Here is a 288,358-nt window from a genome sequence, read left to right as displayed (position 1 = left end):
GATTACAGGTGGCCACCACACCCACAGACGTGGGTGCTGGGGATCCAAACCCATCCTTACTTGAGCAGCAAGCACTTTATCCGCTGAGCCAGCTTACCACTGAAAAGAATCCCTATCTGTTGTTAGGTTTGTTTAACAAGAACATTTGAATCTTTGGGAAAGTTTTACCTCCCAGAAATCCATATTTCTCTACTCACACCCCTCTCAACCTCCCAAAAGGGAAGTTGGTTGACTGTGCCGAACAAGGGGGCTGGTCCTAGCTGGACCAACCTTTCACGTGAAACTTCCCACTTAAATCATAGTCACCCTGTGAAAAAACTTAGTGTTTATTGAAAGTTCATGTGACACCTTAGTTTTTGCTGACATCTGCTGGTGTCTCCTTGAAAATAAATATCAAAGACCCAACAGTTTATGAACCTAGGAGCCAAATAACCCTTTAGCTTTGTAAGTTGGTTCTATTAGGTGACATCAAAGTTGTAGAAAGCAAACTATTTTGGAAACTAAAAGTGTACTATTACTTTGTGAGCACCATGGTTATGTTGGGAGGTCAGAGGACACCTAGATTTATTTCTCTCCTTCCACCTTTACATGGGCATCCAACTCATTTCACCAGACTTTTGCCAGATGAGCCATCTTCTGCCCCTTTGTTTTCTGCTCGGTAATGTCCCCAGAATCCTCAAAAAACCATGCTGGAACTGGTAAGAGTGGAAGAGAGGCTAAATATGAAATCTGTTCATATTTAGCCATGATAAGCTAAATATGAACAGATCACCCGAAGGAAGTTCTTTACTTCCAACCCTTATCAACTGCCAGAGTAGGAGGACTCAGTCATCGATAAATTTAATAGGCCAGAGTCTCAGTAGTTTACCCTGAAGCAGTACCTGGTTGCAGGAAGAACCACAAACAGATTACCCCCAAGCACCACCCAAAACCAGGCCAAAGGAAATGCCTAACATTCCAACCACTGTAGATAGGATCACCTGCCAGCACACACGCACCAGGACACCCCTAGATAAATGTCAGCCAATCAGGGGTCCTGAACCTCAGAAACCCCTCACCCCCACCTTTACTACTATAAAAACTCTTAACTGAGCTCGGGGCTCTCCATTTATTCCAATATGTTGGACATGCAAAGAGAACAAGTTTGCAAACTTGCACAAAATAAAGGCTCTTTTACATACGGGACTCGGTCTCCTTGTTGGCCTTTGGGAGACTTTGCAGATTTGGGCATAACAGTAGCCAGTGGTGGGAAGCCAGGATTGCTCCCAAAAGGCCTCAGGATTGGGTCTGGTTCAAATTACTCTAAAACCACAGATAGGGCAGCAGGCAAGAAAAATTAGGTGTAAGCAGCAGTCAGCTGGTTGTTAAGGACAACGACCATTGTTTCCTCTGTTCCTCCAGGTCATTCTGCTTTAGGTAACAAGTCATGCCTGGCAAATAGACAGTAGGAACAATGCTTAAAGTTACTAAGTAGATCAGTAAATCAGCTAATGGTTGGGCTGTGCTGCCAGAGTCTACTTCAGCAGTTACTGATGTCTACACTGCAACATCTAGTTGAGTGGATTATACAATCCACTCCCGACTGAATCAGTTTCTCTGGAGAACAGTAACTGGTATCGCAATGCAGTTAACTTCTGTCCTGAAATAGTTCCCAGAAAGACCCTGACTTTAGGGAGAAAAAAAAAAAGCCCTTGTCTAGGTTGCTTTTATGCAACTGTGTAGGGAGCACAGCCTAGAGAAGCAGTGGAGGAACTGTTCTGCAGCAGGCCTGCCCTCTGCTGGAGGAAGAGAGTGCCTGGTTACCTGGACTGTGACCTGGGTTCCTTTGTTATTCTAGGAGCTAAGCACCAACTGAACTCCTCTCTTTGTGAAAGAGTACTCTTGCCTCCCCCTAGGAATAGAATCCATCCTTATGCTTATTAGAGATCCTTTGGACCCTAGCCCCGAGCACTGTTTCTCAATAGAGCTCATTCTTATGATAAAGATTTCAGAGACTGCTGGAGCAGGGTGTTTTGCAAGGGAAATTTGATGAAGCCATTCTTGTTTTCATTCTCACCTCTTCCGGGGCTGTGCTAGCTGTAGGGACACCCTTCCCCCCAACGCAACTATGTCTTGCTTTATGAAGTGGAGATATTTTGTCTCTATTCTCTTACATTGAAAAAGGGTTTCTGGGAAGGAAGTCCGGAGGGAGTCAGGGATTTCAAGCCAGTCCCTTCCATCACACTCTGTATTTTGCATATGGAGAAAATGCCTTTAACTCCCTACCTGTTCAGAAGGAGGCTTGACCCACCCACAAGCCCTGTTTAAAATTACATCGGCAGCTGCCTGGTGGTGGTGGTGCATGACTTCAGGAGGCAGAGGCAGGCGGATCTCTGTGAGTTCAAGACCAGCATGGTCTACATGTTCTAGGACAGACTCCAAAGCTACACAGAGAAACCCTGTCTCAAGAAAACAAACAAACACAAAAATTGTTGCCAGCTATGAGAATGTGCAGCCTCCTAAAATTCCCACCAGGTGGAGCTGGAGTCATGGCTCAATCCTTAAGAATACCGTAGTCTTCCAGAGGACCTGGGTTGTGTTTCTAGCACCCACATGGCAGCTCACAACTGTCTGTAACTCAAGTTTCAGGGGTCCAGAAGAGGGCATCAGATTCCCCAGGAACTGAAACCACAGATTGCGAGCCGCCATGTGGGTGCTAGAAACAACGCTGGTCCTCTGGAAGAGCAGCAAATGATCTTAACCACTGAATCATCTCTCCAGCCCTATCTGGAATATGCAGAGGTTCAATGGTCTTTTCCAGACCCAGTGTCAATTCCCCCTTTTCCTGTTAGCACTCCTCCCTCTGTCCTTGAGAAGCTGTGGTTCCAGTCAGCCCACAAGGTTCAAATAGGTTCACTTTGGTGATTCTGGAATTCTTTGTGAGGCCTGGCCTCGGAGGGTGTACCACCGCCACCACCGCCGCCACCACCACCACCACCACCACCACCACCACCACTTGAAGCCATTGTGAACTTTCTAAATGTAAATACACAACTAGCCGGGCCACCCAGCCAATGAATTACCTATCTTTTGGCTGAGGTCAGAGTGGGACAGGCGAGAATTGATCAGCTTACAAGAGACTGGCTAAAACTCAGTTCTACGTCTGCTGAGCAGAAATGTTTTACTAGCTCAGGCTGAATAATTAGCTTCTCGGACAATTACAACTGTATCATTTACTCTAGTTCATGATTTGTATCACAGCACTAGAAAATTACATTCAAGCATCAACTGCTGGCGTTCTTCCCTCTGTCCTTGCCATATCTCTTTGAAATAATACAGACGAAAGCAGTGGACTCAGCCCATGAGAGGCAGGCGTTGATCTCCTGGATCCAGTCATCTGAAGTAAAACCTGGCGTGTGGCCCATTCATCATCTCCTTTTGCACTCTGGCATGTGACATGTGAATATAAGCTCCTGACAGGTGGAAAGTCAATTCAAAGAATTCCAACTGAGCTCCAGTGTGGAGTGGCCTGTTTAGAACCCACACCCAAGCTGTCAATCCTACCCTGAATCTTGGCCAGGTCACTAGTTCCTGTGAATCTTAGTTTGGTGGAGCATGGCCTGGGGTCATTTGCCCGGAATGGCTAAAGCGCTACAACAGTATTCAGACACCTGCAATATAGCTATCCGTTGTCACGATTTTTGTTGGCCTTGCTTCTAAAGCTCTGGACATAGTTGAAATTGTTTAAATACTCACAGCATTCTCTACATAACCCTATGCTTCCCCTGTTTACTGAGGCAAGCAGATCTTCCTTCGGATTCCAGCCTGAGTTCCTTCCTTTTCATTCATCTCTCTCCCGAAGAGGCAGCTTACTTCTCCCCTTTCTCTCTCTCTCTCTCTCTCTCTCTCTCTCTCTCTATATATATATATATATATATATATATATATATATATCTTCTCCATATATATATATATATATATATATATATATATATATATCTGCCTCTCTCTCTACTCTTCTCCCTTCTCCCCTTCCCCACTTGCCCTCCATAGCCCACTAATACCCACTTTCTCTGCATGGTGTGCCTGTTCATGTCTCTGTCTCTTACCCATGTGGCTCCCTGCCTGGGACCAACTACTTTCATGGCCCGCCATGGTCTTGGGACCCACTGCCCACTGCATCCACTCAGGGGAATGACACCATTTTATTTTTACCATTAACAGTCTCTACAAGTGCTTAGGTCTGTGACACTGGTAAAGGGGATGTGAAGATGTGGGTCCCACCAAACAGAAGGAACCCTGAAAGGGACAGCCCTTTATATGTCATTTTCAGTAATAACAGCTCCAAAAAGTCAAATGTAGAGTTGATGATATCTTAGGATATGCTTAACATGGTAGAAATGTTTATATGTTTTAATCCCCTTCTTTAGTTTTGAAAATTAAAGCAACGGCATAAAAAGTTCTTAATCTCAATTCACAATTCTCATCTCCAAGGGAGGAAGAGGTGATTTATTCTAGAGCTAAGAATGAGTGACCCAGGAACTCAGAGTTAGATGACCTCGAATACCAGGTTCAAATGTAACAGTTCTCATGAAGTTTCTATAGGTTCAAAGAAAGTCATACATCAAGCTGCTTTTCAAATACATTGATAGAAACGTCAGGAAAATCAGTTACAGCAAGGTGGGGAACCTTCGCGGGCTTTGGATGTTCTCCGATGACTTTGCTAGCCTCTAGGCTAGGTTGATAGTGAGGGACTGTTTGTAGCTAGATTTGCCAAGGATTTACAAGAATGTCAGGTCATACACACACAGGTAGGCAAGCAATCACTAAGGGGCTATGATAGGCCAAGATGGCTAGGCTCCAGTCCAGCAACCCCACCTTTCCTGCCTCTGGGCAGTCCCTGAAGCTCTAGTCAGTCAGCCTTGGAGAATATTTAAGGTGAGCAAAACTCTCCAGGAACTTCAGTTAACCGAGTAGACTACCTTCAGCACACGTTCCACAGTTTGATGTATTTCTGCAGTTTCTGTTCCAAAATATCTTTGCCAAGTCACATTGATTTCCTTAAAAAACTGTTGATTTAAAATTTTGATGAACTTAAATCTTCTGTTTGTCATAACTCTGCAAGCATGGAAAACTTCAGGAAAAAGGGGAGTTGAGAAAAAGTGCCTTAGCCTATCTAGGCGGCTATAACAAAGTGTCTTGGACCAGGAAGCATATAGACAAGGTAAGTTTATTTCCCACAGTTCTCGGGAACCCAAGACTAAAGTGCTGGTAGGATCCGTGAAGATGCTCCTCTGGGGTCTAAGTAGCTACCTCTACTGTGGCTGTAGTACTGCAGAGGAAAAGGGGCACAGAGTCTCTAGGAAGACTTTAAAAGGTCTCTAATCCCACTGGAGAGGCCCCACCTCTTGAGACTGTCATAGGAGATCAGGCATCAGCACATGAATTTAGGGGGGCTTCCAGTCCACGGATGTTTATGCTTCGAGATTTAACTAGCTTTGGCAGACCTAGCAGTGAAGTTCCATTGCATATATACTGAGTCTGACTTAGCCAAACACTACCTTTCTCAATAGTGTCTTCATTTACTTGGCTTGCTATAGCAAAATAGCATAAGCTGAGCTGCTTATAAAAACCTGAAATTATTTCTCACTGTTGTAGAGACTGGAGTGTCCAAGATCAAGATGGCAACAGAGTCTGTGTCTGATGGAGGACCACGTGACCACGTCGGTTATTTGCTTCTTCCTGCATATGTGAGTGGAGGTGAGGGGTCCTCTGTGGCCTCGGTTATAAAGACACAGTTCCGTTCACGACTCTCTGACATCATGGCCTTGCCACTTCCTAACTGTGAAGCTGAGGATTTCCTCATGTAAGTCTGAGGAAGGCACAGACATCAACCACAGCAGATGCTACCCCTCATCCTCCCACCACCTACTCAGTGCCTACTTCCATAGTAACCAGTGATCAGATGAGGGAACAGAGGCTTGTAGAGTTTAGGTGAAAGAGCTTGCTGTGTAAACATGAGGACCTAAATTTAATACCCAGAACCCACAAAATAAAATAAAATAAAAGCTCACGTAGTAGTATTGCCACCCAGCCTGTTTGATGAGTTCCAAGCCAAGTGAGAGACCATGTGCCAAAAACCAAAGTGGATGGCAACTGAGGAACAAGAGCTGAGGTTGGTCTCTGACCTCCATACTCCTTTGTGCATGCGTGTGCATGTTGATTGCCTTGGTGGGCTACTTAGTCTAGGGTTAGTAACCCACCTGGCAGTCAGTTATTCCAGGGTCACGGAGAGGCACCACCTGGAAGATAATGGGCTAGGAAAGCGGAAGGAGGCTAAGCGAGAATTCTTGTCAAAGCCTCCGTTTATTAGAGATGGGGTACAACTTTTATAGGGTAAAGAGTTGGGGGGTGGGCGCAGGGGCCTGGGCTCTTGCCGCGTGGTTCACGTTGGTCACATGGTCCGAGTTGGTCACGTAGGCAGGAGGTTGTCTTTGGTCAGGTCACTATAGGCCAAGAAGTCGCGAGTTGACACACCTAGATCCCTAGATAGTTTGGAATGTGGGGTGGGTTCCGCTAACAGATAGCTCTCATTAACAGCCAATTTGGGTGTGGGGTAGGCTCTGTCAATAGAACTATTCCTAACACAATTAAGGGTGTGGGGTTCTCTGCAGACTCCCAGGGTGATGGTTCCTGCAATGATTTTAGGAGGAAATTGGCTCCTGACACGTGCACACACACACACACACACAGACACACACTCACACAATGTTTGGGCTCAGATCACTCTCCAAGGGCCACCTGGCTTACAGTAGAAAGGGAAGGCAATCAGAGAAGGTTTATTTTACTTGCAGGCACCTTGCTCAGCAGCACAGGCTGTCTTCTCCCTTCATTGGTCCTCTGCGCGTGACGCTCTTTGTATTTGCTGGGGCTGGTTCATTCTGATGATTTAGATAGTCCCCAAACAGGGTTACTCCAGTGTGCCCTGTAGTTGGCGCTGTGCTCATTCCATGCTCTTCATTCAGCCACCACCAGAAGTAAATGGAAAGTCATCAGTTCTCTGCTTCTAGTGTCAAGAGCCACACCGAAGGACGCATGATAGCAGTTATTCATAATGGGATTTGACACCTAATAGAATTAACTTTTGTTCTGTTTTGAATCTACCACCATTGCAGAATGTCAGTCTGTCCAGTAGAGGGCGATGTTTCGCTGCAAACCTACACTGCTTTGGCAAAGTCAATTTAGAAAATTTGTTTCTTACTACGAATTGGAGTGTCATTTCCTTTAAATGCTTTAGAGGGGACACCGCTCCTTCTAAATAATATGTGGAAACGGAGAAGATGTCCCTTTCTCACCTACATCATTTCTATATGCCTTGTTCTTTCAAGTGGAAAAGCCAAATAAATATTCAACCGATGCCAGATCCAATCCATTGTTTAAATACCGATCATCCGTCACTTCTCATGAGGCCTGGGGGGCTCCACCCCTCTGGCAAACCTCTGTCTCCAAAATTTACAATTTTTAAGAGTAGCAAAATCACAGTTATGAAGAAGCAACGACAAATAATTTTATGCTTGGGGTGGGAGTCACTAAGGCATGAGGAACAGTGTTATAGGGTCACAGCATTGGGAAGGTTGAGAACCACCGCTCTGGAGGACAGAGTCTGGGCCGTGGCATCAGAGAAGCCTGAATTTGAAAACTGTATCTGCAACTCCAGCTTCAGCCGAGTTACTTGGTTTCCAGAGGTCTCAGATTACTTCCTGGCAAACATAAGCAGCAGCAGCTTCACTATGGACAGTGTGTGTGTGTGGGGGGGGGGGGGGGGGGAGTGCGTCCCATTTGGGAACAAAAGCCGAAGCTCAGTAAACTGCAAATTCTTGCTAGGGAAAAGTGGAGCTGCCAGTCAAAATACAGGACACTCAGCTAAACGTGGATTTCAGCTAAATAACAAAGACTTTCTTAGTATGTCTTGGGAATATTTAGATTCGCATATAATGACAAAAAATGTTTATCTGAAATTCAAGGCTTATTGGATACCATGCCTCCTAAATTGGCAACCTTACGCAGAGAACTTAGGCACAAAGGGAGGAAAATCTTATAACTTCTTTAAAATCCTAAGACTTCACTCCAAGCTTTTAGAATGCCTTTGGTTAAGGATTTGGTGTTTCTATTATCTAGGAAAATTAATATCAGTGATATCCTAACGTTTTGCATATGCAACTGTCCTAGGCAAAGTTAAATCATCCTTTAAAGTGAGTCATTGTCACTTCACTGCCAGTACAGTAAACACATGCTGGCCATTTAAATATGTATTTATTATGTTCTGTTGGGCGAAAGTCTTTAAACGTGCTACACTAAGTCAGATTTAGGAGAGAAAAGAATGACCGCAGAGGTGAAACTAGACGTTGGGATCTAAAGTCTACACTCCTGCACTTCCACGCTCCGCCCCTCCTCCCTAGCCAGCAGAAAAGAAGTCGGGCCCCCTCCTTTGAGTAGGAAAAGTGTGTTTGACCAAATGTGACCAAGGTTTAGGGAAACAAAGAAAATAAAAGGAAGTGTCTATGGCGCTCTCTTTTGCTTGCCCAGCGGGTGGGAAGTCTGCCTCGGCGAACTGCAGCCTTAGGAAGGGTTGCATCCCCTGAACCGGGCTCCGCTGGGGTGCTGGGCAGAAGGAGGAGCCGTAAAAGGCGGGCCTCTTAGTAGTGGGGTGCAGCACTTGCCTTCTTCTTCCTGCTTTGTGTTGCCCTGCCATCTGAAAGGCAGAAGAGAAGGAAGGAGCTGTGTAGGGAGCCAGCCCTCCAGTAAGAGAGAAAGCCACCGTGCCCCACAGCCTCACCTGGCTGGCTTTTACCTGTGTTCTGACACCCACAGTCCAGGCGCAGCTAACACGGACCAAAGAACCAGACACACTATTCATCAGATTTGTTGGGTACCATCAAGAACTGTATAAAAAACATTTTTTGGAAAGGCTCAAAATATGAACAAATGAAAAAGTCTAGGGTTTACCTTCCATCTAAAATTGAGAATAAAGACCGCACATTTACAATGGTAACTGTAAAACAGTCAGCTCTGGCATTGCCGAGGTGTCCGCAGTGTCTCTGCAAACAGAATCTCCAGGAGCTAGCCCTGCTTGTTTGTTTCTCTCCTTTGTTTGCTGTTTGCAGCACTCTTGATGACAGTTAGTAGGTGCTGGGTAAAGATCTGTCGAGTTGAGTGGATGAAGTTGGGCAGTATTCATAGACCACACCCAGGTTTTTGCACACACATGTGCCCAGATTTAGATAAAAATGTGCAGGTGCCGCCCAGGCCAGTCTACTCCCTCTGCCGGAAATCTCTGCCTCCAGTTGCCCATTTGCCACAAACTGGCAAAGGAAAACTGATCCTGCTGGCAGAGGTGCTACCCTGTATGATGCCCGGATGGCATGTCCTTGGAATTAATAAGCTGGATGATGTCCCAGGACCACTGTTAACACAACATCAACATTCCAGAGGTCCACTGTTTTAGGAAGCAGGTTACTTAGCTGTCAAAAGCTGAAGAAGTCTCTATAATTCCCTGGGCTTCTGTCCTATAGAAGAATCCATTGGCATGGACTTACCCCAGATTCCTAGACACAGGCAAAGGTATTTCTACTTCACCAGTTGTTCAAGGGCATTGACAGTCTCTTAAAGAAAGGAGCCTGAAGAATTATCAAGGAATTATCAAGATTAGGTCTTGAGAAGTTAAATGCAATGTCTGCCTGTCTTCTCCGCTCTCTCTCGAAGGAAAACAGGTGCTGATGGTTCACTGAGTGACTAACAGCAAACACACCACTGTGTTGAGCCGAAAGGCTAGCTAGCTGGAAGATTTGCAAGGCAGGATGGACACCTTCAACGTGAGCGGCTGGAGGCTGTGACAAGATTCTGATGTCACTAGCAGCCCGCATAGGGTGGGACAGGAGTGCGAGGCTCTCAGAGCACAGGCAGTAAACCCTGAATGAGGTCCTGTTTCTGTTACTTAATGGGCAGGCAACCCACAGCAAAGAAGAGAGCAGTGAGTTTGTCATCTGCAAGATGGTGAGAGTCTTGCCTGACTTCAGAGGTTGTTGGCAGAATCCGGGAGGTAATGAAGATTGTGTGGTAAGGCCTCCATGTAAGGGTTGGAATAAGTAATGGCTCCGTGACCATCCATGCTGAACATGCACGAAGACTTATAGGTGAGCAAAGACCACCTGAAGTCACGGTGAGTGTTCGAAGCCTCTCAAAGAATAAGTGGACAAGTCAATAAATCGTTTCAGAAAGAGCTTCATGATAGCTGTTCCTCTGCCTCCACAGCAAGTAGTCTAAATAAAGTTGAGAGCATGGACCACCGGCAGAGAGATCCTAACTCAGTGGTGTAACTTTGGGTAGGGATTGCATCTACACTCTGGCTTTTCACTGGTGACAAGTGTTGCTATGCACACCCTATGTCAGTTCAGGCAGAGCCAGGCACATGTGTTTGCCATCACCATCTTTCCCTAATTCTCAAGGACCTTTTCGTCTGGAAGAATGGAATACAACGGTTATGAACAGCTCTCAAGAGAAGATGTAGTGAGTGCTATAGGAAGTGAAAAGAGTGATTTCTGGGCATCAAAGGGTAGGCAAGAGGGACCAGGAAAGGCTTCATCATGGACAGGCAGCCCAGTTTTCAAAAGATAACATATTCTAGATAGAAAAAAAAAAGATCTCAAGAATAAGTTTGGAAGTGAGACTTGGCTGGAAGCATGCAACCAAAGTCTGCTCTTCTAGACTGAAGGGAGAGTGGGAGACGAATCCAGAAAGGCACGTTGGGCTCATGATGCGATGGCCGTGGGATGCCCAGGTGAGGACTTGGCAGGCCATGGGCACAGGACACAAGAGGGTTTTAGCAAGGTTCGAGGCAAGAGGAGAGCATGAGGCTGGAGGAAACATAATCAGACACACTAAGGAAGTGGTGACTTTGGTCCCACTTAGTCCTCCTGGTTTCCTCTCTGGACCAGACTTTTTGGGTGATGCCTTCAGCAACATTCAGATGGGTATAACTTTTCTGAGTCTGAAGAGTTTGTAGCGTCCTCTTTTAAAAAAATTATTATTTTCTCACTCAGATTCCATTTTACCTGTAGCGTAAAACAAAGTTCAGGTTCCCAGACCAAGCGAAGCTGGGAACCTTCCAGTAGCTGACCCACCTCATCCCTAAACCATACATACTGTTGTTATGTGATTTTAGTTCTCTAGAGACATTATGACTGTTCCAACAACAGAAAGAACAAACTAATCTGATTGGTTGGACTGAAAAGCTTTCATTGTATGTCAGTTTACAATGATGGAACATTCAAGGAAGCCCCTGATCTCTAAATTCTGACTGCTGAGAATTGTAACTGTAACTTGGCAACAAATGTTCATGTTTTATGCTTAAATACTTGCTTCAACTGGCATTTAGGGATGCAGTTCAGCTCTCAAGTCTGTTCTGTGACCCTGATCTATCAGCCCCCTCCCTCCTTTTTTTCTAAAGATTTATTTATTATTATACGGTGTTCTGTCTCCAGGCCTGAGGAGGGTGCCATATCTCGTTACAGATGGTTGTGAGCCACCATGTGGTTGCTGGAATTGAACTCAGGACCTCTGGAAGAGCAGCCAGTACTCTAACTTCGGAGCCATCTCCCCAGTCCCCCTCCCCACTTCTTTTTTGCAGCCCTATATTACAACTTGTTTTGTGGTAACCTTGTGTCTGCTTGGGTTGATTCAGAGCCTGGGACCACAACAAGAGAACAATTTGAGGGCTCCCTGGGAAAGGCAGTTGCCATGTCCCCAGAGGGATACTGGCTTCAGTAGTTCTATGAACTAGCATCTCACCTAAGCTAAACCACTTATCATTATTCTTTGGAACATTCAGATTTGAAACCAGCTGAGGACTAAGCACTACTGGTTGGCAGAAGTGATAAATCCCTACACCAGGATCACACAGAAGCCAGGTCCTAGCATGAAGAGTGGTCTCCAGGTAAACAAGGTTTTTTTTTATCACACTTTCCTCATCGTGTGATAAAATAATGGGCACAGACAATTCAATGGACGAGGGGCTTCTTGGGCTCACAGTGTCAAAGGGAAGAGTCAGATAGCAGGGTTTCTATTCATGTGAGGAGACACCATAACCACAGCAACTCTTATAAAGAAAAACATTAAATTGTGGTGGTTTGCTTACAGTTAAGAGGTTCAGTCCATTATTGTCATGGCAGGAAGCATAACAGCATGCAGGCAGCCATGGTGCTGGAGAAGAGCTGAGGGTTCTTACATCTTGAGTCACAGGCAGCAAGAAGTGGTCTGACTCACTCACTGGGTGGAGCTTAAGCATAGGAGACCTCAAAGCCCAACCCTACAGTGACACACTTCCTCTGACAAGGCCACACCTCCCATTTGTGCCATTCCCTTTGGGGATCATTTTCTTTCAAGCCACCATATAAAAGTTGTAGAAATGGGGTGGAGGGGTGGGCGTGAGGCAAGAGCATGGCAGAAGATGGCAGTGCTCTTCCCCCCAAGGGGTATCACAAGCAGACCACCGGAGCCAAAGATAGAAGACAATAGTTTTAAATGCTGCCTCCACGTTCTTCTACTGCCTGTACTACAGTTCCAAGGTTTACGCCAATCACCCCAAATGCGCCCAATTCAAACACATGAACCTTGGTGAGACATTTTGTACACCACGAATAACAGAAGTTATGGGGACTCTGACTCCCTGCTCTTTCCTCTGAAAACTGGAAACACCGGAGCTCAAGTTGAGGTCATGTGACATGTCTTATATTCCCTTTGCTTTCTCTCTACGTCATTTCACACTGATTTCCAGTTCATAGTCTCCCTTGGACTCACCAGTTAAACTTCTTCCACCTGCCCCCTTCTCCGCAGTATCTTGGGTCACTGCTGAAGTAGCAGCCCATCATCTGCTGGTCCAGCTTTTGTTGATCACCATTTTGACTGCTCCATGTCAAAAAGCAGATAGCCAAACTCTATAACCTTTCTGTTTAAAGAATAGGAAACTTGGGTCCAGATATCTTGACTAACTTGACCAAAACTTTTAGCTATTTTATGCCAAAGCCTGGACTTCAACTGACACCATTTATTTTTAAATTGTGTTCTTTTTCTGATACCTTCTTGCATTGGGAAGAAACCCAAAGCCTACACTTTGGGATACTGAAGAAGACAGTAACAAAGATGATGTGGTCAAGGGTCCTTCACAGGGTTCTCAGAACTCTGGCTAAGCAGCTGCCTTTTTCCTATGGTGAAAGGCTCCATTCTTGTCTTTGCTGAGATCTGTGAATATAACATGAGCCAAGCTAGAGTGAGCAGGGAAGTTGCTAAGTGTTGAACAAATCAAGGACACACTTCCACTCAAGACAGTATAAGGCTCCATCATCTGGGCATTGCGGAAAGATCCACCCTCCAGAAGTGTGAGCTACTTCTTCATCTAGGCAATGCTGGAGGAGAGATCTGAGGTGCACAGGTCACACATAGTCCGGTTCTGTCAGACCAGGCATCTAGACTGCAGGGCTTCACCTTTGCTGAGAGCCTTCACGTATAATTGATTTCATTGACTCACCATGCTTTCGAGAAATGCTTTCTTTCATTCAGACAAGAAAAGCTCCTTAAAAGTAGACTCAGGTGAAAGAAAATTTCTGTTGGAAACCTAGTAAAAGCTAATCGCATACAAAAGCGACAGATAAATAATAAACAAACAAATAAATAAAAACAATGCTTTGAAACTAAGAGCAGACCCTGGAGACGGTCCACTTCACGCTGTTATTCTGTCCCTTTTGACCAAAGGTCCCAATTACTGTAACTTGGTTCCGAGACTGCTCTTATCAATCAAGACATATTTACCCTGTTTCCGTCCCCTTTGGTGTCTAAAGGTTTATTAGATCAGAGAGTAGAAACTGATGGAAGGCAAGGCACTTTCTCAAGGTCATGCAGCTCATGGAGAAAGAAGCCTGTGTTAGAATGCAGAGGTTTTTACAGAGGTTTTACATACGTTCACAGCTCAGTCTACCTTGCATAGTGACCTACACCAAAACAAAATGTGTCTGTTCAAGCTAAGAAGAATTTCTTATACTAATTATTTCATAGATGTATGGAACTCTGACCATTTATGAGTACTTCTACATCTATTATTTTAATATCCACTCAAAGTATCATAAGTAGATAACATATATCATCAAGATAAAAAATTAGGTATAGCAAATTGAGTAAATTGTCCCTATAGTTAAGATAAGAAACGTAAGGCCTAGAAAGGTTATATCTCACATGAGGAAACACACTATGGGTGATGACATTATCTTCTACCCACTCTCATGAGAGTGCCCTTTAGATTTGTGGTTCTCAATCTGTGGGTTATGACCCCTTTGGGGCCGACCTGCTTTTTCATAGGGTTTGCCTAACACCATTGGAAAACACAAATATTTATATTATAATTCATAAGAGTTGCAAACTTACAGTTCTGAAGTAGCAGTGAGGGTCATCACAACATGCAGAACTGTATTAAAGGGCTGCGGCTTTAGGAAGGTGGAGAGCCATTGCTTTAGATCACAATCCTCAGATTTGAAGGAGTACCCACAATGATGGCAGCAGTCACTAAAGGGGCACCCACAAAGATGACAGCAGTCACCTAAGCTTGCTGCTGAACATACCACATATGGCAATTTTGACAAAATACGGGAAATTTTGACAAAATCATACTATTAAGGATTGGTAAACTTGATGTCAACCACTGGGGTCAAATGATATCTACAAATTTATAAAGATCTGGAATTAGGTATATTTAAGAATAAATAAAAATAAGAGTTTGCTTCTCCTGTTCCTGTTTTCCCTTACCAAACATCACAAGACAAATATCTGGACTTAGCTCTCTGTCCCTGTATTGTTTATCTATTGGTTTTAACAAATTACCTTGTCAAAACTTAGTAGCTCTAAGCAGCGTTTGTTTGTTTCTTTGGTTTCTGAGTTTCACAAATCCAGGTGTTGCTTGACTGGGTGCCACTGGCTTACTGGGCCTCGGTGGAGTTTCAGTCAGAGATCCACCTTGCCTGTGGGCTCATCTGCAGGCCCAGCTAAGGGATGGTTACTTCCACAAGGTTGACAAGATTGTGAGTTACAGTAGCAAGAGTAACCTTCCTTGGTTGATGGAGAGAAACCTTCCTTGGTTGATGGAGAGAAATGTCCTTCAGTTACCACGTGGTCTCACCATAGACCATCTCCCCATCTGGCAGCTAACTTCCGGAAGAGCAAGCCTGCAAGAGAGATAGGCAGGGAAGTGGGCCGCAGAAGCCACAGTACTTTGTGTAACCTAATCTTCGAAGTGACACGCCATTACTTTTGCCATGTTCTATTCATTAGAAACGAGTCAAAAGGTCCAGTTCACAATCAAAGGGAAGGGATTGCAGAAGTGCGGAGCAGAAGCCGGGAGTCAGAGGCGCCACTTCCAGGACTGCCTCATACATGCTCCAGATTAAAATCACACATTCCCGATGCTGGGGTGAAACAGAGTCAAGTTTGTGGTTCTTCCCTTTCGAAGGAAAAACATTTTTATTGCAAGCACAAAGAGACGTTCATCCAAAAATTAGAACTGGCAGCTGACTCGATACTTTGAAGCCATTGTGCAAAGTGGACACGTTTCCCAAAGGGACAGATCCGTGGTTCTGCCATCCGTCTCTCCCTGCACTCAGAGCATGCTAATTTCATAGCTTGAGTTTTTTTCTTTCTCTCTGAACTGAAGGTCTTGGCTCCCAGACAACGCTCTTGAATGACGCTGCCTGCATGTCAGAAATTGCTACTGACATTTCAATTTTGCTTAATTTTTTTCTTTCTTTGATAGTATTATGGAGAAAATTTACATTTGAATAAAAAGCAAATAGTGCATGTCAGAGTAAGCATCAGGGAATGTCAAATTGTTTTTTTCCAATTACAACTCTATTTCAAATAGGGTAATGCAATTAAAGGATAATTACCAGAAGCCCAAAGCCAAGGTTACCATCAGAAATGGTTACCCTTTCGCTTTAAGTCCTGTCTTGCTAAATAAAATATTCCTGAGGGGCAAGTTAGTGTTTGAAAATAGAATACATTCATCCAGGAACAAGCAAACACTTGGCAGTGTTGACCATAACAACCATTGTGCGTAAATACAGGCGCTTCAATGAGATACAGAGACACTAAAGGTGAGCTGCGTTTCCCGTAGCTTTATCACTCTGATTAATTATGTGATAAATTAGCTGTAGGATGCAATATTAATTAACAGTATATTAGTTGCATTTTATTGCCAATAACATAACAAGCCCTGAAATAGTAGTTGCACGAACCTGCTGACGCGTGCTTTTCTGCAAACTGAGCTGTAGTTTGATTTCTCATTTGTCCAAGTGAAGCATCAGCAACTGAGTAAAACCAATTACCTCCGAACCCACCAAGCCCTCGGCAGCAACTAAGTACAGCCGAGCTTTGCCCAAATGTTATTACTTTCAAATTAGAGCTTGGTCTGAGATGTGGCATTAAAGAATTTCTACTGTTGAAAATAATTCAACATGGCAGTCCAGAGGTGTAACGTTTTTTGCAGGGCCAAAGACACAGCAAAGGCGCTGTGGGACTCTGAGGTGCCTCTCATGCCTACCCAGGACAGTAAGCTAGGAGGACAGAGGAGAGGCCCGAGAAGGGGGCTTTTGACTTCTTTGAGTCAAAGGGTTATATAATTGCCAGAAAGCTTCGCTGACTTCTGAAAATAAGTCTTGGTTTTATGAGGGAAGGCATACTTCAGAAAAGGAACCCCCAGTCCAGCAGGGCAGGGAGTGAAGACTCACCGGCTGGAAACTGTGTTACTCTGACGGGCAGTGAGAAACTCCTTGGCACGAGCATTTGGTATTCTTCATGCACCTTATATTTTTGTATGAAATAAGCCTTCCTGTTATTTCCAGTACTGCACGCATCAGTTTGGGGAGAATGGAAAATCATCTGAAAAAAGAATAAATCATATGTGCTTTCTAAAAAAAATAAATCCATACAGGAAAACTTGCAGTAAGTGGAGTGATGTTGACCACACGGCCGGAGGAATTAGAAGAAGCTAAACAAGTGTGATGGGTATTTGCATAGGTATTGGGTTAATCCCTGGATGAATTTATCCAGCATTAACACATTGCTGGTATGAACACCTGGCAAAGCCACACAAGGACCCACAGTTTGAGGGTACGGTGCTCCGTCGCAGCCAGGAAGTCATGGCGGGAACGGTATGACGCAGCTGGTCACAGGGCATCAACATGAAAAGATAGAAAAGCCTCCTTTCTTTGTTTCACGCACTCCGAGATCTGAGTCTGCAGTTTGCTGCCGTCCACATTTAGAGTGGGTCTTTTCACCTCAATGAACCTAACCAAGATAATCCCTCACAGATACGCCCACGATCTGTCTCCATGGTGGTTCTAAACACCGTCATGGCGACAATTAAACATCACCATCTCCATTCATATTTATTTATTTATTTGTCTCTTTCTCCTTCTTTCCCATACCCCTCTGCCCTGTCCACCAGCCTTTCTTGCTATACAGAAGTCATATTTTAAAAATCTTTTTAATTTAAATCTCTCAACTCACAGCCCTGAGAACATTTTTCTTCCTTTCTTTCTTTCTTCCTTCTTTCCCTCCTTTCCTTCATATCTTCCTTTCTTCCTTCTTTTCTTTTCTCTCTCTTTCTTCCTTCCTTTGTTGTGGCACTTAAGGTTAAATAATCAGAGACTAAAATGGTGTGTGACTGATTATAACTTTAGGCAAAATCACGGTCACAGATGAATGAGACCCCCTGTGGCACGTGCATTCACACACACACACACACACACACACACACACACACACATACACACACACCCTCAAGGGCCACGGTTTAGATACAAAGCTGCTTTGCCCCAAAGAGACCGCTTCATCTTTCAAGCCCAGTAGAAAAATCTGGCCTTCAACCCTGGACAGATGGAAATGGGACATTTGCCCTCATGGGACGTGCAGGAACGTGAAGGTGAGGACTAGGTGACCCCGCTGTGGGCCTTCCACTGAGGTCAGGTTCTTCTGCAGAGTTTTGTTAGCACAGCGCAGGGGCTCACATCCCCAGGTCCCAGTCCACCGTGAGCCTAGCAGCTGTCAGGGATCCTATTTACTGTTCATAAATCTAACAAATGAACACTAAATAAGGGATGAGTCTCCTGCCCCAGAGACAGCAGCGAGGGCAGGACCAAGCCAGGTACATGGGAAACTGAACTCTCGGCATTCATAAATGAATTCTAAACAGTTGGCATCCACTTTCCAAGTTCTCTGAGACCACAAAGCTTCAATAGATTTTACGCATTATAAAATGATTCCTCTCTCTAGTCTTCTAGAGTAAAAGAAAACCCCTCTGCCTACTCATTTCATGGATAATAATAATAATAATAATAATAATAATAAAAATGTTTCTAAAGGTCTTGTCATTTACAATGCTATTCGCGTCCTTTGACCAGGAAGACTTAGAGAAAACCAGAGGATTGATCTGAGGGCCACAGAGCCCAGGTTCCATTAAAATGTATTAATGCCAAGGTCTGTGCAATTAGTGAAAAGTCAATTCCCATTACTAGTTAACACTATTGAATATCTGCTTTCTTTAATAAAAAGCCATGTCCACTACAAAGAGAATAAATCGATAGGTTGGCTGCATTTAGATCTATTCTGTCTACCTTCTGCTAAAATGTGTAGAGCGCTCCCTGACAGGGGTGCCCCGTCTGTCTGCCAAGCTGAGACTGTGTACTGGCAGCCAGCCCTGACTTCTTTGCCTGAAATCTTTCATTAGCGTTCAGGCTAGCTCTCAGTCCTCGCATCCAGAACGTTAACTTCAACCTTGTGCCTAAAATTCTTCTCTCTAGGCTTAACTCTGATTTGCCTATGCCTTGCTCGGAAAATAAGCATCAAAACGACGACGACAGCTGCTGCGCATGCCAGGGTGCATCCCTCTGCGACATCAGAGACGAAGTCGCAGCCTACACAGGGCGAAAGGCTGAGGCCTGCACGAGTCTGCCTTCCTGAAATACTCTTTTCACTTTTGTAGCTGGTTACTCTGTTTGGTACTGGTTTTGGAAGCAGCTGGGATATTCCAGACTCTCGAAAATCCATAGTACACCTGAGCAGTGAAGTCTCCAGACTTCCAGTTACCAGCATGAGAACTCGGTCCCCTCCTTGCGGTGAAGTCGGTGTCTTTGCTCTAAGCTTAGCTATTGTCTTCCACAAGAGGGGAAGCACTCTTAGGCAGTATCCTAATTTTACTGCTCGGCTGACTAAAGAGAAAAGGGCTGTGTGGAATCCACTGTCTCATACAGACACTTGCTACTCTGGAATTGGAAAATGATATTTTTATTAAAGTAAATTACTTTTCCCAAATCATTGTATTCACAAGAATGCTCCATCTTTTATAGAAGGAAAAAAAGGAGCATTAATATAATTTTACTTTACGTTTACTCTTCAGAATGGACAGTTCTTACGTCCTCCGCTGGCCTAGCTGTTGGCTGTTCTCTGGACTATGCCCCTTCCTTGAGAACAGAACTGGTAGGCTGGGTCACTGTGTCTATGGTGGGAAAAGGGGTGGGAGGTTGAATTGTATTCCTCTTTGAATTTAGTACATTGGTATCACTTTTTCTAGTTTTTCAATCTTTTTAAGTCTAATTTGCCTTTCCCCAAGCAAGTACACATATCTAAGCAAACAATGCTAAACCCGTTTCTACGTATGGCTGTTTCTAGATCCTTCCATGCCGCTTTCCATGACTGTGTGCCTAGTTTATAATCAGATATGATCACAGAGCAAATCCTACACTGTGAAGCCAACACACAGTCCCATTCTGGTGTGATTGCTTCCCAAGAGCGTCAAGATCATCTACTGTGTCCAGAGAACAGGGAAAAGGGGAGGGGAGTCCGTTAGCCCCAATACATGAAGCTCCTCACGACTTGTTCAACAGCAGCGACTAAATCCCTGTTTAGAAATAGGCTTCACATGCCTGGTGGTGATGGCGCATATCTTTAATCCCAAAGAGGCAGAAGGATCTCTGGGAGTTCGAAGTCAGCCTGGTCTATAAGAGCTAGTTCCAGGACAGCTAGGGCTATTATTACACAGAAAAACCTTGTCTCGAAAAACCAAAAAGAAAAAAAAAAAAAGGAAAGGAAAAAGAAAAAAAATAAGGTTCACAAAGCAAAGGGTTCCCACATTCAAGACCTGAGCCCAAGTGCAGTGAAGGCTCCGAGGAAATAAAACAGCCTCCAGCGCTCTGCCTGTGGGATGTTTACACAGAGACACTGCCTTTGAGGAGGTTGATGGTCGCCTGCAGTCTTTTTAACAAATCCTGCTGTGTAATTCTGAAATGAATAGCAGGAGGCAGAAATGGATGAATCATATTTTCAAAACATAAAGAGGTGTTTTGAAACCTTGAAATTTGAAAAAAGCGTTCCAAAAGCTGCAAATCTTTAAACACCAGGCAGCCACTCCCTCTTGCCTTTCCTGGTTGCTCTGGGGGGCTTTCCTGGGCAGGAGCTCCAGGGAGACAGAACTCTGCAGAAGAGTCGAGATGCCCAATAGGAGCTGGCACAACAGAATGCCCCGCACCCTCATCTTTGAGTTCAAGTGCATGTCAAGATTTTTCTATGAAATTGAATTTGATCATCAAGTTGGACTGAGGGAGGGAAACACTCCAGAGTGTGTTTATACTTGTTGACATGCCTACCAGGTACACCTGAAAGCCTCCTTGTCAGCTGTGATAAAGGACTATTTAGAAACAGCTGCCATTGGTGGAGCCTCATCAAAGACAGCCAACATTGTGATTTCCCAGAAGAAAGAGGACCTTGGTTTAGTGAACTCTCTAATCTCTCTCTATCCATTGAAACGAGCTGTAGGAGAAAGCATTCAAGCTGCTGGTACTTCTGTTCTTTAAATTTATCTCCCTCCAATACTTCATTTTCCGAGTCATTCAAAAGAGTAAAGGTTACAGCTTGTGCAGGTGTTTTACAAGCTCACTGCTGGCCCAGAGAAAGGAGAGGAGCTTGATTTCTATGTCTATAAAGGGTGGTGACATTACATGACTCAGCAGGAGTGGTAGTTTGAATAGGAATGGCCCTTATAGGCTCCTATATTTGAATGTTTGGTCTTTATGGAATAGAGCTACTTGATAGGGATTGGCCTTGCTAGAGGAAGCGTGTCACTGGGCATGAGCTTTGGGGTTTCCAGTGCTCAAGCCAGGTCCCGTGTCTCTTTCTTCCTGGTGTCTGTGGATCCAGATGTATATAACTCTCAGCTCCTGCTCCAGCACCATGTCTGCCTGTGTGTCACCATGCTTCCTCCCACGCGGATAATGGGCTAAACCTCTGAAACTGTAAGAATGTTCCAATTAAATATATTCCTTTATAGAAGTTGCTATGGTCATAGTATCTCTTCACAGCAATAGAACATTGACTAAGACAGAAGTTGGTACTAGAAGTCAGGTATTACTGTCCAGGCCTCTTGTTGGCAGAAAGTGAATTAGGAAAGCAGTTGAGCAATTTAATGAGCATACTGATAGGAGCATGTGTAATGGTTTAAGCAAAATGCTGCAGGTCCCTGAACAGAGGCTGGCACCCGGCAGCAGGTCCTGAGATCACAGCAGGCCACGAAGGCAGCCGGTTCCCAGGCAGAAAGCCATGTGGTCACTCGAGATGGATAGGCATGCCATGCAGAGTAAAGTTGGGTATTTATTTAGTGGGTTATGGAAGGGAAGGAGAGAAGGGGGAAGAGCAGAGAGAGAAGCAGAGGGAGGGAGAGAGAGACAGAGAGACAGAGACAAAGAGGGGGAAGGGAGAAGTGGGGAGAAGGGAGAGACAGAAGTTGCCTCTTCGAGAGAGAGATGGAAAGGGAAGCCCAGACTGGAAGCAGAAGGAAGATCCACCTGCCTCCCTGGTGGACTGGGGAGGGAGTGGGTGGGGCTTGTCTCCTAAAGGGAAAGGACAGACCATTACAGCAGGGAAGACAGTGGTGATGAGAGCAATGTAGGTTATGACAGCCCTGCTTAATAGGTTTCAGAGGAAAAAGGCGTATTAGTAAGTGGCCTAGAGATTATTCTAGTGATATTTTGAATAAGAACGTGCCTGCTTTTTGCTCCTGTCCAACAAGTCTTCTTAAGGCTAAATTAAAGAGTTTGGGATTAACAGCTTTGGCAAAAGAGATGTCAAAACAGTATAGACTGTGTCTCACAGTTATTAGTGGTCAGTCTTATGCAGATCTGTAATAAAAAGTTACAAGTTAAGCAAGGAAGAATACAAAATGTACAGTTTAAGAAGAAAAGGGGCATCAAGGAAGTGTAATGGAGCTCAGTTCTATGCTAAAGTAGATAGCCAGACTAAAGAAAAGCCTGACATTAAATGAAATAAAGGGAGTGGTAACCTCAGGGGAAGACCCAAACAACTAAACTTCCAACTTATAGAAAGGAATTAAAGAAAAGTTTAGGCTGTGAAGGAAGCCACTGAAAGCAGAAAGCTGATGCAGATGTAACTGAATGAGGAAGTTGTGTTCCAGCCCCAGCAAGCAGCAGAACTTGACAGCTCAGTCACATGGAAGAAGAAGAAGAAGAAGAAGAAGAAGAAGAAGAAGAAGAAGAAGAAAAGAAACAGGTTATCGAGAGGTTATAGAATCCCTCTCCCTGTCCAAGGAAAGTCTCTGAGGCCAAGCATGTGTCAGAGGTATTCCTGCATGAAGGCCAAAAGAGGCCATCCTGTGAAGCTGTGAAGGTGAAGCCTGCATTGCCTTAGAGACCCCAGGATGCTAGGGATGCTGGAATCATGGGATGCCTGCTGAGGAAAGCGACAGACTGGGTGTGAAACCAGTGAGAGAGAGAACTGTTGCAGTAGACAAAGCTGAAAGGAATTGGGGAAGAGCACTTTGGAATCAAACACAGAAATGCAGAATTTGGAGTTTGTCCTGCCGATTTTCAATGTTTGCTCCCCATGCTTCCTTCTCTTCCTCTTGGAACGATGATTTATATTCTCAGTCATTGTATGCTGGAAGTCTGATCTACTCTTTGATTTTGATTTTATGGAGAATTATAGTTAAGAGATTGCCACGCGTCTCTGTAGAGACTTTGAACTTGGACTTTTAAGTGGTGTTGAGATTGTGGTAGAGTGTGGGGACTTTTAAAATTGGCCTCTATGTATGCATTTTTGCATTGTGCTATGGCTACAGGCCTAAGGGAGCCAGGGAATGGTGGTTGAATATGGTCCTCATAGAGTCATATATTTGATGGTGTGGTCATTAGGGGGTGGTGCTACTTGATAGGGATTAGGAGGTGTGACCTCGTTGGAGTAGGTGTGACCTTGGAAGAAGTTTGGGGGTAGTTTTGCATAGTGATGTTTTATTTACATTTTAACAAATAAAGCTTGCCTGAAGATCAGAGTGCAAAGCTAACCCACTAGAGGCCAGGGAGTGGTGGCACACACCTTTAATCCCAAGACAGGGAGACAGAGGTAGAGGGATCTCTATTAGTTCAAGGCCACCCTGAGCTATACAAGACTGAATATATCTAAAAGAGAAATAGAGCTCGTACAAAGGTGATCCCAGCACTTGGGATCACACGCCTTTAATCTCAGCACTAGGGAGGTGGAGACAGGAGTAATATGGCTGGGTGGAGAGAGAAGGTAGAAAAAGACAGGGGCTCAGTGCAGCCTGAGGTTTGGTGGAGACATATGGAGTCTGGAGATACAGTCAGAGGACAGGATCTTCCCTCAGTCTGAGCATTGGTAGAGGTAAAAGAACTCTCTACTAGCTGGTCTTTCTGCTTCTCTGATCTTCAGCATTAACACCTGTATCTAACTCCAGGCTTTTATTACTAAGAACAATTAAAATTCATACTACAGGTTTGGGAATTTCAAATGCTCAAGCTAGATTCAGTGTCGTTCTCTTTCTGCTGTCTGTAGATCCAGATGTAGAAATCCCAGCTTCTTCTTCAGCACCATGTTGGCCTGTGTGCCAGCAAGTTTCCATCATGCTTCCTACCATGATGATAATGTATTAAACCTCTGAAACTGCAAGCAATCCCCAGTTTAGTACTTTCCTTTATAAGAGTGGCTTTGGTCACGGTGTCTCGTCACAGCAACAGAACACTGACTAAAACAGCAGATTATATTTAGGAATATGTTTGCATATACGAATACATATTTGCGTGCAGTAGCAATTGCTAAGAAAAGAGGTTGTGAATTTGAAGGAGAGTTGGGTGGGGCATATGGGAGGGTTTGGGAGGAGGAAAGGAAAGAGAGAAATATAATTAAAATACAGTCTCAAAGAGAAATAAGAAACACCACAAACAGAAAAACAAAATGGTGAAAATGGATGGCACCCCTGCAAGGAAGAGAATAAAGCCGCCCTTCTTCTTAGGCTGTGCTGATCCACACCCCTGTCATCAGCATTCCCTCTCTGTCTCTCTCTTTCTCCCTCTCTCTCTTTATTAAGCATGCACCTTTAGCCCTCTCGGCTGCATAAGATTCTCATTGGAAGCATGATAGGATTCTCAAACGAGAATGATTCGGAGCTAGACCAGACAAGCTCATAGGGCGACATGAAGGTGTAGTCCCAGGCAGTGACTACAAACTCTAAGGTAGACTCTGTCTTAGTTACTTTTTATTGCTGTGCTGAGACTCCATGACCAAGGCAACTCATAAAAGAAAGCGTTTAAATTGGTGCTCATAGTTTCTGAGGGTTAGGGTCAATGACCATCATAGCAGGGAGGATGGCAGCAATCGGGCAAAGCAGGCACAGTGCTGGAACAGTAGCTGAGAGCTTACCTGTTAATCCACGAACATGAGGCAGAAGCAGGGAGAGAGAATGCTAACTGCGATGGCATGAACTTTTCAAACTTCAAAGATGGCCCTCATGACACTTCTTCTAACAAGGTCACACCTCCTAATTCTTCTCAAACTGTTCTACCAACTGGGGACCAAGTATTCAAACATAGGAGCCTAAGGGGCAGGTCTTCTCATTCAAACCACGACACACCCACACCTTCATGTGTCCTATCACCAAAATCCCTTCAAAATGAGAAGAACAATTATGTCTGATTCTTTCCTTTTTTTATTCTTTGTGTCTTTCACATCATGCCTCCCAATCTCATTTCTCCAATAAAAATAAAATAAAATTTAAGAGAAAAAGGGTGTTGTGGGGAGCTGCGGGCCACTTCCTGCCACCCCAGGTCCCGGCCACCCGGCTAGCTCATGCCCCGAAATAAATACACGGAAACTGTATTCTTTTAAACACTGCCTGGCCCATTAGTTATAAGCTCTTATTGGCTAGCTCTTACATATTGATCTAACCCATTTCTAATATCCCTGTAACACCACGAGGTGTGTTACCAGGGAAGATCTTATCCTGCGTCTGTGTCTGTGGGAGAATCATGGCAACTGCCTGACTTGGCTTCTTTCTCCCAGCATTCTGTTCTGTTTACTCCGCCTACCTAATTTTCTGTTCTATCAAAGGGCCAAGGCAGTCTCTTTATTTAACCAATGAAATTAACACAAAACAGAAGACTCTCCCCTATCAAAAGGGGGGAAGGAAGAAGGGGAGATTTCATTGTGGAAGTTGCAGTGTGACACACTGAGTCACGCAGTAACCCCCTTTAGTCATACATCTGTATATGCAGGCATTTATCACCCTCACTGGGATTTTCCCGGATATTCTATCACTGCCCTGTTGTGAAGATCCGCATCCTTGCGTCCACAGGACTGACCTTTCTCCATGCTCCCTCAGATCACCGATGGGGTGAATGATGGGGTAGGCCAACACTTAACCCTGGTTCTGGTTGGTCAGCCCACCAGCTTTCCTGTCTTCGCCACTGGGGTGAGCTCTCCAAAATTACCCACCCTAGTTTACCCCTTGCATGAGAGAGTGGTGGGGCCAGTCTTCAGGGTCCATTCTCCCACATTTATTCCTTCAGGGCCAGCTCCATTGTGGCTTAGGTGAGTATAGGGGCCACTCTCCTAAGTGCTGCAGCTGTTGAGGGGCAGAAACAGCTCTCCTGCTCTTATAACCTCAGGGCCAGCTCTCCCATCTGCCCCAGGCATTGATGGGGGGGCATATCTCCTCTGCACCCCCCCCACCTATGCTGCCACATGACAGATGAATAATGGGGACAGCTCTCTCATGCTCACAACATGGGGGAGCTGGCTCACCCACAAATCTGCCAACAGGGTTGGACCTATAGTGTTGCCCAGGCGAGGTATAGGGTCTGTTCTCCCAAGTGCTGCCGCTGGTAAGGGGTTGGGTCAGGCCCTCCACCTTCTGCAAGCAGCAAGGAGGAGGGACTCTTTCCCTCACCCATGCCTCCATGTGATACCTTCTCATCTTATTCAAAGTAGAAGTAGTAGCTAGAGGGCGTGTCTCACTGGGAAAAGCACCAAGTCCTCATCCACTGCTTATTCTTCTCCAGCATCTTCCCTGACACTGGCCTACTGCTCATTCCTCAAACATTCAGTTCTTTCTTTCAGTTCCTGGATTGTTATTACTGTAGTACCCACATGACAATATTGCATATTTCACTAGAGACTTCATAAGATAGCTTCCTCAGAGTTAGCCTTCACTGTTAGCGGAGACTGCTCATTAGTTTCCCAGCCACCCAGACCCAAAATAATCACACAGAAACTATATTAATTGCAACACTGCTTGCTAATAGCTTAGGCATATTTTTAGCTAACTCTTACATCTTAAATTAACCCATAATTCTTGTCTATGTTAGCCACGTGGCTTAGTACCTTTTATCAATGAGGCATTTTCATCTAGCTTCCTGGGTCTGGGTGATGACTACAGACTGAGCCTTTCCTCTTCCCAGAATTCTCCTATTCTGGTTTCCCTGTCTATAATTTCTGCTTGGCTACTGACCAATCAGCATTTTATTAAACCAATACAAGTGATAAAACTTTACAGGGTATAAGACTATTGTCCCACAGTACTTCCCTTTTTTTTCTTTTCAAAACAAGAACTCTGAATCTAACCTCTTTTGTTCATCCTTTTTCCTCACCATTATCCATAACAACTTGTAACCAATGCTCTAAACAAAGACAAATATCCATAATCCATTTTGCGGGAATATGGGTGTAGTTTTCTAGGCTACTTCCTGCTGACTGGGGACACTGATAATCTTATGGGGACCTAAAGAAAATTTAGGATTATGGTCAAGTCCTGACTGGAGTGTTCTGTGAGGCTTAATCTTCTCAGCCAGCAGTCTTGAAGCTATTCTAGATGTAGAACTCAGAGGAAACTTTACCAGAAGTTCTCTGAAGTGTTGGATTATCTGGGCTATCTTCTTGGAGATTTTCCAGGGGGTTCTCTTTGATCAAACCTGATTTTTTTCTTAACCTACAATGAATCCATAGCTTCTCATTTCCTGTGGAAACAAAAGCAAAACCTCTTCTCCAAAGTAACAGCTGACTGGATCCATCCCATTCCTTAGCTTTCTGAGAATCTACCTTCATGGTAGAGGTACTGGTGGGAGCCATGTTTATTGCTATAACTCTATAGAGTTTCAAGGTCCCTGCCACCACCAAGAAGCATGCTGTTGACTATTGATAAACACCATTTAAGTGTTTGGTAGTGGGGCCTCTTAAAAGAGCTGCAAGGTCTTTGCAGCTAAAGCTGAGTCAGGAAGCCTCTCTTAAATGAGATGCACTTGCCTCTAGTAAACAGAACCCACCTGAGAAAATGCTGCTACCAAGAAGCCATGCTTTACTCGTCTAAAATTATGTCCCAAGCTCTCTCAGGTTTTATGTGGATGTAGTTGGCTTGTGTTGTGTTGAAAAAAAAAAAAAAGCAAAACAACAACGACAAAAACCAGGCAACAAAACCTAGCCAGCACAAACAGGGAGATTAAGGAAGCTGCCCATCACGGTGTACCACAGTGTACAGATATGTGGCAGAACTCTGAAACATGCTGAAGTTCCTCTGACATAGTAAATCTCTGCTAACTATAATTTTGCCCTCACGGTATCTAGAAACAATGCCATCGACCCAGGTGTGACTGCCAGGGGATTCTAGAGGGCAAACGAGGGATGCCACTAAACATCCCAGTAAAGAATCAAGCAGCCCACTGGGCAGATGACGCTGAGACTGGGAAGTCTGGTGTGCAGTCCACAGATGTTCTCAGTCACTGCAGCTCTGCTCCGTAGTCACCAATGGCAATGCAGACATCATCCACCCTCTCGGAGAGCAGCATGGCCATATTTCCTAAGAGTGTTCAGTGTTTTCATACCTTTTGACCCTGGCAGCCTACTTTTAAGGAAGTAAACAAAAATTCCAACTAACACTGGTCATTCATCATATGTAATAATAAAAGTCCAGTTAACGTCTTAAAACAAAGGAATTGTTAGATAAACACTGGAGTGCCTACTTGTTGGTACATTAAACAGCCATTAGAATTAAATTTATTGATTCTATTATTCCTATTTATAACAAAATAGGAAAATGCTAGCATAAAATGTTAAGTTTTAAAAATAATAATTTTAAAAATTATGTACATCAGGCCACTTTTAAGCAACTGACAAAAATTCTACACTCAGAAGATGGGAAGCAGAAATCCAGGCAGTACGAGGGGACCATAGTTCTCCATTCCTTTCTTTGATTTCTCATTACTTCCAAATTGCTCTGTAACAATGATGTGCTCATTTTACAGTGAAGAAACTAATTAATCAGGTTCTTTCTCTGATGAAAAGAAAGAAGACAAACATGAGCAAGGCCCTGATTTGCATCCCTAGCACGGCAGAAAGAAAAAAAAACAAGGAAGGAAGAAGAAAAGGAAAAGAGGGATGAAAGAAGGAAAGGAGGGAAGGAAGGAAAGGAGGGAGGATTCAAAGAAGTAAGAGCCCTTAAAGTGAGCCTCAGAAACAAGGTGGAATATTTGTGGTGACGCATATGTGAGCTCATTAGCTGGGTTTAGTTAGGATTTATTATGATCCCTTGGAAGTCACAATCTTGGTTACAGGAAACACAAACCTGTTAGTTACACAAGTAGATAGAACTAACCCTGTCATTGTCAGTTTATAATAATTACAAACAACATTTTACAAACTCAACCATTTTTTCTAAAGCTTTGCAAGCCTTTGATTTCATTAGCAGTGGGTCTCAACCTTCTAATGTTGCAACCCTTTAATACAGTTCCTCATGTTGTGGTGACCCCCAACCATAACATTATTTTCATCGCTACTTCATAATTGTAATTTTGCTACTGTTATGAATCTTAATGTAAACACTGTGTTTTCTGATGGTCTTAGGTGACCCCTGAAAGGGCTGTTTGGCCCCGAAAAGGGTCAGGATCTACAGATGAAGAACCGCCACTGCATTACAGCGAAGTATTCCCCTATGGAGAACAGGACTTGCCACCGTGGTCGGAGGGCACACTGAGACTAACCTTGCTGTGGCAATCCTATGCTGAGTCCCTTGTGTCTAGTGACAGACTGTGGGCTATGAACTGTGGGCTTGGTTCACACCACAGCTCCACACCTATAGGCGTCCTTGAGGGGCTTTTCAGCCCCTAAGTGCTTTCTCTGAATCACAAGGCCAAGCTTCAAATTGCCATAAAATTTTGTCAATGCCTAAGGGCCACCAAGAACTATGGTTTCCTGTCACAAGGACAGGCTAACCCAGGAAACCAAACTGCACCCAAGCCACACTTCACCCCACTTTCCAGGCTTCTCTGTTTACAACAAACAATGTTTGGCCATGAAAGTTCTGATGCTGTCTCTGGAAGCATCAGATGGCATGTCCTATCTTTTGATTTTGTCTTAAATTCAACTCATCACTCATTTTGGTCAGATCGGGTGAACAGGGAGACTCGGCTTTCTGGTCAACCTTGAATGTAGCCTGGCAGAAGGAGGGAGCACAGAAAGCAGCTCCTGCAGCATCTTCACTCAGGCAGATACTGCCTGGGAAAATGGAAGAACAGCAAACTGGTGATTTAATTAACCCGCAGAGTCTCTGAAACCTAAACATTTTCTCTGTAAAGCTCTGAGAGCTCTCTTGTGTTCCGCCAGCAGGCCTCTATTTCTGTCTCTTTTTCTGTTTCTCTGCTCTTAAAGCCCCTGTAATACATTGTTAGATGACTTGTTTGTACAGAGGGACATCCCCTCCCCAATTCTGGAGGTGTTAGAAATTCCACCCCTATCAATTTTCCATGGGCTGACTCTCTATTCCCTAATGGTTCTGCCTTGGTACACATTGCAGACATTGGCTGGGAAACAAAGGGAGAAGTAAAGAGCTAGAGATACTCACAGCCAATCTCCTTGTCTATTCCCAGTGTGTTCCACTGACAATGCTGTGTGGAAGGGAAATTGTTCTATCAGTGACTGTGTTAGATTCATGACCCCACCACAACCTTGAATTGGCCTTTAGTTGTCGCTGATGGGAACTGAAGAACAGCGCCTGTCGACGTGATTGCCACTCTCCAATGAATCAGAACATACAGGGCGAGGAACAGCACATTAAAACAGCGACAGAAATATATCACTGTGCTTTTATATAGATGGATTACTTTTGCCTGGGCATATAAATGATTGGGCCAGCCACTTATTTTTTTCCAATAGCTATAAATTAAAAATAGGCTAAGGGTTTTTAAATTATGTTCTGTTTAAGGGGAAAAAATCAAGGCAGCTCTTTGAAGGCAACAGTTAAATATTTAAAGATCATCTTATATGGATATTTCAGCTGTTGCAATTAAAGGAGCATGGCTCTTGCCATCTGAGGGTCATGTGACTTAACACGCGGACTCGTGATTTATCCTAGGTTGTCATTTGTTAATTAATCTTCCCTCCCCCCAAAAAGAGACTGTTTTCCACTCTTGTGTGCTTAATAAAGAGGACATAATTTACAAAATTAAGTTCGGATTTAAACGACCAGGGTATGAAAAAGCCCAGAACAAGATATTGGGAAAGGTAGGTTGTTCTGGGAAAGATAAAAGCAAGGATCAATGATTCTTAGATCTGGGAGTTCTAGGGCCCCTGGAGAACATGTTGAAGTAGATGGGGCTCCTGCTTCAGGTGCACACATGTATGCCAGCCTTTATCAGAGCTTTTCCCTTTCACTTCAAGGGCCCACAGATTCTCTGAAGCCCCACCGTGGAGCCCCCAGGATGGTCCCTTGTTTTTAAGGTTCTTTTTATACCACTATAAAGTTGTATCACACTGGGATGTGGTAATCAGCCCTAATGGATATGTCCAATGAATGATTACTAATAATAGGTCATTTGTGGATGTTTGTGAGTGTTTTATTATTTAGATGGATGGAAATCTGAAACGCTTCAAAGGTTTCCAATTACAGCCTCATTCCCAGACTATCTGTGGCCTGGTCCCTGCCCATTTCCTTGACATCTGTCGCTTTTTATTCTTTTTCTCTCCACTTGAAAGCTATAGCCACATGGCCCCCTCTCTGCTTTCCAACCCACTGGCACTTCCTGCCTTGAGCTATTTATAGTACAAGGTGATGATGTAGGCATAGTTCAAGCTGAACCTCAGACCTGTGCTTTCTAGAGCTTATATTTTATAAGGAGAAGCAATCAACAAATATATATATATATGTATGTATACATATAATATATATATTTAATCATTTCAAACTTTATGAAGAAATTATGATGGAACAATGCTGGGCTTGAGAGCGAATGACAGCTAGCCTGTTCCAAGAGTTCAGCTGAAATGGGGGAAATATGAAATAGCTGTATGTGCATATAGTAAAAAGCCACACAAACATGCACAACTATTATTCAAAAGTTTAAGTGTCTAGGATGAAAATGTTAACTACCTTGGTTTGATCATTACACATTACATGACTATATCAAATTATCACAATTCATACATATGTATAAGGAAAATAGTATTTGACAAAGAACAGAAATAGCTACATGTCAAAAGACAGCATCTTCTGGCAAACACAGTGAGTGTAAATGCCCCGAGGCCAACTGGAAGTTGGAGGGTTGAAAGGTCAGAATGTAAGCTACCTAGCATCTGATGCACTCTCAGAGAGAAACTTAAATTATCCACATGGCTTTCAAACTTACTGATATGTTCTGAGCAGTGGCGGAAATTACAAATATTTTATTTTTCTGCTATAATTTTGACTGTTTGTCAAAACCTAGGTGTGCACATGAAATAATTCAAGACCTGGGATTTGCAGAAGACCCAGGGAGGTAGAGTGATTTGTCCAAGGACCCACTGCTAGTTAGTAAGTTAGCATAGTGGAAGCATCAAAAGAAAGCCTGCCTTTGTGGGGTGACATGTGTGCAGTATGCTACTTCCCCATTCTCTTCCTATAGCTAAAAAAAAAATGTCACTTTGATTTGAAAATCAGTCTGGTGTCAGGTTTCATATAAAATTATGGCCCAGAGACTCAGCATCATTATGTTTTCCAACTTTTAGGAATTTTTGATGAAATACTAGCAAAGGTCCCTTGGTTTCTTCTGAGATTGACATAGCCACAGGTCAACTGAGAGGGCCTTTGTTCCCCATGGAAATCCAGAGAGAGACTTCGAATCAAGCATGAAGGTCTGAGAGATTTTTATAGGTCATACTTCATCATCTTTGATGATGACAATCCTTGTCGAGAAAGAGGACTTATGTGGGATGTTCTTCTGCATATGTGCTGCTTGTTGTAATATGAGCGGTGGGGCTGCATCCCCAGCACACTGGCTGCCTGGCTAGCTTATGCCCTGAAATAACAACACACAAATTGTATTCATTTAAACACTGCTTGGCCCATTATATCTATCCTCTTCTCTGCTAACTCTTGCACCTGGACTAGCCCATTTCTAATAATCTGTGTAGCATCAGTCTTACCAGGAAAGATTCTAGCCTACGTCCATCCTGGGTCGGAGCTTCATCGCGTGTGCCTCAGAGAGCAGAGCTCTCACATCCACCCGGGAGAGGGGAGCATGGCGTCTCTCTGAGCTCACTTCCTCTTCCTTTCAGCATTCTGTTTGGTTTACTCCTTCCACCTATGTTTTAACCTATCAGGGCCAAGCAGTTTCTTTATTGCTTAACCAATGAAATCAACAGATTGCTATATGACACTCCCACATCAGCTGCTTTTATTGGTTAATGAATATTGGTTAGCCAATGACTTAGCTGATTAAAGCCAAGCAGGAAATCTGAGCAGAGATATACAGAGAGAGTAGGTGGAGTCAAGGAGAGACGCCATGTAGCTGCCAAAGGAGAAAGATGCCAGAACCTTACTGGTAAGCCACAGACTTGTAGCAATAATTCACCCATCCAGCAGGTCCAGTTATTCAGGGTCTGAAGAGGCTCTTCCTGTATGAATCATGGGCAAGAGAAAAGCAAGAGACCAAGCAAAATTCACTTGTCAAGGTCTCCTCCTATTAGCATAATGGTTGCGGCTTATATAGCCCTTTAATGAGGAATTTGGCTTGGGGTGGGGGTTAGGGGTAAGAAGGAACTTTGCTGGGGTAGCAAAGGTCATCAGTCAGCACACCTAGTATAAGCAGAAACATTCTTTTTTGTGATTCCGTTAACAAACTGTTCTCAAGATAGTTGGGATGTAGGGCAGGTTCCATTAACAAACAATTCTCAAGATAGTTGGGGTGTGGGGCTCTCTGCAAACAACCTTAGGACAATGGTCCCTGCTTTCATCTTTAGGACAATGGTTTCTGACAAATAATTAATAGAAATAGGTTAATTTAAGATATAAGAGCTAGCTAGGAGTATGCATGAGCTGTTGGCCAAACAGTGTTGTAATTAATATAGTTTCTGTATGGTTATTTGGGTATGGGTAGCTGGAAATCAAAGCACAGTCTCAGTTTACAGAGGACGTTGGCACTGCATGCTGATCTAGTTCTTACAGCCCAAACAGAATGGATAGCAGACATTTGATGGAGGAGGGTCTTTATCTATCTGTTGCTTTCATTGGTTAATTAATAAAGAAAGCTGCTTGGCCTGATAGGCAGAATTTAGATAGGTGAAGTAGACCAAACAGAATGCTGAGAGAAAGAAAGCCGAGTCAGGCAGTCGCCATAGCTCTCCTCTCCAAGATGGATGCAGGTTAAGATCTTACCGGTAAGCCACCACCTCGTGGTGCTACACAGATTATTAGATATGGGTTAATCAATATGAGAGAGTTAGCCAGTAAGAGGCTAGAGCTAATGGGCCAAGCAGTGTAATAAAAGAATACAGTTTCCGTGTAATTATTTCAGGGCATAAGCTAGCCAGGCAGCCGGGAGCCTGGGTGGCAGGAACGCAGCCCGCCGCTCCCTCTACAGACATTCATTTTGAGTATTCATGGGAATTCTTTGATCTAAAGGAACCTAATGTTTCTAAACTTTCGGAAAAACTTAGAGGTGGGTGAGTGCAATACTTTTAATAAGACTGAGTGAGTTCTAGCCATTACTATACAGCTAATGATCATTGAATTCTCGCATCCCTGGACCAATATTGAACTCTCTAATTGAAAATTCTAAGGAAAGAGGACTGGAGAGATGACTCTGTCATTAAAAGCACTGGCTGCTCTTCCAGTTCAATTTCTTAGGTTCAGTTCCCAGCACCCACAGGGCAACTCATGACTGTCTATAACTTCAGTTCCAGGGGATCTGATACCTTCACACCAATGCACATACAAATAAGTTATTTTAACAAAAGAAAATTCTAAGAAAAGATTCTGGCCTAGCCTCATGTTGAGATGTTCTTTTAATAAACATGTTCAGAAAGATGATCGGAGCCAGCTCTGCATCACCTCAGACACTGTGTAGACCGTGTGGTCCTCTCTCAGATCTGAAAGCAATCTCTCCCTCCATTGACCATGCATCATTAGTGACAATGTTAACAAGTGGTTCCTTCACAGCCACACATTGATTTTTGGATATCTGGGAACTCTAAAAACTCTCTGATCTTTGAACAACAATTGTACTCCTAAGATTTGGTCATAAGGAAATCAAATGTTTATAGCAAAGAAGCCAGACAGTCACATGACTTTAAATATTGGAAATGATCTAAAACAGATGGAATCACTCAAAATGAATTCGATAAAATCAGGTCTCATAATATTTTCCAACCACACACACGCACATGCATACCAGTTTGATGACAAGTTTGTATCATCAAATAAGTTTAGGATACACAAACTCAGACTGAAACGACATAACTGGTTTTCCATGTATGTGGAAGAATAGGTGGTGGAGCATAGATGAATAGATAGATGCATATGTATATCAGTGTGTGGATGTGTGTTTGTTGTATGTGTGTGTGTGTTGTATGTGTGTGTGTGTGTGTGTGTGTGTGTGTGTGTGTATGCTTACTTGTTGGCCCAGGAATTCCACCTTTCATCTAAAAAATCCATACTGAAGGTATTTGTCTAATCATATACAAATACATACACAAAGGGTTTTTCCTTAGCACCTGCTACAATTACCAAATATTAGAAAAACCTTAAAAGTGTATACACAATATGGGTATATGTGTACCTAATACCAAACCCTAACCTAATATAGCAGTGTGCTATGTCACTGTTAAAAGAGCAGCAGAGATGTCTAGGACATGCTATCCCATGAAAAACTAAGTTCACGGTTGCCAATAGTATGATATGATGTGTGAAAAAAGAAGATAAAATATACCAGTTACCCCTCATTTACACAGAAGAAATATATAAAAGGATGAACTAGAAACTATGGGGAAAAGTTAATGGGGAGGAAGGGAGTTATAGAGAATGAGGAAAAGGAAGGCTTTTCTGAGTTATCGGTCTGAGTCTAGAGCCCCAATTCTTACTGTATTTAGTGTACCCTCAAGCTTAACTTTAAAAGTTAATATTGAAGAGACCCTTCACTGAATATAAACAGTAATAGTTGAGCCTTACTCTCCAACAAAGTCACGATTTAAATACCTCATGAGCAGAGAAGCCCAAGCAATATGAAAAAATGATATTTTCTGTTGTGTGTGACTAGGTCAAAGGGAAACCCTTCTACACAGACACTGTATTTAAGTCAGCAAATTGCATGTGATTTTCCCAAGGTGTGAACCAATGAATCAAAAACTCTGTGTGCATTCTGCAACTGAATATATAAAGAATTATATTGTTAATAATGAAATCCAGGTCTTCCCACTGTGGAAGAAAAAAATGTCAGTGTTAAGAAAAGGAGTGAGGCTGGGGTGAACAGCGCAGAGCTGGTCTGTAACGGAGGCATAGGCACATTTGTGGCTGGCTGTATGAATGGACAGACAGACACACAGATAGACAGAATGATGGATAGAATGATGGAGGGACAAGTAGAGTAATGACTGGTGTTTTATGTCCACTTGACTAAGCCACAACTTCCTAAATATTTGGTTAGGCAATCTTAGAGTGGGTATATGAAGGTGTCTTTGTAGAACCCAGCCATGATAAGCTAAATATGAACAGATCATCCAAAGGACATTCTTAACTTCCAACCATTATCACCAGCCAGAGTAGGACTTGGCCATTGATAAGTTTAGTGGGGGGTCTGTGTCTCAGTAGTTTACCCTGAAGCAATACCTGGTGGCAGGAAGGATCATAAAGATTACCTGAGCACCACCCAAGAACAGACCATCCCAAAAAAATGCCTAGTGTTCCAACCACTATAGATAGGATCACCTACCAGCACACACTCACCAAGACACCCCTAGACAAATGTCAGCCAATCAGAGGTCCTGAACCTCAGAAACCCCTCACCCCCACCTTTACTACTATAACAACCCAACTCTGAGTTTGGGACTCTCCGTTTATTCCAATACACTGGACATGCGGAGAGACCGAGTTTGCAAACTTGCATAAAATAATGGCTCTTTGCTTTTACATATGGAACTCGGTCTCCTTGTTGGCTTTTGGGAGACTTCGCAGACTTGGGCATAACAGTTTCCTGATGAGCAATGCAGCTAAACTCATGGTTTACCTCACATGTACCTAATAATGACTGACAGGTTAAATTTTATTTTCTACTTTTATTACTTCTTTGAGGATTTCTCATTGTGCATCACGATCTGACTCATCTCCCCATCCCCCACCCCGAATCTGCCCTCCACCCTTACAACCTCCCCCTCCCCAAATTTAAAAGAAAAAAAATAAAAATACAACCCAAACAAAACAAAGCAAAGCAAGCAAAAACAAAAAACAAACAAAACAAAACCAGGAGACTCTCATCATGAAAGCTGTGTGTGGCCCCCGACTTATACCATTAACCCTTTTGTCCTTTCTCGTTCATTCTCGTTCATTTCCAAGTGTTCATTGCCTTGGCCATTGGTCTGGTTCAAGGCCTCTGGCGTCTGCTACACTATTGATGATGAGCTCTCACTGGGGTTCCTTTTGGATAGCCTGTTTCCTTGTGTCATGGAGATTCTCAAGTTTTGGATCTGTAAGTTCGTCCTTTTCACCCATTCCAATAGATGGGTGGATATAGGATGGATGGGCCAACTCAGTTCTGCTTCTGGGCCTGGGTGGTAGCTGGGCTTGTCAGCAGGGCCAGTTTTCCCGCTATTGTCACCACCCAGGTGAGGTTTCCAGCACTGCCTTTACCAGCTGCGGTTTGCAGCTTTCTCTGCTGCTGGTCACCCATGCTCACACCATCAGGGCCAGCGCCACTGGTTTGCCCAGGCAAGATACAGGGGTCTCTCCTCTCCTCTCCTCTCCTCTCCTCTCCTCTCCTCTCCTCTCCTCTCCTCTCTTCTCCTCTCCTCTCCCCACCTCTCCCCTTCTCTCCTTCCCTTTCTTATCCTTCCCCCTCCCTTCTTCGCTCCCTCTCCTACTCCATCTCTTAGGAGAGTACATGGGGGAGGGATGAGTCAGCTCTCAGGCCCTCAGGATTGGCTCACCTGCATCCCAACAACCGGTTTAGCTGTAGTGTGCTGCAGCTGAGGGGCAGGACTAGTTCTCTTGTGACCCCAGGGCCAGTGCATGCTCTCTTGCTCTCTCTCTCTCTCTCTCTCTCTCTCTCTCTCTCTCTCTCTGTCACTCTGTCTCTGTCTCTCCTCTTTCTGTGTCTCTGTCTGTCTCTCTCTCTCTCTCTCTCTCTCTCTCTCTCTCTCTCTCTCACCTGCCTGCAGTAGGTAGCAAGGGGTAGGAGAAGGAGTTCTTTCCCTCACCCATGCCACCACATGGCAGACAAGGAGCAGGGACTGCCCTGTTGCTCTCACAGGCTTACCTGCATTCTGACAACAGGGTTAGCTCTAGTGTACTGCCATGGTGGGGTGGAGAGCCCGCTCTCCCTTGTGCTGCTGCTGGTGAGGGACTAGGCTAGTTCTCCAACTCTCAGGATCCCAGGGCCAGCCCTCTAGCCCTGGGTTAAACATTTTGCATATTGAGGTTGGTTTTTGTTGTTTTGCTATTGTTGCTTTGTGTGTGTGTGTATTGTTCATTTCTTAATTTTTTTTATTAAAATTTCAATCAAATTTACCGAGTTTTGCCTCTGACCTCTGCCTGTGAGGTATACTGCAAATATACATCCTTAGTTGTGATTACCTTTTAATATTTTTAAATGTTCTTTCTTATCCCCAAAATTTGCATTCATTTTGTATAGTCAAATTCATCAAACTTTCTTTTGCTTCTGAATTTGATTTATATTTTTGAACATGTGTTTATCACTATCCCCCAAAGACTGAAATACTACTTCAGCAAAAAAGGAGAACTAACTTACTTAATGATAATTTTAACCAGAGAAATGGAGGGAGAGTAGGGAATCGACCTTAGAAAGGGCTCTCCTGTCAGACACGCGGTCTAGTCCTTCCAGGATTCAGCTGCTTCTTTTAACAGTGAGCACTTTTGCCAAAGCATTTAGTGACTAGTGACCAGTGAGGAGCTCCTCTCGTCTGTAAAGCTGGCAGGTAAGGCCCGGCCTGTACTCCTATGAGGATCCGGATCCAACACGCTTCTTTCGATCTTGGCACTAAGGAGACATTTGCTGCTGTAGTCATGATGAGCCAAATGCTGAGCGTAACTCAGGGGAAACCTTGAGGTAGACCATGCCTTCTTCTTTATCACTATCTCAAGATACCACTTCTCTAGTTGCAAACAATCTGAGAGATTTTCACATGCTCATCTGGGTGTTCCTCAAAACTGTTCCCTTTGTCCTTTGAAATATTCTCAGGTCTCTGTTCTAAATGAATTCAGAGGCAAGTGATGAGGATGAAGTTAACAGGCATCAATACACTGAGTTGGCAGCTAAGAGCATCAGCGTGCATTCCAGAATAACCTAGGAGAACCAGCATGCATTCCAGAATGGCCCAGGAGTGTTGGGAGCAGTGAGCCCCCAGATCCTGAATTTTTTGTAAACAACTTGTTTTCCTCGCTCTGAAACAGCCTGCAGCTGCTCTAAGCACAAGACCCTCAGGAGGTCCTGATTGGCAGGAGAGTGGTTTCTGGTGGGTTTGGCTGGGGCATGGCTATCAATTAAGGATCTCTATATAAGCTGCTCTGGTACACAATAAAGGGGCATTCTGGCATCAAGGATGACCCGTGTTTCTGTCTGTATGTCTTTGTGTGTTTCAATCTCCAGCCCCTTGCCCAGTTCATGAACTGTATGGTAGTGCATAGAGCACAGACGGGCATGGTGTGCTGCAAAGGAGCACTAGCATGCATTCCATCCAGAATAGCCCAGGAGCATCAGCATGCATTGTAAAATGGCCCAGGAGCACTAGTGTGCATTCCAAAATGGTCTAGGAGCTTCAGTGTGCATACCAGAATGGCCTAGTCTATTACTTTCTTTTTCTCAGCACCCCACCCCCCGTGCTCATCTAAGCTCAAAGTGATTCCCAAAGGATGTGTTTGCTTAGAATCTGGAATCTTCCACTGGTACTAGCTCTCCTTGGGGGTACATGGGTACCCAAAGGAATTCCTGTGGCCAAACATGAGATTCTGGTTTCTGAATAAAACAAAGCAAATGCCCATAGGAAGCCTGATGTTACTTTTATTTTCAGTGTTATCTTAAAAACCACAGGCTAGGTGGTGGTGGCACACACTTTTAATCCCAGCACTCGGGAGGCAGGTGGATCTCTGTGAGTTCGAGGCCAGCCTGGTCTACAAGAGCTAGTTCCAGAACTGACTCCAAAGCAACACAGCGAACCCTGTCTCAAAAAAACAAAACAAAACAAACAACAACAACAGAACCACAACCAAGACTAGTCTCTTAATGTTTTTATAGCTGCTTTGAAATTCCTATCGAAGTTGATCGAATCTCTTTCAGATACTTGTTTTCTCCTTGACTAACCCCTCCGTGATTTGGAAACAGATGCCCTTTGTTTTGTGACAGGTTATTCCTCAATAAAACCACTGGCATTATAAATTAAAAGTGCATCTCGTACACCTAACCTCATGATCATTCTACCTGAAAATGGTCGAAGCTATTTTTGTTGTTTATCATAAAAACCAAGGGTTCTCATTTGCTTCCTGTAACTGTAGAAAAGCACCATGACCAAAAGAAACGTGGGGTGGGGAGGATTTATTTGCCCTTTGCGTCCATGTCACTATCTGTTATGTAGCAAAGTCAAGGCTGGGGTAAAGAAAGAACCCAGAGGCAGAAACTGCAGCAGAGGTCATGGAGGAGTGCTGCTCATTGACTTACTCTTTGTGACTTGCTCAGACTGCTTTTTTCTACCATCTTGGATCACCTGCCCAGGGGAATGGCTCCTCTCACAGTGGGCTAGCCTCTTCCACACTAATCATTAATCAATAAAATGCCCCATAAACTTGCCACCAGGTCAATCAGACATGAACACTTTCTCTCAGTTGAGGTAACCTTTTTATAGGTGACTCTAACTTGTATCAAGCTGACAAACAAACAAAAAAACCCACACAGAAATAAACCAAAAACCAAATAGCTAATGGGCACTTTGTGGGACGCAGTTAAGAGCACTTGCTATTCTTATAGAGGACCTGAGTTTGGTTCAAGATGAGCCGTTCACAATCAATCACTGGTTATGCCAGCTCCAGGAGACCTGACACCCTGTCTGGCCTCCACTGGGCGCCCGTGATGGAGGAAGGTCATTGGCCAATAAAGAAACTGCTTGGCCCTGTGGGTGGAGTAAACAGAACAAAGTGCTGGGAGGAAGAGGAAGTGAGTTCAGAGACGCGACAGCTCTCCTCTCAGGAGCAGACGCCTGAGAGAGACGCCATGCCCCGCTTTCGGCATGAAGCTCCGACCCAGGATGGACTAGGCTAGAATCTCCCCGGTAAGACCGGTTCTCACAGATTATTAGAGATGGGTTGATCGGGATGTGAGAATTAGTCTGTAAGTGCTAGAGCTAAAGGGCCAAGCAGTGCTTAAAAGAATACAGTGTCTGTGTAATTATTTTGGGGCATAAGCTAGCCGGGCAGGCAGCTGGGGTGTTGGGGACGCAGCCCCGCCGCCGCCCTTATTACTTCACGCCCGCACCTGTGTGCTCCTGCCTGCAGGTCGACACATACACATACATAAAAAAAAATAGAATAAATCTTAAAGTATGAAGAAAAATAAGCTGGACCATTACTAGCATTCATGGGGTGGTATTACATAATCAAATACACAGTATTTATCCCCAATTTCCTGGCAGAATTTGTGACTCTCTTGGAACCTCATGTGTGCAGACCATGTTCTGTAAGCTAATGGGATGATTCAGCGTGGTAAGGGGGTTAGAGAGACACAGACCAGGCGCTCAGGAAGATCAGAATTGTTTCATTGATTGTGCCTTGAGGTTCTATGGAAACCCCTTAGCTGCAAGGTAGGGACAGTTTTCTGAATGGTGATCACATTTGTGAGCTAGGGGTTGGCACGCCTACTCCAGCGAGGGCGTGGGAGCTCTGCATTCCTTAAGCTTCCCTTAGTTGGGTTTCTAAACCCTTACTGGGGATCCTAGCGCTTTAAGGGGCCGAGGGCTAAGACAATGGTGCTTTGGTCTGTACTTGACCTCATTTTGTATATGGAGACTAATGTGGGTAGAAGCACCAGACCACTTCCTCACAGCGTTTTGCGTAGTTGCCCCTGAACACTTACAAACTATTGTATTATAATACTCTTTCTTCTGCATCTTCTTTAAATCATGCAGAGACATTTTGATGATTTTTTATTATATGTACTTATAGGTTATATTATTTGCAAATTTTATCTCTGGACAATACAAAGCTATTTGTAAGTATTTGCAAAATAATATTAATAATAATTTGTTTCATGGTTTGTACTCAGCTGTATTATTTCATCAGCTCCTCATGATGACTTTAAGGGGAACCCTTATAATATATGTATATTAAACCTGATTATATAAAATCAGGACCTGCAGCCCATCATGAGTATATCTGTTGTCTAAACTCATACAGCTTGTAAGTGAGAAAAGTCAAGACTCAAAGTTATGTTTCCAAAGACCTGAACTTGATAGAAATAAGCCAACAAAAGATTGAGGGTTGAATTAAGCAAGAAGGATAAAGAGAGGAAATAGAAGAGAGGCGTGTAAGAGGAAAGAGCCATCAGCCCACTTTTCAGTAAATTCCTACTGTACCACGTTCAGAAATCAGGGCTACCACAGGGCAAGTGGATAGCATCTGAGCTCAGCAATGCTGCCTCTCTCTCACTCCTCTCTGGCCCCAGGTCATATACTCAGAGAGACCAGAACCAGCAGAGTCAGTCAAGGTGTTTGCCTCTGAGGACTTACAGGTAGAGGCTAGTGACGGTCAAGTTTCTGGGAGTCTCCTCACACAGCTGCTGCCATCTTCACCAAGGAACGAGGTTGACAATATACTCACGTGGTCACTGGTTTGGAGATTTGCAAAGGAACATGTTGTGATGGAGACTGGTCAAGACCACTGTGTCTTTCCCCACCAGAATTTCCCTCGTGGGTCAGGAGACATCATTGTGGTCCTAGATACGTTCAGTTCCAGTTAACTGAAAACATGAATTACGGGCACTTTTAGTTTGAATGTAGTGGGACGTATTTGTGTGGTTTGCATCCATTTTTGCACACCTAAAGATGTCTAGTTGTCCTGGGGTAAAAAGAAAATGGCTTCCAGGCACATCTCTCTCATGGATCTCCTCGTGGATCGTATCCTGAAGACAAAAGGCCAGGGCTGCGTGCGCAGAAGTACTATACAATGCTCTGCTTCAGAGGGTGAGGGGTAGCATAGTCATCAACAAGGGAAATGTTTAGGGCAGATAGTTTTCTACAGAAATTCTTCCACGTCTTAGAGTTCATTAAAAACAAAACAAAACTTCCAAATACAGCTGAAAAATAACTTTTCTAAATTTTAAAGAGAAAAAGGTGAATTCGGGTGATAAAAGAAGATGGAGGGTTAGCAAGATAGTTCAGAGGATAAAAAACACTCGTCACCAAGCTCGAGGGACCCCATGTTGAAAGGAGAGTACCAACTCCCCAAAGCTGTCCTCTGAACTCCACATGTGCCCTGTGGCACACATATGTACTGCCTCTCCCGCCCCAACACACAAGGAAATAAATAAATTTAATTTTTAAAAAGACTGAATTATTTTTCTATTAACAAACCAAATAAAAGTTTTGATCCAATGGATGTAGGAAATGAAAAGTAATGAAGGAATGTTCTGGACTATTCATTGATAAAATGATTATAACTGTTGTGGATTTTTATGATGCTTGCTTGACACCTTTTTAAAGATGTTGGCTTTATTGTGATTTATTTTTTACTTAGATCTTACTTTTGAGGTTGTTTTAGAATTCTGTATCCTTTTCTTACGGATGGCTTCTCCCATTCTACAGACTTAGTCTCGGTAGAACGTGAACACAATTCATCCGGGGAGGCATGGGTAGACCATTTCCAGAGCGCTTTTGTGCAGAGTGGTTAGGTTTCTTTCCCGGGATAGCAGAAGACTGCGTCTATAACTAACAGCAGAAATTATATGACAAACTCAAGGCAACTGAAGAAGCCAGCTTTACATTCTGAGCATTCCAAACAAGAAAAGTGAAGTCAGTGTGTACACTGAGCCCCGGGAAAGGAAACCTGCTGCGGCAGGTGCACCACAATCACGTGATCAGTCACAGGCACGGGACCCTAGCTTGCGAGGCCAATAGGTGTACTGAGCTACAAATGTCTTATGATGTAGTCTCTGCTTCTTCCCGTGTGTAAGACTCTCCCACCCCTCAGCGGTCTAACCCGCTGCTGCAGTAGAATCTAAGAGAGCGGCTTGAAAGGAATCAGAATAAGGACAGAAAACGAGGACAGCCAACTTTTTATGAGGAGGAACTGAGGTCTCAGCAGGGAGATTCACATCATGGCAGGCTCTGCAGTGAAGCGGGAATCGGAGGCAGACACTGACTAGAAACACCTCCACAGACTTCCCGAAGACCTAACCACGTCCCGAGGCTCAGCCTCCGCCAATACTTCGATATTAACCTTTCCAGGGGTCACTTCCACACTGTAAGCCTAACACGCCACCCGGAAAATACCAGCAAGCATCGGTTTTCCTTGATGCCTAACTGTTTTAAATGTCCTTGAACTGCATTTTCTCCGCGAGGCGTAATTTTATGGATTGTGGACTACATTTACTGCTCAGCACTTCTTGCTCGACCCCAGACGATTGCAGACCTACTGAGTTGTTAACTCACGTGGTCAGCACTAATGTCGGAGGCTACTTAGACCAAATGACTGTAGCGTGGTGTGATTAACACCTGGCCTCCGAGCGGCCCAGCGAAATCAGCACTCTGCGCTTGCTTTTCAACCGGCAAAACCCCAGGAAGAACGGGAGATAATGACTTGAGTTAACTGCTCTTCTCCTTGGAAGAGTTCACATTTCTAGCCCAATCTGATTACCTCCCTTGTGCCGGCTGGTTTTGTGTCAACTTGACACAAACTGGAGTCGTCGGAGAGGAGGGAGTCTCGGTTGAGAAAATGTCTCCATAGGATTCATCTGCAGGCAAGGCTTTGAGAATTTTGTCAATTAGCGACTGGTGTGGGAGGGACGGGTTTGTGGGTGAGGCTACTCCTGGGCTGGTGCTCCTGGGTTCTATAAGCAAACAGAGCTATGCGGAGCAAGCCAGTAAGTAGCACTTCTTCATGGCCTCTGCCTTAGCCTCTGCCTCCAGGTCCCTGCTGGGTCTGAGTTCCTCACTTCCTTCAGTGATGAACAGTGATGTGGAAGCTTAGGCCAAATAAGCCCTTCCTTCCCCCAAGACATCCTTAGCTTGAGAAATTGTATTTGGAAGCTGTGGGTGGCTAAATTCTCCACTGCACAGGCTGGTTACGGAGACCCAGAACAAATCTGTGGCTTCTTCAAAGTCAAATGCAGTGTCAGTTGGTTAACCCCCTCTGCTACATTGCTTTGTTTACTTTTTACTAGGAATGGTTCTTTTTAAAAAATTGTGTTGGAAGTATAAAAAACCTTTAGTAAGCATCGTAAAGCTGCAATGAACATTAAAAAGCTGCGAATTTGCATATCTATGCCTTGAACAGCTTCTCAAAGTAAAGTTGGTCACATTCTGCCACGTGCGTGCGTGCGTGCGCGCGCGCACACACACACACACACACACACACACCAACTGTTGTGTTGGTGTCACAGGAACAAACTCAGGAAAGTGAACACAGCAAAGATAGCCAGTTCTGAAGGGCGCACATGTACCAACATTCCCCAGTCTGTGTTCTCAGTGCATTAGCGAGTGTATCAGTGAGTATCAGCAGGTTGTGAGAGTTGAGTATGCATTGGGCGGCTCTGGTTTAGCATGTCAGTGACTCTTCCTGGGAGGAGGCTGTCAGGGAGAAAGTCTGCAATGGTCTGCAAACGATTCACTCAATGCTCTCCCACTGCTCCGGTGAACCGAAGGGGAGGTTGACAAATTCCCGATATCAAAACCAGCTGTCAGAACAACATAGGGTAATAGCTGTTCTTGTCAGATGTACCAATTAATTCACTAGACTGTCAATGCCGGGATAATTGATAGACTCCGCAATCTGGCTGAGTAATAAAAGTTGAAGGCATTACAAAGTCTGCTTCACCTCTGAGCACATGTCCTATTGTGGAAGTGAGGCCGTCAGAGCTGGACAATATCAATAAACCTCTGCCAAAATGAACACTTGATTTTTCCAAGTGTGTGTGTGCAGCCAGGAGGAGCAAGTGTTCCCTCATCATTGGTGTCGCTCCTCATATGACTACTTCCCCAGAGTGCTGTGAGCGAATGGCTCAGAGGAAAAGAAGCATTCAGGGGTTTATAGGAGCCATGTCTGCATGCAGACACACACCAACACCACCATGAGGATGCTGTTTAAGCTGGCAATAGCCCAGATCTTTCTGTTGTATATATTCACTATCTGAGAGCGGGAAAGAGAAGGCTAGGTTAACCAATGCACCCTAAAGATTTGCTAGGGAATGTTCTTCCTTTCTATGACTGGATGTTTCAAAGAGGGTCAGGTGATGGAAATTTACCCAAGGGAAGAGCTGTTTGCTAACGCTAATGAGGGTTATATGTAAATGAGATAGTATTGGCTGTGAATACCACGTCAGTAAAGAGCCTATGAGGTTCACTAGGAAATCGAGGGTCGTTCCCATGGAGGTCAGCTAAAAGCATAAACCCAAGTAGGTTCAGTGGGCTCAGGTGGATAAGCTGAGAAATACAAGGCTCATAAGATCTATGCTGATAAACAAGTATAACCCATCATCTGCTTGAGTTTCCTGCTGATTTATAAGACTCACTGAGTATGCATTTTTATTAGTAAGTTTTAGGTGTTATGGCGTTTATTTCTCACAATAGCCTTATGGAGCAGATGCAAGAAAAATCATTTTGAATGCTCGCAGAATTGTTTAGCCCAACAGAGTAACACCTGTAATAACTCAGTTTTCCTCATCTTCCTTTCCCTCAAGTGGAAGGATTTTTTCTTGCTGGGAGAGGAGCTCCACACACTGATCTGATTAATGAGCTACTGATGGAGAGGGCAGGGAGCCCGATGATGGAGCGGTAGGAGCAGTGTTGCTTTCCAGGAGTATTTAGAGGGAGTCTGAGAGCAGTGTGGAGGAAATCAGCTGGCAGAGAATGGGCAAAGACTGATTAAATATTGGTATGAACTAATACTTCGATCTGTAGGGTGTCTTTAAGGAACGCGAGCAGAAACTGGAATGCACTTTCAACTACATTTGGGCTGTTGGAATCCAGGGTTTTTTTTTATGTGTGACATTGCCCTGAAATGGAGTCATGTGAGCTCTGAGATCATTAATATCCACCAAAAGATAGAGCTATTAGAACTCAGAAATTATACGATTCATCCCGAGCTTTCAGTACATTTGCAAAACTGGGATTTAGCTTCAGGGAGGAAGCTCTTTATTTTTACAAGACATTCTGGAACATTCCCAAGGCTGTTCCATGGCTCTTACCTTAGTCAGTGACACCAGTTTCCCTCCAAATCTCAGGTCAGAGATTCTGTTTTCTCTTGGTAGTAAAAGTTTCACACACTGAGCACTTATTCTAGCCAAATACTTGCCTTGCAACGCCTCCCTTCATCTTCCTGTACTCTCCAGGTTGGTGCTATAATCTCTGGTTCCAGAAGCAGAAGCAGGGAGGCTTACACAGCTAAAGGTCTCCATCACTACTGTACATGGGTGGCCAGGTCAGAATCTACCTCTGCTTAACACCTCGGAGTCTCTGCCTATATCCATTTTTTTTTCCTTTATGGCCCTTACCAAGACCATACTCCAGGTAAAGAGAAAGCACTGCTTAGCAATGCCACAGGCATCCTTCTGGCCTCGGTTTCCCTTCTGGTCGCCTGGTTTGCCTGTCTTGTGAAGGGGCAGCATCACTGAATCACCCCATGCTCAGAGAAATACTGAGCAGAAGCATGAACAGTGAAACCAGGGAGGACTGGCCGGGGCATCTGGTTGCTGCTCTCAGCAGTGGGATTGGCCAACCGGGAGTTATCTAGGCAGGCAGTCTTCCATTTGGATGTCGGGATCAGGAAGAATTGGTCCCTTCTGTGGGCATCTGAAGCTTGGGGTAAGCATGGTCTCAGGTCCCTTCACCTGGGTTGTGATCTTTACAGTCAGGACCTCATTCTTAAACCATCAGAGGTTTGTGTCGTGCCTCCCAAGAGAATTTTCTTTCCTAAAAGCAGAACAGTTTTCTCCTGTCTATATTTCATTGTGAGTGATTCCATAATGATAACTATTTAAAGAGAAAGAAATGAAAGTTGAAGCCCTGTTCCGATTCTTGCCTTCAGGGTGCCTTAACTGGACAAAGGTCTTCGCGTTACTAGAGGTAGATACTCGCTATCCAGTTAACCTACCCGTTTCCCCTCCTACAATTATTCAGTCCAAAAGGCTTTGTTTTACTTCACTTTATTTTAGTTTTCCATTGGCCAATGGGAGCTGTCATGCTCAGAAGCTAACTGTGTTGTCCTGCGTGGGTATCACATCCATCAATTAGCACTTCTGCCTTCTGTGCTAAAGGAATTATCTCCAAGTGCATCTTGATGGATTCTTCTCTCTACTCATTACCCAAGATAGATACAGCAGAGGCTTTTCATGTTTAATGGTAACTGTCTTACACATATTCCAATTCTTTTCAATGCACACATGACTATTTATAGAGTCCATAATGTCCCATTGAGGATTTTTTTTTTTTTTTTTGGTTTTTGGTTTTTCGAGACAGGGTTTCTCTGTGGCTTTGGAGCCTGTCCTGGAACTAGCTCTGTAGACCAGGCTGGTCTCGAACTCACAGAGATTCGCCTGCCTCTGCCTCCCGAGTGCTGGGATTAAAGGCGTGCGCCACCATCGCCCGGCCCCATTGAGGATTTTTACATTTAAATATTCTTAAATTACAAGAGTCTCTTATAAAATAAAATCAGATATTATATATGTGGCTTTTGTGAAATAGAATCTGTTGAATCAATATATGATTCAAGAGTGGAATTTATTTGTATTTCTCTATATATGTATTTGTGCATAAACATATGTGTATATGCCATGATCCATTGTAATGTGGTCATTCTTACTTTTTTCTAATCTATCTCCATTGTAACAAGATGGACAGTATTAATGGACAGTTTTCTTCATAACTTTTATTGCTTAACATAGCCCTTACATTTTAGACTACTTAGAATTTTGCTTCTCTTTTAGGAGACAGTTTCATGTAACCAAGACTAACCTCAAGCTCACTACGTAGCCTAGAATAATCACAGAACTTTTATCCTCCTGTCTCCTCCTTCCAAATGAAGCAGTTACAAGTATGTGTACCATCTATACCTGCTTTCAAAGCACATTTATATTTGTTCATTCTTTCACCAGATGAACTTATATGACTTTACTGAAATTCTTGGTTGATAAGAATCCATCTTCTAGTGTAGCTCGACGATGTGCACATATTTCAGGCTATCCCAATTGAGAGTAAATGGGGTAAAAGAAAACACCCTGCCTGTTTCTACCCGATATATAGTACATGCTTTGTAAATATTTGGGAACAAACACATAATAATCTAGAATAATCTATTCTAAATAGTTTTCTCTCCTGGTCAGTTGACAGAAATTATTGTTTAGCTATATGAAAGGCCTCCTTAAATAGAGCATGTACCCCACCAACTAGCTATCTCTTCAAAGTGCATGTCGCCAGCGTGTCACCGACTATCCGTTAGTGTCTATTCTACCGCTACAGTTTTCAGCTTTCCAGCAGATCAGATTCTCTGCTTCTGCCTTAACTGGCTTAGGTTTCATTGAATTCTGCTTGAATCTTTGGGTTTTCTACCTTTATGGAAAATAGTTAATAGCTTCAATTTGATTTCACCAAACATCAACTTTGAGTGCTTATAATGTGGTAGATGTCACAATGATTCCACAGACTTACAATTCCATTTCTCAAGGAGAACAAAATCTTATTTTTTTGTTGTTAGTGCACAGGAACCCTTCCAACTTCAAATGTTTCTAAAAAGTCTCATAATGAGTTTAGGAATTGACATAATTTTGAAAAAAGATCTCCTTATCTAGCCCTGGTTTGCCTTGAACTTTTGTCCCTCCTTCCTCAGCCTTTCCAATAATGGCACTCGTTTGATGGAATCTAGGATCACAAAGGAGACAAGCCTCAGGGCATGTCTGTTGGGCGGGGTTAAATTGGGTTAGCTGTGGTGTGAAGACTCCCCTAACACCAATCCACAGACTGGGGTTCCTGAATGACTTTTCCATTGCCATTGCAATAAATCCAATTGAGCCAAATTAAAAAATAAAAGGCCTGGATTATCCCACTCACGATGATTTTTTCCTAATTCCATCCATTTGCCTTCAAATTTCCTGATGTCACCATTTTTAATAGTTGAGTAATATGCCATTGTTTAAATGTATTACTTTTTTTTTTAATCCATTCTTCAACTGAGGGACATCTAGGCTTTTTCCAGGTTCTGGCTATTACAATAAAGCTGATGTGAACATAACTGAACAAGTAAGTATCCTTGTGGTATGACTAAGCAATCTTTGGGTATATGTCCAGAAGTGGTATAGTTGGATCTTAAGTTAGATTGATCCCCAACTTTCTGAAAAACCACCATATTGCTTTCCCAGAAAGACAAACATGGTACGTACTCTCTCATAAGTGGAGGGATATTCATTGCAAAATAAAGGATAACCATGCTACAATCCACAAACCCAGAAAGGCTAGGTAATAAGGAGGGCCCAGGGGGTTATCCATGCAAAATAGAGAAGCTCCATTTTTTTAAAAATATTTATTCATTTATTATGTATACAATATTCTGTCTGTGTGTATGTATGCAGGCCAGAAGAGGGCACCAGACCTCATTCCAGATGGTTGTGAGCCACCATGTGGTTGCTGGGAATTGAACTCAGGACCTTTGGAAGAACAGGCAATGCTCTTAACCGCTGGGCCATCTCTCCAGCCCAAGAAGCTCTATTGGATAAACTGGGGGTGGGTGGGCATGGAAACTTGAGGGATTGTATTGGGGGGTGGGAGGAGAAAAATGTTGAGAAAGATGACTGGAAAGGGGGGTTTTTGGAGTTGGGTAGAAGCCTGATGCAAAGGAAACTCCATGAGTCTACAAGGATGGCCCCAGATAAGACTCCTGACAGCAGAGTATGCATAACATAAACTGGCCACTCCCTGTGGATTGGTGGCTATCCCAGTTGTTGGCAGAAAGCCTTCACCCATTGACTAATGGAGTCATATTCAGAGACCCACAGACAAACCTTAGGCAGAGCTTGGAGAGTCCTGCTGAGGAGAGGAAGGAGGGATTGTAGGAGTCGGGGGGGGGGGGGGTCAAGGATATCAGAAGAAAACTCACAGAAATAGCTAGCCTGGCTCCTGTGTTGTAAGATATTTGTACACTGTGTAAAGACGTGTCATGATTGATTTAATAAAAAGCAATGACTAATAACTAGGCAGGAGAGGTTAGGTGGAACTTCTGGGCAGAGAAGAACTCAATAGGTCTGTTGAGAGAAAGAAGGTGACGTCAGGAGACACCATGTAGCCAGAACTTTGCCAGGAAGCCACAGCCACATGGTGATACACAGATTAATAGACATGGGTTAAATTAAGATATAAGAGCTAGCCGATAAGAAGCTAGAGCTAATAGGCCAAGCAGTTATTTAATTAATACAGTTTCTGTGTGATTATTTGTGAGTCTCGGCAGCTGGGAAATGAGCAAGCAGCCTCCTACAACACAGAACAACCTCAAAGCTATCTGAGACTGTCCAGTTTCACAGGCTACCACAGCCAGGACTTCAGATAAGCCCTGTTCTTTCCAATCACACCAAGACTGGAAAACTAAATAATATAAATACTGAATAATACAGATGATCCTCCTAGGCCTGGACCATTATCTCAATTTCTCAGGATCCCATAAAGATGCCATCACCCTCAGACAATAGAAAGTAATTTTAAGAACATGATGCCCATATACCCAAGAGGTGGAGTGGATGGTTTTTGGTTGTTGAATGCACTGTGGATGTTTGTCATGATTTAGGGGGAATAGTTACAAGTTGTTATTGGTTATATTAAAAAAAAAACTAAGCAAAAGAAGTTGGAGTCAAGGATCTCTTTTTGAAAAGAAAAAGGGGTGTATAGCAATGATAGGATCAAAGGGTAGATTTTCTAATCTACTTTTAAACCAAAAATCAACTATTAATCTCAACTATTTTACATTGGTATAGAGTTTTGTATATTGATACAAATTTAAGATTATTTTTATTATAGCATACTCTATGTTTCTATTCTTGTTTAAGGTATTTGTTTATATTGATACAAATTTAAGTTTATTTTTGTTACAATGTACTGTAAGATATTATACCTAAGTAGCACATTTAAAAATGTAATATAAAGTTCTAGTCCTTCAAATTTATTATTATAAAGTATTTAGGATAATTAAAAATGCAGGTTAGTAGTTAGTCATCTATAACAATCAAACTTATAGTTGTAACATGAGGGCCTGTTTGTTGTCTGAGTTTCTGTCCTCCCACCAGGTGCCACAGCCATTTAGCCCCAAATAAATCACACAAAGGTTTATATTAACGATAAACTGATTGGCCCATTAGCTCAGGCTTCTTATTAACTCTTATGACTTACATTAGCCCATTATTCTAGTATATGTTAGCCACATGGCTTGGTACCTTTTTCAGCGGGGTAGGTCACATCTTGCTTCTTCGGTGTCTGGACAGGACTGGGGAGGGAGCTTCCTACTTCCAAGAATTCTCCTGTTCTCATTGCCCTGCCTTTACTTCCTGTCTGGTTGTCCCACCTATACTTCCTACCTGGCTACTGGCCAATCAGTGTTTAGTTAAAACATAATTGACAGAATTCAGAATTGTCCCACACCAATAGTTATGTTAGGTATGTTTTCAAGGTCAAACAGAGATATATTTTAGTTAGATTGTCTTCAAACACTTAAGAGACCTACAGAATATGACGTTTAAGATGTTTTAATAACATAAGGCTTTTCATGGCAGTGAGATATGTCTTCTCCTTGTAGCACCAATCTACTGCAGAGAAGATGATGAGCATTGATGAGCCTCCATATGGAGTTTGCTTTCATTTGTGGCAATGTTAGCCACTGAACAAGAAACTGTCCTTGCCTCGACTGCTTACAGTATGCTGTACAAATTGGACAAGCAGGACACAAAAGAAGGCAACTGCTCAACTTTGCCAGGACAAGGTAGGACAGCCCTTCAAAAATTTTCTGCTTTATAGAAAAGTGTGTCAGATATTCTAGGCATCTGGTCCACAGTTGGATGCCCCAACATTGCTGTGGAAACTTGAGTGACTGTCCAGTCAGCCAGGTATCTTTGTCATTTCTATAGTTTTGAAAGATTTTTGTTCTGCACTTCCTATTTACTCAGGTGATATTATATCCTTCTCCGGTCTCTAATAAGGTTGAAAAATAGATAGTTATAGTTTCAATGGTTTTCCTTGTTACAAAATTCAGAAAAGAAACTTACATAAGAGGTGTAAAGCTTACAAGGCTGACAGACTTAAAAGCTTAAGTTGTTTATCTAAGAAAATGTTTTAAGATCTAAAAAGATATGTTTCATTTGGTAATATAAGTTATCATAGAAAGTGGTTTAGGTATAAAACTTTGAACTCACCAAGATAGGATAGATAATAGAATATTTTCTCTGAATATATCAAATACAAATGGACTGGACATTGTGAATGCAATTTTTACCTGATAATTATATATAGTTTTACTATGTTAGAGTTAAAAACCTTTCATTTTATCTGGACAAAAGGGGGAAATTTTATGGGCTATTTGTACACTATCTGAACATGTGTTATTGTGATTGGTTTAATAAAACGCTGAACGACCCATAGCAAGGCAGGAGAGGTTGTGGGGAACTTCCGAGCATAGAGGAACTCAGGGTTAGAATCTGGCACAGTGAGAGACACCAGCAAGACACAGAGGGAGCAGGACATACAGAATGGAGGAGAGGTAAAAAGCCACATGGCAGAATGTAGATCAATAAAAGCAGGGTCATTTAAGTTATAAGACCTAATTGGTAATAAATCTAAGCTAAAGGCCAAGTTTTCATAATTAATAAGAAGTCTCCATGTCATTATTTGCAGGCTGACCATCTGAAGAAAGTCTGACAAGAAAGTCCTGCTGTATTCATGGGAACTCAGAGTCTGAACCAACAACCAGGGAGCCTGCATGGGCCGACCTAAGCCCTCTACTTATTATGTGACAGTTGTATAGCTTGGTCTATTTGTGGGGCTCCTGGCGAAGGGAGTAAGTCTGCCTCTGGTGCTTTGGTTGGATCTTGGGAACCTATTCATCATACTGGATTGCCTTGCCCAGCCTGAATACAAGGCGAGGTGCTAGGTCTTTAGCCAGCTTGATATGTCATGCTTTGCCGATGCCCATGGGAGGCCTGCCCCATTCTGAGCGAATATAGTGGAGGGGTGGATTGGGGGAGAGTGGAGGGGAAGTGGGTGAAGTGGGTAGGAGGAGAAGAGAAAGGGAATGCTGATGTCTGGAACTAAAATAGATAGTTTTATTTTTTTAAAGTAAAAACCAGTTCTTCCTGTAAGTGGCCTGAGGTGATCTGTGAAAATGGTTCACTACTCTCTCAACCTAGAGAACCCTACAACATCATGCAAATCAAGAGGACCAAACCTTCGGGTTCACTTTAAAAATAACCCAGAAGCCAGTGGTGGTGGAGCATGCCTTTAATCTCAGCAGAGGCAGGTGGGTTGCTGTGAGTTCGAGGCCAGCCTGGTCTACAAGAGCTAGTTCCAGGACAGGCTCCAAAGAAAAAAATCCTGTCTCAAAAAACTAAAAAAAAAAAAAAGAACAGCTGAGAAATGGCCCATGCCGTCAAGGATATGCATATCCAAAAGACATCACTTTAAAGAGGCAATGGGTACCATTCCGATGGTACAACAGTGGAGCAGTGTGTCCCATTCCGACCGTACAACGGTGGTGGAGGTGGTAGGAGCACCCGCAGCAAGCACTGGGGCTGGACACAGGGTCGGTGGCCAAAAGACAGTGTTGAATTTTTGCTGCACATGTTTAAAAAGGCAGAGAGCAGCGCTGAACTAAAGGGTTTGGATGCAGAGTCTCTCATCATTGAACACATCCAGTGAACAAGGCACCTAAGATGTGTCAATGACCTTACAGAACTCATGGCCAGATTAACCCACACATGAGTTCCCCCTGCCACATTGAGATGCTCCTCGCTGAAAAGGAACACATTGTTCCAAAGCCAGAAAAGGGGGGTGCACAGAAGAAAAAAATATCCCAGAAGAAACTGAAGAAACAAAACCTCATGGCACACGAATAAAGTCATCATAAAATAAAAGCTTGAGTTGGGGGGTCTGGTAGGTGTGTCCTGAGTCCAGAGGTCACTTTGGAATCTGGTACTAAGTGTCCGGTTTGCCCAGTGTTTTGTGCAGGCTTTTGTAAGTGCGCGTTTCTACCAGGAACTTCCTTGCTCTGTTTGTGGACTTCTGCAAATGCTGGCTTCTGCCCGGATACGACATGGATCTTTTTTTTTTTTTGTATTTTTTTTTCTTTTTCTTTTCTTTTTTTTTTAATTTATTTATTTATTAAAGATTTCTGTCTCTTCCCCGCCACCGCCTCCCATTTCCCTCCCCCTCCCCCAATTAAGTCCCCCCCCCCCCCTCAGCCCGAAAAGCAATCAGGGTTCCCTGTCCTGTGGGAAGTCCAAGGAACCCCCATCTCCATCCAGGTCTAGTAAGTTGAGCATCCAAACTGCCTAGGCTCCCACAAAGCCAGTGCGTGCAGTAGGATTAGAAACCCATTGCCATTGTTCTTGAGTTCTCAGTAGTCCTCATTGTCCGCTATATTCAGAGAGTCTGGTTTTATCCCAGGCTTTTCACATTAGTGATCCTAGAGAAGTTAAATAAGGAGAACCCAAAGAAAAACATATAGGCATCCTCCTGAATATTAACCTTCAGCAAGCGATGAAAGGAGACAGAGACAGAGACCCACTTTGGAGCACAGGACTGAAATCTCAAGGTCCAAATCAGGAGCAGAAGGAGAGAGAGCACGAGCAAGGAACTCAGGACCGCGAGGGGTGCACCCACACACTGAGACAATGGGGATGTTCTACTGGGAACTCACCAAGACGACATGGATCTTTTAGCCGGAAACTTCCAGCCTAATGGTTCTGAACAGAACAGAAAAAAGAAATGGACATGAGGAGAAGCAATTGCTCTCTGCTTCCTGCTGCAGATAGCTTCCCCCAGTCTCTACTGTTCCTGATGCCTCCCTCCCCACCACGAAGGACTGCATCCCCTGAACAATACACTCTTTCTCCTTTAAGTTGTAAGGTATTTAGTCCCACAGAAATGGATATGATAGGCAAGCATCACTGTACCTGTTTCAAAAAAAAATTTCATTCTGCACTGTGAGCAGCTTTTCAGAGTTTGTGTTACTAGTTAGAATTGGAGCCAGAATAAAACTCCAGATTTCCCGATGACTGACATTTCTCTGTGCTCTCCACCATGCCACAGACTGACAAGAATTTGTCATCAAGATAACAAGACATATATGTGAATCTGGTATATGTGTTTTCATGTGACCCCCTAACAGTTTTGTAAAGCAGAGAAGACAAGTTATTTATCTTCTTCCCTATTAAGCAGGTTCCCTATGTAAACCTATTAAAATTGAATTCTCTAAGACAAGATACTGAGTTAAAGTTTGTGATGTATGTACAGGAGGCAGAGACAGAGAAAGGAGCAGCCGGCATGGCAGCAAATCCAATGATCATCAGATATAACCTCTTGCCGCTCTAAAGATTTTAGGGTTGTCCTTGGCATTATTTCAGGAGCCTGAAGGCCACAAGCTGGTAGAGAATGCAATGTTGGAACAGTCTCAATTCCATGTGAGTCTGTCGTCAATAAACGTCTTCCTTGTCTTCTTGTTTATCAATGTTCGGGGTCTTTGTGGCTTACTCTCCTACTGCCCAGGCTGATTAAACTGTTTTGATGACTAATGACCTTTCTGTTGATTGATTTGGTAATGACCCTTCACGCAAGTGCATTCTGTGGGCCTTCCCAATAAGCAGATCCTACGATGATGCAATGACTCAAGTCTCCTTCTGTCTCTCTGGTACACGGAGGTGTGAGAGAGTCTTCCACGGCTCCCCTCCTCTTGGCGGCTTTGCTCCAACCACACAGGCCTTTTTCGTGTTTCTCTGCTTACAAACTGCCCAGGCCTCACTGTCTGGCTCTTCCTGAGGAGGTCTTCCCTCATCACGTTGGTCTTCTCTCCCACGGTTTCCTGTCAGTCTGTCTTTAATCTCCCTCCTTGCACTTTATTCTCTGTGTCCCTTCATCGTCCCAGTCAATTTATAGTCTGTTCATTGAATTATTTTCTTCATCAGATGCCTTAAAATTTGAAGTTATATTTTTAATAACTTGGTTTCCCTTTCATTTTCTTTCTTTCTCCAATAGAGTTTGAGTTCCAGAGAATCAAGGACTTAACACTTCTTGCGTTCTGTTTTCTCAGCACTTAGAACAGTGCCTATCGGTGCTTAGATTTTTGGGCATAAAATAAATGATGAGAACTGAAACAAAATGGACTTTGATAATTCATGCTGTAGTTCCAGTTCCTAATTTTGCCCTCAAGTTCATTCACAAGATAAAGCATTCTGATGAATGTGATAGGTTTGTAGTCTACGGTTCTGCTAGTTACTCTAGGGCAGTTATGTGGGCCATACTAATAAATGTGCTTACAGATCACAAATGATAAAAACAGCAAAGCCAATGGTAATGATAAAAATAGCAACCTATACTAGCTGAGTACCTGCCAAATGTTGGTCACCCGCTTGCCCCTCATCTAGTTCTAACCCTCAGAACAGTCCTGAAAAGTTACACTAGCTGCTACATAGAATAAGAAAGGCCACACAACTTAGAATGAAGGAAACAGACTTAAACCCTAGCAAGTTTAACTTCATAGCCTGCTCACATATGCGCATGCGTGCATCTACATGCATGTACACACATACACACACACACAGAAATTTCAAACTCATCTTTATCTCAATATAGGTTTAGTATCCTTTATTCAAAATGCTTGAGGCCAGAAAATTTTTAGATTTGGACTTTGGGATGTTTGCATATACACACATATTTAGTGCACATAATAAGAAATGTTGGAGATGGTACTCAGATTGAAACCCATGATTTCTCTATGTGTTATATGTGTCTTATGTACCTAGTCTGAAGATAATTTTTACAATAATTGTGTGCATTTTGGTGGCCACCCATCAGGTGAGGCCAGGCTTCTATATGTGAGGTCAGGTCAACTTGTGGCTTTAGACTTTGTTGTTATTATTTTTGTTTTGTTTTTCAAGAAGGGCTTTCTCTGTATAGCCCTGACTGTCCTGGAACTTGCTCTGTAGACTAGGCTGACATTGAACTCAAGAGATCCACTTGTCTCTGCCTCCCAAATACTAGGATTAAAGGTGTGTGCCACCACTGCCCTTTAGAGCATCTTTAGATTATTGATGCTCAGTCCATGTTGTGGTTTGGGCATCTAAAACACACCATCTGTCTAAAAACACATACTTGTATGTGTTTGTGTGTGTAAGTATGCCATGACAAAGCACACATGTAGCAATCAGAAGACAACATGTGGGAGTCAGTGTTCTCCTTCTATGTTAGTCCCAGGGATCGAAATTGGGTCGTCAGGCTTGGCATCTTTATCCACAGAGACCTCTCACCAACCATACAGTAACTTTTTTTTTGAATAATGCACAGGCACAAAGGCCAATTCCATAGCCCCTATGCACAGCATCATGGTGGCTGAATAACTTTATAATAAAAAATGCTATGTGTATGTCAGAATCCACTGAAGTTCAATGTGCAGAATATAGCATTTGAAACATTCATTAAGCCTGAAGTATATTTGCAAATCCTCCAGGTTCCTGGCATGCTCATCAGTGCTTGCTAATAAACTCTTCTGCAACGATCATCTGATAGAGAATGGGGACCAAGCAGCCTCTTAGAGAGGGATAGGAACTGAGGGTGGCCTCAGTGCCGCCCACTATGGGACACTGTTCAGAAAAGCAACTGAACTGCAGGAGCCAGGAGTCAGTGCTAGTGACCCCACCCGGACCACTCCAGAGTTAATGAGCCTCCAGTCTGGGACACATCTGCCAGAACTTGCTAAGCTTATAGCTTCTTCAAGGTTCTGCTGTGTACACCCCTACAGTCCGTACAATCCTGTACAATCTCTTGTTTACCGAGAACAGTTCCAGCAGCGTGCCATTGGCAACGGGAATTTCCACGGTGCCCCCTTCTCTAAAGCCCTCCAGTCCTCTACACTCTGAACAGTGACAGTGACAACCTTCAAAGCAAGTGAATTCCCAGGCCTGGCTCTTTCAGGGTTCAGAGGTAGGGACCAGCAGGGGAGAGGCAGCCCTTGACAGATGCCCCAGGATGACAATGACCTGGGCCGGCTTTGTGGGAAGAAGGTAGGGTCTGGGGTGTGCCCAGCTGGAAGCCGCCTGTAATTTAACACTCGCAGATGGAGACTGAGGGTGATATGATACCCCCAGCTGTCTCCCACTGCTGCCTTCAAGGCCCCCCTCTGATGCCTGGGACTCTGGATGCCTTGGGAAGGGCCTGCTGTGGGTGGGGGCGGCCTAATAAAGCAGCTGGTCTATTAGAAGATAAGCTTTGTGGAGAATCACACAATCATCCCGAATCCCCCTAATCCCAAACTTTATTGCCCTAGATAATAAGCTTTGGTGGCGATGCTCCGTTGCAATATGGAATTGTCTGCAGGCGGGCGGCACCTGCTGCGCCACTCAGCTCCCAGACTGCAACTGCCACACACAATTCAGGGGCAGGTGCACAAAGCCCGCCTGGACTCTGGAAAGAAGGGGGACAGACAGAGGAGACTGGCCATTCTCCCACAGAAGGATCCAAACAGCCCGTGGGGAGAGGGTGTGGCTTAGGTCTGAGAGAGGTCTGCAGTTATTGCTGGAGGCTATTTTGAGGATTTGGGAGAGAAAGGGTAAAAGGGAACTTTTGTCAGCAAAGAAGGATGAGGCTTAGAGAAGGGCCAACTGGCACAGGCTGGTCCCTTGTTCAGCTTTCTTCGGTTTTCTTACCTGAATGTACGCATGCTCATTTACCCATCCTCGTCAGCGTTCCACCAAGGACAGGCTCTCTCCTTCCTGGACTCTCCTCCTTCCTGTAACATAGCAAGTGGTTTCTACTCCGCAGATGACTGTGAAGCACCCGGGGGCAAGGATCATCTGATTTGTCCTCTTGTCTTCAGTGCCTTGGAAAAAGTTCAAAAGGTTTATCAGAAAAAGACAAAACCAAGCAAAACAAACAAACGGAAAAGTCCTGGAAGCAACATAGATTCACATAGAAGGGTCTTTAGGTGGCACTGAAATCTGGAGGCTTATCTGTAGGGACTGGAGAATGGGATCTAAGGAGCACAGGAAGTGGAAAGAATATGAAGTAGCACTGTCCAGAATGCTAATTTAGAAGGCAGTTTTAATTGCCTTCCAGAAAGGTCTCTGGAAAGGTGTTGCATACACTAGGAGTCAGGGAGATTTATTTTACATTTTAAAAACTAATTTTTTAAACGTTTGTCAATATTACATCTTTAAAGAATTTATTTTTATATTAAAATGATGTGTCTATATGTTTGCAAAAGTGTGGCTTTGTACATGCGGGTACATGACCCTGCACAGTCCAGAAGAGGTCACCTGATCCCCTAGAGCTGAAGTTCCAGGTGAGTGAGCCTCCTAACCTGGATGCTGGAAACTGAATGGGATCTTCTGCAAGAGCAATAAGCACTCTTCACCACTGGACCTTGCTCCACTCCTGAATACTTTATTTCTGAAGTGTAGAAACAAATACATTCAGAATACCCCAATAAACAGTTGATGCCCTCAAGTGCTCTTTTTATCTTTGCCCATACACTGTCTAAAACATCTGGGTGGATCCACTCCAGGGCATTTGTAACAGCGAGAACAAAAGCTTCACAGGAGTTTCCAGAGGTGGATGAGCATTTGAGGCTGCAACAGGAATTTGTGAGTTGCTAGCAATGGGTGAGCCACTTGGAGGGTGTCACATCAGGAACTCACTGCCTGGTTCCATATGAAAGGCTAGAAGTGCCAGAAACTGAAATGACATTTAATAAACCTCTGCGTTATGGTGCAGTAACTCTGACAGGAAGCATCTATTTAGAAAGATCAGTGTTCATTACTGTTAGGATGAAAATGTCCACGTTCTGCTGCTTTCTTTCTTTTCTTGCCTGCCTCTCTTTCCTCCCCGTCTCTATTGTTATACAGGGCTCCTTCTGGAAAACCTGTCCTCCTTAAGATGAACATGACTTAAATTGTCTCCCTGATGGTGTATTGATTACTTCCCCATCCCCATAAACAACCCCTTGGCACCTCTCCAGAGAACCAACTCCGCTAGATTAAATTAAGGGCAATCTCAGCTCTTAACAGAGCCCTTCCACCAAGCAGTTGCTTCAAAGAAGTGATTCACAGGTTTAGTTTATGTTCCTCATGACCTCCCACCAGGAAAACTGACCCCTTTCTTCAACACAACCCTTGAACAACTTACACTGGATTCAGGGGAAAGTAAATTAAAATTAGGTATATGCCCAAATCAACAAACATACTTCACACACACACACACACACACACACACACACACACACACACAGAGAGAGAGAGAGAGAGAGAGAGAGAGAGAGAGAGAGAGAGAGAACCAAACAAAGAGATCTACACAGGCACAATTGACTAACACACGCATTTGAAAATGGTGTTTTCCGGAGGTTAATGTGGAATGAGAATTCGTGAGATCTGCTAAGCTTCTGTAGCCAGCCTTCCTTCTCCAGTTTCATCAAATCGGCTGGCTGTGTTTGCGAGTCCAATAACTCCCTTGCTCCTTTCTTCAGATGAGATTTGAGCTAAAAATAAGTCTCAAAAAATAAATAATAGCAGTTCTCAATTAGTCAGTGAAGATTTCAATAATCCTTAAAGATCTCCTTTACATATCCCATCATGCACTAGTGTCCCCATATTTCTCTGTTTCTCTAGAATGTACTCTATTGTTCACGACTTCTCTCCAGAACTAGTTGTCTTTGCTCTAGTTTATGGAACTTCTGACAGGTTGAGGTAAGTGCTGGGGTATCAAAGTAAAACTCAAGGGCCAAATACAGAGTTCTTTGGTTTCCCGGTATCCACAAAGTCCAGAACCACTTAATGTCTTCATGGACCTTAAATCACCTACCTGTATCACTGACTCAATGTAACAGGTCTTGTCAAATATATTTTGTAGAAAGGTGTTGAAATGCAGGCAAACAGGAACATTACATTTCACCAATGTCCAAACAAATATTATTTAGATTTTCACCTTGCCTTGAAATTTCTGTTCTTTGCTGTGTGTGTGGCCTCATATGTGCATTTATTGTACAGTTCAGAGAATGATCTACAGTGGCCATATTTTGAATTTTGAATGAGTGACTTGATTAAGTACCTAGCAAGTCAAAATAGAAGAATAAGTCAGTAGTAGATAGGTAGGTGGCAAAACTATCAAATCATAAATTCAGCCACCAGCAGAAATCCACCGGAAAAGACCCTTTAAGGCAATTGGCATTCTCAGTAGAAAGAGTTCTGGGTGAGTGTCCTCAGAGTCCCCTCGGGGGAGAACAGGTAGCAGCAGACAGAAATCACATGTCTCAACAGGCATTCACAACAGTGAGACAAGCCAACTGAGCAAGGGGAGTCAGTCGGCTGTAGTTCCCAATAGGGTTTCTTCCCGTGACTGAGCTTCCCATGGCTGAACTTTCGGCTCTCTTCCCCACTCCAGGCACTTTTACATCATGGAACAAACATAAGAACATCTGCCGGGAATAGCTGACTTGCTAGCTGTTCTCAAGGGCTCAGTGGTTTTGCTCTTGGACTTATGTTGTTCTTTCCAGAGAAAGAACCCCCAGACAAGGGGCCTTGGATGACGCTGAGACAAACACGTTTGGGCTTGAAATGGAGCTGGAGACGAAGTCCAGCTTCCAGAGCCCATTTCTCAGTGAGCTCAATAGAACATGACAATTTACCAGTATAATGTACAGTACAGTGCGTGTGTATGCAAGCAAGCCTCACAGATCCTCCCGTCTCTACTTCCCCCATCATGCTTTGCTCTTACACAGTGCTGAGAATCTAGACTCAGGCTCTCAGGTTTGTGCACCAAGCACTTTAGCCACTGAGCCGTCTCTCCAACCCTGCATGGCTCTTCAGAAACACAGAAATATTCAAGTCCTAAGTAGTCTAAGTCTAAACATCAGGGTGAAATTTATGTTAATGGAGACAGGGTTTAAGAGAACATCTCTGAGCAGGGCGATGGTGGCACACGCCTTTAATCCCAGCACTCAGGAGGCAAAGGGAGGCGGATCTCTGTGAGTTCGAGGCCAGCCTGGTCTATAAGAGCTAGTTCCAGGACAGGTTCTAAAGCTACAGAGAATCCCTGTCTCAAAAAATAAATAAATAAACAAATAAAAAATAATAAAAAAAAAATCACTGCTACTGATTGCCTTGTGTTAGCCTGCAAAGTGGGTCAATCAAAGATGCCCTGCCTTCCCCTCAAAGGGACAGTTTCGGTCAGCCTCTGCCAGTTAGCTCACCCCTGCAAAGGATATTAACCTAAAGTAATTCTTTTTCTTGTTTCTGCGGTTTGAACTGAGGTTGCTATGCTGTTCTGGCCTTCGTTCACTCATGTAGAAGCCCTAGGCTGTAGTATCAGCTGGGTTCAAAGATGGAGGTGCCCATCATCACCTGTGGGGTCGTGGGAGCTGGCTACTCAATGGGCGCCTCGCTTCTCTTCTGTAGGATCTCTCGTATTCCTTAGATGTCAGTTTCTTGCTAATGGTGAGCTCAGTGCTAATCACACTGCGCATGCGCATGCAGTGCTCTGACTGTGAAGCGCCCTCCCCTGGCTCTTGTGCTTCAACTTTCGGTACACAGCTATTGATGCTGCTTTGGCATAGCTAGAAGAGGCAAGTCCCAGAAGAGTGTGGGCCTTTGTGGGTTTTATCCTGGCTTTCTCCGCTTTCTCTCCCACCCAAACTTGAGAAGCACTAGCCACAAATTCTTCTTGCCAGGGAGTGAGCAGCTCTGTCTGCCATCTCACTCAGACAGAATGAAACCGATCGGCAAATCAATTTTCCTTCCCAAGGTTGCTTTGGTCGGTTATTTTGTTTCAGGGCTGAGAAAAGTAACCAAGTAACTACTACGTTCCAGCAACCCCAATTCAAGTGAATGTGGAAATAAACTCTAGCCCTGGGCTGGAAAAATGGCAAACTTCAGATACAAAAGGGTCTGGACAACCGGGACATTAAGGAATTAAAGCAAAATACAGCAGTCACACCACAGATAAGCTACAGGCCCCAGAAGCAAAGGAAAGGGAACTGTCTAACCCTTCAAAGAAGCCTGGGAGAGGGGGTCAGAAACTCAGGCCCTGTGACTCTGGTCACCTTCATAAAGGGTCTCCCTGGGAAGGCAGGCTGGAGGCTTTGTCTAAGCACTCTGAGAGACACAGGTTTCAGGGGAACTGGTCTTAGTGAGGGCCGGTCACCCTCCCTTCCACACTGTTCACGTCCACAAAGGAAACATGGGGTGGGTGTTGAGTTTTATTACTCAGGTCAGGGAGGGAGGCCACAGTCCCTGCGGCTGTCCATCAAAATACCTGGAATTGAATCCCAGCCACCAGATACTGCCTGTGAAAGAGGAAAATGAATTCCACCTACCTCGGCTCTGCCTCTGTAAAATGGGACAATTACTGTGTATTTGAAACATTTTAACTGTGTGTGTGCTATGTGGGTTCAATGACATATGCCATTTTTCTTCTTAAGTGTGGGTTTTTATTGTTTTATTATTTCAATTCAGAAGCCAAACTGAAAAGGTTGTCTGGAATGAATTTCACAGTATATATTTCCTAGACTTTTAAGAAAAGTTCAACCCCCTTGAACCATTTGGTTTTTGTAAAAAAAAAAAAAAAAAAAAATTAAAAAAAAAAAAATATATATATTTATGTGTGTGCGTGTGTGTGTGTGTGTGTGTGTGTGTGTCTACAGAGACCTACAAAAGGAGTTAAATGCCCTGGCATCGGATTTGCATAGGTGTGAGGCAACATTTGGATGCTGGGAACCAAACTCTGGTCCTCACCAGTCCCTCTCTTTTGGTTGTACGAATGTAGTGCTGGGTTTGGCAGAAGAAGGTCTTCCTCTCGTAGTCAGGGTGACGTGACTCCTAATCTGCCCTTGGCAGTTAGTAGGAGAGTTAATCTTGAGAGACTACTTCCCCACGGCTCAGTTTCCTCCTCTGTAAAGCACATGTAATTGTAGCGGCGTAAACGAATGCAGACAGATTGTAAAAATATATATAGTTTTAATGTAGAAATAGACTTACAGAACCACCGTTCCCGCGGAGACCAGGAAAGCAGAAGAGACAGCTCGGAGCACGCTTGCCAAATTTATATGCAGACATTAGCCCGAGGCGAACACGCCCCCTAAGGGGCGGGACTTATCCCTACATGTAATCGCAGTGCACACACGACAGCTCCAATGGAGCAGGCGCGAGGACTAAGGCAACCTGCTTAGAGTAGCAGGTCAGCACATAGTAGGTCTGTCCCCTCCACTTTCCAGATGTCTCATTTCCCACTTTAGCCGACAACCTTTTCCGAGCACTAGCCTGTGGAAGGCAAGGATTGGCTGCCTTCTGTTTGTTTGTTTGATTTCAGGGTCTTTGCCAGAGGTCACAGAGAGAATGGGCTTCCCTTCTTGAAGCCACGTTTGGTTCTGTTCATATTGATTGCTCTCATTGGTCTGTCTCTTTAAGGAAAAGACCCTGACCAGGCTGCTCACCCCATCAATACTAAAGACTGTGAATTTTCCAGTTCTACTGAACTCCGTGTGACCCTGGCAGACAATAATTGCTTTAACATTGGGTTAGGCCACAGCGACAAACTTGTGTAAAAATAATCCAGAGCTTAAAATACAACTTAACCTGGGAGATTTAAGTAGGTAAAGAAGATGGCTTTTCTCCGGAATTGCTTCTTGATTAATCACTCCATCTGAGGTCACTTAAAAAAAAAAAAAAAAAAAAAGACAGCTTTCAAACAGGGCTTTAGATGTCTTCCTCTACTTTTCCATATTGGCAGGAATCCAGTCCCTGCTGGCCACTGGTTCTTAAAGGAACACGCTCCTTTGGATTGTCTCAGCTGAAGTCTAGGGAAGAGCGTAGCCCAGGAGAGGCTAAGGGGATGGGCGAGGACTTCATCACTTCATATCAAGTGTGCCTTCTTTCAAGATCAGCTCCAGGAGGATCCGTAGGAGGAGAGAAAAATGGTGTCCTGAGAGAGAAGCAGATGACCAGCTCCGCTCAGGGCTGAAGATACATAAACAGGTTGCAATCCATCACCCGTTTCTTTCCAGTCCTCCTATCCTTCATCTTGCCATCTGCACCTGGGTACCAACATCTTTTTGTTTAGACCTTGTCTTCCCTAAAGTTCTTCCCAGCTACCAATGCTCAGACTATTCACCCCTCCCATCTACAGCTGTTTCTCTTTCACCGGTTCACCTCGAACCATCAGAGGCAGAGTGTTCCTTCCCCCACTACACCTACCCGCTCCCTGAAGAGCCGCTAGTTGCCTCCTTCTTTTGTTTCTTTGCTAAGGAGCAAAGTGATTCTTTTGGCCCACACCACATGCTGGCCACAGCCCCTGCGGCTCTTGGATAGGTAAATTCAGCTTTACCTTCTAGTTAAACATGAGTCTCCAACACACAAGCCTTTTGGACCATATTTCATGTCGGTGCTGAATAAGAGGTCTGGTATAGAGAATTACCTTTTTCTTGACCTCAAACTAAAGCAAATCTTTACAGTTTGGCTTGGTGACTGTTATGATTAATTGGGGCTGTCAACCTGACTGCTCTGAGTGATGTCCTGAAATTCATTAGGCCTTTGGTTGGGTGTGTCTGCGAGTTTCCAGAAAAGATGGCAGGGGGATCAGATGTGGAGGGGCCACCCTGAAATCGGGCAGTACCAGCCACAAAATGAAGGGCCCTGATGGGAAGACTGGTCAAAGAGCACAGAGTGTACCCCCCCCCCACCCTGGCTTCTTCAGTGGTTGTTTTCCTGTTGCTGCCCTTTGTGGAAACCAGATTCTAGGTGTGCTGAGGAATATTATTTTAGGGTGTGTTAATTTTGTTTATGCTGCATTTGTTGAAGCCTGTGAAGCCGTGATTCTTTGCCTGATGATCTAATGAAGAGCTGACTGGCCAATAGCGAGGCAGGAGCAGGACAGGCAGGCCGGCAGGCAGAGAGTATAAATAGAAGGAGGAAATCCAGGAGAGAAATAGGAGGAGCAAGAGAATAAGAAGAGGAGGAGGCTATCAGGGACCCAACTACACACCAAGCCACGGAGAAAGAAGTAAAGTATATATACATAAACAGAGAAAGATGAAAGCTCAGAGGCAAAAGATAGATGGGCTAATTTAAGAAAAGCTGGCTAGAAGCAAGCCAAGCTAAGGCTGGGCATTCATAACTAAGAATAAGACTTGTGTGTGATTTATTTGGGAGCTGGGTGGTAGGTCCCTCAAAAAGCCAAAAAGAGTAAAACATCACACAACACAGGTGTCTCAGCCTTTGAGCAGGGACCCTCACCAAAGGTTCCCAGGGCACTTCAGGGATTTGATCTTGGATTCTGATGCATTCTTGGCCTTTCTTTTATTCCAAGGCCCCCGGGTCTTTGGAATGAACAGCTATTGATCATTCTGACTTTCCAGTCTACACACGGCCATCGTGGGGCTCTCCAGTCTCCATGTGAGTCTAATAAATCCACTTTCGTGTATTTTAAAGATTCTATCTTCCTGAAGAAACCTGAGCATTGTATTTCTTTTTTTTTAAGACTATTTTATTTTATTTTTTAAATGTTTATTTATTTATTTATTTATTTATTTATTTATTTATTATGTATACAATATTCTGTCTGTGTGTATGCCTGCAGGCCAGAAGAGGGCACCAGACCCCATTACAGATGGTTGTGAGCCACCATGTGGTTGCTGGGAATTGAACTCAGGACCTTTGGAAGAGCAGGCAATGCTCTTAACCTCTGAGCCACCTCTCCAGCCCCGAGCATTGTATTTCTTATCAAAACCTTGGGGTTCTCGAAGGGGTCCCTGGGGACCTGCTGTTAGGTTTCAACAAGGCTTATCAGGCTCGTGTGGGGTCTTGTGCTCCCGCTATCATCGCACCTCTTATCTGCATCCTTTTCCTTTGTGTGGATGCAGGTGTGGTATATGCATTTACTTGTGCACACGAGTGTCATGGAGGCCGGAGGTCAACACCAGGTTGTTTCCCTCTCCCTTTCCACTTTGTCTTTTGAGACAGAGTCTCTCACTGAACCTTGAGCTCACCAATTCAGCTCGGCTGGCTCGCCAGCACACTTCTGGTGTAATAGGAGTGGTGGGCTATGTTCCCGGCACCCGGCCGCCCGCATGGCTAGCTTTATACCCGAAATAATTACATGCAAACTGTATTCTTTTAAACACTGTCTGACCTGTTATCTGTAGCCACTTATTGGCTAATTCTCACATCTCGATTTACCCATTTCTAATAATCTGTGTAACACCACAAGCTGATGGCTTACCAGGGATATTCCTAACCTGCGTCTGCCATGGAGAGGAAAATGCGACTGGCGACTGCCTGTCTTGGCTTCTTTCTCCCAGCATTCTATTCTGTTTACTCCGCCTAACTAATTTTCTGTTCTATCAAAGGGCCAAGGCAGTCTCTTTATTTAACCAATGAAATTAACACAAAACAGAAGACTCTCCCCCATCACACTTCAGGGATTCACACGTCTCTGCCTTTCCAGGGCTGGGCTAGATACAGGCTATTACACCTGGCTGTTCTCTGTGGGTACTGTGGAATGGAATCCAGGCTATGTTTACAGAGCAAACACTAGCCTCTGAGCCATCCCCCTGCACTTCTATTCTTTGTGTCAGTGTTGCAGCTGTTCTTCATGACTGCCCTATATACCACGGCACCACAACTTCCCACTTTCCGTCAGTCTCATCACAGCCCTTAGCCTTCTGACACATTCCTAGTATGTTAGATCTTAGCAGTGCTCATTATAATGAGTTAATCTCCTGCCTCTGAAATAACCTGGACACATCGGCAGTGTTCAGTGAATATGTGTCCAATTAAAAAAAAAAATAAATTTAACCAAAAAAAAAAAAAAAAAGAAGCCGGGCGGTGGTGGTGCATGCCTTTAATCCCAGCACTCGGGAGGCAGAGGCAGGAGGATCTCTGTGAGTTTGAGACCAGCCTGGTCTACAAGAGTTAGTTCCAGGACAGGCTCCAAAACCACAGAGAAACCCCGTCTTGAAAAACCAAAATAAATAAATAAATAAATAAATAAATTTAAAGCTAAAGCTAAAGGATCCTAGCCTCCTATTTTTAAAAATGTTGCAAGATCCTCGGAGGGCCTGCAGAGCAGCTAGTCCCAGGCAGAGATGGCTGCTGGACCCCAGAGTGGTTGCAAGTTCCCCAGCGGGCTGGTCCCAGCGAGGCAGGCAGGTGTGAGCAGGCGGCGGGTAGAAGGGACACGGGCAGACACATTGTACAGAATAGAATGGAATATTTACTACTTAAAGGAGAGAGAGTGTGTGGGGGAAAAGAAGGAGAAGAGAAAGGAGAGAGACAGAGAAGGGCCCGAGAGGGAAGAGATGTGCACTCGCCAAGAGGGGACAGACAGAATCTAAGATGGCAGGAGGAGGGCAGGGGTCACCGGGAATGGGCGTGGCTTGTCTCTTAAAGAGAGGAAAACCATAACAATTATGTCTTATTTATCACAACTAGAATGATTATTTTTGAAGGAATCAGTTTTTAAATTCCTTGATCCCTTTTACTTTATTCTATTTTTTTTTAAATTCTGCCTACAGTTTAATTGAACACCTTATTGGGATGCCGCTCTCAGTATTTAATACATGTGTGGACATAAGTATGTAACTGCTATGATAATCAGTCTTTTCACCTCAACACTTGCCTGCCATGCCTTTGCAGCCATCTTTGCTCTGGCCTGAACCCCTGGTGACCACCCATCACTAGAATGCTGTCTTTCTGCAAATGGACGCACAGAAAGGACACTTTAGAGACCTCGTTCTTTACTTGAGATGATGCTTTTGACATGGCTTTATGCTGTTGTATACGTTAATAGTTTTCTCCTTTAAATTTACAATGAATAAGCCATCATATGGATATACTGAAGTCTATTTATCCATTCACCTGATGAAATACACTTGAATTATTTTCTGGTGATATGAATAAACACACTGTGTCTTTATGTTTATTTCTGTGTGGACATAAAGTCCTTATTTCTTTAGGGTAAATACCCAAGAGTGGAATTGTTAAGCTTTGTGGTAAATATATGTTTAAATGGTTAAGAAACTGCCAAAATATTTCAGGGGCTTCATTTTTTCTGTTACAATCAGTAAAAGATGAGAAATCCCATAGTTTTACGCTCTTGATGTTGTCAGATTTTCATTTTCTGCCAGTTGATTTACTTGTTAATTAATGTTTTTAGCTACCTTAATAGGCATATGGTGATTGCTCACTGTTTTTAATTTAAATTTGTATTTCCCTCAAACTAATGATGTTGGACATTATCGTTGTTTATTTAAAATCCATTTATCTTCTTCACTAAAGTGCTTATTAGAATTTTACATATTTTGATGTGATTTAATTTTAAACTTCCTTATAGATTAGTTCCAATATCCTTTTGGACATACCCTTTGACAGTATTTTTTTCTCAGTTCATAGCTTGTCTTTTTATTTCTCAAATAATATCTTTAATACAGCAGGATTTTTATCTTAATCAAATTCAACTTAACATTTTTTTCATGATTATGTGTACGATATCATAGATCAGAACTCTGCCTCATTCTGGGTATGAGAATTTTTTGCTTTGTTCTTTGTGACCGATTTCTAGATTTATGTTTGAGATTTAAGTTGATGCTTCCTTTGGAGTCAAATATTATATAAGCTATATAGTTGGTTCAAAAAATGCAATTATACACTGGTGTACACTTGTAATCCCAGCCCTCAGGAGACTGAAGCAGGAGAATTATTTGAGTTTCTAAACTGTCTGGCTATATTAATGAGATCCTGTCTCTAAAGGACAACAACAAAGAAGGAGGAGGAGGAAGGTGAGGAGGAGGAGGGAGAGGAAGAAGGGGAAAGGGTTAGGGTGGGTAGGGAGGAGTGGGGAGGGGAGGAGAGGAAATTCTCCGAACACAGCTGTTGAAATGACAAACTCCTGTCCTGTGAGTTGTCTTTGCTGTGGTTCCCAACACTGAGGTCATCTTGTGTTGCTCCATTTCTGGCTTTTCTCTTCCACTCATGGTTTGCATGCCATCCTTTGCCAGCACCTCTAAATACTTGTGAATTATTACTGTAAATATTAAAATATGACCAGCCTTCTAACTTTGGTCTGGAATTATTTTCCTATTATCATCCTAGGCCACAAAACAGAAAGTGATGAGAAGAGGATTGATAAAGTTTTAAGGTTTCATTTATTTATTTTGGGCTTGGTGGAACAAGTCGAGAAGCAATTCTCTCTTCCTACCGTGTGGATGCTGGGGTCATCTGTCTTGGCAAAAGGTAGGTTTATTTTTACCCTCTGAGCCGTTTTGTCGGACCAGGCTGAACACTTCTGAGCAGTGTCCGCAACTGGCAACGGAACATGGGCATTGACATCACCAGTTTTTAAAAGAAAGAATTCCAGTTGGTATTGCTTTCTCATTTCTGAAGATGAACAAACAAACAGACAGCAACAAGAACAAAAACTTAACCTCAAACTTTTAACAACGTGGCCACTGGTGCCCAGTTAATAAAAGCCAGAGCTAGGCCTCTTCTCCAGGTCAGGTCAAGCTAGCCCTTCATCTCTCGGGTCAGCTCCTCTGGCTTCTGACGTATGGAAAACATCTAATAGTACCACCATGCTTTGCTGAACTTAATTTAAAAAAAAAATCATTTCTATTACAAAATACCCACTTATTTCCCAAGGGCTGTTTTGTTCCCATGGTTGAGATGCAAACATACTCCTACTTAAACAGTCTGAACAGACGGTTTAGTTTGGCTTCCTAGAAAAAACAGCACCGACCTAATAGTCTAGGAGTGGATTGTCACACTGGCTACAAGAAGATAAATAATCAAGGATTGTACGTCCTTAATTTAATAGAGCTTATTCTCATTAATTAAATGCCAATTACCTGTTTGTCTTTCCTGGGAACTGGCCCTTGCAATCAATCTTTCCAGAAACATTGTATACACACACTTGCAGAGGTATTAATATCACCCTTAAGATTTACAGGCACAGGGCCCCTTTGACTTAAGCCCTCCTCAAACACTCTACAGTGTAACCGCAGATAATCGTCATAAATTTCCTGATCTTTCACCTCACCGGTTCTTAAATTTCCATTCCCTGACCGGCTTGAAGAGTTCTTATTTATCATATTGAGACACTTCTTAGGGATCAGTGTGCTCCTGCAGGGCTCTGGACTTCAGATCTCTGATCCAGCCTCCTATCTTGGGCATTGGCTATTCAAAACAGATCAGAGTCCTTGGGGACGAAGAAGCTAACTTTGTCCTCTGGCTTCACTGTGCAGAAATAAAATGCAAAAATCACTGATTTGCAGACAGTATAACCTTGCAAACTATCTGGAGCAACTTGACCCCCCACCCACCCAAGCCCTTTGAACACCCTGCTGTACTAATTCCTTAGCAGCAAACACTAACTGACAAAAATCTCCCATCCTGGCCCTTAGTAGCTATGAGTGTCTGCAATATCCCTTGAATAATTTCTAATCCTCTAGACGGCACAGTCCTTCTACTCAGACTTAACTACACATTTTATGGTTGCTATAAATGTAAGCCTTGCAAATGGCTTCACAGAGCTTTCCTGGAAGAAGCGCCTTCTAATTTCGCATTTTAGCTGAAAACAAGGAGATGGGAGGAAATCAGGTTTACTGAAGAGAGTGCCAACTTTTTTCTAAGTTCAGAGACACATGATGAAGTTACTCCCATCCCAGCTACTGTGGGAATGCTCTTTTCAAATTGTTGATTTCCAAAACGAAAACAGGTTGACATTTTACCTTGCATGTCCACGCAAAGTGGGACTCAAAGAGGATACCCATGTAGAAGAAAGCATAATTCTCCCAGGCCCTCCCCAGGCTCGAGGTGAGTTTCAGCAGTGCTTACCATTTAGAAGGTAAGATGGTGTAGCAGCACCAGCCCCTCACTCTCCAGAGCAGAACAGAAGACGTTAACATCCCTATCGTACAGAAGGCGTTAACATTGCTAATGTACAGAAGACATTAACATCCCTCATGACACCTCTTTCCTTTCTCCACCCTTACGTTTTCATAACTGCATTGTTTGGTTCACGTTCAGATTTACACCTGTAAACCGTGAGGCCGTGCTTTCTGTGCAAATGCTAATACTGAAAACAGTGTTTTTCTGTGTGGCGATTAAGAAAATGCTACTCACTATAGTATCAACTACTAAAAGTATATTAAAAAGCATAGACATTAAATCCTAAGAAGAGAATCTTTTCTTTTGGCCTCATATAGCTCTGGCTAGTATCAACCTTACTATATAGCTGAGGGTGTCCTTGAACTCTTGATCTGTCCTTACCTCCTAAGTACTGGGACTAGAGGTATGTACCACCATTCTTGGCTTTCAAAATAGAATTAATTTAAGAAATTTAAGTGTGACTATTTTGTCTACATGTTTGCCTGTTTACCATATACATGCCTGGTGTCTGTGGAGGCCAGACGAGGGTATCAGATCCCCTAGAACCAGAGTTATAAATGGTTGTGAGTTGCCATATGGGTGACAGGGATTGAGTTTGGTTCTCTAGAAAAATAGGCAGTGTTCTTAACTGTTGAGCCATCTCTCTAGACTCAAGACATTTTAAAATGTCACAAATGAGACTCCTCTTTCTCCCTCTATCCTCCTTCCTATCTTATGTGCTATTTTTAATTTTCTGTGCACTGACTTGTTTTTCACTTTAGATTCTTTTAGTAGAGTAGGTTTTTGTTGTTGTTGTTTTGTTTTTTCAAGACAGGGCTTCTCTGTACCTTTGGAGCCTGTCCTGAAACTCACAGAGGTCTGCCTGCCTCTGCCTCCCAAGTTTAAAAGCATGAACCACCACTACCTGACTCTTTTTGTAGATTTTTGAAGAATCCCTGCAGAAATGTTTTCATACATAGTACAGAGGTGGTAGACACTTGAAAGCTCTTAATAAAAAAAATCTATTTATATCTGCACATATTTCAGGCAGTGTCTAGAGAGGTAGGCATCCCTGTGCTTTTAAAAGGTCTTTAGCATTAGCTACCTTTCCCACACTCCCTCCTACACCTCACCCATCTTTACCCCATTTAACCCTTCATGTTCTGCTAGCTCTTTTGCTTACACCACCTGCATTCTATCCCAGCTTCCTTGAAGTTCCCCCATGGCCCCTGACAGGTTTCCTGACTTCTATGGCTATGTCAATTTAAACACATGCATCTAAAGATAGACTCAAAGTTAACATCCACATATAAGAAAGAACATGTAGCCTTTGTCTTTCTGTGCCTGGGTTAACTTTCTCAAAATGATCATTTCCCTCTCCATCCATTTATTTACGAATTTCACTTTTCTGTACAGCTGAATACTATTACATAAAATATATGTATTACATTTTCATTATGAATTGACCAACTGATGGTCATCTAGACTATTTGTACTTTCTGGTTATTGTGAATATAGCAGCAAAGAACATGAAAAAGCAAGTATCTCTGTAGTAAAGTACTTTGGGAATATGCCCTGGGGGCGGTATACGAGGCTTCATGATAGAACAGCTTCTAGCTTTTTGGGAAAAAAACCAAACTAATTTCCAGGTTGCAGCCCCACCAGCAGAATGTGTTCCCCTTTCCCACATCCCCGTCAGCATTTGTCACTATTTGCTTTGTTATCGTGGCCACTCTGATTCTGGCAAAATAAAATGTCAAAGTAGTTTTATTTTGCATTTCCCCAACGGCTAAGTACACCGAACACTGTTTTTATACTCTTATTTTTAATTGGGTTTTTTGTTCTTTGTATATTCTAGACACTAGCCCTCTATCATATATCTAGCTAGTGAAGCTCCCCCCGCTTATTTTGTGGGCTGCTTCTTCACCCAAATGATGATATAGTTTTCTAACTAGAAACATTTTAGTTTCATGAAGTCTCATTTATCAGTTACTGGTCTTAATGCCTACACTCTCAAGGTCCTCTTCAGAAAGCCCTCTTGTGTATCAATGAAGTCAGGCATATGCTCTACTCTCTCATCTATCAAATTCAGGGTATCAGAGCTTAAGTTAAAGTCCTTGATAGATCTGGAGTTGAGTTTTGTGTAGGGTGAAAGATAAGGATCCAGTTTCATTCTTCTACAGGTACCTAACTAGCATGATTAGCACTATTAGTTAGTGTGTTTGACTACCTTTTAAAAAAATCAGGCAGCTGAAATGTGGGTTTATATGTGAGTCCTCAGTTCTATTCCATTTATTGTTTGTTTCTCTGCTAGTACTGTAAACGAAGACTGTGCCTTTGTTTCCTGGCTGCCCAGATCCAAATAATCATACAGAAACTGTATTAATTACAACACTGTTTGGCCAATGGCTTAGGCATATTTCTAGCTAGCTCTTACATCTTAAATTAACCCATTTCTATTTATATATGTATTGCCACAAGGCTATGGCTTACTGGTAATGTTCTGGCATCTTTCTCCTTTGGTGACTACATGGTGTCCCTTCGACTTAGCCTACATTCTCTCTCTATCTCTGCTTGTGTTTTCTGCTTGGCTTTACTCTGCTAAGTCATTGGCCACAACAGCTTTATTCACCAACCAATAAAAGCAACACATATACAGAATGACATCCCAAATCATAGTACCATGCTGATTACTACTACTACTACTACTACTACTACTACTACTACTACTACTACTTCTACTACTACTACTACTACTACTACTACTACTACTACTACTACTGCTTTTGATAGACCCTGAAATAGGGATGGTGATACCTTTAGCAATGGTTTTACTGTTTATGTTGTTTTGACTATTCTGGGCCTTTTGTATTTCCATATGAATTTTGAGACTTTTTTTTTCAATTTAGGTGAAGAATTGTGTTGGAATTTTGATGTGGATTGCACATTGAGGCTGTGGGCTGCTTTTGCTAGCATGACCATTTTCACAATATTAATCCTGACAATCCATGAGTACTGGGGGAGGATCTTTCCATCTTTCGGCCTCTTCTTCAATTTCTTCCTTCAGTGTCTTAAAGTTCAATTGTACTTTGAAAGTATTTTATTCTCTTAGATTTCTTTCATTTGTTGAAACAACTGTGAAAGGTATTGTCTTTCTGATTTTGTTCTCAGTGTGTTTATCCTGAGTATATAGAAAACTACTTATTTTGTGTACTAATATAAATGAAATTGATGAAAATATGTATAAGTTATAAGAGTTTTCTGATAGTGTCTTTTATAATGGGGGAGGCAATGCCTTGGCAAGATTACACAGGCTACCAAATAAAAAGCCTAAGAACTGGTGTGAGGTATAGAGTATAACTTTATTACTTTTCAAGTTATTGGTCAGTGTCCCACAAACAACCCCAAACTTCACAGTCTATGGCCATTCATGTTGGTTAGTTCTTGTTGACGTGACACAAAGTTATCTGGAATAAGGGAACCTTAATTGAAGAATCATCTCTATCAGATTGACATGTGAGCTTGTATGTGGGGATTTTCTTGATTAATGATTGATGTGGGAGGGCTGGGGCAGCACAGCCCCTAGGCAAGTGGCCCTAGGTTGAATAGGAATGGTAGATGAGTGAGCCAAAGGACTAAGCCAGTAAGCAGCATTCCTTCATGGACTCTGCTCAGTTCCTGCCTCCACGCTCTTGCTTTGAACTCCTGCCCTGGCTTCCATGGATGGTAAATTGTAACCTGTGGGGTAAAACTCCTTTCCTCTCCAACTTGTTTTTAGTCTTGGTGTTGATCACAACAACAGAGAAGCAAAACAAGATATCATTGCTCTTGGTTCCCCTTCAGAATGCAATGGTAAGGCCCTGTTGCTGAAGACACCACATACCCGACTCACAGGACATGGAGAAGCTATGCTGGTACTGACCCGGAAACTTCTGAACTGGTTGTTTTTGATAGTGGTGGAAGGTTCTATGCATGCTACTGGGAGAGAAAAGTAATCCATGGCGTTATTGAGCTGTGAATCATGTGACTACAATGGTGACTGATATGGTGAGATAGGCTCGCTGTGCAATAGTGGCATAAATGCTATGGAAGTAATTTACCACTTCCTGATTGGTTTTAAAATCTGCTTCACAAGATCATGCCTACTATTGTTAAGTGAGCCAAAATCCCTTAACTAGCTAGACCTTAAGCCCTATGGAAGAGTCTAATAGTATCATTCTGCTAAGTGGATGTAATAATAAATTACCCCATAATTTCTTATCTTCATACCCATAAATTAGTACATTTCTCAAGTGTCATTAGAGAAGATTCTTTGTGTACTATATAGAGGCTCACAACTAGTCAAGGTGCAAAGAATAAAAGACTGTAGTGTGCCCAGTTCTAAATAGGAAAACTATACCACAACCCTCCCCAATTGGCTCAGGAATCACCCCAGACGAGAAGGCTGCAAAATTATAAGATCAGGAGGCAGTGAAAGTCTGCATAAAAACAGTGTTTGGTAGATGCAACAGCACAGTTGTAAACATGAACTCACATCAGACATGAATGAATGTACAAGACCGGCACAAGATCAAGCCAACCAAAATTTCAGTGTGGATAGTGGAGGACCTCATGAAGTCCTACCTCTAGCTGGGGAGCTGCTGAAACTGATGGCTGCTGGTGCAAGGATAGTCAGTTTTCTTCAGGGGTTGTGGCTCCTGAGAAGCTACTCATATTCCAGTAGACTGTCCTAGACCACACACAAACAGGTAGAGCAAAGCCAACCTCATAAGACTGAAAAAAAAAAGTACATGGTTGGAAAAGAAAAGTGGTGGGGACAATAGAGGAGGAATTGTAGAAGGAATGGGGTGGATGTAATCAAAACATTATATGCATGCATGAAATTATCAAACCGTAAACAATAATGTAAAACACCTATTTATTTTTCTCTTATACTTGATTGATAATTATGGATTGAATTATTTTAAAATTTTTTGAGACAGGGTTTCTCTGTAGCTTTGGTGCCTGTCCTGGAACTAGCTCTTGTAGACCAGGCTGGCCACAAACTCACAGAGATACACCTGCCTCTGCCTCTCAAGTGCTGGGATTAAAGGCATGCACCACCACTGCCCGGCCTGAATTTTTAATATTAGTTATTAATTAGCTTATCTTGGGTGAAGAAACCATCATATTCTATCTTAACTATTACACCAATTGCTGTATGTTCATCGAACTGCTGTCTGATTGATTCAAGGGAGATTAATTCATGGAGCAATGACTGTCATTCATAGAAAAATGTGGAGACATGTCTTGATAACGGGTGTTCACATGTACAAGTACTATGTCACCATGCTTATGTATGGATGGCCCCAGGGATTGATCTAACTGGACTGAAGAGGGAAGGAAGAAATGATAGACACAGAGGCTCGGATCCAGTGGTCTGCAATTTCAGATGGAGAAGCTCAGTGTGTTTATTATATACAGATAAACGGGAAGGTGGGCTAATTAAATGTAGTTTAACAAGGAGGCAGGGTTGTTACACACAGCTAAATAAGGAGGCAGGGGGATTATATTCATCTGAATAAGGAGGTAGGTTTAGCAAATCTTGGGAAGAGCAGTCTCTAGATTGTAACCATCTGGGGGAGAATGCTAGGTGGACATTTTCGGCACACACGGTCAAAATTTGCATTCAGACCAAGGGAGGGCTTTGCTGTCCCTCGGGAAAGCTTCAGTACTCTGATGGAGCTGAGGCATTGAGGTCCTAGATGTTGTCACACCCTTGTCAACAACACACTTTCACTTAGGACTTTACCTGCTTTCTACACTGTGCTAAAGTCATCCATTTCCTCAGCTGATGCCTCTGCTTTAACAGTAAAGGAACCGAGGCTCAAAAACTTATGTAATTTGATCAAAACCTCACAGGTAGTGAGCAATGGAATTCTGCCCTGAACCAAACCTGCCAGTTCGGTTTCAAATCCCTTTCAGATATGTTATCTAAAGTATGAACTATATAATACACCACAACCATCATCTCAGAGTCACTTTTCTAACTATGTATGCTGTGACCTGCTCAGCTATGCAATTAAAACCAGTCTACTGTGGTCTTTAATATGGGCTAAGTCAAACTGTGCAAGAGGCACTCACTCCGCAGATTAACGGAACCAATTCTTTCCTTTAGTTTGACCCATTGCAGATCTGCGTGATACTAATGATGGCTGTCAGTAGATCGGGGGTTATGAATTACGGGTTTGTCCTTCTTCTCTAAAAAGAATCCATCCATTCAGTCTTCTTTCAATCCCCCTAGTCATGCTGATGTTAAGTGCTGGGACTGAAATTGTTTGAGGCCACAGACAAGAATAATAATGAATAATCATTGTGAGGGTCATACTCCAAATTTGTCCTCAGCTGTACACTGCCTTGACCTAAATTTAACCTGCTCTATTCCCACTCAGGAAGGGGGGAGTCTAGACCTCCCATGACCTTGGCTATTATAACTGGATCAATAACAGACAGAGACATGGGGGTGCCCATTGACTGAGTAGGAAGAAGGTAATCAGATAAATTACTGATGGATTCAAAAGCTAGGATGTTTTTCAATGAAATCTTAACCACTGAGCCATCTCTCCATGCCCAGCTAGGATGGTTTTCAATGAAATCTGTGAATAATTACTTAAGCCACTGAGGTGCATAAAGATTTATGACTTTCTCCCCTCCTGATCTTGCTCGATTTTTGCTATATATCACGTCTTTTATTAACATAGCTCTCTGTGCTTGATTGGAATTTTGGTCCCTTGAAATAAAACAGCACACAACTTAGGGAGATGTTTTAAAATTTCTTCCAAAATCAGGAAGTCTTTGGAAGTACACAAGTACAATGGTATCTTTGCTGAATATGGCATTAGCCACCTTTAAATAGTTAATTTTCCCACAATGGGGTCTCTTCAGTTTGGTCTAGATTCATTTTGTTCAGTTATGTATGATGTTTTTGTTTGTTTTTTTTTTGTCTTTCCAGGAGTCCTAGGACAAATGTGACACATTGAGTGCTATCATATGTCTTATAAAGCATTAATTAGTTGTTAAAGACATGGTCTGACATACCTTGGTGGCCATCTCTTCTATAATAATTTAATTAAACCATCAAGCCTTATATTACAACATAATGTGACAAGGTAGAGAGTGTTCTTTTTGCCCTTGGTAGGGTTCAGAAACATTAAGAAAATTAAAAATTTTAAATAAACAACTTTATGAGGACCCAATCACCTTGTTTAATAAAGTCAGGTCTAGGACCTATAGGACGGCATTTCTCATTAACTGTTTGAGTTTTCATCCAGTGTCTTCATTTTTTCCATATCTCACACAAACCATCTACTTTATTAGCTAAGAATTGCCTAATTACATAGGTAAAGAAAAAATTTTGATGCTTCTCCTTTCTTCGAGGTTTAGACTTCTGTCAAGAGCATCTTGAATTCCTTATTCAAAGAATCAATAAATTCCCACGACACATCAACTCTTGCCATCTTTTAAACTGGTATCTTATCAAATCTCTACCTTATAAAGTTGGCAGGCATTACCCTGAATAAAATGCAATGAGCAATGAATTTTATTTGTCTTTGTAAGAGTAATTTTGCATTTATCTTCAGGGTTACATTATCGTCTTATGGGCAGTTTAATATATTTACTCATGTGGAAATGGAAAATGGGGGAAGGGTAGGAGGGTTCTATTCCCATTGAAGACCTCATATACAATCTTAAATAAATACACACATTGGTTTGAACCACTAGCTAAATAGCACAATTTCTGGATAAATGAAGCCACAATCTCTAACTTTTAAGATTTTGCTTTTAAACAGACAGGACATTTCTGCAAAATACACATGCAGAGATGACATATTTAAGTGTGTGTACTTTAACAAAACACATCCCTCATGCACACCCATCCCCTTGCCCTTTTATACCATCCTGACAACAAAGGTTGACCTGAAACGTCTAGCTGTATTAGAGAAATGTTTAAAGTTTCAACCTTACAGCTGAACCCTTAAAATTAATCAGATACTTATTTGTGGACAGTGGTTCCGCCTACCTTTTGGGACGAGAGGCGGCATACACTTGCAGAGTTTTCAGGTGGTACAGACCTTTGACATTCATAATCTGGGTGTGTTCCAACATGGCTTCCCTGATGTTAATTTCAGTATCAGTCAGAAATTTAAGATGGTCGAAAAACAGAGCTTGTACTCATTAACTTGCTCTACCGTAGCACCCGGGGAAATTTATAGAGATAAAACTTCCATTTCTGATATTTAATATTAGCCAAAGTTTATCTACACCTATCCTAAACTTGTCCCTGAAATCAATTTCTACATATTCTTTTCCCAGCAAAGAATATTTATCATCAAATCTTCTTTAAGGAATTTATGAATTTTTGCTGTTATATATGTCTTGGTCTGCAAGACTCTGTGGAGAATGTTTGGACTGTGAACTACAGGAGGACGGGTTGGGGAAAGTGCAATAGCACTGTTGATTTTTATACTGGTCTCTTGGTATAAAACTAACTCATTTGTCCTGGTACAGGTTGGACCACCATGGTTCAGGACCACCATGGTTCAGGTAAGCAGATAGGGGTCTGATTGGACCTTTCCTGTGGCCTAACACTGGGCTGAATCTTTCACTAAGTGAGTGCCAGGCATAAAAGGCCCACATGATAAATATTTTCTGTGAAGGGCTGTAGGGGTAGCTTTGCATCACTGACCTCAACAGAGCCCATAGATGTGCATGTTGGAGTCCACCCTCAACTCCAAACCTCATCCCTAGAATGAGGATCAAAACAGCATCTCTTTGATTTAATGTGAATAGTAATAAAAAGCTAATAATAATAAATTCTAATAAGCTATAGGGATGGCACACGAGTTCAACTGAAGAATGATTGTATTTTATAAAACTTGGTTGCAAGGGAATCATATTATATTAACACACATCTCCCTGCAGAATTGTCTCTAGGTCAGCAATAATTATTTAGGGGGATGTGAGAGAATGTTTCTGTAGAATTGCTTTTAGCTTTGGTCCAAAGTGGTGGTGATGGAGGGGTTCTTTAAATAGCCCCAAGAATGCTGAGCTTTAAAAAACAGTAGGTGATGTTCTCAGCAATGCAGCCAAACTATACAACCAACTGGCATGGGTATAAATATTGATATCAATAAACAGGATGCTGCTGAAGCCACAGACAACTGGAATTACCTGCACATTGTCGCTTCGCTGGAGATACAATTTGTTGGGGGAAAGCTTTCCTTTAGAAGCAGCCAGTGCCTGTGCTAGAAAAGCTCATCACAGGTATGTGGGGAGGGGTCCCACCTTCCTAGTCTCTCAGAAAAACAGTAGATCCCATGTTGATGAAATAATCAGACTGCTCACCTGTCTCTTCAAGGATGTCCTGATAGCATAGAAGATAAACTTGTCAATTCATAGTTTAGTGAAAGAAAATGATCAAGAATGAGGCATAACTCATACCAGACTTCTTGTGGAAGGTGTAATTTTGAGTGCCAGACATGATCCCTTTCCTTCTCTTCTTCCTGTGCCACCTTCCAGTCTGATCGCCACCTCACCAGGTCCATGTTTCCATAAAGTCCTTAAACTTAATCCAATTGACACCCTCTCACAAAAGAAAATTTATTTTTCTCCAACAGAGTCTCATTGGTTGTACAAACCACACGTAAGGGCAGGTCCCATGTCCCATAGTAGATGGTCAACACAAAACAAACTCAATAGCACTTTTGGAGATGTTTTATTTTGTAATCGTTTGTTTGGGAACTGGTTTTTGTCTTTTTTTTTTTAAGCCTCACTGGTCTTTTGCTTATATATTATGTTTTCAGCCTGTGTTTTTTATGGGATTCTTGTGTGTGTATCTTTGAGTGTGCATGATGTGTGTCTTTGAGTGTGCACAAACTTCTGCTCTTTCTCTTATTCTTTTTTTTTCTGTTTGTTTTTCTCTATTCTGGTTATTAGTCTTTTTCATTTGCCTGTTTTCTAAAGAGAGAGAAAGAAGGCGTAGAGTTGGAAGGGTTTGGAAGAGGGGCGGCCTGGTGGAGAAGAGGGAGGGGAAGCTGTGATCAAAATATATTGTATGAAAAAATTATTTTCAGTAAAAGAAAGCAGACTACACTTCCTTATTGCTGTTGTCCCTGTATGCTATTCCCACCACCACCCTCCTTTATGAAGATAAAGCACCAAACAACAACACCAAAAACATCAAGACAAGAATGGAATGTCAATCTGCCATAGTTTGTACATTTTAAAAAATATGAAACTAGTATATGCTTCCCATTGGGACTGGTGTCCTGATGTTTTCAATATTGCTCATTCAGCGCCTTAGAAAACAGTGTAAGAAAGTTCTCACTTGCTGAACACTTCATTTTAGTTTTAAGGAGAGAATGTGTTACATATTAGATATCACATTATTGACAAAGGCATGTATACCTACCAAAAATACATTACACCAAGCCATGTGTGATGCATATTCACTTCTCATATTTCTACACGACTGATACCAACAAATATTCTCAGATGAAACTGACCAAGTTTCATTTTGCAAACTTTTGAGACAAGAACTGAGAAGGTAAATATGGCACTTTAAGGATTGCTCCACTAAATTAATACTACAGACTGGAGTTTTGGTTAATGGTGCAGATATGTTCTTTTATGTTTTCCTCTTATGTCCCTATCATCATCTGAAGCGACAAAAATCATATAGGCTGTTTTCTTCTTATATCTGAAAGAGTACCAAGTCCTGCTTAGAGGAACTGTACTCTGCCTCTCACAAAGACCCTTTAGCTGGCAAGAACGGATAGTCCTATTAATCTTTTACTTTTTATCTACTGAACTGTGTAAAATCCCGAGGGACAAGAAACTAGATATCCCCACTACGGGGAGACAGAGGTCACAAGGAAGCAGGTTGTGAAGTGAACAAACGCATTCATATGTATAGATGGGGAGTGTGGCTTCAGGAAGCTTCTTAGGGGTGGGGGGTGGGGAGGCATCTGCCCGCTGAATGCTCATCCACAACAATGGTCAATGCCCTGTTTTCCACCCTCTATAATCCAGTACTCATGGTCACACTTACCGAATGTCAGCTCTCATGTCTGGAGTCACAGTCAAAGTGGATGGACATCTGGACCAGTTCCCCTAGGAACAGTCATCAGGAAGGAACCGGCGCAATCCCTGGCCAAAGGCACCCTGTAGTAGGAGCTCAGAGCAGCACAAAGACAGAGAAGTGCTCAGGGCAGTATTTCTCCAGAGAGCTATTTCAGATTCCATATGAAAGTAACTGGTGGCCTTGGATAAATCATTCCTCTCATTTATGTGCTGAACGGGAGAAAACAAGTCAACAACTGATGCATGCAAAAGCATTTGGAGCTGATGGATGGGGACATTACGGTGCACTTCGTCAATGGCATGCCATTAGGGAAAGCCATTTCATAGAGTAAATTAAGAAAACAAACCAGCTACGTGACACACTTGGAGGTGCCACTGGCCACGCTGCTTTTTCTCCTCCTGGAATGAAGCTGCATAAGACTGACATCGTCACTATCCCAGAATTCCTGAGGTAGCTGTTTGTCTGTCTGAGATTTGGACTTTCACCTGGTACTTCTCTAGAACTGGGGCCACTCCTGCAACTGGGAAGCCTCCGTCCGACCAACCCTGATTTTCCTCCATTGCCTTGAACTATGACTCAACCCTCTTCTCGCTGTCCACCTTCATGTGTTGGTAACTTATTATATGCACATACTTGTAAGATTCTTCTGAAAGAAGTACTGAGTCTCACAAATAAACCTTGCTGGTATACAACCTGGTGTACAGTGTCCAACCCGTTGATTTCACTGGTGATGAATTTTGCTCATCTTTCTCGCATGCTGAGCTATTGTTTGTCAAACTGATGAGTTCATTAAGAAATCATCTCCTTGAATGGAGGAGTTAGAAACACATATAGAAGGAACGGCCTTAGGACTCAGCTCACTAGCACACAAGCAACACTCAATGTGGACACAGATCGATGTGGACAGCTACCGCAACAACAAAGGGACTGAAGAAGGCGAGGGAAGGAACTAGAAAATACGAGTTCCTGGAGGGATGAAGGAGTTGTCAGGTGAGCATGACAAGGGACTGCAGCAGGTGCGTGTTGGTGTCCCAAGCATGGAAGGAGCATTTGTGTTCCAAGTCCCTTGCTATTTCAGAAGCTTCTACCAAAAATCTGAGCTTATCTCTGGGTCACTATTAACATGAAGGCAGCAATGGGCCATGAAATCACAACCCCTTTCTCCTGGGGAGCAGGCTCTCGGAGTGCTCAGATGCACCTCATGGTAACTGTGGCTTCATAAAAATCAAAGCTGATTGATGGGGAGGAGGCAGGCTGCCTTTGTGTGTTCAGTCTATTCCTGCTTTTAGCGCCACTGTGGCAGTGCCTCCTAATGGAAATGCATTCCATTCTCCCATCACCCAAACGCAGATGCTCTTGAAGAGGGAAGAGCCTTTACCTCAGGATTTTTCTCTTGTGAGGCATTCCTTAGCCCAGAAAGAATAAAACAGGAGTCAGGGAGAACACACCACAATGTTTCTGTCAGGTAGTTCAAAAACAGGCAGCTCAATTTGGGCTACCAATGGTGTTTGTTTTTTTTTCCAATAGGGTGGGTTTTTACACCCTAACATGCCATGTAGTCTCAAGGCTTAGCTTTCTCCTCTGAAGGGCTGTAACAGAAAGTAAGAAAAATGGTGGGATTTAAAAAATCTCCCTTTAAAAACAATTTTGTTTTTAAAAATTATGATGAGCTGAATAATTAAATATTCCTCACAGGTCCCTGAAGGTATGACTTTCTCAAGTCTGAGCAGTATGTGGTGAGAGATGGATTATACCCATTCTATAGGGTGGAATCTGGGGTTGGGGGAGAGAAGCATGCCATCAGTGTGTTCCAGGGTGACCATCTTACCAGAACCCAGTAGGCTCTGTAGCTTGTACACACATGCATGTGACGTCACAGCATATGACACAACTGTGTCCTGATGTAGACAGGACAGAAACCATGTCTTCATGTCTCTCCAGACCAGGAGATTTTCAGAGCTGTCACAAGCAGACCGGGTGGACAGAGGGAAAGCTCACTCTCTGGGGAACATTCAAAGGACAAACACCCAGTTTGTCCCTCACTGTTAAATGATCCTCTACTACAAAATCATACTCTATCTGGCCCAAACTGACCTCACCATCCTGATTATTCCCAAATGTCAGTTGGAAATCATTCACGTTCACCATTAAGAGTCCAATATCAATGGAGGTTCTATCTTTGATGAGCTTTGTGAGCATGGTGATGGCCAGTGGCAAACCTCATATGATCTGTAGAGGCGAATTGGATATAGGTACCAAGTAGTGGGGTTTCTCATGGGGCTTGGGTAATGGTATGTTTTCTTCTTCTGGAGAAGTAAGGCAGATGTGTGAAAAGGAAGGAGGGAAATGACTGGGAATTTCCAGAAGAGCCGAGCTCTATAGCTTACATGCATTCCACAATACTGCTGATGGTTACAAAGTAGGGGGAAAAGCATTCTGTCTTGAGGCTGATTTCTAGCAATAACTCTGAAGCTTTCTATGAAAGCACACACAGAGACTTCTGAACCAGGAGCCTCTCTACCCAGACACTGCTATGTTCAAAATGCCTCAGTCCTCTGTAAGACAAAGGATACCTCAGTTCCCTGTGGTTTAGCAATAAATGGGAATAGGAAAACACACAGGGAAGCAAAATAGAGGGGCACCCCGGGTTCACCAGAGTCACACATTTTCAGAGGACACGGGGGAGGGTGGCTTCATTCTTGGACACACCAAGTGCTTTATCTGCGGTTGACAAACCCCAAATATTCCCCGCCGACCTGGGTCACAATCTCAGTTACTTTCGAGCTGGAGATGAAGGCAGAGGCAGTGCTGGCTGGCTGTCAGGGTAATACTGACCTGTCCCTGAAAGGGACTTCAGCAGCCTCCTATCATCCTCGTGAGACAAAACAATGTTGTGACACAGGGGCAAATGATTCAGAACAGAGCCTGAAGGGAGAGGTGAGAGAGTGAAGGGGACAGAGACGCCCCAGGAGACAGCAGAGCCCTGTGAGTCGTGTTAGCAGCTTGTTACTCGAAACCCCTCTCTCATCAGAGATTAGAAAAGATTTTGTAAGTTGTGACATTCATGCTAGAAAGTCGGGCTCTCTGTTCTGCTTCTCAGAAAAGCCTGTATTTCTTTTAAAAAGGGAGCTGGTTATGGTTCACAAAGCATGAACACAAACACAGCTCCTCAGACACAAGGCCATGGGACCTCTCTGTGGTAAAGGGTCACCAGACAGAATCCCACCTGAAGATCCTAGAGACGAGGCAGGGTGACCAAACTAAACTTACCCACACTGTTTACCAGACACCAGAGAGCTCCACGTTGGAGTTCACATTACATGACTTCTTCCTGAAGATGCTGTTGTTAGTCCAAGAGGATTTGGACTGGCTTGGAAGCTCCTGTGACCATTGCGGTGTCCTGGGCCTCAAGCACAGAGGAAATGGTCCATCTTGATGTTTCCGTCAAACCGTGTTGCAAGGTGCTTCAGCAGGCTCTTACCTGGGGAGCAGGTAATGTCCCAGACCCTCCAATATTCTGTTAGCTCTTAGGAATTCGTTTTTCAGGTCCAGAGGCAGAGTAACAGAATGGGCACCACTCTGAACTCAGACAGACCTGTCTTAGACACTTCCACTGTCCTAAGGGAAGCTGTTCAGTTGGCAGCGGTTACTTTCCTAGAAACCGTGGCTTGTGAATGCTTAGGATTCAAGGAAGAAGATAAAATATGAAGCCTATTCAGCAGACTGCCTGGGAATGGAGTAGAAAGTGCTACGTTGGTAACCACCAGTTTTGAATGATTCGTTGCTAGAAAGGCTAAGCAGAGAGGGCGGGACAGTCGTTATGGAAGCCCCGGAAGCAATTCATGCAAAGTGTGGGGTGGTGGCAGAATCTCTGTGGATAGTCAGTCTGGTGCTCTAGATAAGGCAGAATGTGTCATTTCCTGTTAATGCCTGGTGGGATACAATTTTAACAAGTGTTTTGTTTAATTAGTTGGTGTCCAAATGTGCTCTCAAGGACCGTGTGTGCATACGTGTCCTTGCGATCATCCACCTACTCCTGGAGGAGATCTTCCTTTGCTTTTTAGAGATGTCTGAGCCCATGTCCAGGTTAGCTGGCAGGTGGGATATCTGGTCAGTATGCTATCTCTCGGTCCCCTAGAAAGAGGCAGGAAGGCAGCAATCTTCACGTCACGCCAGCAGATTGTGGGAGGATTGCCACCATCTCTTGGTGCAGCATTTCATCCCTTGCAGTTACTGGAGTCTTCTTGGGAAGCCCATGCCCCTGTTGTACAGTCTCAGGCCGGACACTGACAAGCCTAACAGATATAACTAAAATGGACTGAGAAGAGTATGAGAATTGGTGCTGTCATTCTAGAGACAGTGTCCCAGCTGGTACTGAACCCAACACTTCTCCGGAATTGCATCAGAGGAATTGCATTCTGGATAGACAGAATGGAGATGTAATTAAATGGGCGTTGACTGGAAAGCAATGCACAGATGCACCACAGACTGAAGATCTTATTGCTACGCTGGGTGTGGTGGTGTGTGAGACAGGAGGATCAAGTATTCAGGGTCATTCTCTGTTATACTTGAGATTTCTAAGCTAGCCTGGGCTACAAGAGACACTGCTTCAGAAAACTGAAACAATAACAACAAAACAAAAATATTCTACAGACAAACAAAACCCCCACAAATAACAATAATAAACGAGATCCTATTGCTTTTCTTCAATGGTTCTCTAGGCAAAATAAAAGAGGTATACACAATTTCCACATCCCACCACTGGTCCTCTCTTCTCATGGAAAGAACGTGTCGGGGGAACCATTAACAACAACAAAGCAGTGTGTGTGTGGTGGACGTGGTGGTGGTGGGGATGGTGGCTTGGAGGGTGGTGACTACTCACGAGGATGAATGTTCAGTGAGTGGTACCCTGTCTTCTGTGGCTTCCCATACTCAACACCACTGACGCGCCCCAAACAACAGACACAGCCTTGGCAGGCTCTGTTACCCAGACATGACAATGGCAAAAGACAGAAGCTACACCCCTCAAACCTAAGGCAAGACAGATGACAGTGTCCTGAAAAGAGCCAGTACTGTCACTGCCTTATAGATGTACCTGTTGGCCTGTGATTGATTGGCAGGCCACAAACATTCATTAGAAAAAAAAAAAAATCCAAACACAATATTCTAATGGTTCAGAGGGGATTACTTAAATTGCACATAAATAAATCCACCTGTCTCTGGGGCAAATCTACTATCTTTCTCCTGGTAGCCCAACCACACAGCACGGATTTAAAAATCTTGCAATTTTATTTGCATATAAAGGCCGCTAGATATAGAATATCACAATAAATTTAAAGAAAACAACTGCTTTCCTAAATTTTAAGGTAACACAGAATAGAGCTCGATGGCATCAACAATGGGAGAACAGAAAGGATTATTAGCAACAATATTTTGTGCTAGCGAAGATTGCATCAACACACAGTGCAAAATGGGAGGGGGGAGGGAGTGAGAAGACAATGCAGGGCATTTAAATAGAAAGCATGACTAAGCCTTATTTTAGTTCGCTTCCAATGCATCCATTGAAGTCTATACACACTTGTTTCTGTACCTAGGCTGAACGCAAGCTCTTTCAGACCTTGGGTTCAGAGGAGGAAGGGGTCAGTTCCTTCGGACTTCCGATGTGCTGGTGCACAGCAACGCTTTGCAGTTGGACTGTCCTTGGCAACATTAAACTCTTACCTTAGTCATAATGCACAAAAAATATTTATATATATATAAATCCACATTGAAAAGGAGTCTGCACAGTTTTTTTTTCCTTGCATGAGTATCTGCTCTTGACAGATTCTTGTTTCCGTATTTTTAAAGCTCAAATAACTTAAAAGAAACAAATAAACGGCGCGAGTTTGCATAACCCAGATATGGGCCTCTCTGGCTAAGCCTCTGAAGGAGGGCTCTTCTTCCCCAGCTTGGACACAGTCTTTTTGACAGCCAGCGTGAAGCTAAGGTTTTTCCAGACCTACCTCTCCTGAGATTGCTCTAAATTGGGGCCACATCTGTAAAATAAAAGTGAACTAACACCAAGAAAACAACAACAGAACACATCAAACGATACTCAAAGAGCTGTGCAAACCTGGGTGGTTTTCAAAAACACTGCCTATGTGTTTCTCTTCTTAGTAAAAATCTTCTTTCAGCTTAAAGCATATTCAAATAAGACTTTTTAAAATCTTTTTTTGTTTGTTTGTTTGTTTTTAAAGAAAGCTTGGCTGTCCTTTGGCAAACACTAACAATTTACAACGGCGTGGCCTTTGAGCAGACAGAAGTCATCTTACAGATCCATAATGCTCTTTTGATTTCAAATGGGTACCCCACTTAAAACACGGAAAGAGGCGGCACAACTCTAGCGTCGTTTTTCTTTTCCTCCTGTTCCAACAATTTACAAAACGAACTCACAGGATTTGAAAACAAACAAGTCAGAGAATGTAAGTTTATAATTAGAAAAATGGCAGTTTGTAGACCGTCCCTCACATTCCAATAGGGTGTGGAGCACTTTAGGAGCCCTGCGGGTTCGGAAGGTCAAATATAATTGGAGGGTTGGTGGGTTGAAAGCTCACTGTACAGGTGGAGGCATTGACGTACGTGGTGTAACCGTCGGTCATGATGCCGTACCCTGTAGGAAGACAGTGTCACGGTTACTGTAACATAAACAAATGACAACGGCTGAACACAGGGCCACCAGGCAGGTAGCATAACAAAATCGTCATCAGAGGGAGGGGAGATGAAATTCGGTGAGCTTGTCCCATAGATGCAAATTTCAGGAATTTCTGTCCAGTTTTGCTCTGGTTTCTCCAAAAGGGGAGTTTTCTCCCGTTCAACAAACAGTGTTTCTTCCCCGTGCCCCCTTTGCTCAAATACTGTACTGGTCCGGGGAAGGGCGTGATGCCTGTTTGACCGAGGATAGAGAAAAGCACTCCTCTACCTTCAAAGGGTCATTTTTTTCTTTCAAAAAACTGCATTAACTATTGAACTCAAGGGAAGGAAACAGTCTAAAAGCAGAACCAGGCTCCACGTGGGCTTTGTGGCAGGGGAGGAAGGCAGGAGCTTAGCTGTGGATGTTCTCTTTCCTCATTGCTAGAGTGATCTGTCTCCATAGTGATTGATTCTGCCTTGAGTTATATGGGTCTGAATGCGAGGTTCCATTTCACTCAAAAGCATTGCTTCTTCCACCGTGGTAGGGAGGAACATCGCCACAGGATCCCATTTCCTAAATGGACCCAGCTGAGAAAATGCCATGGCACCCTGGCATGTAGACCCCATCTGTGGTTTTTAACATGCTGACATTTTTAGGCGTCTTGGGAGTTTGCACATTTCCCTGGACACCTGAACGCGTCTGCGAGGAGACGGTAATTCTAGGTTCACACTGGTCTCCGTGGCACAGGAAAACACAGCCGTGAAGAAATAAGATGACCAGGACATACAGAAATTACTGGTAAGGTTCTTGTCCCTCTTCCCCCCCCCCCCCCACTCCATTTGCTAAAAATTTTCCAAGTAAGCTCGTTGAGAGCTTAATGAGGGTCATTGGAAAAAAAAAAATCTCTTAAGAAAAGCAAAGCTGCATTTAAAATGTGCACTGTTTGGTTCCGGGGTCATAAAGTCTTGTTATCTCTCTCCATCAAGAGGCTGGTATTTGCCCTCGCGCTGCCCTCTTTAGCTGTCTTAAGTGAATAAAAGCAAGACAAGTTTATTTGAATATGATCGCTTCCCTTGAAAGCAACTTTATTATTGTAGGGCTTCGGTGGAATTCTCTAATTGTCTGGCGGGTTTAAGGTAAATTGATGACTTAAACTTCTTTTTTTAAAGGGTGAAATGCAAACTCAGAGGAATCCCACAGGAATTCAAACTAGTTTTCAAGATAACAGCCAACCCCTCCCCTGGAAATGTAGTTTAGAGAGGCAGCCCTGTCTCTAGGTGATTCTCCTCTTAGGGAGCACAAGAGAATGAAGTCCACCGCCTCCCCGCCCCCCACACCCTGCCTCCTGCCCAGGAACTGGCTGCTACTCTGCTTCCCAGCCACTCAGCCGGTGCCTGTGCTTCAAGCAAGCTGAATTTTCTCCAGCCTTAGGAGGATGCTTTTTCAATATGGTCTTTATTACCCACGTAACTAGGAAGCTGTCGTGCCTGTGGACTCTGAGGGGTAAGCTACATTCCGTTTCACCAAACACACAGCCTCACACACTTCAACTTGACTCTGACATTCATAAATAACTTCAGAGAGCCAGAGTGAATAAGGGCTAGGAAACACGGCAGCTGCCCACATAAATGTTTTTGCTGCACACAAATGCGCATGCCCAGGCCAGTCTTGTGGGTTCCCAGACCCTGAGATCGGCTGACAGAATACTCTGCTTCTCTACAATCTGGTTTGAAAAAGGCAGAGCAGACAAAATTCAGAGCTGCGAAGGTTTCTTGAGGCTTTTGGATTCTGGGACCTTGACTCAGCTTACCTTGAAGGCAGAAAGCAATGAATGGATATTTTCTCATTGAGAGATTTCATTGTTCCAGGTCGCCTCAGCTGCAGCCAACAGTGCTAATCATTTCTACAACTCCAAGCTTAGTAGGGAAATGCTGATCTGCAGAGTGGCTCCTTCCACAACCATTCCTTGCACGTCCACAGTAATTCTGCAGAGAATGTCTTGTGTTCCTGGTTCTTTCTGGGTTTGGCATACAAGACCCGGCAGGGACTACAGATGCTTTAGATTGTGCCTAACCTCGAGAACATCTCGTCCAGTTCCCTTAAACAGGGAAGTTAGCTTTATTGGTCTTTATTTCTCGGTAGAGCCCCTAGGTCCCAGTGCTGCCTGGGAGAGCGTGGGCTTTGTAGTAAAGTAAGCCACACAAGGTTCTCCCTCGCCGTTCTATTTAAAAGACAACAATGCAAACTACTTATCAGCTTTATACACGTAGGTTTTCTCGTGAGGTTTCATCTCCTAACGGGTTCCTTTGTGATAAAGTTTGAGAACCACCGTTTCCACCAATCCATTCTAGCTGATGCTGTTTGCTGGGAAGTGTGAGGTCATGGATACCCCTGTGTTCTTACCTTCATGAATTCCACCGAACACGTGGAGCTTCGGCCGAACCCGCCTCTGGACCGTGTTTAAGAGCTCCACGCAGCCCACCCTTTGAAGCTCCTTTGGAACCCAGTCCCGGAAACCTAAGGACAGAATGCAATCAATACTCTTAATTCTCCTTTCTCAGGTAAGGTTTCATTCCGACTTTCAGGAAGCTATAACTCACAGAGGTTTTATTATGTTATCTGTAATCTTAGCTTCTCCATCAAAGCCCACACCGCGCTTAAGGACCGTCCACTCGTCACTTTGTCTTCTTTGGATTCTTGATTAATTTTTTTTTCTTGGTTTCCATTCCCCTGCCCCTTCCAGTTAATTAACATTCTTTTCCTGCAAGAAGTCTGATTTATTCAGCCACAGGTTTCAGATCTTCTTCGTGAGATCAATGACACCTTTCCCGGCAGCCCCGTAATGGCTCTTTCCTCCTCCATTTGCTCTGTTGCTCTCTCTTTTCAAAATTCTTTCTTATATGTAGATTTACCAATACCAGTCCACTCCCATGATGGTTCACGGAGAGGGGCTGTGAAAGAGCTGCCCGGGAACTGGCCACAGGATGCCCGGTCCGCTTAGAGATGTCCCTCTTAACCCTTGGGGCTTCCTGACAGACAGCTTTTGGCTACCAGTTGCTCCTCCACTCCTCTATGGCCACAGACAACATGACCTCATGGTGGCATGCAGCAAGCTTGGGCTAATTGACTAGTTTTTAAAGTAAAAGCCACTTAGTCCTCTGCTTAATGCAGAAAATCTATATAAAAAAACTGACATCAATTATAGCAAAAGTCAGCTATCCAGATAATTATGGTCTAAAATGAAATCCATACACCTCAGCAGGATGGGTCTAAAGAAGGCAGGTGGGATGAAAGGCTAAATCATAATCTGTGCAAATCCATTAGACAGCTCCATTAGGTGCTTTCTACTGTAGAAATGGCTGGGCAGGAAGGGACAGATTTCTGTTCCGTTTGCCTAGGAAGTAGGAATGAATATTTAGTCTCCGTAGACAGGCTAACTGGGATGTGGGGCGTGACTGGACCAAGAAGGAAGACTACCAGACAAAAGAGTGCCTAGCAAAAATCAAGGCAGGGCATTTAAAACTATTAGTATTTAAAAGTATGAAGAAAAGTGGGGAATTCTGAATCCACGGTGATTATCATTATTACCACATGGATGTGTTCTCTTGAAGAAGGAAAAACACTTCACTGTGTATACGAGCACCTCAGATATCATCCTGCTGAGACTATAAGAGCACACAGTAAACAGCACCTACAGCTTCCTTCACACTGGGAATTCAAATTCTTCAGCCTCCCCCTCAAATACAGCATTCTTCAAGCTCATCTTTACATTGTGAAAGCTTCGCCTATCTTCTTACGAAGCTACTAGGTGTGAACCTCCCTCTGATATAAGTACATCCTGGTTTACCTCACTTATACTACAAAGAGAAGGATGGTAGCCTTTGCTGGAAGAGTAACCAGGATGTTGGGATTCTGTAGAATCTACTGTCGAGCCTTAGCTGTTACTACCACTTGCTTCTTGCCAAAATGACTTCGTTGTTAACTGGCTGTTCTGTGTGAAGTCATAGTCTAAGGAATGCTCCGGTGATGGACTGCTTCTGTGCTGTCTGCTAGCCATGACCCTCACCATGAACTGCACCCAGCTATCCAAGACCAACTCAAGGACCAGTGCCCACCCAGGCTGCTCAGGTAGAGGAGCCAGGCTGGCTGGGATGCTGTCCCCTGCGAGGCGCTCTTGCTGAGTAAGGCATGCTAGTCAAAATATGTCATTAGCAATTTAATGATTACATGAGTCTAAATAAGGAAATAAATCGAAGACGATTTGATTAGGATCATTGGCAAGCACAGTCCTGGAGAATGCAGGATGCGGTGAAGTGCATCAGCGAGCATGCGCATGGTGAACCCATGCTTACTACCTCAGCTGCAATGGAACTAGCCTCTTCCTCACTTCCCCTGGGGCTCCAGGGCTCAGCCTCCATTTTCCTTTTCAATTGTTCAGAAAACATGAGCGCCCCCCCCCCATCATAAGGGAAGGAAAACAGCACCGAGTGGCTCTTAACAGGGGTATCTACAAAGGCTAAATATGCATCAGGAATGAGTAATAAAATGTGTGGTTCTGCAGACTGATACAAGAGGGAAGGGCCTTGCTTAACAAGGTAGCAACAGAAATCCTGAAAGGCACTTAGACCCATATTATTTCCCCTTCAACTCACTATGACCAGGAAAACTGTTAATACAATGTGTTATAATAATATGAAAAGGTGTTTCCCCATAAAAATAAATCAATAACTACCAACATTTGTATTTAAAAGTAAATATCTGAATTTTCTGAGCCTGCTTTAGCTGGACAGGAAGTGTCCTGGCATAATTCACAGGATGGTGAACCCTGGTTGGAAATGTTCTATAGCAAGCTTATGAATAATCAGGATCTAATTACTTAAATCATATAACCATCTCCTGACTGTAATCTGCATCACTAGGGAGGTAGCTTTGACACCAGAGAGAATATAAATAGGGATGTCGTCACAATATATATGCCTGAAAATAGCAGGTCCATAAGTAAATTTCATGGCAAGTTCTTTTGAAAATACTTCATCCTTTAAAAAAACAAAAAACTTTTTTCCTCATATAATCAGCTCAAATGTTCATCTTTAAAGATAACCCAGGCCAATGCTCTGTTTGAAAGGAAAAACAAGTTTTTTTGGACTCAAATTCAGATGCCCATGCCTGATAGGTCTCTGTCTTCTTCCGTGTCCTCTCTTACCCCTTCACTGGAAGGGAACACAGTTCTTAAAATAAATTATCAAGCTTAAAAGACTGTGGTGTTGAGCTGGGTGGTGGTGGCACACGCCTTTAATCCTAGCACTTGGGAGGCAGAGGCAGAGGCAGAGGTGAATCTCTGTGAGTTCGAGGCCAGCCTGATCTACAAGAGCTAGTTCCAGGACAGGCTCCAAAGCTATATAGAAACCCTGTCTCGAAAAACAAAACCAAAAACACAAAACCAAACAAAAAAAAAAAAAAAAATGGGAAAAGACTGTGGTGTTCTATGCTCACTTGGTTCTTTTTCCTGACTCTACTTTAAAAAAAAAAGTCCTGAACCCCTGAATTTACTGACCATGCTGGGTTTCTTTAGAGACACTGACTCTCTTTTTTTTGCATTTACTATTTTTTTTCATAAAGGAAAATTATTAATTCTCCAAAGAATTATTCATTGTGCTGGGGGAGGGGGAGCATCTTATGACAAAGGACAACCTTTGCTCCACTTACCTAGAGGAGGTCCGTGTGTCATGAGTATGTCGATGCCCTCGGGGATGAGGTTCCATTTGTCCAGCAGAGACTGGCCTCTGGGTAGGTTAAAGCCCCATCCATTAAACCACGGGGTCCTTTGGGGAGATAACGCGCACGGGTCAGGCAGCGGCACGGGACTCCACACTCTCACATTTCTCACGCACATCCACCCACGGCTTGCAATGCTCTCTCTTTCCTTTTGATGGCTGGCCCTGGCAGCAGGCTGCTTTTCTGTTGACTGCTTCAAAACCAAGCCATTTGAAAGCAGGCATGGTGCCTACAAATTGTTTAACTGAAAAGAGTACGGGAGCCTCAACAGTGGAGACTTGCCCGGCAGGCTTCTGACAAAACGGTGACAATGCTTTTTCTCCCCCGAAACCTTACTGCTTCCCAAGATAGCTAGTCCTGGGCCACAGCATTGCCAGCCTCCCTTAGTGCTGCAGAGATGAGAAACCCCACCAGTACTTCCTGACTCTCCCCATTACTGCAGGGATCCTTTTTAGTCTTGGAGAAAAGCACATGACTAGAGGGAAAAAAAATCTCTGTTCACTGAAATGTCCTGAACAGACTGGATGGAGGCTGCTGAGGCCCCAACAGACTGGGGGCTCGGAAGAGGGAAAGGGGTTTACCCAAAGCTCTTCCTGTCACCACAGGGAAGATTCCGGGGACATTCCTGGTCCCTCTGGAATCTGCTTCCCCACAGCACCTCTGAGCATCTTCCTGGAGCTTATGCGTCAGGAATGTATCCCTGAGCTGGAGAATATGTAGGCAAAGGAACAAGGATGCCTCAACGGTGCCTTGCTTACAAATGTCCTGTTTGCTAGCGAGAGAGCAAACACCTTCTCTCTATAAATCCTGCAGGCCTAACGTGCTTCTACAAGGTGCTTCTGATTGGACCTATCCAAAACATTCAAGCCGAACATATTCTCTGAAAATGACTGCATTGTTCCGTAGGGAAATCCCAGTTTGCTCGGCCCACTTGCAAATGACAAGATGTGTAAGTTTTCAGCTCCTGCTCAACTTTTTCTTCCAGCTCAGCCTGCCCACTGCTGGTCACAGCTGAGCAAATGTAGACTGTGCTCTTATTTGAAGACAATCCATGGCCAAATGAACAGGATTATCTCAAGAATCCAAACTTAGAAACACTGACAAAACATTCATTTGGTGGTGGGCACACACAGTCAAGATCAGGGGTGGAAAGATGGCCTTTCTCCTCATGTCAAAATCCACATTTCACGCGACAACCTCAACCTCCCATTGTGGTGAATGTGGAAAGTTCAAGAAAGAAAAGACTGGCTCTAGCAAGAGAAACCTAATAAAGCAGCTTATGTACTTCCTACCCTCTTTCCAAGGCCACCATCTTCCTGGAGTTTCTGACTTGCAATACGATAAGAAAATGGGAATACTCCTCACCACAGCTGTTGTTAATTCGGCGTTGACATCGTCAGGGTCTTATTCTAAGCACTTTTTCTCACATACTTCATCCTCACAAGGTTAACACTTTCTGAGACGGATAGTGTTATCATCCCCATGTTACAGATGACGAAACCAAGTAAAGATAACTTGGCCCTAAACCAAGGCAATCTGGTTCCAAAACCAATAAATTTAACCACAGTGCCAAATCTTCTTCCTATGTGCTACTTGATGTAAATTACTTGCTTTAAATGAACCACTTCTAGGCTCTTTCAAGTTTGCCTGTGGCTTGAAGCCAAATGCTATCTCCATTTCATGGCTTGGAAATCAAGCAATAATATGATGGCAGGTCCAGCTCTTTCCTTCTTCTGGTGACAATGCTGTTTTTTCTTTGGTAAGTTACTCCCTCCCTGAAATAATACATGTGTTTCTGGTAAGGTTTCCTGCACTCTGGATTCTGGATGAAGCAACTTGCATTTGCCTATATGGTGATTCACCTCCAAGTGCACACACGGCCCAAGCTGGGCAGCTGAGTGTCATCCTCGGGATTTTGTTAGCACTGCTAAAGAGAATGTCATGTTTCTTCTCTGGAATCTCAAGTCTCAAGAATTGTGCAGTCCTGGAACTTGCTGGGACATATCTCAGCTATCTTCTAAGCAGTCTCTGCTTGGGAATCAACAGACCACCAAAGTAACCCAAGACAAGAAAGAGCTGTCCTCAGTCAACACGACAAAACAACAGCCTACAGAATAGGAAAAGATCTTCACCAACCCCACATCAGACAGAGGGCCGATCTCTAAAATATACAAAGAACTCAAGAAATTGGTCATCAAAAGAACAAATAATCCAATAAGAAAATGGAGTACAGACTTAAACAGAGAACTCTCAACAGATGAATCTAAAATGGCTGAAAGACAGTTAAGGAAATGCTCAACATCCTTAATCATCAAAGAAATGCAAATCAAAACAAGTCTGAGATTCCATTTTACACCTGAAAGAATGGTCAAAATCAAAAACACTGATGACAACTTACTCTGGAGAGGTTGTGGGGTAAAGGGAACATTCCTGCATTGCCGGTGGGAATGCAAGCTGGTACAGCCCCTTTGGATGTCAGTGTGGCGATTTTGCAGAAAATTAAGGAAACAACCTTCCTCAAGATCCAGCAATACCACTTTTGGGAATATATCCAAAGGATGCTCAATCGTGCCACAAGGACATGTGCTCAACTATGTTCATAGCAGCATTGTTTGTCATAGCCAGAACCTGGAAACAACCTAAATGCCCCTCGACTGAGGAATGGATAAGGAAAATGTGGTACATTTACACAATGGAGTACTACACAGCAGAAAAAAAAATCTTGAAATTTGCAGGCAAATGGATGGAGCTAGAAAACATCATTTTGAGTGAGGTAACCCAGACCCAGAAAGACAATTATCACATGTACTCACTACTAAGTGGTTTTTAAACATAAAACAAAGAAAGCCAGCCTACAAATCACAATCCCAGAGAACCTAGACAACAATGAAGACAGTAAGAGAGACATACATGGATCTAATCTACATTGGAAGTAGAAAAAGACAAGATCTTCTGAGTAAATTGAGAGCATGGGGACCTTGGGAGCGGGTTGGAGGGGGTAGGGGAGAGGCAGGGATAGGAGCGGAGAAAATTGTAGAGCTCAATAAAATCAACAACAACAAAAAAGAAATGTTAGAAGAAAAAGCAAAAGAAAGAGATGTCCTTAGACACAGGGATTCAGCTGGGTCTGACACCAAGAGCACCCCTCCTTTCAAGTATTTGGACCAACAAGATCCTTTTCTTTTCATTAGCTTTTGTTAGGTTCCATTTCTAAAAACTGAAAGTTCAGGTACACAACCACTGCATCCGTATAAAAAGGACCCATGTATCTGTTGCAAGCTATAGTGCTCTCTGCTTTAGCCGTGACTTTATCTCCTGAGATGGCAAGGGCCACTGAAGGGATTTGGCTAACCTTAAAATAGGGACATCATCCTGGATTATGCAGGTGGGTCCAGTGTGACCCTCCAAGGCCTCTAACAGAAGAAGAAAGGGCAGTGGAGTTGACATGAGAGGAACAACGAGAAAAGACCGAATCTGATGATGTTGCTACCTTTGATGATGGAGCAAAAGGACTCGGAGGCTAGAAATGGGATGGTTTTGAAAGCTGGATAATGTAAACATGAAGTGCGTTAGTTGCTGGTGGGGTGTGGAGGCTGGCAGATTTCTTAGTTAGAGACCAGTCTGGTCTACATAGCCAGTTCCAGGCTAGGCCCAGGACTATATCACACACACACACACGAATCCTTCTGAGACTCTCAAGAGAAACGCAACCCTGTCACAACTGAATTTTAGATCAGTAGCACTAGAGGCAGACTTCCGACAAACACACCTATATGAAAAATGTGTTGTGTGTTGATACAAGCTCCTGTTGACTGGTTAAAGCAGAAATAGGAACGAATCAGTATCGACCATGCTTTAGACAGCTGGGAACTATGGGGCCCGTGAGTTCCATCGACACAGCCTGGCCTGCTGACTTTCAGAATTCGTTGTAAAGCAATAGTCATTGCCCTGTTCCTGCTTAGCCAGGCAGCCCTGGGCACCAGGCCTGGAAGAAAGCCCGAGACTCTTGCAGAAAGGAATCCACCACCAGTCTTGTTCTCTCTTGTTCTCTAGCCTGTCCATCCTCGGGTTCTTAGATGGCTTCATTCGGGTTTTTAAAAAAAGAGTTCCCCTGCTTGGAAATGCCTGCCCTTCTCTCCCCCTTCCAACCACCCTCGTCCAAGATGTGTCTTAAAAGTAAAAACAAAACAGAAAAACAACTACAGAACCCAATGAAAACTTAGCATTTTGGCAGAAGAGAGAAGAAAGAAAAATAAGCAAAAACATCTGCTTTCCTAAATTCTGAAAACAAGCTTCTGGGGCTCTGGTTTTTATTTGGATGGAAAATAGAGAAGGGTCTGAAAAAGTCCCAAGCACACCCAAGTTGTGGGCTCAGCAAAGCGCTCTGATTCTACTGGAGGCAGGCGGCTTTGAGTCCCCGGGACACCCTAAGGCCTTTCAAAGTCAACGGAACAGGAGTTAATTTTTTCAGACTTCCCAATGTCCCCCTGGTAAGTTCTTCTCTCAGAAGCCCATAGTCACACCTATCCCGTTCCCAGCAAGTACTCAGTTTTATAAGCTTCCAGGGAAAGACAAGGCTGAACTCGTGGCCCATAGGTAATCCCAACTGCGCTTGGTTAATGTTAAGCTTGTGACAAAAAGCAGAAGGGCCCAAGTTAATGAAAAAGACTTAACATGTCTGGCTTTCATTCGAACTTGAGTCCATGTGCGTGTGACAGCGAGTGGTTAAGCTACGGTGACAGGAATATTTACCACCAAGACACTGATACATTTTATACAGGGCCTTTATCTAGATTATTGGCTTTGAATTCTTCACAGCACTCCTTAACCATGTATTATCCTTCTATATTTAGATAGAAGCATGACATTCGTGATAGTTCACCCACATCTCCAGAACTAATATTTGTAGCTACTATGTGACCCCCAAAAGGCCAGCTCCAAAGGTTATGACCTTCCATTGAACAACAGAGACAAAAAAACCTTTTCGTGAGATTTTAATGTGGAGTCTCATACATATAATGTAAAAATAAAAGGTTGCTGCATCTGTCTACCAGTCTGAATCATTCCAGAAGATGGCATGGAACTGTGAGGTGCTTTCTAAGAAAAACAAGTGTTATACGGTCATTTTGGGTCTGACAGTTCCTCTCTCTTCTGAACGTGAGGCTTTGTCATAAGACAGTGGCAGGAAGCCAAGGAGAGAACCGTCTGCTGATACTGTCCAGAACCAGTCGGCATAGGAAAAGAAATGGGGCCTCCGAAAGTCAGGAGACTTGGGTGCTAATTCTCATTCTCTGCTCAAATCTCTTGCTCATGTGGACCTTAGGGAAGGGAAGGGCCTCTCAGTGTAGGGAGACTCAGTCATGTGTTTCAAGATTGCTTTTAGGATGTGGACATTTTCTGCAGGAGCCAGTACACAGAGCAGGCTAATCCGAATGCCCTCTGCCCAGGGAGCGGGAAAGAGACCTGAGGGCAGCTCAGTCTCAGCAGCCTTGCTCCTCCTTCCTAGCCCGTGCCACCCGGGGCAGCTGGCAACACCTGGCACTTGAACTTCTTGTGGTATAAAGCTCACAACAGTCTACCATTCTGTGCAGGTTCTGAGTAATACTGTGACTTATTCTCAGTGAACTGTACAAACTGCCTGTGAGAGGCCCAGAGCATTGTGGGAGAAGCGTCTGCTCAGAACGGAGGTGGGCTCTGCCAGTGCCGGTGAATAATGCTCTACCCAGTTCAGTTTGAAACATGAGACCCCAGCACCGAGCCCGTCAGGGTTCCTCTGGAAAATATGTGCCTAGCTAACCACCAGAGCCCCACAATGGGTTTTGTTCTGCAGCAACAGGGGGCAGGGGGAAAAAGAGGGGGGAGGAATCCAAGGAACAATGTCTAGTGCCTTGGCCAAGGACTTGGTAATTAGCTGTGACTAACAAATATCACATGGGAACCAACTTGTAAGAAAGGCGCTCACAAAGCACCTTAATGCTAGGAAGCCAAGCTGCGCCTGAGACCCCTCCCCTCCTGGGGAGAAGGGGAGCAATTCCATCTGCTTGAAACTACCGGGACCTGAGGCTCCGATGGACGGTAACTGGGGACGCTTTCAAGACGCCAATCAGTGCTTGGTTGTCGGCCTCTGTGGCTGGACTTCCTAGAGCAGCGGGAGTCACGAGAGTTAACAGGCAGAACTAGTTGGAAACAACGTCAATAAAAAAAAAAAAAAACAACCCAGGCCTTCTAGACGGAAACAGGCCTAGATGGAATCGCTGCAAAGGTCATCTGTGTTTGCAGTACACAGTGCATCGGGCGCAGGCTGAAGGAGCTGCTGGCCATAAATCCTGGGAGGCCAGGACAAAGAATGGTTGTTTACTCCTCCACAAACTTCAAGGGGGCGGAGCCTATCCTAGCCAGGCAGGATTTGCAAACAGCAAAATTGGAGGTCAGGTGTGCTGCTCTGATTCCCAGCCCTGGTGAGTCAGTGTCCACGTAGCTTTGATGGACAGACAAGCACTGGGCTGACTGTTCCACAAAGCCGGCTTCTGATGGGTAGGGTCTCCTGAGTACTTCAACAAGGCTCAGAAGCCCTGGGGTGTCTCTCTCATTTCCTCAGTAGCTGTGAAGGGGAGGTCAATGGTTCCTGTAACACCCAGCACAGGGACCCGGCAGGCTGGCCTCAATACAGCCCTGAGAACCCGGAGGTGCTATAAAAGCCAGCCATTCTTGTTAAAGGGGCAGAGGTTAAGAGCATGGATTACAGAGTCAAGCAGACCCATGTTCAAGTCCCACACCTGCCAATCACTTCTCTGCCTTCTTGGAGTTTTCAGCTTCCCTCATCTTTGAAATAAAAATAGTTATCTTCCAATGTAGATAAGACAACAGTATGTAAAACCTTTGGCAGGACGCTGGCTGGGAGCACTAATTTGCAGTTTCTATTTATATATTAGCAATATATCTGTTTATATGTGTATATATGTGTCCACACAGAGAACTGCTCAGGCTCTTCCTTCCAGAATTTTCAGCCAAGTACTGGACAAATCATAGAACCCCCTGCTCCAGATGCTTTAAAGGTCCTCGGTGATCCAGCAAGCAAGCGTTACTAGAAGGCTAGACAGCCTGATTTCTTCCGGCTGATTATTTATAAAAGGCTCTTCCTCGGTCTGCGTTTGAGTGGAAGATTTTCCAGAGGCTCACATTCCTTCGCTCAGTCTTGCACAGACAAACCCCGAAATGCAAGTGCATAAGGCAAATGGTTAGACAAGGCTGCTCAGGTGGCTGGCACAGGTGATTAGGTTGTGGCCAGATCTTCAGTTGAGGAAGCTCAGAGTGGGAGGAGGGTGGCGGTATTTAGGGTTCTTCGAATATTTATAATAGGAAACTGAAAAGCTACTAAATGATGGCGTCAGTGCTGACTGGCACCCCCATTCAATAAGACTCAGAAACTAGGTGCCAGTTTGCACACACACCGGTTTCCTATGCAGCGTTCCTGCAGAACCACAGCCTTCTCCTTTAGTCCTGGCGCTCCCACGACCATCAATCCCGCTCCGACTGCGCATCATACTAGGTCCAAGAGAAGCTAATTTAAGCACCGCTGGTGAAAACCAGCCGAGCACTCCACATGCCATGAAGCTGTCATGATAATTCTGGATCTCCAGCTCACCTGACGGCTGAGCCCTCCTCTGCTTGCAAAGCGTCCCTGCCACTTAGAGAGAGCAGTTTCCTGGCCCCAGACCTGTCATCCTGAATATCCAGATGAAAGGCAGACACCTGTCCCCTTCTCCATTCTTGCTTCCTCCTTTCCTGCCTTGTTTTCCCCTCCTTAGCTCTGGATTTGGAGAAGCCCTCTTTCCCTCTCCTACACAAACCCTTCCTTTGGGCAGCCTGCAAGTTACTCACCCGAGTAATTAAAGAAAAGTCTTGCTGTGGCCCACAGACAGATTTGAAACAAGGACAAAGACACACAGACACAGATACACACAGACACACAAGTACGCACACACATGTACACACACACATACACACACACACACACACACACACCATTGACAGTAGAGAGAGGGAAATGCAACTTGAAGCTTTGTGCCCTGTGCAGCTGCTTAGACAGCCAGCCTTGCCAGACCAGCGGCTCAGCTGCCTCCAAAGGGCACTGCAGGCTTTTCTTTCAACAGCTGTCTTGTCCCAGCTCTTCACTAGGACATTGTAGTGTCTTCTTTTGTTAGAAGGAGCTTGGAATGAAAAGACACCGTTTTGATAAAGGGTAGTCCTGGGTGACAAATGTGGTCTCTGTGCTCTGTGTGCAAAAGAATGAAATTGTACCAGGTAGTCCCCTGAGCCCCACGACCTGCAAATGGGGCTTCTTAAGTCAAAGGATCAGATACTTCAGCCTTTGCCAACATGCCAACTGTGCCCCTGTCTTGTAACTAACAAGGAGCAAGTGTCAGAAGCATGCCTCTGCTACCGTCCCCTTCTCCTCCTAGAAACGAGGCAGTGTGAACTGTGCTTGCTTTAGGAATCAAGAAAACAAGTCATTATGACCCGTTGTCAAACATGGTTAGCAATAAATTATTAAAAATAATGTTCCAGTGTCTGTACAGTCCTCCCAAGCATCCTGGCCTCTAATCTTATAAACAAATCCTGTTGAAGAAGAACAAACTGGGGAGATGTGGGTGAGAGAGCTTGCCTCCCAAGCATGTGGGCCTGAGCTCATTGCCCTCGCTTTCACATTACAGCCAGGTGTGTGTGCATTCCTATAACCCCCAAGCTGAGCGGGCTGGGGACAGGGATAGGAAGATCACTGGGGCTTGCTGGTCAGAGTGACAGAGGGAGACACCTGATTTTCTCTTCCAGCCTCCACACCAGACAAAAGCCACCCACACAAAAGCGTGCACACACCACACACACACACACACACACACACACACACACACACACCAACACACCACCACCACCACCACCACCACCACCACCACCAGCATAGCAGGGAAAAAAGTCTTTTCAGCCCCTTCATTTCTTTCATCCCCACTCCATATGGCAGAGAAGACAATGTCACCCACTACACCATGAGAGCCTTCTGGCAGGGCACAGGAAAGCTCATAGCAAGACAGCTGGTATTCTTGTGGGCAGGAGAGGAGTTGGTCATGATCTGATGCTTATAGGAGTGCTATTTTGCAGCCAAAAAAAAAAAAAAATCAAAGGTGCCTTCAGTTAAAAGTAAAGGTGCCCCATCATCCAATACAAAAAAAAAAAAAAAAAAAAAAAAAAAAAGGAGTACAGACCTAAACAGAGAACTCTCAATAGAGGAATCTAAAATGGCTGAAAGACACTTAAGGAAATGTTCAACATCCTTAGTCATCAGACAAATGCAAATCAAAACAATTCTGAGATTCCATCTTACACCTGAAAGAATGGCCAAGATCAAAAACACTGATAATACCTATACTGGAGAGGTTGTAGGGAAAAGGGAACACTTCTGCATTGCTGGTGGAGTGCAAGCTGGTACAACCACTTTGGATGTCAGTGTGGTGATTTCTCACAAAATTAAGGAAACAACCTTCCTCAAAACCCAGTAATACCACTTTTGGGTATATATCCAAAGGATGCTCAATCATGCCAAAGGACATGTGCTCATCTATGTTCATAGCAGCATTGTTTGTCATAGCCAGAACCTGGAAACAACCTGAATGCCCCTCAACCAAAGAATGGATAAGGAAAATGTGGTACATTTACGCAATGGAGTACTAAACAGCAGAAAAAAAAACCATCTTGAAATTTGCAGGCAAATGGATGGAGCTAGAAAACATCATTTTGAGTGAGGTAACCCATACACAGAAAGACAATTATCACATGTACTCACTCACAGATGGTTTTTAAACATAAAACAAAGCCAGCCTACAAACCACAATCCCAGAGAACTTAGACAACAATATGGACACTAAGAGAGACTTACATAGATCTAATCTACATGGGAACTATAAAGTAGAAAAAGACAAGATCTTCTGAGTAAATTGGGAGCATGGGGACCTTGGGGAAGGCTGAAGAAGGGAAGGGGGTAGGCAGGGAGGGGAGCAGAGTTTAATAAATATCAATTTAAAAAAAAGTAAAGGTGCCCCTGCTCAGACTGACACTGTCTGTCACTAAAAGGGCCTGAACCGAGCAACCCACAAAGAGAACTGCATTTATGATTTCCCCCAGCAGGGAGGATTCTGCCGCAAACGCATCCCAAGAAAGGTACCTTAGCTCCTAGAGAGAGCTAAAACAAAAGTAGCATTTTATCCTTTAAGCAGGGAAACGGACAATATATTATTGCAATAAAATATACACCACACAAAATTTCTCTTTAATTATAATTGGATTCTATGAAGTATATTCCCAATGCTGCATGACTGTCACCACTGCCCACCCTTAAGCTCCGTACACGTCAGTAAGTGATAATCTCCGTTGGGTCACTTCTCTTACACGCTCTGTCTCTGTAAACTGGGATAATCTGGAAACCTCGTATAAGTAAAATCATCCAACAACAATCTGTTTGTGTCTGGCTTATTTCTCTTAGCGTAATGTTTTGATAACTTGCCACGTGTCACAAATCCACTCCTTTTGTGGTTGAATGATATTCTCTGGGAATATAGCATTCACTGTTTACCTAGGAGTTCAGAATGCCCGGTGCCTGCCCAGCACTAAACTGTACAGAGACACAGAAAGTGAATTCCAGCCATTTTCTATGTGTAGCACATACTTAGTAGGTAGGAAGTTTGGGGAGGGGGGGGTGACTCGGTGAGCCCCCAGGGCATCCCCTCATCCATTGGGTACCTTTTGGTTTGGGTGCCTGTCTTGTGTCATCTTCTGGCAAACTGGCAAATACTAAGCAAAGACAATCCTTGGCAGCTTTCCTACCAAAACCATAGCCAGTTATAAAAGTGCTGTGTGCGGAACTCTTTAAATCCGGCTGTCCTTTCTAAGCGGTCTGACTTCAGAGCGTCTCCAGGAATCTCCTAATGAGTCGAAAAATAAGCTAGCAGTTCCCAAAGTGGATCAGTTCCCAAACGAGAAGGGACCTGTGGAATACTTAGACTTTGGGGAAGTCGCCTTTCCTTGTAAACACTCCTAACATGCAGGAAACACAAAAGCTACCTCCCAGAAGAGACCAAGCCAGGGGGCAGTGTGTGTCACATGCTTGACTGGTGCTAAGGTACAGAACGAACAGGACAGAGAAAAGAGGTGGGAAGACTGCCAAGTGCTTGGGCACTGGGCAGAGAACGCCTGTGCTTTCCCCTCCCCCTCCTTTCCTGTGGCCTGTGCTACAAGAACCAAGCGGGGTCTGCTTTATTCAGGGTATAAAGATCAAGAAGAAGTAGAGGTGGGCTCAGGGCTAGCTACACTTTGTCTTGTTACAGAGTGAGCCCTTGAGAATTGATTGCAATGGATACCTGCAGACTGATGAAGTCTCTGCCCCGAATAGAAGAGATGGTACCGTACGACAGAGCAACAGGGGAGTAGAGCCAGGGAAGTCCAGAGAGGATGGTACCATGGGTGGTGCAATAGGTGATAGTCTGTAGACAGAGGGCCATATGATACAGGCTGGTGTGATAACCTGTAGTAGAGTAAAGGCTGGTAAGATAGGGGATTGTGTGATAGCTAAAGAGTAGTAGGGCGGGGCTGGTACGATACAGAATAGTGAGCCAGAGAGTAGACAGTAGAGGGTGGGATCATAGAGGATGTATATACATTAGAGGACAGAATCACACTTCACTGTGTTTGGTTCAGCTCGGAGTGTGTTTGAATGTGTCAGACATTTATGCACTTATGTTGTTAACAAGGCTTTCTTTTACATACTATGTAATGTTCGCGGCCCAACGGGGATGCAGCTGAGGAGGAATTCACTAGGAAGCTAGTCCATCACCTGAAAACAAACTTCAAAAGAATAGCTGATAAGTTGATGGGAAAGCCTCGTGTAGTCCAAGCTGAGAAGGCAGACCAGAAGCTTGGTGGCTTCAGACAACTCCCCGTGGTGATTCCAACCTGGCACAGGATAGTCATCAACTGGATGAAGAGGAAGTCTTCATGACTTCAGGAGAAAATGTGTATTTGTCGGTAGTCAGTGGGAATCCAAAGTATCAGCTTTTAATATAGCAATATAAATTAAACAAATCTTGGAGAAATCCCAGATCATGACCAATATTTTTCTTAGGGTAAATGTATTAGGGGTGATTTTTCTCCTTTTCATTATTTCTTGCTTTTTATAAACAACGATCACATACCACTTAGGGAAAAAAAGTTACTCTAAGTATCTTCACGAATAACAGAGATAACCATATTATCACTTAGAGAGAAAAAAAAACCTGTGTAAATATCTCCACATGGTTAAATGTGGCAGAATGCAGATGGAGAATTTGGAATGTTCAAAGCTATGTAGCTTTACTTTGGACTGAGAGGCAGTTTCTTCCAGGAGGGGTGGAACTGGAGGATATGAGGCAAAGGACCTGCCTCCTACCCTGTGTGCCATGTGGGGGATAGGGAGGAATATTTGGAGCAGAAGCCACTCATTTATTTATTCAATTAATCTAAGACAACAAGCTGCATGGAATGCCACTGACCACTCTGTGGGTATATCTCTATGACCGTGACATTCCGAAAATGTTAATAAAAACCGTCACAGACCCGTGGAATACTTTGCGGGCTACTAAGAATACTTACATTTTCCAGCTTACAAAAGCCCAGAGATGAGAACAAGGTGTTGATTTTAGAGAAATCAAAGTACAGAGATGTAAGCTTAGCCTAGCTTTGTGGCGCTAAGCAGGTTTAACCATGAAAGAAGGGCTGAAAGTCAGGCTTGCATCCCAAATTGCATTGCTTTCTACTTATCAGGATGACTGGGTCCTTTCGTATACCTTATCTGTTTTTCAGTAGGCGAAATGGATATGATGATGTACAGCCCAAAGCTCTGTGGTGAGGATCAACTATGATAATATGTGTGACTCACCTGGAGCAATCTTCCTTCTATTAAAAGCTCAAGGCCAGCCGCTGCTGGAATGTAGGCTGGCACCACGTGTTACCATCTCCACCCGGCTAGCTTTCTTTCTCTACTGCACATTGTCTCTTCTCTACCTCTCAAACTCAGGAAAAGCTGCGTAGACACGTCACAAAGCAAGGGGCTTAGCCTTTAACACAGGTGGGCCAGCCTTGGCTAACAGAAAGACAAGGGTTTGGGTATCAGAAGATGACATTTCTAGATTTGACTCTTCAAAGTCACTTGAACAAGTAACCCCTCTGAGTTCCCCGTCCCTGTATCATGAAGCAGGGATAACGATTCCTCTGAATCGTGAAACATGCCAGGTTGTCAGGCAAGGGCCAGGATAAGTCAGTCGCAAATAAAATGAGAGCTTCTTCCGACGAAGCGCCTTCCAATTCCCAGGTCTCTGGTTGTCCTTGTGCCCCATTTTTGCTGCGTGGAAGCTCAGAGGATTTGGGGAAAGTGACAAATAGGTCAGGTGGAAGTGAAAGCACCGGCCCCCATTTATCTACCATTTTGGCTTTGAAGAACTAGTTTCCGTCTAGAGTGATTTGCCAAAGTGAGGAAGCCATGCCTACATAGTCAGAGGAATGAGTGAGAGCTCACCAGGCCCCTCCCATTCCGAGGTGAAGGCAGGCACGCAGGCTGGTGTCTCCCTTCCCCATTGCCAGCCAATCATGTATTATTAATTGGGCTCAACAAACATTATAAGCACCTTCCGCTGTGAAACTCTGGCAAGGCGCTCTGGGGAGATCTAAGCACAAAGAGAGGCAATGTCCCAGCCTTCACCAACCTGCCATCTGGTTGAGATAACAAGATAGTTACGGGCAAAACTGTCTCCTCTCTCCCTGCCCATTAAAATTTTACTGCACCCTTAAGGCTCAAGTCATAATTATATTTTCCTCAAGAAGCTTTCTCTGATCCCTTCAGCCTGTTGTTTAATCTTCATTTGTGAACTTCATCATAGTTTACGTTATCTCTGAGGTGTGAATGTGTGCTCAGCTTTGCTCCTAAAAGCATTTTAGTCAAAGTTTTGTTGTGTCTCGCTTTTCCCCGCAGACTGTGCGCCATTTCAAATCCATCTTGGAACCCCTAAGACCCACTAAAACGAGTGACTTGAAACAGATATCAAGAAGAGAGACCCAATAATGAAAAAAATTGCAGGATATTTAGCAAAAGTGCTAAGGGGAGTGATCTAGATGATACCCTTAATCGGATGGTAGGACAGGGCAAGCTATAGGAAGGCTGGGTCTTCACAAATGAAAAGGCTATTAAACACACATATGCATGCACATCATAGGCTAACGCTGCTTAAATGACAGCCACCAATGGCCTCTGAGCACTCAGGCATGAGGTTAGTCTCAGCTGAGATGTGCTAACTATGAAACAAAGAGCATATTTTCGATACTTCACACAAAATAGAACGTTAAACTTTTCTAAAAACCTTTATAGTAAACACATATTAAATATATAATATTGTGAATAACCTGGTTAAATGAGACTTATTAAAATAAATTTTACATTTTTTCTTCTTAAAATAGTTTTACATTATGTGGTTGATGTTTTATTTAAACTGTACAGCAGGGACTAGAGAAATGGCTCAGTGGTAAGAAGCCTTGCTGTTCCTCCGAAGGACCCGAGTGTGGTTCCTAGCAACCATGTCATATGGCTCACAACTGCCTGCCTGTAACTGTAGCTCCAAGAGCTCCAAGGCCCTCTTCTGGCTGCCAGAGGCACACATTCAAATGTAGCTCCTGCGTGCCTATCTGTGTGCGTGTACACACACACACACACACACACACACACACACACGCATGCGCACACATACATTAATAAAAATAAAATAAGTCATTGAAAAAAGAAAAATAGGACAGTGCCTTACACATGACTTATACTATGATCCAATAATCTCTACTCTGAAATTATATGCTAATGAAATAATCCAAGATCAAATAAAATGCTGGGCACAAAGCTATAAAGATATTATTTATAGAGAAAAAACTGGAAGCAATTATATCCTTCAGACTGCATTAAAAGGAAGTCAAGAAAAATTACCATTATTGGAATATGCAGTAAACTATTCTATACAAGCAAAAATTCCAGTGAGGTAGCAACACAAGAAATTTTTAGGACATCATATGGCTCAAAATACCAACCCCAGCACATTGCACAGAGGGCCCAAACCTACATACGGTCTGTATGGACACAGGCTTGTGCTTTCCTTAGCTTCTCATACATCTCCTGAAAGACTGCCACAGCCCAGGTCTTGTATGAGGAAAGATCTGAATTAGAGATGAAAAGAAAATGGAGAGCCGTGCAGGAGATGGCTGTGCAAAAATGGAAACCCTGACGAGGCATGGCGGACAGGCCCGCTCTCCTGGGCTAATCGATGGATAGAGATAGTCAAGAAATCAAAAAGAGCCATTCTTTCGGGGTGAGGGAGGACACGGGGTTTGCCGTAGATTCCTGAACTCTCTTGGGTTAGTGTTAGACCAAGGCTCACGGTCACAAGCCCCAGCTTCCTTAAGCCTCTGGCACCGAGTTGTTCACTGATGGCTCAGTTCTGGCTCCAGGAACAATCGGGGAGCCCTTGACTATAGCTCTAGATCAGAGCCTGAACCAGCTCTAACATTCCCAGAAGTATGAGCTTTGGCAAATGGCTATGTTTTCCAAAGCCTCAGTTTCCCCATCCATAAGATGGAAATAATTTCAGTGTCTACCTCATCGATGCAAATAACTCATGTAGAGTTGCTGAGAGAATCTTTGACTCAGAGTGAGGACGTAACTAACGTCTGTTGGTTTTATTGTCGCTGCTGTTACTGTAAGGTTTAGAAAAACAGCATGGTACATCAGTGAACAGGAAGATAAAGCAGGAGGTCGGCCTGCTTGCTCCCACTCTGCCTGCGACTGGCACCAGGTCACTTCCTTTCTGTTCCTAGACTATTTTATAGGCATTGAATTTACTCAACCGGGGTTTAGTTTAAAGAACGATGAAATTATGAATGTTCTATATAATACTATATTGAAATAATTTAAGCAGAAAATTATTTAAGTTCACTATCTTTTCATTCTGAAGCATAATTCATGAAAGCCACTTTCATTACAAATTTCACCTGTTTTCTAAAAGAATTCCATTGTGCCCCTCATTCAGTTTCAAGACGTTCAGAAAATTACGCACAGCTCCTCAGTTTCTGGGTAGCCTTTCACTAGCCAAGAGCAAATCCAGGTCGATTGCTTGGAGGCATTTTAGAGCCGCTGGTGGACTGAAGGAATCTTGCAAACAGAAACGTTTGCTTTTCCTGACACTCAGGCTGACTCAATCCGACTTCTAAGCCAGTTGGCATGAAAACATTCTCTCTGTTTTATAAATAGGATATTTTCAGGGTTTTCTAGAGGTGTCTGCTTAAAATAAACAGGGCTCCAGTTTATTTCTTTACCTCATTCAAAACCAAAACAAACTAAAACACCAGGGCTTAACTGAATGTGTGGCATTTAAATTTTGAAAGGTATTCTTTATATGAGCAAAGTCTGAGTTCTCGGAATGAAATTCTCCAGAAATTAGATTTTCAATGTGTACCTGAGGAGTTCCTGTGTAAAGCAATGACAGCGTGGTATTGGGTTTGTTTCTTTGGGGCCTCAGAATGAATACAATTCAGCTTTGCTGTCCCTTTAGTCTAAGATTACCTGGGTTTTCCAGAAAACTGCTATGAAGAATATATTAATCATTTTGATACATAAACTTTCAGCTATTTTCTTACAAGCTGACAGTATTACATTGAAGATGAACCCACTGCCTCTGCCCCAAGTGGAGAATTATATGAGTTACTGCAAGGTTGCGAGATTGGGAGTTAAATGTCTTAATTCAGCAATAACTCTAGGCTCCCACGTCAGTTCCTAGGAGCAGACTGGCTTAGAGGATACCCCACATGGCAACAATTAGGCTAGAACGAAGCAAAGGTGGGAAGTGGGCTTGGAGTTTTAGGTCTAGAAACCAGGACAGGTACCTCCTTGGACCTGCGACACACATGTCCCTAGTGTCTGTAGCAGTGGTGGACCGAGGACTGGGACAGGAACAGCGTGGTAGGGTGAAGGAAGGGTTCTTGGTACACTGTCCTGTGGTCGTCCTCCTGCACTAACACATTACATCAGATCTGCTGAGACTGTTCTGGATCTTAAAGGATTCCATGGTTAAGTCTGAGGAGCGCACGTCTTCAGCTCCAGGCTGTGTGCCTAAAGTCACCCCAGCAGTGATGATTCTGAGGAACTCTGCAGAAAGAAACCTGCTCAACCTGATCTATCTGAATGTGGCCCAAACAATTAGGACTCCGTAAGTCCTGCCTGGCATTTAAAATAATGTCTGTTCTTACTCCGGTGTTTATGTAAAGCTGGCAGCGTTGTAAGTCCTGTCTGGAGCACACACATTGCACAGGAGCTCATTCAAATAATCGATGGGAGACTCCCAGTCTCACTTTAGAGGAGAAAACCGAGGAACAAGAAATGAAAGGTTCCCAAGGTCAAACTGGGGTCAATGCTTACCCTCCAAGCCAAAAGAAACTGTAGGAAGGAATAAGGTCTTGCAACCATAGCCTAAGAAGTACAGCCCACTGTGAGGGCCCAGCCTGCTCCAGGTGGCCTCGCTCACCCTTTCTTTTCTCACATGGCCCCTCCGTCTCGTGTCCCCAGCTAAATCTGGAAATTTCCCAAGAGCTAAAAGTCATCTCTTTTTTCACTAGGGAATGACACAAAGGGCTTTGGAGTAGATGCAGGCTTACGCTGTCCAGGAGAATTAGTTTGCTGTTTTAACAACTTTGCAGGAGTGGAGGAGCTTGAAATAATCCATGTTTATTACCTGACAGGTCTCGAGGCAGGAGCTCAAGTCAGTCAAGTAGGACCGATATGTAGGTAATCCCAGAGCAGGCTGCTCTGGGGGCTTGAGTGGAGAAGGCACTTTATTTCCCTCCCTTCTAGGAAAAAAACTGGGGGCTCCTGGTCCAGCCTCCCTCTAACCTTGTGTTCTCAGCTCCATTTCTCACTTTAACCTCTTTGCCTCCCCTTTATCAGGACCTTGTGATGGATCACACAGCGCTCACCCAAATAATCCAGGGTGCATCACCTGTATCCAGGCACTTGACTGAACCGTATCTGGAAATCTCCTTTGCCAAGGGAGGGAATGCTTACAGGCTTCAGGGACTGGGACGGGGAAGGGATCATCATTCTGTCTCCCGGGGTAGCAATGTGTTGTGGGAGGTGAAAGAGAGGAGAGCCTGGGATAGGGGAGAGGAGACGGACATGCCTCCAGGGCACCCAGCTTCCACTGCAGGGGTGGAGGGGGTGGAGAAGTGGAGGTAAGGAAGTGGGGAGAGGGTGGGAATAAAGAGTGGGCGTGGGGGTGGGGGATGGGAAGAGGTAAGTCTGCAGGGGTTCCCCTTTTTCACCTGCTCCTATCAGCATCCCAGATCAGTTGCCATGGTGATGAGTGGCTGGCTTGAGGTAGAAAAAGAGGCAGGTTGGACTTCTCCAGCTGTGGTGTGTTTTCCACCCATGCTACGATTCCATGCTGGGAACATCTGAGCTCATTAACACTATGATTTATTGCCCTGAACCAATGATTCTCCCTTGAAGATGGTGGGAGATTTAAAAGTTTCTCATTTCAGCCAGGCGGTGGTGGCGCACGCCTTTAATCTCAGCGCTCAGGAGGCAGAGGCAGGTGGATCTCTGTGAGTTTGAGGCTAGCCGGGTCTACAAGAGCTAGTTCCAGGACAGGCACCAAAGCTACACAGGGAAACCCTGTCTCAAACAAACAAACAAACAAACAAACAAAAAGTTTCTCATTTTAATATTAACATGATAAAGTTTTGTTGGAAAACAGAACTCTTTAAATCTCTTTGGCTCTCAGAGTGTACGGAGATAACACACCTGACTTTAATAATTTGACAAATGCTGTCAATGCTTAGACCAATGTCCAGAACACAGTAAGATCTCTGTGACATCGCACCTCTATTCTGTTGTCCTTCTTGACATTCCAGCTGCCCTTCGGGTGCTTTAAACCCCTGAGCCACTTTTAGTCAGCTTCTCAGTTATTCTGAGGGATAATGGGGGGTGGGTGGGTTATGAGTCTTGGTGGGAATCACCTCTTTACTGGTAAAGCTGGACCCACACTCACGTTTGTCTCTAGAGCACAGACTCAGGGCATTATTTCTGTTAATTGTGCTACTATGAAACCTTGAAGGCCAGTAGAGGAGATGAGGGTCAGGAAAGAAGCAGAGTTAGGATGCTTTGTGAGCAAATCCATCAGGGGAGTTTATCTGTGGGTCACGACATCAGACACGTGGGTTCAGAATAACAGATAGAAGAGAAAACAAAAAAGAAAACTATTAGGGGATGAGAAGGACTGAATGCAGTCAATGGGTGTGAGCTTCAATAGGCGAATTCTTAAAGCCTTTCCACAAACAGTGTCAAAACTGGGGACTTCCAACATCTTTCAACAAGAGGGAAATTCGGAAAGAATTTGCTGGTTCTACCTTAGGCAGAAAATTGAGCCAGTGGCAGTGAAATTTAGTCACAGTGGTTACACATTTGAAAAAATACATAATGTGGAGTCCAAATCTATGCGGCTTCTGGGGTTCTGCTTAAGCAAATGACAGCAACAAGGAGAGAAAAGCATCTTTTCTGAAGGGACAGGAAACTGTGAGCCCATGAAGGCGGCAGACACTGGCTAGGGAATCCCAGCACCCATTTCCCATTCCCAAGAGTGCTTTCTGGAGTGTGCAAAGCAGCAATTGATGCCAATGGAATCTTCGGGTTCTACTTCCGAGAGGACACCAGGAACACACTCCCCACACAGCACAGGAGACCAGCGTTTCCCCCTTCAGCTGTCTCTGATGTGCTCCTAAATAAACTTCCTCCGTGTGGCTGTCCCTTCATCTGTCCGCCAATGTACTGAGTGCTGGGGCTCAGCAAATTGTTTCGATTAAGAACAGCACAACCTGCCAGGCTGAGATAACAAAACTCAGTGTGCAATCATTCCACTTTCCTTGGTGTGTCTCACTCTCTAAGCTTGAAGCTCTAACTCGGTTTGCTCTGTTGCTGACGGTACCTGCTGTGTGCCAAACACTTGGCAATGCTATGTGAGGCCAGAAGAAATTCTGCAGAAAAACTCCACGATGCAGTCATTCTCAAAAGCTAGTGTGGTTAGAAGCATGAGAAAAGTCCATTCTAGGTCTTAAAAGTCTGGGGTTCGGACTGAGAAGCTGCATTTTAACCTAGTCTAAGGTGATAATGGATGCCTCCTTGTAGTGTTCTGAAGTATAGAGTCAAGATGACAGCTAAACCCCAGGATACCCCCACATCACATTAACTGAGTATTACGGGTGTTTAGGGGCTGGGTAAGGAGCTCAGCTGACGGGATGCTGCAGGTCCTGGGACCAGCCCAAGAATCACCGCCCTGATGGATGTGAAGGCATCAGAGCTGCTTTCTTTTATTCAGATCCTGGCTGTTAGCTTCCTCCACACTCCTGAGGATCAGCATCCTCTATACAAATGTGGACTATGGCAGCACCCACCTCACAAAGCTCGTAACGTAAACCATTTTGAATACCTAGACATTTGGTAAACTTGCACTTGCTGCTGGCATTACTGTGGGGCTTCCTCTCTCCCGCTTTGATGTTTTAGCCTGTATGCATCAATTCTCCAAACAACAGAATGAGCACATTTATTTTGGAAAGCCAGACCTCACACTAATAGTTACTATGGATACTGTGTAGGGGATCACTTTTTTTTTTCTTTCCAGGAGGGCTTACGTGTGTTGGGCCTTAGTTGAGAGACAGCGGACCAATCACTTAGTAAATCACTGCACCTCTAGACTTTAAAGATGAGCGCCTGTATATCCAGACACCATCTAGGTACCCCAGATAAACATCAGCATCTGCCCCAGGAGTGTGGCTTGACAGTCATTCTGACTTTGTCAAGGTTCTAATAGATCCACCAACCTTTCTGAAATTGCCTGGGTTGGCTGCGGGAGGCGCAGAGAACATCTTGTATTTAGGCTGAAGGAAACTAGCAGTGAAGCAAATTAAAAAAAAAAAAAAACCAATCAGATTGAAGTGGCCTTTACCAGGAAATTAACTTTAATGGATATTGTCATCCCTAGGCCTATCTCAGAGTGGCTGGGCGCACAGTGTTGGTATGCAATAAAAAACTAGGGTCTAAACACTGAGTTACCCACCCACAGCTCAGAATGAGTTTCCTTTTTACTGCCTTCTGTTTGCTTTAATATGTTCCTCCCCTTGTTTGTTCAAGCTGTTCTATGATTCTATTTAATTCATTGCACTCTTTGCATGTGTCCCAAAATACCTCACTGGGATACAGAGTTCCTTGTTTCGTCCCTGACTTTCAAGTGAGGTGCCAAAGTTTCCCCTTTCCCCATCAGCTTCCAACCCCGGAAAGGCTTGAGAGGCACTCGGAAGGTGACAGCCTGTGTCCATGCCTGCTTCCCTGGCAGGGGAGGAAGACACTGTATTGTCATGACATCATGGCGTCAGCTGGCGTTGCTCTCAGCAATGCTTACACAAAGCTGTTCACGCTGACTGACTGCAGTGCACCCTCATCCTCCATTTAATGCGCTTCTAGTCTCTGTTCTGAAACCTCGGCTAGATGGGCAGTTGTCATCGTGACTTGTTACGTCAGAACAGTTGAGGCCAGTGCAAGGGGATCAGCGAAAACTCTGATCTGCTGAACCGTGATCCCAGAGCCTGGAAGTAGGAGTCCTGGGAGAGATGAGAACTTGGTGTGATAGGAGCTTGCTCCATCCAGCTCTTTCCAGCTGGCAATAGTCCATGGCAGTGGATGAGAATGCAGACTCTGCCACAGTAGCCTAGGCTTTACTTCACGACTGAATGGTGGCCTTCATCTAAACTCTCATCTAAGACTTTGAATCACAGAGGAGACATACCTCGGGCAGTGACTGAGCAGGCGTTTCTAGAGCTACTTCACTGAGGAGAGAAGAGGGGGGCACCATGCCATGGGTGGGGATCCCTAACTATATAAAAATCAGAAAATTAGCCACTGGTGGGAACTCATCTTGACTCTGAAGGTACCATGACCAGCGGCCTCATGCATTTGCTGCCATGGCCTCGACTTCCCTCTTCTGACGGACTAGACTCTGGGCCAAAGTAAACCATTTCCTCCTTTAAATGCTCTACTTAGGTATCTTGATGTAGCAGTGAGTAAAAGTAACTACACAATAGTACGAATCCCCGGGGGCTGCTTCCTACAAGGTGTTGTGGGATGCTTCCTCTACCTTAACCGATGACCATAAAGCTTAGTTAAAATAGACAACACACATTGACAAGTGCCTAATACACATTGAGCGCTATGTACTTGTTAAGTGAATAAATGTATTGAGCCTACTGTGTATTGGAAATGGCCAGGAAAATACTCTTACTCACTGAGTTCATGTTCTAATAAAGGAGACAGACTTAAAATGAATACCAAGTGACACAAAACTGATGTGTTCCAGAGGATATACTGACTTCTGGCTGTTATCAGTCCCCCTGGTGGGCACCTCCACACCTTACTCTATCACCTATCAAAATCCTGCAAGATAGGATGATCGTCTATGGTGTGGGAGGTCCTTCTGTCTATGTGTTGCTTTTATTGGATAATGAATAAAGAAGCTATTTTGGCTAATGGCTTAGCAGAACAGAGGTAGGTGGGGAAAAACTAAACTGAATGCTGGGAGAAAGGAGGCAGAGTCAGGAGAAGCCATGTAGCTCCCACTGGAGACAGAGGCCAAGACAGAGCTTTACCCAGTAAGCCACAGCCACGTGGCGATACACAGATTAATGGAGATGGGCTAGTTTAAGATAGAAGAGCTAGCCAATAAGAAGCTAGTGCTAATAGGCCATACAGTGATTTAAATAATATAGTTTCTGTGTGATTATTTCTGGTCTGGGCAGCTGGGAATGAACAAGCAGCTAAAAAATGTTACTGGCCTAAAACAAATGCAATTGGCCAAGTTTTCATTTCAAACCCAAAGTTCCCTCACCCCCTTTTGAGACATTGTCTCTGTCTTTGTAGTCCTGGCTGGCCTCAAAGTCACAGAGATTTGCCTACCTCTTCCTCCCAAGTACTGGGACTAAAGGTGTGCGCCATCACACTGTGCTTCCTCCTCCCTTTTCTTGAAATAAAATGAGACATTTAGGAAACTTCATGTCATGGTCTCCTATATCCTGAAGGACAAGTGTAGACAGAGAGCAGGAGACCTAATTTGTTCTGTGATCTTAGAGAAGTTAGCAGCTCCCTATGCTTGCCTGCTTGCTTGCTTGCTTGTTTTCTTCTCCTTCTCCTTTTTCTTCCTCTCCTCCTCCTCCTCCTCCTCCTCCTCCTCCTCCTCCTCCTCCTCTTTTTCTCTTTTTTTCTCGTGTCTTGTGTTGTGTGTGTATATGTAATGTTTCTCTGTATGGATGTGCCTGTGTGTGTAGGTCAGAGGTCAAAGATATTCTTCCTCAGAAGACTGACTTCTATCTTGCTCTGGGAGACAGGTTCTCTTACTGGGCGGGACCTGGGGCTCATCAATTGGGCAGGCTGGCTGGCCAGCAAGTGCAGGGATCAGGGATCAGCCTATTTCTACCTCCTAAGACTGGGATTACATGCATGGTGACCATGCCTGGCTTTCTGTACCTACGAGAAACAGTACTCTCTGCTCGGCAAGCAATGGCAGCAGTTTACTGACATCACTAACTCCCAGTTCCCTTCAGTTTTTAGCTGGAAGACAGTACCAGTTGTCGTCCTTGTTATATGGTCTCTTAGAATTATTCTGAGATCAACAAGGATAAGAGCTCCTCTTCCCAAAGTACTTCAAGTCTCCAGGAAAGCAGGATGCCCTCACTCCGACAGAGGGATTTGCCTTCTCTCTCCCATGAGGTACTTCCATGTAGTCCTGTCTACCCACTGAGGCGGGACACACTGACAAGGCTCAGGGGCTGCTGTGTAGTTATGTAGGCCTGGAGACACCAAGTAGAAGCATAAACACTGTTAGAGAACAAGATTCCCATGGGGAGCAAGACAGGAATGAGAAAGTACAAGCCATGGCCAGGATACAAGGGCTCAAGACAGGCAGGACTGAGGCAGAAGAAGTGGGGAAGAGTTAGCTAGTATCTAGATATAAAAGGTCCTGGGTTCGGATAAACCTGGGTTAGGCCTCTGAACTTCCAGACTCCGAAAAGAACAGACCTTCAAACCTCTAAAGGTTGGCCGATCACTAATTATATGGCAATTATTCTATTTTGGGCTTTTGCTAATGAGATCTGGGAAGTGTCTTAATTACCCAAAATTATGAAAATAATTTCAAACTTGACTCTAGGGCTAGTTTTACTCCACTTAGGAAGAAAGCATAGGTAAATGTTCATGGGGTTATTTTTTATTAAGAAGTGTTAGAACTCGGCTGAGGTGTTTCTGAGTAAACCCATCTGTTCTGTACTTCACTGTCTGAAACTTAAGGCATGCTTGCAATGTTTGTAGTGTGCGATAGAGTGTGAGTATATTCGGGGGATTCCGAGGATACTAACTGTGGCTCCTTTGCATCTAGGTGCCCCAGAAACCCCAACCATCTTTGAGAGTGGGGAAGGTGAGCAGGGCACAGAGGAGGGGGGTAGGGACTATGAGGGGAAGCTCAGTATCTGTGATACAGCTTTTCTTCCATTGCCTCTGGGAGCCTGGGGGGCATTTCTTCAGACAGTAGGGCACTGTTCTGATGTATGCTTTGTGATGTCACATGGGCAGGGAGCTCAGCTCAGTAGTGAAAAAGCAGAATTCTTACTCCTGCCTTTTAGTGATATTGCTTAACACAAGTGACAACATCACTGTGCCTCAGCTTTTTTTTTTTTTTTGGCACAAATGGACTTGTGTGTTGTATTAGTCCCACAGAATTAGACACGAAACATGCTAAATCCATTTCCATACCTAGAGCAAAAGTCAGCACACTGTGCGACCCACTGACCAGACCTGTTTGCTGACTGTTTCTGCGAGCAAAGTTTCATCGGGAAACAACTGAACTGTTCCTTCTATGCTGTCTGTGGCTGCTGCTTCCGGGTAGCAGACGGGACACAGAAAGAAGAGCCCATGAGGTCTGCAAAGTCAAAGATATCAATTGCCTGGCTTTCCACACTGTGTGTGTGTATGGGGGGGGGTACTCACAGAGCCCTGTTCTAGACTGTAACCCCAAGTGAATGATAGTTACCAGGGCCATAGTAGGACAGGCAAGGCAATCACCATTTTTCAGATGGAAAAGGTACATCAGAATTGACCCCTTCTTCAAGGTAGCAAGGCTGATGGAATCAACCCTAGAAAGGTCCTGACCATCTATCTGACTGTAAGCCCAGTGTTACTACAGCTGGTATGGGATTTAACTCAGTAAGTTGACCGAGTAAGGACCGCCTGCCAATTACTGACCGAGGTCTTTCTTCCTTGACCTCTGGATGAGGTGCACCTGTAAGACCTTTCAGCTCAGAGTCACCAAAGTGATGCATGCAGCCCATGATCCCAGCACTCAAGAGGTTGAGGCAGGAGAACTGCCTGCCTCAAGCTTGAGGTCAGCCTGGGATACATCGTGTGTCCCATGCCACCATGAGCTGCAGAGTGAGAACATGTCTCAAGAGCAGCAGCAACAACAACAGTTTCACTGCTACCATGTTTTCCAAAATATGCATTCAGTGGAATGGCATTACATCTTGTGTTCATAACAGGATGCTACAGTCAAATCCATCGGTGAACAACTTAATTAAAAAAGTCTCTCTGCTGTAGGACTTCTCGAAGCCTTTGGTGCATTACCACCCTTGAGGATCTCCAAGGAGACACAGTGAGGGGCAGTGCCCCACCACTCTACTTCAGGAGGACTAGCGGGTTTCAGAATGCTCCTTGGGAAATACTGTGTTTGGGTTTCGGGAATCATTATATTCTCATTTCTAGGAAGGGACTATACCTCCCCATACCCAGATGACATGTTTTTTAATTAATTAAAAGAAATTAAAACCAAGAAAATGCCCTTTTAATTATAGCTGAAGCATTTACTGACCAAATAGCTCCCAGGAGTTATTACTGGCAATGCACGCTTTCCAGGGCTGCGGAGCCTGAAGTAGCAGTTTATTCTCCTAATCTCCCCGATTTTCATTATTCCGGGCTAACCATGAGACAATGAACATCATCTGTTCCATGCGGAAACTCAGAAAAAGGGCAAGTGAGAGACCATGTTTTTTAACTGTGCTTGCCACAATCCTCCTCCACAAGCCAGGCACTCTCAGGAGCATCTGTAACAAATAAAACACTAACAATTGGCTACAATCTTGTGGTCATCATGCCTTAATTATGCCTCCAAACGATAGAGTCCGGCAGCAGATCTGTGATTCTGGGTTCAGTCTTGGATTTCTCTTCCACATTGTCCTTGAATGCAATACCAATTGTAAAAGCAAGGTCTGTTTCAAGCTGTGGTCCCCAATACTTTCCAACACAACCTGCATTCTCTCTCTCCCTTTGTCTTTTTTATATATGCTTTTCCATTCCCAAGGCCAAGTCGGGGCCTCTGAGCTCAGCCCCTGCACGTATCCCCTTGCAGCTGTCACTCAACCCTGATTTCCCACATAGCAGAAACCCCATCTTGCCTCTTGCTTATCCTCACAGGCTAACCGTGTCTGGCACCCAGGAGATATGAAACAAACAGTTGTGTTTGACAAGCTCACTGGGAAGCTGGCTCAGAGCATGAAAGGGGTTTTCACATACAGTCAAGGCACATGGTTTAAGGAGAGATGTAAGAGTTACTGGGAAGTCGTGAAAGGAAGTAGAAAGAATCTTGACAAGAGCAGACATGACTCCTCAAACATGGCAATTTAAAGGAAAGTTCTGAAGCCAGGTTGTGATGGTGCAGAGCTGTATCATGTGTTTAAGGTCATCTATGGCTACATCATGGTTTGAAGTCAGTCTGGACCACATGAGGCAGTGCCTTAAAATAAACAAACAAACAACTCACAAATTAAAATAAATAAAAATTCTGAGATCCACAAGAATGAAAAATATGGAAAACAAACTTCAGGACACAAATCCTCAGGGGCTGTTTCTCAGAATGTTTACTGAGGTGCAAGCTATTAAGACCCACCATGTGAGGCACCAGTCAAATGAACCCACAGAAGCTTAAAGACGACTGCCCTTGAGAGTCTGCAAAGACAACAGAGAAGCATGTGCCCAGTGCCCACTCGGTAAGAAGCAATGCACTAGATCAGCCAGAGGAGGAGAGAGCCCCGAAGCGCCCTGGATTCTATAACTCCTGTGCTCCAGTAAGACAACACAGGCTGGAAGCGTGTGACCGTGGCACCTCCAGTGTGACCGCAGAGCCGCGAGTGTGACCACAGAGCCGTGAGTGTGACCACAGAGCCGCGAGTGTGACCTCGGCGCCTCGAGTGTGACCACGGCACCTCGAGTGTGACCACAGAGCCTTGAGTGTGACCGTGGCACCTCCAGTGTGACCACGGAGCCGCGAGTGTGACCACAGCACCTCGAGTGTGACCGCAGAGCCTTGAGTGTGATCTCGGCATCTCGAGTGTGACCTCGGCATCTCGAGTGTGACCTTGGCATCTTGAGTGTGACCTCGGCACCTCGAGTGTGACCGAAGAGCCTTGAGTGTGACCACAGCACCTTGAGTGTGACCACAGCACCTTGAGTGTGACCACAGAACCTCGAGTGTGACCACAGCACCTTGAGTGTGACTGCAGCACCTTGAGTGTGACCACAGAACCTCGAGTGTGATTACACACCTTGAATGTGACCGCAGCACCTTGAGTGTGACCACAGCACCTTGAGTGTGACCACAGAACCTCGAGTGTGACTACACACCTTGAATGTGACCACAGCACCTTGAGTGTGACCACAGCACCTCGAGTGTGACCACAGCACCTCGAGTGTGACCACAGCACCTCGAGTGTGACCACAGCACCTCGAGTGTGACCTCGGCATCTCGAGTGTGACCTCGGCACCTCGAGTGTGACAGCAGAGCCTTGAGTGTGACCACAGCACCTTGAGTGTGACCACAGCACCTTGAGTGTGACCACAGAACCTCGAGTGTGATTACACACCTTGAATGTGACCGCAGCACCTTGAGTGTGACCGCAGCACCTTGAGTGTGACCACAGCACCTTGAGTGTGACCACAGCACCTTGAGTGTGACCGTGGAACCTCGAGAGTGCCATCCATTCTCCACACACCCATTCAGCACACCACACACATCACTGTGCTCACTAGGTCAAGGTTAAATAGCCAGCTCCAGCTGGGAAAATCCCAGCAAACACCACAATGAGAGTGCCATTTGGTGATTATTGTTATTATTTTATATAAGTATTGCCATTAGCTTTGAAGCAGTACAGCTCAATCATCAGAACAATGTTTCAGATGCAGTATTAATACATCCAGCCTCTGTTCACAGACACACCCGTACTGGTCCTTCTCAGTATTAATACGTCCAGTGTCTGTTCACAGACACACCCGTACTGGTCCTTCTCAGTATTAATACGTCCAGCTTCTGTCCACAGACACACCCGTACTGGTCCTTCTCAGTATTAATACGTCCAGTGTCTGTCCACAGACACACCCGTACTGGTCCTTCTCAGTATTAATACGTCCAGCCTCTGTTCACAGACACACCCGTACTGGTCCTTCTCAGTATTAATACGTCCAGTGTCTGTTCACAGACACACCCGTACTGGTCCTTCTCAGTATTAATACGTTCAGTGTCTGTCCACAGACACACCCGTACTGGTCCTTCTCAGTATTAATACGTTCAGTGTCTGTCCACAGACACACCCGTACTGGTCCTTCTCAGTATTAATACGTCCAGTGTCTGTCCACAGACACACCCGTACTGGTCCTTCTCAGTATTAATACGTCCAGTGTCTGTCCACAGACACACCCGTACTGGTCCTTCTCAGTATTAATACGTCCAGTGTCTGTCCACAGACACACCTGTACTGGTCCTTCTCAGTATTAATACGTTCAGTGTCTGTCCACAGACACACCCGTACTGGTCCTTCTCAGTATTAATACGTCCAGTGTCTGTCCACAGACACACCCGTACTGGTCCTTCTTAGCGCTTCTCTTCATCTCCTCTGCTGCAGACTGTAGGAAGTGATGGATAGGAAATCGTAAAATAGTGTGTATGAGAAGACAGTAAACTAAGAGAACAGAACGTCTAGCGACAGTTTACCACTCCCTCCATTTCAGGCACCGAGGCAGGTGACACCACCCACAAGCAGGGCCCTGGGTCGTCTGACTTTAGATCAGGGTCCTGACTCACTCTGTTCCTTACATACCAATTCCGAGGTATAAGAAAGAAAAGAAAGGGCAGATGTGGGGAAAACAATGGAAAGGCATCCAGGAGGCAGGAGAGAGAGGGTGCGGGAGAAATGCAGCCAGACAGACCTTGCTTCAAGGCCCAGTACTAAGAATGAATCTAGGCAACACACAGCTTTCTGAAGACATTTGGGGGCAGTGCCCTCCCCCCCCCCCCAGAGAATAATGAATATCTAGCTTTTTGGAGTCTCTGTCTCCTTGACATCTGAATGGCTGGCATCTCACACTGCAAGGAGACTGCTTAGCTACATCACAAAGCATAGCAGGAATGGATGCATCTTATGCTGCGTCCGGGTTCCGATGCTGCGCCTGAGTACCGATGCTCCCAAGTGCACTGCCCCAGTCCACACTGATAAACAGATGAACACAAAACTCACGAGGGGCACAAGAGTTTCCGGAAAATGCACTACTTTTGGAGCATAATCAATCTCTTGTGGGTATGTGTGTGTTCTTGTTAAAGGAGAAAATTATTTTCAAAGAAATCTGACCAAGACTTTTAAGTTCCAAGCCGGGAAAAGAAAGAAAATGGTTCTCTACAAAAGAGAAACAGCAAGCACACAGGACTGAACTGCTGAGTTGGTAAGCAGTCTGCTCTTTAAGGAGAGAGAAAGAGAGAGAGAGAGAGAGAGAGAGAGAGAGAGAGAACCTCACAGAGCTCACAGAGAGAGACACACACACAAAGACAGACAGAAACAAAGAGAAACAGAACAGAAGTGTACTGTATTCCACCTGTACTGGGAGGTGATGAAAACACAGCCTTCATCCATGCTGGGCAGAGCTGTCACGGTTGATGGCTCCACTCACTATCCTTTTTCAAAGTGCTTCAGACACATCAGACACACTTGCCTTTCTAAAGGGGTCTAAACCAGGACTCCAAATTAGCAGTGCTTCCTGAGTAAGCTTAGAGCATGACATCAACCTTGTTTGTTTTTTGTGTTTTTGATTCCTTCCTTCCTTCCTTCCTTCCTTCCTTCCTTCCTTCCTTTTCTCTCTCTTTCTTTTTGAAAGGATACTTTTTTTTTATTTGTTATTAAAGAAACTTAACGCCATCACAACCAAACTAAATCTTTTTTAAATGCACACTACAAATGTGCTCATCTCAGGGCTGGGAGAGAGGGAGAGGGAGAGGGAGAGGGAGAGAGAGAGGGAGAGAGAGAGAGAGAGAAGAGAGAGAGAGAGAGAGAGAGAGAGAGAGAGAGAGAGAGAATGTACATTCACTGTTATCATAAATAAGAGTATGTGTTGTAAAAGACATTTTTTTTTTGAGATAGGGTTTCTCTGTACTTTTGGAGCCTGTCCTGGAATTAGCTCTGGTAGACCAGGCTGGCCTCGAACTCACAGAGATCTTCCTGCCTCTGCCACCACCTCCTGGCTAGAAAAAGACATTTTTGATGATCTTCTTTACCCTGCTTTATTTCAGCTGTGTGATCTGTATTTGGGGGCTGTGCTGTTTGGAGGTGATGTTTTCCCCCTTGCTTAATTTATTCTGCCTAAAATATATTTGTGTCAAGGGTTAATGGGACGGCTCAGTCAGTAAAGTGTATGCAATGCAAGAGGACATTGTTCACCCATAGAACCAGTGTGAAAAAGTCACCTATGGCGGTGTGTGCTTGTGTAATCCCAGTATGGGCCATGTCCCTCTGACTTGCCAGCCTAGCCTGCTTGAGTTCTAGGCCAATCAGAGATGGTTGTCAAAAGGAAGGAAGGGAGGGAGGGAAGGAGGGAAGGAAGGAGGGAGGAAGAAAAGGTGCTAGTGCCTGGCTCACACAGGACACTGAGGCTGACTCTGGCTTTCCCTCCCAAATGGAGCATCATACTCTTAAATTCCTACAACTGTGTGTGAGATTTGGCTCCAGCAAGGGCTTGTTAATAGGTTCCACCACATCCTCTGGCTTCTGCCAGGGGTCTCTGGGAGCCAGTGATCACCCACTTGGGGATGAGAGAAGACGACTCAGGGCACTTTCTCAACAGTAACTCCATTAATTTATCTTCCCCTTTGAGAATTGTAAAATCAAGTTTCGGGGAGCTAAACAGTCCCTTTCAGCTCCTTCCTTTCCTGTAACTCTTTCCTGCTGACAACACCTGGCTTGGGTATGATTCAGGTCCTGTCTGAATGACCTGTAAAGACAAAACAGAGCAAGAGCCAGGCCGACAAAGTTGCAGTGTCTGCTGGCAAGCTCTCTCGGAGAAAGGTTCCGAGTACACAAGGCTGGATCAGGGAGAGGGTGTTCAGTTCTCTCAGAGGACTGAGAGAAGACAAGGAGCAAGGGGCTGGTGCAGTTCATCAGTGACCTGCGATTAACACCCTGCATTGGATCCCATACGCGCTGACTCACAGACTAAAGAGCTTTCCAATGGACCTCTGAACTCAGGGGACCTGAATTTTAGTCCTGACTGTCATTGATTAGTGGTTTGTTCTTATTACACAAAATACAATCGAAACGAACAACATACCCCCTACTCACTTTCAAGTGGAGATTTCATTGGCATTGAAGTATATCCACAAGGCTTTCAAGAAGGCTCAGTAGGTGAAGGACACTAGCCACTAAGTCTGGTCACCTGAGTTTGATCACAGGGGTCCACACCGTGGAAGGAACAGACAAACTCCCTCCAGGTGCCCTTTCACACCCATAGGCAAACTGTGGCATGCACACCACGGCACACGTGTCCCCACCAATCAGTAAATATAATAAAAAGCAGGTGCATTTCATATCGCTGTACAACCGCTGTCATCACTAAGTCCCACAAGTTTTCCCTCTTCTCCAGCTAAAGTGTTATACCCATCAACCACTCTACCCACCTCCCCGTCAAGAGCAGCCATAATGCTGCTCACTCTCGTTACGAATTCCGTCTCTCCAGCACGTCACAGAGTGGGGTGAGGCTGGCGTTTATTCTGGCTTATTCTGATTCCACTTAATATGTTTTCAAAGTTCACCTTTGCCTGGCCGTGTTCGCACGTCCTTCTGTTTTAAAGCTACTCCGTATTCCATTGCCGGTACAGGCATGTGGCTCGGTCACTCATCTAATGATGGCAGTTAGGCTGTTCCACCTTCTGGCGATTAGATGCTATGGAATGAACAAATGCCGGTCCAAGGCCCTACAGCCTCTATCTGTTCAACTGCTCACCTCTCCCACTCTCTCTAACATTACCTTTAAAACGGCAGCAATGTGGACATGTGTCTTTCTGAGATGCTCTTTTGTCTCTTCTCTGTGGGCCATCCAGTATTCCCTTTAGATGGTGGTAAACAGTTGCCAACCTTGCTTAAGTTCAGACTAAAACAAGATGAGTAGCTTTGAAGGCAAGGTCAAAGTCTGTGAGTTCCATTCTGGCTATGCGAATTTCAATTATATACAATCAAAAAAAGGGCGGGGGGCGGGGGGGAGATGGGCATCAGAGAGATGGGTCAGTCAGTAAACTACTTGCTGTGAGAATTTGAATTTGATCCACAGCATGCAAGTAAAAAACCAGTCATAGTTGCATAAGCCTGTAATCCCAGAACTGGGGTTGGGGAGACAGGATCCTGGTGCTTCCCGGCCAGCTAGTTTTTTTTTCTCATCTTCAACATTCAGTAAGGGACACTGACTTGAGAAAAATAAAATGGAAAGAGGTAGAGGAAGATAGTGACATCAGCCTCTGGCCTCCACATTCATGAGCACATAAGCATGGATCAAGAGCATGCAGAACACACACACACACACGCCTAAAAAAAGAAAACAAAATGGTAAAGCAGATTCGCAAATTCTCTCTCCAGATCTTTCCTCTCAACAGCTGATCCCCTGGGAGTTCATCCTAAGCACTAAGTTCTGTCAGAGGTCCTCACCTCGGCGGCTCATCTCAGATCACAAGAATTCTCCTTCTGGGATGATACGTATGAAATGGCATGTTTTCGAAAGTGCTAGGCACCAAGGGTAATCTTAAGAAGTCAGTGCTCTAGAGAACAAAAAGGGAAGCAAGACAAGCAACCAGGTCAGCCTTCCAGGTCTCTGACACTTTTGCCAGGTGGCTGCTGTCCCCCACTCTGCCTTGCTTTGCTGTCTTTCTCACAGGCAGGGTTTTAAACATCCATGGAGCAATTAGGGAGTCCCTTAGACATTTCAATCTGGCTAATGGCTTTCCAAGCCTTTCCCTCACTTGAGCAAAGCCCGACCAGCAAAATCAGCCAATGAGTGCCCTCCCCCACCCTGCAATTTCCACATGCCTATAATGAAAAGCAAGAAGCCCATTTGCTGCCAAGACCACCAGACCCCCTACTCCAGATGCTGAGCCCCAGTATGAAATGACTGCTCATGTCCAAGGTACTGATTTCCTGCAAACAGGTCTCATAATGAAAACGCGGAGATTTAACCCAGTTCTCCTCTGTAATGGTTTGCATTAGCCTTCGGGGAGGCAGTGCCGTGAAGCTAACACACTGGGTTTTCTAGAGGCAGGGAAGGGAGGAGGGGAAGAAAGCTGTTGAAAACAAAAGGTCATTTGATTTGATAACGTTCAAAGAACATTAAATTTGTGCTTTATGAACTGAGCAGCATAAACCGAGGGGTCATCCTGAGCAAGACAGGGGTTGCCAGCCAGGTGGACACTCCTTGCTGGGTGTGCCTGTGTGGATGGGACTGGGCACTGGACCAGAAGGACCAGACGCTGCCCTCCTAGGAAGCTGCTGCTGTTGTATACACAGTGAACTCCGTGCAACTCTGAAAGTTCTGACAGTTCGATACGATAGAAATCCCAACCCCAGACTAGCCCATTCTGCGGGCAAACCGTTCGTTTTATATTCACCTCCTTGTTGTGTCAGCGCGGAGGTCATCTAAAGAGGAGGCCTAATTAATCAGTCTGTCAGAGGCAATGAAGAGGAGCATGTTAATAGGACTTTTATTTCACCCGGGAAGGCAGTGTCCTGACAGAGACTGGGAAAATATGGCCTTGGTGTTGCTGTTTATTAGCAATGCTGCGATCACTGGTAATGGGAGCCAAGCAGTGTGTGGCTGACAGAGTGCGGAGTGTCAAGACTTGGCAGCAAACAGAAACGAGAGTGACAAGAGGCAGCCCCGAGGATACTGATAGCTGATAAGGAAGGCAGGCATAAAAGAGGGTGCCGCAGCCAAGAGGGTCTGGGCAGTGAGGCAGAAGCAAGGAGGCCAAGGGAGATGTTGGCTTTTTCCAGTGCTGACAGCTGATGGGGCTTGCTCCAAACTACACCTTGACTTGCGAGGTGTTCCCTCACAAGCTGACACTCGTTACTCGCTCCTATCCCGGGTATGGGGGAAGAAGGAATATTGAGACCACCCCTACTTAAAGAGCTTCCCACAAGAACAAGGAGAGCTCCAGACCTCCAAAAGAGAAACACATGTTCACATCAAAGGCACAAACTTTGTATACAATATTAAGGTGTTCCCAGGACAGAAGGCCAGTACAGAGAATTTTAAGGGAGGCCCTGGGCTATGATGAGGGAAGCCTGTCTGTGGTTAGCACTTATTAAACATGAGTGGTTTTCAGACGTGTATGAGCATCATTTGCAGGAGCAGAATGAGCCAAATCACAAGGGTATCCTTTTGTCATGGGGGTGGAGATTTCCACCGAAGGCTCCAGAATGCCTTGACCCTTCTTACCCCTTCTAAAGGAATGACCCTAACGCTAGAAAGCCATGATGCCCAGAAAAGCCATCTAACAGGGAAACAAACATCTTCCAGAATGATCTGGGATTTCAGACTTGAGCCAACAGTGGGAATAGGTAAGAATCCAGCAAACACAGATGCCAGGGTGTCCATGCTCCATCTCTGGACTAAGCCCAAGCTTCTCAACACTGCACGGTATCCACAGAACATCATACAGTGTACCACTTTGACACGGTTCACATTCGTTCTTATAACGCCCTCAAGGAGGGTAAGGCCACAGGTCCACTTTGACTTATAATGAAACAGATGTTTTAGGCATCATTCTTAAGGACAAAATGCAAAGGGCTAACTTCTGTCAATAGACCAGAAGAGCATGTTCTATTGTTCCAGTCTCTGTTCTATGAGGTCTTCCCCCCATAGCACTTCAGGTTTGGTTTTTGTCATGTTTTAGCCTCCTGAACTAGATCTGAAGGTTACCACGAACACTGGTTAATTTTATTTCTCGGCTAATGACCGGAGCATGTGGCACATAGTAGGCACTCAGTGAACATCCGTGGGATGAATCAGTGAGTGAACACACGTATGAGAAGGTGCGAGTCACACGAGTCAGGGCATTACAGTCATACATGCCGTAGTGTGGAGTCAGTCGTACAGTTCTGCGGTACGCGTGAAGTGAAAAGTGCAGAACAGGACATTCTCCCGGACACCGCCACAGCGGGAGACTTGCCCTGCAGGCACCTGACGGTAAAGCACAGCACCTAAAGCAGATGCTGTACATCGGCTCCCCTCACACCAACAAGAAGAGAACAGCTCTCATCCCCAGAGATCCAGAGACAGCTCCGAGATAGCGCATACACTCAGGCCTAGGAAAAGAACTCTCTGCTTGTAGATTCGCCACGGCTTCCCTAGGTGTACCCCCACAGTGTAGTATGGGTCCTAAGCGTGCACATCCTTTCTTGTCCTATAGTAACTCGATTGTTCTGTGTTGAAATGGTAAGTAAGCCCAGAGAGCCTAACTGCTTCTGTGATCTCTCACTTCTTCCTATGAATCCCTTAAAAACACTGGTAAGTTAAAAATACTAAAATAAATAAATAAATAAATAACAAACACCCCTTTTTCTTGCTTTTTTTTCACTTCTTGTCTATTGTCAGTGTTATTCATGAGTTGCAATCAAGAAACATTAGAAGCAAAGGAAGGGTTTATTATTTTTCTCTTATAACATAGTAGTTACCTGGTTTTAAACCACAAAGTGAGCATCTCTTTCTGTGAGGTCACATCAGATGTGAAGTTGTTGCTAAAGTTAAAAGAGCAGCCTTGTCCTTGTCCTCACAGGAGCCCACTAAACTAGAGGAACCAGATGAGTAAGGACTATGGGGAGTGAAACAATATTAGGACAAGAGATGCTAAGAGATATCAGTTCTTATGGTTCAGGTACTGTATGAAGTAATTCACACGTATTTTCTAACTACATATTGGATGCATTATTGGATCAGATAAAAACATGAATTCTGTACAAACAGATGAGCTGGGATTTGGCAATGGATAGCTCTGGGTCCAAACCTACATCCATAGGATGATTGACACAGCGGCTCCCAGCTGTTGAGAGTCCCTAATAAACAAATACACAGAAAACAACAGCTACAGACATGAACTGCTTTGGAGTCTGTTCTTTACCCGGCTTTTATAACCAACTTCAGTGGCATATGTTTTAACCAGCTCTCTAATTTGCCATACACTTTCCCATAAGATCCAGTAATGCCCCTCAGAGGAACTCTGTCAAAAAGAAAACGTAGAGCCCTTGACACTTCGTTTCTGAGAGACAGTCTGAAAGAGGCTGGTGCTCAGGACCATGCAGTCGGTAGAGGTAACAGGTAAGAACAGGTAAATAGAGGTAACAGGTAAGAACAGGTAGACTCTTTGGCTTCCCAGAGTCATTTTTGGTTTTGCATTTGGAATCCCCATGGATTTATTTCCATGAACGAACAGCACAGTTCTACAAAACGGGAGAGCAGCAGCAGTCTGGTGTGCTGGGAAGAGTCATCCGGGTAGGTTATTCCTCCTGGTACCACTGTTTAGAAGATTGAGAAGGGGTCCCAGTCAAATAGCATCCCCTCTCTGGGCCTTTGATTCTTGTGCTGCTGAGAAGAGGCTGGGAGGATGGGTCAGCCAGTTAAATGCCTATTATACAAGCACAAGGCCCTAGGACCGAATTTTCTCAGCATCCTCCACAAAAAAAAGAAAAAAAAAAGCTGAACTGCTGGTCACGATGTAATCCTGTGCTGTTGTAGGAGACAGGTGGATGTCTGAAGTTCATCTGTCAGCCAATCTCAGGTTCCCTGAGAGACTGTCTCAAAAAATGAAGGTATGCACACATACTAACAAGTACATATATACAGATAAGTATTTTGAAATCCCCAGTTTGGGTTTCTCTGCCAATGAAGTAAGTCAGATCTGTCTGAATTAAAAGTCCAGGTTTAATGAGCAATACTCCCAGGTGATTCTGGGGGATAGAAAGCAGGAGAGAAATCCCATGGCTGCTCTAGGGACTAGAGCATAAGTCCTCCATAGGCAAGATCTTGAGCAGCCACACCGGGGAGGAGTCACCGCTTAGCATGTTTTCTGAGGGTGGGGTTTGGAATGCCCCCTCGCCCAGCTGGAGATTCCTGTTAGAGTGCAAAAGAGTTCTATAGTAGCCCTGAATGGAGTATAACAAAGGTTTGTTTGTCTGGGGACAAACTCACAGAAAGAGTAACAATCTGCAGTCCTCCATGTGCACTGGGAACTAGAACTGAATCTGAATCCAGCAGTCAAGAGGCTGGGTGCACACTTTTGTCTGTATTTATAGTACATGAGACCATGCCCAAAGCAGGCCAGTATCTTAAAGGCTATTGGCTAAAGGAGTTTCCACAGCACCTCCCCCTTTTGTCTAAATAAAAGAGTTCTAAGCCTAATACAATACTGTATACAATAAGAACAAATATCAAGTATTGTCCAGGGGAAAAAGAGGCAAAAACATACATAAAAATAGAATTACAACCAGCAAGAACAACATCATTTCCCTCTGTATGCTATGAATATGTTTTATTAGCATTGGTTAGTAAAGAAGCTGCTTTGGCCTATAACAGGGCAGAATATAGACATATTTGAAGAGGTATATAGAGAGAGTAGGCAGAGTCAGAGAGATGCCACATAGCTGCTGAAGGAGAAAGATGCCAGAACAGAACCTTACCCAGCAATCCACAGTGGGTTAACTTAAGATGTAAGAGTTAGTTAATAAGAAGCCTGAGCTATTGGCCAAACAATGTTGTAATTAATATACTTTCTGTGTGATTATTCGGGACTGGGTGTCAGGGGAAAAAAATGAGCAGTCTCCTTCTACAATTCCCAAATCATACCCCATGACCCTCTTCCCTGCACCCCCTACACACACAAAGTGGAGGAGGAAGGAAGGAGGAGCAGGAGGGACTTTGACTACGCTACCAGTAATTTTCCAGGTTTAAAATTCAATGGGAAGGTACATCTCATTCGGTTCTCCATTTTAGAATGTTTTTACCTTTTAGCTACTTTTATGAGGTTTGAAGATTGGGTGGATTGTGTGTGTGTTTGTGTGTGTGTGGGGGAACAAAGTTTAGCTTTCATGCTTAGGGATCTGGACCAGCAGGCCCAGCATTTTCTCTGCTAAACTGTCCCCTGTGTGGTTTGAGGTAGAAGCTCGGACCGTGGAAATGGCCTTTCCAGATGGAGAGCAGTCTCCACGTGTACAGTGTCCTGTCATGTTTCCAGTCTGGCTGACGGAGGGGCCTTGCTACTAGGGAATATTAACTGTGAGGACCACAACTTTGTTTTACTGAGAATTGTATCCTGAGTCTCATCATGACCACTATCACTCTAAGAAAGATTCTATTTTCATGTTAGAAGAAGCTTGTACTATAAATGTTCACATACCTTCATTCTTTCTTATACATTTCAATAAGTCAGAGAGGTAGTTACATAAGTGATTTACGTGTGGGGCTCACAAGCGATCCTATAATTTCCAAGAGCCTGATTTCATTAATCATGCTGACTGACATCCTGCTGAGGGAAAGCCAGCTGTAGATCAGGAGGAGGCAGCCCTCTGCACTCATTCCAGTTCCTCCATGCCACGGTGGGCAAACCTTTAACCTCGATTTCTTCAATGAGAATAGAAATACACCAATTATAGTCTGCCTCAAAGGAACATAGGGAGTCAAAAGGAGCCAGCAGACAATTCCATTGCCTGCCTCTTCTCATTTGGTTTGCTTTATTCCTCAGAAAGAGCCATGTAGAACTATCCGGACCATACTCTGATCAGCAAGGGGGAGAAAACAGAAATATTATTGTTACTTGTCTCTACTTTAAAATATGCAAAGGCATTTCACTACCAATAAGTAAACTAACTTTCTGGGGATGGAATACAGGATCTTCCCTGAAGCCACACCCTGGCTTTATTAACTCTTCTGCCCCTTACCCATTGGCCTAGATCCCCTTGATCTGCTTTCTGGTTCCTAAAGCCTTGGCTCTAGCACTGATCAGATTTAACCACGATCGAGTCATCTTTCAAGGTCTGGCTTAACTGTGGCTCCATGTCTGGCCCCTCTACTAATCCATTTTTGTTGTGCAAACACTTGCCTTTTTCCTGCAACATTCTGTGACCGTGATCTCGGCCGTTCCTGCTGGAAGGGCAGCTGTAATGTTCGCAGAGCTTCCCTTGGCTTCAGATCAGTATTTCTCTTACAGTTCTTGCATAAGCAAAGAAGACATGTGGGTCGCAGTCAAACTCAGTAATCACAGCTTCTGGTGGTACGTTTTGGGCACAGTAAAGTTTGAGGATCACAGTCTGTTGAGGAGCAGACATTGTGTCTGATTGGCTTCTATGTCTCTAGGCACCAACTCTCTCTCTGATGATGAACTTCCTAGGATGTCTCTAGTAACACACCTGTCCAGCAGTGTGAGGCTGTTCAGATGGATGTCAGGACTAAAGAGCTAAAGGACAATTGCTAAATTTCTGTGCCAATATTATTTCATGTTACTCTTCAAAAAAGGAGAGTATTAAGAACATCATATAAGGTGAGTGTAGGAAAGAGGTGCTGTGTGTATGTGTGTGCGTGTGTGTGCGTGTGTATGCGTGTGTGTGTGTGTGTGTGTGTGTGTGTGTGTGTGTGTGTGTGTGTGTGTTGAGGGGTGCAAGCAGGGAGGTCAGGGATGTAAAAAGTCAAATTTGGAGACTGACAGAGAACATCTTGCCTGAGGATGCCTGGCACTCATGATGTCTTGTCCAAATGTAAGTAAGTCAGCAGGCATTCCCTACAAAAACGTAAGCTGGACTGACGTGCAGCTGTCTCCGTTAGGGTTTCCACTGCTGTGAAGAGACTCCAGGATCATGGCAACTCTTATAAAGGACAAACTCTAGTTGCAGTGGCTTCCATTTTCAAAGGTGCAACAAGGTCAGCACAGGCAGATATGATGCTGGAGACTTGCAGCAATAGGAAGTGGTCATCTCACTGGGCGTGGTTTGAGCACATATAGGACCTCAAAACCCATCTCCATAGTGACACACTTCTTTTAACAAGATTGCACCTTCTCCAACAAAGCCACACCTCCTGATAGTGCCACTCCCTTAGGTTGCCATTTTCTTTCAAACCATAGTGGGAAATACAGAAATCCATTTTTTTTTCCTGCTCATTAGATAAATACAAATGATCAAACTGTCAGAAGCTAAAATGAAGCCTCTTGTAAGCATACAATTGAAATAGAAGAAGCAATAGATTTTGATAGAAGGGTTTTTGTAGCCTATGCTGGCCTCAAACAGTTTCTATAGCTGAGAATGACCTTCAACTCCTGACTTTCTGCCTCTGCCTTCACCTCCTGACAGCAGAGTTTACAGACATTCACAGGATGCGTAGCTTTATGCGGTGCTGGGTGGGGATTGAGCCCATGCTTTGTGCATGTCAGGCAAGTACCCTAGCAACTTCGTTGGGGTCTTCCACTGGGAAGACAGTTAAGGGTCCAAGCTGAAGTGGACAGACAACAGCTTCAGGTCTAGCAGGATACTGGGGAAAGTGCAGAGGTAACGGAGCTAGCTTTCCCTCTACTATCCAGGACTCTCAGAAAACCCTTTAATTTAGTTTTCTTCTTTCAAAAATGATCTAGTTGAATTGATGCTTTGTGGGGGCTCTAGCAAAATAAGGATGGGGACCACTTTATCTTATTTGTGGGACAATCAAATTTCTTTCCAATAGGGCAATTTCCAGACTGGTCATTTTTAAAAATCGTGTGCTGTAACCAAGCTGCCAAGAGCCAGCTCCCTACTGCTGGCTGTGTAGGAGTTGAATCTTCATGGAATTTGTTTCCTTAGACACTAAGACAATAACTGACTGGCTTTCCTTCCCAAGTGGGAAGTTGACTGAACCAAAATTTGAAATCATTTCCTACAGTTTTCTCTGTGGTTTCAATACAGCAGATTCGCTGGACACTATTAAGTACAGGCTGAGGAGACCTTCCACTTTCCCTCCTGCCTGTCAGAGGCAAATGTCCTCCCAGGTTAAACTGGACCACTTCACTTCAAGGTTGGTATATCTGCGCTGCCTTGGTCCTCCCCTGGACTCCACAGGGAGGCTTCTGGTACTCTTGGTGTTCCTGGGGTACACAAAGGCATTAACAAAGAATTCGCCCCAATCTTGTCACCTACCTCTGTGCCACAAGTCTTTATGTTTCAAGTGTTTCTCTGAGTTAGCGACAACTTCAAAAGATGTATTTAAAGCAGAGGGGCTCCTTTTTTTACCTTGGCAAGGAGACCATTGTTGCATGAAAACAAAGGACTCTGCACCTTCCTTCCTAAGACATTGCTACGGGAGTCTTATTTACAATATGACAAACCCTGGTTCATTCTTACAGCCTCATTAAATCGAGGCTTCATTTAACTAGTCGGACATTTTTACAATGGCTTTACTGGCTCAGGGTGATAAATGGCTGTCTAACATTCTTCAACAATAGCAGGGCTGCAGCCATAACCATGGTGTGTATAAACACCGCATCTGTTTAACAATGCAGAGGGCCGGAGAGCAGGAACTGAAGCCGAAAGCTTTCCCTCAGCGATGTGTGTGTGTGTGTGTGTGGGGGGGGGGGGGGGCAGGGCACTGACTGGAGGGAAGCAAGATTATACAGCTTTATATTTGGATTGTTTTACAAGTTCCATGTTTTTGCTGAGGATAACGAGGGTCTTGGAAACTCAGGACTGCATTTAGAGAATGAGAGGGGTGTTAAAATTTCCTAATTTGATCTCTGAAATATAACAACAGAAAGATTGGCAATCAGATGAAGTCGACTGAGTTCTCTCTTCCCCCGGCTTCTGGTCTATGGAGTTGGTACAAGCCTGTAACATCAGCGCTCGAGGAGTTGAGAAACGAGGAATCACAGGATCCAGGGCAGCCTGAGATTTGTAGCAAAACATTGTCTTAAACAAATAAGCAACAAGACAAAAGCCTACATGTGAGAAAGGACAAAATGACACACTCCAATTCAACCAACCTGGTGGAGTCTCCTCCAGGTTCTAGTGATGCCAAGAGCTAGAGAAACACATGCAGGGTTTCCTAAACAGGAGTGGGGAGGGGGGAGGCTATTACCCACACATCTAAATTCTATCTAGATTTTCACTAGGCTCTGATTTAATTTCACACCAAACGTTATTGCATAACAGGACAGGCCAAAGCCTCTAGTATTTACACTGGAGACCATGGCCTGACATTCTGTGTAAATGAAATTTCCCAGGTGTCCCAAGCAGTTTTACCTTGTTTCCCTGCCGGCCATTTGACATGCCCTTACTTATTGCTGCAGTGGCAGGTGAGTGAGAACCAAATCCGACCTGACTGGTGGTGCTCACAGCCCACAGGGGGTCCAGCCTTGAGCCTGCCCCCCAACTCCCAAAGTGGAAGGGATGCTGACCCATGGTCAGTCCACCAGGAGACTGTCAAAAGGTCCAATAATTCAGCTGCAATCGCCTCGAAACGTCCATGAGGTTGCCTCCTGGGATAAGTTTTGGTTATAAAATTCTGTTTTTTTATTATTAAAGTATACATTTGAAATATCAAACTTGTTTTCCACCCAGGCTATAAAAACTGCATATAAGTCCTTAAAGGACCCCAGCAGCTTGTCTTTTTGCTGCTATTTTGAATGCCAGGGGCTGCTTCAACAATCCTCCCCAATATGGGATGGGAGACAATCAGAAGTCAAGCTGTGTGCTTCATCAACAAAGTAAATCAATTAGGCACAGCTATTCCCAGAGAAGCTTCCCCACACAGAGGCTGGTTTCTCACCTGCACAGGCCAAGGCCGCCAAGCTTGGGACCGCCCCTGAGGGTAGCCAGCACTCTCCTTAGCTCACTGGTCATTCTCTGCAGGGACTGGCCTGCTGAGGGTTCAGTCAGGGGGGCTTGGGACTCCCTTACAGCTTGAACTCAATGCCTTTCAAGAATTAAAATCTTTGGCTGTTCGTTATACTGTTTGTCTGTAGAAGACCTGTCCTACCACGAATGGAAGAAACAGAGTGATTCCTTTAGGCTTCTACAGTAATGAGGAAAGAATAGGAAAAAAAAAATCTAGGAAAAGGTCACCCAAAGAAGACATGACTATGGGGGCCCCACATCCCTGCCACTGGCTGAGGAGCTCTCTGACATGTGGATGGAGGTCTAGACAGACGGGCTCAGCTGAAGGAGGTGTGAAGGGAACTCATATCCTCGCCAGCTAAATGGTTCACCGGTGAGAGGGACAAACACGTGACAGTGTCAGAGGAAGGGCCCTGGAACTCAGCCAGCAAATCAGTCTGATGATATCTGGGTAACAGGTGTCCCGGTCACATTCCACATATGATTTGGGTGGTTAAGCAGAGATGAATTCATTATATAACCCTCATCTCTCCTCTAGAATGCGTGAGTGCATGTGTGTGTGTGTGTGTGTGTGTGTGTGTGTGTGTGTGTGTGTGCGCGTGTGCGAGAGTGTGTGCATGTGTGATTGCGTTTGTGTATGTGTGTGTGTGTGTGCGCGCGAGAGAGTGTGTGCATGTGTGAGTGCGTTTGTGCATGTGTGTTTATTCCTGCATGTGTCACATGTTTAGGTAAACATAAAGGGATATCACAATCCTGAAAACTTATAGTTCTAAGAACAAACAAATAGGAAGAAAAATAAATGTTTTCTTTTCAGTATGGCAGAGGGTCACAATAAAACCTACAACACACGTTGTCTTGGCTTCCTGCAGGATCTCCAACGGTCACACAGTGTGCACATGTAGATGGTCACAGCCGCGTCTGTGTCCCCAGAATCTCTAACCTCTGAGTGAAGAAGCAGTTTGATGACCAAGACGAACCAGTCTACATTAAACCCCTAACCTCCACAGATCCAGTGTGACCTCTGCTGTGACACTAAAAGCGACTGGGTAGGAGAAACGATGTTCTTGTGGCACAGAAAGTGAGCCATAGCACACTGGGAGAAGCCCAGAACTTCGGGGTCCCTCGGGCTCCCCTAAAGGTTGCCCCAACGTAGCACCTCCAGTCTGCTTCCCACCCACTTTTCTCGTCTTAAGTGAGAGTCTTTTTCTAAGGGTTAGATAATTAAAGCTAATCCCCCCCACTGCCATTTCCATGCATGAAAAAAATGGTTTGAGGGTGGGAAGGGAAAAATTAAATTACAAAATGTTAGTGCAGCAGTCTCATTTTATAAGCGAATATAGTGGGGAACAATGAACAGGGTGCCACCCAAAATCAACTTTACTAGGTGCAAATAGCGAGTATAATTGGCATTCCTTCATTGCATGCCCACCATCCTACAACACAGAGCAGAATGGGCCTGGAATGAAACAAGTAATTAAAAAGAAATATCTTAAAAATAAGATAAAAATATCTTACAATTAGCCATATCCTACCCAGCCTAGCTTCTAAGTTAATTGGATTTAAATTTAGTTATACAGGAAAGAAGCAAAAAGATGTCCCCCATCAGGTGCCACCATACGCTACCGATCCTAGGAATACGTTCACAGCCCACCGAAATACCTGGAGCTTCAAAGTCAGTTATTCTCCCAGGTTAGTGGGCATAAAAATCACCCGAGTGATAAACTAAGGGTTTCCCATCCTGTTGCGAAAGGTTGGGATTCACAGAAGGGTCCAGGCAATGACAACAAGCATTTGGATTGAGGCTTATACTGGTACTTGGAACCACAAGCCCAAAACTGGGCAAACTGGGCCAATTAAACAGTGGTGACTCCATGGGGGAGACTCTGGAAAACCCAAGCTTAAAATTCTTAGGGTTTTTTGTACGGTTAGGAAGATAAAATAATTTTGGTTTAATCCCCAGAGAGATTTAAATTTATCCACAAGCCATATATTAAAGATGCTTCTTCATCTGTGTTGAATAACTTTCTGGGCTAACATATTCATAAATAAACCCAATTTCCTAAGTAAGACTTTCCTGGGACCATGAAGTACCTGGTTTGAAACAGATGTCCTTAGGACAATCCTAATTTTACAAGGATCCCAGCAGTGAAAATGAAGCCCAAAGTGTGCCCTCTGGACTTAGGGCTCTCTCGAGGTTCTGTAGCAACCGTAAATGCTCTGGTCTTCCTAAAGAAGCAGCTAGGACAGGACTTCTGGGTCTCGGCACAAGGAGGGGCCTTGGCAGGAAGATCATGAAGTACTCGGCTGAGCAGTTCTCATATCCACAGCATGTTTACACTGGGACACTCTCCCTGGTGCCCGAGAACTCCAAGGCTGGCCCAAGGTAGCAAAGTTCCCAGAAATCAGAACTCGTACCCTCCTGTCCTAGGTTCTACTGCCGTGAAGAGACACCATGACCATGGCAACTCTTCTAAGAGAAAGCATTTAACTGGGACTTGTGTACAGTGTCAGAAAGTTAGTCCATTATCATCATGGCTGGTATCACAGCTTGGCACGCAGGCAGACACGGTGCTGGAGAAGGAGCTTGGAGTTGTACACCTGGATCTGCAGGCAACAAGAGAAAGAGACACTGGACCTGGCTTGGGCTTCTGAAATCCCAAAGCCCATCTGCAGTGACACACTTCTCCAACAAGGCCACCCCTGATTCTTTTAAATAGTGCCACTCTGTAAGCATGAGATATTATGAGCTTAGGGAACCATGTTATTCAAACTAACAAGCTTCCTGACCTCTCTTCTGCTCCCTAGACCCTGCATCTCTAAGTCGAAGCCGGGCAACAGGCCCGCTATGACACATTTCTTTCTCTTTGGAAGTTCAGAACAGAATCTATGAAGTATCATAATTAGTTTCGCTCAGAGGTGGGAGGTGTTGTCAGAAATCCAAACAGACGTTCATTTTCCCAGAAACGAAAAGACCCGAATTGAACTCTCTGGAGGCAAACGGCAACAACAAGGAGGCTTTGTGTGAGGGTCCGGCTGGCATCTGCCACAGTCTCTAGACACCATGAATACAACCATTGCAATGGCACACATCAGACCAGGTGCACCCAAACCTGTAGTGCTGGACAGAAGGGAGCGTTACACTTTGTCTAAGTTCAGATGGTGCTGGATCTTCTTTAAAGGTTCTCTTTCTCTGTTAGGCTACCGTATCCTCTTCTCATGCCTTTCTACATCCCTTGGGCACGATATCATGTGTGGAGTCTGGTTCCTCTCCTTTAACCCTCAATGGAAAAAGATCTCTGGTGACAGCAATCAAGAGTCCCAGAGTTGTGTTGTTACTGGGAGCAGGGTGAGGTGGGAATGACAGGCAACCACTATGGAAAATGACAATATAATTCCTTAACCAGTTAATCACGAAATTACCGTATAGCACAGCAGAAGCAGAGACTTGTACCCAGGTGCTCACAGGAGCAGTCCTTAGAGAGAATCCATATTACATGGAAGCAACCCTACAGCCATCTGCAGACAAACGGATAAACAAAACGTGCTGTATGCACCAGCGGAATAGGTAACAAGATGTAGTGTATCTACATGCATAGACGTGAATAGCATTCAGCCCTCAAAAGAAAGGAAATTCTGAGACATACTGCATAGGAACCCTTGAAGGCATCATGCTAAGTAAAATATGCCCAAAACAAAAGAATAAAGATTGCACGCTTGAACTAAATTTGGCTGAAACTAGTCCCTGAATTTGAATGATAAAGTTTTGGCTTTAAGTGGACCCCATAAAGAGTTGAATGGCTATCTGGCTTGCAGTGCGAGCAATTTGTAAGGCAATCAAAGAGTAAACTCCTGCAACTCAATGGCTAAACCTCAGCTGATAGCATGATAGCCAATAGATGATTCCTTGACCAATCCTAAACTGTAGCTGCCAGATTAAGGCCAAATGAGGCAAATGTCCAGATATTCTATCTATGCCTTTTTTGTTTGTTTGTTTTTCAAGATGTAAAAATAGATGGACACATTGTAAAGGGAGAGGGGGGTGAGAGGAGAGCATTGCTTGGTTCTTGTGCCTTTTTCTTGCTTATGCAAATTTATTATATTTGAATAGGTTCAGGTTTTCTTTAACGATCGAATCCCATTTGTATGAGCTGACTAGATCCACCAAACTCACAGGGCAGTCAGTAGGACGAGCTTGCCAGGCATTGGCTTGAGGAGGAAATAGGAGTCAGTGCTTAGTGGACAAAGAATCTCAGTTTGAGCTCTGAGGAGGAAGGCATCATGTGTCACGCTGACATGTGAGAGTAGTCAGTAACACTGATGCCCATTTAAAAAGAGGAAAGATGGTAAACTGGATGTTATGGCTATGTTGGCACAATAAAAAAGAATTAAAAGAGAAACTCGGTAAGAAACAGTGTTGGAACACAAGTAGCAGAGAACAGGCCTCCATGAGAACTGCTTTGTGACTCGGTGAAACTGAGAGCAGGTGTCTGTCCTTGGTGGTGGGCAAAGGATGCTCTTGTTTCCGGGACTCACAATGGTTCATGGGTACTATGATTGTTGAGCCATCAGAGGATAAAGAAAGATACCTCATAGTCCCCAGGCCAGCATCCTGAGGTTGGCATACAAAGAAAGTGCCCTGAAAAAAAAAAATAGATATTCCCTGGACGTTTACTGCAGAGGCTGAATCTTCTTCAAGCAGAGTAAATGTTCTCCTGGCCCCAAGCATTTAAGCAAAACTCATCATGACAATTTAATCCCTTTCGTTTCGTTCCCCCCCCCCCACTTTATTTCAGATTCTAAACAGCATGCATTTCCTATCACAATTGGAAATTTGGTTATATGCCAGGAGATTATCCTGTGTAAACATCCAGGTGCTGATAGTGGGAACTCACTGTCCTGCATAAATTCATTTGATCAAACCGGTGCTCACCCAGCAGCTTGTGAGACCTCCTTGGGTCCAGTCAGACTCAAGGCTCTGAGAAGCCTGGCCTGGAGGGAGACCAGGGGAGACCTGTATCAAGGAGCTTGCAGACGTTGCCTGGGCTCTTGACTCCACCAAGAAAATAAAACTGGGAGTCCCCACTGGGATGTCTCGTTATCATAACTGCTGTCCAGGTTGTTCCTGTCACCAAGGAGCAACCAAAGACAGAAACATTTCTTTAGATTAACAATAATCTGAAAACAACAAGAGGTAGCCCCCCAAAAAAACTCTATAAATTTCAACCCCCAGTCCATACTCATCCATCCCATTCCGTGACACCAAGCCTCGTGGCCGATCTGTAGACTCGACCCAGCCGCGAAGGATTAGGAAGGCTTCACTATTAGTAACACTACATAAAATCACTGCATAATGATTTAAAAATAGCAGGAGGATACCAACTCTTCAAAATGGGTTCAGAAATACTTTAAAAAGGAAGGGAACAATTAGTCCCTTTAAAGACATTTAAGTATTATTTTAAACAATGACTTCCTTCATTTAGGAGAAAAAAATTTTTGCTTCTATTTCTGGCCCGCGATCTATTTTCCTAGACTGGATCCCCAAGAAAAGTTTACTAACGTCCAAGTACTTGAAAAAGAAGTCTCATTCCTACCCCGCCAACGTCCATGACTGATTCAATAAAAAGACACTGTAGTATTTTTAACTGATGGAAGCTGAAGTCAATAGACGGACTTCTTAGCGCAGGGCAGAAAGCACGGAAAGGGCACTCACTCTTCTAGAACTCATGTGATGATGGAAACTTTAATAAAAGGGGCTCATAGGAGAGGCTTTAAATGTGGAAAGAAAAGAGTTCTACAGAAAGAAGCTGCTGGGGGGGGACTGCTCATGGTGGGTGAAAAGGAAAGATAGGCTTTTCCAAAGAAACTGTGATTTGAGAAAAAGGAAGAGTAGTCAGAGATAGTTGGAGGAACTTTGGATTGAATCCGTCCATTTTTATTCAAATAGTAAATTTATAAAACAAGGGACAGAGGTTGGAAATCTCAACCAGTTTCCTACATAGATTGATATTGCCACGAAAGACTTCTCTGCCATCTATGGCAATGCTGAATTATCAGTTATCACAAAACAAGCAATAAGCCATTGTGATTATGTTCTAAGGCATGAGCTCCACCATCATCCCAATACTTGAAGATAAGACAGGAGGATTGGTGGAAGTTTGAGGTCAGTCTGGGTTAAACAGCAACTTCCAGGCTGGCTTTGCCTACAGAGTGAGAGTCCTGTCTCAAAAATCAAACAAAGAAAAAGGACCTTCAAAAGGAGACATCCACTTTTTCATGTTTAGTAAACAGTTCATGGTGGTTATATGTCTGCCGGATTCATTCCTCCATTGTCTGTCTCCAACAGCCCCAGATTCCCTGTGGGTCAGATGACTGTACTTAGGTCCAGCAAAGCAGAGTTCCTGTGTAAGACAGAGCTGTTCAGTAGTGTGTTTTTCTCTCTATGGCTCTGCCCATTCTGGGCAAGGTGACCACAAGGACTCAAGTTAGCTGAAAAAGCCATCTCCAGATTCTGTCAAGTTTCTCTTCATCCCTCACACCACTGGCCCAGGAGACGGTGGTAAGCTTAATCATGGAACCAATCTGTAAGAGTGGAGCTTTGAAACAGAAAAGAGGAGAGTGAACTGGTCACATTTCAGCTCATACCAAGGTCCCCTCTAAAACCATGAGCACCTTCGAATTGTTTCAAAGACACGACACAGTCCAGTCCATCTATTCAGGAGAGTGTGATAGGCTGCCTATTACTTGCAGCACAGAAGTCTTGACAGGTATGAGATTACCCCTAAACTGGGAGGGAGAAGAAGAGGAGACAGAAGAGGAGGAAGAGGAAGAGGAGGAGGATGAGAAACCATCATCTGGTCCCCACAGCAGTGAAGTTTCAGAAAATGGCTGGATTTAAATGTACCCATTCAGTAGCTAAACAAACAAACAAACAATTAAAGAGAATTACTTAAGCTATTAGACTACAAATTGGAATACAATAAAATTCAACCACATTGGATTAGTTACATTGATATGTATGTAAACCATATGTGTACTCATCACAAATAAATGACATAAACTCTTAGTCTCTGTGAGCTGTTCTCTCGCCAGACTCGGGAGTTTCCCCACTGTGAGATCTTGCCTTTCTCTTTTCTTTTCTCTTTTTTTAATTTTGTCAAGAAGGGATATTACAACACAAACATATTCCCGGGGCCTCTCAAAGGCATAGCGCATGTGAAGACTGTCATTGCTTCAAGCCCAAGATGTCGGATGGACACAATTAAAGAATGGAAGACAGCGTCCCCACAGTTCTGACAGTGCTGGAAAGTTCCATAAGTGAGTCAGCATGTGCAGCGTGGCCCTTTAGTTTTCATTTTTTCCCACTTTGCCACATAACAAAAGTGTGTGCATGTGCGTTCTCTTGCATAGGTTCTCAATTCCCTCTCCATCCCCTCCTCTCTCTCTGTCTCTCTCTCTCTCTCTGTCTCTCTCTCTCTCAGCCCTCTTGCATAGGCTCTGATCTCCCTCTCCAACTCTGCCCCCCCAACCTAAAGTTGCTCTGTTTGGCTAGACTAGCTGTCCATCAAGCCCTAGGGACCCGCCTGTCTCTGTCTCACCAGAGCTGGGATTGCAAATGCACTTGGATTCTTAGAGATCAGCTTGGGTTCACATGCCAGGGAAAGCACTTTACAGACTGGGGCATCACCCCACTCTCTCCTTTAGCTTTTTCTCCTCACTGGATTCAAAGAAATTATTTTGAAGCTCAGGGCTCCCACTAATTCTGTCTGGTGATTCCCAATCATCGGGATGGACATGTCACGTGTTTACTTTCTGCCATCAGGCAGAGACCGGCTCAACAGCAGAAATGTCTCGGATCAAACTCAGACAAAGGTCTAGGAATATTTTCAGTAACGACCAGTCACTCATTTTCCATCAGTTATGGCTTATAATTGCATACTATTAAAGACTTACACCCTATCAGGTTTTGTTTCTGGGTGGCAGTTTCTGAAAGAAAACTTCTCAAGACATTCATAGGTTTGAAACACCAATACTAACACCCAAGAGATATCATGGACCACTATGGTCTGTTCCAATCAAGCAAGAGGTCAGCATCCAGGGGATCAAGGCTGATTCCAGTTTCTCCCGCTGATTAGCTACATGGTCTAATGCCAGTGATAGATCTTAGATAAGCATTCTTTAGCGTGAAGCTTAGTAAGTTTTCCTTGCTAGGTTGTAGAGATGAGATGTTCAAGGCCACATCCTGGTATATGTCAAGCCCTCGAAATGGAAAATCATCCTTCTCAAATAAAAATGATCTCACATGGTCCAGACCAGTTCTTCATTTAAAGTGCATGTAGGTAAACGTTAGTGAAGCCGGAAATTTGAAACAGCTGAAATTTCAAACCCAGGAATGACCCCTCATGAAGACTTTTGTTCTTTGGATAAATGCAATACTGAACGTGGCAAAGAGCTTTCTTTGGAACCAAATATAGGCCTACCTCTATCCAATGGTCTTTGGGACAGCACAAAAGAGGGATGGACTTCAGCGAGTAGACTGACTTTGAAAGCCACTCCCAGGCTTGGAGGAACTCCAGGGCCTTCTCAAAGGGAGCTCCACCCTGAAGCGCCACAGTCTGTGCTGCGCACAGCTCGTAGTATCTGAAGTTCTTGTTTATATTTTTTTTCTTGTGTTCACAGCTATTCCTTGCTGGAAGTCAAACTTTGTGAGAGCAAAGGCCTTTCTCTGAAATCAGGACATTGAAGTGTTCTGGAAACTATTTCTTGGGTGATAGCAATGAAAAGGGTTATTTTTTTCATGTGGACTTTATACAGAATCAGCACTTACAAGTTAGGGATTTTAGTCTGTCATACCGAACAGAGAGACCCAGCTAGGAGAGTAAGGTATGATTGACAGGTAATTCAATCAAAGAATTAATATGACTAATATGGATACAGCCACTGATGGACACCATGTCCTACAACGGGGCTAGGTTGACAGCTGGATGAGGTATTGGTGCTGGAGGCCAGGACCACTGCAAAGCTGGCGCAATCATGGTCTGCCCTGCAGAACCTGGCCCTTCCCAGGGAAAGATCTCTTAGGGAAGCCAGACTCCCAAACTGACAGCCTGCAGGCAAAGGATTCTGGGGAGGAGCTTAGTGACAAGACTTCTTTATGATTTGACATGAACAGTGGAGGAGAAGAAGGGCAGGGAGTAGGTGCAGACACAGAGAACCAAGATCAGCATGGCCAGTGAATTCTAGCCGTGAACACGGAAAGGATGCCGCCATGAGAGCTGCTTAGCCTGGCCCCGAGCTGGCACTGTGCCGCCTCCCCCCCATTTGAAATGCTTTTTCAATTTCCACAGAAACAGTGTTTTCCAGCCTCCAATACCTAATGGGTTTGTAGACAAAAAGCATTTGAAAAACATGATCATTAAAGCCCAAACAAGCAAGACATTGGGAGTCTGTAATTCTGTACAAACTGGATTTAGGGAGATTGGGAAGACATGTTTGGTACTAAGCTTATTTGAGCACACAGACTCTGAGAATGTGTATGACAGTAGAGCACATACTTTAGTTATACGCACACACTAAACATTTTTACTTCATACGGGACACAACGGTTAGTAGGAATACCAGGCTACGCTTGGTAGTCCCTCTTTTCTTCTAGGAACAACTTTGTGTTCATCTGCCTCAGGAGCGTTTATGTATGACGGTTTAAACAGAAGTTTCTATAACCATTGCCACCTTTACCTTTCCTAGTTTTGCTTTCACTTGATGGACACCGGGCGCTTGGAGAGCACCCCGGAACTGGATGGAGGTGGAGGACTCTACAGTATCAAGAAAAGAGAAGGAAATGCCCTAAGCAGGAAAAGCAGGCCTGCAGAGAAATGAGGGTCCAGACAGAGGTCCCTGGCAAGGGGCAGCGGTGAGCACTGCCAAGTTCTCAGCATTCCTGCCGTGTGACATCCCACAAGGGAGCCACTCTACAGTTGGCAGGGACCCTAAGCCAAGGTCAGAGAAAATAGGCACGCTCTGCTATCACGGGTCTATGAGCTGCAAACCAAGACTCCATCATCAGTGGCTGGCTTTGGACCCATCTCTGAGATGGTCCATACCAAACAGACTGTGGATCCTTAAGGACTTGACCAGGAACCGGCACACAGAACTCTTCCATCAGGAGCAGGTCCATTCCTCCTCGGGATGAGGGTTAAGGGCTCAGCTCCCCAAACAAACACACACACTGGTGTGCAGTCACTGGCATCTGCAAGCTGAACTAGAATAACGCCTGCACCTGCTGTCCGTGTTTCAATGTTCAAAAAGAGAAGTTGCTGCCACAGAGTTATTGCTCACGCCTTGGGCGTTTGTCGAGCTACACAGCTGCGGCAAATTTTTGATGAGGGTGGGTAGGAGGGGGTTAGACTCATTCCCGCTCTTATCTCTGAGATAGATCCACTGGGGCTGTGAAAGAACCGAGGTGAGATGGTGAGGCTGCTTTTCAGATCTGGCCTGGAATGGACCAATAACCTGCTTCCTCCAGAGCTTCCCTTGGAGAGCCGACTGAAGCAGAGGATGCCGTGTGCTGCCACAGTGTGTCTCTAGCTTCTGCCCTGATGTGCTAGAGCTGTGATTCATTGGCCACATCTGTGTAACACCTGCACTAATGTTTACTAAATATTTCTCTACATATGGACTCCGTTTTATTACTTAAACAAATGTATCCGTACCCTAAACAATGATAACCATGAAATTACGAAGTGTGGTACGCTATACACACCCACACACTCTTCAGTCTGTATGTAAAAATGCCAAATTATCGAAGAACAAGTGCTCATCTAGGCCCAGCCAAGATTACGCCATACTCACTAACAGCTCGCTCCCTATAGGTTGGGAAACCCTGAATTGTACGGTGATGGCACTAGATGCTCTTATGATTCTATTTTCTTTTCCTTTCCTCTCTGTTTCCAAACTTGATTACTTTCAAAGGATGATGGGTTTGAAAGTAAAACAATACAAGAGCAGTGGAAAGCAGGGGAGAGAGTAGAGGAGTGGGAATAGGTAACAAGCAGAAAGAAGAGAAGGAGAAAATAAAGAAAAGGAAAAGATGCCCGGGCAAAACATCTCAACATCTGTGCTAACAGCACAGACAGCGCTGGGGTTGTGCATGTGTCTGGGGATTATAATCATAGCAGGAAGTCTGTTTATCAAAAGGATGGTTACTGCATGAACGGCAGCATTATCCTCAATCCCTGGACCGCCACACCATGCTAGTCCCTAGCACAGGGTTGAAAGTAGGAAGCACGGAGGCTTTGCTCCTCCAGGGTCCCTCATGTCACACTGACACTAGATTGTGACTTCTTGCCCCTGTAGTCCTGCAGCCCTGTGCACAGGGGACCCTCTCTCTCTTTCCCTGCTTACCTTCCTTATCATTTCAGGAAGAAATTCCTGGAAAACTCTTCCTTTGGTCACTGATTATCTCTGGGAACCAAACCCATTAAGATATTTTTGATCCTTACTCATGCTATTTTGAATGTCTGGGGCACAGGAAGGAACCGATAAAAATAGAATTACAATGCCCTTGCTGCCAAAGCAGCAAAGGAACTGATTAAGATTGATGTCTAAATAAATATACAATAGCAGGCCCTACACATTAACAGCCTTTGGTACAACAAAATGAAGTCTGGTTTTCAGTGACCACACACGTATGTATTTGTTTCCCATGTTCTGTGTGCCTTTTTTTTTTTTCTTAAGAGAAGACCCCCTTTTAAAAAGGTTTAAAAGTATAGCAGTGAGCTGCTGGCTTGGAATTTAAGAGCGCTTGTTCTTGCAAACAACCTCGGTTCAACTCCCAGCACCCACATGGTGGCTCATACAACCATCTGTTACTCCAGTTCAGGAGGCCTAATGCCTTCTTCTGACCTCTTTGGGCAGTAGGCACATTCTGTGACGTACATATACTTGTGAACAAATCACTCATACACATAAAATAGATATATAAAAAAGTATAAAATGATGATAATGATATAAAATGATAGTAAATATTCATTAAACACTGACTGACAGGCATGGAACTTGAAAATTTACATGTACTAACAAACTTACCTAGTGTCAGAGCCAACAGCACTAATGGAGATGAATAGATACTATCCTCCTCTTCCTCCTCCTCGTCCTCTTCCGCTTCCTTCTCCTACTTTTAATAAAGAAGCAACTCAGCTGGGCGTTGGCGGTGCAGACCTTTAGCCTTTAATCCCAGCACTTGGGAGGCAGAGGCAGATGGATCTCTATGAGTTCGGAGGCAGCCTGGCCTACAAGAGCTAGTTACAGGATAGGTTCCAAAGCTACAGAGAAACCCTGTCTCAAAAAACGTAAGTAAGTAAATAAATAAATAAGAAGAAACTCATAATCAGAGATAGAGCTGAGGTACAATAGACAGATACAAGTTAATTTTTGTTTGTTTGTTTGTTTGTTTGTTTGTTTCGAGACAGGATTTCTCTGTAGCTTTGGAGCCTATTCTGGAGCTCATGTAGACCAGACTAGTCTTGAACTCACAGAGATCTATTTGTCTCTGCCTCCCGTGTGCTGGGATTAAGGGTGTGTGACACCCCTGCCCTGCGGTACAAGTTAATTCTGTCTCTCCAAAAAAGGTTTAATATCATGGGAGTTAATGAACTCCTTTTGACCACAGCCTCCAACTGCAGAGTTAGAGATGCCTAAGGAGGGGTGTGGAGGAAAGGTAGGTGTAGTCCTTCCGAAGACTCGGGCTTGTGAACGTATTTACCACAACCGCTGCCATCATTGCCGGCATGGCTCCTCCTTCCACAGTCTCCGCTGATTAGGAAGCCATTCCACTTTCCTCTCTGCACCCATGAATCTGACTGTAGTAAAGAGGCAAATGTCTAAGCAGTCTGGTCTAACCCCTAGGACTTCCTTCAGTGTTGGGGACAGTACCTAGAGGTGCCCATGGGAAGGGCCTTCAACCTATCTTGAACCACATCCTTCAAGTGGTATCACAGTATCAAACACCTGGTTTGTAGCCACTCGGCTCAGAGTCTTGCTTGCTCACCCGTATTTTGTATCTGAATACTTTTATCTCTCTCTTGTCATTCTATCCTCTTTTAGCATATTCTCTTAAGCTTTTTTTATTATCATTTCATACTGAAGGTAGAAACGATAGTCCATCGGGAAGTGGAGCCAAGTAGACAGTTCATAATTATAAACAAGACATTGTGGAAAACTTTTTGTTTGTCTTTTGTTTATTAGTAGGGCTGGGGATCAAATCCAGGGCTTGTGTACAGTGAGCATCCTATTGCAGAGTCACAGCTGCAGCCCTGAAGGTTTTCTTCCCTCACATTATCCCCAAGACGATTGGTCCAGGTCTTGCAAGCAACAAAACCTATAATAAGCACCAAACACTACCTGAAAGTAGAGGTTCATATTTCCTTATCACCCTCAGACTTTAAGTCACCGGTCCCTGTGCTCCTTGTGTCCACACCAACCGCATTCCATTCCTCCCGCTGGAGGCCCTAATGGCTTATTTATATTCCCAGGTTCCCCTTGAGCCTCATTAGCCACGTGCTCAGTTGCCTAGGACAGGGGCTGTATCTCTCTGGCTTGTCCGCCTCTTCTGCTTTCTGTCTGTCATCTTGCACATCTAAGATTCTCCATGAGTTCAGGCTCTAAGATAACGACGGAGGGAAACTCACGAGATGCTCTATCTACAGAGGTGTCCAGTTGCAGCCTGAGCAAATAAACCTCTTTTGCGATGGGCATCTTGGGAAAACAGCTGCGGGTTCATTATCAGGTCGCAAGAATCAGTTCACGCATGTCAGCAGGCCACAAGTCTAATCTCAGCTTGTCTCCGGCTTTTAGCCCATCATTCCCACATCTCAATTTTAACGTCTCAGTAGATGTCTAGTAAGGGAAGAATTCCACTTGCTCCCGGGTAACTACAGTACTCCTCCTTGTTCTCTTGGCCTCATTTCCTTCCTCACTTCCTTCATTTCAGTATGCACAAAGGTAGAGTTTCCCCAGAACCAAGGATGCAATCCCCACCATGTCACAGGGAATCCTGACAGGTGATTCTTAGCCCATGGCACACTGCATTCCAGGGCAAAGAGATTGCTTGCACATCCCTAACTCCTAGCGACCACTAGCGCTATTCCTGTGTGTGGGTCCAGCAGCTCACAGTGTCTGTCTCCAGGAAGATCCTATGAAATTAGCAGTTAAATCATTTGCTTGTCTCTGGTAAGTGGCTTCCAAGGTCCCCCAGGGCCAGTGGCTTGTTTTGTTTACACTCATGTCTCCAGCATCTAGCACTGTTTGACACTTCTTGGGGCAGATTTTTAGTAACTAACAGCTAAATTAACCCTAGAATGAAATTCAAGATAGTGTAAGAATACATTTCAGAAGGGTGCCGTTCACTACATGCCACCAACAAATTTTTCTTTTTCCTTTCAAGGTTGAAAGACCAAAGCATGAAAGCATTTGGCATTATATGTCTGTATAATCTGATTAGTTTGTTTGTTCTATGAGTGTTTGTATATGTATGTATGTACAATGTGTGAGTATGCCTGGTCCCCGTAGAAGCCAGAAGGGAGTGCTGGATCCCTTGAGCTACAGACAGTTGTGAGCCACCATGTGGATGCTGGGAACCACGTCTGGGTTCTGTGCGAGAGCAGCAACTGCTCTTAGCCACAGAGCTTTCTCTAGAGTCCCAAGAAATGGTTCTGGAAGGGCCATTCTGCACTGCTTGAAAATTAACCAGAACTTAGTATGGAACCTAGAATAGACATTAAGCTGAGAACCTGAAAGACCAAGCAGTCCAACGCACGACACATCTTGAACCGATTAAGTTTTAAACTTTTTCCAGCAAAATTGTCAAGTTTTCAGTGAGGAAAAATCTTCAGTTTTTGCTCTATTTGTTCCTCAGCATTTTATACCTTTGGTGTGGTTTTAAAAGGCTCGGCTTTGGTCCTCAGCAGTGCGAAAATACTAGTATATAACTGTACATTTTTATTAGTCTTGTATACGTTCCCTAATTCTAATTATTTTTAGTTTCTTCATTTACAACTTTCATTTATTTATTTGTGCTCCATGACACTTTAAAATGTTCATAACATAGCGAGCAGAACTGTGAACAGTCCCATCCCTTACTGTGATCCTAGTGTGACTCAATCAACAGTTAGCATTAGCTATGATGCTAATCGTTCTTTCCCTTCTTGTTTCTAAGAATTTTAAAGCATAAACAAGGGTTGGATTTAAATATTTTCCTTCATTTACTGATATAACCACCTGAATCTCCTCCTTTATTGTTAATGGGATCAATGAGATCAATGACATTGACTGATTCATTCTTTTTATTCCTTCCTTCCTTTCTCTCTCCCTCCCTCCCTCTCTTGCTCTTTTTGTCCTTCATTCCTGCCTCCCTCCTTGTTTCCTAAGGGTTCACCCATATTTTATTCCTGGAATAAATTGAAATTTGACTAGTATGTTACCATTTTGTGAATGTTGTTGGATTTGATCTGTGAGTGCTTTATAAAGTATCTTAGGATCTGCTCACAGTATCATATGGTTTTCTGAAATAGTTTTATTCTTTTTTGTTAGACAGTATTTTGACATAAAAATAAGAAAGTGGTCTCTGAATATTTGGTGAAATTCATCATTAAATACACTGTGATTCATATTTTCATGTTGAAAAAATTTTGGAGGTAATTCAGCTGAAATATTATATCGAGACATTTAAATTTTATATTTTATTTTGTGTGCTCTCTCTTCCTTTTAGTGCGTACTTTTCAAGAAAGTTTTGCACTTAACTTTGTCAGCATGAAGTTGTTCATGAACTCTGTTACCTTTTTAGTGATCTGAAGTTTTTGCAGTGTGAATTCCTTTTCATTCTTGATACTGGTGGCTTATATTCTTTTTTTCTTGACCATTAAAGGCTCAACAGTTTGAGTGATTTTCACAAATAACAAGTTTTAATTCTGTTATATTCTGTTCCCTTGACTTCTCTTAATTTTATCAATTTCTTCCATATCTTCATTTAGGATCTTGCTTGCTCTTTGTTGTTGTTTTGGTAACCTCCCAAGACAGAATCTCAAGTAATTGGTTTTAGTCTCTATGTTTTATCCTATAGAGATTAAAAGTTCCATGTGGAGAAAAGGAACGATTATAGACTGTTAACAGAAGTGTAAACTAGCCCAGCCACCATGGAAATCAGGATGGCGATTCCTCAGCAAACTATACATAGCTGCTATGTAACTTGGCTAGGTCACTCCCAGGTATTTAGCTGAAGAATTCCTAGTCACTTCATCACACAGTCACTTGCACACCAACAGTTAGTGCAGTCCTATTCATAACAGCTAATTTATGGAGACAACCATGGTTCGCATCAGTAGAGGAACATAGAAAATGCAGTATATATACACGATGAAATTTCACTCAGCCTCTAAAAATAAGAAAATTATATTGCTTGAATACAAAGTAGATATAAATGGAGATTATCATATTAAGTGAATTAAGTCAGTCCCAGAAAGATGAAGATCTCTTTTCCTCTCGGTTGTGGACCTTACATTTCCTATAGAGACATAAAATCACGTATGTATATATGACATAAAACATGGGCTAGCAGGATTGCTCAGCAGATAAAGGTGTTTGTGCAAGCTTGGTGACCTGGAACCCATGTAAGTTTGAAGGAAAAAACAGACCACAAACTTTCTCTGATCTCCATGTGTTCCATGGCACAAGCAACCTTTGCACACATGATGCCATTATACATGTACACCCCCAAAATAATAATTACATTAACAACAAATTAAAATTTAAAGAGAAAGTAGAAACAAAATTACCCAGATAAAGAAAAAGGACAAAAGTGGGAGGGGGTGGAGGAAAAAAGGAGCCTATAAGAGGTATATGGAGAAATAAGCTTATGGTAGTTTGCAGGAGGATGAACCCAATAGGCTCATATGTTTGAATATTTGGTGCCCAGTTGGTGGAACTGTTTGGGAAGAATTAGCAGGTGTGGCCTTGTTAAGAAAGGTGTGTCCCCGGGGGTGGGCTTTGAGGTTTCAAAAGCCCAAGCCAGTCCCAGTGTTCTCTCTGCCTCTTGGATGTGAATTAAGATGTGAGCTCTCAGCTGGTCTTGCTACTATGCCTTTGCTCTGCCATCATGGACTCTCACCCTCTGAAGCTGTGTGCCCAATGAAATGCTTTCTTTTATAAGTTGCCTTGGTTATGGTGTTTTGTCACAGTGGCAGGAAAGGAGCCAAGGCAGAGCTCAAGGGACATTACACACTTGTATGGGAAACTCTGCTATATACAGTTGGTACATGATGATTCTTAAAAACAGGAAACATGATCTCTCTCCTTCTGCTCTTCACCTGGACCTTGGGAGCTCAGTCCAGTGCTCTAATGTGGGTCTCTGTCTCTATCTCCATCCATCGCCGGATGAAGGTTCTTCTTATTTAGCTTCTCTAGGATCATGAACTATAGGCTTAAGATCCTTGGTTTATGGCTAGAACCCACTAATGAGTGAGTACATACCATATTCATCTTTTTGAGTTATCTCATTCAGTAAAGTGTTTTCTATTTCCATCCATTTGCATGCAAAATTCAAGATGTCATTGTTTTTTACAGTTGAGTAGAACTCTAATGTGTATATGTGCCACACCTTCTTTTTCCATTCTTCCATTGAGGGGCACCTAAGTTGTTTCCAGGTTCTGGCTATTACAAATAGTGCTGCTATGAACATAGTTGAACAAATGCTTTTGTAGTACGATTGGGCATCTCTTGGGTATATTCCCAAGAGTGGAATTGCTGGATCCTGAGGTAGGTTGACTCCCAGTTTCCTGAGAAATCGCCACACTGATTTTCAAAGTGATTGCACAAGTTTGTATTCCCACCAGCAATGGATGAGTGTTCCCCTTACTCCACATCTTCTCCAGCATAGGTTATCATTGGTGTTTTTGATTTTAGCCATTCTGACAGGTGTAAAATGGTATCTCAAAGTTGTGTTGATTTACATTTACCTGATTGCTAAGGAAGTTGAACATGACCTTAAGTATCTTTTGGCCATTTGAACCACGAGGGGTGTGTCCACCCACTGGGATGATGTGACTGATCTAATAGGAGTTCACCAAGGCCAGCTGGACTGGGACTGACCGATCATGTGATCAGACCGGACTCTCTGAATGTGGCTGACAATGAGGGTTGACTGAGAAGCCAATGATAATGGCACTGGGTTTTTATTCTACTGCATGTACTGGCTTTTTGGGAGCCTAGTCTGTTTGGATGCACAGCTTCCTAGACCTGGATGGAGGGGGAGGGCCTTGGACTTCCCACAGGGCAGGGCTCCCTGACTTCTCTTAGGACTGGAGAGGGAGGGGGAGGGGAAGGGGGAAGGGCAGGGAGGGGAGTAGAAGGGAAATGGGAGGAGGTGGAAATTTTAAATAAATAAATAAATACAAAAAAAACAGGAAGCGTTATGGATTCCCTTATAAGCACTGCTTTATCTATATTCCACATATTGTAATCTGCTGCAATTTTGTTATCACCCAATTTGTAAAAGTGTCTAAATTAGAAGACTATTAAGTAGTGTGCCCTTTAATGTCCTAATGTTAGGGAGGGGTCGTATGTAGATGTTATTGCTATTGACTTCTAATTAAGATTCATTATATCCAATGAAAGGACTTTTTATGATTTCAGTCTTTGGCCTACTGGGATTTGTGTCATGGTCCAGCAGGGTTTATATGGGAGAAAGCACCACATACAGTTGAAAAGACTGTCCGTTCTGTAGTCATGGAGGAAGTCGTCTGCAGAAAGGACAGTGCTGTTGTTCAGAACCTCTATGGCCTTTTTCCCCCTTCTTTTTTAAGGGATGTGTCTAGTTTAAAAATCAATTAAATGGAGAAGAATATTACAATCTTCTATTATGATTGTGGGAATATTTTTCTTTTAACACTGTAACTGTTTATTTTGTATATTTTTAAGTTTCAAGGTGAAGCACATACCGGCTTGTGATTATTGATTGGGTCTTTTTGGGGCATTGACTCCCTTTTTTCCCCGCATTATGAATGCCCCTTTTGACCTTTGGCAACACTCTTTCTTCTTAATCTACTTTGTCTGGTATCAACAAAGCCATGCAGCCTCCTATGTTAACCATTTGTATCAATCTGTGTAATCCCATCCATTTACAGCAACCCACTGTGTATTCCATTTAGAATGTGCCTTTATATTTAAACTGCTTTTTATACCTAAAATGTGTTTTTTAGGTAACATTTGCTTTCTAATATACTTAAGATAATTTTTCTTATTTTGTTACTCTCTTTTTGAACTCTCTGTACTGTTTTGAAATTACTAGAACTCCAGTTTAATTGTCAGTTAGCTTTTAACTATACCTGTCTGAATTACTATCGGTTGTTCCAAAGATTACATTGCACATCCTTAGCACTTTATAGTCTATTTAAAGTTAGCCAATTCCATACCATTTCATGGAATACTTTTTTTTAAAACTTTTGTTTAAAAAATCCTACCATTTTAATAATTTCCCTTCTATGTAACTTGTTTTAAATCTTACAGAGTTTATAATTTCCTTTTTCTTAGGTGCTAACTAATTCAGCTACACTATGCCTAAACATAGTTTCTTATAGTTTACTTGCTTGTTGTAGCTGTACTTCTTTGTAGGTGAGATGATGTATTTCATCAAACTGGGGACTTGTGGGACATCGGTTTCCCAATCCTTTCCTTTCCCATCCCTCGCAAATCACTGTAACAGACTTCGGGTTATCATCTCGTATCTTTGAAGCTGTTAATTGTTTCAATAATTCTCTTTGTCAAATTAGGCATTTCTGCTAACTGTGTGTTCATTTGTCCCTTCCTGTTAGCTGACAGGCTATTGATCCCATCTTGTGAATAACTTTTTCAAATGTCATAACATTTTTTTTCCTATATCAAAGTTTCTGGTTGGTTTTTAACCTTCTATTTTACTTCTAATATTGTTGAATTTTTATTCACTACAGACATATTCCCATTATTTTTACTTAGTATAATTATAATATATACTTCAAAATGTTGTCTGATAATCTGACTAAGGCTGGCTTCTGCTGAACAAACGATGCTGACTTTTCACATGGCAAACACTGATGGGTGTTTTAAAGTATCGCCCGTGGACCAACACTGGTGGATGTTTTAAGTATCTCTCATCCCATGGATAAACACTGGTGGATGTTTTAAGTATCGCCCATCCCATAGACAACCACCAGTGGATGTTTTAAAGTATCACCCATGGACAAACACTTTAAGTATCCCCTGTGGAGTTGTGCTGATGCTTTGTTTTGGCAGATCACTAACTTGGCTAGAACCAAACTCCCAACCCTGTTACATCCGAAGTGGCTATTAGCTCATGATCTGCAATCAGACGGCTACCAGTCTGTCCACTTCGCACGTGTCAGTGGTTTCCAGTATCACAGATTGTCTCAGAACTGGTGTTCCTCTTATTCGTGTCTTTCTTTTAACCTTCTTAACCTTGGGATTCTTCCTGACATCTGGTGGTTCTGGTTACTCTGAGCTCTTCCAAATAGCTACTCTTGTCAATACAAATAAACTATGTTAGAATTTTTGCCATACCACAACTTTAGTGAACTGTGGCTACTGCCAGGACCCTGACTACAGAAATGGAGTGAGCCATGGCAACAGCAGCTTCCTGTAAAGTTCGCAGCTCCATCCTCCATGCTATCCAGAGGTTTGAGACAGTTATTTATGATTGTAATTATTGCACTACTATAGAAGAGTCCAGGGCCTTGCATACGCTATGAAACTGCTCCACTACTGAACTATGGCCACTGTCCCCCAAGTTTTTATCTTCTGTTTTGTACCGAATTTTCCAGAATTATTTGTGGAAGGTTTAATCTGTTAGGAGCTTAGACCTCCATAACTGAAAGAAAACTCAATAATATCATTTCTAAAAGTTTCAAAACCTATAAATATAAGTTGTTTAAATAGGCACATACATATATATATGTATGTATATCAATAAATAAAATTATGCCCCTGTTATAGTTCTTTGGCAGTGTATGGGTGAATGTAGACTCACTATATTTACTCATAACTGGACAGATAACATGAACTAATAACAGGCAGAGACCAACCATGACAGTTTGTCATTAACCAAGAACTTGGATTATTTTAACTCTATTTATCTAACACCAAACATAGTGCTCCTTTTGCTCCTGCAATCACCCAAACTCTCACACCCATAAGATCCTAGGAGGTTCTAGACACAGGCTGTAAGAAACGGCTAAGGATTTACGAACCCATCTAAAGGTGAAACTCATGGCAATCAGCATATATGTAAGTCTTAGACACACAGCTAATAAGGATAATCTTCCAACAATGCTGTCATTCTGAATGCAAAAACAGAGGTAAAACCATGCATGTGTGTATTGTGTCTTTGTTTGCAACACAGACTGGCAGCTCAAAAAAAAGAAAGTCCCAGAGCTTTGAGAAGTAAGGAAGGACAAGAAGAGAGACCAAACATAAGAATGGACAGGCGTTTGGAGAGCAGGAGAAACAGCTACTGTGCAAGCTGACATGTATGTCAAGGACTATGGGACTTGTTCCCAGAGGGGGGTGGACCAAGACCCTCCTCCATCTTATTATCTCACAGGAAGCTGCAGGGAACTCGAGGGGCTATGCCAGAGGGAGGGAGGTCACACTGGCCAAGGGGCTGGAAAAAGTGATGTCATCACAGAGTTCTCTCCCGTCCCTAATTGTATGATTCTCTCTAAAACGGAAGGAAAATCAAAATCCTTCAAAATAAGTCTGGACTCAGAAGACTGAGGAGAACTGATGAACAGAAAGCTTATCCACATTTTTGGCTTGTTTGTTTGTTTGTTTGGATTCATTACACAAAACGCTAAAAGACTCCTCCAACTAACAGTGGTTTTACAGCAGTTAACTTGCCTAAACGTTTAATCAGGAGCAAGATTTTATGCCCCCTCCCACAGAATTGGGAAAAAACCTGGGAAGAATATAGAAGCAATATTACTGAACAATAAACAATAATAGTGAACCAAAGTACAAGTCATGGCCCTTTTTTAAAATTTCTCAGGCTATTTATACAAACAAAAACAAACACGGAGTTCTTTTCTCCTGCACCCTGTGTGGTTTGTTTCTGAGGAGAAGGAGCTCAAGAAGACAACGATCCAAAGAAAAAGATACAATTAGCTTTTCCTCTTAGTTTTCTTATCAATGACACTAGCAAAATCTCTGTACTTTTCTGTCTAGGAAAAAAGGCTGTTGCTTCTACAGAAATAACATCAACACATGTTGTTTGAACACACATGTTACCATGACCACACATGTTTAAAGCAAGGCTTTATAAGGGTGCCTTTCAAATACAAGAGGATCGGGAAATGTGTTAACTGCTCTAAAATTCAAATCTCCAGGCACACCCCCCTGGGTTTAAGCAAATAGGGCCTCTCTGGGGGAAGGTAATCCTAATTAGGAGGCAAGCTCCAGCCATCCAAGTTTATGTCAGGAGCAGGTTCTGATAAGCGCGGCACTGAAGGAGCCCAGTCTGGACTGTTTCGAGAGGGAGGGTGCTGGCGCAATGTTGGTATTTAGCAGAGCTCTGCAGGTCAGCAAAGGTCAGCCTGGACAAAGCAGTGCCTAATGAAGCTGCTAGTGTCTGGGGTGAAAGAGCCACAAAGCCTTTCAAATTAGCAGCTGAATCCTGACACTCATTAGCGATTATATATGCAAGGGTTGCATCTTAAGCCCCAGCCAATAAAACAGCCTAGACGTTCTGCATACACACAAAGGAATACAGGATGTCCAAACATAAAGAGGTAGAAGCTTTTCAATGCTTCCCCTGTCACATTTTGACATCTCTCTTCCTCTCTTCTGTCTTTATTTTTAAAATGATGACAGCACTGCAGTGTGCTTACCTTCCAATTTAGCCCTAAAATAATTACCGTCGTGACAAAAATGAGACTTTCATTTTTAAATTTTAATCAAGGAGGGTCTGGTCAGAAATTGCTTCTGCTAAATTCTGTACAAGACATAAGCATGTTAACTAACACAGCCAATAAATCACGTTGAAGCACTTATTAAAGTATCTTACAGGACTAAATTTATCACTGATGACAAATTTAATTTGAGAATCAGAATCTGCATCTTGCATACACTTGAAGGGGGGGCAGTTATTTCAAAGTAATGAATGCTAAATATACTTGAGGTTTTTACTGGCAAAGTCTTTCTCCTCGAGCACGCTGACGCTGGAAGAGCAAGCGGCACATCAGAATTCTTCCCCAGCTGTGGAAGCCTTTGCACAGTCAAGTTAGGAGAATTTTTACAAGAGGAGATAATGAGCATTTTACGAAGCAATTTATAGCCATCACTCTGGTGACCCACTCGATCTCCACAGGTAGGTCAGTCCTTGTCCCTTGATAATGAAGAAAATTGAGAGACAGAATTTCCCCTGTGTAACAGGTAAGATCATTTTAAGTCGTGGCAGCGTTGCTCGGAACAAGGGAGGGTGGAAAGAAGAAAGTAAAAATTCCACAAACAGCACTGGGTCCTCTCATAATTGCCTAACGCTGTGTGGCTAAAGGTATTTGTTTGAAGTATAAACAGAGAATTACACTTCAAATACACAAAACGTATCATTAATAGGCACCTCTTGTTGGCACAGTACTTCTGGGGATATAAGTAGAGTGCCTTAATTTCTATTCCGGCCAACTCTACAGTGCAGTTTTTTGTGGATCAGAGGTGGAGACATAAGTTCTATCTCCCACAAACATGCCCCCTTCCTAAAGCTAATCCTGCAGTTCTACAATAGTATTTTTCTGTTGTCTTTTCACATCGTGTTTTCTTCCTTGACAATGCAATCAGCATATAAAAACCAAATCTCAATTGCCTGGTTCTGTTTAAGGCAAAGCTTGCAGCCTGAACCGCAGCTTGACAAGAAGAACACGTTAAGCTCCTGAACAAAAGCATCCAAGTCGACCTGTTTTGCAGACTGATTAATAGAAACAAGCTCCGAGGACTAATCACAAGTTGAGCCCTGTTTCACAGATTAATAGAACAAAGACATATGAGAGGAGGGGACACGGCAGCACCGGAATACAAATAAGCAAAGGTAGGCACCAGGCTTTCCTCCTCTGAAGCCACATCCTGTAAAGCCAGAGCCAGGGTCCCCCCTTCCCAGGGTATCACATTTAGGAATAAATTGAAAGGCAAGCCCCCAAAGACGTCTGGCTTTTATTAGCCAGCTTGCGAGCCACCTAGCTTCTGCCTTCCCGAGACACTGATTTAAAAGGAAACACAGTTTTGCAGCGACGTGATGCATAGCTCTGGGTGCTGTAGGGGGAAGGCTTCCATTCCACCAGGGCAAAGCCCAGCACTTGTTGATTTGCACGAACACTTCCAACTCCCACATCCTTTGTAATGACCTGCCACACAGGTGATTTGTGAAGTGTGTGCCCTAGCACAGGCCACCAAATGCTGCCTGACTGCATAAGCTAGCAGAGCAAAAGTCAGCGTAACACAGTTCATCTCCAGAGTACCCAGAGATGCAGATTTTACAACTACGGAATATGGCCTTTTTTTCTTTTTCTTTTTTCTTACTTATTTTTTTTTTTTTTGACAGAACACACAGAATCCTAGAAAAAGGAGAGCCATTCATGACAAACTCCCTGCTGTCCTGTAGGGAATGCCCCTCTCTGCTTTTGACTTCTCCGCTGATACATGCTATTTGTATAAGGTTAGAATCCATCTGTACATCTGGGTAGGCATGTAGCTTTAAAAATGCTAATTGCTAATTAAAAGAAGCCAGATTAACATAGTTCTCTAATAAATGGCTGGTTCCTTCATGTCCAACAATGTCTAAAATAGGTCTGCAGGTTGTTTTACTGGGGTTGTGGGCTGTTAACACTGGGGAAAACACCCTGAACACTGAGATGCCTACTATATGTTGCAATCTCTATCCTCAGCAATTTTCTATTTTTTCCTCATCATTCAGAGAATTTTAGTTTCTGTAATCAAGCCCTAGATACGTCTTTATGTGTTTAAGACATGACACTACCCCTGTAAAACTGCAAAAAAAAAAATAACTGTGATATTTCTACACCAAACATGGTTGTTAATGTCTATAGAGCAATGCAATGTCAACAGAGAAAACTGCGATACTTTTCAGAAATTCAAATTATGCATTTATGTGTATATATATATATATATATATATATATATTAAAGGACCAATAACAGCATAAGTAGCAGCCATAGCTTTTTCAGGTTCTACAATCACCCGAGCAAATTTGTAAAGACATCCAGCAAAAGTATTTATGGCAAAAGCAAAGAACAAAATTCCAGAAAACAGCCAAGTTTTTTTTTTCCTATGGTGGCACCTGACACTACTTATTATTATCATTATTATTATTACTATTATTAATCATTATTAATAGCAGTAGTATTAGCTTCTTGGTCACCATCTGGAAAGAGAATATTCTAGAGAAACACCATTCAGAACAGCTCTGGGGCTGGTGAGATGGCTGAGCAGGTAGAGGGCCTGTCACTGGGCCTGAGGACCTGAGTTCCGTCCCTGAACTTACATGGTGGGAAGAGAAAGTGGATGCCCGTATGGTTTCCTCTAACCTTCACTACACAGGAGTAAAGGAAACAGCTCTGCTAAGGCAGGCACACTCGCCCACATCAGCCTAGACGCTTTTCTTGTTTCTCTCCCACTCCACTATTTTTTTTTTCTACATATAAAACAAAAATTTTCTGATGTTATTCTCAAGAGTATCCGGTTCAGTGTTTTGAATGAGACATAGGGAATGGAAAGCCTCTGGTGATCTTTATTCTGTTTTATCAATAGTTTGGTTACTCTGTTTTTGAAAACTAATTCAAAGTGAAAACTTGAGGTATCACTAGACTCAGAACTGCCTCCCAAACACTGGGAAGTCTGTGGTGGACAAACTAGCCACACCTCCACACATCCTGAGAAGTGACCCTGCGTCCTTGCTGGCTTCTCACACCAGGAGTCCAGACTCTGCAGACAGTAATTCCTAGTAACAAGTAACCTTAAAAAGCACTATCCACCCGGGTCAGCTTTCCCCCTTACACAGTGGGCAGCAAGGGCAAGGAGACTGTAAGATGAACTGGGTACTGCAGACTCCACCACTGTTCTGGGGTCTCGGAAGTTGCTCCACAAGCAGGCTCCCACACAGAATGCCCCTCTAGTAAGAGCGGTGCAAAAGAGTACCGGTCAGACTCTACATGAAGCAGGCGCCTGTAGGCTTCCTGTTTTCATTTTTGCTGTTGGCCCAATAGGCGAGGACCTCTTCTTTCATCTCATTTTAAGTAAGGTTGCATCCAGGAGGAAAAGCATCTCGCCTGCAGCTCCAGTCCGAGGGTCACGGGACTACTTTGTTTCATTACAGCTGGCAACCGCTGAGCCTGCAGCCCTTTCTCCAAGGCTACCTAAGTACCAGCTGTTTTAAATGATACAAAAAAAAAAAAAACTACAATGGACCTAAGTGTTGCAAAACAAACTTGTTTCCCCTTAAATTGTAACACCGAAGAGAAAGAAAGAGCAAGAGGTGATTTACAAACCTCAAGGCACATGCCCAGCTTTTTTTTTTTTTTTTTTTTTTTTTTTTTTTTTTGCCACCAACACCTGATCAGGTTTGGGTTAAGCATCTTGGATTTTGTACGGAAGAGATTGAAAACAGAAGGGTTTTCCTATTGAATCCTGACTCTCAATAAAACCAGAGAGCAGGGGCTGGCACCATGGGTAAAGCATTTGCTGTGCATGCATGAGGACTGGACTGGTGTGTGGATCTCCAGAACTAAGGAAAAGCCGAGTGCGTTTGGTGGCTTCTCTGCCTTCAGCACGCAGGATGACACCAGTGATCCAGTGAGCTCTGGGCTCAGCAAGGGACCTTGCTTCAATAGAGATCAAAGAAGACGCCCAGTCTCTCTGATAAGGGCACCCACGTGCATGCCCATCCAGGAAAACATGTGAACCCTCACACACGCAAAACATGTATACACACGCACACATAACCATACACATGCCCATGTGCAAGGTGCATGCACACACATTCACACACACTACACAAAGGGGTTCAAGAACTCCCAATTATACCTAACAAGTTAGGAGTTGGATTTTTAATTAATAAAATAAAAGTATTTTCCCCTGTCTTTATTTACCCTCCTTCTAGAACCATAGTGCCCCAAGCTAACTCCCATCACCCCTGAAGCATTGGGAGGCAGGGAGGGAAAGTCAGAATACTGAAGTAGGTTTGCTTTAAGATGGACAGAGACCAGAATTTGAATATAAACATCGTCTCAAAATCAGGGAGGGAAACAGTGGCCACCAGTTCTTCAGCCAGACAGCAGCTGACTGCCTCAGTTTTATGTGCATCCTTTGCACATAACGTATCCAGGAAATGGGTAACGGAATGAGGAAGGAACGAAAACCCAGTGGGTAGAGCTGGACCTGACTCTTCCTTTACAAGCACAATACTCTTGCGCCGTCTTCACTTGACTTACCGCAAATCCACATGAAATGTTACCACTGTTTTTTCCATCTGCGGCCCACCCTATAAGCCCGTCATGCTACAGTACCTCAGTTATGCAGTTAATTTCATCTCTTCCTTCAGAAACTGTCTCAGATCCCCCGCCCCCCCCGCCCCATCTAGGAAGAATCTCACTTAGAACCATTGCCTCTAGCCTGCCCTTCTATATCCCAGAGGCTTCTCTTCTCATGGCCTATCGTTCTTTTGGATGCGAACAGCATGACGGTTGTTAGCGACAGTGATGTGCCTGTATTTCACAGATGAGCTTTTCTAACATTTGAGCATCTTCTTCCATTCTGTCCCGAGTTAGTGCAGGTTGTTGAGCTCATCTTCCTTGATTTGTGCAGAACACATTCTGCTAATCCAGAGGCTTTCAAATCTGCCACTAGCCTTGAGTTGGAGCGGCCCTCATGGGCCAGCCTACACTGAATTTATAGTCACTATCTAGCACTGCCTCAATCTTTCCTGGGTGAGGACACACTGCTACGTGTTACTCATACATTGAAAACGATACTCCATTTCAGTGACCTTAAAACTGTCCCATCTGTCCTCATCTAACAGCCATCTTCACTCTTCCATGCTTCTGAACCAAATGCAGCAATACACAGGGTAGCTTTCCTAAATGGCTTCCACTTACCCAGATCATAAGCAACTTGTCAGGCCAAAGAAAGTAAATGATAGCCATTTCTTAAAATTCTATTCCTTTGTCTGTCTTCCTGGTTCTCTCTCTCTCTCTCTCTCTCACACACACACACACACACACACACACACTTACACCACTTTCTTAAATTTCCTATGTACTTTATTTCTGCCCCATTTTACCTTAGTATGACCACACACAAACAAAAAAAACAATGTCAGCCATCAGAGAACTGAAAACCCACTCACTGTTCAGGGAAGAAAACAACATTTTATTATTATTTAATGAGTACCAGGAGGCTAACATCCACAACTTCTTATTCCACAAAAACTCCACAAATGACAAAAAAGAAAAAGCTATAGGGCCAGCCATCTAGACTGGAGTCTGACTTTAAGAATTTCCTGTCCCTTGTGAGGCTAGGATCATTGGGTGAGTTATTTAACTTCTCTAATGTTTAACCTTCTGGTTTTCCACTCCTGTGGAGACATGGCCAAACTTGAATACATGCCATACGACGTATGTGCCTGTAGGTGATGTTGCATACGTGACAGTTATTTGCACGCCCATTTGACAGATAAAGTTATGGCTCAGAGAGATTAGATAATGTGCTCGCCAAGGTCACACTGGTGACACTGAGAGTCACTCTTGCTGGGACAGCCTCTTCTGAACGCCGGAGTCTGTGTAGGTTTACAGACTGCCTCCCTCCAAGACCTCCAAGACCGGGTACACCTGCTCAAGGCTGACAAAGGGAACCAAGTTTTCAGAGTGTGTCTTCCTCCTGGGAAGTTCTTTCGGGAAGTGTTAAACTGAGGGACAGACGGCTTAAGAGAAGAGAGAAGCAACAAGTAGGGCTTAGCCCAGTTTTGACAAAATCTTCAATGGCAGGAATATGTCCTTGACTATGACACGGTCGAGCCTGTGTTCTACCCAGCTTCCCGCGGGCTCACAAATGAAGCCTCGAGACAATAAGTGACATCAGGCTTTGACAGCCCTCTCACAGAGCTGCCTGGAGGGGCAGAGGGTTTCTTCCCATCAAGCAAAGAACACAGCCGAGCTTTGATTATTCAGCCTGTATTGTGAATCAACTGGCAGCTTGCAGACTTGCCGGAAGCGGAGGGAAGGGAGTCCTGTGGCGAGACTACGCAGAGGCAGTACCAGCTGTCGGGGAGGAGAGCGAGAGGGCAGCCTCTGATCTGAGGACCGAGGGCCCACCTCACCTTCATCTCGGGCCCGTTGGAAGCATCAAAGCGACCCTTCTAGTCACCTGGACCAATTGGAGAACACATCTGACTGGCAAGCAGGCTGATGTGGACTTAGCTTGTCATGGGACCTGAATAGGTTTACTAAATGGAACAATCTGGAAAAAATCCACCCTACATTTATAGTGCAGAGCAGAGACGAAGAAGTCTGCATCTATCCGACATCTCAAAAGTAAGTGGTGAAAAATCGCGGAAGCCAGCCAGTGGGGGGTTCATCACCAAGCAGGCTTCATGACTCTGCAATACCAGAGGAGGATCAGGGTTCACTTGGTCACTTCCCAACACTCTCATCTTTGCACTGTTCTTGAACACAGCCTTGAAGAAACATTCCTCAAGGATACTAGCAAGTTCTCTCTCTCCTCACAGCATGGGACGAGGCATCCGAGGCAAGAATAACACGGCTCACGAAGATGCCTTTCTGTGAAAATTCTTAGGGCCTAAAGTCAAGTTCATTCTTGCCTTTCCCTTGCTTTAGAAAACCATGCTCACCGAGGGACACGCTGTGCTCTCCACCCTCCCCGAGGCCCAGGAAAGATCCAGATCTGCTCTTGCAGGCGAAGGGGCACAGCTTAGAGCTTTGTTTGGTTCCACTTTGCTCTTCCACCTCTCGTCTTCCATTCCATACATCACAATCCTGCCTGGCTTTGTATTGGAAATTCCAGTCATTACAACTGCCGTCTGATCTGTGTAGATCTCTGGCTCATGTTCCGGCTACCATCATATTGTTTGTTCACTCATTCACTTACTCATTAGATATGGAGTGGACATTCAGTAGTTCTGGACTGAGCTAGTCTAGAGTAAGCACAGAGAACTGTAAGCAGAGACTGCTCATTCATTTCCCGGCCACCCAGACCCAAATCATCACACAAAAACTACATGAATTACAACACTGTTTGGCCAATAGCTTAGTCATATTCCTAGCTAACTCTTACATCTTAAATTAACCCATTTCTATTAATCTGTGTATCGCCATGAGGCTGTGGCTTACCAGGTGAGGTTCTGGCGTCTTCCTCCTTCGGCAGCTACATGGCGATTGACTCGGCCCACCCTCTCTATCTCAGGAATTCCCACCTGGCTTTACTCTGCTGACCCATTGGCCGAAACAGCTTTATCCATCAACCAATGAAAGCAGCACATATATAGAAGGACATTTTACATCGGAGAACAAAGTCACAATAGAATCTGCTTCTGTCCACCAGCAGCCACTCAGGATTAGAAAGAGGAGGAGCCTGTGAATACAACACGAGGCGTGGAAGGACACCCAGCTGCCCACCAGCTCAGCAGAACCAAGGACATGGTCCAGATCTTTGAAGTAGCCCACGTCAGCCTAGCTTCGGCTGGAGTGCACTGCTACAAGGCCAGCAAGGGGCATCTGCCCACCCCCCCTTGCTACAGATGTTTAAGATGGGGACATGGGAAGTGACATGGGATGGACTTTGGGCCTCTGGTCTGTAGCGTGTGTGGAGGAAAACGGGAAGACTAGAATGCCAACAACATACTGAGATGGAGATTTGTTCTTTTGCAAAAACCCTCACTTTCTGAAGCACACCATGCAGAAGACATCCATTCCTCTCTTCTCAACACTCCTATTGCCCCTCTCTAGCAGCACACTTAATCCCACGAGAGTCCCCAGAGAGTCATGTGGCCTTGTAGTAATAAGGGGCGGCAGGGCTGCTAATGTAGTAATAAGGGGCGGCAGGGCTGCGTCCCCCACACCCGGCCGCCCACATGGCTAGCTTATGCCCCAAAATAATTACACAGACACTGTATTCTTTTAAGCACTACTTGGCCCTTTAGCTTCTAGCACTTACAGGCTAATTCTCACATCCCGATCAACCCATCTCTAATAATCTGTGAGAACCGGTCTTACCGGGAAGATTCTAGCCTAGTCCATCCTGGGCCGGAGTTTCATGCCGGGAGCGGGGCATGGTGTCTCTCTCTGAGCCGTCTGCTCCCGAGAGAGCTGAGCTGTGGAGTCTCTGACCTCACTTCCTCTTCCTCCCAGCGTTCTGTTCTGTTTACTCCTCCCACCTATCCTCTAACCAATAAAATGGGCCAGGGCAGTTCCTTTATTAGCCAATGACCTTCCTCCATCATGGCCTGGATTAATGGGCAGTCTTTTTGCAGTGAAATGGAAACGGCCATGTCTTCAAAGATAAGAAGTGGTCACTGCCTAAGTTGCGTCAGTCTGAGGTGTGGATGGATGTTCTGGCTGAACTAATCCCAATTTTAAGAACTTGGCAAAGGAATTCTGGATTCAGGTCCTATTTCTCACACGGGCTCTGGAACTTTAGGCACGTCACCTGCTGCCCCAACTTGGACTCTGTTCAAAAGCAACAGGCTGCACAACACCTGACTTGAAAACCTTGGTCTTATTAACTCTAGGGAGCAATGACACGATTCTGTGACAGCCAGGTGGCCCGAATGAGACATCACCTGTATAGGCTCTGAGGAAATGTTAGTCCATCCAAATGTGAGTCTATCCGTGCTGCTTGCTGAGCTACTGGCTCAGCCATATGAAAGCAAAGACTTCAATGGCGACCGCAGCTAATTCGAAGCCTAACGGAGTGCTATGGTTTAGCTCCCTCCCCACATCAGGTAAAGGCTCCAACAGGGAGAACTGGTGGAGGATGAACCGGTTGGAGGTTCTGGCAGAGAGCTCTGAACTGGACCCAACATGACAAACTCTGTCTAAACTGGACTTGAAGCGGGTATCTGCTGTCCTGATCTGGCTATCAATGGGAGGTAGGCGGCAAAGCCAATCAGGTTTGCTTTCTCCCTTTTTCAAATAAACAAGGCAGTTGTTAAAACCAGACATGAATCTGATCCCGTTTGGCTTTAAGAGCAGTCAGCTGCATTCTGAAGCAGGCAATAATGTAAACAGAGCCCTGTAACTCTAGACCAGGGCAGAATGGCCATAGGTTTGTGCCTGTGGGCCTGGAGCCAAGCAAAATGAAATGTTAGCCTGGGCCTTTAAACAGAATCGTGTAAAAGCAGAGTGCATATTTGTTTAACACACACACACACACACACGTTTTTCTGTGCCAATATTTTTTGTAACTCTCTTAAATAAAAGCTGGGGATCCCTGCAAACAGTGTGCAGAACCAATAGTGATTACAATCTGATTTAAACACACATGGACTCTCCTGCCGAACACTGAGATGTTGTAAGATTTTCCATTTCCTTCCTTCCTTCCTCCGTTCCTTTTTCCCTTTGTTCTTTCTTCCCTTCATTCCTTCCTTTTTCCTTCTTTCCCCAAGCTAATTACGCAGTATGACTGTGAACATAGAATAAATGAGCCCATTCCACTCATTCCTGTATCTGAGCTCCATCATGAGTTACCAATTGGTTTTCTAATCCTCTCACTCAATATCTGCTGTTAATTTGTTTGCTGTTTCAAGAACTTGAAGACTGTCAGCAAAATACATGATGCATTACGGAACTTATAATTGGAAATGGAAACATCTGAAGCCTTCCTGACAGGATACCCATGAAGTACGGCTGCCCTGATCAGAACAAGGCAACACAAACAGCCTTGTAGCGCTCTGTGCGCAGACACAATTATCCTTGCCACAGAGTGGAGCCAACACTTAACTCTGGCTTTGCGAAATGCTCAGGAAATTACATCTAAATGAATGGGTGAATTCAACATGTTTACAATGCCAAACGAAGGGAACGGAGGAGGGAGGGAGACCCTACTCATGCTTACTTTGAAAGGGAAGAGCGGTGGAATTTTCTTCCTCTTTTGGCCACTGTAGAACTACTAAGCCCGGGGTCTGATCTAATTTTCCTGCTGTAGAAATTAAGGCACTTTTTCCACAGTTATTAAATGTGACAAACTACACCTGTGTCCATTCTAACATGAAAAAAACGAACTCTTTGTTCCTGACCCCTTGGTGAGTCAAGAGATCAAATTCCCAGACATAGGAAAGCCCTATTCATGTTCATTAAACACCAGGGGAGACCAGTTCTGTGCAAGAGGAGCAAGGTACAGGCTGGCATAGAACAAGACAATTGCGCTGTCCAAGTGTGCAAGCTAGGGCCAGGGTCTGTCTACTTTTTGCGGTAGGGCTTGCTGATCTCTTAGTAAGTGTGGGTTTGTTTCTTCTTTGACACAAGACCTTGCTATCAAAAGAGCAACTGAGATCAGAAAAAAAAGACCCAGTTGATTTTCACAGCCTGTCCATGTGTGAGTTAAACTGAAACTCACTTGCATTAAAAGGCTGGCTACAGGTTCAGTAACCAGAAACATGAAGATGATTTAGAAATTCTACCTTCGCCTTGGTATGAACAGACACAGTTATGACAGTGGCTAATATCTGACAGATTAGAATTTTTTCTTCTTTAGCTATTCTTTGCCTTTGGAAAAGATGTTGAAGAAGACAGCCAGAAAGAGGAAAAGGAGGTCCATCGTGGAAGCCAAGCATGAACAGCAGGCCTGGGAAGCCTGTGTGAGCTTTCAAGGCCAGGGTCTACTCTAGCTGTCTGATAGCACAAGTCCCTCTTCTGTCTCCCAAAGGGGGCAAAAGGAAATGATGGCAGAACTTAGGGAAATTCACGATCCCAGAGAACCTAGACAACAATGAGGACCCTAAGAGAGACATACATGGATCTAATCTACATGGGAAGTAGAAAAAGACAAAATCTTCTGAGTAAATTGGGAGCATGGGGACAATGGGAGAGGGCTGAAGGGGAGGGGAGAGGAAGGGAAGGGAGGGTAGAAAAATGTATAGCTCAATAAAATCAATTTTAAAAAAAGAAAAAAAAGGGTAGAGAAAGTTCTTTAAAAAGAAAGAATAATAAAAAATATTATAAGCCATGTAAAGATGGAAAATTCTCAGAGAGTCAGGATACTGTATGTTATTGTGTTGTCTTTGAATTGTTTGACTACTGCGGAAGGAAATTAAGTCTGATTAAGGAAGACCCCCTTTAATATCTCTGATGGGGGAGAATATCCCAGACGGTCTAATGTTTCAGAGCACCTCTGCTGCAGTTTCTTCTGAGCTCAACATCCAGAATGGCTTCAAGGCTGCTGGCTGAGATAATCCAGCTTTACAGAATACTCCAGTCAGAAATTGACCATAATCCTGAATTTTCCCAGGGTCCCCCAAAGACTACCAGTATCCCCCAATCAGCAAGAAGTAGTCTAGAGAACTATGCCCACATTCCCAAAAGATGGGTCATGGATATTTAGGGAAATTGGGTACAAATTCTTGTTGGTAATGATCAGGGAAAAAAGTTGAACAAAGGGGATTAGAGGCAGGGGTCTTGTTCTGAAAAGAAAAGAGGGGAATCATTGTGTGATATTTTGTTTGTTTCTGACAAATAAAGCTTGCTTGGAGATCAGAGGGTGGAGCTAGCCACTAGTTAACCATCGAGGCCTGGCAGTGGTAGCACTTACTCTTAACCCCAGCACTTAGGTTAACCCCAGCACTTAGGAGGAGGAAGCAGGAAGATTAGGAGTTCAACACCCCACCCCTCACCCCACCCCTGGGCTATATGAGATTGAATCAGTCTAAAAGAGAAACAGAGCCAGGTGGTGGTGGCTCACACCTTTAATTCCAGCAGTAGGGATGTGGAGACAGGAAGTTACAGACAGGGTGGGTATAGAGAGGAATAAAAGGCAGGAGGAGATGGGAGCTCAGGATTCAGTCTGAGGAGTTGTAGAGACAGGATACCCTTTTTCATCTAAGTATTTTGTAGAGGTAAGATCTCTAGTGGCTGGCTGCTCTACTTCTCTGATCTTTCAGCTTTCACCCCCTAATATCTGACTCTGGGTTTTTATTATTAAGACCAATTAGGATTCATGCTACAGTGAACAGTTATGTTGTTGAATACGAAAGAACCTAGAACAGACATCATTTCTTCTGTTCCATATCCGAAATCTAGAAGTCACATGACTCATCTAGTGTCACCCAATCAGCAGAGACACAAGGTCAGAACACACCCATTTGACTCCTGGTGCAAAGTCTCTTACAGAGTGGTCAGGAAGCATCAATTACTCCTCTGTTCATGGTAATAGCTACACTTCTCAGATGCTAACTTGAGGTTTGCAGTCTTCACTATGCTGTGGATACACTAAGTTTATGTTGAAAACAGAGGCACGGTGATGTTAAAAATCAAACAAAGCAAAGACAGAAGAACTCATCCAAGTTCCTGTAGAGTATGTAGTCAAAACGGGAAACACGGTCCTCCCTGTAGAGAAATGCTCAGGCAGAAATCCCCAAGTCAATAGTAGCCCTAGGACTACCCATTTCAACAGAGCATCTTCACAGTGATATTCAAACAACAGGAGAATAGGGTGAAATGAAACCTCCTCTTCACTTTCTGCATTCTTAATAGCAACAATTTCAGTGGGTGGGGCAAGTCCCACCTACAGATCCCCCAAATCCCACCTATGGATCTCCCAAATCCCACCTATAGATCCCTTTCTTTGTAAAGAAGTGTTTGGCAAGAACAAGGGGTCAAGATTTATGGAAATCTCATACACACTATATGGAACACTAACTCAGGATACCATATCAAGACACAAATCAATGCTGCCTAGTTTCTGGCTTCAACTACCTTCACCAATTTTGAATTAAAATTTTTTAATGATTAAAAGTACCTTAAATGATAGGCTCTAATATAAACTTTGTCTGCAGCATGAACCACCCACCCAGACTGGGTCATACTCCATCACACCGGCTATTTCAGTTAGCAATTTGTTTTCCCATCGTGGGATACGTTGATGTCTGCCTTGGGATGCTAATCATCCCCTCATTCATCACAGCTATAATTCTGTTTAGTTAAGTTCTATCCTAAACAGATTTGGATCAGTTTAAACCATGGAGGATGCTTCCTCCACCCCCACTCTGGTCATTGTTTCAGTAATTAGCAATCTGGGGTCTTTGAAAGCACTGATTGTTCATGAACAGCCCAACGTCCTGGGCCTGGGTGAAGATTGTTCAAAAACACCAGGCGAGTCTGAAGAAATGCTTTTAGCCAACACGTCAGGCTTCTCTGACAATCAGAGGTCATTCTTCAACTATTAAATTACTTCAAGAATTGGACTGGGAAGTGGGAGATGCTCACACCCTGCCCCCATCCAGAACCATCCATGTCAACACCCTGCTTCATCCTGAGATCATTTTCAGATTGCAGCTGAACAGGATCCATGCCTGCTATTTATCCTATTACCCTCTACCATCTTTTCATGCATAAAGATAAAGGATGGATTTTAATAGAGCCGAATTTAAGTTGGACCTGCACATTATGACCACGAATTATCACATTACCACCACACTGCCAATGCTCCTCAGGCCCTTGGCCACACTATATTCCCTAGAGAGAGAGAGAGAGACTTGCAGAATGGTAGGGCTACAATTTGCTACCTGTTGTTTCCTAAGCAGTCATTTAACTGTCTGTGCCTCAGTTTCCTTATCTGACAAATGAGAATCACAGTGGTACCTAAATTCTACAGGCAGATTGAAGACTCCATTGGAAAACTGATATAACAATGGACTTAGAGCGGTGCCTAGCTTATAGCTGTTAATGAGGAACTCACAGTCACTGTCAGGATGAAGTGCAAACAAAAATGTACTTCCCCACCTCCTAACAGTCACGAAAACCAATTAGTAAGGGGGAAAAGGCGGGTTTTATTTTTTTCAGACAGAAACCAAACCTTTGAGTGGAGAGGCAACTGGAGTCCACTCTGCAACTCCTCTGGCAGCCATAGCCTCAGCTGTAGCAGAGAACTTGGGGGCTCTTCTACCTGAGATTGGGAGGGTTAGCTGGTCTGCTCAATACACACAGATAATCCTGGAATTGTCTGATACAGATAACTCCAGCCCAACATTCTCATTTTAGAGATGAAAACATTGGTTTGGGCTGAGTGACTTGCTTCAAAACACAAAGGCAAAGCCAAGAGCAGAAAAAATGATAATTGTTATCCTATGCCAATTACCAGGTTGTCTTCTAAATCCATTGCACGGGGCTACCTCCATAATCTTCTGATGGCTGGATAAAAGGTACTATTTGTTTTCACCATTTTAAAGATACAGGGTCTAAGGTTCAACATGGAATAAGTTCTTTAAAACCTGGCAAGGAAAACTGGCAGAACCAAGATCCCGAGTCCCCCTGTGAGGCCCCGAGGACATGCAATCCAGAGCACAGCAATCCAGAGCACAGGTCTAGACTCCTGGTACTGTGCTGTCTGTCAGTCAGCACTCTCCAAATTGCCTGAGCATGTATCTCATCTGCAGACCCTTTAAAAACAGTTTGTTTTTTTGTTGCTGTTTGTTTTGTTTTTTGTTTCTCAAAGGGAGGAGAATCAGGGAGTCTTTGAAACTAGGATTTCAAAAGCTATCTCTACAGAACTGGCCAGTCTGATGCATACAGTCTACACACAAGGCAATGCATGACTGCTTCCAGTATAACGGAAAGGGGAATGCTCTCAAGAAATGTTCAGAGTAGCTAAATCTGTCAAGAGCACCAGGGTGGTCTTTCACAAATCTTTCTATGTTACACAGACACACATAGAGCCCCCTTACACAACGACCCACGTTTCTACTCAAGCCTTACTCTCATTCTTCTCACCTAAAGGAGTCTGGCTGATGGTGAGAAGAACTAATACTGTGGCTTTCAGCAGTGGCAGATGATGTGTTTTGTCAGAGCAGTAACCTTGCCTTCCATCCTAGGCATTATCATTTAAAGCGGTCAAGTACCAAACATGGTTTCTTGGTTCCCAACCTGTTTGAGCAAGCACTTACCAAGGTGCACCGTATATCCTGAATCCCTTCACGGTTACCTCCGAATCTTGCAGGTAAATACTGTTTGTCAGGAGGGACTGGACATTGTCAAAGTCCTCCGGTTTCAATTTGGACACAGAGGGGAAACGGTAGTAGTCCTGTTTAACGAGGTCTGCCATGAATTCCTTATCAAACGTCAGTTCATGATTCCCAGCAATCACAATTTTATATTCATATGGCAGGTTTCCTGTAATGAGAAGATGGAGAGAAAAAAAAGCACCAATTAGCACATTCATTTCCCATCACAAAATAAAACAGCCAAGACTGTGATTAGCAGACGGCTCACCCGAATGAAATGCTCATACGTTTCCTTCTATGTCCATGTAAATCAAAATTTATGGCTATTCTTTTATGCTACCAAAATTGACAATAAACCAGAGATAGGAAGCTATGAGGAGTGAATAAGCCATTAAGAAGGCATCGAGGTTTCCAGCTCCATTTCTCTCTAGATTTTACAGACCCACTGTGATGAATCTATACAAAACAATTATCCAATTTTTATTTTGCTTTGTCTTATAGAGACTGACCATGATCCTGAAGAGAAGGCTTGGACTCAGTCTGGCTCTCAGAAAATAACACAACCAAGTATCTTTAACAGCATGCATAAATGCTAGATTTAATACACCCTTCACACAAAAGAAGCGGCACATCTAAGCATTTTATAATGCGTCCTACGTCCAGATAAGGAGCCTCCTATGTCAGATTGCAAGTCTCATTTTACATTTACCTTTTGGCTTCTGAGTAAACAGAACATTATTAAGGGCCCGTGATTGGAAGGCCAACTTTCCTCCCATTGGGACGGGAGAGGAAACTGTAAAGCTTAACCCCCTTTTAATATTTATGCTATGGAAATGTGAGTTCTTGGTGTGCGCTTTTTATGCAAAAGTTTCCCGATCGAAATGAGATAATTCTGGGAAGAAGAATGAAAGCTATAAAGGAAAACCCAAACACCAGACTTCTGCATAGATTTATAATGTTTGAATAGAGTACAGGTCATACATATTAATAACTCACTGTGATGCAGTAAGAACCGAAATTCCAAGGGGAGATAGAACCGGGCAGCCAACCCCTTCCTGAGATTAATGCCTTTTTTTGCTGCTCTGTCTCTACCCATCCCACAAAACTCACCACTGAGCTATTGCTCATTTTATTTTATTTTGGAGTGGAAAAAAGGGTGGGGCAGTGGCACATATAATTCCACCTTGACTCCTGGGTCCAATGCAAAATTAATGTTGCCTGCTATTCTGGGAAGAATTTAGGTTACCCTGAGAAGGAAATAGAATACCCTTGTAAGAATTGATCCTTACCAGCAAGCCAGAGTTGATGATTTAATTAAGGAAGCTTAGTGGGAGAGACTTTTCACTGGGAGTGGCAGTAACTTCTGCCATTGGTACTTGGATTTTGGCAGAGTAATCTGTAAAGACTGCACATAGAGCCCTTGCCTTGCCAGCAGCCCGAAACACAGGCAGCGGCTAGCACAAGTGTTTCCTAAGACAGTGGTGATGCTTTATAACAGGGTTGTTTTCTTCAGCTCTTGATTTGCAGTTTCTATGGGTAATAGAATCACATACACAGCATGTGCTATAGCACGAAGGCTCGAGAGAACGGTGAAGCAGTGATAGAAAATGATGCTACAAGAGGGGGAAGAAGAAACATGGAGGCCAGGAGTCAAGGGACACCTGATGGCCCCCTTCACACAGCAGTGTGACACACCTCTGGCCTCAGTCATTTGCAGGGCTGTAGAGACTAGTGCAATATAAGTGGAAAGCCACTCTCAGAGGCATGCTTATGCAAGTTGGGCAATTAGGACACACGATGTGTGTTGCAATTGCCTTAGAATGGTGCGGCTGTTGTGTGCGATTCCTACACTTGAAGCACAGATGAAAGATGGATTAACAAGGCCTCAAATTCCCAGCACTCCCTGCACTGAAGCTATGAGGCCCCACAACTCTGCTATCACAGCTATGTGGTTAGATAACGCACCCACATATTCACCGAGGTTCTTCAGGTCAGAACAGGCTAGACGTGTTTTCGTGAGCATCACTCTCTCTTGAGGCTGGTCTTGCCTGAGTGGGCCTTAGCTACCGGCTCAGCCAACACTGTGGCCCTCTGTCTCCATGGTCACTGATGATGGGCTCGCTGGAAAATCACTCAGTTGTCACTACTGCTTTCACGAGAGGCACAGGATTCTCACTATGCCCCCATTTTGGATATTTGGTTCAGCATGATTGAGAGATTAAGACATTGGGCAAAAGAAGTGTTCCCCCACCACACCCCCACTCTAAGTGTTCAAAACAAACAAACCAAAAATAAAAGGGGAAACTTCTGTGAAGGAAATCCTCCCATGGAAAGTAAGTATCCTTGGCATCTTCTGAATCAGGTCTGAGAGAGTCCGCTAGAGCGCGAAGCCCCGAAATGAACAGCTGCAGGAGCGGTGATGATATTTACACGCTGCCAACACACTCATCTCACCCTGAGAACCCAATAGCGGTTTCCAGGTTCCGCCCTGGGTTACCTGTGTTGTGAGATTGTCTGACAGATTTTCTGTTTTGCTGAGCTGACCTTCCATCTATAACCTGCCAACCTTTCTGCTTTATATGAAAAGTATAAGCAGGGCAGCTGACAAATCTCCTGTTACTTGATGGTATTTTCTTTCTTTCCCACAAGACTAGATTAATTTGGAAGGCTGCGCAGTCAAGCTTCAAGCTTCTTGGTATTCAAATAGCATCATTTTCAAATTGTCAGACAAAGAGGTGCCTGCCTTTATCCATTTTATTCAGATCAGGCCATCTAGGCCAACCCACTTGAATAAAAAGCATAGGCCATATTCTACTTTCTTAACGCGGAAGAAATCCCTGCTCTGTGGGGCCCGAAGAACTACCCAGTAGAATTAGGCAGCGTGTCCTGTGAATGAAAGACAGGATTATTCTGGGTGGAATGGAGAGGAACTCTCGATAAAAGTCTTAAGGAGTTAGCATATTTTTAAATGCACAATTGGAAAGCTAGAGTAAGTGTGATTTATAGCATTATTTTCATATATGTAACAAAAATACATATGTAATATGCACTTATATGTATGTATATGTGTATAATAAAATATTTAACTGTCAGAACACTTTTGAATAAACAGCACAGATAAGTTACAGGTATAGCAACAAGGCCACAATGGATGAATGAAATGAACCCAGCCATCAATTCAAGGGACAGCTAAAGATTCTACGTGGGCACATGAGCGAGCAGAGACAGTTTATTCTGTCCCACAGCTGAGCCTGTTAGCTCGGGCCTATAATTCAAGCATTCAGGAGGCTAGGTCTAAAGGACTGCCACTAATTCAATGCCAACCTCGGCTACATAGTTCCAGGCCAACCTGGGCTACAGGGTGAGACCCTGTCCTTCCCAAAGAAACAGAGAGGGACGATATGAAGATTAACTGCCCCTCACAGCTGCTGTGCAGTCTGAGGGGCTGCACGCTCCTGTCATCTGCTAGCCTCCAGAGCAGGCACCATAACATGTTTCTGGGTTTCTCTTCAACTCCCAGGATTGTCGACCACGTGGATAAAGGAGGAGGAAGGATCTCCTTGCTTCTTCGCCTTTGCGTTCCCCTTAGTCCACCTTGGTCACAGCTTATACTTCTACCCACCAGATTCTTAAACCACTCCTCCCATGCCTGCATACACCTTGCCTTGGTTCTCGGATATCTTCTCTCTTGAGCAACAGTTTTTTTTATTTATGGAATCTTCTTTTGTTGTGAGTTCATATTTACCCATCCCGATTAAGTAAGAATCAGCAACCACTGGCAAGTAACCAGGTGTGCCTGCTGCACACACGATCCTAAATGGATCAAGATGCTTCAGTACTTTGCTCTGAAACTCCTGGGAGGCGTCCAGATATGATAAATTCAACCTACAGATATGTTAAGTTTAGTTCTTCACTGAATCTTACTTTTGAAAAATGAACTAACATTTAGAAAGCAGAAGATAACACACACACTTTTCAGAGCTTCCCACCTCTCTTGGAAAACTGAAAAGCATCCAGCAAAGTTCACAAATCCTGCAGGCCTTCCCACTCTCACTGTGGCTTCTGCTGGGCCCACACTGGCTTTGCCTCACCGGCGACTGCAGTTTTACACCAAAGAACACACAACCCAAGGCAATTTAGCTTCTGTTTTTATTATCCTCCAAAGGCTTCCCTGGAACATCCTTAATAACTTCCCAAGGGACAAAGCAGAGCTTCTCCGTTCTCACCTGGGCTGAGCTGACCACAGTGACCTCACTGCCTCTACAAATATCCACCCCCTTTGGTTGCTGATGCTCTGCTCTTCAGAGTCCCTTTGTCCCGTCTAGCACCACCCCTCTCTTCTTCCTCAGGTGTCTTTGCGTCCTGTCCCATTCCGTGACACCCTCCTCATCCTTACATCTTCGGGGAGTGCTGTCTTGCCATCCTTTTTAAATTTCTGCTCTTAAGATTCAATTCTAAACCAGTACTGGGCTTCAGGGGAGCTCGGGGTTAAGAGTCGGGGTTCTGTAGGCTTTGCCGTGTATTAGCTGTATGACTCTGGACAGTTGCTTTTTGTTCTCAGGGTGATGACGGCAACAGCGGCATGATTTAAAGCTTCAGAAGCACATGCATGTCAGAGTAAACATGGTCACAACTGGAACTCCAGGTTTTAGTTTTGCTTTTCATGGGTAACTCAACTCCCTTTTGACTTAAGGCATGGAGAGTGGCTTAGTTGCTTGTTTGACTCAAAGAACTCAGTTTTATACTTCCCGATGATAAGCACACAACTCGTATTTGCTTAGTGATACAATGAATGAGCATGCCCAAGGGTGCTCAAAAGCTTCTTAGACTCCAGAAACTAGGCTTGGCACACTAGGCCATGACAAAATGGAACTCAACATCACATTTCCTTTCCAGTTTACGCTTTCATAAAGTGTCCTACATAAAGTATCACTCCAACATCTGGTCTACCAGCTAAGTTCCAGTCCACACTTTCCAAATGATACTTTCTTTGACTATAGGTAGGAATAAGGAAGAGCACGACAAAAAGAGCTTTAGGGGGATTAAATGGGATCCTAATCAACTTCTGACACGCTGGTCCTTCAGTAGACATGGGCTGTGCTGTGGCTTGTGATGATGATGGAGACTAGCCCTCCCATCTGCCATCCAAGAAGCCATTACTTCATCCACAAGTCACATCCCTCCCTGAGGCCACACACAACAGCACCACTCTCAGAGTACTGCGGCAGACAATGGAAAAGAAACCTCTGAAAACTGGCAGAATCTGGCAGTGATGAAATATACCCTTAAGCAATGAGTGTTATCAGAACCAATGAGGCCACTGGGATAAAGATAAAGAGACGAAGCATGGTAGGCTGCAGCTTGTGCCCTGTAAGACAGATCTTCCTTAAAATTAACATAAGCATGTCACTTGATTCCCCCTCTTGTGGAGCCCATCTCTTGGCCTTTCATTCACAAAGGACTAATATGAAGGCAATCCAGATTCCATTCCTCTTAGCAGCTTTTATTCCCTTGAAATGTCTCTAGTTCTTCTTCGACCCTGGTGGGTTCCCTTTCTTGGTGTGTGTATAGCAAAGAAGGTAGCAGCAGCACCCAGTGCGGGCAGATACCTTCAGCTATGTGCACGTCAGGTCAGTCCTCGCTCTAAAGAAAACAAAGGGACCTGGTCCCTGGTCACAGCATTCCGGACCTAAGGGGCCTCAGCTAATCACAGCATGGAGGCAGGAGAATGTGCCAAGGTAGGCATACCAGTCTGAGGGCTCCTCAGAGCTAGGGCAAGAAAAGCCCAGGGCTAAGGGGAGGGACTTGCTCCCACGTTTACCAGAACAGTTCTGTGTTCTTCGAATTTGCAATCTGAGGAAAGGGTACATTTGGAAACGCTTTTTAAAAAATGATTTAAAAATGTAAAAATCAACGTGATTTGTGTACCAGAGAGATGACGCTGTTTGCCATGTGGTTACCAGCCACATGGGTAGCACAAGCAGATTAGAATCTAGATCTTCCCTCCCAAGCTAAAATTTTTATCACATAAAGCCTAATTTGCAAGAACCTCATAATGCCTGGCTAAGGTTCCCCTGTCACTTGAGTTCCAGTGCCACTTCTCCATCCCTGGGGAGCTTTTCTCTAGTTCTAGACTATATGTCCCTTTTCAGTTGTACAATGAAGCAAAGTGTTCCATTCTAGATGTTTCTCTAGCTATGTCATGGGTTTCTCCTGCATGAAACATGAGGGGCAGTGTCAGCCTCACGCTATGACAACACATAGCTTGGCTCACTTAAGGCATTCCCTAAATTATACTGCAGCTGTTGGCATAATTTTCTTGTCCACTACCTCCCAGGGGAATCTGGGAACCTTTTCTGGAAAGGGAGGGGAAGGGAGGGGAGGGGAGGGGAGGGGAGGGAAGGGAAGGGAAGGGAAGAAGGGAAGGGAAGGGGGTCAATTTAATGTCTGGTATATATATATATATATATATATATATATATATATATATATATATAGAGAGAGAGAGAGAGAGAGAGAGAGAGAGAGAGAGTTGTATTATAAGAAACAGAACAAAGCTTGGACAGGAGAAAGGAAGTCCAAGGTGATAAACTCGACACCTATGGGAGCAGGAGAGGGCTGGGATAATCCCGTGAACGGAAGTAGCTGGGAAATTAATAGAGGGGAGTCAGAAATGGGGCACCGGCGCCTCATTTTCAAATGCTCATACACAAGTGCTGCTCTGGATAAATAAGATTCCCAGGATAGCTTGCGCCACTCCTTCAATAAAAATTAATGTGCCTCAAAATTAAGTATCATATAACTGCAGCCTGTTTTTCTGCCATAAATCATTATAGAAGGTATTCCGACAATTTGCTCTTCTAGGGCATCTGCCTTCCACACGAGCTTGTCTGACACTTTTCATTCCTCCTGAGTAGGGATTATGGGAAATGGGGTGACCAAAATGGCTCATTAGTTTGTGGCTAATCTTCCCCATGGCCTATATTTTAAATCAAGAAACTGGTAAATAAGACTAATTGATTGTGATCTCTTATTTTTGTCCGCTAAAGCCATGGGGAAACAAACCCCCAGCACACAGCATCCACAGCTCTCTAGGCTTCATCTGTCTAAGAAAGCCTTGTTCTGAAGCAAAATTTAAGACCTTTGATTCCTGCGGACACTCCTCTCCAATATCCCAAATTAGAGATTTTGAAAATGCGTGAAGAAACCAAGGTTACTGGTGTCAAAAGACTGTCAGTAAGCAAGGATTACTCCGTAGCAAGAAGAGAAGAAACAGAGAGGTGGGATCAGAATAGAAGAGCATGCTCTGGCTCCCAGGTGCTCAGGGAAATCAGCCTCAGAAATGCGGACTTCAGGCTCACCTTCCATTCTGACGTGCTGGAGAGCGACCTCACTTTGTAGGACCACAAAGAGCCCAGTTAATATTGAATACACTACGATTACCCTTGCACCATTTCTAAACAAAATAAGAGCTACAGATAGACTGCTATCCAATCATCTCCCTGAGATCTTCAGCCCTCCCGCAGCATGGGCAGGATATTTTAGAACACCGGTCCCAGACACCAGCAGTGTAAGGGACCCTGTGACACCCCGGAGACAGAGAAGAAGAGGAAAATCTTCCTGCTTAAAATTCGCATTATATTTCTGATAATGTGGAGAAGGACCACAGAAAATATCCAAAGCCCTGAAGACTATTCTCCTGAGGAATGAGTAAGGACAAGTCAAGACAGAAAACTGACCAAGCGGAAGAAGAATGAAAGGAGAAAAAAAATTACAGCAGTGGCTAGGAGGATAGAGGAAATGGGGCCCAGGGACAGCCTAGGGAGATCTCCCTTCTCAGTTCTTCACTTGGTGATCTCTGGGTGAGGACTGTAAAGAAGGCCGAGTCCAGCCTGAAGCCAAGAAGGGAGCACTGTTAGCCTCAAGAAGACGGAGGGCACCTTGGGCCCAGAAAAGACTTTGGCTCTTGGAGTCCACTGCCTAAGCATGCAATAGCTGCACAGACCTCCAGGAATCCCTCTTGGCTCCACATTTCCACTCGCTTGCCTCAGCTGCCAAACCACCAGAAACATTCAGTCGGGGCAAGCTCTGTCTCTGACCTCAGTCTGTCCCCCATCAGGCTCCATTACTTTTCACAAGCCCTGACAGCTCTCACGTGAATACTCACACTTGCTGATGGAGCCACACATCAGGTTCAGACTGCTACCTTCTCCTCTGAAACTCATGCATTAGGGTTTCTTCCATGCTTGCAATGGGAACCCAAGTCTAAGAAATATTAAACACAGAAAACTAGATTACAATAATGTCAGGGCCAAGCCAGACTCCCTGGAGAGGGAAAGAATGCTGAGCGAAAGACGGACAGTCCATGGCAGGGATTATGGGGAGCGTACAAAGACAGCAGGGAAGCTTCCTCATCTTCAGTCTCCTTCACAACGAGACTGCTACTGGACCAGAGATGCCACAAGAACTGTCCCACACAGAAGAGACAAAAGTCCACCCCATCACCCTCCTGCCCCAAGGTACTCTCGTGACTGAATAGCAACCCATTCACCAATGATGAGTGGCATAACTGAGAAGTGCCAAACAAGGAGAGGGCAACCACTGTGCTCACTATATTTTAGAGACCATGAAGACATCGCAGAGATGCTGTTCTTGTCCCCCAGTAACTTCTTGTTTATGTGCATTCCTATTTCAACCATAACTTTGTTACATCATAACTTACACACACACACACAACTATCCACACTCATACGTATGGGCAGACACCATGAGGTAATAAACGCAATGACTAAACACCTCCTTATTCTTAACTGAATGTCTCTAAGTTGCCACCAGGCCCACATGCTGTGTGGCACATGCGAAACGATTGTGCTATCTGGTTACAGTGGCACCCGTCTGAGTGAAGATCACTCAGTCATATAAGCCACCATCTGTCTGGACAACCGTAGTCAAAAGCAGTGGATTCCACTCTTTATTTTATCCAAAATTTTCCTTACAGACAAGAGCCTTGGCATGTGGACAACAGTTTAGAAGAGCATGCAACAAACAAAAAAAATGAATTGCCTTCTCACGACCCTCCGAGCTATCTCCTTCCACTCCAGAGGGGTGGATCTAAGTCAGGGTTTCATGAGCCAGCACCAAGACAGATCGGTGAAGACATTGTCAACTGTCATCTCAGTCGGCTATGTATTTGTATCCCTGAGCGGGGGGGAGGTATGACTGTAAGGGAGAGCACAGGCATTGGAATCACACAGACCCCACATTAACTGCCCACTTCCACCAAAGAGCACAGGCATTGGAATCACACAGACCCCACATTAACTGCCCACTTCCACCAAAGAGCACAGGCATTGGAATCACACAGACCCCACATTAACTGCCACTTCCACCAAAGAGCACAGGCATTGGAATCACACAGACCCCACATTAACTGCCCACTTCCACCACCTATTTCCTTCAAAACTCAGACTGAAAGAATGCTCTTTAGCCTAATATTACCCATCAGAAGAAAAGTTATGTGATCTATCCTTCAAAGCGGGCATGGAAATTAGCCAAATCAGCACAGACTGGACACGATACCCGACACACGAAAGGTAAGGACTACTCTCGTGGTCCTGTGCTACATTTCCTTTCGCTCTGTGACTTCCTGTGGGATACGCAGCCAGCCTGCTGCCCCTTTAAGACAGGGCTCAGTGCATTCCTTTATTAGCAGAGAAGAGCCTATGACAAGGTTCTATGACGAGCTGACAAATATGTTGGATCTTTTCCCCCCACAAAGCCTTTCAAAGGCAAGTGAGAGGAAGGTGTTCCTCCCAGCGATGATTATAAAATAAGTGGCAATTATTCTACTGAATAATTAGGGGAACAAATGCAAATCCCAGGTGTTTGCATTTTACATCATTAGGCACGGTGAAGACCAAATTAAATAAAAATAACACGAGGCATAAAGGCCATATCTTTTAAGAGAAATAACTATTTTAGAAGCTTTTTAAATTCCCTCCTCCTTAACCTTGCAAATAGAAATTTAAAAAACTCCTTTTGAAATCACTGCTGTTCTTGTGTGCGCGGAAAGAACACCGGGGCCTGTCAATGTGGGGTTTCAGTTTGCAGGGCTTCGTTGGGGCTGGGCTGCAGAAGCCAGAGCGGAGGGCTGACAGTAGAAATAAAATCTCTGCCTTAACAGCACCGCTGGGGCTAGATGAAAATGGTCTTCTAGAACTTGATTAAAACTAAATTGAAAAAGAACATATTTGGCTAATATTACATTAGACTAAAATATAGAAATGAACCCTAATACTCTCGGAATCTAATCAGCAAAAGCCATCTCAATTTCCAAACTTTCAAGGCATCTTCTTTAAATGCATCACAGATCAATTTACATGGTACTTTTGCCAATAAGCAAAACCAAATCACAGGTTGCAATTGACTTATATTGGAAAGTGTGAGAGCAAATGCTAGAGAATGCAATTACGGAAAACAAACTCCATTTTCTCCCCTCTAAAGGGAATTTCGGGGAATATTTTATTGCCATCAAATAATATTTCTGAAGGCATCAATACACAATTCTATTTTCTTTTCAGAGTCCCCATACCCTTTAAATCTAATCCACTCTGCAGAGTATCTTGAAATTTAGAGAAAGGCCTACGAAAGGGGATATTACTTCGCACACACATCCTACGTCAATTTTAATAATCTGCACTCTGGACAGAAAGTTGCTTTGAGTAAAATTTAGGATCCAATAAAATTGACTTTTCCCCTTTTATAACTCAAGCACTGCAAGGAAAAGATTCACAAGGAAACCCCGCAGGAGAAGGGATTTTGATCAATGGTGGCAGTGATAAGATAGGGAAGATGAGACTGCGTTTATTTCCTCTCCCAGGTTTCTCTGCCTCATCTCTCAGTTGGCACCAATTACTTACAAGGAGGAACAGCATGCAATCAGAGTAAATAAGGAGACTTCCAGAGATGAACTTTGGTTCCCTTGGCATACTAACGTGTCCTAGATACACTCTGTGTTCTGATGCCACAATACCCTTCCGGAATTACACAATGTGTATTCATAAGTGGCAAAGTACTTCTAGAAAAGTCTGTCATGTCTCCTGAGGCTCAGCGTGTCAGGATATGGCGTTTGCAGGACTCCATCAGGTCCCTGTCTTCTTTTGATCTCATTGTTGCCCGGTGTCTTGAGCACCCAGCTGCAAGCAGCCTTAAGCAACAGTTAAAGAGGTAAGTTCCCACGGTGTCTTCTGGAGCCCATGCCTTGTCATAAGTGGGATGTACAGAACATAAAGTGTTCTTTAAAGCTCTGATTTACAGAATTCACAATAGTTTAGTTAAGGGTTGTCTGCAGTGCAAAGTGTGTGGTCTACTAAGAGCAGCTCCCACTGGTTCTGTTCAATGAGCACAAAGTAGAGTGGCCCTCATCCTGCCAGGGTCCCTGCTCGTGGACATTTGACATAAGAGAATACAACCTGCCTTTGTCTTGAACTGTTTACCACAATACATATCACTTTCGGCCCCTTACCATATGCATCCCTCCCCTCTTCCTACACACCCTTTTTAGACGGTATGAAAGTCTCCCAGATTTTGGCTCATTTCTGTGATCTCCCAAATTCACATGAGGAGGCCTTTACCCTGCGTACCTCAACATTACTATAAGGACTGTAAAGAGGACATCACAGTGAGCTTTCATCCAACTGGAATAGCATCTACATTATGAAAGAAGAATGAGTAAGTAAGAAATACTTCTATCTTGACTAGAAATCATCCCGATATAACAGGTTTGTACCTCAATTTTGTATTCAACATGGCCTTAAAGTATTAAAAATCCTACTTATATTTCACTCTAGGATGCCAGCAATTATATATAACATATGTAATTATACACACACACAAACACACACATATATATGTATCCTGAGATATATAAATCATTTGTGATTGAGAAACTAAATCCTCCCCCCTTTTTTCCCTGAAATAGGGTCTCAAGCATGTAGACCAGGCTGGCCTTTAACATATCACCCTTCTGCTTCAGCCTGTCAGGAGCTAAGATTACGTTTATGCTACCATACCCAGTTAAATCTCTGTGTATGTTTGTGTATGGGGTGAGTGTGTCATGTTTGTATGTGTGCATGCCCATGTTGTGTGTGTGAACACTCTAGTGGAGATCAGAGGTCGGCAGCCAGTGTCTTCCCTCCATTGCTCTCCATCTAATTATTTATTTAGTCAGTGTCTCTCATTCTAGTCAAAGATCAGTGACTGGATAAGCTGGTTGCCCAGAAAGCCCGTGGTAGCTGTCCTCCACTTCTGCCCCTCCCACTCAATGACAGAATCACAAGGACACCATATGCTGACACAGCTTTTACATGGGCGCTGGGGATCTGAACTCAGGTCCTCATCTTTGTACAGCAAGCTTTTGTATGGACCCAGCCATCTTGTCAGTATGCCAGCCAAATCTGATTCTGAAAACGTCTTGTAAGGTGGGCCTTTTTGGTGGTAAGAGTGGTGCAAAGGGGGCTAGTGTAGTGAAAACTGGACTTTATTGAATGAGTGAACAATGAACAGATGAGCGAATCAACGAAATAACATATCCCACCACTAATGCACTGTCATCCTGAGAGAGAGGGAATTGGGCCTGCTGTTTAATATTATTCATTCAGAAAATCTCCCATCCTTTGTTCCCAGGATGTGGGATCAATAGATGGACTTAACAGTGTAGGGATTTCTTATTTAAGGGAAGTGTCTGTCTTCATGGCATTTCTTCATCGGAAGGTTTTCACCTCTAGGCTTCTCAGGCACGTCCCTGCTGTTTTGACAGCTGGCTTTATAGAGGCCACTCTTCATAAACGAACCACTGACTGAGCCCATCCGGGACACGTGTGTGCATCTTCTCAGGCCCCCAAGCCACTGGGTCAGATGAAAGAATCTGTACTAATTTATGTGCAGGCCCAGCTCTTTCTTTTTGCTTCCAGGAGAAAAATCAAGGGGCAGCGGGGTGCTGCTAACCTCCTCTGCTCTGAGTCCAGGCCGACTGAGTTTCCAATGGGCAGAGACCTCAGCCATCAGAGCCCTTCCTTCTGTGGGATGGGAAGCTGAAACCTTGTAAGGCGACTTGACTCCACTAAGTTCAGCCAGTGATGCAGTTAAAACTCTGTGTGTGTGTGTAGGTGCGTGCATGCGCGCGCGCCTGGTTCTGCAGACCAACCCTTTCGTCCTCCACTGAGCCACAGAGGGGCATGGGCAGTTTGAGTCTAGGTAATTACTGCGGCTTGTGTTACACACCAGAAGAATTCTGTTTGGAGGAACTGAGAGGCTTTCCTGAGGAATATCATCATTCTATAACCACAAGGGTAAATTCCTAAAACTAAAACCCATCACTTTCCGTAGGTAACATCAAATAATAAACAAGGTATGTAGAACAATCTGTTCTCTCAGATACCGATGGAAACTCAGGTTTCATGCTGGGGATACTCTGTCCATTTTGATCTGAATCTAAGGTTATTTCCTAAAGGCTCAGACATTAGAGACTTGGTTGCCGACTGGTGGGCCTTTGGTGAGGGACTGGCTCCTCTAGGCACTGACCTGATAATGGACTAATCTCTTAATGAAGTCGCAATAAGATGCCGTTATTGAGAGGTAGGACATGGCTGGGAGATGTGGCTCGCTGGGACCTGTCCCGGAAAGCTATAGCTTGTCCCTACTACTTCCTTTCTCATCTTATGTGCCCAGGCCACATGAGTGGAACAACCTTCCTCCTCCATGTGCTCTGACTCACCTAAAGTAATGGAGCTGTAAGACAGCGACCTGAGATCAGGGACCAAAGTCTTCCCTCCTTCAACTTGTTTCCCTCAAGTCTGTCACAGTGGTGACTCCTGACTGACACTCTCCATTCTTCTCTTCTAATCCCTTCTGTTATGATTCCTAGCCATTGTCATAGAAAGCATCTGTTTGGCCATTTTAATTGTGAGTTTATATCAGAGTAAGTTAAAGTGACAGAACCACCTCCTTCAGACAGCCACGGTTCTTCCAAGTTTTACTTTCTCCTCCAATACAATTCAGGAAACATACTTAATAAAATTCAGAATACCAATATTGGGATAGCAATTTTTCTTTTATGTATCAATAGTCAAAGGGCTACACCGAATTCACTCAACCAATAGGGCACCCCACTTCTTCTCAAATAAGAAAGTGGTTTGTCAACGGTCTGGCAGGTAAATTGTCCTAAACTGTAAATTTAGAATACACAGCTTACTGTGATGATAGTTTCATCTCCTCATAGTTCTAAAACGCCAGTCTTTATTGTTTTTTAACTGGGATTATTCTCCTCATAGAGAACTGCATTTCTTCCTTGAACAATAGCATTGCTGTGTTCCTATGCGGGAGTATGCTTACCTGCGTGCCTGTGTGTGTGGAGGCCTCAGGGCAGCATTGCTGTGTTCCTATGTAATGAGCATGCTTACCTGCATGTGTGTGTCTGTGAGTGAACCCCGCAAGGTAGCATTGCTGTGTTGCTATGACATTCTCCACCTTATTTTCAGAGCCAGAGTCTCTCAACAAACCTTGAGCTCACTGGTTGGCTAGAATGATTGGCCTGGAAGCCTCAGGATCCATACAGCTCTGCATCAGCCGTGAGATTGCAGCCTGCCTCTTACATGATGCTAGGATCCAAGCCAGCATTTTTGGGCAGTAAACACCCATCTCCCGACCCCTGCTTTTCTTTAATCTTATTTTTATTTAGTTTATGCAAAGGCTCCTGCAAGTCAGGTCTGTACCTACTTTTCAAATCTAGCCACTTTGTAGGAAGGAAATCTAAGCAGATCCCATTAAATCCAATGAGCTGCCTGACCCTCATGAAAGTCAAGACGAGGTTTCATAATTAAACAGGGTCTCTGTGTGTCTAAGGAACAATCTCAATCTTCCTACAACATTCAACTAACATTTCCTGGGGTTTTAGGATTTGACAGGCTGTGCTGTGTGATAGCTGGAAGAATGTTGTGGAAAACGGCGAAGTATGCCTGCCCTCAATGGACTTAAGCTCAGGTGGGACCAGCAGACACCTGGAGAAGTAAACAAATCATCTTCTATCTATCTGAGAGGAAAGAAGCCATCAAGTTATATAAACGAGCATATGGGGGAAATTACTGAGATGTGGCAATCGAGTAAGAACCCTTTGAAGGAAATCAATCAACATATTTTCTTTTGTCTGCTCACCCTTTTAGTAGAGATTCACACGAGACTGACATCCCCAGTTCTGTTCAGCACAACGTAAAGCACACCCCCATCTGTCCACACACTGAAGAGATGTTAAAATAGTATCTCAAGCGTTCAGCTCTTCAAGATCTGGTTTCATAAAAACCCTGAGATACAGCACTCTTCTCTGGCTCGCTGACTGGATTTGAAAAGCCAGCCCTTGTATTCAAATGTATTCTAAAAATGAGTTTACTTAGCTCTCTGCCTCTGTGAAGACAGCCCAGAGAAGCTCTGCTATTGAGACAAGGGTGAGGAAACAGAATACCCATGGGAAGGCCGAGCAGTCCCTGTGGGGGTGGTCCAGGGAGGGCCTGGATCCCTTCAACAACACTAACTCAAGTTCTACCTTCGAGGCTGTCATAACACTGGCTGAAGAGGACATCTGATGTGCAGCATGCTCAGCCCTGTGAGGTCAGTGCCGACGCTGGGTGCTCAGGAGCTCCTGAGGCTACTCCCTGGCTCATGGCCCCGGTCATTCCACTTGTCCACCAGAGACTTTCCCCAGCCAGTTCCTGAAAGCCCAGATACTTGGGGGGCCTTGATCGAACTTTTCTCTTAGTTCAAAGACGACATGGTAACAGAACTTAGAAGTTGTTCAAGCCTTGCCCCAGATCATTTTTTTTTTTTTTTTTTTTTTAGGATGGTGGAACACATGAGAGGATTCTGGGAAATTTTCCTTCAAAGAAAAATTTACTAGGAAACTTAAAGAAAACAAAGTTTGCTGTAGTTGAAGGCAGGTTGCAGATAGGAAAATGGGTGGGGTTCTGGCCTGAGGTATGCACCCATTCCTCTCTCTTAAAGTCCTCGGAACACAGTTGAAAGAAGCACTACCCTGGGAGCTGAACCGTACAAACCTTTAAGTCACTGTATGGCCAGAGATCCACAGCCTCTTCATCCAGTTCCTCCTCAATCTGCTGCTCTGCAGAATTATGTAAAGAATCTTTTCCTCTCCCCCTTCCTTCCCCTTTCAGGTCAGAGTCCAGTTTCCAGCTGAGGAGATTCTAATTTTCCAGGCCAGAGTGGGCCATGACCTTAAGGGAAAACATTGTCTATCCCCACTTCCAGTTTCTCCAGGAATCAGATAAGATCTCTTTCGCTAAAAGTGAGGAGCTGGTAAGGGGCTGGGACAGAAACCTCTTGTCCCATGTTCAGTCTGACCCTAGGCAGAGGCCAGTCTAGTCACTGCACTGCACAGTACAGCTCCAAAGAGAGTGGGTTCACAAAGCTAGAAAAGACCGGCGACATAAGCCGGGGCGCTGCTCTCTCTTCCAGGAAGCCCAACAAGGGATGCTTATCACTCTGTATCAGTGGGTTCTGGTCCCAAAGAAACCCGGCTTTCCGTTGTCACTTGATGATCAGTAAGGCAACAAACAGATTAACTTGAATTATTAAAAGGATGCCTCCTAGGGGGCCTTCAGGAATCTCAACATGCCAATGTCAGGTTGGCAAAAGATGGCAGGTTAAGCATCTCAAACAAGAAAGCCATATAATGATGCTCAAAGATGGGCTCTCCCTCTCAGATCTTTGGAGGCCAGCCATACAACATATCCTAAAATCTTTCCTCTGGATTCATTTGTGGTGGAAAAACCTCACCTAGTGTCTATCAGAAGGATTCTATAGAACTGGCAAGAGGTAAAACAGAAGAAAAGAAAAGATAGAAAGGAAAGGGGGGAAGAATAAGAGAGAAAGGGCTGGCAAAATGGCTCAGCTGGTAAAAGGCTCTTCCTGCCAAGTCTGAAACCTGAGTTCCATCTTCTGAATCCATGTGGTGGAAGGAAAGAACCAACTCCCAAAAGATGCCTTCTGACTTCCACATGCATGGAACGCACACACAAGCATGCATACAGTAAATACGTAGATGCAAGAAAGAGAGAGAGAGAGAGAGAGAGAGAGAGAGAGAGAGAGAGAGAGGGAAAGAATATGGTAATCAGGTATATGTCTTAAAATGTCACTCAAGGCTGCAATGGCCAAGCCATGCCACACTATAATGATATATTTAGAGGAAGTTACACCAAAAGAGCTCCATTTTAGGAAAACAGTAGGCTACTGTTCTCCTAAAGATGTTACACAGCGGCATTTATAGACAAATGAACACACTGCTCATGGCTACTGTGATCCATAACACCGCAGCCCTCCTAGTTTTGACCCTGTTTGCATCTTCTTCTGGAAAGCCACAGATCCAGGAAAGGTAGATCGTGATTAGTCATGACGTCTACTTCCGTTACCTGTGGCTGTTTAAAGAGTACACGTGGCATCCGTCCAAGGAGACACAGGGCAAGTCTACTGAAGGGAGGATCTGGAGACATTCATCACCTACACAAAGAAGTCTATGAAAGGGAATGACTCTTCTTCCACCAAACACTTTTCATGTTAGACTATACAGGGAGATTGTCAATCACTCTCCATCCTTTGGTACATGAGGAGAGGTGAGAAAAACTGAAAGAAATAACCCGATTTCCATGAATAACACTGAAACCCTGACTTGCCAGACCCTCAAAATCCTTTGCAGATTTGTTCTGAGGGACAACACATCTCATATTGCTTACGTCAAATACCCGACTTATGCTTATACTTCCATATACTCAATATATTTCAATCAAACACTTCTTTGTCTATCTTCTAAGTCTTTACTGTAAAAGCCTGGTTAGATTCTCTGCCTCTGGCAAGATATTAAGAGTCTGTGTAAATGAAATCAAGTGAGGATGGCAATTGTGAGGTTAAGATCCAACACATACAACACCTACCCTCCACCAGGTACCACCCAAAAACTCTTTACACACCACCCTGACAAATCTCAATAATAACCTTTTAAAGCCACAGCCGCCATCTGTTTTACGGACAAGGCAAGAGGTCATGGAGAAGAGTATGGCAGAGAATGGCCTGGTGAATGCCAACCAGAGACTACAGAATGCCTCACTAACTCGAGAGATCACGTGGTCGTGACCAAGGGAGTGAACTAGCTGAGGAAACCCCATTACAGCTCCAATTTTTAGGACTCCAGAGTAGACGGTGTGATTTACAAATATAAACTAGTCTCAAGAAGTGAGAATTTTGAACCACTTGCCTGAAAGACTGTCATGAATAGAAAAGGTTAGGGGGGTTGAGCTAGTAGCCACAGAAATCTGAGCTGCCTCAGCTGTGGAAAAATCTAACCGGGTAAATTAAATTGACTAGTTTTCCAGATCTCCTGCTGCCTGACAAAGCGCTCCCGAAGCCAGTTACCGTCAGACTGGTTACAACCTTAATTATTTAAATATTTAAAATCATAAACCAAAGATAATCTGCTTCCTGTATTATATCAGAGAAGCTGCATTTTTTTCTCATCTTCTTGCAAGCCTTACTTATCCACTAGCCTTGGGTTACCTCACAGACATGCTGAGAACCACCACCAACAGACACAGGATACAATATGCATGAACACCCTACTATGTAAAGGAGATTTAACAGTATCACCAAGCCAAAGGTGCAGCTACTTCAGGAACCTTCTGATAAGGACTTTGACATTGCAGACTCTCCATAAATAGTAGAAAAAAAATTTCAAAAAGCCGACATACCTTTTAAGCTTGTCTACTTCCTATCACAGTCAGAGACCATTAACATCACATGACCTAAGATGAATGCCACGAAGCCAGAACTAGTAAAGATACAGCATGTGAGTAGTCATGCCCCTGTCCTACAGCATGGCACATATTACTAATCAATCATACCATCTCTTCCACTGATTCTGGATAGACACGAGGTTACTTCTCAACAAAGAGAGTCAGAGTTAGCCAATGGCATGAACTCTGCATTGTTCCTCTGAAGCCATCTCTGAACATGAAGAAAATGGGTTCAGATCTCCCCCTCCTATAAAAGGGAGATGAGGATGTGAGAAGCAAGCGGTGCCTGCTCATATTCAGAATCCTCTTCTCTTGCATCCAGGCTCGTTACCACTATTTGCTGAATTTCATTTAAGCGAGCGTGTGTGTGTGTGTGTGTGTGTGTGTGTGTGTGTGTGTGTGTGCGCGCGCGCGCGTGTACACTGGTTCACATGCTAATTTGGCCAACAGGCTTGGCATTTCTCTAATAAGAATGCCTAACTGAGAAGAGCTCATGAGACACTAGAACCAAAACGGTTGGCTAGCGAGTCTCTGAGGCTGCTCACAAGAAGCAGGAGACACTGTTTAGGAAGCAGCCCATTTTTCTTGTAATAAAGAAAATCAAGATAGCAATCCTAAGCACATTTATTAACCCCCAGTATGGGTAACAGCCATCAGACATGGGTCTGTCAGTTTTGTATTAACATAAGTTACTGCATTTTGGGTTTGCAATAGCACAGCAATGCCAACTCTACTGCAGATAATTGCTAACGCTGGAATTGTGAGAACCAAGCCCTGTGTCCAGCAAATGCTTTTTAAAAGAATTTCAGTCTTAACAGTTGCTTGCTCAGAAGAAATTCATTTTACATTTAAAAAAAGAGAGAAAGGGAAAAATAAAACAAGGAAGCATTCAATTGAGCAAGCATTTTCTTAACTCATTTTAAGGTAATCTCTTCCACTCATCAACAATTTCTCCAAGAGGTGGGACCACTGGAAGGGGATTCTGTCTGATTTCACTATATGCTCCATTCTCTACTGGGGTAAGACATAAAATAATGCGATGATGATAAAACAAAAAAAGAAGAGCTTTGTAATAGTCAGGACACGCCAACCAATTTTAAATTGAATTACACAGCCTGCTAATCTTTATGATGGGGTAAGATGTCTTCCAACATTATGCATTATACTAAAATTTGCAGTGCGTGCCCCTCCCCACTTCTTGAGCTGCTATGACCCACCCCTTACTGCCTCCCCTCCTACCTTATCATTAAGATAGCTCATCTCCAACCCCCAAAGCATTATTCCTGCTGTGTGGGGAGGGAGGGGTGATTCTGAGAAAGATTTCATTTTTATAGCCATTGTTAGTTGGTGTGTATCTGTATTTCACACTAGGGCACAAGGAAACAGTATTATGAATACCAGACATATTTTCCTAATACCATAAGCACTTTTTTTCCCCTAAAAGGATAGAGGCAAACACACACAGGGGCTAGAGTAGCACGGAGGAGAGATGCTCGCTGTTTAAGATGGATGCTGTGCACTGCATGCTTGATGTTCAATGAAGCAGTTACAGCAGAAACTCCAGATTTTCCAAGTCTAAAAGTGACAGGAGCCCTGCTGGAAGATGAACCTGCATGTCTGGGGTGTGCCCTTGCCCAGTTGGCAGGTTTTTCACACTCTGTAGGTGATGGAAAGATTATTGATGAGAAAGGAAAGACCTTTATCTAAGGACAGGGGCAATATCAGTCCTGAATCTCCACCTCTGATAAAAATAAGAAATAAGAAAGGAAGGCAAGGACATCCAAGGCAAGTTTCTTCTTCTTTCCTCCTCCTGTAAAATGAGAGGAAGGCTCCACATATGCCCAAGGGAAACCAAGTCTGAGCTATTACTGAGAAGCATGACCCTTCTTTTTTTAATAATTTATTTATTTTTATTTTATTTGCATTGGTGTTTTGCTGGCACGAATGTCTGTGTGAGGATGTCAGATCCTGGAGTTACAGACAGCTGTTAGCTGTCATATGGGTGCTGGGAATTGAACTTGGGTCCTTTTGAAGAGCCGTCAGCACTCATAACTGCAGAGCCATTTCTCCAGCCCCGTGACCCTTCCTAATAAGCATGTATGCTACTCTATATCTTTTCGTATTCATTTATTTATTTGTGGTGAAAAGTGTGTGTGTGTGTAGTCAGAGGGCAACTGGACATCTTTTGAGAATCAATTTTTTCCTTCTGGCATGTGGGTCCCAGGGATGTGACTTAGGTTGTCAGAATGGCAGGAAGTATAGATTCACACACCAAGCCCTGTCACCAGTCTGTAAGCTCCATCTTGACAATCTACACTACTGCATTGTGAATGCAGTCTCAACTTCATCGTGTCTTATAAAAAGAGTCAAAGACATGCTCATACAGATGACTTGTGAGCAGCAAATTCATGCTCACCATCCCTGAACTACAGCCCAGGAAAGGCCAAGTTGAAAGCTTACATCTGCAAACTGAGGTGATAATGGCCAACAATAAGGAGCTGCACGGAGAAAAACTAGAAAGACCCATACAAGGGAGCTTTCTGGATCTAATCTACACTATTAGATGACTGTCAGCAGACACTCTGAGACACTGTGATTGCTTCCCAGCATCCAGTAACAGTGTTCAAACTGTGGAGAGCCGGCAATCATCCCTAGCAGCCACCTGTGCAAGGTCACTCCCTTGTACAGTTGCCACAGACCACTGACAACTCTCTCCATACTGGTTTATACTAGATGAACTTGGTTGCATAATAACATAATATGGTCGTAATGACTTAAAAATTCTAAAAGTAAAGGATTTCGCGATCTGATTGTTTCATAGGTATCTTTGCAGCCCCACTAACCAAGAAATAAACCCAAAGAGCAAAATGGCAAACACGATAAGCCGAAGGAAGACAGGACTAAACTTTAAACACTGTATCCACATTCACAAGTGAAGTTTGCATGCCGCAGCATGCACCTCAGGTTCAAATCCCGTTATTATGTGATTATTGTTCACAGGGCTTCCTACTCTAGTTGCAGTGCTAACTGGCTAAGCTCTTCAGCTCCTGAAAGGGAACTACCACCGTTACCCATGCCGTCATCAGCACAAGTACTCTCTGAGCCGGTGGCTGGCTGGCTGTCAGCTGGAAATTCAAGTGACAGAGGAAACAAGAGCCCAGAGCTCTGTACACTCTGAATCCCAGGCAACTGAATGATGCCATCAACGGAGTCAGGAAACAGAACCAAGACCATTTCACTCTTGACATCTTACAGAGGTCTCCCAGCTCAGAGGTCCTCTGCTTCACGGTATCTTCAAAACAAGGGAGAGCAACTGTCTCCCCTATTCCCAAACCGAGAAGAGAAGTGCAAAAGTTAACCGAGAGCCACGCATGTGACCAGGAGAAGAAAGACAGCACAGTTTACCTAGACAAGAGAGAAATGCAATTTTTTTCTTTGTCTGCTGTGTTTTTGGATGGTCGGTTTTGTTCCCTAATTCCGAAATTTGAGCAGAGTTAAAAAAAAACCCTGTGGGAAAAAGTTTGCTTCAGTTTCATAATACTTATGAAATTTGTCACAATAACATCTCAGTCTGGTAGATCAATAATGCATGTGATAGCTGCTTAATTATTTACTCTGGATGCAGCAAACGCTGTTCTAATACAGGCTGCAAATGTAAACAAAGCTGAGGCATGCAAGCAAGATGACCAACGCCAACATTTATTTCCCACAAAATGATTTTCTTTTCTGGCACATCATTAAAAAAAATCACCTGAATATCTAAATTTAAAGGCATTTTGATTGAGGAAATTCATATATTTATAAGTATGCACGTTTTATAGGCTACTAAAACCCAAATGCTTTAAATATCCCTTGCTTCAAAACACTACACATGAACATGCCACACAAAAGGCAGGAGGATGAGAAGAGCAAATGCCGGCACAAAAACACTCACCAAGCAGAGGCAAGAAAGTGTGGTGGCACAGACCAGCAAACAAAATGCATATTCACTGAGGATGCATCTATCAACAGAGAAGACTAGAGTTCTCGGCACTGTGGCATTAGTGATACTGTCTGCCACGAACTAAGTATGGGTCCACAGGGCCCGCGGGGTGACCCTTCGCACTCTGCACCAAAGGGATTTCTAGACAACCAGCATCCCTGACCACGAATAACATACTAGGAAAACAGCAGATCATTTTAAACTAACATGCTTCTTTTGCTTACTCACGGAACAAAAAGGAAAGAAAAATAAGTAAAAACAAATACAAGAATGCAATTGTGTATTCTGAGCCAAACTTTCCCCATCTGAGTAGAGTTCTGAATGTCCCTCAGGGATTCTCAGTAGTTATGTGTGACCCAGGGTGAAGCTCTGGAGCTTCGGTGTGGCTGTTCTACCTGGACAGAAGTTCACTGAGATGTGTAGACTTGGGGTCTGGCTAACCTTGCTGTGATTTTTTTTTCCTGGTCTGCAAGTTCTTTACAGTAAAGTTTTAATTAAAAAAAAAAAAAAGGCTTTTCATCTTTAGGAGTCAGAAAGGACAGGTAACTGAACTACACCCACGTTTTCTAGTCTTTGCCAGTGCAAAGCAAATGCTAGAAATGAGACAAGTGTGGCCGCTTTCTATTCCGGTCCTCAGAGCCTAGAGTCCCACCCGCATCCTTCCTGTATGCTACAAAGTGCAGAGTTGGGAGCACACTGTGTCTCAGACCCAGAACACAGTCACCTCTCGAAACTGTTCCCATTGTCGCTACTCATCAAGAACGACTTGGTATTTAGGAGGCGCAAATGAAATGAGTATATTTATAAAATAACCACCAGTATCCTTTCCTTGTCGTTTACTACCCAGAAATACTTAAACCTATTATTTTAAACTCTAAAACACTTTCATAGGATAAGGTTTCCATTATACCAGCCTTTTCCTTAAGAAAAGAAGGTGAGAAACTGTTACTTGGTTTAGCTGGATTTTTAGAGCCTATTGCAATTTGTGGTTCTGAACTGGATCCTGACACAGCAAATAAAAAACAAAGTTACTATAAAGAACAGTGTTGGAGCTGGAGAGTTGGTTCAGTAGCAACAGTAGCATGAGAACCCGAGTTGAAATCATCAGAAGCAAAGTAAAGTGGGGCATGGCAGTGCCCGCTTTTAATCTCGGCGTCCTGTGGTGAGACGGGAGCAGAAGCTCCAGATGGGCACGGCCAGCTCCCCTGGAATATGCAGCAGTGAACAAGAGAGATCCTGTCTCAAGGTGGACAATGAGGACCATTGTCCTCTGACCTCCACACACATACAGATACAAACACGCGCACACGCGTGCACACACACAATTGCATTAGCATTACAGCCATCAATATTTGGAAAGGTGTGCAAATAGAATTATAGCAATTCATAGTTCTTGACTTTGTTGAGTGTAATGAATCCATGCAAATTAACACTCCTATTCTTTGAACTCACTGAAGTACGTACAGCCCGGACGTCTGCTTACATCAGGAAGATCCAGCAATTGAAAACACGGGAGGGTGAGAGAGGAGCAAATGCATCAACACTGGAACATCCACATGGAAGACACATGGGAGTTCACTGCATTATTCCTGCAACTTATATGATACTTGAAAATATTTCAGATTGAAAACTAAAAAAAAATGTGAATTAAAAAACAAAATTCATCAGACCTACCCACTAGTGTGAGAAGTACTGTCTAGCCAGGCAATGAGCTTGACCTCATGGGGCCCTTCGGGTACTTCACCTCAGACTCCTCGGCACTTTCCAGTCCCTAGGCTGCTAGCCTGGCCTGCATGTGGGAATAGCCGTATTGAATTACAGGGAGACTGCTGTAATTATGTCCTTCCCTTTCATCTGCCTTGCAGGACTCCGAGTGAGAATGTGGAGAATAAGCTAATGATTTGCCACGCATCTCTGATGACCACTGTATTATGTGCATCATAATATTTTCATTTCTTCTTCCTGCACATAATACCATGCTGACAGCAAGGTCAGTTATGTTACTAGAAGGGATTTTTAATGAAAACAATTATAAATTTAAAATAACTGTGTTTAAAGCATTTAACAGTCACCAGGGTCAAGTGATTACAACAGTTACAAGCCCCATGGGACATGTTCACACCAAAACAAAGTGAATAAATTACCTCAGCTGGCGCATGTAATCACTAAGTGACCACAGGGGTCAGGCAGCGTGGAACCCTGAAGAGGTTCACGTAAAACCAATAATGAAAATTTATCAGACAAAGGTGGGGAGGGGAGATGACAAGAATCAGGGAGTCGAGTGATATACTAGAAGCAGAACCGAGTCTCTACAGAGCCAGAAAGGCCAGAGAAATGTCATTCAAAAACCCAGGGGACAGATGGAATCAAGACTCCTGGAAACAATAGGCAGACAGACTGGGGAAGGCGGGTGGGGGGGGGGTTGAAATGGACGTGATCTATGCAGCAACAGCAAGTTCAAAGCCAAAGCAAAGGCTATGAGATGTCAGTCCTCATCTAAGAAGTTCACCGCATCCTGGAATGTCTCTGATGTTGGACAGTGATAGGAAGGGCTGCCAACAAGCAAATGACAGTCATCTGTAACATTTGCATGACACTGGACATCTCCCAAGGGTGGTCCTTAAGCTTCACCCAGGTCTGGGAAGACCTCTCTTTCACACAAAGAGTTTGGAAAGGGAAGCCACACCCCTCACACAGGGAAGCATAAGAAGGATGCGGAGAAAAGTAGGCATTGATGGAAAGGCTATCAATTCCTAAAGATCTCACTAGTGACTCCATCCATCGAGAGAGGTCCAGAAGTTGTAACAGTTGGTACACCTGAGATCTGAACACAGGATGGGGGAAGAGAAGACATAGGAAGGCCAGAGAGAGTTCTGTAACAGAGGGAACTTTTGAAGTGGACATTAAAGAGTGAACAGAGTTCCCTGAAGAAAGAGGATGAGAATGTATTTAGGTGGTGGAACCAACATGAACAAATATTTATTATTCAGTTTACTGAGTACTGATTCTGCCAAGGCACAGTGCTGGCAGCCATAAAAGCTAGGGGACAAGACAAAGTACAGTCTTTAAATTATTTTATTAGTTCTTTGAGAAATTTATACAATATTTATTCACCTCCTCTCCCCCAACTCCTCCCAGACCTCCCCTTTTAGAATGCCTGCAAATACCTTTCTGAGGATTAAATGTTCTTTGTGTTATTTCATTTTCTATTTACTTAGTTTTGAACAGATTTTTTTTTTCTATGCAACCCAGAACTCATGACGATCCTCCTGTCTCAATGCCCTGAGTTCTGGAACAAGAGACTCATGCCACCAAGCCTGGCACACCCTTTTATTCATTCATTCTCTCATTCTCCCCTCTACCTTTTCCTTAATGAGGTCTGACTTTGTAACCCAGGATGGCTTCATTTACAATCCTCCTGTCTTCGTCTCCAGAGTGTTATGATTAGATGCCTGGGCCACCGTGCCTGGCCCCTCCCTACATGTTCCAGATACAAGGACCCTGCTCTAAGATTGGGAATCGGGATGGAGGGGGCTTCATGTTTCTATTTTGGATTAAACGGTTTGGAGAAGTTGGTTGGGTTTTGGAAAAGTTGGTGGTTCTAAAGAGTTTCATTCTTATTCTAACAACACAATTTAAAAATAATAACATGCTTTAATAACTCACCCCTTTAAAGGGAAATTCTGACCTAGCTTTTTCTCTTAAGCCGGTGTAGTGAGGAGTACATGTCTGCCTCTTGCCCTGTGGAGTACAGCTCTCTCAGGAAGGGAAAACACACTGAGTTTTAGAGTCCAGAGCTAGAAGCACAAAGAGAAGTCCTGTAACTTTGGCTCTTGCCCAGCTCCTGCACTGGCTGCCGTGTGACCCCAGGCTGTCCTCCCACTTCTCTGAGTCTCCATCCATCTGTCAGTAAGACAGAGCTAATGTTGTCTGCTCACATCAACCTCCCCGGACCATTATAGAGCATTAATGAGCTAATATATCCTAAGATACTTTGAGTCCTTTGTATAAAAGCTGTCATATAAATTACAGGCACAATAATTAATGTAATTTAAGAAAATGGCTACCCATAACACAGAGGAACAGGTTCACATGGATCACAGAAGACCTGTCACCGTGCCCTTGGGTCACCAAGGAGCCCGTCTAATGGGATGAAACCCAAAGCCGCTCATTTTAGAAAGTGTTTAGCTCCAGTTTCTTTCCAAGGAATTTAACTTAATTCTTTACCCAACCTGGGCCACACTTTTAAGTTTGTCTTTACTGAGAAAATGCACCGATATATGAATTAGAAAAATCATAAAATAATTCATTCCTAAAACAAAGGCTCTTCAGCATAAAGACAATTAGTTAATGAGCATGAATCAATTGTTACTGGGACTAAGCAAACCCTCTTTTCTGATATTATTACAGACAGTGATATAAGATGTATGGTGACCACAGGATAGACTATGTAGGCTGATTATGAGAAACTGATGAAACACTAGATTTTCAGACAATGAAAAAACAAAACATCAACAAACTACACTGACCTGAGAGCTCAGTGGAAAAAGCACTTGTCCAGTATGTTAGTATTAACTGTGACTGGATATAATCTAGAATCATCTGGGAAGGGGCCGGCAATGAGGGGTTGGGTAAATAGATTAGTGCCTGTGCGTAAGGCTGTGGAGGGCGGTCTTGATGAGTGGGAGGACCTAGCCTACTGTGGGTGGTGCCATTCCCCAGGCAGAGGGTATCTTGCCACAGTAACAGGAAGCGAAACTACAGCACTGTTCAAGAATGAGAATTGGAGGTCAGCTCCCAAGAACCCAAATAAAGTTAGACAGGCAAGGTGGCACTGGGACTTGGAGACCAGGAAGCTCCAGGACAAGCTGGCTAGTCAGACCAGTCAAAAACTGATGAGCTCCAGGTTCTGCTTCAGTGAATAGTGACCCAGAAGAACACTCGGTGTCAGATTCCGACCTTTAGAGCATGTGCACATATGTTATAAACATGCAGCTACACAGTTCAACATACACACACACACACACACACATGATGAAAGCCTAAATCGCTTGAAATATTAAATTATAACTCTAGGCGTGTAACCAGAAAAAACAAATATGAATCAAAAACTGAAAAAGATAGCATGGGCAATACTATATTTTTGAGTAAACAGTAAGAAGTGTTGTAGGTATTAAACACCCCACATAAGGACCAGATTTATGGGACTCTGGCCCAGGTTCCTCTGGAAATCACAGGGAGAAGCACCCATGTCCCATCTTAGAAATGCCTCTTTATACTTCTCTATCAGGTCTACTGCGATTGGATACTTTTGCGAGGTTGCACACCTCATTCACGCTGGGCTCTCCTCTTTGGCATGTGCCAAGCGCCTCCCTAGTGAGCAGACCTCACTTTGCCACATTTTCCCTCACAATGGCAGACTGCAACCTGCTCGGTCCACCAACTCCACTTCCTAACAATTCCAGCTGTCTAAAACTACTCAAAAGCCTTAAACAACCACGTCATGCCCTGGAAGCATACGAAGACTCTAGACATAAAATAAACCCTGTGCCTGAGAACCTGGCTGAAGTCTGGTGTGCTGGAATTGTAAGGGTCATTCTGGAAGGAGAAAAGGGGACCATGGATGGGAGAGCAAGTGATGAGAAAAAAGATAAGGAATGGAAGAGAGATGGTAGGATATTGAGAGGGGACCCCTCTACCAGGGGGTCAGAAATTAGCCAGAACCTGGGATGCCATGTGTGTCTGGTGTGACATGCTTACAGAGTAGGCGGTAGCAGGTCTCTGATGGGCAGGCGGAACCAGAGAACTCACTGTTTCTCTGTCCTGCAGAAGGGGAAGTGAGCCAGTGGCCGTGTAGCACAGGGACGACAACTTCACTTCCTCCTAAGTCCTGTTGTCCTCAACTCCTCTCCTCTTATGCCCTCCCAAGGAACAGGAAAGATGTAGCAATAAGGTAGGAAGGATATGAGGTCCATTTTGGAAACACTGAAGTGGTAGGTCACCTTTCTTCATCATTTTCTACCTGGTTTGTTTATCAACTTGACATAGCTGGAGTCATCTGGGAAAAGGGAACTTCAATTGAGAAAGTGCCTCTATCAGACTGGCCTGTAGGTAAGTCTATGAGGTAGTTTCTTAGTTAATGATTGATGTGGGAGGGCCCAGGCCACTGCAGGAGGCACCACCCCTGAGAAGGGGGTTCTAGGTTGTAGAAAGAAGCAGGCAGAGCACAAAGAACAAGCCAGTGAGCAGCGTTCCTTCGTGGCCTCTGTATCAGTTCCTGCCTCTAGCTTTGCCTGACCTCCCTCAGCAACTGTGTCACAGTAACAGGGACGTATAAGCCAAATAAACCCTGTCCTCATGTTGCCATTGGTAAGAATATTTGACCACAGCAACAGATGGCAAGCTAGGACACTACCTCAATGTGTTGGGCATGCTTTATCTCATTTAATCTCATCACAATCCTTGTGTTCAGCGCTGCTAACTAGTAATATTTCTCCTTTCACAGATGAATGGACCGAAGATCACATGATTAACAAGGTTAAAGCAGAATTTAAACACAGCAGATTGCACTCAGTACTCACATTGTTCCCGATAGCATACTATCTCTATATGACAACACTAGATACACACATGTTACAACACAGTATGTACAGCCTTGTTATGTGTGGGCTATGGGATGTACTGTCAATCTCAATTTTTTTTTCTGTATCATTTTTTTACCTTTTAAAAGCAAAGACCTGCTGTGGAATAGTTGTTTAACTATGCAAAGATGTGTTGCATATGTTTAACTATGCAAAGATGTGTTGCATTTGTTAACTATGCAAAGATGTGTTGCATTTGTTAACTATGCAAAGATGTGTTACATTTGTTTATGTAAAGATGTGTTGCATTTGTTTATGTAAAGATGTGTTGCATTTGTTTATGTAAAGATGTGTTGCATTTGTTAACTATGCAAAGATGTGTTGCATTTGTTAACTATGCAAAGATGTGTTGCATTTGTTAACTATGCAAAGATGTGTTGCATTTGTTAACTATGCAAAGATGTGTTGCATTTGTTTATGCAAAGATGTGTTGCATTTGTTAACTATGCAAAGATGTGTTGCATTTGTTAACTATGCAAAGATGTGTTGCATTTGTTAACTATGCAAAGATGTGTTGCATTTGTTAACTATGCAAAGATGTGTTGCATTTGTTAACTATGCAAAGATGTGTTGCATTTGTTAACTATGCAAAGATGTGTTACATTTGTTTATGCAAAGATGTGTTGCATTTGTTAACTATGTAAAGATGTGTTGCATTTGTTACCTATGTAAAGATGTGTTGCATTTGTTAACTATGTAAAGATGTGTTGCATTTGTTAACTATGCAAAGATGTGTTGCATTTGTTAACTATGCAAAGATGTGTTGCATTTGTTAACTATGCAAAGATGTGTTGCATTTGTTAACTATGCAAAGATGTGTTACATTTGTTTATGCAAAGATGTGTTGCATTTGTTAACTATGTAAAGATGTGTTGCATTTGTTAACTATGTAAAGATGTGTTGCATTTGTTAACTATGCAAAGATGTGTTACATTTGTTTATGCAAAGATGTGTTGCATTTGTTAACAATGCAAAGATGTGTTGCATTTGTTAACTAAGTAAAGATGTGTTGCATTTGTTAACTATGCAAAGATGTGTTGCATTTGTTAACTATGCAAAGATGTGTTGCATTTGTTAACTATGCAAAGATGTGTTACATTTGTTTATGTAAAGATGTGTTGCATTTGTTTATGTAAAGATGTGTTGCATTTGTTTATGTAAAGATGTGTTGCATTTGTTAACTATGCAAAGATGTGTTGCATTTGTTAACAATGCAAAGATGTGTTGCATTTGTTAACTATGCAAAGATGTGTTGCATTTGTTAACTATGCAAAGATGTGTTGCATTTGTTAACTATGCAAAGATGTATTACATTTGTTTATGCAAAGATGTGTTGCATTTGTTAACAATGCAAAGATGTGTTGCATTTGTTAACTAAGTAAAGATGTGTTGCATTTGTTAACTATGCAAAGATGTGTTGCATTTGTTAACTATGCAAAGATGTGTTGCATTTGTTAACTATGCAAAGATGTGTTACATTTGTTTATGCAAAGATGTGTTGCATTTGTTAACTATGTAAAGATGTGTTGCATTTGTTACCTATGTAAAGATGTGTTGCATTTGTTAACTATGTAAAGATGTGTTGCATTTGTTAACTATGCAAAGATGTGTTGCATTTGTTAACTATGCAAAGATGTGTTGCATTTGTTAACTATGCAAAGATGTGTTGCATTTGTTAACTATGCAAAGATGTGTTACATTTGTTTATGCAAAGATGTGTTGCATTTGTTAACTATGTAAAGATGTGTTGCATTTGTTAACTATGTAAAGATGTGTTGCATTTGTTAACTATGCAAAGATGTGTTACATTTGTTTATGCAAAGATGTGTTGCATTTGTTAACAATGCAAAGATGTGTTGCATTTGTTAACTAAGTAAAGATGTGTTGCATTTGTTAACTATGCAAAGATGTGTTGCATTTGTTAACTATGCAAAGATGTGTTGCATTTGTTAACTATGCAAAGATGTGTTACATTTGTTTATGTAAAGATGTGTTGCATTTGTTTATGTAAAGATGTGTTGCATTTGTTTATGTAAAGATGTGTTGCATTTGTTAACTATGCAAAGATGTGTTGCATTTGTTAACAATGCAAAGATGTGTTGCATTTGTTAACTATGCAAAGATGTGTTGCATTTGTTAACTATGCAAAGATGTGTTGCATTTGTTAACTATGCAAAGATGTATTACATTTGTTTATGCAAAGATGTGTTGCATTTGTTAACAATGCAAAGATGTGTTGCATTTGTTAACTAAGTAAAGATGTGTTGCATTTGTTAACTATGCAAAGATGTGTTGCATTTGTTAACTATGCAAAGATGTGTTGCATTTGTTAACTATGCAAAGATGTGTTACATTTGTTTATGCAAAGATGTGTTGCATTTGTTAACTATGTAAAGATGTGTTGCATTTGTTACCTATGTAAAGATGTGTTGCATTTGTTAACTATGTAAAGATGTGTTGCATTTGTTAACTATGCAAAGATGTGTTGCATTTGTTAACTATGCAAAGATGTGTTGCATTTGTTAACTATGCAAAGATGTGTTGCATTTGTTAACTATGCAAAGATGTGTTACATTTGTTTATGCAAAGATGTGTTGCATTTGTTAACTATGTAAAGATGTGTTGCATTTGTTAACTATGTAAAGATGTGTTGCATTTGTTAACTATGCAAAGATGTGTTACATTTGTTTATGCAAAGATGTGTTGCATTTGTTAACAATGCAAAGATGTGTTGCATTTGTTAACTAAGTAAAGATGTGTTGCATTTGTTAACTATGCAAAGATGTGTTGCATTTGTTAACTATGCAAAGATGTGTTGCATTTGTTAACTATGCAAAGATGTGTTACATTTGTTTATGCAAAGATGTGTTGCATTTGTTAACTATGTAAAGATGTGTTGCATTTGTTAACTATGTAAAGATGTGTTGCATTTGTTAACTATGTAAAGATGTGTTGCATTTGTTAACTATGTAAAGATGTGTTGCATTTGTTAACTATGCAAAGATGTGTTACATTTGTTTATGTAAAGATGTGTTGCATTTGTTTATGTAAAGATGTGTTGCATTTGTTTATGTAAAGATGTGTTGCATTTGTTAACTATGCAAAGATGTGTTGCATTTGTTAACAATGCAAAGATGTGTTGCATTTGTTAACTATGCAAAGATGTGTTGCATTTGTTAACTATGCAAAGATGTGTTGCATTTGTTAACTATGCAAAGATGTATTACATTTGTTTATGCAAAGATGTGTTGCATTTGTTAACAATGCAAAGATGTGTTGCATTTGTTAACTAAGTAAAGATGTGTTGCATTTGTTAACTATGCAAAGATGTGTTGCATTTGTTAACTATGCAAAGATGTGTTGCATTTGTTAACTATGCAAAGATGTGTTGCATTTGTTTATGCAAAGATGTGTTGCATTTGTTAACTATGCAAAGATGTGTTGCATTTGTTACCTATGTAAAGATGTGTTGCATTTGTTAACTATGTAAAGATGTGTTGCATTTGTTAACTATGTAAAGATGTGTTGCATTTGTTAACTATGTAAAGATGTGTTGCATTTGTTAACTATGCAAAGATGTGTTGCATTTGTTAACTATGCAAAGATGCATTACATTTGTTTATGCAAAGATGTGTTGCATTTGTTAACTATGTAAAGATGTGTTGCATTTGTTAACTATGCAAAGATGTGTTACATTTGTTTATGCAAAGATGTGTTGCATTTGTTAACTATGCAAAGATGTGTTGCATTTGTTAACTATGCAAAGATGTGTTGCATTTATTGAATTATGTAAAGATGTATTGCTGTTTCACCTTGTCTGCCTAAGACACCTGACTGATCTAATAAAAAGTTGAAAAGCCAGGAAGGAGGTATAGGTGGAACTTCTGGGAAGGGAGAGCAAGTAGGAGGAGAAATTTAGGCTTGAAGGAAGAAAGAGAAAAAAACAACCAGGAGCATGCCAGGGACCAGACAGACACAGAGGAAGCAGGAAAGTAGGACATACAGAATGAATGAAAGGTAAAACCCCCCTGAGGCAAAATGTAGATAAATAGAAACCAATTCAATTAAGTTAAAGGAGCTAGTGGGACAAGTCTAACCTAAGGCCGAACATTCATAATTAATAAGTCTCCATGTCTTTATTTGGGAGCTGGTTGGAAGCCCAAAGAAAATTCCAAGTATAACCACCTAAGCTTTCAAAATTAGAAACAAAAATAATGTGCAGTCACTTTCTAAAAGCACTTAAAGGCTGAAGATTTGCTTCCAATAAGGTCATTCAAAATCACATGCCACAGATTCTCAGATACCAAGAATATTAAAGAGACATGGCAGTCTTTCACACGGGAAACATGGTACCACACAATAAAAGCATTTTTCTTAACAATATATGTCATTGGAAGGAGCCATTCTATGCCTAGGAATAAACCCAACAAAAGTAATTCATGATGTTTGCAGGGCAGAGCAAGAAGGATGCTCACCAGGACAGTGTCCAAGGTAACGAAAGCCTGGGGACACCTTAGGTGTTCAGTGGTAGAGATGGGACTAACAAATGACAGAGCAGAGTGCCACACTGCCACAGGCACAGCATGGCAGGCTGTTTTTTAAGTTACAAATTAACATGTACAGCCCTGTGAAGCTTTTTTTTTTTAACTGTCGTTAAAGTCCTCAGAGAACGTAGATGTCTTGTTACTAAGGGTGTTCAAAACAGAAATGAAAGTAGAAACATTTCCAAGATGATGTCTGCCAACTATTAATTATTCTGGAGATGGGACTGCAGAGACACATGTATTTTCAACTTTGTGCATGTTCACATATTTGGACTTCTAAAATTAACATACATGTATCTTACTATCAAAGTATTCTTCGGGGAAGATATTCAAGGCATCCGGCTTGACGTGAAAGTTGTTTATACTTTGTTAAGGAACTGTTACAAAACAGCACTGATGTTTTTTTCTGCAGAAGGTATTTGTGTGTGTGTGTGTGTGCAAGTGTGTGTGCGTGTGTTAGAAAAAGAGCAGAAAAAGAAAACGTTCCATGAGGACTCATATTAAGATTCATGCGGTTACGTCTCTTCACAGGTGTTGTTTCCTTCCTACCACAATCTCTGCTTTCTAAACTATAAGTATGAACACACGAAAGACATAGATGAGGATAAAAGCTGAGGCTGTGAGGGCTTTTCCTGTTGTACCAACAGCAAAATCACAGGAAAGGGAACATGGTCTTTGGAATGGAGCAAAATTGATCTGTGCGTACAGCTGAGATGCTGGTTACAGACTCACAGCTAAAACCATTCTTCACACAATGCTCCTACAAACGGAACATTCTCAAAACTGTCCTGGACGCATTTGCATTCTTCCTCTTGGTCTTAGAGGAACTGAAGCTCAGAGGTATTCAGTGATAATCCAAGCCAAAGAAAAGCCCTATTCGAGGTTCATGGGATCGGGACTGTGTTGGAGGAGCTCTCTGACCATATTACACTCTATTACTATGTATGAACTTTCGGCTGTAAGATACATACTTACATAAAATACATACCCTTGTATTCACAATTTATTGTGTCAGAAGGCAAACAGGAGCAGCAGAAGCAAATGCTTCTTAAATACTTCTGCACAGTATGCCAGTCACTAGCAACAAGGAACTGGATGCTAGGAAAGGTTTTAGGAGAAGAACAGAGAGGGGAAGGAAGACAATGGCTGGAAGTACGTTTATGCGATTTTAATGTTTGGGCCAAAGTACAGGACGAAAAGTCTTATAGTTTATGTTCATTACTTCAGTGATTCAACAAACATCAGTGTACATCAGGTGTTTGAGGAGCCCCCGTTAGGGGCTCACCATTGTCCAGCAGAGTGAAACACAGGCAAATGATTCTGTTTCAGTCACAGGATGGCTTCTACAGATGTCTGGTCACTGTGTTAAGTTAGAAAGAACTATTCGACCATCATTAGGGATAAGTGAGCTCTCCTAAGAAGGTTCTATAAATTATCAAAAACAGGGTTTACAAAGCAGAGAGTTGGGAGGGGCATGCTGCATGTGCGGAGTGGGAAGGAACTCGATGTGGGGGAGTCCCTGAAAGTTGGCTATGACAAAGGGGCTAAGCAATCAAATAAGAACCCCTGAAGACCCCTGGTACAGCCGCTACCAGCATGTGTACAATAAACAAGAGGCCTTACAGACGTAAGCTGAAAACAAGAAGCCAGCCCAGAGGAGAGCAAGTGAACAGTGATGAGCGCCCATAAACAGGCATTGGTGGGGAGAAGATGCGGCCGACAGCAACGCAAAAAGACACCTCATAAAACGTACCTCCAGGGAAGGTGGTATTAGAGGCCGCTGGTGTTCAGAATTTAAGAAAAAGCAATAAAAATAATCACATTTTAACTGACAGCTACTTTGTCGTTAACAAGTTTAACCCAAAGCTGTGACTGGGGATTCATTTTTTGTCAGGGTGGCAAAAGGAACTGTTGTGTTTGGGTGGCGGGGCCCTGGCTCAGCTGCACAGTATCTGCCTGCTCCTGACATCCCAGACAGGACTATATTAGGACTATATTGTTTTATAGTGGTATATCATTAGGTCTTAATAAATAAAGCGAGCCTGGAGATCAGAGAGAAAAACTAAGTCACTAGAGGCCAGGCAGTGGTGGCAGACAACTTTAATCCCAGGATTTGGGAGACAGAGGTAGATGGATCTCTGTGAGTTCAAAGCCACCCTGGGCTACACAAGATCAATGCAGAAACAGATCCAGGTGGTGGTGGCTCACACCTGTCATCCCAGTACTGGGGAGTTTAATCCCAATACTAAAGGGTTGTCATCCCAGTACTGGGGAGGAGACAGAGGCTCAGGGCTCAGCTTGCAGTCATCAGCCTTGGTAGAGGTAGGACTGCTCTAGCGGCCTTTTGCTCATCTTCAGCTTGAACCAGTGTCTGCCTCTGGGTTTTTATTATTTGTGCTACATCATTTAACTATCATTCCTTTTTAAACTGGGGAAGAAAGATGTCTCCATGTCCCTTTCCCACAATTCTACATTCACTCTTGGCCCTAGAAAGCACTTGTCTTTCTAGCCCTGGCTGGTTCCCTAGAAGACAGCAGCTAGGAAGAGTGGGAGGCAGCTTTCTCTGTAAAGACAGCAGATCGGGGTGGTGATCAGCCAGCTGGACCTTGGAGTCTGATAGATTCAGATCCAAACCTAAGGTCACTTCCTAGTTGTATGCACTTAACTAGTTAATGATACTTTAGTTCTTACTGCCCTGATGAGTTACCCAGAAGACTACAGGGATACATGAACGGGGCTAGCCTGAGAAACTTACTCTTCATAGGGAAGATGTGTGCCACCTCCAAAGTTCTAGTCCCAATTTGGCCATTTACTGAGTGACCCTGGGCAATTCATTTGATTTCCATTGAATAAGGAAGCATCTAGATAAGGAGTTGCCTGAGGGCTCTTCCAGCCTGAACACAGTGTCACTGTGGAGAGGGAGGTTTTGCTCCAAACTGTCTTATTCTCCTGGGTCAGCCACTTTGAGTTTCTGCATCTTGAAGCCTGTACTGTAGACTCTCTCAGCTTCAGCTCTGCAGTAACTGTAAACAGCTGTCTTAGTTTCTTTTCTGTAGCCGTGCTAAAACACTCCCACAAAAGCAATGTAAGTGTGTATTCTGTCTTATGAGAAGTATACATCACTGGTGTAGGAGGTCCTTCCGTGTCTGTGTTGCTTTCATTGGTTAATAAAAGCTTTGGGCCTATAGCAGAGCTGTAGGGGAACAGAGCTAGGCGGGGAAAACTAAACAGAATGCTGGGAGGAGAAAGAGAGAGGAAGAGACACTGGAGCCGCCAGAGACAGACATGCCAAATCTTTGCCAGTAAGCCACTTCCACGTGGCGATACACAGATTAATAGAAATGGGTTAAATTAACGTAAGAGTTAGCCAATAAGAAGCTAGAGTTAATGGGCCAAGCAGTGATTTAATTAATACAATTTCTGTGTGGTTATTTCGGGGCTAAGCTAGCCAGGAGGCTGGGACAAACAAGTGGCTCTCCTCCTATACACACCATAGAGAGGAAGTTAAGGCAGCGGGAGCCTGAAGTAGTTAGTCCCATTGAACCCACAATCAGGAAGCAAAAGACAATGGATGCCCATTGCTTCTCTGTCTCCTTACTCTATTCTGGAATCCCAGCCAGGGAATGGTGCTGCCCATAATGGGTGGGTCTTCCTTCATTAGCTAAGGCAATCAAGACAGCTCACAAGGTCTTGCCTAGGTGCAAGTCTCCCAGGTTATTCTAGATTCCATCAAGGTGACACTAACCATCACACTGTCACACACCAGAATGTAATAAGCTGAATCAGAGCATACTTCATGTAGCTGGTCTTACGTCAACTTGACACACAAACTAGGGTTATCTGAAAAGAGGCAACTCTATTGAGAAAATACCTCCATAAGATCGGGATGTAGGGTTTTTTTTCTGAATTAATGATCAATGGGAAGGGCCCAGCCCACTGTGGGGGGTGCCATCCCTGGGCTGGTGGTCTTAGGATTCTATAAGAAAGCAGGTTGAAGAAGCCAATAAGCAGCACCCCTTCATGGCCTCTGCATCAGTTCCTGCCTCTAGGTCCTGTCCTGTTTGAGTTCCTGACTTCCCTCAATGAGGGACTATATGTGGAAATGAAAGTCAAATAAACCTTTCCCTCCCAGCTTGCTTCTGGTCATGTTTCATCACAGCAATAGGAACCCTAACTAGGACACCTCACAACAAGCATTAAGTAATATTTTTATTATTTCCTTTCTTAACAAAGAAGGTTCCCAAGAGCCAGGAGGTTAAACTTTTATCAAAAACAGCAAATAAAAAAGTAGGTGTCCTCGACTACTTATAATGTCAACAAGAGATCTCACTCTTCCACCCTTGGGCTGTCACTAGCTTTAGCTTTAGCTCAGTGGCTATAGCAGCTCATCTCATAAATTACTCCATATTGATAACTTTCTTGTTACCCCTGCCCTGTGGCATATGGCCACACTAATGAGGGCCTGCCATCTCTGAACCAACACAGAGCTCATTAGGGATTCTTAGGTCTTATAGCTGGTGGGTCAGGGTGACAGTCAAGAGGAGCAGGACCATCAGATGAAGGCCATCTTTCAAATACGTGCACTATTAACATCTGGTCAAACAGCTATCCGACTTCCAGGTGAAGCTGCTGATGAAGCCACAGCTCTTCCCAAGCTCATAAGCTCATGAGTGACTCAAAGTCACGCTCCTCAGTCACACAGCCTCGTGTTCATCCCATGAGCAGACCTGTGGAGATCACTTAGCTCCTCTGGAGCTTTATTTATTATTGCATTTATCTATCTATTTATAGTGTAAACATGTGTAAACACGCATGTGACAGGGTGAGTGTGTGGAAGTCAGGTGACAGCTTGTGGAGGTCAGCTCTCTCCCTCTACCATGTGGGATCTAGAAATAGGAGTGAGGTCATTACACTTGGTGGCAAGGTGGCCTCATCTGCTAAGGCATCTCACGATCTCCTTTGAATTTTCTCATCTACTAAATGACCTTGGAGAAGTTATCTGTAAAATGAGAATAACCTTGGCAAGCAGGTTTAGAGTGCCTGGCCTGTCACTGAACCAGATCAATCCGATGACAGAGAAGTAGAGCATGAGAGAAGGTGATGTTGTTTGCAAAGATCAGGATAGTAGAAAGGAAACAAAAATCAGTCTGAGGCCATTGGACTTGTATGACCCGAGCTGATGAGAGTTGAAAGTCCAATTGTAACAAATGCCTTCATCACCTTGACCTCTACCTAACAAAAAGGGCTGGAAGCGCCCTTTCCAGGGGAGAGTTTCCTGCCTGAACCAAGTGGCAGAGTAATCACACACCATCTCTCACCCTCTGAGCACCCTGAGTTGCCCTGGTAACAGTGAGCTATTCTCAGCCTTCTCTATGGGAACCCAGCTTCTCTCCCCATTTCCCATGGGCTCCGGTTGGTCTCTTGTGCTACACCCCTTCTTGAGACCTCTCCCTGGTGCCTCGCTAGATCAGGGTGGGGGTTAGAGGGAAGAGAGGCAAAAGGAACTGGCATGCAGCAGGGCTTCAGCTTTTGATTTCCTTATCATTTTATTTCCTTAGTTACGGCACATTTCCATTTATGGAGCACTTTCCCTTATAAAATCTCCAAGTGTTTATTTCTAATCTACTAAATAATTCCCCTGACCTCTTCTTGCTTTTACCCTCTAAATATCTCTTGATGGTTCACTCACCACATTCCCCATTCCATTATTAATGGCCCACAAAACCCACTACCAGCAATCATTTACTGATTAATCTGCACAGCAATCCAGAAAGACAGGTAGTATTAATCCTTAGTTCTGCTGAAGGAAACCAAGGGGGAAAAGGGTGAACTCAGACGCCCAAGGTCAGCGGCTCCACTAGATTATAACAGGACCTAATCTGTCTGTATTTCTGTGACTACCTCCCCCTGGCTGTGCCCTTCCTGGAAATAAAACAAAACAAAAACCAAAAGCACGGTCAATACCTAACTTTAGCTGAAAGGAGGTGATTGATAAGAGTGGCTAAGATGGGAGCTGGAGGGATTGCCTTGGACACTGCACACACACACACAAACACACACACACACATACAGAGAGAGAGAGAGCCTTTTAAAAAGAGTAGCTAAAAAGAGATAATACTTGAAAGAAAAGTTTACCAAGGCAAAAAAAAGTGAAACAATTTGGATTACACCCAATTCTGCCACAGTGAGACTAAAAATCCTCTGAACTTCTTTGCATCTCTGTCATCTATAAAAATGAGATAATTATGTTAAATGACTTCTAAAGTATCTGTCTGCTTTAAATACGACTGAGCATCTACTGACAGGGCAGAAAACATAAAAGCTCCCAAATCGGATGCCGAGCCCACCATAGCCTGGCGCATCCTTTATCGCTAAAGAAGCTCAGCTGCCACCCAAAAACATGCTGGCGGTCAGCAGCCAAGCAGAGCTGTGGAGTGCCGGCTCGAGACTTTAACCATAAGTAGTCCTTTCTCCTTAGAGATAAGTCAGTAGAAACAAAAAGACACACACATCAGAAAACGTACATTTTAGTTCTTGCTGCCCAAGGTGCTACTCCTATCTATTTAAATGTTTGTTTGTAAATACATGTCTTACGAAATAAAAAGGATAATCAATTTGTTACACTGTCCTTAAAAGGGATAAATACGGAAATTACACTAAAATGTTTAGTCTTGCCAACAGTGTCAAATGAAAGTAGCCAAGAATGATGGAGGTTTGTACTCCGACGACAGTTATGTCCACGCTGATATGCATGCATGAACACCAGAAAAAGCAAACTGCTCACAGTTACGCTTATTATTCATTCTTAATATATTTTAAACATTCTAAACATTATTTGTCAATTATCACACATATTTTATCATCTCTAATCAACAACTTAGAACTTTCCCATACCTTAGGTTTGACAATAAACAAACAAACAAAGTTTCTGCCTAAATCTCCTGAGTCATTTTTGTTGCTCACATAATATTCATGACATCATTCTTCTGGATTGAGTTTCTGCTCAAAACTATACATACTTCTTTAGTGTCTTCAGAAATTCTCTACCCTTCTTTGTTTTTTTTTTATTTTATTTATATTTTTTATTTCCTTTATGGCGTGGGGACTGAGCCCAGCAGCTTGCAGATGAGCAGGTGGTAGGCGGGTACTCTACCACTGGGCTGTACCCCAGCCCTAGATCTCTCTTCTCACACAGGTGTGAATACCTCCAGGGTGGCCTTGCTGTGCTAGTATCTGGCAGCTGCCCTCGCCGGACCCAGTGTTTTGCTGAATTGTGAACCTGTGGGTCCATCCCCTGTGTTCAGGAAAGTCTACTATTCTGTTTCAGGAGTGTTTTGGGGCGGAGGATGTCTGCAAAGTCCTGGCCAGGGTGCAGGCCACTGCAGAGAGCTGCTGTGGACAGGACAGTGCTCAGGAGGGACTGGGCTTCCGAGAGGGACTTTCGCAACCTCTAGACGGATTCTAGTTACAGAGAAGTATTCTCTTACTGCTAGGCCATTTGTACATCTTTGATCATAATACCTTGGAAAGACTAGAGCCAATGAATTAAAAACATGATTCTAGGCCTTGTGTGTGCCAATGAATGTCCTCATTAAAGCAAGATGAGGGAACGGAGATCGGTTTCAAAGCTTCCCATCTCTTTGCCCCAGAGCTGTCAAGGCCAGGCACTGAAAGATGCACAGTAAAATTAAATATCTAAAAATTCATCTTTAATTAACAAAATTGGATTAAAGCTAGACACCACGGCATATCATACAAGAAACGGCTGAGCTGGTTTCCAAGTGCTCTAATTCAATTAGGACGCAGTGAGTGACACTCAGACCGGGAAAGGTTAATTGGGGCCGCCAGAACGCAATCATTCCTTACCTAACCAGTCATTAAACTTCTTAACCTCTGAGGGCAGTCCCAGCTCGGTGAAATCGCCTGTGTGGAGAAGGATGTCCCCATAAGGCATCTGGATACCATCTGTTCTGGAGTGTGTGTCTGAGACGCAGACAAACCGCGTGTGGCCCGCTGGTTTTGGAGTGTCATATGGGATGGGGTCGACCCTGAAGTAGACATAACAGATCCCGTAACAGTTAAACACGTTAGAACCCTCGAGATAGTCATCACACGTACATATCGACTGTCGTCGTGCACACACCCAAACAATCCAGCCTAAGGACAGAAGGACCCCTGGGGGATGGGGAGAAGACAGCATTCCTCGTGGACAGTCCCACTAGGAGAATCCAAAATGTGTTACTTACCTGGTAGGAAAAAAATTAAAAGGAAAGCCGGGAAAAAAAGAAAAAAAAAAACCCAAGCAACTGATAGTGATTAATACTGAAGTTTCTGGATATTGAGTCCCAATTGATACCAATTGAGGAAGCAAATGTCTGCCTTTTCTCTCTCATCATGTTCCTACTGATCCCAGCACTCATTAGAAAGGGGGCAACTCACTTACTCGTTCTTAAACATGCACAGCTTAAGCAATGAATTAATTTCCAGAGAGCAGCCTGCGTGTGCTGTCAGCTGAGCTGCGGAGACAGCATGGCATGTTCCTTTCCTTTCCTGACTCACTCAGCACCCAAGTCTTCGGATTTTTGCTAAGAGGTTTGCTGCTTAAGTTGTAGAGAGGCAAAGGGATGCTCCTAACAGGCCCTTAACACAATGCATGCTAGAAGAACTTCGTGAAGTCTTTCCCACCAGGAATTACCTGTAGCCCAGGTTACACCTTAGGCTACAAGGACGCTCAGATACCCTGGGCACAGAGTCTCTTTAGTACAAACGGCATGTCCTCTAATGTATTTGAATATATCTCTGTATGCATTAATACGTGTATCGTTCCGGAGACCCAAGCACTGTGAAATTACACAAGGGACGTAAGAACCAAAGGCAAAGAGATCAACCCACAGCAAAGAAAATGAAACAGAACACTTTTGTTTAATTGAGTGTAACAAAGTGTGCTAAATAAACTTGGTAAAGAAATGCAAATCTGACTCTCAGAGCAAACAGTTTTAATTATTTAAGAGGTCTGTCCCTACGTTAAGAATGGTTTAATCGTATCAACTCTCCGCCGACAGCGCCCTTTAATTTCTCTATAGCCATGTGCACTTATTGCTGGACCACAGAGAGAAAGCAGCAGTAACAAAGGAGAAGAGAAGGTCACCAGAGAAGCAAGTAGGCACCGTGGGGACTGGCGTGTAAGACATTAAACAAGGAACCCCGTGTTTTACATCACAGCCCCACCCTTGAGAGTCGGCAAGCATCAGAGAACACGGGGAAACACGTGCAAACCTCTCATGCAGAATGCCTCTGCAGGGTTTGTTTAATGTCTTTCTCTTTCTCTGACTTTTTAAAGAAACAATCTATTTCACAAGGTAATTGAGGTAAGAAAATAAAGACATTCGTATGCAGCCTAGAGAGTCCTTAAATTTCTTCCATGTGAGCTTAATCTTTTCATCTTGGTCAAAGAAGCAAAGTGAAGAAGAAAGGAGAAGAACAAGAGGGAATCAGGAGCTGGGTCGCAGTTATCGGAGTCAAGCCAATCAGAAACCCCCAAACAGTTTAACTAGTGCAAAGTACATTGTAAAGGTGTATTCTTCCTGCAGAATATGCTGCTACCAAGGAGAAAGTTTACTAGTCCACTGATCTTGCTTGCTAGCCTTCTTATATTCCAGGACACTTTATCTTTTAACATAGGAAAGAATACAGTCTTCTTTCCGTCACTCAACTCTCCCCCTCAGGCTCAGTGGTTCCTGTCTTAGCAACATCTCCTGTCTGTGGAAGTAGCTCTCCCAGAGGATGGGTGACTCTTCCACTGTAGCTGACTGTGTTTCCCACTGGAAGGGACAGGTATGGGTCCTAGACAGAAAATTCAGCGGCTCACTCTAACAAAACTGCTGCATCCAGACCCAATCGACTGCCATTTGAAGGAGACTTTATTATTGGGTCATTAGAACTAAGTTAAATGTTGGGAGTGTGCACGGGTCTGTGTGCACATATCTTTCTCTGTGCTTATTTAACCAATATATCAGACACGGCCCTCCTCTGTAATTCTTCTAAGATAACAGGCAAGGGTACTGCATCAAAATACTCGGAAGTCCACTTCAGTATGTCAGGGATTCATCAACAACATCATTTTGAACTAGGTGGACAGAAGGTAGCACATGCCATTGTGAACAGATCCCTTTAGTCTGTGCAAGAATGAACACACCCAATAACTGTACAGATCGTTTCTGCCATCTTGACTACATGTTGGACAGTGAACTCTGTGAAACCATGGGAAATGCCACTCACTTTTCAAGTCACTTCACCCTTCTTCTGCACCCTCCCACATCCTGCAGAGAAACATGAGCATGCCCAGAATTAATGCATGGAATCCAAGGTAATAAAAATGGGGGTGGGGACAAGCAAAAGAGAGAAAATTCCTCACCTCCACTTTGATCCAGAATGAGATGAAGAGGCCAAATCAGACAGAAAGAGGCGCAGAGACACCTCACCCACGGACATTATGGGCATGACATTATCTGAGAGAAATGTCACACATTTGGGGGATACAGAGAGGAATGATTGAAAAAAGGGGTTAGGGTCGTGGGGAAGATAAAAACAAATACAAAATGGATACACACACTCTGACCTGGAGACCCTCGAGTCCTTTCCTACAACATCAAGTTCAAAGTAGGAGATGTCTGCAGAAGACAGGACAGGGCACCATGCCACAGCTATACCCTACTACACCTTGATGAATATCACCTGGGAGTCAGGGGCAGGAAGGTATCTCCACCCGCGGACTCCAAAACCAACAATAAGATGCCTGGTACAGTAAATTTCAGAGGTGATAACTAAGGTTGAGACAACCCTGGGGGAAACTGGTACTTCCCAACTGGGCATCTGATAAATGCTTTGAGAAGGCAAGTCAAGACAGACAGACACACTCTTGCTACAAAGAATGTCCATGGCAACCTCTGCAGGAGGCAGACCCACTTGTGGGAAGACACACACTCCCTCCATTTTCCTTTGTACTCAACAGCTTTGCCACTGACTGCTTGTGCTACTGACTTCTCAGATGACCCGACATTTTCCCTTGAGCATTGCGTCAAGTATCCAAGAAAGTGAGTATTTTACCAAACGCCCTGGAAGCCCCAGGGCCAGATTCAGATATCAGAGTGAGATTTGCACATATTTCTGAGTACTCCCAGGGGGAAACAAGATGACATGGAAAGACGAAAACAAAACAGAACAATGACAAACAAGACAAACCCCCAAGTATCATAAAACCCCAAGACAGGGCAAGATCTTATGGAAGTGTCTGGTTCGATACTTTATACAATGCTTAAATACTCTCATTCATTCCCTGCCTAGCTAACATAAATTTCCATCCCAAAGGAAAGGGAGCTCTCAAGCCCCCTCTCTTCTCCCAGTGTTGCTGAAGTTCTATTCTTTGGGTAGTTTTGGTTCCATTCAGACAAACTACTGTAGTTCTACCTATAGATTTGCGCTGCTCTTAACTTTGGTCATAGAAGCCTCTTTTGTGGTGGACGGTGGTTAATGCAGAAACTTGTAACTAGTCAATGTGCTGAGCATCGATAACTCAGTGTTTGACTATGGATAGGCCGTTTCTTCGAGTTCTCACTATTCATGGCTCAGGAACTTCAAGGTAGAGGGAGCTTAAAGAATTTCAGAACAGGCAGTTTGTCCAGAGAGCTGTGAAATGCTGACTTCCAGACATGATCTGGCTGCTACACACACCACCTCACAGCAGCTATGGCTAACCGCTCAAGACCTGTCTAAGAGCAAACCAGTGAAGATTCTAGTATGGATGGTAGAGGTCTTTCCCTACTGGAGCAGCTCCTGGCAACCTATGGCAGATGAAGAAGAAAGAGTTACCCTCCTTTGGCAATGTGGCCACTGTTAGGTTGTTCATGCTTCAGCGAAAAACTGGACACCAACATGTATGTGGGAAGCAATAATGGGACTCAGAAGATTATTAATAACAAAAAATAAAAATAAAAAGGATAGTAAGCTGAGGTGGGGAGGCCCGAGGGAAGTAGTGTTGCATAGATATGTACAATACACAAGGTACAAATGTATGGAATGTTCAAAGAATAAAAAAAAATTTACTCCCCTCATAAAAGATTTTAGCTCCAGATTCTGCATCTCTAGGGAAAGGCACATGGCTCAGGGATGCTACTGAATTGCAATCCTAATGGAGTCATTTGTTATGGGCGAGTTTCTGAATTCCTTTGAGCTTTGTTTCTCCCCATCTATAAAATGAGAATACCAATGCCTAATTTGCTATGCTGCTGTGAAAATATGAACTATCAAGTCCGAGGCAGAATCACAAAGGAAGTAAGTGTGGCTTTGGAGCCAGACGACAGGGCTCTAAATCCCACTCCACAGGTACGAGAGTGTGTGTCAGCACACGGTCAATGAATAACCTGAATAGGAGAAAGTTTCCTGTTCCTCCCAACTGCAGGGGTTTCAGTTCTCCTGTTGCTGTGGGCTTGTGTTAAGGCCAGACATCATGGCAGAGAGTATGTGGTGACTAACAGAGACAGAGAGAAGGGTACAGGGTCTCACTGTTTCAAGGATATGCCTCCCATGGCCTCCCTTCCTTCCAACGGGGAACATCTCCTACAGATGCACCACAGGCGAGCAAACTAACTTTGAACAGAGCAAATGGCCTTTGAGACATTTCAGATCCAAACCATACATGGTGAAAAATCACAATTAGAGACTTAACCCTTTGTTTGGTTCCTTCATCTAGAAAAAAAAAAGGGGGGGAATATAATGGTGCCCATTACCACATATATGTTCAAATGTATACAATATGCACATACATATGAAAATAAAAGGATCTCTCTCACACATAACATATAACATAATAATGGACACAGAATCCACTCTGAAAAGTTTTTTCCTCATGGCACTGCTTCTTGGTCCTCAGTCTGCATTCTGAAATAATTGGAGAGTAAGAAGCCAGTGGCTTTTCCACACAACAGTTCTCTAAATATTTGAAAACATACTCTGTGGTACCCTGTAATCCTTACTCTGGTTGAGTGGCCAGTTTATCCAGTTTTCCTGCATGTGACAGGGAACCTAGTGACTTCAGAACTCTGGAGAACCTGTCCTAGTGCAAACACATTGGTTGGAACCCCTCCATTTGTAGTGTCGAATTCATGGTGTGTGTGAGTTCACAGAACAGGGAGCCATTCCTGGAAAAACAAGCGCTACTCCAGACCATGGAGAGGGGCAAGTGAACATCTCAAACTCATCTCCACTTAATTCCCCATTTTATTGCTTTGTTTTTTGTTTGTTTGTTTGCTTTGTTTTGATTTTTTTGAGACAGGGTTTCTCTGTGTAATTTTGGAACCTGCCCTGGAATGCACTCTGTAGAACAGGCTGGCCTCGAACTCACAGGGATTGGCCTGCCTCTGCCTCCCGAGTGCTGGGATTAAATGGCGTGCATCACCAATGCCCAGCCTTGTCTTGTTTTCTATGTATGAGTGCTTTGCCTTTGCGTATGTTTGTACACCACATATCTGTCTGGTGCCCTCTGAGAGCAGAAGAAGAAGTCAAATTCCCATGGGGGTGCTGGAAACAGAACCTAGGTCCTCTGTAAGAGTAGCAAATGCCCTTTCCTAACCATTGCACATCTCTCCAGCCCCAGCCTATACCCATTTTGTGCCAAGTCTCAAGTGTTATTTCTAAAGCTTAACCAAATGCTGTACATTCAAGCAAATGAAGTATTCCATTATTTTATACTGGCACATTGGTGTTTTCTACCACCACCCTCCATACCATAATAGCACTGCTTTCATTATAGTCTTTTGACCGTATCTGTTTTTTCTCCTAGTTACTAATTCATACAGAATTGCAAGCCTCATTGATAAATCTTTAGGAAAAGCCCTTATCACACGGTATGGATTTATTCTTTAGACCATGAGCCCTTGTGTATACAATTAGCCTCTCATCAGTGTGAGAGCAGAGTGTCACCCTTATCAAGCACTTTAATGGGATCTCGATGTATTTATCATCTCCTCTTACACTCCAAGCCCATCATGTCACGCTTATGTAATGTGCTGACTTTATCTTCAAAAGCCTTCCGTGACATTGAAGTGTTCGTTTTTAACATAAAATATTTCAGATCCCATGAAAGCTAAAATTATATGTGTGCTGTTATGCCATCAGAACTAGACATTCTGCTAGATAAAGACAGACGCAAAACATGCAAATATAACAATAAAAACACATAAGGGTTGGGGCTGGAAGGAGGGCTTAGCACTCAAGAGCACCGGTTGCTCTTGTAGAGGACTGGAGTTCAATTCCCAGCACCCACACGGCAGCTCACAGTCACCTAGCTCTAGTTCAAGGGGCTCCAGATGCCCCCTTCTGGCCTCCTTGGACATCAGACATGCACACGGTACCAAGATAGGCATACAAACAATACACTCAGACACATAAAAATAATTTTAAAGCAAGCAAGAAAACAAAAAAAAAATAAGGACTAGGCTAAGGATTATTTTAGAGTGGAAAAGACTCAGCTTGACCAAACCTGTGTCTTCTACCAGCATCCGCTTTACTTGCCTTCTTCCCTTTTCCTGTTCACATTTTTAAGGGTCTTGCAGTCTCACACGAATTTACTTTTAATTTGTACCTGAAGAGTAGTATCTATGTTGTCATGTTTGTCATATTTTTCAATTACACATTAAAATAATTTTCATCTGAGCTTTGGCCACTCTAACACATCTCGCCCAACAGCAATAATAACGCATCTCGCACCCTGCGAAACACTGTTTGGTGTAAAATGACTCGCGCTTCCCTGAGGAGTCAGAACCAGAGCTAGTATCCAGGTTCTGGGGCTCTCAACTCACTTCTCTTTGCATCCACTTAGCTTTGGAAATCACCTGAACCTGAAGAAGGCGCTTGCTGCTAGGCCTGACAGTTAGAACTCAGTCCATGTGACCTGCATCGCAGAGGGAGACAACTGACTCCTGGAAGCTGTCCTCTGCCTCCCCATCTACACACATGCGCCACACTACACACACACGCGCACACGCACACACACACACGCACACACACACACGCACACACACACACACACGCAAGCACACATGCATGTTGTGCATGCACACACACAAATAACTAAATAAAATGCAATAAAAAATTAATGATAAAATGCCAGTAATTCAACCCCCTAAACTCTGTCAACCAATAAAATTTAAAGAGACCCCTGATTCTAATAAAATTTACCACCATATTAGGTCTCTCAAAACCTTAACAGGCACATTAGAGTGCACCGAGGGAAAGAACAACATAAAAGTTTGGTTTTTAAAAATATTACTGGACATGAGAGCTTTTTTTGTAATGATCTTAAGTCATAAGCACAAACTGTGATTTCAAATGTGCGTCTCTGGAGAAGGGCTAATTGCATTGACAAGCCAAGAGGCCCTGACTAGGGACGTGTGCTGTTACTGCATCTGTCCTGTGAGAATGTGGCTAGTCTTCCTCCTTTCCTCGTGTACAGAGAGAGGGCCAGCTCCAACAGCTACAGGGGTCCAGAAAAACAATTCATCATTTCCTACCTCCCCACGCCACCCCTGTTTCTCTCTCTCTGTCTTTCTCTAACAGCGCCTAATTTGACCCAGGTCAACTTTGAATGTGTTGCTACATAGGCAAGGCTAGTGCTGAATTTTGTAACTCCCTCCTCTTCCTCCCTAGTGCTAGGACTGTGGGCAAGCGTCATCATGCCTGGATGCTAATGTTTCAGCTTCCCAATCTGCTCCCCCGGCAAAGTTAACTGCAGCCCAGATCCACCCAGAACTAACCAGCAGGGCTCTGAAGAAGATCTGCGAAGTGGCAACTCCAGCCTCCAGGCAGAGCCTCCAGGAGTACCTGCTGCAAAGGGGAACAAAGGGGCTGGAATTCCAGAGACAAAACCAAAGAAAAAGATGTCCAGTCTAGCTAACACGTTTCCAAAGCGAGCTGCTCTCTTCTCCCTGAAACTATGTGCTGACGAAGCATGCCTGGTTTGGGCCACCACACCCCAGAACCGCCACCGAACTGAAGGGGTGTGCCGAGCGGAACCGGGAGTATAAATCTGTTCCCATTTGCTCTGAGGGCACCGCTTCCCTGTAACCGCTGAGGTGCTGTATCAACACCGTTCTATCACCAACTAATTACAGCGAACAAAGCCCACTGCACAAGAGCGTGCCACCTCTATTATTTTTCCTGAGTACAAAAGTGCCGTGCCATCGACGTTCAGTGAATATTAAGTGGTAACAATTGAAATCGTGGGGCGCTTCATGAAATGTGAATTCACCGTCCTCCAAGTGTGGTGACATGCCATGTGTTTGTATCCTATTGTATCCTGTCAGGCTGGCTACCCTATCGGCCACGGCAGTCTCAGATGGCACAACACAGCGTAGAAGTCACCCACTGAGAAGACCTTGCTCAGGGTCAAATGTCTGAGTTTACTCTAATGCAACAGCCATGTTACCTAAAATTCTGGATAAGGGCCCTACACTTGTGAAAAGGTGGTGGTGCCTAACACTTTCCTCAGCGTCCACATTCTCCCACGTAGTTGGCTGGTCAGATAAGTCGTTCAACAACCATTTCTTCACCTCTTATTCATCTGTGCACCAGATACCACGCAGGCACTAGGAGGGCACAGACTGTTCTGGACTCTACACCAATCAGTTCACTACTTAAGAAAATGCAATTGGCAGGCGTCGTGGTCATTTGGTTATTTCACAAGGACTCATTGAGCATCTCCTGTAGCCCATGGATTACATGCGGTGTGGTGGAAGCAGCTGTCAGCAGCACCGCGATGCACCGCGTGGCTTGGATATGTAGGATCTGGGAAACCACAGGCAAGGGTGGTAATGGAGGATTTTGTAGGGTGTGGGACAAAGGAGAACATAGGTGGCACGGCCTGTGTGTGGGTATCCCAGGGCATCCCAGAGGGCTCGGAACATAGGGCATGGTGGGGGAGGGCATGTTCCCTTTGGTTAAAGGAGTCAGAAAGACGAGACTCAAGAATGGTCCAAAGCTGGAATTTGATGTCGGATAAAAACAAACATAGAACTTTAAAACTCAGGAAGGAATAACGATGTGCAGGGAGTAAGAGCGTGGAGCTACCTAGGCTGTTAGGGACTTGTGCATAAGCTGGCCTGTCTGGAATAGTGTCCCCGTGACAGTGAGAAGCAGAAGTTGTGAAGCCCAAGGAAAATGCGAGGGAGGCTGAGCCACAGAGCCCAACTATGAAGCCTGAGCCTCACAGCTTCAAAGGGCTCTTAATTTTAGAGAAGCTGACCTGGCTCCACACAGGGGAAGAAGAGGAGAGCAAAAGAGGAAAGGTCACCTCAGAACTGCCTGCAAAATCCCTGTGCATCCCATGGTGGAGACAAGTTGAGTCAGAAGGGAAAGCAGAGCTCAGAGCAAGAAGGAAAGGGTATAGGGCATGATGACGTCATCCATGGACTATCACACTCCATCACACTTATACTTACATAGACATACTATCGATAGGCACTAGGGGCGTGATGACGTCACACACGGACTATCACACTCCATCACACTCATACTTACACAGACATCAAAAAGTCTGCATACTATAAGCAGTCAACTATACAGCCTCCCGCAGCTCTGTCTCACACCCTTTTTACCATACCCTAATACAGAAAGAACATTGATACAGGCTGGGTGGTGATGGCATGCGCTTTTAATCCCAGCACTCAGAAAGCAGAGGCAGGAGGATCTGTGTGAGTTCAGGGCCAGCCTGGTTTACAAGAGCTAGTTCCAAAGAAACCCTGTCTCGAAAACAAACAAACAAACAAACAAACAAAAAACCACGATACACTATCACCTTGGCAATGTTAATGAATGAGAGCAGTATTTTTAGAAGCTGGGCACTATACAATGCACTTAAAAAAAAAAAAAGGAAGAGCAGGGCCACTTGAAAAAGGCTTTTATGGTCACTGTTGGTTTCTTCTTCCAACTTTTGATTAGTTGATAGAGTCACAAAACTCATCATGCTTAAGGCAGAAACAAGGCAAAAACAGAATTTTTACCCAAATATGAGAAATCACATAGCATATTTCAAGAAGAGTGAGCCATTCTAAGACGCTTAATACGGTTCTAACATTTAACTACTTTATAATCAGTTGTAATGATTTACACTTAAAAGTCTGTGGAGGCTGCCCTGAGTGATGAAGACTCTTATCTTTATTTTTACCCCTAGCTGAAATGGCCAACTAACTGTTGAGTGGCAAAAACTGCATCCACCCACACAATCCACGGAGACCACCTTCTCCCTGCTCTGGGGGGAGGGGGGGGCTGCCAAGGTAGAGTTCCGCACAGCACATCCTTCCAAGGGTGCTACAAGCCAGTCACTAAAGGTGGGGGGTGCGGCCAGTCAGCTAGCTGTTGGGTTGTAGGTCTGACTGACACCCCAGTCCTCTATTTACTTCTGACAATACCACAGGCTAGACCACCTATCATTACATATATTACATATATACATATATTACAACCTCTTGAGCACTGCCCAAGCTCTGCCTGGGCTTTCCTGTTGCCGGACTGAGGAGGCCTACCAGTAAGAATGCTGGGCAGTCGGTCCTCTCCATCCTGTTCAGTTAGTCTCTCTATTTAGTCTAGCGGTTACAAACCTTAGCCCATCTGGGAAATCCAGGCCCGTGCCTGTTTTTGTAACATTTTACTGGCAAACAAGCACATTCATGTATTTAACTATTGTCTATGACTGCTTTCAATACACTGGGGCAGAGTTTTATAGTTGGAACTAATGCCACATGGCCTGTAAAGCCTAAAATATTTACTATCTGAACCTTTAAAGAACAGGTCATACGCACATGCACGTATGCACTCACAGAAAAGCAAACACTCCAAAAGCTGCGAGACCTGGTCCCTTCTATCCTGCCTTCCTATGGGAAAGGGGGCAGGGATGATGAGAACTTAGGCCAGGGTGCTCTTTGGGAAGGAGGCATGGGTCCTTGGGAAGAACAGGAGGCGGAGTTTGCTGTGGTAAAGGTTGTCCACAGATCTTCTCTTTTATAGCAGCATTCAAATTCTGTTGGTTAATGATACTTCTAAGAAGGGCAGGGATGACAGGGAGGAACTGTCTTTAGGTTGATAGGCAAAACTCAGAGAAAACCTCTTAAGGATTTGCTATTTTCCACGTGACTCAGCAAAAAATAACTAGGACACCATATTTATGGTGGCACTGTCATAGCAACAACAGCAAGGTTCATCATGTCAGGACTCAGTCACCCAACAGACATTTAATTTTATTATTTTAGGATTTATTTTATTTTTAATTATGTGTGTGTGTTCTGTGTATGTCTATGTGAGCGCAAATATCCGAGGCGGCCAGAGAGGTTGTAAATACCCTGGGTATGGAGTTATAGATGGATGTGGGTTGCCATTCGGATGCTAGGAACTGATTGATCCCAGCTTCTCTGGACTAAAGTGACTAAACCTGCCTAATCCTCAGTTCTTCCATCTGTAAAATGGGGTTGATCATAAGGCTTGCCTCTAAGGCTAAACAAAGGCACAGCCATGGAGCTGGCACAGCTCCTGTGGGTTCCCCTCACACTGCATGCATTGGAAATTAACTCAGCAGAGTTCAGAGGTGGCACTCTTGCCTGCTGATGGATTAACAGGACTGTCATCTTCACAGTGACTTCACCAGCAAAGGAGTTTATTCCAAAAGCAAGTTCCGCCACCGCTTGCTCACTCTCTCCATCTCTCACCGTCTTGCTTTCTGTCTTGGGACCACACAAGGTAAAAGGCCCACATCTTGATCCCGGATTTGCCAATGAACAAAACTGAGAATGGGAAATTTCTGTCACAGCCGTTCGTTTTATCCATCAATGCTGAGGTCCAATGAGACATGGGAATGAAGGGGGGTATCTGGAAATGGGTCTACACTAAACAGGGCTTCTTTTCTTGGACCCGCACTATGAGAATTTAGCATTTTATCAATGAAGAACAGAGTAAAGCTTCTTTGACATAAAAGGAAAGTATTTAAGTTTGGAAGAGGAAAATGGGAAGTTAAGGGAGATGGAGTCTTGAGTTCAAGTTTAGAAAGAAGAATGTTCCAGTGGGCACATTTGCATGGTGACATCTCCAGGTGTGAAAGCTTGTGCCTCTCCTTCACTGCAGCATCAAGATTACCAGATCCCAGAAGAAATGGACTGCCCAAATACCAATCTTTACAATGTCCAAGCATTAAACTTCACTGCAGTTAGACCTAATTAATTCAGTATCTGTCTGAAGTAGGTTTTTTAAAATTTATTTCAGACTTTATAAGCAACAGAAAGCACAAGTGAAACTTCCTGAACCCGAAGGACAGATGGAAGTTTGTAGAGATCAAACAAACAACAGAAGGCAATAGCTAGTTCACACGTGTACATACACTTATATGTGTACACATTAAAACAGCACACAAATCCCGAGAAACCCTGATCTGACTCTCAGGAAGATGAGTCTCCCCATGCCTGGTCCTATGTCATTTCCACACTTTATTGGTCGCACGATGGTTCGCATCCAAATCGTTCCTGTTCTACTCCCCGTCAGTCACTTCTTGGGATACTTTGGCCAGAGAAACAAACTTTAGCTAATCCTCAGTTCTGTGTCAACATTTGCTGAAGACTTACTAGGAGATCTTCACCCGCCCTGTTTGCATAGCTTCAGCGGTCCGTCCCTTTCTGCTTTCTTCTATAGTCCCGTGACTGCTAAACTGCGCATGCTCCTTGCATGCGGACTCTGTCAAACAGCTTGTGAATCTCTAGAGCTCTGAGATTCGGAAACACCAGCGATTGCTGCTCTAAGACTGGAGAGTAAGATTCGAAGAGCTCAGTTCATTCTGCCTTTTTTTCCCCGCAGGAACATATTTTTCTATGGGAGGAAGAAAAGATACCTTTACCAGGTACTGCCTGTGTCGTGGTATCGGATTGTCTCCCAGCCGCATCTCTGGGTTCTGGCTTATGAGAGTTTCAAGCTCTCTTCCTCCTGAAGAGGTGAGCACGTGACTGCCGCCATCCATAAAGGCTGAAGTGAGTGTACTTAGCTAAAGGGCATTGCAATATGTTTTTTCTCTTCCACGTGAGAAAGTTAGTCTTGCGAATTCTGTGTTTCACGGTCTGCTTGAAATCATCTTTTGGGGAGGGGTGGCTTACGGGACACGCATTTGAGTCTGCATCTTTTTAACTACTACAGTCACAGCAATATAAAAAACATGGTGGCTCCCCTATCCAGCCTCAGAGGAGTTTCCAAGGAAACGAAAAAGAAGTCATTGTAGCGGGCCCTGCCCCCAAATGCCGCCACAGGGAAGCAGACTCTGCTGAGGGTGGTTAGGGCTGGGGCTCTCCTGTGGGGACAGTGAGGTCCCATGGGATCTAAGATTCGGAGAGAACCGAGACACAGTCTCTGAAAAGATTGCTCTCCCCCAGCAAGACTCAGCCTTTGATTCCACAGAACCTGCTGTCTTTCTCATCCCTGTGTCACCAAGCCAGAAGCGCATTGGCACTGCTGAATTTGTGCCTACAGGTGCAGCGGGAATAGAATATGATTTCCCTCTGTTTGCTCTGCTTCTTAAATGCTTACTACAGGACTGGGACCAGTCAATACTCAAATACTTAGGGAAACGGCAAAAAGGGGCAGGAAATTCGATGCAAGCTTACCAGGGTAAACCTTTGCCTAGCACTGGTGGAAACTCAGGATACAGCCAAGATAGTCAGTCACTGTGTCTGTCTAGTGTTCCCCCATCCCTACCTCATGCTTACACAGCTTGCGGGCGCTCCTGAGAGAAAATGCTAACAGCAGTAACCCTGTCGGGAGACTCCGTATTAACAGGAAGGCACAGCCTGGGGAAAGATGCCTTAAGTTCTCCCATGGCTCAGGCCGAGATGGGCTGGCTCTGTCTTTCCTTGGTAAGAGGCCACAAATCAGGCAGATGGGTGAATAGCATCACAGTACTAGGCAAAAGCTTTCCTGCCCAGGGGACAGGGTATAACTCACTCAGCCTGTTCCATGCAGACTGTCCTCCCATGGCAGAGCCAGAATAATGACTTAAACCCACGAAGAACTAATGATTTGCTCCCTCTGTGCTGTCTGCTGCGCACCTCCATGTTTACCACAAGTATCGCTGGAGCCCCACACACTCTGAAAACACTTCCTCACGGGCAATTCCGTCCCCTCTTTACCTTCTAGAACATTGTTACTATTCCACAGGGAGGTTTAGGCCCAGCACGCTGGGGACTTTCTTAAAGCCAGAGTCAACAGCATAACCGCGTACAGGCTCCAAGCTTCTCAACTCTCAGCAATAAAAATAATGGCTGCCATCACCAAGCGCCGTAACCGTGGGTCAGGCACCATGCCAGATGCCTTACAAGCATGACTTCGCCTATTTATCGCACGAAGTCTATGAGGTGGGTATATTAATCCCATTTTACAGATGAGAAATATCAGGCTAGGAAGTTAAGTAATTTCCCAAAGGTCAGAATCCGAATGCAGCATGAAGCCTCAAGAGCATGAGCAGTCTGTCGGACTCCTGCCTCCCTGACCCATCCTGTCCTCTGAGAAATCCAATACTCAGTGAGAGAAAGACAAGTTTTCTTCAGATCTCAAATAAATTACTTCTAAGTACCTAATAAACTTCTGAAATTCTAGTTTTGACAACTTTGATAATGCCAAACAGAAAATACTTTAAAAACTAAAAATGTCTGCCTTCTGTCAGATGTTTTTTACCAGTCCAAACGTCATTGACTTCCATTTCTTATTTCATTTGAAAGGAAAGCAAACGGGTTAATATAAATTCCTGCATGATGCTTACTGGACTCCCAAGAAAACTTCCTGCGCACAGGAGTTCTGGAGACAAATGGGCACAGATTTAAATTTCAAATGCACAAACTGACAGCCTCTGAAATGCAGGCAAGAGCTGAACCTACTCCAGTTCTGAACTGGCATTTAGGCAAAAATACTTGCTTCCTACGGATCCTGTGAAGAAGTAATGAAGGCACTAGGAGCGAGGCAGAGGGCCACTAATTATAGTATTATTGTCTCTGGGCTATTTCTGCCTCGGGATTGCCCTAATTTAAGCAAGGTGGTGGAACCTGAAAACTCTCCTGGATGAACTTCTCCACATACAGTCTTGGTATACACACAGGACAGAGCACCCAAGCCCTCACTGGGGAAGTCGTGCCCCTTTGGAACTCCTAAGGCAACCCCACCTCTTACACTCATTATTCACCCGGTACTATTAAAACTGTCAAGTCTTTGAGGGCACCTCATGCTCCTGTCAAGTAGGTGTTATTTTACACATGATAATGTGTAAATCCAGTCAATCAGGAGTCACCCTAGAAGGCAGCAAGGCCAGGGATGAGTGAATGTCCCTGTCCACAAAGGAGAGTTCCCAAAATATGAGAAATTATGTTTTACTATTTAAAAAAAAAAGACTTGCTCCTTTAATTATAAAAATGTAGGCTTCCTAAAATTAGGAAGAACTCACTTTTATAAAATTAAGAGTGCACATATATAAAAAGCAAAGAAAGGACCCATAATTCTGCCTTCCAGAAATAGCTACTAGTAACATTTTGGTTTGTTTCCGTTTCCTCTTCTATGATTTTTTTTAACATAACTGGGATCATTATGTGCTCAAAATCTTATATTCTAACTTTTCTTCTCTCTGTGTGTGTGTTTCTGTCCCGTTTCTGTCACTATAACATCATGTCGAATGTTCCCAACGGCTCCTTGCAAACATTGGCACTGGCTGCAGGACATTATGCCCGTTGGTTTTGTCACAATATTCTTAGCCACTTCTCTCTGCTGAACTCCCCCCAAAACCCAAAAGCAATTAAACTGTAAAGCCCAGACACAATTCGCTCTGTACAGCCCTGGTTCGGGGAGATACTCATGGTCCTGAGCCAGGCCACTGGGGGAAGCAGCTATATAACTTAAATCCTGGGGTGAGAAACACCATGGCTATATTCCTCAAATGCCAACAGACCATGCATTCATCGATATGTGAGCTCCAAATGCCAGTAGTTATGGTCAACAATTATAGCAACTCCTCCAAGATAAATAAGATCATGCTCTTGGCAGCTCTGACCACCCACAGTGGGAACTGGGAGAATCGTAAACACCTCCCACTTTCACAGCCCATGTCCATGGCAAACCGGAGCTCAGATGTGAATGGCTTCTATTCTCTTCTCCCTCTACTCCGTTTATTTCTGAAGTCACTATTCCGTCATCACTCACACCACTGGCCACCAAGTGTACCATAAAAAAAAAAAAAACTGTTTTATGCAATGTATCACACTCAGGGGTTAGGACAAGAGTTTCATAGAGAAAACAGTAGTGGAAGTGTTTATCTTCATTATATATTATATACAGGACTGAGGGACAGACAGCAAACACCATTATCAAGGCTTGCACATTCTGTTGTTCTGAGGCCTGAGTCTCATCTTAAGATCAAAATTCAAGGCCAAATCTTTCTAGTCGTATGGAGATAGAACAAAAGGTAAGTTCCAGTTGTTTCTCCATAGCTAAAACAAGCAAACACTCATCGATTCCTACTTTATGCAATTAAAAGTTAGACAAAGAGAAGATGGCATTTTAAAATTTCCAGGCAAGGCCGCTGAAACTCCGAAATATCTTCGTTGTTCTTGATACCACCAGAGCGAGACTCTGGAACTCTAATGCCTCAAGTTAGAAGTTAGAATGATCTAATGGAAAATGATGGACACACCCCAAGAAAAGCCAAGACTGTAGGAGCCAGCCATGATAAGCTTATTAGGAACAAAGCACCCAAAGGAAGTTCTTAACTTCCAACCATTATCACCTGCCAGTGTTGGGCCCAGCCACGATAAACTTAATGGAGGCCCTAGTCTCAGTAGCTTATCCTAAGGCAATACCTGGTTGCAGGAAGGACCACAAACTGAGATTATCCAGGCACCACCCAAGAACAGGCACCACCCAAAGGAAATGCCTAACGTTCCATCCATTGTAGATAGGATCACCTGCCGGCACACTCACCAGGACAAATCTAGACAAAGTTAGCCAATCAGGGGTCCTGAACCTCAGAAACCCCTCACCCCCACTTTTACTAGTATAAAAACCCAACTCTAACTGAGCTTGGGGCTCTCAGATTATTCCAATACATTAGACACATGGAGAGACCGAGTTTGCAAACGTATAAAATAAAGGCTCTTTGCTTTTACATATGGGACTCACTTTCCTTGTTGGTTTCTGGGGTGCTTCGCGAATCTGGGCATAACAGTGACAATTCTGATTCAAGCCCCATGACTTCAGAAAGTTCTTTGGGCATTAATGTGGCACCTAGAATGCCAAACAGCACGTGGGACATCAGACAGACACCTCATAGAGAACAGGGCTTTGCAGGATTAGTGGAGACAATAAGAAAACCCTGCACTGCAAGAAGGAAGCAGGCAGCACCCCAAACTGCACGAGAAATTCAGGGAAGCAAATGACTTTAAAAGAAACCTCAAGGGCCTAGAGCTTCTTCTTCATTTTATAAAGGTAATGACGAATGAGGGAAGGGAAAAAAGCACACACTTCCCGAGTTATCCTAAGATGGCCTCGATTTAGAATGCCCAATTTAGAATCTCCTCTGAAGCCTGTGAACACCCCAACTGCAAAGCCCTATGCCAATCCCCTAGCGGAAGCTTAGGCAGCCTGACCACTAAGCTCAGTTCATGGCCAGGCTCCTGAACCAAATTTGACAGTGGGTGGCATTCAAGAAGTCCTAATCCAAGCCTCACAGAGCAAAGGGATAAGCCACTCTAACTTCTCTCCCTGCTGGCCTCACTTCAGTTTAGGTTACTAATTTGTGAGCCACAGTGTCAACTCCAGAGACTACACTCAATTTGTTCTTGCCTTGCTCCTTTAAGAAAGGCTTGGATTTTAATGCTTCTGCCTTATAGCCCCACGTGCGCGTCGCTTGATTGTACCTGGAGTCAACTAAGACAGACTTCTGGTTTGCTCTGTGAGCGTTTTCTCAGGAAGGATTAACTGAAGAAGGAAGATTCTTTCCACCTTCTGACAGCAACCGGATAGAAAGAGGAGCAAGGGAAGAGCAGGGCTGTGTCCTTGTCCATCTTCATCTCTTACTCATGAGCGCATCTACCCTGCTTGTTGGCTGCAAGCCTTTGCAGCCTCCAGACCCCAGTTTCTTCAGCCTTCCAACATGGAGTGCAGAACCAGCGGCTCCCCAGAACTCCTGCAGGCCTCCCAGTGCCCAGAATGGAACTGCTGAGGTGTCCAGCCTCACGGACTGAGAAGTTCCATGATTTTTAGCTTCTTTAGTATGCAGACAGCCATTGTTGGGCTACTCGCCCCTTATCTCGTGAGTCACGCTAATATGTTTCTTCATAATAAATATTCCTTCTATTGGTTGTGTTCCTCTAGAGAACCTGGGGTTCTCAGTTTCCTGGGTTCGAAGATTCCCTGCTTTCGCTACATTTAGTCCTAATGCTACATGCCAACTTCTCTGACCTCAGTTACTAGCGCAGAGCTCCACAGATCCAGACGGCAGCCCACAGCAACCTTCTAAGGAAGCAGTCTCCAGGATTCCACAACCAGGCCATTCTGCACTAGCGTGACTCTCCTCCCGCTTCCCAGGTGCCAGTTCCTATGACAGCAGAGGCGTCGTCTACTCACTCACACACCCACTCCGGCAACCTGCTCCTATTCAGCTATGGGCTGTTTTGTATATGGTAGACTTTTCTTCATCTTCTCCTTAGCAACTGTTTCTCACACCAGTTACAGCCAAGACCCATACTCCGTGAGAATGCAGCTACTCCAAACCCAATACAGGGCGTGAAAGTCATACCAGCTAATTTCGAGTTCTCGAACCAAAAAGTGGGGCCCACTACTTCCCGTAGTGAATCAAATGGGAGTTCGATATTGGAATTAAAAGTGAATCAACAGCAATACTGATACTAGAATCCCCCAGACAGTTGCTTGGACCAGTTTTCATAGTTTTGGACAAACATGTGTTTATGAACCAAAGCAAAAATGCCCTTACATGCTCCCACCGAACCCCAAGTTCTTCATTCCAGTCCCACAGTGGTCCAATCTCACATTTTTAATGCCTCTGAATCCACAAGGCCCTTGAGAAATTTCTTTCAATGATTCCCATGAATACCTCAAGGTCGGGAAAATCTTCCTTTTTATATATTGTTGTCTACTCAGTTTGGGTGTTTCGCTGAAGAAACTAATAGTTCGAAGTAGCCTCTCTGGAATTCCATGACTTTTGAGTGTGATGCTTCCATTGGGCTTCTGTACTGCACTCTCATGCAATCCCTGTAGCTTCTGAAAGTCCAGCACCTAATATAAGGGAATCTCAATAACTGTCCAGATATCTTAGAACGCTGGAGATTGCAAGGAGCCTTGGAGACCACTGGCTCTAGCCCATACTAGCCTCATTTTACAGAGAAGACAACAGAGACCTAAGCTACTTAGTCCATGTTCAATACACTTTTCTCCATGCCTTTCTCCTCTGAGTCCCCCCGTATTTTCGTAGTAAAGAAGTCATCCTAGACCATGCTTCTCTCCAGAGCCTCCATCAGTGGAGTCACCCCAAAATTCTGCTCCTGAGTCTAGATTACATTCCCCTCACATTTCTTTGTGACCTCAGTTCCACATGGTTTTATCATGAGCAGCGTTTTGGAAAAATCAGTAGTCAAAATCCACATCTTTATGGCAAGGGCTCCTTAAGAGACGAGCAGCACCCATAACGCATAGATTCAACAAACTCCTGTTTCACTGAAGATCTCGGAAATCCAGGTCACTTTAAAAGGGCCCCTTTTACTTCATTTTCTTGCCTGCAAAAATGAAGTACCAGCTAGGTGGGGACAATGAAAATAATCTTTTATTAGGGTAACAAGCACACGGCTAAGCACAGAAAGGGGTGGAGACTTCACCGTCACCATCACAACATACCTCTGGGGGGCTGGCTTCTTCTCAACTGGTCTGTCTCATTTCAACTGCTCCCTTATTCTAACTTAGACTGTAGGTAAGCCCTGTAGTTCAAAATTTTAAGATGTCCTGAAGATGTTTAAACCAGCATAAAATAATAATATGAAGAAAAACGACCAAATTAGTAAGCGTTAGTTCTAAACTCTAGGCTACGGCAAATGTTGTGTGAAGACTTACACAAATCATCAGTGAACAACTCTGCCCATACAGAATTTAGAAGATTCTTATTCTAATTTGTTAAAGAAGTTCTAGACTTGTAATTTGTTTGCCTGGCAACATAGCAGGAGTTCAATAAATATTCCAAGGGGAGAATGAATCAAAGAAGGGCTATACCTAACAAGCAAATGCAGACCAAAACTGGAGCTGACCAAAACTGAAGCCAACCAAAACCGGAATAGCCATATTTTGATTTGTTTGGGTTTTTGTTTGTTTGTTTGTTTTTTGTTTTGTTTTTGTTTTTCGAGACAGCGTTTCTCTGTAGCTTTGGAGCCTATCCTGGAACTAGCTCTTGTAGACCAGGCTGGCCTCGAACTCACAGAGATCCGCCTGCCTCTGCCTCCTGAGTGCTAGGATTAAAGGCATGTGCCACCACCACCTGGCCTCACCGTTCTGTTTATACAAGGCTAAGGTAAGCTTTTTGAAGCTGTGTATTTTAACTAGAGGTAACAATTCCAACTTTCTCTTCCAGACAATGCACAATTTGTATAGCATAAAAATCAAATATGCATTTAGAGTTGTATGGGTATTTTTTATTTTTTCACGGCTGCTGATGATAGCCCCAAAGCAGCTACTAGGTCAAGACAAATGATTAGTTTTCAATACAATAAACAACGCTATCATTCGTGGTCACTTGGAAAGGCTGTTTTCTAGTTATTATGAGGTGTAATAAACATAGCCAGATAGTCTACCATGGTGATTAGTTCCCTGCTTTTTCCTTGTTGCTTTGTTTTTAAGAAACGAGTACTCATTAAATAACCTATCAGTGAGCATTCTAAATTATTTGTCTTGGTGCTCTTAACAGCAAAATATGCAATTATCTCTATCTCTAAGCTAATAAACCCTATTTACCATTTATAGAGGATCATTGGGGTCAACTTCCAGATCAGTTTTCCAGTAGTCGGTCCAGTACCTTTGTGAACAAGTGGAAAGTTGCTATGGCAATATGCAAATGAAAACTTTCCATGATGGATCCAATCCAAGGCATTTAGCCTGGTGAGTCTAAAGACCCTTGTCCCCAGAGGGAGAAAAGGAAGTGTGAAAACTCACTCATGAGATTTAGTCCCCGGGGAGACTGAGCAGGAGTTGCAAGGGCCTTGCCAGTACCAGGACTGTTTGAATGAAGATGAGGGAAGATGATTTCTGGGGTTGAGGAACATGGAGACATATTCTTTTTATGTGCCCATGAACCTGCTCTTAGAAACCAGTTCTCTCCCACAGAGCTGGCTTTTGCCCTCTCAATTGTGGGAATACTGGAGCAATGATAACACACCCAACAGGACACATACAAAGACACAGGCATAGGCAGAGGTGGGACATACTTTGTTAATTATTCTACTGATTCTGGCAAACTTACTTTAAAGAGGAGAAAAACCTAACTCTGTGATAAAGAGCCAAGCCAACAGCTTTATGAGAGTCACCTCTCATCTGTGATGTGACAGAGACATAATTACACACTGCCTCTCTCAGAAGCCAGAGGAGAGACCCTAGTCTTTTACGGAGCTCAATCCAAGCCAAATGGGGATTTGTGGCATCCACACTAAGAATAATTTCAGTACTAGTCAGGTAATACAGCAGAGCTGAATGTGGGCTTCTTAAAGAAAGAGTTGGGGAAAGTAAGACATACTCAAGTGTGGGTGCCGGCTCCTCAGGGGTCAATCAAAAAATAATCATGAAGCATCAGTCATATGCACCGTTTTGGTGGCTTTCAAGCCACATTTCGAAAAGTTGCTAAGAAACCCTTTTCCCTCCTTCGTCTCCTCTTTTGACTAGTGAGGTGGCTCTGGAGATGCCTCGGGTAGAATACTAATCGGATACGGTGAGACCAGCAGTCACTAGTGCTACACAGGCGAGTCGGTGCGTGCTTTTCTCCTGTACATGAGGTTTCTGGTGAGATTCCTAGAAAATTGCAGGTTTACAGTGGGAAGAGACCAGAACTTGAAGGAGTTGTTCATGGCACGGCAGTTCTTGCTGCTTTGTTAGTTTCTTTGAGGCTTCAACTGGATACCAGGGTGAGGGGCCCCATTTCCTTCTCCCAGCTTCTCCACCCTGCCTGGATCTCAAGTCATCCTCTCTGAAGACAAAGAGAAGGGCTGCTTTGCTCCTGGTATCCAAATACTGCTGTGGGCCCTTTTTGTTGTTTTTTCTTTCTTTAATCCCTTTCTCTTTCCCTCTCTTCCTCCCTCCCTCCTTCCTTTCTTCTTTTTATTTCATGTCTTGGAAAGACTCCAGATTTTGAAGGGAAAAGAAGAAGAAGAAAGAAGAAAGCATAAGAATGATTCACAGTCAGAAGCAATTCTTTTCAGAGGGAGCAAACCTGGTCTCCTTTGCGGGGACAATTACAGTCCAGAGATGGATCTGGTTTCAAAGCGCAGCTGCTCATTTGAAGAGGGAAAAGCATGGTTAATTTTTTCAATGAGAAAATGATGATGAATGGAATATAAAATAAAGATATCTGTAAAGCTAGACTAAAAAGAAATGTTTTAACTCAAGAAGGCCATCAATTTGGAAACACTATCCAGATAATTTTTTTTTTTTTAAATCAGAGAGAGCCATGCTTAGGAAATCGTAAGTGACTACGAATGAAAACTGTGCCTTGGAGACAGGCTGAGCTGAAAGCCCCAGTGCTCAGTCCCGTAACCCTACACCCTAGCAGATCTGCTGGGGGGACTTTATGGGAGGCGCTGGGACCTCAAGGCACGCAGTTATCTTTTTACGAACCACTAGGCAGTTGAACAAAGGTCTTTATAAATTTTGTGAATTAAAAAAAAACGTAGACAGCAACAACATTTAAATTCCTATGACTTAAAAATGTTATTTTACAACTAGGACAAACAAAACGAACCCGAGAGCTACACTTGAAACTGGTCACACAAGTATTTTTGCTATGTAGGAATTTACTGCCTAGAACACGTTTAACTGGAATCTTTTCCTATTTGTATGGTATTAAGAGTTTACTAATCAAAAAGACACTACGCTCAGTCTGCTATATAAAATGATTTTCTCCCGAATAGATATTTTTCAAAATGCCTTAAGAACACGAAACTGACTCACCTTCTGAGTTTTTCTGAGAATAACTGAAGGTGAACGCTATTTTTTCACATGAGCTCCTGAAGTCTTCCCTTCTGACAGGAAAACTACCTAACTGAAAAGCAACTTACTATAACGGTGTCATTTTCAATCACTGCATCTGGCTCGTCCTAGTTCTCTCTACTGTGGGACCCACATGCAGAAGTATGTTTTTGACACTTCTCCCCATCCCAAAGATGGTCCTTGCCCACAAGGGTCTACACTTTGGCTGGGACCCACTGTAACTGGCTACCTTTTCTTCAGAAAGTGCTCTTCATGCCCAGCTGCAGAGCTTAGGTGTCCTTTAATCAATGCTGTCACTAACGCAGAGGTTTTGTGGGTAAGCACACAAACAGATAAGCTAAGGAATCTCACGCCTCGATTTCAGCAGGCTCCCACTTTCACATCCATGAGTCACAAAAACCCCAAGGACATGGCAGTGAGGTTGGCACTTGGGGAACTGAGGCAAGCAGATGGCAAGCTGGAAGGCAACCTGGACTCTGTGTGCAGTGACTGCATCTTAAAGGAGGAGGGGAGGAAAAGAGGAGGTAGGGAGAGGAAAGAGGACATGCTCATTTATTACCAGGACTTTGGAAGTCAGCAGCCATTAACTGTTGTGTCAAATTTTTTTTCAAGGAAAAATGTAAGGGAATCTCAAAATGCCTTCTGAATCATATGCCTTAAGGATATCTTTTAAATAACCAATAAAGATGCATGTTTCAAAGAGTTCACTAAAAACATGATAATTGACTTAAGCTGGCTTTTTTTTTTTTAAATCATGTAAACTACTTTCTGTAGCCAACTGCCTGAAGAGCTTCAAATTGCTTTATACTCCCAACCAACACTGACTGGCATTTACTCTTCGTAAGCAGTTGTCACTAGCGACAGAAAGTGATTAGCAATCACTTGCTACACGACATGAGATAGTCTTAAAACTCCCATTTACCCCCTACTGAACCAATATCTTAGCTCATTCTAGAGGACTCCAATGAGAATTTCTCTCCCAACCAACGTAAGTGAAAATACGACCGTAGCTCAGAACAAAGCAACAAATTTGGCCACAAAGGAAAATGAAAGCAAGCACCCTAATACTAACTAAGAGACACTTTAGCTAGAGAAAAACAGCCTGGATCCCATAACATTTTATGATACCAAATGAGATGCAGGCAATGCCGTTTCACTTATGTGATTCCCTTACACGCAATGCAAATGCAATCTTGCTGATTGCATTTAAAACAAAGGCCTAAATTTGCGCATTTCCAGAGCAGATCCATAGACATGCAAGAAACATGTTTTCCCCAACCACTACCAGCCAGTGTAGAAGAAAAAAGAAACCAGTCTGGCGGAGGACCTTTCGTGCGTGCAGAAAGAAAAATGATGGTAAGGTGAATGGAGGTTGGCCCAATGTGCTTGATAGCATGGCTTCCCGGCGCCCTCCATAAAAGGGTCAACTGTGTGAGTGATTGCTGGTTGAGGTGTTCGACCCAAATGCAGACACTGCCCCATGGTAATTTTATTTTTTAGACGTCGAAAGAATTGTTCAGGAAGCACACATGTGTCTGATCTGAAACCCACACTTCTATGGGTGGCCGTGCATGTGTATGCACATTTGCATACAGACAATGTAATGTATAATTTCTACAGTGAAATAAAGACAGCTGCGACAAATATATTCACTAGTTGGATGCCTCATAGGGAATATTTGAGAACTCTGTGTAGCAGGCTGGGTCTTCCAGGGATCCTGTTTTCTACCTTCACTGAAAACCGAGAGCTTTCATAATTTTTCTATTTAAAAGCTCAACAGTCAAATTGAATGAGATGTTCAACCATTTCAACTGCATGTGAATGTCCCCGCTGCATGCTATCTCTGACTTTCCCAGAAGAGCACGTGAGCCGGCAGGAATGGCCCATTTGCTGTGTGTGATGATCAAGTCTTAAAGGAGGGAGCAGATACTATTGTTCTCCCTTGCCCAGAGCTACAAACCGATGTCCAGCTACCAGCCACAGCACCCATATCCTCAACATCTGGTTCAGGTCTGACTGACAGCTAGACAGTCAGCACACTAGACAAAAAGGGTCATTGCCGAGTCAACCTGGGCCCAAATGTAACATGAAAAAGTCTCATGTGACGCCTCCCACCTGCCACAATGCACTTTTAAAGAAGGAAACTGCATGGGTAGAAAAATGCTTCCTTGAAGAGGAAGTGACGTGTGGCCATAGGATTTTTCAAACCCTAATGAGGATGACACGCTTCAATAATCTACAAGGGATGCCAATACATTCATCTACGGACAGAAGACGTTTTCTGAGCAATGACATTATGTCTTTCTGGGTAGAGACATCAGTTCCAACAATAGCCCCTGGAATTGTCTCAAGAGAGGAGGTACGTCCCAGTTACCCTTGATCTTGGCTACGCCACCCTGCGCGGGTCTCAGAACTACATGCAAGGCGGACTTTATAAAATGCCCTGGGTGGACACATTTCTCCTATCATCATGTCCCAAGACAGCGAGACCTAGAAACACACCGGTTTGCTCATTTGCACACAGTACAAGCAGTGGGCCAGAAAGCATCTAACTTGTTTGGAATGCAAGTCATCATCCAAGCCCGTGGCATATGGCTGCACACTTCTCAACTCCCACATCCTAGCAAAAATGCAACTGCCGTCCAAGTGTGTACAATCTCAGTGTAAGAAATGGCAGTGGTTTACAGAGCCTACTGGGCCAGGATATTCTGCCAGCCTTGAGAGGGAGAAAGGGGCACAAAGTGGCAGGAACAGGAGGAAATGTTCTAAAATGAAAACAAAGCACGCTCGTCCAATGTAGAAAATGGCTACTTATTTTAAAAGTAGTTTTCCATTGCACGGTGCCTCCTACAGGGCACTTCCTTTGCCCCTTCCTTCAGGTTTAGGAGAAGAATCAGACTTGAGACCCTTTTAACTCACGGACTTGGTACATGTCTACAGGGGAGACTTCGGAACAATGAAGGAAAATTGAGTAGACTCAAGTTCGATGCCTTCCTTTAAAAGGCTTATTTTAGATGTGTTCTTAAAGAAATTCTCTCTTGATTCTCTGACTCAATCAGTATATACAGTGTGCCTCTAGTGTAGGTTCCCTAGGGATCAAAAGCCCATTAGGAGTCAGAAAGAGACATGCTGTACTAAAAATCAGCGATCTCTGTGGGTACCTCCACCTCTCTGAGCTGTTAATAAGCTACAGGTAAGATTCTCTATTCATGTTTCCCTCACAGGTAGTGTTGTGTGTGTGTGTGTGTGTGTGTGTGTGTGTGTGTATGTATGTACCCCCAACCTTAATATTATATTATTAATAACGTATGCTGACTTTAGCAAATGCTATTTAATTATGACATATTTGATTGTCTTCATAATTGACAAGAACTGGGTAGTTTAGGGTTCTATATTATTCTGCTGCTAAACCCATTCATCTATCAATAACAGTTTATTAGTGTTCTAGGTGCTTTCTTATGCACTGGGGATAGATAAAATAGCCATGACCTTTGCTCCCCATGTTGCTTTCAATAAGTACTTGCCAACTGAACAATTGTAACAATTTCAACATCACTTCTAAATGGAGCCAAACAATTCCTCTTTCTTATGTTCAGAAAGAGTTGTGACAATGGACTGTAGCATGCAAACACAGCCCAGTCACTTAACATCCCATACGAGAGGTGCCAAGAAGCCACCCTTTAACACACTGATGCGCGAGTGACAGGAAACGGGAGGGAAAGTATAAGGAGAAAATCTAATGCAGGCAAGGTAAGTAATAAAGGAGTACTTAAGTGAGCATATTAACATGGGAGCATCTCTCAGAAGTGGGGGTTCAGAAAAAAATGGCTATAAGCCAAAATAACAGAGGAAATAGCATGGAAGACTTCGGTGACAAGTGGGAGATGCGTTTAATAATGATGGGTTCAGGGGCACCACAGGTGATCCAAGATGAACCGGTAGTCATCCTGTCTGCAGAGAACATCTGCTCTAGATAGGGAATTGCTGATATCTAGGATTATCAGGGGAGATTTTGCCAAGTTGTAAATTAAAAACCAAAAGTAACTGGCGCCAGAATGAACAGTCTTGGGGTTAAGTCATGTGACACCGAGTAAAGCTGCTCTTTTGCTCTTCAGTCCTGTAGTGAGCTTTTGTTGTTGTTTTGCTTTTTTTTCCTCTGGGCCCAGGCTCCAAACACATACAAACATGTAATACACCCCAAAGGCTCAGAGACACAGACACTGTCTTTCACCGAGAGAAAGGAGAGCAGCCTCTGATGCTATTCTTTACCATTTCCTAAGCTTGCATAGTTCTCTCTCTATCACATGGACCACAAATATAGTTAATGTGATCTCCCTGGTATCTCCAAGGTGACTGTTCCCTGAGGTTGTTTACTCTTAGCCTGCAGGAGTATATACTCACTCACTCACACCATACAGGCTTGGAAACACTGCTTTTGCACACCTATACATTCCTGACCCCACTGGTGCTGCACATCTATGTTCCTGACCACACTAGTGTTGCACACCTATAGATCCCTGGCCACACTGGTGCTGCACATCTATGTTCCTGACCACACGGGCATTGCACACCTATACATTCCTGACCACACTGGTGTTTCACATCTATGTTCCTGACCACACTAGTGTTGCACGCCTATAGATCCCTGGCCACACTGGTGCTGCACATCTATGTTCCTGACCACACTGGCGATGCACACCTATACATTCCTGACCATACTGGTGTTTCACACCTATGTTCCTGACCACACTGAAATCCTGATGCCACCTAACAAGTTATCAGTGACAACATCCAAATTTATTACACCCCAGGAAATGTAGATATGATATATAAATCAACTCATTCAACTTTTCCACTGCCTCTGCAGGAACAGAACTATCTTCCCCCCCACACACTTACAGGTGAGAAAACAGGAAAGTTAACTTCACCAAACCACACACAATAGGATCGACACATAAGCAAAAACTGAGTTAAAAACAAAACAAACAAAAGTGGCCACAAGTCACTCCATCTCCTGGAGAACTTTTACACATTTAACAGTTTCTTTTACGTGGGGATCTTCTCCTGATGCTGCATGTTCCCATATTCTAGACCTGCAGCACACACTTGCTCTGACAGAACACGACTCACACTTGCTACAGTCTGTGCTCCAGACACTAGTCTATCGATTGTCTACCTCCTCAAGCAGTAGAGCTGAGAACATATTTCTAGGCCTCAAAACTATTTATTATGCCTTTTATGTCAAACTTAACTACATTTGCTTAAATCCCTGAATACTCACACTTCAAAAAAGACAGAGAGAGACCAAGATGGAGAGAGAGAGAGAGCATGCCTGAAACCAATTCCCTGAATTCTGTGTACAAGGACCACCTTCCTCTGTCCTCACCCAATTCCACATGTGAGCAAACAAGAAACATAAATCCGAGTAGATTGGCGGTTCATATAAACAATTCAGACCTTATCATGCCTCTCTGAACTGACTCCAATTCATCAAAAATGCAGGCACCAGTTATATATGGCATCCTCCATTAACTGAAACACACCAATAAATTTCCAAAATGTAGACTCAGCACCAAAAAAAAAAAAAAAAAAAGGTGGAGAAATCATATATCGTGGAGCCGCACGCAGCCCCTCCTCTGTGCAATCTCGAGTCATGCATAATGCAGCAGCGCAGCCACTAACAGCAGGCACGCACCAGATAATTTACACTTGTTTTTATGGACACGACGAACTGATCTTTGAAGCTGTCCCTAATGAGATTCCTCTTGGCCCTAACAGCATCCTGCGAGAGTGTTCCGGTGTTTTCTCCTTGGCATCCGGTGCATATTTATAACGCACAATACGGGCTCATTTAAATTGCACGTGTGGATTTTGGTGTCTTCTCTGTCTTAGAGATTGTCATATACTAAAATGGACTGACCCCTCAATTACTAAAGCCTGCTTTGCCCAAATAATGCCACTGCCGGTTGCTATAGGCGCTTTTCAAAGAGACAGGGTCTATCAAAGGGCTCCTACCTGCAGGGCGGAAAGCTGCACCCACTCTAACCCTGCTTGTAAGTCCAGAGACTCAATTAGGCCTCAACCAAAGGGCATCCCCACAAAGGCTAATTGTGTAACCCATCGGGGCGGCCACAGCCAAAGGGAAAGCTGGAGTCCATTGCCTAAACTAAAAACTTCCTACCCACAAGGGTTTGCCATGCACATCGCTTTCTTATCCTCTCCTCCTCGACTGCCTCTACCCCAGGTAAAACTCCTTAAACCTGTAGAGCAGGGTCTTCTATTCTTGCTCCCCCTAGGGACTTTTCTTCTAACCATCTGGTATTATAGGAGTCTAGAGTTTAACGGCTCCTACTTAGGTGTCTACCGCAGTCATACTGGCTTTTACTTGATTTTCCTTAAAGTCCATCTCTGAAAGGCTTTCCAGTTGCTAGAACACCAAAGAAAGTTGTAATCAGAGTTTATCTGTATCCAACCCAAAACACAGACTCTGTCCAAACAGAGGCTCCACAAAAGCTTTTGCTGTTGTTGTTTGTTTTGTTTTTCTCTTTGTAGATGACCAGGCTGGCCATGAACTCCCAGAGACCAGTCTCTGCCTAGACCTGCCTCCTCCTCCTGAGTGCTGGGATTAAAGATGATGCGCAAACCACACCCACCTATAAGAGTTTTAAGAATGCAGAAAGGAACCAATAAGGTAGAGAGAAGGGTGTAGGGGACATGTATAAGAACAAAGTATAATGGCATATATGTATGAAAATGTCATACTGAAACCCATTAATTTGTTTACTAACTTACTAAAAAAAATTGTGAGACAAAAGAATGCGTGTACTGTTTCAAAAAATACAGCAGAGCTGCTAAAAGCACAGAAATACAGAAAAAAAGTGGCTTGCCTTAAACAATATGCATGACTCCTGTTCTCACAGATAAGTCATCTTCTTGCTCAGGCTTCACATATACTCCACAGAGTAGAGAGCTGTTCATCAGACTCCTAGGAAGCGGGCTGGAATAGACAGATCTAAGTTCATCTCATACGGCTAACCCTCAGTCCACAGTCACTGACTTCCAACAGGATCAATACACGAGGAATAACTGAGTTAAAACAATATCCTTTCTAAGGTTTCCCCTTTAAGGTTACAAAACAACATGGGAATCTCAAATCTTTAGGGTCTTGTTCAGGCTGCATATCAGATATTTATATTATGATTCATAATAGTAGTAAAATCACAGTTATGAAGTAACAACAAAAATAATTTTATGGTTGGGGTCACCCCAACATAAGGAACTGTACTAAAGGGCCGCAGCATTAGGAAGGTTGAGAACCACTGGTCTAGTTGAAAGTGAATCCAACATTCTTTTCTTGTTAGAAGCAAATTTATTACAATCAAAATTAGTGTCAACTGAAGGCAGGAAAGATTGTAGCATTAGTGTAGGAACTCCATAAATATTGAGTATCTTTCAGGTCCATCTTAAAAACCCACGCGAGAGAATGACCTGCTATCTTTTATAGGCACTGTCAAGTACAAGCACATGGTCTCCAAGTGAAGAAGACATTACGAGATGACACGCACTTCTTGGAGAAGCACATACTAGTTCTTCGAGTCCCTGAAAGTCCAACTCCATTAGACAGGAATCCGCAGATTGTCTAGACTGATTGAGATCATGAAATGGGATACAAATGACAAAAAACAAAACTTAAAAATCAATAGAGCTGCTGTCCTCAGAGATTACAGTCTAGTAGGGGATATCACACCTGGGGATACACTTTGGGGACTCCAAAGTTTGTTCAGTGGTTAGGGAAAGTGTGCTTTTTTCTCTGCCTGAGAATTCAAGCTTAGATCCCAGCACCCACGTCAGGCAGCTCATGACTTTGTATAACTTCAGCTGCTGCAAAGGATCCAATGTCCTCTTGTACATCATTTAAACACACACACTAAATAAAAATTAATCTTTAAAAAGAAAATATACTTTTGATATGTGTAACCAAGGGAAAGCTCTACTTGTTGCTTGTCAGCACCAGTTAGGAGGAGCAGAGGGTTTCCCTAAAAAGTGACAGGAGGGGCAAGCCATGCAGTTCAGTTGGTAGACCTCTTCCTTAGTATGCACGAAGCCTTGGGTTTGATCCTTAATACCACACAAACAAGGTATGGGAGCTCAACATTCGCTTCACGTATCTGAGAAGTAGAGGTAAGAGGATCAGGAGTTCAAGGTCATCCTTGGCTACATAGCTGGTGCAAGACCAGCCTGGACTACATGAGAACCCACTCCCTCTCCAGGGAGAATACACACATGCATACATACATATATACATAAACGGTGGCAAAAGAAGAGAGAGGTAGCAGCAGCCCAGGCTCACGCAGAGCCTTGCAGTTGAGGGCAGAGGCCGACCTCCTGCATCCACGCTACCTCATCACTTAAAGAAACAGAAATGAGGGAAGAGTGTCTAGAGGGCTGGAATTCAAATGCAGCTTTCCTTCAATGTCAGCACTGAATCCAGACAGCTTTGAAGACCTTGGGAAATGTCGGTGGACATCTCACCAAAGCTGGCACTAACTGTTGCCAAATGTCTGCCTGGCACCAACATACAGACTAAATTGGCCATGAAAACCTCTCTCTGTGGTCTTGCTCTTCTCAAAGGAAATAATTTTGTGATCAAGAATGTGGCTCACCCAGAGGCCAGGCTTACAGGGAGGCCTTGGATTCTGAGCTTAACTCAATTGCACGGTTTAGGGCAAGAGTTTCATGTTTCAGATGTGCAGCCAAGTCATCTGATCCCGTCAGACTTTTAATGGCTTCTAAAAAATCTGAAGTGTTAAATCCTTTTCCCAGCCTCCCCCAGAGCAATCAGAAGGTGTTTGTTCCCCAATTCCCACTAGCCTCCAATCTTCTATTCTAATAAACAGTTGCTAAATCATTATTGTTGAATGCTTATTCAATCCTAAAGTTTTTCATATGTGATACTTTCAAAAATGCAGTTAGAGCAAGTAAGAGGATAATGAAAGTAATGCTTAAACCCTGCCTGACACCAGGGTCAAGACCTTGATCATGACTGTTTAAGACTTTGGGAAGAACCTCCTTACCCAAGAAGTTCCACAAATCCAGTGACAGGCAGTCAGAGTTACATCCTCCTACAAACACAGACACACACAGACACAGACACACACACACACACACACACACACACACACACACACACACACACACCAGGCTAGTGGTATAAGGTGTTTACTGTGTCCACGTCTGTCAGTGAAGTCATCAAGACTCACTCCCTCTATCCTGGTTCAGGATCTCTTGGAAGAAGATACAACCCTAAAAATGTCCCAATACACCTAACGTAAGAGCATGAGGAAAGCCATGGTGATGTGCATCCTACTGCTACGGAGGCTCCTGAGGCGTGAATGCTGATGCTACAGAAGCAATCATGGTAACATTATTAAAAACAGCAACTGCATACATTTTACATGCACAACACTATATACTGTACTAATAACTATGTATCATTTAAAAGAACCTCAGCATTACCTAGTTTATGCTTTTTTTTACTGAATTCTAAAAGAAATGTGTACAATACTTTTATATGCTTTGCTTTCTATAATGTGTGTGTTACATGGCCATGATTGGGGAAAGGGATTAGCGGCCATGTGCTCACAAGTGCAGGCCACCTCACTGCCTTGAGATAAGGTCTTTCATTGAACTGAACTTCCATTTAGCCAGGCTATTTGGCTCCCTCTGAGGATTCATTCATTTGTCTTTACGTCCCAATACTAGGTTTCTTTTAAATACAGGGTCTTACTCCATTGCCTTAGCTGGCCTTAAACGCAGAGACCCACCTGCCTTTGCCTCCTGAGAGCTGGACTAACAGGAACATGCCACCACACCACACATGTATTTTCAGCAGTACTTGGAAATAATTACATTCACTTGTGGGTATGGGGGCACGTGTGAATATAGACACACAGGCGCTATAAGGTCAAACTCTGGTCCCAGGCTTGGTCACAAGTATCCTTACTCATTTAGTTGTTCCTGTAACTAGTTATTTTGGGGGGCACACTGAGATGCTCACAGGCGTGCTTTAGGTGGCTCAGTTAGTGAAGACGCTATCAAGTCTAAGAACCAGAGTTCAAGCCCCCAGGATCTACATGGTAGAAGGAGAGAACTGACTGCCACAAGTTGTTCTCTAACCTACACACCACACAGTACCATGTGCCCACAAACACACACACACGCGCGCGCGCACACACACGCACACACATGCACACACACACACTCCCTCTCTCCAGGCCTCCTCCAACTCTAAACCATTTATAAACAGACTTTTTCTATGAAGATGAGCCTTCAGTAGCAGAGAACATGATAAACACACGCAAGGGGACAAGGGAGGGGTAGGCTACAGTCTGGCTATACTTTGACCTAATAACTCGAATGTTTTCATTTGTACAAATAATATTCATTGTGCCCATATTTCTGCTCTGCAACAACCACACCATTCTAAAGCTCCCCACTTTAAAACAAAAGCACCCAAGCTCACTTTCCCACACCCTTACCACTTTGTAGCCCTTTATTAAGATAAGGAGTGCAGCATGGTTCCTGCCGTCTGGGGTCCAGCACCTCAGGAAACCGCACTGTGTGTTTATAATGTGGCGAGCCCTCCCTGTGCAGCACAGGCTCACAACTAATGTGCACTAATGGCCAGAAAACTCATTTTCATTCCACACTTGACAAAATAAACACCTCATAAAGGCAGGTAAGCAGAAGCCTCTCTCGCCCTGAGCTGTTCAGCTTCAACCTTCAGAAGCAGGGAACAGCTGAAAGCAGGCGACCCCAGCACACACAAAACAGAGTCCTGGTATAAAAAGCTTGGAACCAAAGCAAAGCCCTTATGTAAAGTTAAATTGTTCTCCCCCCAGCCCTGATTCCCTTCTAACAGGGTTCCTTTCACTAATACAGAGTTCGCAGAGACTCTTTCAGCACAAATCGTGGTTGAATTAGCAGGATCTACATGAACCTGCAGGGGAAAAACCAGGGCACTTGATTGCTCTGAGTTACCAAAGAGCTCGGTTCTTTCTCTTTTGTCCACAGAAAACGAAGCCCTGCTTACATGTCGGAGGAAATATTTCAAAACATTCTTTTTTTTCTCAAAGTGAAGAATTTATGGAAACAGATAATTAACAGCAAATGACAAACAATCCAAGCAATAAAGGTCCCAGTTTGGTTGCCAAGATGATGGTATCAAATTCCAAGATAAACAGTGAAGCGTGCCATGGCCATTAACATCCTGGTGGGGTAGAGATGGGGAGAGGAGCCATCCCCTACCAATCTTCAAGGGCCGGGGTGGGGAGGGGTGGAGCAGTCCGTCTCCAGGGGATATTGTTTCCCTTCTGGTTCTCAGGAGGCACTGTTGGAGTTTGGGGAAAACACCCATGCCTTCCTATCTCACATGGGAAGACAGACTTGCAGCACAGAAAAACTTAGACATTAACATTCTTTAGGGAGTAACTCTTCCTAGTACAGTCTCACCAAACATTCATTCACTTTCCCCCCCGTTCTTCTCTTTTCTAGCTCAAAATGGGGTTCAGTGCTACCAGCCAGGCCTAAAATGTAAGGTTAAGTACAACATGAAAACCAGTTAGCCTGAATAAATTGGGGCTGGGGTCCCATTTGCTACATCTCCTGGATACAAGAGATGGTGAATTTGGGACACCACAGCTTCACGTCTTCCTGTATTTCTCAAAAGCCAGTTTGTTAAGTCACCATGTGTCAAATGGATTCAAAAAGAAAATAAGAAATCCAAACATGAAGTTTTGAATCACCTAAAATGGCCTTAAAAAAAAAATCATTCCATCTCAGAGATCAAAATAGGTCAACACACCAAAAAATTTCTGTCCTGGCCATTTGTGGACTTCCAGGTATGTGGATCATGCTGTGAACTCAAAAAAGCCACAGCACCGGTGTGTGTGGTTAGTCTCATCTCCTTGCTGACCGAAGTTCACAGTGTTTATCCTTTCCCTACGTGGAAGCCAAGGCCAGGGCATCGCAGAAGCCAGGAAGAGCTCTGATCTTTGAATACATCTGCTGTGTTTTCCAGGAAGTTCAAGAGCAAGGCTGACTGCATGTCTGATGAAGGTCCATTTCCTGATTCAGAGATGACCACCTTTCTATTACAACCTCACACGATGGAAGAACAAGGATCTCTCTTAGATCCCAATTTTAGGAACTCTATCCTCAGGGACACATCACCGCCCATGGGCTCCACCCCCTAATGTTACGATTTGGAGGCTAGAATTTCACTATATAAATCTTGAAGAAACACAAATATTTAAACATCATACATAACGTTGATCCAAGCATGACCAATACACAAACACGGAGTCAGTTTTTAAAATAGAATATGTTAAACACATGGTGGTAAAAGCAGTGGGGATTTTTGCAATTGTAAAATAAAATGCACGGTGGGTAGATGGCTCAGTAAAGTGATTGCTGCCTCTCAAGCGTGTGGATCTGAGTTCTGAGCCACAGTTTCCACGTAAAAGCTGGGCACAGCAAAACATGTCGGCAACTCTAGCACTATGGTGTGAAGGAAGGCAGGTCCCTGGAGTTCGGTAACCAGCCAGTCTAGCCACTCAGTGAACTCCAGGGACAGGGAGAGACTGCAGAGATGAGCTGTAACCTCCACGTGAGTGCAGACATTCACTTACAGCCCGCCCACTTCATATAGATACACAAACAGTGAGGTTTGATGCTTTCGTGTGATCTCTAAATGTTAGAGCAAATGCAACTGAAACAGAATGGGGATTTTTTTTTTTTTCAAAACTCAAGACTTACACAGAGTTGGTAAAATGCCTATGTCCAGCCAAAGGCTAAATCTTTCAGGGAATTAGAAAAGCACGTTCAGGCTGCTTAGCTAGTAAAGTTAATTTTTCTTGATTTCAGCTTTATGTCTTGCTGCAGAACCCATTTTAAACTATGCGCACAGCATGGAAAAGGTTTGAATCTCGGGACTGTGATACTGACTCCTAAAACCAAGCCAGCGTAAACCACTCCCCAAGCCAGCCAGTGTCAATGCCAAAATAGCCCACAGCAAGATGGAAAAAGGCATCTGCCTCATCCAAGAATTATCAAATCTTTGGACTGGAAGATTTCATGGGCTGTGTGCACAAAAAAATAAATGGGTTTGAGCAGGGTCCATGTTATGAACTAGAGTTCTGCTGTCATTTAAGGAAGCCAACCCAGGAACATGGATAACACACTCTCGCTGAGATCTGTAAGCGCAACACTAGAACTATGCTTCCTTAGTACACGTTCCTGCTAGTTGGCATCTTCATTCTCAACGCAGTTTTTCTTACATTTATTTATTTATTTAATGGGAGTGGCGTAGGGTACATCCATGCCATAGCAGGCTTGTGGGAGTGTGAGGACATCTTGCAGAATCAGTTTTCTCCGCCCGCCATATGTGTGCTGCGGATCAAGCTCAAGTCATCAGGTTTGGTGGCAACACCTTTACTCTCTGAGCCATCTTGCCTTTGTTTACCTTTTTAAAGCATATAACACCAAATGGGACAAGCATTAAACATAAATTAGGACAGAACATAGTTCAAAGTTCCAGTAAGAAAGGAAAAACTGAGAACACTGCAGAAATGCATTTTCTTATATGCGTATTTGTTTCAGTCCTTCATTGTCAACCACAGAAACTGAAGGGAAAAAAAATCTCCAAAGCAAAACAACACAAGTATGTGAACCCAAATACCGCAAGAGCCAACAAATCCTAGCATTTTCTCTAGTTAGTACTGCCACACACACGTGCACCTGAAGTGTTCTTTTTACATTAAAACAGAGAGAGCCAGGCCGGCATGGGGGTCAACAAAGTGTCTATACTGATACGGCAGAGCCTAACCATACCGGTACACTATGAAAGTTCAAAAGGGGCACTCAGTATGGCAGGGAGAGAGCTGAGGAAGTCCTTAGGAGGATTCAAGCTCGCACAGAGACCTTCCAGGACGCAGCAAGCTTTGTCTCTTTCCAGAAGCAGTTCAGGCCCTTCGTGTGTTAAACAAGCTATGGGAGGTTGAGTGGGATTGGCCCTGCTTTTACATCTTAAAATCTTACCTTCATAAATTCTAAAAATGTCAGACTGAAAGCTGAATCTGTCTCATACATACTAACTTCATCCCCTTATTTAATCAGAGCATCTCAGACAAAGAAGTTCAAAGAAAGCCTGAATGAAAAGCAGGAGAGAGAAACAGCCCCCATAGGGGACCTGAGAGCTTCAGGAAGTAAGGACCTGTCTGTCCACTAACTGTGGTCACACTTTCTTTATCATCTTTCTCTATCTCTAAAATGCAGAATAAAAATCCAGATACATCTGAGTACTGTATCACTCAGCACTTTGGAATTCTGGAGGCTGAGGCAGGAGGATGGGAAGTATAGGGTCAGTCTGAGATATATGATAAGCCTGTCTCACAAAGCAAAGACAACTAACAAATTCACGGCTTGGGAGGTGGCTCAGTGGTAAAGAGCTTGCCTCATGAGCATTGAGGCTTAGATTTGATCCCTGGAACCCATGGAAAACTACCTACCAGGCATGGAGATGCATGCTTGCAATCCTAGCACTGGGAAGCAGAGACTGGAGGATCGCACTGACCAACAAGTTTAGCTGGATTGGTGAATGACTGATTAATGAGAGGCCTATGTCAAGGAGGCAGACAGTGTTCCTGATGATGATAACCAAAACCGTGGTTCCTTTCTGCTCCCACAACACTCATACCACATGAATGCACACCAACACACATAACAACACTTGTATGTATACAATAACACACACGTGCTCTCTCTCTCTCTTTCTCTCTCTCTCTCTCTCTCTCTCTCTCTCTCTCTCTCTCTCTCTCACACACACACACACACACACACATACATCCAGATCTAATTTCAGATATGGTCTGTTTTATTTGTTAAATTATTTTCCCTCCGTGATAGCCCAAGAAAGACATAACACTTCTACCAAGTTATACAATCATACAGTGAGGTTCTAAGAATAAGTCCTTGGGGACAAAATACCCAATCTTAGATTTAGATTGTCTCTAGCTCTTGAATGCAAATAAAGAGATCTGCAAAAGAGGGAGAAAGTTAGCTCAAAATGAAGTTCAATTGTCACAGACCACAAGATGGTACCCTGGGGGTGTGTGCAGAGAAAGGACTTATGCTTTAAAAACAAAACAAAACAAAAACGAGAGAGGAAAGCAAAGAAAGCCACTGTTTTTGCATGAGTGCAAACTAAAAGGGCCATTCGGAATCTCCAAAGTAAACTTCAGATTGAAAATACTTTTGTAAACTATGATCACGTTATTGTGCAGGCCAGTGATAAATCTGTAATAAGAAAGAGAATGCGGCTTTCTGAGAGAGTATATGTTTACATTTTGCACAAACAGTTAGCATAGTCCACCCCTGAAGTAAAGAATAAACATCTACCTTGTTTGAGATTTTACTGAACCCCAGGCATTATTTCATTTATTGATACTACTTCCCCACCCTGTCCCCTGTCCCCTGTCCCCCACCCCCTGTGTGAGACTTCAACTCACATCTCTCTTCCCATACAGCATCTCCATGATGTCCCACTAATATTCTTTCCCCACAGAATATCATTAACGATGGGGGTTTATGTTCTTAATTTCAAAGAGACCAAAAAAGGAAGGACAGGCGTAAGAAGCAGAAATTCCAGAAAAGGAGGAAGATATTCAAGGTCTTGCAACCTGGTAGCTAGTGAGCAGCCCCCAGAGTTCAAAGAGACCTAGCTTCCTGAAGATTGCAGAGCTAATTCGTGACCCCAACAGGACCAGAACTCAAGTCCCCTGAAACACTTCCTGTGTGCATGCCAACAAGCTGTTGAGACCACACTCACTGCTGCCTTCTCAAAATGGGCTTAAGACACTGCTTAAAATGTTTTCCTCACTGGAAGAGTGAGACAGCTCACCTTGGGAAACGTCCACCTTGGCACACAAGCCCAACAACAGAGCAACACCAGCAGCTCAATCTCTGGAACCCACAATAAGGGAGATACAGAAGCTCAGCAGAAAGGAGAATTCCCTGGAAGCTCACGGGAAACAGTAGCGACCTCCTCCCAACAAGGTGGAAAGGGAACACCAGGTCCTGAAGGTTGTCCTCTGATGTCACACTCACATATACCTTGATCACACACACACACAGACACATACACACAAACACACACATACACACATATACACATACAACACACACATATAATGCACACACACACGCACAGACACACATATACATACAGACACACACACATACACAAACATACTGCAAATAGCCAAAACACTTTTAAAGTCCTTTGTTGCTAGGTATAGGAAGAAGACTGTATGACTGATGTCCTCCAACACAGGAACAAGTTGAATACCCTTTGGCTTACTCCTAGACTGTATCATTAACTAGAAGATAGTGTCGCCCAGGAACCTAAGTGAGACCCAACAAAAGTAGAAGATGTACATTGAAGTAAGCCTTTGACATAATATATAGAGACAAATTACCATTCTTTTGGAAAAATTAGCATAAAGATACCACAGTTTTATAAAGTTAATTCCAGTGGAATAGAAGTATATAAAACACAAAGATATTAAATGGCATGAAGTAGTTAACTAAGTGATCATCAATAAATCTAGTGTTTGTCCTTCCCACCCTTTTATATACACATATATAAGCAAACATCATTTTGATGTAATAATTGTATTAGTTACTTTTATTGTTCTCACAACCAAAGACTCAACAAGAAGCCACTTGGAAGAGGGAGGACTGGTTCTGACTGATGGTTTGGTGAGACTCAGTCATTTGTGATGGGGAGGGCGTGTCAGTGGGAGCAGTACACGCTGGGCCGAGCTACGAATCTCAAGGACCATCTTCCAGTGATGGACTTGCTTCAGCTAGGTACCACATCCCACAGGGCCCACACCCCCCAAAAGGGTGCCACAAGTTACATGCAGCTAAGTGTTCAGACAGGTGCATGCGAGGGGCCTTTCACACCCACACCTCATTCTCCTCTTTTCTGAACTATGGACACCTAATATAACCCTGAAATTTATATGCTTCCGACCTCATTCTCTAAAAGGAAAGGAATATAACTTTAGATCAAGTGAAATATCTACCAAAACTGTATGAATCTGTCATGAAATGATTATCAAACACCTCAAGAGATCACTTTTTGATTACCAATGGCCAGGCAACATGAATGAATGCTACCCAAGGCAACAGTGCAGCAAGAACAAGCTGCCTTGTTTGATATGGCCAAGCAGTTTAGAGACGTGCCAACCCTGTAGCTATGACTAGCACAAAGTCACAGCTGCTACCGCATCCGTGTACCAAGCACTGCCTTCTGGTCCTGTCTGATCCCAAGGGTGCTGGGAGCCACAGACACGGGCAATGAAAAGGTTTCATTTGGGTTGAACAAGCATTAGGACATTAAGCCTACTTCATAGATGACAATACCGAGACCCTAAATTCTTCCAGCTAACCAGTAACAAGCACAACCACTCAGTCTTAGCTGTCACATTTTCCCACACCTGCTGAAGTAGCCTGTGACAATCCTAGTTAGCACATGTCTGTTTTAACCATGATACCAGTAGGAGAACTTGAGACATTGACAGGGGCACAGAAGTCAGGTCCAGCCCAAGAGAAGAAAAGCCTTGGGGGTCTTCACCGAACAGCTACCTGACACAGGATTTCTACTCATTGGAACTGCTACTCCCTTGGTGTAACTGGAGGTGAAGAGACCTTCCTGCCGGTCTACAACCCTGACAGGCACAAAATCTCCTGCTGCCGCTGACAATGCAGGAAATTCAACCCCAAACCCCACCAGGAAAAGCCTCCCTGGTGTCCTCCAGTGATTCCTTGAAGAAGACCAGACAAAACTTATCAGTGACTGGATGAAGGCGGTTTAGAATCAGGAATTTGGAATCAATGAAACAAGCATCCCTGATAACAGCTGGCACTGAGCATACCGCGGGGAGGCGGGGGGCACTCAGAATTCTTCTGTGCTCCTTTACTTGAAGAGCCTTTTACAGATGATAAAGGAAAATAGGGTTCCACTGGTGGTGACCGCCTCTACTTGATACCACTTTCTGATAAAGAGCAAGGAAGAAAGAAAATGCTGGGGCCTTCGTACCTGAGGTGTGGTCAAGGACAAGTGCCCGAACAGGAGACAGAATTGAGTTCACATTCCCATTGCCAACCCTTAAAAGAAAAATTAACCTCGGTAGTATGACGAACCATCCTATTTTGCAAGGAACACGAAGCCCCTCCTAAAGTAGGATTTCCAGTGCTAACCCTGACGGAGCTGGATGCCTTACCAACTTATTTGATTAGGCCTCCCATCATTAAAAAAAAGTCTTTATGACATTTCCAGACCTAAAATGGTTCTTTTAATGCCTTCTCTAATCATCATTAAAGACACTAAATAACTTTTTCAACATTCTATTCAAGAAAGATGAAGGGCTGTGGACAGATGAAGACCTGCCAATTGTTGGTTTTCAATCATCTCATCCGTCAGGATAATCAAGAGTCTGAGCAAGAAAGGCCTCCTATTCTACGCTAAATGTTGGTCTACTAACTCCAGCTGTGCTTTGATTTTCTTTTCTAAAGTCAGATAGGATATCCTACGTCAGAAGCAAATTCAAAGAGATGCTTCTTAGAAAGTCTGGGAGCAATCTTGGAGTTTATAGATAAGGACTAAATCTAAACCTCGCCAGCTCTAGGGTAGATGGGCTTCAAATGATGACAACTGACTCTCGCTTATTTTTGTCCCTCAGAGTGGCACCTTGCAAACAAAGCTTTGCTTTAATTAGTCACAGTTAAAGACAATACCGGTCATTCGGTGTAATTATTTACCTATGAATAAACTGATGTCCGAGGAAGGGAAGTTGATCAGGAGGGGTAACTGGAAACGAGCTGGTCACAAAGCTAAGCTGAGACTAACCACATTAAGTGGGAAAGGAAGAATTCCTAAATTAAGGTGAGACAATCCCCACGGCTACCACTAGGTCATGCGAAAGGAGACAAAGAGCCCCAGTATTTATCGCAGGTCTTCACAGATTTATAGGGTAGTGAGAAGAGAAAGTGAACGCTTCAGGAATCCAGAGCAAAGTTAATGTGTAATGCTCCAAGTAGGAAATACAAACCAGCTAGAGGAAAGCAGCAAAACTCTGCCATGACATGTTGTAATCTTTCAAATCAAGGGAAATTTTAGGCTCAATAGCTCCAAATACTTTAGGGTCACTTTAAATTTCTATTTAGACAAAGGGTAATGTTTTGAATGCAATCAAAATAGAGTATATGGCAGTCAAGGAAGACACCCAAGCTCCTACAACCTACCAGGGGCTGTCATAACGCTAGGCCATCAACCTGCAGAGCAGCAGCAACCCCATAGATGACTAGGTAAGGCTGAGGCCATGGTGAGTCACACTCCTGACAAAGCACACCTTCACGCTTCCAGAGTGATCCCGGTTTCTCCTAACAACACATAATCAAATGTATTGAACCAATCAATAGATCAGAAGAGAGACAGGCAGGTAGACAGACAGAAGACAGATGGTGATAGATGATTGATAGAAAAATAGTAAGAGTTAATATAGACAAAAAATAATATAGATAGAAAATATTATTAACAGATAATAAATAGATAAAATAAGTGATATATATTGATCAGAGTAATAAAATAATAAATTGATATAAATATATACATCTATGAATAAATATTGATTATAAATAAAATAATTTCATAATCGAAATAAGTAGATAAAATATAATAAATGATAGGTGGATAGGAAGATGGTAGGAAAATAATAATGGATAATAGATGTTACACACAGATAGCAAAAGTTAGTAATAGATGACAGATAGATAGATAGATAGATAGATAGATAGGCAGACAGATTAGATAGAGATAGATAAGATAGGTATATTGGATAGGTAGATTAGATAGATAGATAGATAGATAGATAGATAGATAGGCAGGCAGATAGATAGAGATAGATAAGATAGGTAGATTGGATAGGTAGATTAGATAGATAGATAGATAGATAGATAGATAGATAGATAGATAGATAAGATTAAGATTAAGATAGGAAAATAATAGAGATCCTATGAAATGGAAGAAATGAAAAACCTAGCGGTGACATGTGGAGCAGACAGAATCCATCTAGATTGGGAAAGCTGTAACAAGACAGAGGACAGGAGGCTTCCTGTGGGTGCAGGAAACTAAACCAGCTCAGAGCATATGATAAGCAGAGAAGAAAAATGTCACAGCTGTGAGAAATAGCTAACTCAAAGGCACTGAGACAGAAGGGCCCAAGGGCTCTCAGGTGAGAGGAAGCCAAGCTGAGTGGTAATGAAAGGGAAAACCCACAATGGAGCCACCTGGGAGGAGGCCTGCACTCCCAGGCTCGAGTCCAGTGACACGCTGCACAGCTGTTAGGTTGCCATTACAAACCTCTTTTTTTGTTGCCCTGGTTGGGAGTTTTTCTTTTCATTCTCCCCCCAAGAAAAAGACACACACACACACACACACACACACACACACAATTTGACCCTTCAAAGTTTTCACGGCTAGATCTAAAATCAGTTCTAAGCTTACGTGATTTAAAAACTACCTCAGCGTTCAGTTTACCAGAGGACTCCTGTGGGCAAGAGCAAATAAGAGGATATCTGCAGAGCCAAGCAATGGCTGAGCTTCGCAGTCATTTCCCACGGAATCTGGGCAGAGCAGTCTCACTGGAAACAGGATCCACAGCGTTCTCTGAGATCCCTTAATACAAAGACCAGTCTGCCAAAGCAAGCTAAAAAGACCCTAAACTATGGCACACACAAATCTCATGACATGTTTGAAGGAAAGGGAAGAAACAGAAACAATAAAAAGAGTATTTGAAACAAATGCACATGTATTGTTCAGAAAACCTATCATATTCACAAAGAGAAGACTTGTTCACCTACAAACCTCGGTCTTGTACTCTGTCAGCAGCCCCTCCTAATCACAAGCAGATCCTCACGGAAGGCCAGCGGGAAGCTCTTAGAAACAGCTTAGCACAACCATCTGCAAAGATGTTTATGTTCTTTCTTTTCTTTTTTGGATTGTTTGTTTCCTTTTGCTTTCCAAGCCTGTTGTTTTTGTTTTCCTACTATGCACAATCCTCACAGGTACTTTAAGCAGCTTTCTAGAACATACTTATAGAACATCATCCCACTATTTACACTATACTATCCAGGGAATCGAGAAAAAGACCTTTTTGTTCAGTTAATGCTTCTGAATTGGAGAAGCGCATGTGTGTGGATAGGACATAGGAGTTACTTTTATTACTTTTTTAAACATAAAACAGTCCCTGGAAGAAAGAGTCTGTGACTTGGGCATTCCCTGGGTTCAATTCTGCCAGAAGTAAAAACAGTCAACAAAATCCTAACCTCCTCTCCCTCCCAACTACACAATAGCGTTCAAAGAGATTCAGTCCCGCCATGAAGGGCCAGTGTTAGACATCGGAAGGGGTCTCATGAAGAATGGGCACCAGGCCTTGAATAAACAAGAGAGATGGTGACCTTCTGCCCTTCCACTGAAAACCTGGCACTTCTGCAGCGGAGGACCAGACAAAAGTTGGTGTGTGACCAGGGGCTGTGACGTCCTTGCCTCTCAGGGTTTCTCCTGTACTTCCTCCTTAAATAGCTTAAAGCTTCATGTGTATTCCATAGTATCAGGGAGTGAAAGAAAATACAATTCGTGAGACCAGCTGTTCCACTCTGCTTAAGCCTTTTCCCCCCATATTGTTCAAGTCTTATATAATGCAACCCATGATTCACTAGCAGCAGGAGAGACAATGGATTTAGCAGTAGCTGGACCATTAGCGCCAATTAGGCATATTTCCCCAGCTGAATGTGAAGGCTTAGTGGGGTGAAGTGCAAGAAAATATTGGAGAAAATGTCAAGAAATATTTCACGAAGGAAGTAAGGAACACACGGTAAAGCAAACCAAACTGAGGGTGAGAAGACACCTCCAAAATTCACCGTGTGGCATTAGGAAAATACTGTACCCTCTTAGTTCTTATCCATAACATGTGAACAAGTTATCTGAATCCTTCAGAAGTTCTGAAGACCTAAGGTGCTTTTGTGGCTCAACGTGCTGTAAAAATCTGAATAGTTACCCAGATGCAAAGGCCTTCTCCTGGGCTACACGGGAAACCACAGATACCCATCTGTTTCGGAAATCATTGACTTCCACTCTCCCTAGCAAAATGCTGAGAGAATAGTTTCCTTTCACTTCGCTTCTCCTTTCTTGGTTGTTACTATTTTTTCTTGTTAACATTCGTGAGAAATACTTACATATGCACATGTGGCGGCTGGAATCTGCTCTGGTTGATGTTGTAGTGTGTGAAGGCCTGGGTAGGATTGGAGCTATACTCATCCACCGCTATGGTAACTTTGCCTTGAGCAGGAATCCCATGTGCCATCCTTCCTCCCTATAGGCATGAGCAATTCACAATTCTCTGGAGCAGAAGCTGGAAGCAGGCATGGTGTGTTTCAGCCAATCTCTAAATCCAAGGATCTACTCATCAATACTGCTGTGAGTTCTAGAAGAAAAAAAAAACATTATATGCATGTATGTGTACATATATATTTAAAAAGAAGAACAAGGAGTAAGGCAGTTCTAAAATACATTAAGTTTGGAATCTAGATATCAAATGGCCTCAGGAACAAACTCTGAATCAGGACCGTTTCCTTGTGGGTGTAACTGTAGTCGACTGTTGGCTGTATGGCCCTTGAGTGGACTCTACACCCTTTCTGGCAGGATTAGATGCTAGCGGATTGTCTCAATGGAGTTCAAACCAAGAATTCCTCTCTAATTATAATTATGGCACTTAACGTGAATTGCAGAAGGGCCAAATCCACAGTTGCCATGGTGTCTAGCTATAAATGGTTTGTGCTGGAAGACGCCACCAAGTCTTCGCTGCTAATTGAAATATTTGGTTCTTACAAAATTGGTATCACGTTATACAATCAGTTGAAGTCTTAATGCTTTGATGATCCACAGGACACAATGACAAACACAAACTCAAGGTTCTGTGCTCATTTACAGACACCTGAGCTGTAGAATGCTCGTGAAGCACACATTACACGGAAGTTTGTCTTGAAGACACTTTCTTTAATACACCATGCCTGGTACACACACTACCTTCTCTCTGGCTAACCAAGGCACACTTTCTTTCAATTCTCAAGTTACTCAAGGGAACATCAGAGGCGCACAGAATTGGTCGGTCGGTCACTTTGTGACCCTGACCTTCCTCTTCTCTCCCTATAGGAGCCTTTAGGGAGGGCAGCCATGACATCTGTGGCCTCACTGGTGCAATGTCATTCTTAATAGCTGGTCTCATTTCCATAAGAAATTTTCAGCAGTTCTGATTCTTTTCATAAGTCAATGCATTAATTGCTGCATGGGGTACAGAAATGAAAATAATCTGCTTGAACGGCAGATGTTCCAAGATGGAGGGAAGCAAGGCCTTGCATGGAAGCTGTCTCCATCAATGATCAATTGGAGGAAGTAGGAGGCACCCCATACTCCTTGACTAACCCTTGGCTAACCTGCACTCTTTTCTAAACACTCCGGATCAGAATTCATTTGCCATGTGCACTATTAATCTCCAGAAATCATAGCTGCGATCTCAAATAAAAATATTTAGAATAATAAGATTAGATTGAAATTTGGCATGAAACACCTTAAAATATCGAACAAAAGGCAGATGGCCTGCCATAGGCCATTTATTTTATTATTTTGCAACCCGGGGCTCCTGTAGTCCTCCATATGCTAGCTGGGCTAAGAAATTCCACAGTGTTCTACTCAAATGATGGCTTTTTTTTTTCATATCAGTAAAGCAAGCGAGGTTACACCCACCTGGCCTACGTTCCCAGAACATTCCCACAGCCAAGAAAGGAGGCCTGGTGTTCTGGCCTTTTTAACAAAAGGTCGCCTTGGGTTATCTTCCTTCTTCCTGACTTTAGAGGTGGTATGGCTCCCACAAGCACCAGTTGACAGGCACTCTGGCGAGTAGGATTAGCTAAGTCAAGTCCCGCCCTGCGCCTCCGATGGAAGGTATCTATAAAGAACTGCTTACGAATCATAATGGAGCGGTTTTCCTACCAAGTTTGCAGCTGTTTCCTTAATTTCCTACACAATTATATTTTACTGTTATTTTGCATAACAGTAAAACACAACACCTGCTTCAAATTGCAGTCCTGTTCTAAGTGCTGTAATTCTCTTTTGAGACACAAAGTACTGAGACACCGCTGAAGCGCGCGGGGCTGCATAATTGCGTGGCGCTGAAAAGTAAATACAAACGGAAGCATCTTCCTGTTACAGAAATGACTGTCATTAAAGAGAATGTTAGCCATCAAAGCACAGAGGGGGAAAATACACATTTCCAGAATACAAGAACTCAGTGTTTGCATAAATTAGAGAGTGCTATAAAAATTACTTAGCAATTCTTATTTTCCTTCCATCAATGTCTATTGTGTGAGGTACAGAACGTTTCGGCAGCAAAGGAAACCAAATGCACGTCTAGACCACTGTGACCTCAGACTATCTGCGCCCCTTGCCAGAAAGAATCTAAATGGTTGGAGAGGAAACTTGCTAATTAAACTAAGAGAGCGTAGGCCGGAAATAAAGGACGTCCTGGATATTTACAGTGACTTGACAGTGGCTAGAATGGCAACCCTCTCGACTTGAAGCCAACAAGAGGCAGAACTTACAAATGACAGACCCCACTTCTAAACGGTCCACTCCGCCCTAAAGTCACCCTACAGATTTTCACTTTCTGTTGGGAAACACCTACGTCTCTTTGCACCCCTGCCTCCAGCAAGGCAAACAATATCTCTCCATCAGCAAGCTCAGACCTCAGCAATTCTAAAGGGCTAAATGGGTGGCTGGCGTCTCATTTGAATTCATCGTTGCCTTGTTCCCTTTCAAATGTTTTATCGAAACAGTGCACCTGCTGGCTCTATCTTCTTTCATCTGGAGTCCTTTGAAGGAAATGTCAGACTGAGGCAGAGAGCTTCAAAACTTACAGCACCTCTACAGACCAGTCAAGAAAAGGCTGCCTTTTTCTTTTTAGTGCTATGTTCAATTCCACACACACCTCGAAATGAACATATCCTAAGACTGATGTATGTGGGACTGGGGGCGGGGGGGGGGTGGCTCTTGGGGACAAAAACCACTTCACTCCACATGAGATTTTGGGAAAGTCTTAACAGTGCAAGGATCCCATCTTAGAACCTTCGAAGAAGCCCTATCGCCTTGCTTCACTTCAGGTTGTAAAACCCTCCCGACCACATCCTCCACTCCCAACAGTTAAAGGGAGCAGCTTTCTTCTGTTAATTTTATACTTCAGTGCATTTTATCCACAAACAAAGGCACCCAGCACAAGATGCCAAATGCCTAAAGAAAAACCTAAACAGGACCGTCACTGCCAAGCACTCACGATGCTCTTAGAGTTTCAGTTAAAAAAAAAAAAAAAAAAAAAGCCCACGTGAGCCATTGAGCATTTCCTAGACAGCAGTCACTTCTGTCCCTTAAGCTGAAAGACTGGAAATTTTCTTTTCCAGGAACCCACTTGGAAAACCTCTTAAAGTCTGCTGGCAAGGAAGGGATTAAAAACTGAAGGTTCAAATAACTGTCTCCACCTCCTAGGCAGCGGACGGCCGATTTACCTAAACTTTCAAAGCAACAATTTCTGACCTCTCTCCTCAAGCGCCGCCCAAGCCAAGCGGAGGAGAAATGAGCCCTGGATTTCTCTTTCCTTGTTTAAATAAGGATGCTCACTTTAATCAGAAAGACAGCCGCCCCACCAACCAGCTGGGTGGAGGGACTTTGGAGCTCGCCCCCGGTCCAACCCCCGCCAAATTTCATTCTCTCCTCCCTCTGCCTCAGAGATCCAGAACCTTCTTAACTCACGCCCCTACTCTTTTCTCCCCATTTCCAGTTACTCATTCCCACATGCGGGAGCGATGCCCACACGCCTTCCCCGCGGTGGCTCCACTAGTTTATTTTTCCGGAGATGCTGACAAGGTTCCACGTGCCTCTGTCCACTAGGCTCCCTCCCTTCCAATCACACTTACACCTGAACTTGTCTCCAGCACTGCTGCCACCCAGCTGGCACATTCTTTCGGAGAGGGAGGGCACGACTTTTCTCCTGAGCCTCTGACAAAGCGTGGAGTCTATATATGGTGGGGTGAGGGGGGGGCGCAGAATTCTCTACTTTGGATTGGTTTGTTTGTTTTAAATCTAGGGTGGGCAGATGGGGTGGGGGCTACAGCTACTGCACACACACACACACATGCACACACGCGCGCGCACACACACACACAGACCCACACACGCCCTACCCTGCCCTGTCAGCTCTCACTGCCTGGTCCTGACCATAACTCTCTCTTCATTCCTCAGGCGCTGAGTACCCGGCTGCCACGGTCACGGCTGCCGCAGGCGGCACTACGGACCTAAACTCACTGCCCCAGGGTCAGCTAAGCATCTGCCCCCATCTTCCTCTCCCTCCGCCAGGAACCGACTGAGGACGCCGCACCATCCTTGGTGGGGCAACGTGGTCCCTGGTCTGGGAAGTAAGCCTCCGGAACGCGCTGGCATCTCCGAGCATACAGACAGGGGCAGGAGCCCGGGTCCGCACCGTCAACAGCCGCCTCCTCGCTCTGTGTCCCGGAGCTGCCAGGCACCTTCTCCAGAATGGCTGGAAAGGGAAGGGACCCGGCCATCAGGCTGGAAGGGGTGTGGAAGCCTCTGCCTTGCCCTCTCTTTGGAAGTCTTTCCCTTCCAGTTAAACTTATGTTTGTTTTCCCCACCCTGACCTGTTAGTGTCTGTACCATCACAAATCAATTACACATTTTACATGACCCGCATTCGCTCTTAATTCCGGGTATGTGTGTGTGGGGGGGTGCGCTATAAATCAACTCCACTGATTATCTTTCCATGCTATTTTCTTGATGGGGGATTTCAACGCCCTCTAGAACCTCTAGGTTAAAAAAAAAAAAATGCTCTCTTCACCTCCTAGGCCGCAAAAGCCCAGAATGCTAAAGATTTTTTAAAAGACAACCTTACCACATGTAAATGTAAATAAAAAAAATTTAAAAAGAAAGAAAAACCCAACTCCTGTTTAGATAGAAAAAAAATTGGGCGGCCACGGTTACTTTTCCACGCTACCGTACCCCGCCTCCCAGCCCCCTCGCTCTGCAGGCTGCGGTCGCCGACACCGGAGAGTGAGGTCGGGGCGCGGGGGCCGGCTGAGAGCTCCGCGCGGGAGCGCTGCGCGCGCGGGCGCCCCGAGCACAAAGCTGCGCCGAGCCGTCCGGCCACTGCACCTGGCCCGGGGCCGGCGCGGGCGCACGGGGCTCGGGCCGACACAATGCACGCGGGCCTAGGCCGGGGCAGCGGCAGTGCACGACCCCGGGGACTTTCTAGTAAACAGATCTCGGACTCCCGGGCCCCACCCCCATCCTCGCCGCGGGGCTTCGGCCGCGGGCTTTCGCGGACACCACCCCCGCCCCGACCGGAGAAACCCGGGCGGAGGAGGGGGCAGGGAGGTGGGGACCCCGAGAGGTCGGTGGCCGAGGGCTAGGGGAAAGGGAAAACAGGGAGCGAGATGGGGAGTAGGAGGGAGGAAAGCTACGGAAAGAAATTCGTTCTCCGCTTGGGGGGTTGCAAATCTGCTCTCCCCGGGTCATCGAGTGCTCACTCGGCCAACCTCAGGGTCGGCGGAGCCGCCGCGCTCCGCAGCCCCCGCGCCCTCGCACGCGCCTCTGACAAGGCACCTCTCACCCGGGCTCCGCTTTGTGTGTGCATTTTTTTTCCCTTCCTCTCGCGCCGGGCACCGGCCGCCGGCCGCCTCCTCCCCCCCTCCCCCGCCCTCCGCCTCCCTTCCCCGGGCGGATTACCTTTCCCGGGCTGTGCTCCGGGTCCCCGGGATGCCTTCAGCGCCCCGTGTGCGGGCGAGCCATCGCCGAGCCACCCAAACCGGCTGGGAGCAGCGCTGGGGGCGGCAGGGGCGAGGGGCGCGGGCGGGCCAGAACCTTCGACCCCGGAGGTCCCCGGCGCCGATCCAGAGCCTGGAGGGTGGCGCGGGGGCGCGGTGCGAGCGGGGCGCGGGGTCGCTGCGGGGGGAGATGGAGAGGACGGGAGCAGCCTCGATCTGGGGAGAGAGCGAGCGAGGGGGCGAGGAGAGGCAGCGAGGGCGCGGCGAGCGAAGGGAGCGCGAGCGGTGCAGTGACAGGGACTGCCACTGGGGTCAAAGGAGCACAGCTCCAGGAAGCTGGGCCGCCCCAGCGCAGCTCTCTGTGAGCTCCCCGCCCCGGGACCCCGCGCCCTGCACGCCCCTGCGGTAGTTCCGGCCCACTCGAACCCCCCACCCGCGCCCTGAGGCCGCGGGGTTTCCAGGAGAGGAGGGAGAGCGGAGGGCGAGGCCCGCAGGCTGCTGGTGCTCCTGGGTCAAGCAGGCTGCAGGAAGCTGAGCTGCAAGTTCATCACCCTGTGTGATCAGCGTTAAAATGATAGGGGTCGGGGAAATGGGGGCGGGCCATGGAGCGCCAGGAACATAGGGGAGCCCCCTCAGATGGGCGTCTTCTGCTAAGAGAACACCAAGCCCCCGCCCCCCACTCGTGAACCTGCCAGGCTCTGTCAGAGGTCCTGGCACAGCTCCAAGGCGCAGAACTCGCTGCAGGGGCAGGAGGAGCGTCTGGGGCACAGGGATCACACCGAGGGGGACGACCTCAGGGTCCCTCCCCTCCGCTGATCTGAGGCTTTCTCTCTCTCTCTCTCTCTCTCTCTCTCTCTCTCTCTCTCTCTCTCTCTCTCTCACACACACACACACACACACACACACACACACAGCCCTCTCTTGGCTCTGCAATGTTGTTCCTGAGAAAGAAAGGCCAATCCAAAGACAAGGTTTTTTGACCTTCAAGAATTAAGACAGGTTCTGAATAAGAAGGTGAAATGAGGCAAAGGCTTTAATTGGTTCCATTTTTGCCCCCCCCCCAACCATTTGAATCACATTTTCCCTCTCCCAAAGACCTGCACTTCAAAAACCAGTCTAAAATCAAAGTTACTCCAATTTTTCTCTACTACTTTGGAAACCGGGGGATGGGGATGGAGATGGAACACTAGGAATATGCAAAAAGGGGGTCGGGGTAAGGATGGGAAAAGCCTCTGAAATGCTGGGACAGACGGCTTTTTAGTAAACTTGGTTGGCGCGGTTGTCTGAAAGATGAGGTGGCCGTGTGATGTTATGCCACTGTCAGAGCTGAAGGATTTGGAAAGCGACCAGATCTAATTCCTTTCTAGGAGTCAGACTCAAAAAAAAAAAAAAAATCTGCATTCTCCGAAGGCAGCTCCGGTGTCTGTGCACGAGAGAGAAACGTGTGTGCTTAGTACACTCGGTGGCAACTGGCTAGACGTCCTGGCTGAAATCATATCCCCTAAAATTAAAAAGGAGCCGTTTCAGCCTGGTCTGTGGCCTCTGCGCTGAGACTAATTGGTTTCCAGGATCTGGAGAGGAAGGGAGAGAGGCTGGAAACACCACCACCACCACCCCACCACCCCTTTAAAAAAAAAAAAAAAAAAGATCAAACGGAATTCACTTGAAAATATTTCCCTTTTACAATGGACTTTCCTGACACTTGAATTTTAAGTAACACATCTCTTCTGCTCGGCCAGAAATGAAGGGGAAATGGGCTTACTGATGTCCTTTTATTGTAAGGCATGCCCAGAGTGTCCCTGGGCGTCTGATGTGCTGAGAGTCAAGGACAGTGTCCTCCCTTGCCCAGCACAGATCACACCAAGTGACACTGACATTAAAAGGTGACAAAGACGAGGTGAAGGGCCACTTTTATATTTTGTTTTGTTTTGTTTTGTTTTTCTGCCCAACCATGACATGGACTAGAACCGTGTTTGTTTTTTTTTTTTTGAAGCTATTGGTTTTTGTTTCCAGCAATACACTCCTCTCATGTAAATAATTTGAATTTTAAGACTATTTCGACCAACATCACTGTGCACTCACCCCCAACCCTTACACTGTAGTCAGTTGAAACCGTTGAACTAGTTTGAACACGGGTTGGAATCTAAATATGGGCACACAGGCTGCAGATAGCAGTGTGTTTGCTTTACTTGTACATTTTACAGGATATTTAATGTGATTAAAAGTCAAGTGTGTGGTTCTTTACAAAGTTGGTGGGAGTTTGTAACATGTTATTGCGTAAGGGAAACTGAGGGAAATAATATTTAAAACTGAAATCTTCCATGTAAGAAGAAATCAACCTACTGGGTCCCTGTTTATGCAACAATTATCCAGCAATGACCAGCTTGTATGTGGGCTGCAAATTTATATTTCCTTTGAACCGCTAAAACAAAAAAAGCTAGAGAAATGTAAGTCAATTTAAATGGATCAGGAACAAAAGGACGTCACTCTTCAAGTAATTCTTGTTATGTGGATTTAAACTTACATTTGGAGTTACTATCCACAAAGAGGTATACACCCTGAACACTTACATTAAAACAGTTGGATGCTGACCACATCCACTTCTTGATGCTCATCATAAAACCCTGAAAAATATCTTTTCAGAATGCACTTAGGGAAGAAAAGGAGAGAAACAAGGGACAACTTGGATGGAGGCATAGGGACAAACGGTGCTTCCTTTAAAAGAGCAATTCTTTGTTGGAATTAGTGCTGCAGCCTCCTGTAAGAAAGACTCCTGGAACAGGGGTCAATAACACCTGGGCTGTCCTGTGGTTCTTTTAAAGGAATAAAATCATTAAAACTATCATATTTCTTTGGATAATTTCAATGAAATTATATAAATCTCGTGATAAACTATCGCTGTTCTGTTTGTCCTTAAGCTGTCTACATTTTTAATAATCATTTTATCTAGTCCAGGCTAAACATCACTAGAAGTGAGCTCTGTAGTACTACCCCTGAGATTCAAGAAAAATGAGCATGTGACAAAAAAACTACTTTTTCACTATCCTGAATCCCCATTGTTCTCACTTTTAAAAGTTGTTTCAGGTACTTTGTTGTAACCCCTGGCCAAAGCTGAGGAACTAGGCCTTACCTTTCTTTCTACCACCCACGCCTATGTGCAGTGCACATAGACACTTGGAAACAGTTGTTAAATGACCACATGAATCAATAAATAAAAAAGCAAAGAGAACGCATCAATGAGTAAGTTAACTACACAGTGAAGAAAAATCCATGCCAGATCTGCAAGAAAGGAAGTGATGTCATAAAGCTGGCATTGGGAGAATCAGAACTTTTCATGTAGCTAAAATAGTTCAGTTGGTTTTTCTAATGTCTCCAGAAATATAAGACTGTTTGAGAAAATTATTTTCTCAGTGAGAAACTAAAGACTGTGCTAATGTCTGGCCCGCTTGTAGGCTTTTCTCTTGAAATACAGTAGGATACCAAAGTAAAAAGAAATCTGAACAGAACTGGTGCCTAAATATTTACAAAGATAGTTTGTCAAGATATATTCTCAAAAGAAACCTAAGTGATTGATCTGATCTTTGGATAGGTCTTTTTGTGACACATTCAAAATAAATATAAGAATAATTTGGGGATTTGTTTTATTTAAAACTTCTTTTCGGTTAACAAAAATATACATGGCTGAGAAAGATTGCAGACATACTAGAATGGATGAAATTTTACTTCATGAAATAAGTTTCATAATGACTATCCTAGACAAGGTAAATTTGATTTAGCTTCTTTGGCAGTAGAAATAATAACAAGCAAGGACAATATGAAAATCTTAAAAAATTTACAAAACATTAATTCTTGCCATCTTTAATAAATGATGTCTAGCATGTATCAGACAAAATATTACATTTGTTATTACATATGGTGGATAATATAGTAGCTATATTATATTATTTATACTTATATTTATATGATATAGTATGTATTTACATTATTATATTTATATATATTTATTACATATAAAGATCTAGACAAACATTTCTAAAATAATTAGTTTTGTTGAGGCTCTATGGGTTGACCAACAGTCTGTGACTCTGAGGCTGGATCTAAGGGCTACAGTGGAGACATTTAAAGGATGCTGAGCATGGGTTACTACGTTTTCATCATATTAGATTCACATGATTTTTGCTAACAGTTTTTATGTACTACACTGAGTCTTTTCACATGCCATGGCCCCAAATTTGGAAATGTAGAATTTAGGGAAAGGGTTATCTGGGGGAAAGAGTAGAGTCTCACTGAAGCAGAGCTCAGATAAATCTTAGAAGATGAGTAATGTGGAAAAGCCATACAAGCTGATAAATAAAACCTATACCTATGAGGGTTTTTTTAAGATAAATAATTCAATTAGACATGTTAGCATAATTTTCCTTCCTAGAAAAAAATAGACAGATGAATACAACTTTTTTAAACTGAATTTAGAACGTAAGAAGCTAAAAAATTCCCCACTATCTTATTAGCATAAGGATTAAATTACTCAACTGTTATTTTTTTTTTCTTACATTTACTTACTTGGTATTTGTGGATATATGTGGGTGGGTATGTAATGGCTCCTTTCATGTGTGGTCAGAGGAGAACTGGTTGGATTTTCAACAGTTTTCTCTTCGACCATTTGGGGGGCATAGGATTGAATTCAGGTGTTTGGATTTGATGGCAAGCATCTTTCTCCACCAAGCCATCTTGGTGGCACATCAACTAATACTTCTGGTGCCTTGTAGTGCGCCCAGCACAGTTCTTTTTCTCAGAGTTTTAATTATTTATTTATTAAATGAATGCATATAAGTGTTTTGTCTGCATGTGTGTCTGTGTATCTGCGTTACCATGGAGTAACCAATCGGATCCCCTGGACTGGAGTTACAGGCGGTTGTGAACTGTCTTGTGGGTACTAGGAATCAAATTTAGGTCCTTTGCAAGAACAGCCAGTACTCTTAACCACTGAGCCATCTCTCCAGTCCCAGACAAAGTTCTTACACCCTGTTTATAATCTGATCGTGACCAAAATAAGAGTCTTCTCCTCACATTACAAAAGACAGCAGTTCATCAATATCCACAAACAGTTCCTCCCCTCCCAAGACCTCCCTTCCTTTTGAATAACACAATCTGAATATGCCTAAGTCTTTTATGTAAAATGGTATAGTATTATCTATATAATGTGCAATCCTCCAGAGTACTTAACTCATCTATAGGTTACTTATAATACTGAATACAATGCAAATACTATGTAAGTAATTGTTAATAATATTAAGGAACAATAACAAAAGCTCTGTGCGTCTTTAAGTAGATGCAATTGCTTTTTAAATATTTATATCTACACTTGATTGAGCCTGAGTGTGCAGAATCCATAGATACCAAGTACCAACTAACTCTCTATAGTCTCATGGGGTTGGATGAAGTCTTCCTGTGGAAGAAAGGAACATAACCATATTAGAGAAAAGAGAAGCCAGGGTGGTCCGGTACTGACGGTGATGTTTGGGCAGTGGGAGAAAGATTTGGAACTGGCACAATTGGTGGCCAGAACTGCAGGGCCAAGCTAAAGACATCTGAAGGTCATGGCTGAGGCCTTGTTCAAGATGTTTGACTTAATCCTGAGGGCAACCAGAAACTGTTTAAAGATCTTAAATAGAAAAAGCGGTACCATGGTGACATTCGTGTCCTGCAAAGGTCACTCTTTCCCAGTGGAGAGAACGGATCTTAGGAAGCTAGAGTGGTCACACTGACGCCAACGGGGGATTCTAACCATTGGCTAGAAGGCGATACCAGCTTTTATTCGGATTATTAGGGAGAAGATAAAACATGGCAAAACAAGAATGCATCCAAGAAATTAGAATACATTTTAATAGTAGTAATTATGATGATGATGATGATAATGATAAAATAATAATAGTTTATTAGAATCTTGACACTCAAGCTACAGGCACGTGGCCCCAGCCGGTGACTTCATCCTTAATCCCCTCATTCCGTTCCCACTTCTGCCTTGCTGTGTCTTCTAGGCATCTTCCCTACATCTTACCTGTGCCTTTTGGAATGCCGCATTTCAGGAAGATCCCCAGTACTAGATGCAGCAATGCTATAAAATGCTCCTATGTACAAACCTTAAAACATGCAGTTTTAAAAAATAAAAAAATAACAGTTGAGGAATTGAATCCTTAAGTTAATAAGATAGTTTTATCAGTTTTGATTAATTTATGAGCTTATTCTCATCCCCTATGAACTACAACAGGGATGGGGAGCAAATGCAGTTCTGTTTTCCTTTGCAAACTGTCTTAGGTACATCAGTTCCAAGTCTGATTTCATCAAAACTAATTCACCTCCATTCAGTACTACACAGAAAATTCTAAGAGGTTATTAACAATTGATATTTTTTTTTCATTGAAATCTTCAAAGAGCTGCAGAGATAGCTTATCAGCTAAGAGTGTACACTGCTCTTCCAGAGGACCCAAGTTCAGTTCTCAGTGACCATGTCAGGTGGCTCACAACCAATGATAACTTAAACTTCTGTGGATCCTGCATGCTCTCTGGGATTCGACACTGCAGGTAACTGCGCATGTAGAGCATACACAAACACATGTGCACACGCACGAACACACACACACACACACAAATAAAAATACATCTCAGTGAAAAAGTGTTCAAAGAAATGGATATGCCTTCGGGGGGGGGGCTGAAATATAGACAGGGTGGCTAGAAATAATAAAATTATTCTCTTGTTCCATGTGGACCCTATTAGTCTTGAAAACAAAAATCTATTGTAAGAATAATAACCCAGATGCCGGGGTCCTTGCTTCAAGCTCTGTCACTATGTTCCTCCCTAGCAGCTCAGACTTCTAAGAAGAAATGAACAGAAATGAATAAAGTCATTTAGGACTAATGCAGTGACAACTATGGTCTCCAACTTTATTCCTTTCTTGGTGTTTCTGTGTTTTGAAACCTCCATTTGTTTCTTCTTTTGTTCTCTAGGTTCCCCACAGTGAACTATAAACAAAGTAAGATTTCGACTTAAGACAATGGTTGAAAAGCCGAGATCTAGGGCATGTGGCTTTAGCAGCTGCATCAAATTAAAGGAATATTTACTAGAAAGTAGTTTTTTTTTTTTATTTTGTTTTAGGTCACAGCGCAGTGCTACGTTAAATCCACTTTCTGCACTTAGTACAGAAGGGACTTAAAAAAAAAACAGCTTTTATTTTTCCTTTTTAAAGTACTCAGTTATCCTGAGAAAGACTAGAAAATACAGATCAGAAAATAGAAGGCTAAATTAAAATTAATTCCATCAAATCAGAACTACTTATTATAAACATTGTGTTAACTAGGTTTCCAGTCAAGCGTATTTTTCAAACCTAGAAGACAGTTGGGAATTCAGAGGGCAGAGCAGGATTTGAACTCATTCATGCCTAGCACTGCCTCTGTGACTTGGGCAAGCTGCGTAAGTCCTTTGTGCCTTGTCTTCTGCTTTTGTAGAAAGAACCTGCTTCATAGAGTTATTATGAGGATTAAATCAATTAATACTTTTTAAAAGCTTAGATAATGCCTGATACACCCAGCGATTATAGTTGTATCACCACCTGAATTTTTTTTGCACAAATTAATATGAAGGTATTATCTATAACTCAGTCCAGAAGTATATTAAGTAAAACAATGAATCAATCCCATCACTTGTGTAGCTTCCCTTCCCACTGAATTAATAGTGGATACATTTTCCCATGTCTTCAAGGATCTTTCTGTGTCTGTGCAGACTAGAGCTTTCACTAGAAGTGCAATGCATGTCTAAGACTAACATACTCAAGAGTCATATTCCATTCTGGGACACTGCACACACGGTAATCAGAGAGATTTCCCCATGAGATTCCCTCTCCAGAACCCAGTAGTCCTCTGATGATCAAGCTTTTGGAATTGATATTGAAAGACCAAATATTTGCCTTTAGTTGTCAGATTAGCACAAATCATCCCAATGCCCTCTCTTTTTGTTTATTTGTTTATTACTATGCTTATTCTTGATACATGAGTGATAATTGGAAAAACAAATTAAGGACTTTATGTTTTTCAAGTTATTGCTGGTTCATCATCGTTTGTGCTATTCGTATTCAAAGACAAGAGAAGCATAGTTTGTTGAAAAGTGTCGACTAGCTGATAATGAATTTGTGTCACTAATTGTTGATGTAACACTCATCGGCAAACTTAGAGCAATCAACCCTAATCTGTTTCATTGTGTGAAAACAGGAACTTCACTGGTGAAGGCAATAGCATCAGAAAGCTGTAGAATAAGGAGAGGTGGAGTTTAAGATTTGGTTTGGTCAATTACACGGCTGCTGGCTTTCCACAGGAGGAATATGAAAAAAAAAATATAAAAGCACTTATGGCCAGGGCTTAATTCATCATAACATTTGTGTATCAGAATTTCAGTCTGCAGTAAAGTTAACCCTTCACCAAAGACACAGACTAATCTAGCCGAACACATATTTGATGCTGAGGCGCCAAGGGTTTGGAGAGCCTGTGATTTCTAAACTCTTGGTTTTGAAAAAGATTAAAGGATTAAAGATAAGCGAAGGTAACAGAGGAGATGAATGCAATCGAAGTACATTATTTGAATGTATGGAAATGTCACAATGAAACTTTGTACAATTAAGGCATACTTCTAAAAAAGAAGAAGAGAAAGAAACAGCTAAAGAGAAAACTGTGCTCTGCCTCTCTTGTGGTCTGGTATCTGGATCCACTGTTGGCCAGCCAGCCCCTGCATGGCTCTGAGGCACATGGAAATCGGGGATGAAAGTGTCTAGTGTAACAAGAACTATAATTTGATGAAAACTGAAGCAATGAACTGTGAGAAAGTGTTAAACCAGTGTCATTAAACAGCGCTTCAAAAATAATGAAACAGAAATACGAACCCTCTCTGAGTAAAAATGAGAAAAATGAGAAAAGCACATGGTTTGCAGAAAAGTTTAAATATATGAGGTAATGTTCCTTTTAATTACTATTATTACAAAGGCCACTCCAAAATTCTACACCCAGACTCCTTCCCATTTATCTCTAAGTAGACAGTGACATCACGTCTCCTCTAAATTATTCAGACTCAGGAGATGGAATTGGCTCACTCAATAGGGAATGCCATGTTTGGGATTGGCACAGAGCTTAAAGCCTCTCTCCACATTATCCCCAAACCATAAAACACATTTGATGGTGGCCAAATGATTGGGGGGAAAATGCCCTCTCAACTTCAAGAACTCAGAAAAACTCGAAGAACAAAAATAGAACTATGTCATAACATATAATCATAAAATGTCATAGAAGGAAAGAAACTTTTAAAAAATGGAAAAAAAATGTTCCAGTTGTCTAAAGACTAGTGGTTCATGAAGTCATTAAAAGTCACGAAGGTCTGAGTATGGGGGCAAAGTCAGTTGTTGCTTTGTTCTTACTCTAAGTAAAAACAAAACCTACCCAGATGCTGGGCAAAGGCAGGCAGGGACTGGCTGCCTGTTTTTTTTTTTTTTTTTTTGCCTGGTTTATGCTGCTAACTGCACCTAAATGACTCGCGCTCAGAAAAGTCTGTGGTTCTGTTCACAGTAATCCATGTCTTGAACTGGCAACGTGCCTAAACACAATCAAAGAAGGGGGATAGAAGCTTGCCTTTTTAAACAGGCTAGAAAATGTGTACCAAAAGATCACAGGGCAGCAGAGACAGCTGGAAAAATTGGAGCCAGGGCTCTGATTTTCATGCCAGTGTGACACCTAAAGCAGAGGGAACACAGATGATAGATGGAGTTATGCACGGGGCTCAGTTCCGCAGCACGGTACCGAGAGGTGAAACTGTATCGTCTTCAGAGGGCTCTCATAGCCTAGCATAATGTTAAAAATAAACGCGCTGTGGCAAAACGTGGATAGATTAGAATCCAGCAGAAAGTTGTAAGTAAAAGCAAACAAGCCACACAAAAGAGCAAGAAGTGAAGAGACAGCTCTGAAATTAGTCCGCGGAAAGGTGACTGGAAGATTTTCCTCATGAAGCATCTCCTTGCTGGAGGGAGTGGGTGACTAATTCCTGCAAGAATCTTGACACATAGAATATTCTGCACAATGGCTTAAAATGTTTAGGCCATAAGGGGTTTGGCCACCAGAAGGTTTCAAGTCAAAGGTTTTAGGACATTGGAGATTCTGAGAAGAACATGTGTGGTTTTTTTGTGCTTGAGTTTTCGAAGTGGCTTTATTTACAGTGGATAATAAAAATCAGTGTGGGTCTAATTCTTTGTATGATTTCTCTATTTTCCTGGGTCTTTTAAAGGTGTTATTTAACATAATATCTTATAGATGAAGTACATCTCCTGTTACTGAAACGCTTTGTGCAAGCTGGATCTCCCTCCCTGTTTTGCTGAGATGCTGGGGAGAGTCTCTACGGTGCCCTGACACAGGCTGGGTTCTCAGCCCTCGACACTCTGTGCACATTTGACAGACATGAAGAAAAGCAAGGCCAAAGAGTTCTCACAACACAGCCGGTGGTCATGAAGAACAGTCAGGATCACATCTGTCATCAAGGATAGTGGCTTCTGTGAATAGAAAAGGGGATAAGAAATCAGACCTACACAGAGATTAAAATAATGTGAAATTTTGTATTTAAACACTACAAGGTCAAACTTCAGTCCTGAAAAATATCAGTGCCTAAAAGCACCGGCATATATCTCCTTCCTTCCGTTCTTCTTTCCTTCCTCCTTTATTCCTTCCTTCCTTCCTTTGTTTTTAATTTCTAAGGACTTTATTGGTGAAAGATTATGGGAGATAAACACTCAATTACATTAAAAATATCTTCTGGAACCTTTTAGCCTCTTAGAGAAATCAACTAATAAGTTCCAGAAAAAGGAACGGATGACAATTCTACTTTCTCACTCCATTCTTCAATAATTTCATGTTTGATAAAGCAATGCTATACTCAATGCATTGCAACATTGGCTATTTTTCCAACTTATCCTGTCGCTATCATGTGCTTTTTGTGTCAGAATTCTTTTTCTCTGGGGTATTGCAATGATTTACTGACAATGTGTTTTTAAAAAATAATTTTTACTTAAAATGCGTACACGTGTAGACTGAAGACTTTTTAAAAGATAGCATGTAATATATATGATGAAGCTTTTTTAAAGACTAAAGTACAATAAAAACAGACATGTGCTTGCACACACACATATGTGAACTTATGTGCCCTTCCTATGTAAATTCTTCAGACATGACTGGTTGAGATACTATCATCAACTAACGTGTAGCTAGACTTCTATTTCTGTCAGTCTCTCCGCACTCCCCACCCCCAGTTTTTCCAAATAAACAGCAGGCCCTAAGGGCTCTTTGAACTCACCCGAGTGTTTAGCTTAGCAATCACTGGTTCATGTAGCTTATCTTTCCTGGTATTTCTATGTGATTTAATAGCTGCAGCCTGACCCAGGGAATGAGAACTTCTGGGTATGTTTCTAGTTGCATTGCACTCCCCATTGCCATCTGTGGTCAACCAAGCAACTTCTCTCTGTCACAGCCGTTTTCTTATAATCGTGTCTATTCTGCAGCAATGGGGTTGAAGCTTGGTAAAGCCATTCCAGTTGCTTGCCACGGAAGGTTAGCTTTCTTCAGAGCAGGCCAGTGTGCCTGGAAATTAACAAATGAAGAAGTACCAACTTCTTGATGGTGTTATTAATTAAATATCCACCATTGAAGGGGCATTTAATTGTTATGGGATTAATAAAGTATTATATTGGGAACCTTAGTTTTCAAATAAAAGAATCTGACACTGACTACTGTCAGCAACAGGGAGTCTACAGAAAGTGACAGCATCGTATGAGGGTGGAGTATCACATTTCTCTAAATAATCGTCCCCTTATATAGCTCATCTCCATGTTCTTCTTACAGTGATACTGGCTGTTAGTACTGAGAGAGGGCTTGGTTTGTGTTCTTTCTTCTTGAACCGTGGTCACATCTACAGCAGATCACTTACTAGGACGAGCTATGGAGCGTGAAGCAACACAGGCTTAGCATTCTCAAGCCTTCAGCTCAAGCCTCATGTCATATTCACCTCCCACCCACGTGCATCAGGAGCAATATCAGAGGCTAGGTCACGGAGGAGAAAGGATTTTCATTTTTACTGCTCTGATAGCAAAAAGTTTTTTCATTCTTGAATTGCCATCTAAGTATTCTGGTCACTCTTTAGTTACTAGGATGGATAAACTATGTAAAGATCGTAGAGGGTCAGATTTTTTCCAGCTCCTTTTTTATTCAAGTCTTGACTGGGTGCTGAACAAGTGAACTCCTGTACTTAGGTCCCACCAGGCTAAAAAGCAAATAGAGGAGAAACACATTCCCCATGCTGAGCCTCTATGGTGTTCCTGAGAGATGCAGAGGAAGCTTTGGTCGAAAGACACGTCACTGCCATCAACACTGCTGCCAACAGCAATAGCAGCAGACAGAGCAACTCTGGGGACTCTCCAGTAGGAAGGCATTTTCAGTCCCTGGAATTTTTAGCTCTGTCAAGTCCATTCACTAGTGACAAGGGCTGTAGCTGGGGGGAAAGGTGTTAAGGATCCACTCAGAAGTCATGTTTCTATGCTTTCCACAGTTACTGCATTTTTTAAAAAGCAAATTGTAGCCGGGCAGTGGTGGCACATGCCTTTAATCCCAGCACTCAGGAGGCAGAGGCAGGAGGATCTCTGTGAGTTCGAGGCCAGCCTGGTCTACAAGAGCTAGTTCCAGGACAAACTCCAAACTACAGACAAACCCTGTTTTGAAAAACAAAACAAAACAAAAAAGCAAATTATAAGTAAAATGTAGGACTTGCCTGTTGATATGATAATAAGTTATTGAAAAAAATCTTCAAGATTTATTGGCTCTGAAGAGCCATTGGGCTCCTTTCCTAACCCTCTTCTTCTGAGTCATTGTTTCCTAAAAAGAAGTCCTTATTATTTGTGTTTAACCTACATCAAATGCTGTGGCACTACACACACACACCATTTTCTAATAAAGAATATGCTCTATTTCATAAAAATAGTCGCAGGCTTTTGATGTGGTTCAGAAGTTTATCTGACTGAGTCAAATGGCCACTGATCCAGTGACCCCATGTACCCCAAATGCCAAGGATAGTTTTTCTTTATTGCCAGTGTTCAGTCAAGTTTTTATTTGCTGTGGTTATTTAGCAGTAAATATTGTCCTATTTTTAACAATCATGTAAGCTGTGAAGAATGGTTCTCTATCATTGCGGCTTCTCTTCACTATTAAACTAGAGAAACTAAGGCCTTAGAAAAAGAGGGCATCCTGCTGCTGGTGATGTGGTGGTGTTGACAATGACCGTGGGGGCCGCTAGTCTTTCTGCTGAATCTCTGCATCTTTCAGAAACACAATGTTGTCTCAGCTTTTTGTCTTGGTGGGACTTAAGTACAGGAACTTGCATATCCAAGATGCTATCTTTCTCATAGTAAAGAAAGCCATCGAAAAGTTCATAATTTTCTAGGAATTTTTGCCATATTGAATCATATTATGTATATTTAGACTGAGAACATACTGAAACATTATATCCTTGCTTAGAAAGTTCATTATCTGTTCCTCAACTATGTATGTAACATAACTAAAAACACAACAAACATGATAAATTCATGCCAAGACTGTCTCGAACATAGCTCTAGGCTTTGTTTACCACAAAATGTAAGCGAAAACAAAACAATCTCTGCACGTGTACATGCGAGAGAGAGAGAGAGAGAGAGAGAGAGAGAGAGAGAGAGAGAGAGAACTGAAAATTACAAAATTCTGCTTTGGGACATCAGCATTTTTCTTCTTTCTTCTTTTTTCTTTCTGCTTCTTCTGAGCATGATTTGGCTAAATCTAGAAAGTATCTTGAGTACAGAGGACCGGTGTAAAAGTTCAAGGACCGCTAGAGTGCTCAGTCTCTTCTGTTGTTTTATCACTGTTTCATGAAAGCAAGATTGCTCTCCCTCATCACAACTGAAAGTCTTTGCTGCAGGGACAGCCTAGCATTGTAGAGTATGCAGCATCCTCTCTTGCCTCTGCCTGCTGAATTCTGGTGCGAGTCTTAGCCTGTTTATTACACGGTAACAAGTAAGTCCATGTGATGACTCAGACCTAATCAGAGCAATGTCTTTGTGCAGAGGACAGTATTTACTACAGAGACAACAGTCCAAGTGTGGACAATGAGTGTCTGCCATGTGCTCAGCCATATAAAAGACATCTATATCACATATCATCCCCCACAAGGCTCAAGGGCCATCCCTGAACAGGGGACATAATGATAAGAAGAGCCAGAGATGGAGAACAACGGAAGTAAACCCGTGCGTGTGGCTATGGCTGGACCTTTGGACCCAGGAATCCACAACAGTTCTGGTTGCCTGCACAAGATCTGATTTGCACAAAATCAAGTCAGTCAACATTCCAGCCTGGAGAGGGGAAGGGGACCAGAGCCCCAACCCTTGCTGAGGAGTTACTGTGGGTCCAGGCCTGCTGGGGGAGGGAGAGTCAGTTTTCCTTGGTGTGTTGGTGGCTGATGGACTGATTGGCTGTTGTGATGGCTAATCTTGGTTGTCAGTCTAAAACACCTGGGAAACAGGCCCTTCCGTTGAAGAATTTCTTCCATCAGTCTGGCTAGAAGAAATGCCTGTGAACCATTTTCTTGATGCTACTTGATGTAAGAGAGTCCGGCTCAATTATCCCAGTACCGTCCCTGGATGGGGGTCCTGGTTTGTACTATGAACCACAAAGAGAACAACAAAGCATGCAGCTACCTTCTGTGGTTTCAGCTTCAAGATCCCACTTCAAGCTCCTATTCTGGCTTCCTTCATTGATGGGACCTGGAAGCCAGATTAAACCCTTCCTTCCCCAGTTGTTTATATCTGTGTTTTATCACAGCAACGGGGACAAACTGGAGCCACCATGTTCCAGTGGGTTCCCCCACACTCATATTCATAAAGGAAGCTCTGTTGTCAGGGTTTCCGTCCTGCCCGGTTCCTGCAATTGTTAAGTCCCAAAGAAATCACACAGACGTCTACATTAGTTATAAACTGATTGGCTCATTAGCTCAGGCTTCTTATTAACTCTTATAACTTCTATTAACTCATTATTCTTATGTATTTTAGCCACATGGCTCGGTATCTTTTTTGGCCAGGCCGTCACATCTTCCTTCTTCTGTGGCCGGGCCAGGACTAGAGAGGAATGGGCTTTCCTCTTCCCAGAATTCTGTTCTCATTACCCGCCTCTACTTCCTGTCTGGTTGTCCCACCCATACTTCCTCCCTGGCTACTGGACAATCACCATTTATTTAAAATATAATTGACAGGATACAGACTAGTGTCCCACAGCACAGCTTGAATTGGATTCAGTGGAATTAAAAAAAAAAAAGCAAATCCATGAAATTGTAAGGGAGATTTAACAAGGAATCCAGGAAGAGTTGGAGGGGGTAACTGGGACTACATGATCATAGCACAGACATGTGTATTAAATTCCCAAAGGAAAAAATAAAACATATAGCTTAAAAATTTTCTCAGTAATTTTTAGAACATAACCCAGTGGCCTCAAGTGCATTCATATTATGCAACCTTTGCCATTGTAAATCTCTCCAACAAAGTCATGAAACTCATTCTCAACCTTCCTAAGGCTGCTGTCCTTAACCTGATTCTTCATGCTGTGGGGACCCCCAACCATAAAATTCTCTTCACTGCCGTTTTACACTGTAATTTTGCTACTATTATGAATGATAAGGCAGATATCTGTGTTTTCTGATGGTCTTAGGCGACTCCTGTCAAAAGGTCATTTACCCCCAAAAGGTCACGACCTACAGGTTGAGAATCACTATGCCATGCTATACCATTTCCTCCTACTGCCACATCCTGGTAACCAACACTTCGTTTTCCATCTCTGTGAATTGTACTTTCCTGGGTACCTCATATAAGTGGATACATGGAACGCATGTAATAATTATTCCCCCCATACTTGGCTTATTTCACTTAACATGATGTCATCCAGTTATATTAATACTTAGTTTTCATGGTTAACAATATTCAACTGAATATTTGCACACTATTTAGTTGATATTTATTAGTCTGTCATTGGACATTTGAGCTGATTCCATTAGTTGTGGATTACATTGCTCTAAACATGGATATATAGTTACCCATTGGAGTTCCTGTTTTTTATCCTTGGGTGTATATACATAGATGTGAAATTGCTGGGGCATTCTCTATTTACTACTTTTTGTTTGTCTGTTTGTTTTTATATTTTGAGACAGGGTTTCTCTGTGTAGCTTTGGCTATCCTGGAACTCACTCTGTAGCAAAGGGTGGCATGCCTCTACCTCCCAGGTGCTGGGATTAAGAGCATGGACCACCACTGCCCAGCTAAAGATGTATTTATTTATATTTTATGTGCATTGGTGTTTTGTCAGGTGTCCTGGAAGTGGAGTAACAGACAGTTGTGAGCTGCTGGGTGGGTGCTGGCAGTTGAGTCCGACTTGTGTGGAAGAAAGACCTCTGGGGGAGTATCAGGGTTCTTGACTGCAGAGCTGCCTCACCCGTCCCTATTTACTCTTTTGAAGAACATAACCCCTTCTACATAATGAAGCATGCGGCAGA

The 288,358-nt window shown here is 43.6% G+C and overlaps 1 protein-coding gene across 6 annotated transcripts; it reads right to left on the bottom strand.

Annotated features, from left to right (window-relative positions):
- Positions 1-89,585: 89,585 nt before the first annotated feature.
- On the bottom strand, positions 89,586-272,388 carry Mpped2 (metallophosphoesterase domain containing 2). 6 transcript variants are annotated; one of them, XM_041679297.1, is made up of 7 exons: positions 271,688-272,388; positions 266,077-266,324; positions 220,276-220,457; positions 178,338-178,563; positions 96,677-96,792; positions 93,374-93,487; positions 89,586-90,949 (listed from the first exon to the last, which is right to left on the bottom strand). In XM_041679297.1, exons 2-7 carry the CDS (start codon positions 266,202-266,204, stop codon positions 90,831-90,833), a joined length of 885 nt encoding a protein of 294 aa, XP_041535231.1. In that variant the 5' UTR covers positions 266,205-266,324; positions 271,688-272,388; the 3' UTR covers positions 89,586-90,830. The 6 variants fall into 6 exon arrangements, with proteins under 6 accessions (XP_041535231.1, XP_041535232.1, XP_041535233.1 ...); XM_041679298.1 differs by lacking the exon at positions 271,688-272,388 and adding an exon at positions 269,863-269,924; XM_041679299.1 differs by lacking the exons at positions 266,077-266,324; positions 271,688-272,388 and adding an exon at positions 220,656-220,754.
- Between the last annotated feature and the right edge of the window lie 15,970 nt (positions 272,389-288,358).

This window comes from Microtus oregoni, unplaced genomic scaffold (genome assembly GCF_018167655.1).
Source record: "Microtus oregoni isolate MIOR12 unplaced genomic scaffold, Mior012 000031F_ref0000149, whole genome shotgun sequence".
In the NCBI taxonomy this organism is placed as follows: domain Eukaryota; kingdom Metazoa; phylum Chordata; class Mammalia; order Rodentia; family Cricetidae; genus Microtus; species Microtus oregoni.
This window is presented reverse-complemented; position numbering and strand designations above follow the sequence as displayed.

Coding starts and splice junctions, on each gene's coding strand:
- Mpped2 (XM_041679297.1), bottom strand. CDS start 266,204: ATGGCACATGGGATTCCTGCTCAAGGCAAAGTTACCATAGCGGTGGAT. Junction 220,458..266,076: donor CAGCCGCCACATGTGCATAT/GTAAGTATTTCT, acceptor TGTCTACTTCAG/GGTCGACCCCATCCCATATG. Junction 178,564..220,275: donor GAAGTTTAATGACTGGTTAG/GTAAGGAATGAT, acceptor TTCTCATTACAG/GAAACCTGCCATATGAATAT.